This window comes from Anser brachyrhynchus (assembly GCF_964034855.1).
Source record: "Anser brachyrhynchus genome assembly, chromosome: 4".
NCBI lineage: Eukaryota > Metazoa > Chordata > Aves > Anseriformes > Anatidae > Anser > Anser brachyrhynchus.
This window is the reverse complement of record NC_137698.1, coordinates 18964439-19252796: the sequence shown is the minus strand read 5'-3', so window position 1 is coordinate 19252796 and position 288358 is coordinate 18964439. Positions and strand designations below refer to the sequence as shown.

At 38.0% G+C, this 288358-nt stretch overlaps 5 protein-coding genes and 3 long non-coding RNA genes across 45 annotated transcripts; 4 read left to right on the top strand and 4 right to left on the bottom strand.

The window, feature by feature from the left end:
* Positions 1-34789: 34789 nt before the first annotated feature.
* LOC308194151 lies at positions 34790-36675 on the bottom strand. Its single transcript, XR_013950332.1, has 3 exons — positions 36621-36675; positions 36400-36517; positions 34790-35117 (listed from the first exon to the last, which is right to left on the bottom strand). It is a non-coding gene; the product is annotated as an uncharacterized lncRNA (long non-coding RNA).
* An 87003-nt stretch (positions 36676-123678) lies between these two features.
* LOC308194150 lies at positions 123679-139934 on the bottom strand. 6 transcript variants are annotated; one of them, XR_013950328.1, is made up of 5 exons: positions 139026-139372; positions 138673-138768; positions 137404-137494; positions 133343-133421; positions 123679-129649 (listed from the first exon to the last, which is right to left on the bottom strand). It is a non-coding gene; the product is annotated as an uncharacterized lncRNA (long non-coding RNA). The 6 variants fall into 6 exon arrangements; XR_013950329.1 differs by having other exon boundaries at positions 138673-138718; XR_013950326.1 differs by lacking the exons at positions 138673-138768; positions 139026-139372 and adding an exon at positions 139849-139934.
* Positions 139935-150806: 10872 nt separating this feature from the next.
* On the top strand, positions 150807-157930 carry FRG1 (FSHD region gene 1). The gene is made up of 9 exons (XM_080589632.1): positions 150807-150958; positions 151178-151245; positions 152863-152985; positions 153905-153962; positions 154149-154263; positions 154641-154745; positions 155359-155450; positions 156071-156181; positions 157067-157930. The coding sequence occupies exons 1-9, from the start codon at positions 150861-150863 to the stop codon at positions 157101-157103; spliced, it is 807 nt and encodes a 268-aa protein (XP_080445758.1). The 5' UTR covers positions 150807-150860; the 3' UTR covers positions 157104-157930.
* A 4908-nt stretch (positions 157931-162838) lies between these two features.
* ASAH1 (N-acylsphingosine amidohydrolase 1) lies at positions 162839-178576 on the top strand. Of its 2 annotated transcripts, XM_080589630.1 has the most exons (14): positions 162839-163029; positions 167969-168015; positions 168207-168297; positions 169572-169658; positions 170285-170363; positions 171234-171308; positions 171754-171799; positions 173297-173441; positions 174601-174655; positions 174868-174949; positions 175529-175660; positions 175876-175999; positions 176497-176553; positions 177734-178576. In XM_080589630.1, exons 1-14 carry the CDS (start codon positions 162880-162882, stop codon positions 177821-177823), a joined length of 1260 nt encoding a protein of 419 aa, XP_080445756.1. In that variant the 5' UTR covers positions 162839-162879; the 3' UTR covers positions 177824-178576. The 2 variants fall into 2 exon arrangements, with proteins under 2 accessions (XP_080445756.1, XP_080445757.1); XM_080589631.1 differs by lacking the exon at positions 176497-176553 and having other exon boundaries at positions 162841-163029; positions 175876-176032; positions 177701-178576.
* On the bottom strand, positions 163036-188182 carry LOC308194149. Of its 2 annotated transcripts, XR_013950325.1 has the most exons (5): positions 184387-185672; positions 180393-180530; positions 178582-178707; positions 172788-172967; positions 163036-164117 (listed from the first exon to the last, which is right to left on the bottom strand). It is a non-coding gene; the product is annotated as an uncharacterized lncRNA (long non-coding RNA). The 2 variants fall into 2 exon arrangements; XR_013950324.1 differs by lacking the exons at positions 180393-180530; positions 184387-185672 and adding an exon at positions 186748-188182.
* On the top strand, positions 185820-198351 carry LOC308194146 (general transcription factor IIE subunit 1-like). Of its 3 annotated transcripts, none has more exons than XM_080589629.1 (5): positions 185820-186173; positions 190455-190916; positions 192200-192401; positions 192896-193122; positions 193505-198351. In XM_080589629.1, exons 2-5 carry the CDS (start codon positions 190469-190471, stop codon positions 193894-193896), a joined length of 1269 nt encoding a protein of 422 aa, XP_080445755.1. In that variant the 5' UTR covers positions 185820-186173; positions 190455-190468; the 3' UTR covers positions 193897-198351. The 3 variants fall into 3 exon arrangements, with proteins under 3 accessions (XP_080445755.1, XP_080445754.1, XP_080445753.1); XM_080589628.1 differs by having other exon boundaries at positions 185821-186160; XM_080589627.1 differs by having other exon boundaries at positions 185821-186184.
* A 153-nt stretch (positions 198352-198504) lies between these two features.
* Positions 198505-240966, bottom strand: PCM1 (pericentriolar material 1). Of its 20 annotated transcripts, XM_080589615.1 has the most exons (40): positions 240497-240772; positions 236934-237052; positions 236070-236315; positions 234747-235019; positions 234005-234175; positions 233711-233827; positions 230221-230398; positions 227743-227852; positions 227100-227316; positions 225665-225863; positions 225199-225375; positions 224319-224476; positions 223889-224100; positions 222123-222277; positions 221912-222041; positions 221043-221177; positions 220107-220297; positions 219421-219621; positions 218232-218454; positions 217970-218115; positions 216720-216913; positions 215435-215612; positions 214414-214766; positions 213705-213863; positions 212860-212916; positions 211532-211704; positions 211321-211449; positions 210588-210708; positions 210128-210265; positions 209748-209881; positions 208277-208411; positions 207712-207909; positions 205997-206056; positions 203803-203941; positions 202878-203026; positions 201850-201925; positions 200618-200871; positions 200314-200406; positions 200074-200197; positions 198505-198838 (listed from the first exon to the last, which is right to left on the bottom strand). In XM_080589615.1, exons 2-40 carry the CDS (start codon positions 237027-237029, stop codon positions 198813-198815), a joined length of 6225 nt encoding a protein of 2074 aa, XP_080445741.1. In that variant the 5' UTR covers positions 237030-237052; positions 240497-240772; the 3' UTR covers positions 198505-198812. The 20 variants fall into 20 exon arrangements, with proteins under 20 accessions (XP_080445741.1, XP_080445742.1, XP_080445731.1 ...); XM_080589616.1 differs by lacking the exons at positions 233711-233827; positions 240497-240772 and adding an exon at positions 240789-240966; XM_080589605.1 differs by lacking the exon at positions 233711-233827 and having other exon boundaries at positions 240497-240771.
* Positions 240967-242071: 1105 nt separating this feature from the next.
* Positions 242072-278287, top strand: FGL1 (fibrinogen like 1). 10 transcript variants are annotated; one of them, XM_080589601.1, is made up of 12 exons: positions 242078-242382; positions 247560-252124; positions 252630-252758; positions 253799-253946; positions 257854-257931; positions 261013-261088; positions 266580-266760; positions 270766-270925; positions 272170-272267; positions 272762-272850; positions 273420-273607; positions 277312-278287. In XM_080589601.1, the coding sequence occupies exons 6-12, from the start codon at positions 261023-261025 to the stop codon at positions 277469-277471; spliced, it is 942 nt and encodes a 313-aa protein (XP_080445727.1). In that variant the 5' UTR covers positions 242078-242382; positions 247560-252124; positions 252630-252758; positions 253799-253946; positions 257854-257931; positions 261013-261022; the 3' UTR covers positions 277472-278287. The 10 variants fall into 10 exon arrangements, 6 of the variants coding, with proteins under 6 accessions (XP_080445728.1, XP_080445727.1, XP_080445725.1 ...); XM_080589599.1 differs by lacking the exon at positions 253799-253946; XM_080589602.1 differs by lacking the exons at positions 247560-252124; positions 253799-253946 and having other exon boundaries at positions 242072-242382.
* Positions 278288-288358: the final 10071 nt, after the last annotated feature.

The window sequence follows — 288358 nt, the reverse complement described above, 5'->3', positions numbered from 1 at the left end:
CTTCTAGCCTAATTCCCTCCTCAAGGCACAAAGGCTGACAAGGAAGCCGCTATGGGGCATCCAGACTTCCCCACTTCAGCAGCTTTTCCATTCTCAAGGAAAGTGTTTAGGTGGGTTATTCTTCCTCTTCACCTACCTACCATCTAATTTGATGGGACAGCATAAACCCACTGCTGCATCTCCCTAAACTCTCACCTCTAGATTTTCGAACTGAACTTCTAATATTTTGAGTACTGAATGATTCATAAAAGTGAAAAAGCAAAGACATGCCAGGCCTTCCAAACAGAACAGAAGCAAAGGAGAAAGAAAGCAGAAACAAACTATCAAGGCTCCCCAAGAGAATCCTGTTCCAAGAGCTTCCTCTGCAGCCTCCCCTCTGCCACAGGGAACGGACTGTGCCAAGGCATTTATATACTGCGTCCAAGAGACCACAAGCCGCACTACTTTGCATCACAATTCAAGCCCATTTCTCTCACTAAGCTGAGATCCATGGATTTATACTGATGATGATGATTGATGATGCATACTTGTACTGTTACACATGGTATGTTTGGCACTGTTAAACTTCTAGGAAAAAAAAAAGTCTCTTTCTGAAATAATCTTTTCATATATTTGGAGAAGAAGGGACGCTATTAGAGTAATACCATGGAAAAATACATTAGAGTAGCTTCCTCTTTAGTGGCAATTTGAACTGAAACAACTCACTAGCAGGACCCTCATGCATCTCCTGGCTTCTGCTGAAGGTGTGACAAGGAGGAACAAGACATGACATAACCTATATGCAAACTCCCAAATGGGCACACATCCCAAAACTGCAACATCTCCACAAATACATAATAAGCTCAAAGTAAAAAGAAGCCTCTTGTACCATCTCAAAGATGCGTATTCCAGTTCCTTTCTTTCTCTCACTGAGGTACTAATCCTATGATTACTTCCAAGCATCGTAAAATTACAGGATTTCATTTTCATTGCATGGCAGATTTCCACTGCCTGAAATCCCAATAACATAGAGCCAAGCCTCTGTGTCAGATGACACTTGCATTCAATTTTTGTCATTGATTTATTCTGTCATCTTGAAGAAACCAGTTAAACACTCTCTGCCTCAGTTCCTCCTTCTGCAAAGCAGAGAAACTAACCCTTAATCCCAGGTAAAGTCTTTTACCAGCTGTTGCTAAAAAGTGCTATGTAGTTACTTAATATTACTACTAGGTCTTATTAATTCTTTTATGCTAAGTGTCTTTTTACAATTTCAGATGGATTTTGGCAATTGTACGTAGAAAAGTTCTATTTCCTTGACCTAGTTCAGAATAACTGATTTCTGCCTCATATTTACCTCTAGAGTTTCATTTAAACATGAAGTATCTCTAATACAATTGCATAAATCAATTCATTAATCAAAGACATCAAAAAATAAATGGAAGAAAATGTTCCTTTTAGATATAAGGCTACTAGGTCCCTAGCAAGCTTCCCTGTGATCAGAAGCATAAAAGTGGACAAATATTAACAACTGTGAAATCCTTCCCAAATCTAAAAAGCACAGAGGGGGCAAATTCTGAAGCCAAGGATCTTTGTGGACTGCCTAGCTGCCCCTTTTCTTGAGGCAGAATGGGAACACACTGGACAATAAAAGCACATCTTCCCAAATTTCCACAGGTATTTTTGCTAACACATAGTCTTCATTTGCATCATTTGTAATATTTCAGCCAGGGCACAGATGGGATCTATTGGCATCCACAAAAGTGCACCTATTGAGAAGAGAATTAAAATAGCAAGAGATCTAGAATGCTTTGGCATGCTGCTGGTCTATCCTGCAAATCTATAAAGGAAAGAAAACTGAAAAACATTTCTTTGTGAGGGAATTAAAGGAATGTGATTCAGAGGCATAAAAGAAAAGCAAGAGCACAAGTTATTTCAATGGAAGTAACATGAAAATATATCCCCAGCTGTGATAATATTAGTATAGTGACCCATAACTACATACTAAGCAAAGTGGAAGTTGTGATCGTAAAGGTGCTGAACCAGAAAAAAAAAAAAAAAAAAGAGGAGGAGAAGGGGAGATAAAGTACTACTTTAAAGCAAATCCAAATGCAATATCTATCAACCCACCTGCTATTTGTTTCTGTCAGACCTGTCAGTCAGTGATTTTAGATGAGAGATTGGAAGCAATAGCATATGTGTCTGCTGGTAGATGCCACAAAATTATCCTTCCAGAATGCGGCATCTTGTGGGCATGAGAGAATCAAGGGAAATATTGCTGCTGAGACTTGAAAATGGAAACAAATAGGATGATTTTCAGTTACTGTGCTTGCAGTCTCCCATGACAAGTATGTTTGAAGCAGCTGAATGCTTAAAATAGGACACATTAAAAAGGGCAAAAATTGGTCCAGAGTTAGCCCAAATCTCACTTTCCTTTTGTAAACTATAATTTACAAAACTCCCTCTCACTTGAATCAGTTAGTGGAGGTAGGTAGGGGATGGATGGGGTTCTGTGCAAGGTAAAATTACATCAAATATCTACATGTTCCCTATATACCACCTTCTCTGTCCCCAGTGCAATTTATAGCAGCTTCAAGAAATGATCTAATTCTTGCTTCCTGTACTTCCTTATCAAGCAGAGAATCTCCATGCTGTAACATATTCTAACAGGCACCACTTATGTCAGAGCCTGGAAACAAGACCACTGTATATATAATCCTTTTGTCAGCTCTCTCAGTGCCATATTACACAGCAAACCAATTAAAGGAGTGTTATTTAAACTTTTAAGTCCAGTGTGCAACAAGAAAAGTACCCTTGTCGACTTATCACTGTAGAAGGATACAGCAGCAACACCTGATTTACACTGATTTTTTTACACAGATACTTTAGATGCATTTCCACAATTTAGAGTCAATATATCAATGCACCGTAGATAGGACGGTGTTTGAGTACAGACTTTTTCATCTACAACATTGGGAAGGATTTGTTCGTACCAGGTAGTAATTCTTATATCCTTACATTTTTACCAAGGGTGGGATTTCCTCAAAGGAAAGGAGAGAGGGTTCAGATCAGTTCCTGCCGAGGTGGCAAGGAAATGGCAGGTAACTCCAAGGCGTGGGGGCAGAGGCAGGGGCAGGCCCAGGAAGGAGCCTGGAGCCACAGGCCTAGTGACAAGAGCCACCTTAGGGAGACCCTGCGGAAAGAGGGCAGCGAGAGGCTTTTCTCAGTCACCCACATCATCAAATAAAAATGTTTCTGGAGGAGTCCCAACCTCTCACAGGGGAGCGCAGAAGCAGGGGTCCTGTATCACATACAAAGGTGCCTTGAAAGACTCGGTGTTAAGGAGAACCTGAGGTGTCTTTCCAATGTTTACATCCCACAGAGAGAGGACCTAATCTCCATGTGTCATTTGCAATCTCACCAAGAAGTACTGACTTCATGTGTAGACTCACCAATTTCAGTAGGTTCATAATATCATCCTTTATATTTGAAATACATGAGTTACACAAGCATACAATTTAGGGGCTCAGACAGGATATCTGTGATGGTCTGCTCTGAGCCGCTGTAATATACAGTCATAGGGCTAACCTGAATTCCTGTGTAAAGCAAAGCACAACATTTAGGGGAAAAAAAAAAAAAAGAAAGAAAAAAAAAAACCACTTAGGTCTAAACTGTTACATTTCCATCAAGAGAAAACACCCTTCAATGATATCTATGGCAATAAAATGGCTTTACAAAATATTTCACTGTAAGCAAAACACACAATGTGGCCTTGAAAATAAAAGCTATTAAACTTCATTGTTCCACACTTCTTTGTTGATTAATTCCTGGGTCAAGTGTATTCATTTTTAATATATGCACACAAGATGGAAGTCATTTTAATGCATTGAAAATTACTTGTGTTCTTAAGAAAGGCTAGAGGGATCTCGTAGAGGTAATTAACATGGTAAGAACGAGTGACAATGCTGAAGGGCACAATAAGAGACAATATAAAAGAAGTGCCACAATGCACAGCCAAAACAAAGCTACAGTGTGGGACATGGTTTCCTTGAAAGTGTGCAAGAGCACTATTTTTCTGTGCAGTCTATGCTGGGGAGTGGATGAATAGTAAAGAAAATGTCACTCCACTACCCTTAAAAATACATTCTCAACAGGCCTAAATGTGATCACCACCTGCTAGCAAATACTTTTACTATTTTACAATTATTTCCACCCAACTGCTTTAGGAATTACAGCACATTTTTCAATGTGATCAACATTGATGATCTCTAGGCCACTTGCCTGTCTGCAGCAAATTGAAGCCTGGAGCCTCTAAAGGTGTTTAATTGGCAAATCAAAATAAAATATGTGAAATAAAATAAAGTAAAATATGTGAAAAAAATAAAATAAAAAAATACATTAAAATAAAATAAATAAAATAAAATAAAAATAAAATAAAATAAAATAAAATAAAATAAAATAAAATAAAATAAAATAAAATAAAATAAAATCAACACTATTAGCAGCTAAAGTACATGTAACTAAATACAAATTAGTTTTCTGGAGGTTTTTTTCTGAACTCCTTTTGGTACTGCACTACTTTTAGTCAAAGTCTGCATCAGTTCAAGTGAAATGAAAGGTTATTTTTTTTGTTAAGTTATTTACCTTAAAGATGAAATGTTGCTGATTGCAATTTTTTGGGGTCATATCACCCAGGCAAACAAGAGCAGAATCAGAAATGTTGAAGAACACTCGGTATTCATACAACAGACTGAACATGAAAGTGTCGGAACTGAAACGCAAACTACTATTTTCAGCAGAAATATTTAAGTGCTGTTTTAGGATTCGTGAGAAACATTTTACTTTTTGTTGCCACCATTAAGAAAAGTAAGTGCTTATTTGAAAGCTGAATCCCAAAGAAGGATGGATGGATTCTGCTCAGTTCAGTGAAAAAAAAGCAAGGAAACAGAAGGCTGTTGCTTCAGTCTTGTTCATAAAAGATTCAGCAGAACCAATAACCAACAAAGACTCATCCACATATGTTACCTCATGGCCTAAGGTATGCATCTTACCTTCAGAGAGAGAGTCTTTCTCCTGCTTCCCAGTCTGCTATCACAGACTTTAAACTGCTAGGCTAGTCCAGGGCTACAAGAGAGAAAGAGCAAGGCTGGAGATTTCCAGAGACACTGACAGAACAAGGGAACTGCAGAAGCTGGGACAGCATCACTGCAAAATGATGCACCAAAAAAAATAATGTTATGTCAATACAGAACAAGACTGACAGAAAACCCAGGTGCCCTTTCTAGTTGTATATTAGACTTCCATTGAAACTGTGAACAATTATCAGACAGATCCCTGCACCTCCAGCTCTCAGTAAACTGGGGATAATACTTGCTTACACCTTGATCCCTGTAGAGGAAAATGCCTATTATTATGTTTGCTATACACAAGGAGGCCAGGCCAGATCTTAGTCCGGGATGTCTTTGTACTGCAGCAATACAATAATCAAGTGCAAAAGATGTGTGAAGTTTCAAAATCAAATCGTCTCTCACAGAGAATAACTGAAATAACACAGCAGCTACAGGGCAGAACAGTCTCCTTTATCAATTTGATTTTCTACATAACAGCTTAAGTTGTCCAATGTCATTCCATCATTTTAAAGCAGAATTGCAATGCCACACAGATTGCAAATATATAGCAATATTCATGTTCTACAAACTCCTGCTGTCCTCAAGAAGACAGTAATCCATTTGCTTCTGAAAATTCAGTAATCAGACCAAATGCATATGTAAGAAGCAAGGCACTGTTGAACCAGTGCTCTGCCTGAATTAATTTTCCAATACACTGATTATCTAGCTGAGTGCATAGTCAATAGCATGGTGATGAGTGTACTGTAAAATATGATGAAGAACAGACTTCACTATTTTACTACCTTCGTCATGGATATTGGGGAAAAAAATGGATTTTACATGAAGCTATTTGATGAAACTAGACCCTCTGAATATTACATGCATATAAAATTGAAGTTATTTTCCTACTCTCATGTAGTTTTGTCACAGCAATTTTATAGGACAACCAGCAGAAGAATTGCTCATTTCCAAAAGCAAAACAAAACTGCAGATTTTTAAGAGTATTTCTGCAGATCTGACAGCCAAACAGTACAACTAATGCTATCAGGGCATATAATCCTTTTGTTTTAGCAAGATATGTGGTGTTTCAGTGGAAACCATTTTGAGGTTACTCTGTGACACAGTATTCTGCCTAATGGAGAAACAAATCACCCAGTGAGTAAATAGGGTTCTGCCATGCTGGGCACGTTTACCTACACATGGGGCTGATATTAGCCTGTGGACTATTCTCCTGAAGGAAGAAATTCTCTTTGCCTCCTTGTTTAGCTCCTTATAAAATAGAGCAGACATCCCCGATAATATACAACTAGGAAAAACTCAAGTTTATACCTCACCCAGCAGGTCTTGATTGCCAATTTCTTATCACTAAGGTGACATGAAAGTCTAAAGGATAACAGATACTATAAATACTTGTAGGTATATAACTTTAGATGATTTCTTTAAAAAATAATAATAATAATAATAAAAAGATGTTTTTTAAACAGCTGAAATAACAAGTAAGAGATTGCTGGTTGAGAACAGAAAATCTGCAGATCCAGCCTGCTACCAGGAAACTTTCAATGAATGGAAGGGTTGTGTGTTTGGAGGGCTTTTTACCCTGTTTTCTTATGAATAACCGAAACCAAAGAATGGCAGCTCCTGATACATAACACTTTGCTTCCTTACCACATGACATTTTATGTGAACACATCAAAAAGTCTACAGACTTGTGAAAGGAAGGTAGCCAGGTGGGTTTTGCCTACAGCTATCTCCCATAGGTAAAGGATATGGAAAGGCTGGATAACAGGGGACCTTGGTAACAACCTTTCAAGTCTAAGTTTAAGGGACTGATCTAATCCTTCCCGATTTCCCCTTGCTGTGTATAATTATGCAGTGGCAAGCAGATTCCAAAATTTATAATGCCCAGGATGTTAGTTAGCATTATATTATTGCTAAATTATACTCTAGAGTTGAAAAAAAAAAAGCCTTTATATAAATATAGTGTATACATACAGTGTGTGTGCATATGTATAAACTAATCTATTTTCCAGAAACTCTATAGTTAAATTGTACCTGCCCCACAAAATCTTTACTGCTTCCTTCTCTTTTGTTGCAAGATTATTTCCTAAATGTAAGAGCCAAGATTATAATGCAATTATTTCTTCTTTGTGATAACTTAAGATTCACTAATGTAAAAATGATACAGATCTTTCTCAATATTGGGCAGTTAGTGGAAATTTTTTCTACTTGCTCATCATTTCTAGCCTTAGCTTTTTGAACTGCATCATAACACTATGAAGAAACTAGTCTAAATTTACCTATAAAGTTCCAGAATACTTTAACTAAATCCTGCTATTCTGGTATCTGCTAGATACACAGATGTTTAAACCCTGGAAAGCACAAAGAAGCGGGAAAGATCTCCAGACTGGTTGATTAATAAATGAGTAGGGTAAGCAGCCTTTCACAAACACAGAGGAGGTTGGGTTTTTTTGTCTGACTTTGGAGAAAGAAGAGAAATGGAAAAATAAAGATTTCACTATTCCTGTGAATTTCAACATTCTTCAGTATCACAGGCTTTCTTGCTCCCATGGTCCTTCTACTTCTGAGGTTTAACAACTGCAGCAAATATAGGAAAGGAGTGGGCTCCGTGAGCTGATCACTTGTTTGGGTTATAACCACCACCTCATGAAGTTCCCTGCACAGTCAGGAGGTCTGGAGGGCCTTCTGGGAGCTTTCTGTGACCTCAGAGCTTTTCCCATTCTCTTTTTGCATGAAACTGAGACCATCCATGTTTTCATTAGATGACATCAGTCATCATGCCACAGATGCAAACATGACAGTCAGGGCATTTACCAAAAACGCAGAGAACAAGGTTCATCGCTGATCTAGGCCAGACAGGATGAGGGTTCAAATTTGCTTTTCTCTTGTATTATGTGAGTATCCTTTCCATTAGGATATTGGACAGACCTTGGTTAGTGCTGTTTTCTTTTGAACAGAAAATCTGCCATAGACACAGAATAACTTTCAAGACAAGTTTATTCAAAAATAGCATGATGTTGCAAAAAAAAAAAAAAAAATGAATTTTTCAACCAGAATCCATTTCATATCTCACAACAGAATTCCCACCCTTGTGCTAGCAAAGGCTTTTTTTTGAAATTTGATTTCAGTATTGACACTGCATGAAAATCACAGCTCAAGCAGAGCCTCCAAACTTTGGAAAGCTATTACATATCTATACTTGCTAAGAGAAATCACTGCCCTCATGCAAAAATACATAATGTTTCTGCATCTGTTCCCTCTCTCCCTGCAGTACTTACCAAAGGATGTAGGGTAAGGCAGGACAGGGGGTGGGCAGAGAAGAAAATAACAGGATAACAATACATGAGTTTAAACACTCAAGCAAAATATGGGGAAAACAGTGTTCATTAATGTATCCAAAGAATGTTCAAAAGAATTCACTAAAAGCACATCAAATTCTGGACATCTAGTCAGCACATTTGGTAATGTTTTGTCCTTGAATCATCATTCTCATGGTAAGACTTTTCCATTGGTACCAATGTCACTTTTGCCCCTGACCAGCTCTACTGTCCTCAATGGAAATAACTACTGACTTAAACATCTGCTTAGAACTGGGTTTTCTTTAAGCCACAAAACTGCGGGTAAAAATTATAAAATAAGTTTGAAAGATTTTTTATAATTGCATCAGAATATTGTAGATTTACCACTGCAATTATTCCGTGTTTGACTTTATTGATCTAATATTCTATTACGCATGCCATGATAATTATCTGACGTAATTACACAACATTCAGAATATACTAGACTTGGAAAATTTTCACAGCTCTTCCACCAGCTCATACTTGAACCTCAGGTAATATATCTGTGATGCTTGTGTTTGCCATGGCATAATCAGCATCTTTGAAAAGAAAAATTGAAATTCCTAAATAAATGTATAGGCGGGGAGGCTGTGTAGAGGGTAAGATATCTTCTACCATAAATTCCATAAAATTAACTTCAAAATATAATCCCTGGGTGACTGTGGACTTTATCTACTCCAATACAGCTTCCAAAGACAACAATGAAAGCAACAGTCTCTGATGTCTTCTTTTTTATGTGAAAGTTGGCAGTAGAGGAGATTCTCTACTAATTCTTTGATTACAATCTATTTTTTAATAAGGACAGATTTGTTTAGACAGTAGTTTTTGATGCCCTCAGAAAGGACTTGAGCAAAATTCAGTGATAAAAACATGTTAATCTATCATTTACATTTGCAGGTAAAAAAAAAAAGTCTGAATTTATATGAAGAGACTTCAAATCACAGATGTCTCTCAATCAAGTTCTATTTTAAATCTACGCTCTATCTATCTTTCTCCCTCTTCAACCAGTGAACAACTCAATTGTTTCACTGAAGATTTTAGAGTGTAGCATTTGGATTTTAATCATACATATGGTGCTGACTGGAAGTTTTTATCCATCCATAAAAAATGAATAACCTCTACAGACTTAAAAAGATAAATTTAATTTATATAAAAGTTACAATCAAAATAATCCTGCTGTTTTAAACCCTTGTTTTAAAAATTATATAGAATAGTTGGCCAAGTGTTGAACATTCTGGGACTCTGTTAGTTTAAAACACATTTTACAATGAAAAAAAAGTCTCGCTACGTTGCTCAAAGTCTGAATAAGACTGTTGCAAGACCCGAGACTATTCGACTATTCAGTAGGTATAAGAAGAGAGTATTTACTGCTTACACTACATACCATTTTTTTAGCATTCTCAGAATTCTTAAAAAATCTTTATCCCATATATATATATATATATATATATCCCATTTCATAGATGTAGAGAGAAATACGGCATAGAAAGATCTGAGACAGGGAATCAACATTAGATCTAGGAATATCCATCCTGCAGCCATGTGACCTGACCAGAGGAATAGTACGGCCAGTATATTCCAGCCCGTAAAACATAAAATAAGAATAAAACATGAAGTATGCACAAGTATTTTCACATAGGTAACACCATGACTTTTGGAACCAGAAGAAGAGAGTGCTTTGTATGTCTCAGCTAACAAGTGCCCTGTACATTAAAGATAAATGTGTCTAGCAAGTCTAGCAAGTTTCAACTATTTTTAATCTACGCTCTATCTTTCTCCCTCTCCAACTAAAGAACAACTCACTTGTTTTAGTGAAGATTTACAGAATGCAGCATCTGGATTTGAGACGTTCATATTTTGCTGAGTGTAATTGTTAGCACTCTGCCCCATGGCCAGCAATGGAGAGTAAAAACTAGTCAGCATGCCTAGTTTATCTTTCTGTCGTAGTGATAGCCTATATATAAAACATCAGCTTCTGCTGGGTGCTAGAGAAGCATCATTACATCCAGTGCAGACATTGTCCTATCACCCAAGGTAGAGTTCTGGAAAGACATCCTCTTTATGGCATGCTGTACAATAGAGTCCTTGGGTTTTTTATATGTACAGATGGCCTTGATATTTCTAAACAGGGGACAATGTTTAGAGAATATTTAACTTTCAAAGTATATTGAGCCTATGAATGAGAAAGTTTAGCAACTTCTCATATTACTTAATCAAGAAGAGACTTCTCTTGTTAATCACGAATAGACTTCTGCTCTTCAGAAAATTGTAGTCTCTCCCTCAATTTTCCCCTCTAAAATGAAAATGACGATTCTTGCCTGTAACAAAGGGCTACTGAGAGTATAATGGGCTACATCTGGAGCCCTTAATAAAAAAACAGTACCACTGGCTTCTGTAGAACTACTTGAATGCATAAAACTTGAAAACTGATAGCAATGGGATACATTTTGTTCTCCACAACTGACACAACACTAAGTCAACCAAGTTGTATGTGGCTGCATGCATGGACACTGCATCTGAAGGGATTTCTCATGTCTATAAAGTATCTGAAACTTTACACTGCTTTCCACATTAACCAAACTAAACTCTAGGCAACATTTCTCCACTAGAACCATATGAAGCTGCATTCCTTCATGTTGGTACAAAATTTACTCTATAATAAAGAATAGTACTATGCATGTAGTATTCTGATAACACAAGCCAGAACTGGCTTCAATTCATTTAATTTCATTAAATTAAGACAATCCACAGAAGCCCTAAATCTGATCATCTAATGGTATAAACCAGAAGTTATTCTACTCAAGTCAGGAAGCTAGTGCAAAACCAGAATAAATCAGATCAGAATCAGGACCAGGAGATGTCTACTGTCACTGAGAGTCTTATGACACACAGTGCAAAGTGGTCTAAGTTAAGGTCAATTCTAAGTACTGGGCAGTGCTGGAACTTCCAATATTTATAGACATGTTAAGACCTTGGCATAACACTCAGGTGAATACCCAGGTGAGGAAGATAGTTTAGAGAAATAAAGCAAACCTTAAAGTATAGTATAGTGCTAGCCACCTGCTTGTTCAGAAATTATAATACTTTGCAATACTTTTTTATAATACTTTCACAATACCTGCAATATAAAACGAATTCCTTTACAGATGATAACTTCTTCCAATAAACAAGTGGTAAATCTGAGATCTCAAGAGTGTACACCTATAAAGCAAACTGAAGTAAATCCCCTTCATTTGTCCCCGTATTACGACAGAACATACACAGGTATGTGTGTGGGAAGGAGCCTTGCAGTGTTACAAATGTATTATTTCCCCAGCTGGACAGACACTTTTTATACCTCCTCGTAGGCACATATATTATTATAGGGGATGTTCTTTTCAGCTTTCTAAGGTGACATCTCACAGTATTTATTAAACTGAGTTGTAAAGGCAACCTAAATCCAGCCAGAAGTCATTCTTACAAGATTATTTCCATATGAAAATTTTTTGATAGACATATGTTTTCATTACTTAGGGAAAGCAACTAACAATTGTCAGGTTAAGGAATTAAGGAAGCCTGAATAAGACATTTCCAAATGAAATCAATTTAGGAAACTATTCTGGTGGCTGGAACTCCTGGTGTTAAAGAAGAAAGTAAACCTTTTTAAACTGCAGGAGCTCTGGAAGGCTGGCACTATGCAGGAACTTGTGCAAACGTAGACACCTATCCCGCTGTTCCTAAAAGTGACTCTGAGATTCATGCAGAGCAGAGCTGTCAAGTGACCACAGATAACATTAAACATTTCTTTTCAAAAGAACATTGCTGCTATGGGTAGATGAAAGAAATAGCAAGCCTGCAACAGCATCACCCAGCAACTCAGCAACTGTAAATTTCAGGTGCAACATCACCACAGCTCTGGGTATGGGCAGCATGCTTTCCGTATGGCCTCAGTAACTGAGTTGTCTTGCTCTTGTGTATGTGCTTCAGTGAACCATAAAAATAAATAGGCTACAAATTACAGGACAGTAAAATGCAGCAATCGTGCTGTCATTTAAATCAGTGAGAACAGTTGTCCGAGTGGCGACTTGTTACTACAAAGCCTCAATTCCAGCTTCTTAATTTCAGAGTTTTTCACGGTGAAAGGCGAAAACAAAACCCATAATGTAAATGAAAAGTTTTGTGTTTAACAAAACAAACGATGACTGTTTTGTTGTAATTGGCTGGATTTTCCTATGCCTGGTAAGCTCCTAGGTCAAAACAGCTCCTGGTTTCCTCTGGTGTTGAATGAGGGTTGAGCTGCAGCCCTCCCCCAGCTCACGTACCAGCAGCATCTCTTTCTTCTACCCAACGTCAAATTTTCACAAAGCTTGTAGGAACTTGGTATCTTTGAAACACCTCTGCTATTCTCAGATTAGATTGAAACTGAGAGATGGGCTCATATTTTTTAGGTGAGGAAGACAAATAAACCGTCTGACCAACACAGACGCTTCCACATGACAGCTCAGTACTGAACATGTCTCAGCCCATTTGTTCACGTTAGGAAGCCATGAAATTTCTCCCAAGCACTTCTCAACACCCAGATAAACTCAGATCCCTTTTTTTCTTTTTCTTTATCAGTCACTACAGTTACTTGCATACCTTAATGAGCATTCCCATTTGGCAACATTTCTCATTTAAATGGGAACATGCCCACCTACAGCACATGTTGCCAGTACCTCTAATAAGATGAATACTCTCCATTACCTGAGAGAATCTGAAACTATCACAGAACTGATTTTCTCAGCATTCTGCATAATTTTTCATAATCTGTCAATCAAGTGGCTATTTGCTTTATCTGCCATTTTAATCAGTTATTTTGATCTTGAGGCTCATTCAATTGAGCAACAAGTCAAATCGAAGGGATGCTGCATGCACCAAAGAAGTGTTCCAGCAGCAGGAGCGTGCTTCCCACCCACATCACTACCTCACCCATGCACCATACTTGGGTTTGTATCACAGCAACATCTCAGAGAGCACCTGGGCTCCTTTCAGGTGAACTGAACGAGAAGACAGAAGTCCCCGAGCACACTCAGGGCACCCTCACCACCCGTGGGAGTCCATTTCACAGGACAAACTTGGGTTAGCTCCACCTAAGGCTCCTGAAATGCATGCAGCATAAATGTCAGATCCTCAAGATCAATTCTTTTGTTCTACAGACCTGCTCTATTGCATTGTTCTACTTGCTGTAGACACAGTCCCGGTCACACGGAACAATACCCTGGACAGAACTTCTGCCAAGCAACTTTGGGCAGTTGACCTTAATTTGTGTACAGAAAGCTTTCTGTCTAGGCAGGCAGCAAGTCTTTTCAGTGAGTCTTTGTCATAGCCACCTCTGGCAGGAACAGAGTTTATCAGAAACACATTGAGTGCTCTCTTCAACTGCTCACAGAAGGCTACAAGGGCTCTTTCATTGAATACAATGGATTTTGGATCATGGCTTTACAAGTTAAGAGCACACAAGCATCCGCTTGTGCATACAGAGCTCTCTGTGGGTGCAACAGTTTAGCCACACAATCACACCGATGCCTCCTCTGACAGATTCGATGCTTCTGCAGCACTGTTTCTGATTAGTGGGACTCGGCTTTATAGCACACACACAAAGCGATCTGTTATAATTAGGCAAGAGTAAATTATTAGCATTTCATATTCAAAAAGCAATCTTCACACAGTGCTATTTTGGCTCTCACTACAATCTTTTCCACAGGCATGAGATATTGGAATTGTAATGCCTAATAAATTCAGTGAAATATAGCGGTGCTCTGCAACACGCAGGTTTTAGACAGCCGACGTATTGGGATTTGCCCATTTCCATGCGTTTCCCACCAGCATGGCAGATTGCACAGGAAAGGGATGCCAGCCAACCCAAACAAGTTTCAAGTCTGATGCCGTGTCGCCAAATGCTCCACGTAGCAGCTCAAACCTTGTCTGTCTGAGAAGCCCACCTAAAATGGCACGGAGCCACAGAAGGCAGGGGCCCCACAGGCAGCCAGAACCGTGCGACCCCACTGTCAAAGCAGGTATCAATTATCGTGTGAGCTCCTCGGTTATGAAACCATGCCCATGGCTGAATTTGCTGCTGGCACAGCCTCACGGATGTCAGCACAGCAATCTGAGGAGCAGTTAAGTTTAGGGTCTGGCCTCAGTCACCTCATTTTCCTTCATATAATCAACCTGTGGAATACATTCTGCTTACGGAGATACAATGATTTTTTAAGTCTACTTTTAATCCATGCAAAATCATACCCTAAAGTCTGTGAATACTTGGAGAATTCTGTACAACTCTACTACTTTGGCTTTAATGTTAAAACGCGATTGATGCTGCATACCTCCTGGCAAAACAGCAGAATCAGCCAGATATGCAAAAATGCTCACTTACAGAAAATGCAGTAATTTTTAATGCAAATTCTAGCCATCTTCTGCAGTAATATGGAACACGAAGACTTTTCTTGCTATTATTGCAGATCTTTCCTCACATAAACTCTTATCATCTGTCACTGGTGAAAAATGCACAAGCAGGGGAAGATAATGCAAATACTAAAATGCTGTCAGTTAAAATGTTTGAGGGTGCTTGCTTCAGGATGATGAAAAAGCCCCTTTTGTATTGAAACTTAAGTGGTAATATTCTAACTGGAACAGGAACAACATTTTTAATCCCTGCTTGAAAGATCAAATTAAATCTGCTGCAGACAACCTTGGTACAGCTGCATTTGTCAGAGACTTTTTTTTTAATGAGAAAGCTACAAGTCCAGAGCTACTGGATGCTCATTTGTCTGGGTTTTCTGTAGGCATTCAGTGTGCTAGGGCAATCATTTCTAGCTCTAAGAAACATCCTAAAATACCAGAAGAGCAAGAGGGAAAAAAAGATCTCTTGATACACATCCCGTGATTTCCATGAATACAGTCAGATTTCAACAACAGAATTTCAAACACAATTTAGTCTCAAGTACTTTCACGTTACCTTACGTGTTTCAGTTACAGCACCCAGCAATATCAACTGCAGAATTTCTGGTGCCACGGTTGTTTCTACTACAAATTCCCTATTTTACAGGCATTACAACTCAAGTACTTGGAATCCCATAAGCTTGCAACCTATTCTACAAGCTATCAACTCAAATGCAATATATATTTTTCCTTCCAAAAAATTTAATTTAAATTGGTTCTGCCGTTTTTCTTTATAGAAGCCAGAGAAGGGCATGAAATCAACACCTGACAGCTAGCAAGAGAATGCATTTTCTCAGAGAAGCTAAAGAAATCACAGCATTTATTTCACTGGCTGCTAGTTGTTTATTGCAATCTGCTTTTAAACAAACTCTCAAAAAATGAAGTATATAATATTTTTGCTTTGCACAACAATTACTGAACATTCATATTAAAAATCATTCAAATATCCTGAAGTGGTAAAAAGAGGTAATTGCATTTTAACATATTCATGCAACTTCAATATATGTAAAGTCTCTGCTGAATAAAAAGGGCAAATATGCCAGTAATTCCACTGCCTTAAGTGTTATACAATGTATATCTATAGTACACATTACAAATTGAGATGTTCAAAGCAGCCTGGTGTTGAAACCCCTCTGAAAGTTGATACCAGCTCTTTAAAGTGCTCAGCTAACAATGCTGAGGTAGGGCATGTGAAAAGATAAGGGCCAAGGAGAAAGAGACAGAAAGACAGACAAAAATAATCACCCCATATAAGAATAATCAGCAAGTAGGACCAGCTTCAGAAAGAGTGAGCAAGCCCCAAAAAGGACACAGAGAACCCAGCAGGGGCCAAGGATATTGATTTTCAGTGACTGTGAAAGCTTCTCTCCATTCTTGTTAGTCCTTAAATTATGACATCAATATTTTCCACACTGGTTCCAGGCAACAAAAATTATTCTTTCTGCGGAGAGGCAAAAAAAAATAGTTTCTTCTGGTGGTATTTAAAGAAACTGGGGAAAGGGTATAAAACACCTGTTCCATTGACCTCCAAAGTCAATAGGAAGGCTTCCACTTGAGGTCCAAATGGCTTGCTACTTAGGATGTGCATGAATTTTGTCATGTCTAGACTGGCTTTTTAGATTACAACTATCATATGTTTTCATATCAACCTTACCAGCTGCAACAGGAAAATCCTTTCCTGTTCCATAATACCACTACTTTACCTCTTTTCATTCTTTCTGTTGCTCAGGTATAGAAATCCAAATGTCCTTAGCATGCTCTGTACTTGATGAAAGGGATTTTTTATTTTTTTTTAAGGGTTATTAGAGGTACCTTACTTCCTAGTCTAGCCAGGTTACTCTCACTCCCTTGAAAATAAATGCTATGACTAAAAAATCTTTTGCAATACTGTAATGGAAACCTATCACTTAGATCTTAATTCTCTGTGACACATGCAGAGCGTCAAATAATGGGACACACTGAATTTGCGAACAGCATTAGTCATCCTTACCTCTGATCCTGCAAACTTTTTTCAGCAGAAGGCTTTTTTAACACACAAGTTGTCCCTCAATTCTCTTAGAAGATAATTAAATCACTAAAATTCTCTTTAAAAAAATCCATCCTTATTACATCCATACATGATATTTGTCTCTTTGGACCATTTCTAAAACCAATGTCATTAACACCTCAAACTGATTACTGTAGTGTCTAAAAGCATGTGGGGAGTTATTTTTGAAGCCTGAAGAATAGGGCTACATTGCAGGAAAAACTTGCAAGCATTTCACTGAAATAGTGTTTGGCATCATGAAAACACAAAGCTTCAGAGGGTGCACTATGTATAAAGAGCACAGCAAGAATGCTGCATTGAAAAATTAATGAAAGTGAAGCAGATTGTTTTATTTCTAATTAGGAACCATCACTGACTAGGATGGTAAGGTTTCACTGAGAACTAGAAATAATTCTCATACAGAGAATTATGCTACATTGCTTTTCTTGGAAATATTTCCAAGATCAAGCATGCAATACCCTGCACATTAATAGAAGAGGAAAAGAGGAACGCAAGAGGAGTTTTCAGTGGCTCTTCACACAAAAGGCTGACATAAATCCTGAAAAAATAACAGGTCTGCTTGGGTTATTAAATCATTGCTTGGTGAAAGAGCAGTATAATATATGCTATAAAGCACAGGGGACATAGTCGTTCCATTCAGATTTAACTAATTTTCTTTGTATTCTGTGGGAAATAATGCTTGATACAGACTGTTAATACATTTTATCGAGGGTTTTGCCCTGGGACTTTAGCTAAGGTAAACTCACCAAAAGGAGGGGAAATGGAATCTAACTCTTCTGGCCAAGACCAGCTTTCCAAAAGTAAGCTATGCCACCCAGGAGGGGAGCTGATGCATAATCTAACATTGGAGGCATAGAGCATGGATGAAGATATCTGAGCAAGTCATTCAAGTCTTCCTTTCTATGAAATGAAGTGACACAATTCATCAGGCCTAATCTAAACATTTTAGGATGAGGATGAGATAAAGGAGTGCCATGCCAAGGCCTACGGTGGCTAGCCAAAATGCAGAAGTACACATCAATACATGCAGATTAACATCCTCCCTCATGTCCTCCACATGCTGCAAAGAGGCCCCCAGTAATATTTTTAACAAATAACCTCTATAGTATATTCATAGTTGTTCCTTATCTCACCATATCCTGTGTTAAAAAATAAAAATAAATAAATAAATAAAAAGGCAATGAAAGTTTCCAAACAAAAAAATCCCTTTGGCTTCTGAAGTAACAGGACACAGCTCTTATCATCAGTTCTGAAGCACAATGAAGAAGAAGCACCTGCACGCAGAGATGTCACAGCTATCAGCTATTTAGCTTCTTCCTCCCCTCAAGATATTCTTTAGTAGAGAAGCTAACCTGCTTCTATGTATCTACTTCTTCCAAGGATACCAGTGCATGATTTTAACCAGGATAAGTAAGCTGCAGAGGTAAGTTAGGACACAGGTACTGAGCAAGTCAACAGCAGAGTCAGGAATCTAACTCGAGAGAAATAACTCATGTCCTTTCCAATGACTGCTGATTTACCACAGCGCAGGTAGTTGCAGAATGCTTTTGGAGACTACATGAAAATACGTGTTGTAAGGGATGACTGTCGAGCTGTTAGCATCCAGATACATGAATCAAAAATCGCATTTATCTCCCTACTTCTGCTTCTAGCTATGGATTACGTTAATTCCCCCCTCCATATTTTTACTTCTCTGTCTGCAAGATGGTGACTTCCTTCCCCACCAACAGCTGCAGTGTTTCTTAATTTACAGCTGTAAAGTGCTTTGAGACCCTTGCATAAAAGTACAGGGAAACATAAAATACCCTCGTTTCTAAGCTTATCAGTACTATGAACAAAACAGTTATTTGAAGCCGTACTGAGAACATACTATTTTAATTTTGACTGCTCTGACATTGTGGTATATTTCCATTTTAGAGCCTTTATGGGATTTACCATATTCTCCATTCTTAAGGTCAAACTTTTAGGATAGCAGCAACGTGAGATAACAGACTTGTTACAATTACGGAGAAGGGAAAGGATTAAATCTGCCTGCTCATTTTGTATCTCAGCAAGGATAAGGATGGAGAAAGCAAAGAAAAATAAATTGCAAGGTTCTTCAGTTCTTTCTGTAGAGAGGTGCCTCTTATAGAAAAGCAAAGTTTCTGGGTGTTCATCTAGGCTAAACTGAAGCCCTGTCATTGCAGCCACTACTTTAATTCCTAAGAAGGGCAAAATAAGAGAGAGGTTAACAAAAGGAGAAATTAAACTTAGTCAAATATTTCCTTTGGTTTTGAAGCCAAGAAGTTTCTGCAGTTTATTTCTCTTTCTTTCACTGCAGAGAATTTAGAGCTCAGACACACTGACTGGAATGGAAGAGTAATCAGTCAGAAAGAACAAATAAATTTTGTGTCTGCCTCTGTTAGTGGGGAAAATAATTGAAAGCATGACTGCTTATGCGGTTCCTCTACAACTTCAAAAGTGTACAAAATCACAGAAAAGGGAATGCCATCTGTTTGTTGTTAGGGTCATGTCTTTTATTTTCCTACTTATACTCCCACTGAAAGCAATGAGAAGTTTTCAATCCTTCGTAATGAAAATGATATAACTTTATTTTCTCTCCTATATTCAGGTTACAGGCTTTATTATGCATCTTCCTTTCCTCCCGAGTAAGTTTAAGTCTTTGTTAACTAATAAATTTGAACAATATCTATAAAATAGAACAAAAATGGCCAAAAAAAAAAATGGTCACCACCTTATAAGAGCAGGAACGTGACACTAAGGAGAAATAGTGGACCTCCCTCAGGTCTGAGTGTTTGCATCGAGAAGATTATTAAAAGCAAAGGCCCTGCAATAACACAGAATGCGCCCTTGGCATAATGAAAGCAAGATGTAAAAACGTGTTGGTGAGGAGGGCAGCTTTGAAGCAGCTGCAAGCCCAAGCTCTATAATAATAACTGAAGGAGGATATGCTGGTAATGGAAGTGTGCCTTGTCTAACTTCAACTATTCATCTCAAGGGGCGATTTACAAGGTGATAAAAGGTTCCAAGCTGCAAAAGGTACTTTAGGCAGTTAAAAAGCAGCTTTTTATGATCATTTCTTCTGTACAGTACACGTTGTTTCATTAATCAAATGCTTATTCTATTAAAACTCCAACTCTTTTAGCTGGTGGGACACCAAGTTTTACTACCATAAAATGGCATTAAAAGCCACAGACTTCCCAGCTAAGCCCTTGTAATGATTCTAACACAGCCCAAGTGTGGCTGTCTGCAGTGGGACACTGAGTGGCACGTCTGCTCTGCTCCACACCTTGGCGAGTTTCTTGGCTTGCTTCGGTTCTCGAGGCCACGTCACCCCTTCCCTGCAAGAAGGCACGCAGGGCACACACATCCTCCCTAAACCAGAGCAAAATAGGTGGCTCACATCAAATCTGATGCTGTCAGCATTAAATTGCTCTTTAAATGAACATTAAAAGCCCAGCACGGCTGTGGCAAATGGAAAGCTTCCACTCTCAAGGAACACCACTGCAATGCTTTAAAAACACCAAATTCATCTCTTAGGGGCCTAAAATCCAAACCTCACAGTGACAGCTATAGACCTGGGAATGTGGTGGGTGAACCAAAAAAACATTTTTAAAAACTTTTGTCAGCTCCTTGAAAGAGCCTTCACAAACCAAGGGTCCATAGACAACTGGCTAGGACTCTCCTTTGGTTTTCTGTTCCCTAACCCAACAGATTACTAAAACAAAGCAATTCTTTTTTTGCATATCTAGCCCCAAAGTTGAAAGCATTAAGATTCCTACACCCTCCTCCACCAAACAAAACTGCAGTACAATCTCTCAGTCATAGACATTAACTTTTTAGTTGGTTTAGGCATGGAAAACATCCTTTGTGCTAGGCAGAAAAGTAGAGCAAAACAACAGATCCTTGGAGTCCACCGAGCTGGATGTGGAGAGCAGGAGGGAAAGGATGGGGAAAAGACCTGGAAGTTTATTTGCACAGCAACCACGGTGATCAACAGGCAATTTAACCTTGCGTTTTAATGAACTTAAAATGTTAAAATAGTAACTATATTAATAAAGGAGAAAAAATGAATGATGATAAATATAGCAGCTGCCAGGGGCTTGTCAGTCTAAATCCTCATGGAATTAATTTTAAACAAAATCAGTGTAGATACATTATAAAACACATTCTGGTAAAGTAATTTAAATTCACCAACTTGCCTACGGCATGTTTCAGAGGTAGTACGAATTTCAGGTTGTTTTGCTAAAATGTATAACCTAAATCCTGTAAAACCTTGTGCAGGTTAAAAATAAGGCAAAATAAATGCATTTCAAAGAACATATCATAGTAGCATTAATAGAATCTAAAGGAACAACGGGTATTTAAATATTCCAATACACTAAACACCAAATCAACATACTAACACAAGGTTAACAGATTTCTACATTTAGATAAGCAACCATAGTGACAAACATCTTCTTCTTATTTGTGAAGTGGTAATTTCAACATCAGTATAGAACAATCATTTTTTATTACAAATTCGCTGCTACTGGGATTATCAACAACATTTCAACCAAAAATATTTTGGGAAAACTATACTTATTATTACCTTATACAGCTTGGGAGAGTGTTTTTAACGTTTGCAAATGACTATTTTGTACTGCTGGCCAAAAATATAGCAGGAGACCTACACTAAAACGTGTCATTTTTTGCTCTATAACTTGCTTAATTTCTGTGTGCAAGCAATCAATGTCTCAGACACGGGCAAGGTGTCATTACTGCTGCTCAGGATTTGAAAGAATTAACTATTGCACCATGGGGAGGTGGTTAGTAGAGAATTCTTTTAAAAGCACAATTAGTGGCTAAAAAAAAAAAAAAGGCTGTACTATTCTGTGTAATACAAACTGATACAGACTCTAAAGGCACTTGGCCATAGATATAGGGTGCAGGTATAGGGTACAGAACCTGACCTGGATAAGCCCTCCCAAACTAAGTATCCGCTGCATTACAGTACCCTCCAAAATCAGAAGGACCAGCTAGCAGGTCAGCCTGTCTGCCCATATGATGCACACAACCTCCCCTTGTAGTCAATGGGCAGGGAGCAAGCCTTTATAGGAAGCAGTTCTCTTTTCTCAGCCCGGTCAGTACATATTTAAGGCTGCAGTCTTTCGCTGCCAGCTACACTTGTTCTTGGTGTAGTGCAGTGGAAATTGTCACCAGCTCTCCCCTAGGCCAAGTACTCTACCTCAGACATCTGAGATACAGCATGGACCTGTCTGCACGTTCTTGTTGACACCCCCAAAAAATGACAGACGTGCTCAGAAGCACAAGGAAGAAGGTTTTCATTTCTGGCTATGACTCAAACCACAAGTCACTCTCAATTTTCTGGAAAGTAGAATAGAAAACACCAGCAGACCATTTGTGCCTCATTGAACATTAGCTGCTACCTAGGCAGATTTACATTAGGCAGGCTTTTTTCTTACTACTTGTATTTTTGCGAGGAAGCTCAGAAGATTACCAAACTCCATGCATCATAAGTGTTCAGTCAACTGTCAAATGTTCTAGCTGGACTTCTCCTGGGCAGGGTTCATTACATATTAGGAAACATGGAGAGACTTTGAAGTCTGTCCTCACTTCTCAGATCACGAGCCTCTGGTGACTCCACTTCCAAATCACTTTCACAAAGGCACACCTGAAGCAGTAAGCACAGTCACTAGAAAAGCCAGCAGAAGTCCTCTCAGATAAAGTCCTAGAACCACAGCAAAGCTATCTCATCTCTCATGGCCTTGAGGCACCACTGAGTAGTGTAATTAAATATTCTCTTTCTAAATGAGCGGAGGGGAGGGGAGGAGGGGAGGGGGAGGGGAAATCCTCCCTTAAAATCTGGAATTTTCTTCTTGTGCTGTCCTTAGAAATACTTCTTCATAACAACTTAGAAGTATAATTTTTCACACATTTCTTCTTGATTTATTATTAGGAAAGAAGGCAGAGTCAAAATCAATATCTAACCCAGTTTCTTCTAGCCCTTGCTGTATATGCCTCTTCCTGCACAAGAAACTGGTTGCAGTGATCTGGAAGGAGCTGACTGCTTATATACATGTTTAAAATCAATTTTAGCATGAAATACATGAGATCAGCCAAAGAAAATGTTAGGAGGATTAAAACAATCATTTACATTTTGCCAATCTGTTAACAACTGCACTAAATATATGTTTAAAAAGCCTCTTATTTCTGCAGAGTCAGCAGCTCTCTTCACTTTCTCAGAACACTTTAGAGTCATAAATTGTGTCTTGTTTTTGCCCGGGTACACAACTGACAAAAGGCTACAGCTTAGCAAATTAAAGCATCATTGCTTTCAATTTCTCTTCTACTCTAGTCCTGCCAGTAACTCAGGCAGCCAAGTTGACACAAGCCTATCTTAAAGCCTCAGCCATGCTGATAACTTCGAATTAAATATGCAAAACTAAATTAATTCAACTAAATCACTCTATTACTTAAACAAAATAAGGGGAAATTATGAACTTAGATTGTTTTACTATGGCTCCCATTTGTTCCATGTGAGGTGAATGAACATAAAGCAGAAGTGTCCCCATTTTGAAAGAAACAAAATACCAGAGATGGAAGTCTTTTTATTAGATCCTTTATGTCCAGTTCCAACAGAAGCTGAGAAGAATATTTCAGATACAATTTGCAATCTTTTCACAGTTTAATATATTCATGATCTTCTGCTCAAACTGCAAAGTTCAGTAAACCACAAGCTGAAGGCTTGCATAGCTGGCCATCAAGCAGGGTTGGTTTTTGATCTTTCATTAATCAGCAGGCTGGCTCTCTTCTGATTCACCCCACTAACCCCTTGAAACTTTTTATTTGTAAAAAGATAATTCTTAAAATATTTCTCAATGGGGGTAATTACCTTCACTTTCTATATGCAATTAAACCAAGGAACAGTAGAGCTAAGTGACTGCCAGAGGTTATAGAGAGAGGCAAGATGAAAATATGGTGGCTTTCTTCTGAAGGAGCTGCTTAAATGTTAAAAAAAACATATATGATCTGAAAAAGAGAACACAAAAATTCCAGAAAAAAAAAAAACGATGAACAGAGTCATGAATTTTGATTTGGCAGTAGTCAGTCCATGATAGAAGACTTGTCTCTTCTACTCTGATGGTACTTGGGATAAAATAAAAAAGAATTCAGTGCCAGTCTCACTGATAAATTGAACGTTAGGAAAGCCCTGAATGCAAAATTATCTAACAGATGACAAATTTGCTATAAGAAATAATAAAGTCTATGGGCAAAAAGTTCAACTTTTGTCCACATTTCCTATGCCTAAACTTGTATGACTTTAATCAGGATTTCAGAATGTGACATTAGTATGCAATTAGGCTTTGCTTTTCATTGTATGAGATTCTCAGAAGCAAAACAACATTCTTCTCTGGAAGCAGAAAGTCATTTGTTTAAATCTTGCAGTAAGATTGTATTTCTTCTGAAAAATGTCTAAAATAAACTCTCAGACCAAATGTGATTTTGGATTAGATGCCCTTGAATTTATCAGATACTGTAACAGTTTTAGGCTAGCTGGTAGGTAGGCAGTATCTACAGGTATTTCATCATATATGTTCCCAAGAAGTAAACAGCTAACCAGATATTATGCATAAAAAGGCTTTTCTTACTTTTAGGAGACAATTCATAACTGGTCTTAGCCTTTATCTCTTACCAGAAAACACCACTGTCAGAAACAATGTCATCACGGATGGCTATATTGCTACTGCTAAATTAGTACCTTCATGAAATTCACTAAATGGTCAAAGTAACAGAAGACTGTAGGCATTCCCTTCCTATGCCTTTTAGAAGTCATAAATGAACATACTCATGAAGAAGGAGTTCCTAAGGTATCAAAGGACAATATCACAAGAAATTAATAAAGAACAAAGTACTATCTTTATAACTAATGCCTACCACAAGAAGAAAATGGCAGTTTGGGGAAACAGCTTAACTTTGCAGAAATAAAAATGCACCCATGTAGTACTGTGAATGCAAGAAGACTGCTAAGTTGATGCTACCTTCAAGCTGTGGGGCAAGTATGTGCTGTAGCTAACCCCAGACCTGTGGCCTTGCACCATAAGCCCTTTAGAGTGGACATTAGGAATAATGTCTTCACAGAGAAGAAAGCATTCAAACAGGCTGCCCAGGGAAGTGGTAGAGATCCTATTCCTGGAGGAATTCAAGAGACATGTGGATGGGGCACTAAGGGACATGGTTTAGTGATAGGACCCGGTAGGTCAGGTTGATGGCCGGACTTGATGATCTTGAAGATCTTTTCCAATGTAGATGACCCTAAGATTCTATCATTCTATAGTCCCTATGGGACTGATGGAAGTGGAGGGGGAGCAGGGAATGGAGAATGTCTTCAATCGCCTTTGCTCTGATCCACATACACCTGGAACCACAATGCCTCTAAGAAAGTAATAGGAAATGCCAAAGATGTGCGTCGCCACAAGCTCTGTTGCAAGCCACATGACAGACTTGTGCAGAAAGGTGCTTCTGGAGCTCCTCAGTGTCTGCCTTCTGCATTGCTCACCCAACTCCTTATCTCCCCAGCGCTCCAAGACCCATATCTCCCTAGCAATCAGCCCTGTGATCTGTGCCAAACCACAGACAGCAGTTACATCCTTCACAGAGAATTTCAGAAGCTGCAGCTTTAACTCCCTGTCAGAATGAAAAGAGATTTAAAGTAGCAAAATTCTCCACAATGCCCTTTCTCTCCCTTACTGCACTGAACATACATGAAAAAGCTCTCTTTAGAGAAAGGACAAGAAGAAGAGATCAGTCCCAGTATACTCTACAGCCATACATTGTAGAAGAGATTCAGACTGGCACTGAATTTTTCAGCAGTTCCAGAAATGAGGACATTGGAGTGAGTTGGATTTTCAGGTACTCCCTTGCCAAAATTCCCATAACTCAGGCCTGCTGAGCATTCCTGCATACTAGAAGGGCGCTATGAAATGTCAGGTGAAAATCGTATCCTCTTTCCCCCAAGAAAGTGTTTAATAGCAAGAAAACCTTGTTAAATGTCTTCAAAATCTCCTGCTACCAGAGATTAAAAGACAGCAAGATGAATCAGACCAGCAGATAACAAGAATTTGGGGAGGTGGAGGCCAAGCTATAAACTGTCTAAAAAGTTCTTTTTATTGCAAAATATTATGGTTTAACAAGCCTAACAAGTAAACTGCATGAGCACTATGTTCACTTTCACACATCCATACATCATCCCCATGGTCAGCAATATTGTACCCAAGTGGAACAGAATTTCTTCTCACCATCTCTACCTGCACCACTGTGACATACTCAGAAGGAAAAAGCATGGCAATTATGTTAAATAACTGAAAAGAACTTAGCCAGTTGTGCTTAATGATTTTTTTATTTATACCTCAGGAAGAATCCAATGAGCCTTCTGTGAATTTAAGAAAACTAAAACACCAAGCAAAGAAAATTATTGCTGCTTTTATAGCAATCATATCAAACTCACTTCCCCTGGTAATTATACTCTTATCCCTATCATGCACACCCCGGTTACATATTAAATCACACAATAATGGATACTTTCATTTTGCCTATACAGGTATCGATTACATTTCTGAAGCAAAGAAAGCTCAATAATCAAATATATCTCCTTCTGCCCCCAGTGAGACATGTTCAGAGGTTTCATAACAAACATGTTGCTTAAATGATTGGACAATCACTTCTACCAAAAGATTTGAGGCACTTTTATTGAATTTATTTCTCAAAGTTTGAAAAAGTATTGTAAAATGTCTTCGTGTCTCATCAGGTTGTTTTGATAATGGCCTAGGTATTGACTTGACTTAGAGAAAATAGCTTGTGTCTGAGCAACGACAGAGAGAATGGTAGGAGGCAGGAGAGATATAGGCATTTGGGTATTGTCAGAACGGTTATAACTCCAGCCCCAGGTCCCACCTCTGACAGCAGTTAGCCTTGGACATGTCCTTTACTTTCCTCTAAAGCTCCATTAGAGAGAGACATGTGGTGAGCTGTCGCACACACGAATCTCATCCTAATGATTGAGACTGACTTAAAACTTAGAGCTGAATTCATTTCCAAAGACTTCCTTTCTAAGGCTTGCTTCTCTTTTGGGGTATTCTTATCACCATAAACACTCATCCTCCTGCAAATTTATGAGAACTTTTTTCAGTTTAGCAGTTTTTTTTAATGTATTTTTTTTCTTGGAAGCAATTATTTTCTCCTACTTGCTTTTCCCCATGAAAATGGAAACATTTCACCTAAAGCATTTTTTAATTCCTTTTTGGGGGAGAAACTTCATTATTTCCCTGAATGAGCTGACACAAATGTGAAACTATCACAAATTCATTTACGCGTTTGTTAAATTATTCCACCTTTGTTTAAGCTACATAGGCTGCCTACCAAATTTCACAAGAAGCTTGCCTTTTAATGAGTCCACAACTCTAACAGGCTTTCCTGAATTTCAGAGGAAATTGCAGCAACACAAGTGTGTGTGTGATCTGGACATAGTCTGTGTGAAAACAACTTATGAACACATCTCTCAAATGCAGCATATGGTGTTATATGAAAAGAAAAATCAACACAAATCAGCAATTACAGCAACACTTCAGAAAGCCTGTGAAAAGAGTGTGCACCTACAGAGGGAAACCAAACAATTCATAATCTGATGAGGTTCAAGTTACTTCCCAGAGTCAAACTGAAGGGTAATCATATAGCACTGGCTCATTTCACAGTCAGAATGAGCAACAGACTTATTTCCCTCCAGCATGACGAGAGTGTAGCATAGAACTTGCAGAAAGCTTTAAGATTCAATTTCGGGGGTGGATCAGTTGATAGTGAATCATGCTCTCATGTAGGAAACCTGAAACAGGAGCTGTCAAACATCAGGGCATTCACAGCCTGTTGCAAGTGTTCAGTCAAGTCTGATTTAGCAGAAAGGTGTCTCTGTGTCATGCAAGAGGAGCTCAAGCTAACCATAAGGATTTTTTCCTAATTCTAGCTATCGAACTCTTTTTCATGTCATCCTCCTACATGACTTATTTTGCTGGGAGAAAAAAAAGGAAAAATAAGGGCTAAATCATGTTCCAAACACTGCAAGAAGGTAGCAGCAAGAGCAATGCCCTGTAAGACCAATGTTTTATCATACCTATTAAAGACCGAGAGGCAGCTTTCAATAAAGCCCAAGAAAGATGAGCAGCAGGAAAGAGAAACACCAGCTAGTACACTGCAATAAAACATCACCAAAGTGGAAACCCAGACACACTCCTAGCATGTCAAGAATGACCACTCGTAGATGCTACTGCCAAGTGGAGTCTTCTTATTAGCTGCATTTCATGCCTTTGTGAGTAGCAGTTTAGAGAGCTAAAACAAGTTGAAGAGTTATTGAACAATCTTTCTAAAACTCCCAATTCTTACCATTTTTCTATGTCTTACACGTCTATGGACATGTTCTGCAAACAACTATGGATGAAATCTGACTTGAGAAATGGGGATCACAAGGGCACAGTTTTCTTACCAAAGTAAGCCCAAGAAATCAAACAATTAAAAATTAGATAAAAGAAGATGTAACGGATCACTGCTGAAGTCTTAAGGACATCTTATTAGGACACATATATTTAGCATACCCACAGACTTATTAAACATATTATCCTGACAACATCTCTATGAAACTGGAAATTAGCCCTCTCTTATTATCACTATTTTACATTTCAGGAGCTGATCCAAAAGAATCTAAAGCCCGTATCTACACAACCTCCTTTAGCTACCTCAGTGTTACAAAACATCTGCGGCTGGTTGTAGGCAGAGGAAAATGATTCAGATGAGGTTGAAGCCCAACTTCCCTCCTTTGTTACTTATGCATACATAGCATGTCAGAGCATTGAGAGATGGCTCTACTTTACTTGATAAAGTACTGTCAACCTCAAAATTCAGGTGATCTGGGGAGTCAACAGTTAATACCAGTGATATATCAATGGCCAAGAAGGTTGCAGAACTGCATCTACAAAATTCAGAGGGTTTCAATACTTTTACATCATCTTAGAGTTTTAATTATAGCAGAATATGCAAAATGAGTTATTTGGTCTTCCCACAGTCTTTTTTAGGCTCACAGCTAAGTACCCACAAATATAACCAAGCATTTACACATAGCTGGAAGGTTCTGGGACTTTGTCTAAAATAATTTCATACCAAAGAAATTAATGAGTTGTTTAAGTTCTTCTAACCAAGAAAGTCATAATAAATTAATATATCTAATTAGAACCAACCTCAATGAGATTACATTAAAATCTCATTTTGTTCTGTTAAAAAATTCAATAAAACTGTACCAATTAAATTAGGCAATCAGTAAGAACGAGGAAATTTTCTTGATGTTTCATCTACTTTGTTCAGCTATTAGAAGTCATTTTTAACAGCTTGTTGACAATGCTCATCTCTTGACAGTGCCTCAGGTACTATCAGATGTCAGCTTTCAAATCTGCTTGGACAAATCATCTTTGCATTGCCATTTAGCACATCTGCCTCTGCAGGTAATTGAGCTCTCCTAGGAAGCCCAGTACTTCAGAAGTGTGGGAGATAACAGTTTACGGGGGAGAAAAGGGAAAGTAAAAGGAATACTGAATTTCAAACTAAACTGATATAGAACGTGAAACTATAAAAATCTAGTTTGCAAAACACTTACAACCTGTTGTAGAAACTACACAATCTCAGTCTGTAGATAAGTTCAGTGACACATATCAGTATGCATTATTTCATTGCCTGCAAGTCTGATGGGTGGTTCACTCTCCACACCTGTCACATTTTAATGCCTGCTGGCATTGTCTTCCTACATTGATCTTGAGCAAAAATGGGTTTGGCCATACTGAGCAAGAAAAATCTACTAACAAATTTCCAGCAGCTCTTCCTCATCATAAAGTGCCACTCAATATGGACTGTGAGGACTAGCATAAAACACTATCATTTTCTATATTTCTTATGTACAAATAAGAAAGTGCTGTTACAGGTGTGTCTCTGTTCTACATTTCTAACTTCTGCACCTCATGCCTTGTTATCTATGACATCAGGAGTATCTTTTCTTGAAGGTTGGTCTCAAACACAAAATCAAAATCTGCATTGGCGGACTGAAATTGAATTACAGAATTGATCAAGTTGCTACATGAGCAGAGAGCACTGACACTGAAATAATCTCAGTTCTAATAGCAGGAGAAACAAAAATGGAATTTTCACTTTTACATATAGAAAAGAAATTGCTCGTCTCAAAATACACAATTTTTGGTGTCTTTCTCCACATTCTTCAGGAAAGAAAAAAATATTCTTCTGATTTATCCATCCTTCTACATGGAAACCAAGTAAATGGCTACTCTTGCTCAGCCTCCTGTAGTGTTTTACTCTTGGAAGACTCACTCAACTGCTCTGAAGAGTTTTTACAATAAGGTTGTACAAGCCCATTTGAGCAATGCTTTTTATGCCTTCAAGTCCTAAACCAGAGTGCTAAAAACCTTCTGCTGCTTGTGTTTTCAGATTCCCAGCTACACCATATCTTGACTGAGAGCCTGAGGTCCCCATGGTCTTAGAATGGCTCCACTTCTCCAAAAGAATAGGCTATGAAAACCTATGTTTTCAGTAGCTCATCAGTAATGCAACCTGCATTCAAACACAAGTCCATCCTGCTGAAACACTTATGCCACACAAATGAACCAGCACCTTGAGAATATATAGTCAAAATAAGCCAGAGACTGAATACTGATTTAGGAATTCCTTTCAGAGATACTGAATATCCAGTTAGTTCAGACAGCCATACTTTCCTGGTAAAGACACTCTTCCAGTTGCCTAGTTCCCCAAGTGATCTGTGTTTGTCCTCCTTACTGCAGAATATTATGAGATACAAGTACCATTTAATAATAAATAAACAGTGCTAACAATGTCAAAATATCCCACATTACAGGAGTAAATATTACTATTGTCCTACTTGATAGTGCCTTTCCATTTGAAGTTACTTAGTGGAATTTATGCAACTAGAATTTTGAAGAGATGAAATTGAAATGAAGTCAACCTGAAATGATTTGTTCTGTACTCACTTCACCACTCAAAATTTTACAAGTTTTTATCCTACCTGCAATGAAAAGGAATGTCAAAAAATTTAAGTCCTTCCCAAAATTGTTTCTGGCCATTTAAGAGAACTCTGTCAGCTGAATACAGAGTGGAAAGGAGACTGTTCCTGTATTATCTATATAATCTTTACTTTTAAATGCAAAGGAGTCTTTGTGACAAGGCAGTTGCCACTTTGCTTTTCAGTTAGAATATTACAGAGTGACTCACTGTGAACCCTATCTCCCACTCGCACTCCTGGGGGCTTTGCACTTGTTTTGTTCTTCTTTTTTTTTTTTTTGTTTTTCTTAATCTGAAATTCAGTCATTTGGACTGAGAACTGCAGGGTATAAGAAAACATAATGTTTCTGAACTGTATTTTAAAATTTAAAGATGCCTTACTGCTTCCTTTCAAAGTGTGCTGTGTACTACAGGTTTTTTAAATCCAAAACCTCCAAAGTTACCACCTTCCTTATCTGCCCAGGAGATTAGCAACTGCAAGAAAGCAAAAGAAATAGGACCTGTCTAACAAACATATATAGGCACAACTTTTACAACATAGTATTTAACAGAGACATAAGCCATTACTGTTTCATCTATCATTCTCATGCACATGCTACACATTATTCATTCCGGACCTCTGGGACAGTCCCATAAATCTGTATGGAGTCGGGTGTCTGGGGTAGAGAGGTGTGTTTAGGGTTTTGTTTGTTTTGGTGGGTTTTGTTCTTTTTTTGTCTCTAGGATTTTTTGAGGGGGAGGAGTCTTTTGTCTTATTTTAAGCCCTCTGATCCAATATGCCATCATGGTTCCTTTGGATCTAACATACAAAATACCATTTTAACATATTGCAACAACCTGCAGGATAAAGCCACTGCTGCAGCAGTTGTCATTTAGAACATTAATACTGCAGCTGGTTTAAATTTAAAAAAATTAATAAAAGGGCTTTGTCTGCATTAAGGACCAGAGGGGAAAAACTTTCATTTTTCCCAATAAAAAGTCTGGTAGAAGCACAAAAAATAAATTTGAGTAAAGAAGAGATGAGCCCTGGAATTCCTAAAACATACATCAAAAGAGCTTCTCAATTTGGTGCCATCTCTGAGAAAATAATAAAAAAAAAAAGTCAGTCCTATTTGTAACTAAAAAATGAACAGACTTTGTGAGCTTGTTGTGTTTGTTTGGTCTCTATATGAAAGGCATTAAGGAGTAAGATTCAATTGCTAGGGTTCGTTCCTCAACATATTTCCAGAGTTCTTTCACACAAGAGTTTAAAACTCCACCTTTGGCTGACCCTTTAACTCACTAGAGTTAAATCAGTAAAAACTACTTGCAGACTATCAAAGAGAATGTTTCCAGGAGGAGTAAATTGGGGTATAGGCTGCATGGCTTCTTTCTTGCCTCCCCTTCTTAGACTGTTTCCCTACATATTCTTGTAATTTGTCTTTGTCCAATCATACATCATTTTCACAGAAACCTGGAAAAAAACTAACTGCTGGCTAATTTACAGTGCTGCCATTAAAGGAGGCCCCACACAGACTGGTCATCATTAGGAATTTGTCAAGCGTTCATAGTCCAGATCTGGGGTACTGTAGAAATGCTGTTGTTTATGGTTCTTACATTAGTTCTTACATACTTGTTACAAAACCAGCAAGAGTAATGATGCTACATCTCTAGTGGATTTTTGCTTAATTGTTCCATGATGTTTCAATTGATTTATACTAAGTATGCAGAATGAGATCATCCTTCTCTGGACATCAGAAAATCACATGAAAGGCACTATTACGAAGGCCATAGCTCCAAGGGAATTTCCAATCTGATTTCACGTCAGAAAACCTGCAAGGAAGAGAACACTCAACCAAGCAATGAATTTCTGGCACCTTCTAAGGGATGAACTCTGATATTTTTTCCAATAGCTGAGCCAATCAGAAGTCATTGTCATGTGTGAAGCTTCTGTCATCTAATAAGCACTGAGCTCACACAGCAGGGTTTTTTTTTTTTTTTTTCCTCCGTGGGGATACTACTAGGATCTATTTCATCTTTCTGGTTCTCTTTGATGAAACTTAAAAGTTGTTAATATATTAATTATGCCTCAGCCAGAAGGGAAACTGATGACCAGACAGTCAGGAACATGGAAAATTCTTTTCCTTTCCATTCTTGAATTGATTCAGTTTTACTGTTCTTTGTTAAGCTGAAATGTCATTCAGGTAGCCCAGGTTTTACACACCTCTGAGAAGTATAAAAAGGATGGGGAGTTTTTTTTCCTTTTAGAAGATCATTAATAAATTCCCTTGAAAATTATTAAACCATGTATTATATGAGGTATTATAATGATTCACTGGTAATATAGAAAAGGTTATCTCATTTTTTTTCAAGTCTGCAGTCCCTGGGATGTAAATTAATCGAGGCCAAATTCATCTAGTCAATTTTAATTTAAAAAAGGCATATATGGATATCAACCATGTTGCACTGTTAGTCCATTACTTTGATTATTTCTACTGGATTAGCTTTTGATACTGGATGATAACCAAGTTATATTTTGGTGCCTGACAGATAACCCAGAGAAAGTTTGTATCTTGATGACATTTTAAAGATTTCTACCTAGAAACACCACACTAGGTAACTACGGAACGTGTGAAAAGATTAAGGAGTCTAGAATTAATACAAAATCTGACCAATATAACAGCAATTTAGAACTACTTTCTGATCTGAAAAGAGAAAAAGAAGAAACTAAACAAGATGGAAATGAGCAAGTCTGGGATTTGCATACTTAAGACCTTAGGAGCAGCTGGGCAACTCCAAGGTTATCTTAATAAAGTGGTACTTGTTCAAAGAGGTGTGTCTCACAGCAGACTTGAGCCCTGTGCTGTCTCACATAGCAAAGGTAGAAAAAAAAATCTGTTAATACATTTAAGCATTTTTAGGTAACAGGCTTTGCAGCATTGGGAGAGTGATTGCTCAGATAGCTAAGCTTTTTCATTTGAAAAGTTTTCACTTAATCTATTCTTCCACCTGGACACACTTAAGAGAAAAGGTCATTTCAATAGATTAATTAATTCACCTTCACTTTCTGCTCTCCTCTTTGCCTTTTATCTTCTTTCTTCCCAGAAAATACCTCCTCTGAAGATATATAAGCAAAAAACCCTCCAAACACAGGTTTTAAGGAAAGGAGGAACTCATATTAGCATTCAGTTTGACCCACGTATGGCACACCACAACCTTCCACAAATTAATATCAGTTTCAAGTCCAAAAACTGTTTGAATTAAATCTCAGAAAAAAACACCAAAGACCTAAAAAACACCTTGACTTGGAATTTCCAGTGGCACAGAATGCACAGTGGCTCCTGGTATTTCTGATAAAAACTCTGGATTTAGATTATTCTCACTTTTTCTCATTTCTAATTCCAGCAATTTGTTCTACCATACCTTTCATTGCTAAAGCGAGGAGCATTCCAATACACAGCATCTTTTGTGAAAAATTAAAGACACTATATCTGTAATTTCTTTACAACCCTCACAACAAAACATGCGTTAACAATTCCGCAATCTATTTCCTAAGTCTTCTCTGGACCACAACCAATATTTAAAATAAGGTTTAAACAATAAAATGGAATATATTATGCTAATACATATCTTAAACATAGAAGAAATAAAATTCTTTATTTAAATTATTATTTATAATCCTGTATTTAAATTTAGAACAATTATTTTGGACAAACTGCTCATTTTATTAAGGATTTCTCATGTCTAAAATGATGTCTTATATTCTGTATTTACTAATTTCAGAGATGCCACCTATAGAAAATGTGTTTTGATAGAAGCAGATTTGTATATAGTTAGATATGAAACCTAGGTTGCTTCTAACTAATATTTTAATCAAAAGTATACCTTTTTTGATTCAAACATATGTAGCGTAAGGTATTTTTTGTGGACTTGACAAATTCAGGAATCATTCCCCAACTCTTCAGATCCCAAAGCCTCTCTTTGGAATCTATTCTCTCCCTCCCTTCTCTCATTTGTCTTCTCCTTTTCTTCAAGCACTTTTTAAAGGAGGTTGTCAAATCTGTTTTATAGCTTAGACAGGGGGAACAAAGGGCAAGAAACATCATTAAGTATCAATCTTATAGTTTTAACAGCCTGGGTGCAGAGATCTTAAGAGTCCAGAACTCAAAAACATGATCTAATCTAACAGTTATAACTTCCTCTTTTAATTTTTTTAATGGGGTCTAAAATATATACATGTTTGAAGGGGGAGGGCTGAAAGTTAATCCTGGTTGCCATGTCACTCTACAAATCAAAAGAAAGCAATCCATTACAGATAGTTTTGAGAGCAACAGTACTACAGTGGTATTCCTGATGGATTTAGAAATTATGGTCTGTGGAACTTCACAGGCATTAAGCATGAAAATAAAACCATTAGATCTTCTCAACAAACGGAGTCACTATTGAAGGATATATTTTTTTCCTGCTCACAGTTGGGTTTTTATTTTTCCAAATTGGAAACACACCATGCAGAGGAAGTAATAACATTGCAGTAAAGTATTCAAAGCCCAATTTTTATTCACATTGATTATCTTTTACATTTTGAAGTATTGCCTTTGTACATCCATCTGTAAATGGTTATCAGATAGGAATTCAAAACCTTTTGTTCATTAAACCATTTTGTGAGAACACTACTATATTTTTGTTATATCTTTGGGCAAAGTAGAAATGAAATATGATGTGCATGGTTTTTCATTCACTTTCCAAGTTCAAAATCTGCATTTCTTTCTTGAAGTCAGAAAAATATATACATATTTAATCTCAGTTGTACCACTATAATATAAAGTGAACACACAAAAAAATACTCCTTCCAAACAGAATTTGAATGGTTTCATGAGTACCTGATGCTGTTTTTCTCCTTTTTAACTGTATTAAAATTATTTACACATCCTCAAAAATAAGGAACTACCTTTTTTAGATAGTGAGTAGATGACAGACTGCAATAAAGAGGTGGAATCTTTCCAATTGCAAAGTTAATTTGTTTATGGGGGGAAAAAAAAAGTCTCCATCAACAAAACTAGTCTCAAGCAAAACAAATATGTCTTCTTGCAGGGCATTCATTCCTTATCATTCCATGACCCTATGGCCATTAGAAGTTTCCAAAGTTATTTGGAGTGTGATTTAGGCGAACTTCACTAAACTTTTGTCCTTAGTGAAGTAATAACCTAAGTATCATACCATCACTACAAAATATATTTCTGATTACCCATCTATTTTTATATATTTAATTTTTTTGGACACCTGCATGAAAGAAAGCTACTTACAGATTTTAGGAAGCAGAAAGAGATAATATCTAACTTCTTTCATCACATACCGTAAATCCCAGAAGAAGAAGAAAAAAAAAACTTCCAAAAGATATAGGAAGCTTTTCCTTTTTTTGGTCATGTAGTTTGTTCTGATTTTGCATTCACAGTGACCTCACACAGATATTTCTGCAAAGAATCATTAAGTAAAACATACAATGAAAAAATGTGTATTTTACAATAACAGCTGAAAAGCTGGAGGTAATACTTCAAGCAGTCAGAAATTTCTCACACTTCTGCAGAAGTTCATGTGTTTCTTCACTTGTTTCCAGGAAACCAAAACAAATCTGCCCTCATGGAGATATTGGTCAGCTGTCTTTTTAACTGTTGCCTATTACATCTTGGAGGCTTCACTTTTCAGGGTGCAAAGTGCCCCCAGCTGCCACAGATATCATAGTTACTGCAAATAGGACCCAACAGATTTTTATCTAGCTGGTGGAGATAACTCACAAAAATTCTGCTACAAATGCTAGCTGTATTTCTTTGCTATAGTGATAAGTATTGTAAATGAAACCAAACTACAACCAAGAGCAAAAAGCCTTACCAACACAGGATTTTCAACAGAATGGAGAGATAAGGATGAAAGAAAAAGAAAACTTGCATCACTTAACAAATTACTGGAAGGTATTAAGGAGAGAATATGGGAGAATAAATAAATAAGAGCCACATGAAATAAAATAAATCAAAGCTGGTCAATTAAACAACAAACCAGTAATGGTCACTGGGGTCTCTTAGGGACAAGTTGACGCAGGTTAGTGGAGTTATACAGAGATGACTTGACGCATGGACTATCTTATGAGTACAGAATCAGCTTTCATATTCTTTGGACTTATTTCTTTTGTTGAGTTGTTACACGATGAATCATAGAAACAGAAACAAGAAAAGAATGAACCTACATCTGCTTCCAAATCTGTTTGATCTCTTTCACAGAAAAATACTGTACTGTGACAATTATTTACTTATAAAAGTAGTATCAGTCACCATTAATGCAGTAATACAGTAAAAATTGGTAATAGAGTAAAAATTAATAATATTGCGTTAAAAGAAAAAGAAATGCAAGGTAACAAAGCAAAAGAAAAGGGACTTTTCTGAAATAAAATTTCCTTAATAGTTCAATCATTGCAATTTAAATATAATATAACCCTTACAAAGGACTTATTCTGGAAAAATCAACCAGTAATTAGCATAGCCAGTGCTGCAACTTGTAGAATCTGACAAATCAAGGAAGGGAAATTTCTAAAGCCTTGAAAAAAATTACATGCATAATTTATCACACATAATGAAAATCCTATTGCTGTACTGATACATGAAGTGTTTCTCATCAGAAATAGTATATTAGTTCCATTTTTTTCTGAATTTTCATATATACTTTAAGCGATAAAATATATTTCAAAACTGGGTTTTCTATTATGAATTAAGTTAAAATAGACTGTAAATAGCCATAAAAATTGAACTTTTAAAAATTGATTTAATTTCCCTATACAAAATACACCACATTGAAATGCCTCTAAGAAATCACCTATGGCCTTTTTTTTTTTTTTTTGGATATGTGAATCAACATGTAACAAATGAAAGTGAAGCTCTATAGGCTACATGTTGTTTTTTGTTGTTGTTTTGTTTTGTTTTCGTTTTTTAATGAGATTCATAAAGTACTTGCTTTGATTTTTGCAATGTGTAGCAGCACTATGGAGTTGTCAAAACACTGATCATTGACGAAACTAAAACAAAGAGCCTTGTGTTTGTGTTTAAAGTTAGCACCACTTTTTGCCTATGTTTATTTTTGGCCATTTCTTATTATCTACTACCTCCATGGTAAAATGCTTACTAGCTGCCATCATCACAGAAAGATCAGTTTTTCATTCCAAAAAACTTACTTTGTGGACCATTTATCTCTACTCCTAATTAATTTTAATATCAAGCTATTCAGTGCCTGTTGCTAATTCTCTCATACACATCAGTTAGCACAAACAACAACTTTTGTGCACTCAGTGTGAAAATTTGCTCAGATTCAGAGACACGTGATCTAAATTGTCAGCGGAAAAACATAGCATTCTGTTAATTGGTATTTCTATATTAGTTTAATGTTTAAAGCTTTATTTCATAAATTTGTGCTTAAGCAAGTTAATCATAGAATGGTTTGGCTTGGAAGGGACCTTAAAGACCATCCAGTTCCAACCCCCTGCCATGAGCAGGGATGTCACACACTAAATCAGGTTGGCCAAGGCCCCATCCAACCTGGCCTTGAACACCTCCAGGGATGGGGCATCCACAGCTTCTCTGGGCAACCTGTGCCAGTGCCTCACCACCCTCACCGTAAATAATTTTTTTACTTATATCTAATCTAAATCTACCCTCCTGTAGTTTAAACCCATTGCCCCTTCTCCTGTCACTACACTCGCTGATAGTCTCTCCCCAGCTTTCCTGTAGGCCCCAATAGGTATTGGAACAATTTACCAACAAACAACTTTACACAGTAACTACATACATGTGTTATGTGGCACATAAAGGTTGTAGTTGTAGCATTCAGTAGCCACACTTAAAACATAACAGACTTGTTCATGGTAATTTTACTTCTACGTTTATGTGGCTGTACAAGGGATGCAAAAATAACTGAGAGCACAAATAGGACATAAGGAGAAAAAAATCTATTTTGGTCACACATGTATAATTGCCTTTAGTGGACTGAATTCTGCCAAGTCAATGGAACAGCATGTGGCATAAATCAGTTTAAAATTAGGCCATGAGAATCTATTAAAGTTACAATCTTTCCAAAATGTGAACACATATTAAGAGTCTCTATTGCTCATAACAACACAATATATTAGCTCTGTAGTGCCAGAAAACTCAAACAGCAAGAGCATTTTCTTTGGTCCTGCTTCATGAACAAAGAATGCTTTAAAACTCAACCAAGTAGCAACAGTAAAATAGGAACAGCAGCTCAAGAGACTACCAGCTGAATGGATTAAATATATTTTCTAATATCTCTAAAGCTGCACATTGAAAAAAGAAATCCCACAAATAAAACAACTGCAAAAGTGCACACTTTATGTGCCTGGTGGCTTTTCGAGGGCTTATGCTGTGGTGGTGAATAGAGCTTTAATAACTCCAGTGATACTATCACGTTACAGCACCAATAAGATATGGAATGCTTAGAGAAGGGGGATTCAAGAAGACGCATCAGTTGTTTGGAAATGTTCTCTCTGAATGAAATGAGCTCCATGAATGAGGACCTATAGGCTGACCTTCATTTTTGTTTTGTTTTCCTTTCTCATCTAAATTCACTTAGTTACTGTAAACCACCAGCAATGACATATTTGGCTGACTGCATTTGCAGTAGTTTGGCCTCTCGCCACATCTGACTGGACAGATATGCATATCCTAAGAACTTGTTACCATGAGAGATGACTTTCGTTAACATGCACTCAAGAAGGAACATGTATTATGGCCAGCAGCTGAAAGGTACTGGAGAAATGCAATGAAGCCTATAACAGAATGGGAGGAACAGGCTTGTACATGATAATAAATCATACAGTGTACCTAAACATCAGATATACATAGAGGCTGTAGCACAAAGATTTCTTGAGCCACTGGGTTAGTACACACACTACAACAGCTTTTTTCTGAAACTATATAAAGCCCAAATTTTTATGATTGAAAGTACTCATACTTGCAAGATGACATCTATCAGGTTGTGTCTGCTCTAGACGTACTGGAGCGTAGAATCAACCCAATTTGCTTGAGAGAGGGTCGCTTAGGCAATGGAAGTGTCTGGTCAAAGTAACACATTTAATCAAGGGCTAATGAACAGATGGAAAAGTGTATATCTAGGGTGGTTTATTACAGAATATGATACAAAACAAGAGAATAAGAAGGCGTGAGAAAAAAAAATATAAAGAGATACTGAAAATGTATGCAACAAATTTATGCAGATCAAGGCATTCCTTCTTTACTACATCAGTGGCGCCTGGCATGTGATGTGAGCAGCATAATAATAATTTTATATATATGGTAAATATCTACCATCTGTGTTCTATGCACAAACCATAAAATGCAGCATAAAACAATTAAAATCAACAGAGACAAAGTTCAGGGTACAGAAAGCTTTTGATCCACAAAAATGGCAGATGTTATATTCAAGTGACTGAAGAGTAAAACTGTGAGTGAAATGAACTACAAGTCGACTTTTAAAAGTATAGCTCACCCCAGATGCCAAAGGGTTATTTGGCACCCTTTTCATATTCCCAGTGAGACAGAGAAACTGTAAGAGAAATCTATTTCAAAAAATTAATTAGGTCCCTAACTAACAAAAAGTCAATGACTCTTTCTAAAGGATTTCAGTAGGTCCTTCCAAGTTCAAGTTTGGAAATTCATAAAAATTGACACTGTATTGTTACTAAAGCACAGCTTTTTCCAGAGTTTTAGGCTAGTGGACAGAAGCCCTCATATTTTACTTTTTTCAGAAAAGCATCCCTGAAGTACATCTGCTCTGCAAAAGTCTCAGGCCTATCATTCTTCAGGTAGCATAAGCAATATACATATATGGACAAATCAATAAACCAGTTCTGTGCTATTTTCAGCCTTTGGTGTTTTTCAGGGTTTAAGGTAGTCTCCTCCCACAACACTCTGTTCCCTCAAATACACTTCCTGGCTGTAGACTTCTGCAGTGAAACATGAACTCTTCAACTCTTCCAACCAGCCTCTTTCAACTACGGCTAGTTCTCATCTTCTGTCTTCAAAGTCCCGCTGTGGCTATTTCTTTTCGACTTGTTGAAACCTTGAGTAGAGAGCTACCCTAGCTCTACACCACATTCCACATCCACCAAATCAGACATAAGAGCTTTTCCTTCAGCTCAGGCCTGTTCCTTAGCATGTTCTTTACCAGATGTTAGGATTCATTTTGTTCACTATTTATCTTTTTTAAGTGTACTAGTTTACGGGGCAAGGTTTTGGTAGCAGGGGCTGCAGGGGTGGCCTCTGTGAGAGGAGCTTAGGGGCTCCAAAATACACCAACTGCTGGCCAGAGCTGAGCCCATCAGCAATGCTGGTGGCACCTCTGGGAGAATGTATTTAAGAAAGGTTAAAAAAAAAAAACAGCAGCTGTGAGACAGAGGAGTAAGAAAAATGTGAAACTACCCTGCAGACATCAAGCCAACTGAATCCTCACTAAGCTGCATTTCACATTATCTACAACTAACTCTAAGAAAACTAAAACCAGAACTTGTAAACACAACTGATAATGAAAAACTATATATCAAATTCAATGATTTATGAAACCACAAAATTCGTGTTAAACTATTACTGTTTCTGGAACGGACTTATGAGACTAAAGAGAAAAATCCAAGTAATCAAGCAAATCATAGTTCAGTTTGTTTTTCCTACACAGTGCAGTCCAAAGCTATATACAGAATGATCATCCATTGTGCAGAAATCTCTAGTTTAATTTGGTCCAGGAAGATGGGATAAAACTGAGATCCAGACAGAATAAAGGGTTGGAGGGAAACTGGTAATATATATTGACATATGAAAACTGTTCTAAGTGGCAACTTACACAGACAGTGTAGCATTCATATATATGGGGAATTAATTGAACTTTGAGCAATCACTGGAAAAGTCTCTGAAGTAGATACTGTGTCTAATTACCGCTAAGACTGTTTGAATGGAAGACAATTAGGGCAATGCCATGTATGGGTAATGGCAAAAAAAACACTGAACCTTTTTCAGCTTTTCTCATTGAAGATCCAATGCTGATCACACTGGCAGAGCAAGTCTAAGGCATTGATCTGCCTTTGTCTATCCTGCACAGATGACTAGCATGTGTGAGTAAGTCTGACATATTACAGCAGAGGTGGAGACTGACTCCAACATTACGTATGGTAGCCAACTGTATGAGACTTTCTGTGGGGACACAAACAGTTTTACCACTGCAACAAACTTAGTAAAATCTGCAGTGCTATCACTGACCTTGTTACAGCAGCTTTACAACATCCAATGTACCTCAGAATTATGGCCTGGTGATGTTTCTTTGGATTTCACTGATGCAGGACTCAAATCTGTTATTCAGTATTCTATGATAAGTAAGAGAGTTTTTGTTGCACCTAACTCCACATAAAACAATTCAATGTTCTGGGCAATTTGAACAGGAAATAATGGCTGCAGGAGAATAATAAATGTTTCAGGTCCATTACTTTGCTAGGTTAACTTGCTATAATAAATGGCATCCCTCTTCACCTTCTTCAAAGCTCTGTTTTGCAAAATCATACTATCTGCTTTGCTTGTACCTCCTGGGCTTCTCTAAATTCATACAAATTTGACTACATTTGTTGAGAAAATCACCTGCTTATGCAAACCCTTTCAACTGGTAGGTTTCTTTTAATTTGAAGATGTTACCTCAGTTTAACAGTGGATTAACAATGTGTATAAAGTTCTCCAGATCTAAAATGATGGTATTTGGTCATCACCCTATATCTAAACAAATGTGCAAGAAATTTCGGAGAACAGAGCAGAGCAAGGCTTAAGTCACACCCATCCAAAAATAGACTGACACAGTTTCACTAAAGTCAAGATGTCTATGCCAGTTGACACCAACTCAGTTCCTCACTCCTTTGGTTTTTATTATAGTTAGGTAATAACATGGTCAATGACCTGGATTCCATCAGAGCATCATGAACTTCCAATAGCTGATAGTGAAGAAAAAGAGTGTGTAGGTTGGTCATCATAGAATCTCTTTTACTGTAGCTGAAGTGGTAAAGAAGCTGTTTGTATATCTGAAGTTTTTCTGTTCAAGGGCAGATTCCTCAAATAACCATGGATATGTCCTCAGAGAAGTAACAATGATCATCTGACATTTAATCTGATATTTTACTGGGTAACATTCTCTCCTAAATGTTCACTTTTCACAAAGTCATTCCGTAGTCACTTACCTTAGCGTTTGATCATAACAAACATGACTATCACTGAGGACTTTAAGGTGATAATTAATATGTACTGCCAAGACTATTGCCATCCGATAGCATCCATTATCTTAGTTCTATAATTAATGATTTCAGTGACAAGTTGCTATGATACTGTAATGATTTTTTTCCAGAACTTACACATTGTTAACAAGCACTTGGCAAAAGTTTTTGTGCCAATGTACTGGAAATGTTGAGTCTCTGCTTACTGTCACATTCTCTCTTCTGGACACTCTCAAGGAAAGGAATTTTCTAACATAGGTTATAGGTTAATTATTCGAGTCATTTCATTTTTGTCAGTCTGTATTAACACTTAAAATGTAAGCGCCTATGTACAAGAATAGTCTTTCACTTTGTTCTGAATATAATAGGTCCTCACACCTGAACAGAACTCTACTAAATACAAATGCTTGATAGATTGTATGACACGTGGACTTCAATCATTTTTATTATGAAATGGGGTCTATAATCAGGACCTGAAACTTAAGTTAACACTAATCAAGGGATCTTATAAAATGTGTTTCACTTTAAAATCAGGCGCATACGGACCTCAAAGTCCAGCCCCGCCAGGGCTATCTGACTCTTGTTAATGTGTAGCCTTAGCAAATTGTGACCAACTGGATGCCATGACTGTGCTAAAGCAACCTGATTAGGAAAGCTTTTCCCCATGAGATGCAATCATTGCTTTCTGTATATTATCTATTGTTAATATTAGCCAAACAGCTCTCAGCTATCAATGAAATAATTTTAGCCCATGATTAACTGACAGAAAAGTCAAAGAGGAAGGCAGTTTTCTTCCTTCAAGGTCTTTCTGCTCATAAACAATTCCACATTACTCAGATAATAAAATACTCACATGGCACAAAGAATAGATAATAAAAATGAATATTGGCATCCTACAAGCGATAACAGTTTGTGAACGTTATCTATGTTTTAGCTTGCAGACACCAGTTAAACAGAAATGAAACTAATTTTGACAGCACATCACCAAGAAATAAAGAAGGTCTGAATTTAAAATTATTACAATTAATTAAAAACAGTTTAGCCAAATGTCATCATTATGTCAAATGATGTTGGTGGACGCTACTTAAGAGTTTGATTGGATGAAGCCATTAACAAAAAAGATAATTCTTTAGCTGACACACATTAAAGAAAAAAGGTTTCATTACTTCTGAATTGAGCAGTTCTCATGACGCTTCAATTTTGTAGGAGTGATCCCACAAAACAACAGGGAATATGTGTTAGAAAATGGCCTAGATATTTTTCCCAAAAGATTAGGTTCGATCTTTATGTCTCTGAATACAAGCTCTCTTCAGATCCATTTTTATGTTTTATACCAAAAGATTTTTGAGGATTTTGGCAAAACAATTATTGCCTGTGAAATTCTCCAATCCTATGTGAGTCTTCATGACCAAAAGTAGCCAAGAATTATCTTGTTTTACCAAGTTAATTAGTAATAAAACGTTGGTTACAATGCAAGTTCAGATGTATGCAGACTGGGACATGTTTTACCCTCATCAATGAATAAAATTTCAACTGAGAAGGTTAAAAGAAAGTTACATCTTTTGGAGGCTGATGTGAGGTGAGTTAGTGGTTTCTATCTACATTTTATTCAGGAGAGATTTCTACTTCTCAATGTCAATTAATGTCATTTTATGACATAGCTCTATCATTTTGGGATTTTATAGCCAGAGGAATTGAAAAGTTTCTATCCACCTCTAGATTATATATTAACTCATAGTTTTGGGGATTTTAAGATTTATCCCTAAAAGACATTAAAAGGTGAGTCATGTTTTTCCTTTTTCCCTTCAGTTTTTCTTTTGAGATTTCAGGCATATCAAATCCAATCATCCCTTTGGAGGGTCAGATGTATGGCACAGGATCTTTTGAAGACTTAAACCAAAGGACAAAACTGAAAAGTCAGAAATAGAAAATTTGAAAATTTGTTGATCAAGGATCATCAATTCCTTGATCAATTTATTCAATGATCATTTCAAAAATTCTACTGAGAGCGTTGTAATCCTATAAATTCCCACACCGTTCAAAATCTTCTGGAAGAAACAAAGTATGCGATGAGCTTTTAACTCCTTCAATGGTTAAAATGAAAATACAAAAAAAAAATATATATATATATAGTTGGAGGAAGTTTGTGTGACTTTTGTGTACAACTAAGAAACAGTGCAAACTATTTTAGCTTTCAAAACATCAGCTCCAGTTCCTAATAAACCATCTAACGTTTGGCATTCTTGTCAATTTGATGAGTCCTTAAAAATTGTTATTCAAAGTAAAAACCATAGATTCAAAAACGGACAGCTGAGATCCCTAATGTGCAATTACTATGAAATTCCTTTCACTATAACAACTTTCCCTGCCATAAGAAGACCTAAAACCTGATCTTATCATGGCCCCAGCTCCCCAGTGGAGCAGGGACTGATGAGTTAATATAAGTGTCTAATTTAGCTGTCATAGTCGACAAAAGGCCTCAGCTTAAGAAAGCAAGAATCAGATCTCTTACTATTCAAAGCAGGCAGACCATGGTTCCCCCATCATCAAGATAGTCATGAGATACAAATACAGCCCTCTGAAGTGTTTAACCCTTTATTAATGGTTTGTGTAAGCTGTTGGAAAGCATAGGTGGTGTTCATGGTAAAGTACAGTAAAGGAGGTACTGTTATGATTTCGCTTACACCTTCTTAATTTAACTTCTTATCTCAGCAAGAGGAACATAATACTGTGCTTTACTAGCTACTTTTTCTAAAACCCTGGCTCCTTCCTTTTCTTCTTTTAACTCATACGTATAAACCCTCCATATGGTGAAGGGATGATTTAAACTATTCTCATAAATACCAAATGAAATATTTTCACAGACAATAAAAAGCTAGTTGTCTAATCCTCAGTTCTTCAAGTGTTTTCCATTCTCTTTCATCTGTATTTTAGCTTTTAATGTCGCTGGCTTTTCACCCTTCCCTCTGTGCTGTATTAACATAAAGATTTAACTTTCATTAGTGCTTTTAAAACATTTTCAAACAAAAACCCATCAACATGTTTCCTTATGAGAGCTTTCTTCTTATATTATTTTTAAATTGTGAGCACTGAAAATATGGCCCAGACTTCCCAGAGAAACCAAATAACCACCATGGTTAAGAAATAGCTCTTCAGGGCTGCTTTCAGAGTTTACCTGGGAGGTAACATGCCAGAACAATTTCAGGAACAGGCGTGCTGTGAGTGAAATTTGGTAACATTACCTCTTAAATGTTCACTTTTTGCAAAGTCATCCTGATATTTTGGAACTCCTGTGCTCCCGGTTTGTGTTGTGGCTACTTCTGGATATTACTGCAGTTTCTCACCTGGGATCATGTGCTTTAGTTCTACTCAACACTACAGAGAATCTGAGCTACTGAGTAACCAACGGATAACAGCATATGGGCATCTGCAGACCTGCTTACCCTATCAATTTGGACAGCAGACTACTGCCCTAGCAGTAACCCGTTTCCCAAGCACTGAAGGAGAAGATCTAGCAGCTTTCTGAACAAACTTAGAGTGCATGTGCAGACGTACTCCAAGCACAACAGATATGGAACGCGCTAGTCTCCATGTTTACAGTGAGGTGACATGTAAGGCATACAGCTTTTATATAAGCCTATGTTTGAAAATGTATCTGAAACATTACATATTCTCTCAGTAAGTGCAAATAACAGTGTGAATTTCAAGATAAAAAATGTCATGCTAGTTTTTTTGTTTTTTGTTTTTTTCTCAAGGGTAATGCAGATGGAAGGTACCATCATGCTTATCTCTCTAAGTAGATGAGGATGCCAAAATATGACACAAAATCCAGGAGACAGTGGCGCTGATCCCTATCAGGGCTAGCAATTTTTGTTACCACAAAGGAAAAACTCAGAGAAGGGCCTGATTATTAATCTTATTAATTAATATCATTTCAGAAATCCTTCAAAAACAAACCTTTCTTAGTCTACATTTTTTTAAAACGAAATATATTCAAGAATAATGATTCTCCATGAAAATACCCACTTCTAATCAGGTATTCATGTCTCTATCAAATACTCCTCCTGGCTGTAGAAAAATGTTTTTAAAGAATTTATGAAGAGAGAAATTCAGATACTAAAATCTGCAACCTGCAATGAGAGGTGAAAGCAAAAGTTGTTTCTGTGCCTGAATGCACAGCATGCATCGCTGTGGGCTCTCCAATCATTACCAACAAAAACCTTTAGTATTCCAATGGGCACTGAGGCAAAGAGAGATTAAAGCATTTCTTCAAGACTATGCCATAAAGTTGTGAAGACCCAGCAGTTAAAAAGGCTCCTTTCAACAATTCACATGGTCAACATGCTACACTGACATTCTTCGTTGAATCATGCAACTCTTTGATGTAGGAATTTGTCAACCACAAATATGCATTAGCCTCTAAAAAAGAATTAGAGTTTTGAACGATCTCTTCATCGTACAAATGCAGAAAGGGCTGTGCATCTCAAACTCCAAAAAAATGAAATCTCAGCAGCTACCACAGGAAGAGCTTTTAGTCAGACTGCCTAAAAATCATGCATTTGCTTTTATTACAACTCACATTACTCAACTGTTTGACAAGTTCTGAGAAAAATATTGTCACTAAGGACCATAACCCTGTTTTATGAAGATTCAGAAGCTTTCACATGAATAGAATTCCTGCCATAACAGGACCCAATATTCCTGACTTTCTTATAATGACATAGCAGAAACAAGGCCTGTCCTTTTTTAAAGGGAGATCGAGAAAGTAAAGCCTATGAGATCTGGAGAAAAGAGAAAGTCATAGAGTAACAGGGCTATGATACATAAAACAATATTGATTCTTTACAAAAGTATAAAGATAATACTTCACATCGACATGGAAGTGGAAACCTGTGCTTAGCACAAAACAGTTTTAATGAAAGCAAGGACACAGATAGCTGAATCTACATGTACCCACAGAAAGCCTGCAAAAACACCCAAGCTGAAAGTAGCCTGTCTAAGGAAGATCCAATATTTTCATTCAAGGAAAAGCATAAACATTCAAGTGCCAATGAGAAGGCGCTTGTCTTTGCTCAGTGGTTTGTTATTTCCAGAAGGCCAGGGAGCTGGGGAGGAAGTTGGTTGTTTTAATTTGGTCTGAAAGAATTCAACAAAATTGTCCCTTGAGATCTATGCTTCCTTCTGGTTTCAGCTATGATGCAAATGATATTTAGAAATCCTTGGTGGATAACCTAGTGCATGTGGTTTGAGTCTTGTCTGAAAGCAGGGATCTCAAAGACATATAAAACTGAAATAAAGCAGACAAAACCCAATTATCTCTGAGGATGCACAAACATCATGGCAAGTCCATCTAGCCCAGCATCTTGCTTCTTACAGATGCCAGCAGCAGATGTAGACTGGAGTGTAAAGACAGAACAAGCGTACAAAAACAGTTCTCTGGAATACTTTTCTCTGATTCATATGATTTGTGGTTTACAGACTTTCTGAGCCACAGGCAACAACCTTCATGGGTTTTCTTTCCATGAACACATCTAATCGATTTTTGAACACCTTTAGTATCCCCAAAATCCTGGACAATAAACTTTCACAGCTTTACAATGTAATGTGTTAATAATCACTTTTTGTTTGCTTTGAACCTGCCACTTGCAGTTACAATTTCATCCCCTCCAGGTCCTGTATGAAGAAGAAAATCAACCGTGTTCCCTGTTCAAATGTCTATACCACTTGTGACTTTATAGCCTTCTACCATCTTCTCCAGAACCTTGGACATGAGGAGTTTTGTAGGGTGCTCAGTAAAAAACAGGCAAGCAAACTGGGGAGATGGGAAGGAGGCAGTACAGGACAGCTTCTGATTGTATTGGAACATTTCATCCACGGAGCCATATAAACTTTCACTTATTCATCCTGAAAAAGAAGCTGCATTCATTTCTCACACTACACACTGCTAATCTTTTGTAACTGCATGCAAACTTTGAACTACATTTGTATAATCAAATTTTCTACTACAGCTTGATTGCTTGCACTCTTCTCTGGCAGCAGCTCTTTGAGGGGACAGAACAGAATCATAATCAGGAAAAAAAAATAAAAAAAATAAAAACAAATTGTAGGAAGAAAGGTATCCTTTATGTAGGTGATCAAATGGAAAAGCCCTACTGCAGGGTTAATCACACTGTCATTCTTTCCCAGAAGAGCAGTCTGTTATCTCTACATAAAGGGATGGTTTCAAGCATGCATCTCATTAGAAAATACTATAAATGGAAGCTAACTGTGACTCGGGTCCAATTAGCACTCTTTTTAACCTTTTTGAGTAGTATTTAAATCATTAATTTGTTAATCAGTTGATGTACTGTCCACTGTGCCTGTACAGGAGAGATGACAGAGAAATCCGACAAGGGACAAAGAGGAGGTACAACCTTTTCTTTCAGCAGCAGTGCCAGTTTATTGCAGGCTGTGACAAAACATTAAACTCTGGCTGTTGGATGTCAATGGACTAAAACAACTGATCAACATTTGTCTTGCATCTACACTGCAAGATCTTTGGTGTAGACAGACTTTTGTTGTTTTTATATTTAAAGAACAGGAGCACAGCCAGTTTTAGACTCATGAACTATGGACTTACTAGTAGTGCTAATAACACTGAAAAATAAACTAAAATTTGCACAAGGATGTATGGGTATAGTGTGTAGATAATACTAACAATGTTCTTTTTACATAATATAAATCATCTGAGGACAACGTGGACTGCAAAGAACTATGTGCTGATGGGTATGACCAGCAAATTTCACCATATGTAACCTAGGTGGTACGTTTTAGTCTTGCAGTTTTCTAAACTTCTAACTCCATGAACACCACTAGAGGGCCCAGATCTACTTAAAGTTTTTTTTCTCAATTTTACACTGCGCATTCACACTGAACACACTTTCAAAGAACATGGAGAAGTTTTCTTGAAGATATCATTAAGTTATTTACATTGAGGTCAAGCTTCAAGAAATTTAAAAAACAGTAAGACCAGCTTAAAACTCGATCAGAATACATTATTTTGCTGAGCCCAATACATTCAGCTGAAGTGTCACAGGTTTGGCATCCTTCTCTGTTTTCCTTGGGACTCATGGTAAAGTCACTCTAGATAGACTCAGATTGTCACAGATGACAAGAGGGACTATAGTCTGGTGCTTCAACATGTCAAAAGCTACAGACCATAACCCAGCTGGATTGCTGGGAGAAATGTGGAATCCAGCTGTCTATGATTACCCATGCCCAGAGCCAGCTTTCAGGCTGTTTGCCACAAAATCTGAAAAGTGCAGGAGTAAATTGGCTTTACTGGACCCACCTGGGAGCTGCAGGGTCTAAAATAAGTTTTAACCTTATTTATTATTTGGAGAAAATTTTGGTTTATGTATAAATTCGTGTGTATGCATATCCCCCACAAAATTAGGATATAACAAAAATACTATAAAAATTAAGAACCATTTGGAATTCAAAAATATTGATTTTCTACTAGCTCTACTATAGCAGAGTTCGTCATGCTAAAAGAAATTTGAATCAGAAGCTAGAAACAGCCAAAAAAAAAACCTTTTGTAAAGACAGAAATCCCTTTTTTCTGTGCATGTTTCTGCACTCAAGCAGATATTCTGATATGTTTAGATATCCCCTCACTTATGAAAAAAACAAGCATCAAAATACCATTAATGACCAGGCAGGAAAAGTGACAAGAAAGAGATTGCCCATGTAATATCTGAACACAAGGAAAATGTTTTACTTCAAAGCTGTCACCACACTGTACATAGAAGCATAGCCGCCTCTTTTCAAAGCTTAGGATTTGTCACCATCATTACCGTTGTTGTTATTGCAGGAGACAGTGAGAATCACAAAAGCTACTAACAAAAAGAAGTAATCCATCTCTTCCTCTTCTTCCCTGTGAGAATCACACTATTTCTGTGAGATAGCTCATAGATGGTGTTGTGAGGAAAAAAATTACAATTGATATGGATTGTGGGTTTTTTTTGGTATTTTTTTTAAATCAGACTTAGTCTTGCATACTATTAACCACTCCCGTGGGGTTTAGTTGGAGTGTAAAATGAGGTTCACTCCGCCATCCTTGATTCTCAGCTTTCCTTTCATGAGAAAGAACAAATTATCTCAGCCACAGCAGTGAAGCCATTGCTGACGTGTGCAGTAAATTGTTGTGAGCAAGTAAGGTGTGCTGCCATGGCTGGGCACCTGAAGTGAACACTCTGAACATGAAGGATTTCTCTAGGGAAATCACAGAGGTTTGTCCGAGACAGTTGCAGAAAAATAAAAGCGAGTCCCTGGTTACAGGCTGATTCTTCAGTAGCTGAACAGCCAGATCCTTACAATAGTAGCTTTAGAAAGTGATTTAACAACAGCCAGGCTGGCTCTGATGCTGCCTTTTCAAACTGCAATACAAACCATTTTCAGCTGGCTAAGCATCTTTTCCATCAGGGCTACAACAACCTCAGATTCACGCTCCTGTACAACATCATCCAGTAATTAAAAGAACATCAGTAAGCCCTGGCTTTTCAAGGCTCTGAAAGGCATACAATGTATACAAGTGCTTTCTCTTTATTCCAGCATCCAGTTTTGCATTCCCTAAGGTCAGAAGGAACAATAATCCCTGCACAGTCTGCTGGCAAAGTCAGTAGAAGTTCCTGTCATTCATTTTAACACAAACAGGATTTCGTATTTCAAGTTTAGCATATAAAGACTACTGCCTTGTACTGGTTGGCAGGAATGAAGGACTGTCAGGCCTCACTTTAAACCACTCTGCAGCTAGCTCTAACACACGCTGCAGGAGGAAGAGGGAAGCTTCTGCTACCTGGAGGCCAGACAGGACAGGTTTCCTCACGAGCTGAAGCCATGAGCTCATATTGTCCAGCATTTGCCAATACCAATCTTCGAACTTGGCATCACTGCCTTTCAGTTTACTTCCATGTTGCTCATTGCTGATGCAAAGTTGCCTCAAAGTAAGCTTTATTGAAAAGGTTCTGCATGTACCTGCCCAGAGACAAAGTCTATGCCCTGGGGAACTAATGCCAAGAGAAAGTGACTTTGCCGAAAAAAAAAAAGAAAAAAAAAAAAGAAAAAAAAAAGAAAAAAAAAGAAAAAAAAAGAAAAAAAAAGGTCTTACAGACTGAAAAGACGCTGATAAGGTCTAATCAAAAAGATAACAAACACTAGGAGTCAAGTGAGGAAAAGAAATTGCGGTAGGAATGAAGACATGCAAGAGAGAAAGTAGTTACAGGGTTACAAGGAGAACAAGCTCTTTTGGGGGAGGGGAAAAAGGTCTGAGAACTAGTATAAAAAGATGTAGAAATGTTTCATTTCATTTTAATCAAAAATCTGAGAGCTTCTCAGTGAAGTTCAAGAGAAAAGAATGTCTGATTACTGTAACGTTTCTACTGATATATATTCCTAGCAGGCGCTCCTTCTTGATTCAAGGGTAGAAAGTATCCTTCCACTTCTTGCCCTTCTTCTGCAAGTAACCAGCCTGTCTAAATTATTCTTATAAATGTAGAAAGTAAAGTTTTAATAAAATTTGTGAATATCATAATGGAATGAGGCAGCCAATTTTATATGTTGAAGCTCTAAGAACAAAACCGTGCATAACATCAGCAAATGACATTGTAAATACAATTTGGAAGATTTTTTAAAAGACCCTGGAGGTGAAAAATAGCTGGAAAAAAATCGATCTAAACTCAGTTAGGCAATCATTGCTAATTAAGAAGAGCTGATGCATTGACGTATTGTGTGAGTCAAAAAGCAAGAAGGTTAGTGAAATTTTTGCAGTCAGGATATTCAAGGTTCTGGAGATGCCACAGAGAATTCCAATTATCTAATATGAAATATACAAATCAGGAGTGAAAAGTGCCTCTGTCTCAATAATAGAGAGAAATACCTAAAATGTAGCAAGATTTCAATGATAAAAGGCAGTTTCTTATACATACAAAACCACAAGAAACAATCCTTGACCGAAGATAACTGCTTGATACCTGTTTGAAGTAGAACTAGAGGTCATCAGATGTTAGAAAAACAGGACTGGCGTTTCTCAGCAGATTTAAGAAACCAGACAACTAGGAGCTCCATTTTGCCAGTATTCAGAGGCATGTGATTTTGAGATATTAATGATTTAATGCCTGCTAAACAAAAAAGGACACAGAGGTGTCACGTTTCAAAGACACCCATATCTATATCATCAGCATAAAAATGTAAGTTGACACCATGATTATGAAAAATTGTTCTTGAGGCATAATAATGGGCACATCAGAGAAAAATAGTACAACTCACCCTATCACAGGGAGACACCTCTCTAATGATTCCAGCAGGAATTAAAGACGTGCAAGTGTTGCTCTCTACAAGAGACTCTAACACACACACATGACTGCGCCCTGTGTGAGCTTTGACTTAGTCTATCATTTGGGGTCATGAAAGATTTGTCAGAACTATTGAAGAAAATTCTGAATTCACCAACAAAATAAGTCCAGAGGAGACCTGCAAAAGTCCTGCCCAACAGACTGAGAATGAAAATCACTTCTATTGGGAAGAGAAAAATATATATATATATTTCAAAGTAATTATACAGTGAAAGTGATGTGAAAGCATAATAGTGTTCTACATTGCCAGCCCTGAGTCTAGGTAATTTGCTCTGTATCCAGCTGGGGGTCCATCTGCACAGCAGCACACATCCTACAGTCTCTGTTCCCCGAAGCTGTGGCACATGCCACAGCTGCAGTGTGTACTGGAGGATTAGATTCAGTAAGGAACTTGTTTGCCCACAGGAATGGTATCAAAACTCCAGGTCAGGAGGTTCTTGATAACTAATGATTGTGGAAGATGATCCAAAAATTCCACCTTATGCTGTCAGACCTCAAAACACTAAGAAATGAGGCAGAGATGGCGGAGTCCAAAACCCCGCTGCTATCTGAAACTTAATTGATGATCTTCACAAATTTTGCATATGGAGGCCTGAATTCATCACTACGGTGTCTACCTGTAATTTATTTAAAATTGTCACAAGGATTCTGCTTTTCTTTTGTGCTTGCTCTTTTTGGTGCCAGATGTGAAAGGGTCAATTCCATCTCATGGGCAGCTTTCAGCTGAAGCAAGAGTCACCTACTCAGTTGTAATTGTCAGGCTGTTTTCCTAAAGTGTGCATAACCTCATGTTGTCTAAACATCTCATCGACATGAATCAACACAAGAAGGGTTAGTAGGTACAGACTTTTAGTAGAGTTTCATAGAAAGTACTTGATGATCCTCCTTCAGACCTTAGTACAAGCCTAGTCCTATTTTCTTTTTACTTCTGAATATATGGCTCATATTTTTTGTAGTTTAACGGTGTCTAGCAACTTCATTATGCTTGATGGAGCATAGAGAAGTGACAAGAAGGATAACCTGCTAAAGAAAAATCAGAACTATCATGACAGATTGTTGTAACAGATATGATGGGTGATCATAGATTAAGAAGAAAAGGTACTAACCTGAGTTTAACAGAAGCCATAGCTTGTAACTGCCTTAAACAATGCAAAGCATAGTTCATACATCAACATCACTGCAAAAGTAGATTCTCCAGTAAGTAATTTCATAGTAACAATTGAGTTTTAGCAAAAATCCAGATACGTTACAAGGTGAAAGTGGGAAAGAAGCGAGGCTTTTTGCTCAATTAGAAAGTTCTTTGATGTCTTTAACCACTCATTCTGTATGTACTGAAATGGAAACATTTATTTTAAGTAGTATTTTCTCCCCTTTCTCTTTTTAGATCACTTCAACAGACTTTTTTGTTCCTCTCTAGGGAAGGCAATCTGCTGTTACTTTTCTCTTAAAAAGTTCACAATATGGAGAAGCATCAGGAACAATTAGCAAAAAAATGCTGATATGAACTCAGCAGAAAGTCTACATAAACTCTCCAGGGAAACCTCAGGAAATACAAGTAAAAAAAGCCCAAAATCCTCTGTCGTTTCATGTACTTAGGAAGACTCTTTCAGGAAATATGCAATAATTTATAACAAAACTGTGTGTACTGCAGAGTCTGTTAAGAGAGCTTCAATGCAAGTGTTCCGTTTTTTTCTCTGTGTTTCCATTATTTGCATAAGCTTCTGCCATCTTGCAGCAAAATCTCCTGTGATGGGCTACATCTGCTGCAGCATGTTGCGTGCTGCCCTCCTCCTCCTCCTTCTCCCTGACTACTCAAAAACCACAAGCCGATATTCCCACTTCTATCCACAGTCTTCTGCTTAAATGACAGCTCTGAACAGGATGGTCCCTCTGCAAACCAGACAAGGTGTAGCTCTTGCACACATGTACACCAACCAGTAGGCACAGAATGACGTTATGTTACTGAAGCCTGTGCTAAAGCAACTGAAACTTCATTAAAAAGTCTTGATTCAGCAGAAGGTGTTCCCAGGGAGAAGTTCTTTTTAACAGGTTGCAGCAATACCAGTTCCTGCAGGTCTTCCTGTTCTATAACTTTCATTTGACACTGAAAGGGACTAGACATATTTACATTTAGACAGCTATTTCCCAGTCTGTAAAGTACGCTTAATAAATATGTATTTTTTTTAATTAGGTCAGGTCATGAAATAGCTAAAAATAGTTAATGAAACACCTGAATTTCCTGAATACATTTTATGCAAGAGTTCATCACTTTCACTGATATCAAGGGTATGTTTATTCCAACTATAAAACTGACAAGTTCTGAATCAGGAAATATTGCACAAGTATTGGAACATGGCCTCTTGCAGCAAGATTAAGGCACCAAATCTTTTGTTTTGTGTAGGAATTCTGTACACTCAGATCCCTTCTCTCACATTTATTTCTTTACATTTGATTTTTTTTTTTCTAAGAAATTTCATTTAAGGTCAGAATAACCAGCCCATTGAGCTAGTCGCTACGCAGTGGGAATAAAGCAATCAAAGTCTAGCTGGCTCTGGGGAAGCCCTAAAAGGAACAGCCTGGATCTGCTGGATTACCTCTTCTCCTTCCGAAAGCCCACTGTTTGTTCTTTTGGAAAAAATCACAGATGCCTTAATGAAGGGATTCCACCAACAAGCACATCTCATCAAAACTGCTTATACCTGTACACTAATCAGAGTGGAGTTTTGGTTACCAGAAAGAAACTTTGAGGATGCTGTCAGCATTTTTTCAGTTTGAAAACTCATTTTGCTATGGCAACTAGAGAGACATTCCTGAAAAACACACATAAAGCAATCAATATCCAGTCACATGGTAAACTTGTCAATAAAATGGATGAACAGCTACAGGATTCAAAATCATGGTCTAACTACATTGTGGCAGTATGACTACTGTGCAGTCTCACAAATATTTCAAAAAGTGCAACAGTTTTCAAAGTTTTAAGCTTACTCAAGACATGTGAGCACAAAAATCACCCTATTTCCAGCAGCCAAAGAAAGGGGATAGTCCACAATTTGGGTGAAAAAATCATTCAGATGGCCTCTTAACAGAAATATATAGTTTTTCTGTAAAAATTGTCACCAGGTAGTTTGCAGATTACTCATTTCTGACTGGATCCGGGCCTTCAGCATTTGCAGGCCATTTCAGCTGAATATAGTGCCCATTAAAGCAGATTCCCATTCTGTGTTCTAAGATCCAAAAGCAGAGAAGCACATAAAGTCACGCACAAATACTCTATTTACACTAAGCAAAATTATCCACTGATGTGCCTCTCCTCTTCTGCTAGGTGCAAACCGTGTATCAGACGTGGAGGAGCTTGCAGCCAGATTTATCAGCAAAGGACAGACGGCCTAAAATCATTACAATTTCCTCTACTTTCCTCAATTAGGGCACTACTACACAGTCCTATTGCCCAGCTGTTCTGCAGCTATATCCAGCCCTGTGCTGCTGGAGTCACAAATAACAGAACCAAGTCTTCCAGCTCCAACAGTGCCTGCAATTGCAGGGACGTCTAGGCTAGGCCTCTGAGGCCTAGTGCATAGGCATAACGATCCTCAAATAGCCCGGATTGACAGTCAGTAGATTATGTCCTCCTCTCACCAAAATACACACACATGCACAGGGGTTTAATATTATTATTATTAGTGATTTCAGTTCATTCTTTAGTGACCGAAACTGTAAAAGAGCAATCACAGCCCCTGAACAAAGTTCTTGCCTCTCACATCCTCTCTAAATATACAGCGGTGTGTGTGAATTGTGTTGTCAAAGTACAGCAAGATCCTATCGCACTGGGGACTACCAGAAATGACAGTAATATTCCAAACTGTTTTTCCTTCTGACTCCTTTTAACATCTGTAAGAAGTATTTCTGTCTATTTTATACGTGCAGTATTAGTAAACACCACCATCACCTAAAAAGCATACGATTGCAAAGATATTAGCATTTCAGTATCTGTCCAGAATACAGAAATAATTTCAAAATGGTAATTAAGCCTTTGAAGAGTATCCAATTAGTGTGAAAAAGTACTTTGAACGCATGTGGAGCGCTCTGTCTAAATTCAATTGATGTAACACCTCTGAAGAACTCAATTTTTCAAGCTTTGCCACCTGGCTGAACACTAGTCTGTCTCTGAATAGTTTATGCTCTCAGCACCATCTTCTCCAAGCACAAGGAGCTGGTCTGTGGCTACCTGAGGACTAGGAGGAAATGTGCCCAATTAGTTGACTGAAAGTGGCATATCATCAACTCATTACTTAGGTCACATGCCAGGTAGGAAGGACTCCTTACTACTGACTAAGGACTCCTTACTATTAGATGTTTTGTATCAATATCCTTATGTTCTTCCCACATACAACTATTACAATCTCTTTTTAGCCAGAAATACAGATTTCAAAGGTTCTTAAGGCTAGGAAGACAAAATTAAGTGTACATATGGCAAGTAATGTTCCTAAAGGGAAACTGAGTGGTTTCTAATGGGCATGCTCTTGCCCTGTTCAAGCCTTTTCAAACCTGCCAAGACTGGGGATGTTTTAGTGCTGCAGGTGAAGCATTACTCAAAGGTGCAACGCTGACATGGTCAATGAGACAATTCTCTCAGTTATTGCCAACCAGTGTGAACAAATGCCCTCTGGTGAGCAAAGGACATCAACAGAACAGCAATATCCTGCTCCAGAAATGCAGCGATGGTATCAGGTATGCACACTCCTATCGAGGCAGACTCTGCAGTATGTATATTTATGCATACATCTCTCCTATACTCTGTACCATTCCCACAGCACATTAAGGATGTCTTTCAAAGCTGCATAGACAGAAAATAATAATAATAATAATAAACAAACCGAAGTTTCATTGTATTTAAAATGTATCAGTAAAAGTAGTCTAATATTGTATATTGAGGTTGTATGTTCACACACAACTGTTTTTGCCCTTTCCAGAACAGTTATTTTCCTATTATCTTGCAACTGACGTTAAGGCAGTACAAGGTATTTTACACAGGAATTGTTTTTTCCATTCTTCATTCAGTCAGAACTGGATAGAAGTTCACAAAAATCTATAACTGCACTCTGCTTCATACAAAGTATTAGACATAGAGAAAAATCCAATGATTCCCTTTTTAGGTAATAGATCATCTGTGAACAAGTACAAAAACGACACACACAGTTTTGCATTGCTGGATTTATAGTAATATAAATTACAGCACCACTACGTGTGTAGTAGCAAATGCAACACAAACAGGAACAGGTTCCAAACCAATGGCCACCAATATAGCTCATGACTTTCATCAAAACTTTAATGACCTGTAATTTTGCCGCTGGACTATAAGCACCTAATCAGGTGGTAAGTGCGGCTAATGACTGAGTTGTCAGGTGTTATGTTAATAACAGCATTCCCTTTTTAACTGTGATGGTAAAACTCTAAAATATTTAAGAAAAATCAGCATAAGGACATTCGTATAAATTATTTCTGATTACTCCTGATGCAGCCTGAGATAGCTTCAAACACTTCAAATTATTTCCAGCTCTTCTTAGCTTTTCCTGACATATATCCCATAGTTTACTCCTCTCTGACACTTCATTACAAAGCCATACAGTGGCCTACCTTCAAGCGCACCTAGTCAGAGGGCTGTAATGCTGCTCCTCAGACTGAAGTTTTTAAAAACATAGCTCCACTCCACCTACTTACTAATACTGCCTCCTGCCATATGAGTTTTATGACTACAGTCATTCTTTCTGGAAATGGATACCTCTAAATGGAAATATCATTTCAAGGTAAGATGTTGGCAGTTATTCAGTTCTGCAACTGTCCACTGCATTTCTTCTGATTTGACCAGTTTCTTGTAATAATTAAAGCTCACATTTTTGTGTTTGAAAGTTAATAGTTCTTTCCAGTTGCATTTAATAGGACTGGAGAAAAGAAGGTACTGATGAGGCGAATTTTCATCTTCATTGACATGGCTTTCCAAGATGATATCCTGGCACTACAGGATGAGCAGAAGCAGATTGGAAACTGTTTCAGCTGATTCTGGGAAGCAAACCAGCCCTCACTGATCCAAGGTTGGGACGACATAGTCATAGCTCTCCAACCATCTTTCCAATCTCCTGCACTGAGTACTATTTGGCTAGTCAAGCTGAGCTGGACAAAATAAATCACAGGACTGTAACTTCCATATCTGGCAATGCTTCATAACATCTAAGACAACCTTGTTAACCATCATTAACAAGAAGTTCGAGTTTATACTCAGAGTTAGATTTACTGGAATGAGGCATTTTACTAAGGAAATCATAAGACTGCTGCACAGCAACAAAAAAAGTAAGATTGGATAGACATAATAGGAGTATTAGTTCAAAGGGCTTAAAAATAAAACTAAGGTAGTTGTAGTATCTCATACAAACAGAAGTATATGGGTAGACACTGTGTTCCTGCTCTTACACCACTGTCAGCAGGGCCTACATAAAAGAAATAGCCTAAATTTATAGGCAAGCTACAGCAACAAACTGCCTTTAACAAAGGATCCTGATCACAGACGGTGGGGGACCATACTCTCCCATTGCAATCTTCTTGAAGTTTAGTGTCTGAAAACAGCAAAATCCGTTCTGACAATGAGAATGAGTTGCACGTGTTTATGCTGTTTTTGTACTCATAGGGAGCAGAAATCAATCTCTTGCTCAAGAATTGGATGCGTATCCTCTACTTGTGCCTTTGAAAATCTATTTTCATATAGACAGGAGCTGAAGGACTTGAAAGTCATAATAACCATGAATAATCACAACAGTCATGGTGGGGAATGAGAAAAGACAAGAGATAATAATAGGGGGAATATTTTTCTTCAGAGGTCATTGCCTGTCAAGTGTGTATATCATATCATTTGTTTTGTGTCTTTTTTTTTTTTTATGGACTCTGATTTTCCTTTATGTTTTAATTGCCAAGAGCAATAAGAGAGGCCTGGATTATAGATTACTTGTAATAATGTTGACAAAGACAAGTTTTAATAAGAATGCGAGCTAGCTAGGCATAAAAGAAAAGAGGATGTTCTAGAATACAAAGTGTGAAAAAGCACAGGGGAACAGATACACACAACAGCTAAAGAGACAAATACATCTGCAACACACAGTTAAAATGACTGGTCATGCAGTAACAAGAATCTTGAACATGTTAAAAAAACACCACAGCACTGGAACTACACCCTTGGGAGCAGAATGCATCCATCAATAAGAATTCCACATTTTTTGCAGTAAAAAGGACAAAGCAGTGATATGCCTTCCTGATCATAAACACTATAGATTTTCTGTATCCAGTGCAATTTAAAAGTTTAAATACTATTCCCACTGAAGTTAGCAGGAATATGTAGCATTTAACACCTTGTTAGAGACCACCACTGCCAATCAGGATTAGCCCCTAAAGAAAGAATTTTTCTAGTATAATGTGTTTAGCCACCGTAAGTACCGCAGTTAGTCTCACAAGAGGAAAAGTGGCTGCTGTTCTCTGCTGTTAACTTTCCTTATATAATCCCAAATAAAAGTTAGCCAGAACAGGAAATGCTTAAAAAAAAAAAAAGTAAAAACTGAACTTCAGCGATGAAAAAAAAAAACCTATAAAATATTCATGAGAATTTCTGAGGCAGGAAATACAGCCCATCACAGTTAACACAGTGCGGTACAGATGAATGATATTCAGGGTTTAGATGCACACAGTAATTCATCTGATAGAAAAGCGGTATTTCCATCCCATAAGTGGCATAAGGCTCCCGTACATCACATGCATCATCTACTAATATTCCTGCTTCACACTTGTTCAAACATTACTCAGAGTCTGACAACCTTGCAGGCCACTCTCTCTGCTGATTTTGCTCTTTCCTCACACTGTCAGGTTGCCACTTCTGTGTTTTCACACAGCAAGCTGATGATCCAGTGTTTTCTCTCATGTTCTGGTAAATACACAAGCAGCGTATTTAAAGCATTCGTGTTAGCCAATGTCACTGTAATAACAAATACCAATTTGGGTTCTTTGCTATAAAATATGTCATGCTGTGATTTGAATAATGATCAAACTCAATACCTCTGTGATAAATTAGATGGTATAAATATTGTTGTACAAGGTAAAGGGACACAAATGCTTCTTTTTGCTGACAGTTGAAAAAATACTTAGCTATTCATTTAAAAATGAAAATAGGGAAATGAGAGATCCAGATGAATATTGTCAAACACACTAGAACAACAGTGAAATCCTCAGTGCCTTTCAGTCCACAGTTATATACACCAGTTATACTGGTATTCTGATCTGCAAAATGATGAACAACAAATAGCCTAAGAACAAATACACCATAAATGCACCATAAATCATCTAAAAAAGATTAGTGCCCATGAAATATGAAATACAGCATGTAGTAAATTGCATAAACATTCAGGAGGAGTTTGGTTACCTGAGCATCATTTGTAGGCAGAATTATCAAATTGTTAACTAATATTTTATTTTTCAGACCAGTATCCTAGGTGATGAGATATAGGTGATGTTTTAAATTATAAATGAGCTGTACTTGGAGACAGTTCAGCCTAAGTGTCCATTAAATAAATAGGTACCTTCAGAAAGACAAATAAGAAACGTACTATTTTATGCTTCTAATACAGAGGGCAGTGGCATGTCTCTACCTAGAAAATTGTGCAGTTCTCTACTATGTAACCCATATAATACACTTTTACTCAGAAGACCAGGGGATGCAGAATTAGAGGTTTATAAACTTCAAAGACCCCACACTGATTTCTTTAGTTTTACAAACTCAAAAAGGAAAGCCATATGCAACAAATCAGAGAGAAAGACACTAACAAATGCTAATCTACATCATTTTACCCTCAGTGTGAAGTAGTTGAAAAACCCATCACTATCAACTCAGTTGTCACGAAGGGCCAATTTCTTTAAGTATTGCAGCAGAGACGAGTTCTTGTTTAGACGACTGAATATTCATTGTATCTTGGACTATTCCCTTAATTACAAGCTTTGCCTATAAATCCTGTAATGTCTGGAGAGACCACACAATGCTTTTACAAGAGCCCAACCCTGTTCTTTGCCCGTCAAGGAATCCATTAGTTTTAGAGAGGTCTGTGAGACACAAATTATGTTTCCTTTTTTAGCATAATACAGACTAATTATTAGCCACTGACATGATTGCACCAATGAAACATGTACAGTATATTTTTTGGTTATAAAGTTTCCCAACAAAAAGAAATCAGCAGCATTCACTCTCCAAAGAATAAAGGAGGAAACAGAAAACGTTACTCAGAGAGAACTATCAAAGAACAAAAAAGAAATTAGGAATAGGTAATAGGAAACAAAGTGAGACTGCATACATCCTAGTAGGATGTTAACATCCTAACAAGCTGAGCCTAGTGCTCCACTCACAACTTCAACAACTCTGACACAAAACAAAAAAATACATATATTTTTCATGGAAATGGGGTGTAAAAAAGGAGATGCATAATGTATGAGACAAAAGCAAATTATCTCCATTCCCTAAGGGAACAGCTTTTGTCTCACATGTAGGTCATGCCAGCATTCATATTTTCAGTATTCGTTATAAAGCCATTCAAGCATTATAGATTACTATGTCAAACTGGTACACTGGGATTTTTTATTGCAATTAATATCCCTTGTAAGGAGCTTTGTCGAATGAACTCAAATATCACCAGAAGCAATTAAAATCTATCAGAGATGCGAAATGGAAGCTTAGGTTAGCTAAGGGAAAAAGTAGTGCAGCATAGTTTTCCAGAATATGAGAAGAAGGGCAGAAAATTAACAGAAAATTTTATCAGCAAGGCAGGAACATGGAAAAGTAAGAAAACAATAGATAGGATAATAAAAACTGTTCACCAGCAAGAACAAATACACATGAAGTAACCAGAGACAAACCCCCAGATTCTGGTTGTCCAGTTTGAGATATCATGGAGTTTCCTTTGATATATGATGCACAAACCATATTTTTTTTATATATATATAGATAGATAGATACATATATACGAATATATATATATATATAAAGCTGCTTGAAACTCTTGGCTGGATATTACTTTGCATTCTTTGTTTACTCTAAATAATATGAACGGCATGAAGCTGCATCAGGGGAGGGTCAGGCTGGGTGTTAGGAAAGGTTCTTCACCCAGAGGGTGATCAGGCACTGGGACAGGCTCCCCAGGGTAGTGGTCATGGCACCGAGACTGCTGGAGTTCAAGAAGCATTTGGACAATGATCTCAGACACATGGTCTGATTTTTGGGTGGTCCTGTGTGAAGCCAGCAGTTTGAAATGATGGTCCTTGTGAGTCCCTTCCAACTCAGGCTGTTCTGTGATTCTATGAACTGTTACAAAAATCATGTAATAAGGAAAGATCCAATTAGTTTCAATCAATCACACAGATTCGGGCTGGTTTACTTATGTTTTACATTCAGAAAAGTTATTTTACCTAAATTTATACAGCTATGTAATCAGCATAGACTTTAAATTCCAATTTCAAGAGAGTTATGTATGATAGACAGTCTTCTGAGGACTGCTTAAGCTGTAGTCCAAGTTGAAAATCATCCTGCTGATGATCCCAAACAAATGCTGATTTCACAGCATTCTTACATCACATCATATCACAATATTTCTTCTGCATCTTTAATTGTGAATTTACCTTTTAGAATTACATTCCAGTGACACGTGCAGGTCCTTTAGCTGCAAATATCCAAAAGCTATTTTCTAGGCTTAGCTTTCATCTTCAAAAGCATTCAAAAGCATTACCTGAATTTAGGCAACCATCCCCTTAAGCCCAGATGGCAATGGACCTTTAGCATGGGATAGGCACATTTCCTCCCCAACAAGGTGTTTCTGAGCATTTCAGTTGCTTGAGTACCGGAAAATTTCCAGGCCAAACTCAACACACTTTGGATTGAGTAGTGCTAGAATGAATGCAGCTTGATTGCCCTGTAAGATGTAGCAGTATTCAAGCGCCTAAACCTCAATGTATGTTGACAATTTAGGAGAGCTGGATTTAGCCCTTCATGTTTATGCACAATATGATTGTGCATAGTGAGTGGGCAGCACTGTCTAAGGAAGAGAGTATGCACATATGTGCACCTGCAGTCTTTGCCATTTCGTAACTTTTCAGATGTGGACATGACAACCCTAAAACAATTCTTTTAGTGCAGTGTTTTTGTAACCCACCCAGAGAAAAAGATTATTTATCTTTGCTATAAACATCAATGTAATTTTCTACTCCATAGTAGGCAGGAGGATTGAATCCCTGATTAAAAGTGCAACATTCATCTAACCCTAAATTAAGTGCCATAGACAGAACCCACAAAGGTAACACAACAGCACTGGTTTTTGTCACAATTCATGAAGACATTTTTGAAAAGTAACATTTGGTAATGCCATTCATGGGTCACTATCCCACTCACGAAGACAGATTTCACAACAGCATTTGGTTATCTCCAATGCCTTTTCACCTTCTCCGTAAATCTGTATTTTAAAAAATAACTTGGATGCCTCTTGCTCATTTCATTATTTCAACAGACTGTGATCAATTTCAGCCTCTAAGATTAGCAGTGAAATATCTTCCACACAAAATGATGGAATTCTCTTCATAAAAGAGCCATGTACAGCTACTAGTCCCAAAGTACTGAAAATATTCTATCAGGAACCATAACACATTTAGTAGACTGATGAAGTAGCTGTAAATCACTAATCTCTATCTCCTCTAACATCTATGTTCTATGACACTGCTTAATTCAAACTGGTGAAACCCACATTGTGCACCCTTTCGTCACAAGTCAATGGGACTTCTTGCAGAAAGGAAAAAAAAAAAAAAGTGATATTCATAGAGCAGCCGTACAAGCAAGCAAATTACAGCCAAGTTCAAAAACATACAGCAGTCAACGTCACAAACAGAATTGTGAAATACCTTTGATTTTTAATTTATTCAAGTACAGCACTTCCACCTAACATGTTTGGTTCTGACTGTGGGTTAGTAGAAGCAAAAGGATAGTCCTGTGGTTAAAGAATTGAATTAAGGCAGGAAATTAAGTTAGCTTTGTCTTCAGCTTTGCCAGTTCATATGTGCCAAGACCATTCTGCAGTTTCCCATAATTTCAAAGCAAATTAGGTCTGCTCAGAAGCTCTGATAATTCAATCATTTATTTAGGCACTTAGATAGGGCTTTGAAAAACAATGATGTGCCCCAAAATCTGCTCCAAGGGTTGTAGCATCATAACTGTTTGGCACTGCAATTTATTACCTATATTATGTAAGCTGGGCTTTGATATCATACATAAATGCTGCATGCAGAATGAATAAAGAATATTCAACAGACAAAAATCCTTGTTGCTGGGTTCTTGAATGTATATCAAAAATTAGAACTTCCCCTTAGGTACGGATTAAATCCATATGAAGGAAAGAGTGGCTCATTTCACTTTCAGTGCTCCATTTAATGAATTCAGCCTGTTCTAAGCCTCTCGTAAAAGCTGCATTTCTGATATTCACTCAAGATGAATCAAACACTAAAATACTGAAGCCATATTTCAAAATGTCTGCCAGCTGAATAGTATAAATTAATCCAAAGATAAAACTCTGAATGAAGGTACAATTGGGTTCACAGTTTTCTGATAATCTTCTTTTTCCCCATAATTAATATTGGAATTGTCACTAAACTTTAAAATCTGCAGCAGATATACAATCCCAGTTCAAAGATTTCCGAAGAAGCATTTTTTCTGACTGTTCCTCTTACATTAAAACTAACAGTGTAACCAGCTTCTGAGTTCAAAAGAATTCATTTGATACCGAGTATAACGATGTAGCTGAGACTCAAATCCGTCCCTTTGTTTACATGTAGAAGACAGTCACAGGAGCAAGCAATCAGATAGTGTGACTATATATTCCTGGAAAAGAACCAGCTGCCAGGTTTCTTGTCACCAGTGTATCAGTGCAAGAATCTGTAGCCAGGGTTTCACAGGGCATGGTGCCAGTACAATTTGAAACTGATTAACAAACAACACTCTAGCCAGTGTAATTTATTTGGAGAGGGAAAAAAGATGGAAAGAGTATGGAAGAGTACTTATATTTCAAAAACAAGAGTTCAGGGATAAAGAGCTGGCATGCCAACAGCTGGAGTACTGCAATGAAACTTTCATTTCCATGAAAATAATATATTTTTTATTATTTTGAACACTAACAATAAACAACAAAAGCTTTGGACAAAATATTTAATAGGAGCATGTATAAGGCAAAGCATGTAAATCCTTTAAACCTCCACCCCAATAAATAGTTGCTTCTTCTTGATATGCCAAGAGATCTGGCCAATAATACAACATACAAACGCCAGAGATTTACTTTTATGGAGTACAGCATCAAGTGCAGTAAGGGGGAGCCTATACGCCAAACTAGAAAGAACTCTAGTGTAACATGTCATTTCTCAATGCATACATGTGTTTCCAAACCTGCATCAGGAAATCAAGAGTCACTGAATTTATTGGGCTCCACAAAGAGCAGCACAGCTTCTCTGGCAAGCCAGTCATCCACGTCAGCTATTCATGCTTCATGTTAGCATTATAGCCTATTAGCACCAGTTATAACATAAAGAGGCAGTTGAGACAGAAGAAATAGAAGGTGGGGTAGAGAAAACCTGTTAGCTAAATCCTAGGCCTGGCAATAAAGAAGAGCACAGGATGAGTTTAAATGTTTTGCCACTTAAACTCTCATTAAAGTGAACCTCTAGGATAAGGTTGCATTTGCACTATGTGCTGACCATGAATCACATTTGGTGCAGAATGGTATCAGGATGGGCTTACAAGCGTAGTCTGTCTCTGCTTAATCCCCACTAGGCTTCAGATACCCATAAGTACAATGTGGTGTAATTTAAAAGGGTCTGTGCTTCAGGTACTTTTCAAAAGTTCGCCACAAAAGCACAGCCAACTCAACAGTAGTTAATAATTTTGTCTCACTGAAGGCTTGTCCCCCAGCAAAAATAAGTGTTCAGCCTCTTGACTCTGTAAAATTTACATTCTAAATTGGAATCAAAATAAAATTCAAACTTCTTACCTGAGATACTCATTCTTTCCTTGCTAGCCCTTTCACAAGTAAGTGAGAAGGCCAACCATGAAATAGAAAAATCTCTATTAGAATAAAGATAAAAATCTACAAATCAAATTGTGTTCTCACTGGTAACATATGCAAGACTTGTGTGTCTTATGTACTTTTAAAAAGTACCTAGCACATATCAGTGTGTCCCAAAATATCTGAGCATGGCATCACACCCATCAGAATACAGGAATCATTAAAATACCGCAGAAGACGCCAATAGTACCAACTAGTTGGTTGTTGAGGACTTTCAGGTAATTACCCAGGCTTCGTGGCATTCAGCACTCAAAAATCTATTGCGTGGAACAGATGGGAGAAAAGCAGAGACATCATTTTCATTGCTTTTGAAATGAATAGGTCTGAAGTTTCAGAAAGGCAGGATGTTTTAAATAGCACAATATAGCCGCTCTTTCATAACTTCATGGAAGTATGTCTAGGTTATATTGCTTCATGACTGACTCCATTACAGCTAATGAATGATGATGGTACTTGCAAGCATTAAAGTGTACCCAATACTCTATTTGTATGAGAGGTAAACAGTTGCAGACAGGAAATTCAAGGAAATTCAATTTGATTCCCCTTGCTCTGATGAACCATGATAACTTCGCTAATTCAGTCTTGGCATCTATTCCCTACTTCAGTATCAAAAAGTGATGCTGTCTAACACTTTACTGACTTATTTAGTAATAAACACCTGTTAGTATTTACCATCAAAGCTTCTTTGAATTGCAATTAAATCCAGATTCAAGAAGGAGAAGGGTAGCTAGCAAAGTTCAGGTTCCAAAAGACGTTACTTTTTTTTCCCTGGTAGATGATATTCTATCTTGAGTTTTTTAGGTCATATGACTACACATGGAAAGCTCAAATGTGGATGATGACCAAGTCTCACCACATTAGAATGTTTGGAAATTCAAAAATTCAAGATTAGCTCATTTTTAATGAATAGGAAAGAATCTTTTACTCTTAGTTTTTGATAAAGGCCAGCTTTACCCTATATTTTTATGGAAGAAGGTGGATGTAGAAAGGGTAAACACAAATGAAGGAAATGTGACAAAATTCTCTGTTCTATTTCTATATTCTAGTGATTCTATGATTCTAAAATGGTATTTGTCATTCTTAATGAGGAACCACTGTTCTCTTTCTTCTATGGACTATAAATCCAATACTAATACTAAATGATGCAATGCCTCTTAAGGTCTGTTATATATCTTCAGGGCAATCAAATATTCACACTATTGTTTAAACAGAACATTTAAAAATGCTGCTCACTTTCTTCTATTTTTCTCCTTACTGACAGGTAGTTTAAATTGAAAATGATCAAACCAGTAAACAAAATTAGATTTCAGTAATTGCAGGTGATTATGATACTTGATTGCCTTTCTGAAGGCAAAGGTGAAACTAACTATATTAAAGGAAATTGTTAATTTTTTATAATTAACTTTTTATGTGTTTTGTATTGTTTTAACCAATGCTTCCAATCTCTGTTGAGCTATAAAACAGTGACAACCTTAACAACTGGAGAGATTTAAAGTTTCAGTTAAGGGCTTGGTATGCTAATTAATTAATGCTATTTTCATTCCTTTTAAACTTACAATGAATTGCTTGTTAGAGAAAGCAGAGAAAAGGTACATTACAGAAAGCCTTTGTTATCTTCAGGCTGGATTTTAGAAATAAAAGGAAAATTGTTTGCTGGTAACTGGATGCCTCTCAAATTATTACATCAACAAATCTACCTCCTCTGCTTTTTTGAGACCTCCCACAGTATCAGACCTGCTCATGCTGGAACTTCAAAGACTGAATCAGACCTCCTTAGTACTGCCTTGCTAGGCCTGAGATACAGTCGTGTTCCCACTGGCAGTACCTGCAGAGAGCACAGGGGGAGAAATGCAGAGACAGAAGGAAAGAAAAGCAGGAGGGAAATCTGAGTGACAGCGTGGAGAGGACAAAGGCAGATAGGATGAGATTTAAAGAAATAGACAAAGGTTACATCATTAGCACAACGCAATTTCCCCGTGACCTGGAACATAAGGCAAGTTGCCACAACCCCACCATTTGTTCCCACCACACAGCTGTGAAGGCCCAGGGAAAGTGTGTGCCGTTTTATTCTTACTTGAGAGAAGCTGACTGAACAAAAAATAATAATAATAAATAAATAAAGTAAGTAAGTAAGATAAAATTACACTGCTACTGCCTGAAGCTGCAGGATGCAGAGGATCTCTCACTGCTGATGTTCCATTTGGTTCCACACAACCAAATTTCAGGGGCTTCCTGTAGTTTGTTTTTTGATCAGAAAGACAAGTACAAAATATAGCTATCAGAAGCTAAGACATGCACGGAGAAAGCTTGCCAAGGCAATCTAAATTCAGTCTCAAGTCAATATTTGCTATAAATGGTCCTTAACTGCGTGAAAGCAAACTATTTTTCATTGCACCTCTGCTCAGTTAGGGATTTCTTCAATATGTTCCTTTACATATGAAATGTCATGTCCTACTACCCTTAAAAATACAATCTCATATGTTTTAAATTTCTCTGGAATATATGGCACAGGCCATGTCCTATATGTTGTAGTTTACACACGGAAGTTACTGCTCTTCTGCCTCTAATGAAGAAAAAGTGGAACGAAGCATCAGTGGTAATGACAGTAAAATAACTCAATGTCTTAATCCCATTTCTTGTACAAGTGGCTTTAAAGAAAACTAACTAGCTATTAATTCTGGGCCTCACAGTGCCAGAGGGGCTGAAAGTATTTTCAATTCTTTTCAGCACCAATAATGTAGATGATTCTAAGATATGTGTTCTGTAATTATTGCACTTTTGGCATATTTCCTCCTGTGTACTTCAAATTCTACAGAGCATTTCCACTGTAATACCATGACACTCAATGTAATTATGCTGGAAACTATTTTTGCCTTTTTATTTAAATCCACTATGGTGCTTATAATAGGATGCTGTATTGGATTCTATTTTCAAACTGCAAACATGAAATAGATGTGAATGTCACACAGTAAATATCATTATAAACTTCTACAAATTGGGAACAATAATTGAAATGGCACATACCTGTTTTTACTTGAGTCTGTGACAACTGGCATTTTTCTTGTTTCACACAGCAAATTACCCAATGTAGACAATTAAGACCAAGTGTGGTTCCACCATACTCTTTTCTCTCAAAGTATTATCTCAGTAGTTCATTTTAACCACATTAATAGAAATATTTTGACAACAAGGAGAAATAACAGCTTGGAATAGCTGTTATCAAATTTGAATGGTACAGAAAATTTTTAAAATGTTCCCAACTAAATCTAGTCAGTTAATCATGCAGTAGATCTGCAACAGCAACCCTTATTTTTTCCTGTTGAAAGTGCTGTATAAATAATTGCATTCAAATCAAAGTACATGTAAGGATTGTTGAAAATGGCTATAACAATTTATTACAAACCTTCCTACACTTCAGGGGACAAATGTATCGTCCCCTGAGCATTCTAGATAGCAAGTCACACATGTACTTGTCGCAAGTGCTCTTATCTTGTAAAACATAGCCTTGACTTTAGGGTATTAATTGTACGTAAGATGTGTCCCATTGAGACACTACAAAGCTAGTGCTTTGGAGGATTACTGCTGGATTAGTCATTTTTTTAAGAGCTGGTCTTTAGGCAACTGAAGCTAAAACTGTAAATCTGACAAGATTCACAGTGCACTTACAGACACTGTTTATTCGCAGTTTAAAGAAAAAGTGACTCAGCTACCAGTTTAATATGTGAGAATTGATAAAAGTAAAACTGTGTTTTTCTTTACCTCTGCCCAAAAACATCAGTGAGATCATTAGCGTATCTATAACCCTTCTTTATTACACTCTTTATTAGCATTGATCCAGCTCTAGAACTATAGCAGCAAGCTGAACCGGCACTCAAATGACTCAGGTTATAACCAGGTCACCCTGTCTATGCTGGAGAAGTAGCATGCTCATCTTCGAGGGAGACCACTCATTCATCAACTTTGCCAGCTAATGAACAGATCGACACTGGCAGCAACTAAGAACACTTCTTTTTTTCCCCAACTGGTTGTGATTCAGATAAAAAGATGCAATGATGAACATACAGTGAGAGTCCAAAACTATTTGCTCTCCCTGACCATACAAGACAAAGCAGAAGCTACCAAATCATTCAGTACCCGTATGGACTGCTTTTCAATATCAATAGGTGAATGAATAATTATATGGAGGAAAAAATGCAGGTCAATCTATAATAATACAAGATTTTAAAATAATGGTAAGAAGAAGGAAGAAGCACTGAAGAAAGGCATTCTTTGTAGACTTCACAATGGAACAATTGTCAGCTATGTAAAATTGTACCCAACTACTAACTGCCTAAAGGCATCAAAGACAACTATTACGTTGATTTTGTATGTGCCAGAATTTCTTTACATGTCAGCTAGGAAGGCTGCATGACCTTGACACGAGGACAACAAAAGACTTTGTGAAATCTGCAGACTCGCACTGAAAAGCCTGCCTTCGAGAAATGTCACTCACAGAACCTCAATTGCTCTAAGATGCTTGTAAAGACTGATGAATTTCATCTGTGAAGCTCTTAAAAACAGAGCAATCCTGGAAAAGTGATTAAATATGGAGGTATCTCCTTAGCTACTCTAAGAAAAGTATTGTAAAAGCTATGTTTTATCTTGCTTTTTTAAATTAACCATAAAAATTAAATTATCAAGAAAAGGGCATTGTAGCTCTAGGACGTTCCCTATCCAATGATGTCAAAGCAATTTATAGATGATGATGAATTTAGCCTGGAATCAACTACAATTACATTTCTTACTTACTTATATGAGGAAAACTGGAGAATCAGCTGAAGGGTATCACCAAGGTATTATGAAAGACCTCGGTGTAATACCCAAATCTTCCAATCTACTGTCACTACGCCAGTTACAAAAACACCCTTTCTTCTATCAGGTAGCTAAATCATGCCCATTCAGGGCTTTGCAAGAGAATTAAAACTGATCTGCCAGAGATGTGGAGTCAGAAAACACAGCATAAAACATCTCTAGTATCTGTGGAAACACTCCTTCACTGCAAGACAGAGCTGACCCTCTCTCAAGGATCCTAGTGAGTGCTGAGCAAACCACAGAACCATGTCCACTAGAAGTTCCGGATGCGAAGAAGACTAATTTTAGGGCTCAAGATCACACAGAAACATTGATTCTTCAACATATGGGTTCATGATGTGGTTTCAAAAGGTAACTAACTTTAAAATACATATATATATTATATTGCAGGCTTGATATAATTGTATTCCACATTTATTGATAGCCATAACCATCATACTCAGAGTACAGAATTGCCAGGAGATATCTTTATCATGTAAACATCTAGTGGATTTTTTCTAGGCTGGTACCATGAACCTGCAGTCGCTCTTAGAAGGCAGGGTTGCCAGGAACTAGGAAAAAGTTCTGCTATATCGAGGTTATAAAATTTTAATTCTCTCCTTCCAGGTGACACAGAAAACAGATTGGAGTAAGCTTTGACAATCTAGTTGACATAGTCAAACATTTGCCACAAAGTTCTTAACAAATTGCAAGTCTTAAGGTTCACCCCAATAGCACCAGTCTGTGGCACTCATATCTCTGAAGAGTTCTCTCAAACTGAATGACTCTTTTACTGACAGAAAACTTTATACTTTTTTTTTTTTTATAACGTATTAGTATGTAACATGTTCTTACTTACAAGAAGGTGGTAAAAAGTTTTGCCCCCCAAAAAACTTTTTTATCTTCCAATTTATTACTTGATAATTCAGTAATTTATTGGATTGATTCTGATGCCATTATAATTAATGGGAATATTTCCACTGAGCCAGCAGTCCTGCTATACCTGTAAAGGCAAGATTCCCAAAATCTGAAAAAACTACACCAAACAATAACTGGAGTTTAAATGTTCAATGATTTCTAAAATGGTGGTTGTACTCCTAAAAGGCAAAACATTATTCTTATTCGTGGTGAAAAGAGACCACAAACAATAGCTTTTAATTCAAAACTGGCAACTTCTCCAGTACTCTAGTCAAGTGTAAGAGATTCTTATGGGATGGCTAAATACACTTATAGAATTAAAAAAAAAAAAAAAAAGAAAACACTTGAGTTCATGTTCAGCTGGATTTTGTTTCTTTAAAGATAAAAGGCCAAGTAAAGAGGTTCAAAGGAGAAAAGTGTGAGAGCAGGATATGCTACATTCAGAGTATTTCTCATATTCTGAAGAGGAATATAAAGCAATAAGTCTTGTGTTTGTGTTTTGATATAAAGTCTTTTATCAGACTTTCTGATTCTAAACTTATCTTGGTCTGAGCAAATTCTGTCTGTTGAGCCAGCCAGGACTGCCTAAATTTCAAAGATTTGGACTCTGTAAAAATAGAATAACCTACAAATTGCTTCAGATTGTTCCGGGAAAAGCTGGAAAAGAAGAGATTTGTGTTCTACAAACACTATTACTGAAAGAATTAGTGTGCACTTCCAAAAACATGAGCAAGCAGTTGCCTCACTTCACTTGGATGGAGGTTCTCTTCTTTTGGGCACTGAGATGATAGAGTCTAGAAGCTCTTTAGTGATGTAAGGAAGATTTTGGGCCTAAACTAACATATTCTGCACCCAACAAGACTTATTAGCTCAGACCTAATGCTGTGTTGAAATAAATTACTGGGTCTCAGATTGAGCTGACTCACAGCAAGTGGGTAAAACAAACTCACTCCCACCTGCTGCCTCCATGGAGATGCAGGGGTGAAAACACCCTCAAGAGGGTCCTTACAAGGCAGTAGGCAGAATTTTATAATAGATGAATTTTTTTTAATAATCGCTGTATGAATAGTCACAATTAAGTTGCAACAAAACGCTGTATTTAATCAACCCCTTTTCAAAAATTGTTTTAATAGTGAAAAGCAAAAAGAGTTGGCAGATTGAGATTTATCTACATTATTATAATTAAAGGGAGAGACTCTATGCTAGAACAAAAGAAAAGAAAATTTAAGCAAATAAAGACGAGCCAACTCAGAAGCGGGTTACTGACAAATTAAAGCTGCTGAAATATGCTTGCAGGAAAACAGGGAAGGGATTAAAAAACAAACTCCTGTGGAAAATCTGCTATCTTATTCCAGAAAAGCAGAACCAATTTTCAAGAAGGACTTTCAAATAAGAGGCAAATTGGCAACTTCCTAAGAAAGAAGGAGATAAGCTATAAGTAGCTTGGTTTATCAAATGGAAATTTGGATTCAAAAGGGTACGCTGAAACAGAAATAACAAAAACAGGGAAGTTTGCCCACGAGTGAGCCTCTGGCTTATTTGTAGGGTAAACACAGATCAAAGCTTGCCAAAACCAGAGAGTATTTAAGTTCTTAATACAAGTGACAAAATCAAACCTTATTTTTAGCTATTAACTGCAGCACAAGAACTACAACAAACAAGGTTTGATCTGAAGCACAAAGAACTGTTTCAGGGAAGTTGATTCTGACTTGAGATATCACCCTGTCCTTGTTTAAAACAAACAAACAAACAAGCCTCCACTGATTTCTGACACAATTACAAAATGACAATATACAGTGATAAAGACTTGCTCAAAAGGAGCTCAGGCTTCAAATGGGATCTTATTTGAGCAGTTACACACTGCTGTGAGTGACAAGGTGGAGAAAGAATCTCAGCTGGGGAAGAGAATACATATGGCAAGTAACATACAATTTTATGCAGTCACTACATGAGACACAGGTCAGTGAAACTATCAGCAAGGGTGCTCTTAAGGAAATCACAGGATAGCACAGAAGGAAACTAAATACACTACTTCTAATTTACCAGAAATGGCCTGCATAACGCTATCAAGAGTGCAAACAGCTTTACTGGGGGTAAAGCTTAGTACTGCCTGAAAAGGAAACTGCTACATAGCACCATGTTTCTACAGTTCCCATCTTACAAAGCACTGGCCTCCAAGCGTGTTGGAGTCAGTGTCACAGTATTAATGACCAAAGGACATCCTCTGAAACGTGCAACGAATTAATATAAACAGGAGATTTCTTTAAGCTACTGTTGGAACCCAGACCATTCACTCCTGTTTGAATTAAGCTTAGGTGATGACACTTTTACTGTTCCCTTGGTATTGCACAGACAAGTAAAAATACTTGACCAATGCCTCTACTTTTCTCTATCCATCTGAATGTTTCCACAGTCACTCTCCATATCTCCAGCTGGAGCTCTTCCACTTGGTACAATTTAATTCAATCCTCATTAGGCCATTATCAGAGACTGGGTATACAGACGTGAGAAACAAGAGGGACAACTTCAACACAAATATAATTTATACAGAGTGGAGAGGTTCCAACCAGAAAGTTTGAAAGAATCTATCTAGAATAAAAAGCTGAGAGCCTCCTAATTGGACACTCATTTGGGATTTTAGAAATTGATGCTACACTGAATGTTAGGTGACGGTATCCCCCTCTGAGCTATTTAATCTACCTTGACTGTCTGTATTTTGCCTTGAAGCCTGAATCAAAGCTATGCATAGGACCCACATTGCTCTTCAAAAACAACCTAAGAATGAGAACTTTTTGAGAGCCCAAATTAAGGAGTAAGTCCATTCAAACCTACAAATCTACATAGTTACTTTCAGCAATGCATGGACACATGCTCTGGAGAACTTGCAGATGGGGTGAATTACCTCTACATGCATAGCATCCTCAGCTTACATTAACCCACTGAAGAACATGTAGGGAGTGTAAGGAAAGTTTTGCTGCAATTTTAGTGTAAGTTTTTTAACTGGCTTCTTGAAGAGACGGGTAATTAAAAATGGCAACTTTTGGCTGAAGTTAGATGACCAATGCAGATAACAGGATTGTTATTCCTGTACTTGGAGAGAAACTTACAAATGCTGAGAAAAAAAAAAAATCTCAAAACTGGCTAAGCTTTTGTCAGATGTCTTCCATCAGATAGCTATTCAAGATTTTCTCCAATAACAAAGTAGATCCATGATTTGCTGAAGAACAAGAAGTAAAAGTACCAAACTGAAACCCTCCAATCACTTCTATAGATTTAGCAACACCAGAGAGCTTGAATCCAGCATTTATGGCCCTCCTGACACAGCCCTCAATTTTAGACTACCCTAGTTATGACTGAAACTTTATCCTACGTGTAGCTTTTCCAGGAGTAACACTGAACCCAATCCCAGAACAGAGACATTCACTATGAAGCAATAAAACATACTAGAGCACAGAAGAACTGTCACCACCATCTGGAAAAACTGAAGCTCCTAGCCTTGAAAGGGCTGCAACTGCCAAATTTAATGACTTCACTTAACGTCACACAAACAGTTCCTGGTTTACAAAGACAACAACCTGTTAATTTATGTCTTCATCTCAACAAGACTAAATGCCACATTAGCAGCTTAAAGAAAAAAAAAAAAAAAAAAAAACTAACTTTAAAGTTACTCTCTTCTAAATACATTTTATACAGGAGAGTTCTGGTATGAAAATACATACAAATTTACCACAGGAAACCAAACCAAAGAAAAAAAATAAAGGGTGTTATGTTTTTTTAGGTTTGGGGTGAAAAATAAATAAATAAATAAATATAGGTATCTTGTTAGTGTTATTCCAAACATTTTTGCAATAGAAGATTCCTTTTGAGTATCACATCAGTCGCTAAAGCCTATTACATAAAAAGACATTTTGGATACAGAAAAAAGATCTGACTTTTCCTAAAATTCTTGACTGATCTCTGGCAAACAACCTAACAGAACAACAGACGGTATGGCAGGCCTGATGTCCTAAGAGATGAATATTAGTATTTGCAGAATTGTATAGTGGGAAACCAAGTTGTCTATTAAGTTGGCACTACTTTCAACATAAAAGACGCAAGTGTTATGATGGAGGGATGAAACTTGAAGAAACCAGAAAAGTAATCATTCTCATAACAGCTCTGCTATACTAGCCTCAGTTAAAACAAAAATACTAATTACCTTTTCGAAAGTAAGCAGAACCTTTGGTCATTAAGCATGGCAGAATGCTAACATCCAGGAGATTCCATGCAGCTATGAGTCTTCAAACCAGTTAAGCACTCACCAGGTTCTGAAATTAAAATAAAAAATAAATAAATCACAATTCATAACTAAACTATGAAACTAATTGTCACAGGGCATTGTAGAGAAAATTATATACAAAAAGGTTCAAAAAGCAACTAAATAAACTCACAGAGGAGAAATCTACTAAGTTACTAAGTATAGGAAATTATAGCGAAACAAGTGGCAACAAAGCTACAAACTCCAACTCATGAAGCTCCCCGAGCCACAAACATCTGGAAGCTGGGTACTATGCTTTAGGAATTATCACTGCATACTTGTGCCTAATAATCTGTCACTTCACTTTGGCAGCTCTCAAAGACAGAATTCTGGGCTAAACAGTTCTCTAGCCTAAGCCAGGGCAACCATTCCTTTTCTTATTTGCAATTACTATCACAGATATGCATCACTAGTGTTGTCTTATTTGAAAAAAACAAGTGTATGGATTAGATGTGAGTGCACAGCATTTAAAATTCATCAAATTCTAAATCTAGATTTTTTTCCTTCAGTCAGTTCAAGGTTTCTCCTTTAGGAAGGGCATGTTTCCAACTTGTTTCTGAAACAATTCTTCACCTTGGACTTTCTCTTTTGGAAATTTGTGGTAGAGCTAAACATTGTATGGAGAAACAATGAGATGGAAAACTAGCCACAATAACAAGAGTAAAATTTATAACAACATTTGGAAACATTTTACAGTGCTAACAGTCACAGCTCTAATGCTTTTTAAGCTTCTGCAGATTTTGACAGAAAATTCTGTAGCAGACTATCATTTGTGTGTGTGGAAGTATACAGGGTAATGGATGTTTAAAATACAAATATTGCACAGAATGAGGACAGTACATGCTATTCAGTACCAAGATAAAATTAATGTAATTGTTTTGTAATTTTCTCCCATGCTTCCTTTTTTTTTTTTTTTTGCAGTCAGGCAGAGCTGGCTCGTGCCCATCTCTGCAACCTTGGGGATAACCATGGAAATCCCCACCAACACAGAACACTTCCCGCTCCGGTGCGTGTGCATGCTCTGTACCACAGCCTTGTGATGTGAGGTGTGGTGCTAGCAATATGAACCATACCCACCTACAGCAAAGATAAATTGCCTTTAAAAAATATTTTACCAAAGATCATAAAGTTCTGGTGAGGAAGGTCTCACCATCCCCACAGCAAGACCTGCTGGACATGGAAAAAACAGGCCTTTAAAACAGTTCTGCTGAGTTCATCCCATCAAGCAAGATACCTCACCAGCTAAACTGCTTTCAAAGCCCTGGCCATACTCTTTTGGCTTAAAGATTTTAGACAACAGGGAAGCAACTTAATTTTCAGTTTAAAAAATGATTTCTTGCCATTACCAATCAGTTAGGTTCACCACAATATTGAGCAGACAAAATTGCCCACCTGATGATTCAATTTAATATCACACTGCTGGCTCACTGCTTCATTTATGTAAATTGTGAATCTGATTAATACTTATGAAACTTAAATTTCTTGTTAGCTTAACAAAAAACAAAGTGACTTGAGTTTAATGATATGTTTATTTTTAATTTTAACTTGCTTGTTACGAGCCACAGAAAAAAAAATGCAGAGGATTTTTTTCCATTTTCTTTCTGACAGCAACTTGTGCTTGAATCATGAGGGTGAATAAAATTGCAGAAGTTATCTAGGTACCACATGATTTTCAATAACCCACGCTTCTCTCCCTTTACATTCCTGAAAATGTCAGTACGTCTCATGACACATACATGAAATTAATGGCAACTGACCACCTCCTCTGGTAGCCAGCTTCCTGCTGTATGACGAAACATAACCCAGGCCGGTTTGGGTTTCCTCAATCTGTTATGTTTGCCTAACTATTGCTTTTTTTCCCTGTCAAAAATATTATTATTCACAGAAAAGAAAACAAAACCAACATTTGTCAAAAGTTCCTTAAGATGTGCTTCATGGTACAGTTAATGTTTGTTAAGTACAATTACAAAACTTCAAAAAATATATCACAGGAAGGTCAGGACACACAGAATATCATCAAATCCCAGATTAAACAGATACTAGAATTTTGATCAGGTGATACAAACAAAATTTTGAGTGTTCCCTGAATGATGACTTAATGGAGAAGTTACAAAATATCCCCTACTGAGTTCTTTCCGTAACTGTTTAATTTAGCAATTTGGTGCTAGAGATTATGCTTTTCAAAATAAGGAGACTTCCCCCTATTAATTCCTTATAGGTATTTATCCTGTCACAGTGAAATTTACTTATATGCATCTCACTGTATTTTATTACGTGAAAAAATATCACTCCCTGAAGCCCATAGCTAAACTCCACTTCATGCCATTAGTTTTTACTTATAGCAGCTTAGGATCAATTAAGCCAGTATATTTTTTTTTACATTAAGTAAACTCGAGGTGTTGAGTGATTTTGGTTTTACTTTTTTTCTATTAATTGTCAGTTACACTAATTGCTACCTGTGAATCACAGAAGTTAACACTAATATTCAACTACTGTAACATATTTATTTTCCTGAGTGTTTTTTGTTTGTTTGTTTATGTTTGCCATAAATTAATTGCCATCAAAGTTAACCTCACTTACAGACATAAGTTACAACAAAGCAGCTAGTTTCCTACAGGCTTCAGTGAGTTTCCATTCACTAACTGAACACTCCTATTTAAGACAGCAAGGCAAATACAACAGCTGTCACAGGTCAGCAACTCTTATACATCCTAACGTATGCTATTAGGGGAAATTAATCTGGTATGAATCAAATGTCCAAAGTAAAAGAACAGTTCAAAGACAACCGAGAAAAGCACTCTCTACCTATGGTGGGCACAACATTCAGCCCATTAAACCAACGCTGCAGGCTGCATACGGACTCCAAATCATCGCCCAGGTGGGAAACAAGCTAAACTGCTCCACAGTAACAAACCACATTTACACACTGCAAACGTGTAAATGCAAAAGGGTGCACCAAAGAGAGAGGATGGCTGCTCCTGCTGCTCTCAGGGAATGGGAGGGATTGAGGCAGCCCCTGCAGCCTCCTCCTGCCTGCCCAGCAGCACCTGCTCTCCTCATGCCCCATTTGACCCTTTGGTGGAAGCAGCAGTGGCAGCACTGAGCTCTGCAGGCTTCTGCACACACAGAAGAGTTAGCAAGATGATGGTGACTTCTGTTTTCCTGAGCGCTTTCTCCCACCACTATTTCCTTCTCATGTACGGCTCACCCTACTGTGTTTACACTTGTAACAGGTGCCACAAGACAGGAATCAGCACAGCACCAAATGCTCAGTACCACAGTGCCAGCACAATGTGTGCTGGTATTTATTCTGCGTTACATGGCAGCCTACCAGAGTTCACAGCTTTTTATCTGCTCACCTAACGCAGACAGAAACAACTAGGATATCATACAGGCTTAATTTAGGGTTAAGGTGTGGAAAGAGGACAGCCTGGAGGCCCTGGTTTGAGGAGATGGGGTACATGGCTGGACCAGCATTTAGGCATTCAGCAGTAGATCAGTGCATTTGTCTGAGGAGATAATTCTTGGGACTGCAACGGAAATCAGCCTATGCAACTTCCTTAGGAGTGGGCTGAGCAGCAAGACCCAGGCAACCCAGATGACTCTGAACCAGCAGTCAAGGCACAAGCCTTTCCGCAACTGCAAGAATTGAAATAAGCAGCAAGAGTAAGAGGGTCCTCTGCGGCCAGACTCAGCCATCAGCCACAGAACAACACAGAAGCTGAGCCACCTTCTTACTGCTATCACACCAGGAGAAAGTTGAGTTGCAGCCCGGTGTTGGCAGTTCGCTCATTTCAGCTGCACCTCTCTCTAATAAGACTTCAAGTAATAAATTCTGCCCTCAGTTGCCTAACAGAAATCAGCAGGGCTTCTCAGATGTAAAAGAAAGAATAAATTATTCCAGTAACATGGATTAAGAGCTGAACCTAAACCACTCTACCTCTACTGATTTCAATTGATTTACACCTGGAATTAATAGGCTATTGATGTTTGCATTCAAGTATACATACCAGATCGTGACTTCAAAATAAAGCCTTCCAGTTAGCAAAGAAAGCAGAAACAAAACAACCTTGCTTGTGGAGCTGAGAAAAGTGGGACAGAAGGACAATACACCCCAAGCACTGTCAAGGGAGGGGGCAAGCCTGGGAGAAGTGTCTTAATGAGGTAAACATATCCTAGCTTCCCTGCTAAGTAGGGAATCTTGAATAGGTTTCAATAAGCAAAGATTGAAGGATACAAAAGTAAAGAAGAGAGAGTAACAGCTGGAATGTAAAACTCCATGTAAGAGATAGCTGAGAGCTAGAAATCAAAATCTGTTTTTGTGATAATAAATTGGTAGAGTCCTCAAGCTGAACTGAAGCAGAGGTCAGTGCTCTAAACTTGGTTTATGAAGTGATGTTCTTCAACATTTTTCCTTCCCAGTGGACATTTTGTACACTGGCATAGCTAGAAATGTTTTCCCTTCTCCATCCGTTGTATAGCCTGAGACAAGGGTAAGTGAGAAACACGCATCTTTCCTTCCGAATACCAAGAAACTGCACAGGCTAATTCAAGAGGTAAGAGGAGTTGTTTCACTTCACAGCAGAGATGGATTCTCCAGCTAGAATCTAGCGTGTTTGTCTCTCCAGAATAGTGTTTGATATGCAATCCATTCATAACTATCACATGCAACTTGTGATAGAACAGATAGCTCTGAAGTACTCCCCTGATAAAGCTTTTTGTAATTAACCCTTCAAGAAGGAAAAGCTTATCAAGAGTTTGCATATCACATAATGCGGTTTGTTTCCATTTTTTTCCAAAACCAGTGTAAATGCATGCATCCTCAGGAGTAGTACTTGGCACTGATAGATGGAAAAATATTTGCAGCTCATTCTTATGCAGCCAGGCCTTCAGAAAACATATTCAGTATTTCAGCTGCTCAAAATTTGATGCAGAGGAACTTACTGCATACTCAGATTCTCTGCTGAATTCATACCTGCCATTGTAAAAAAAAAAAAAGAGAGAGGGAGAGAATATGAATTATAAGACCCTTAAGCAAGGTATGCAGAGGATTAATCACATTGTAGTCTAACTGGGCATTGAATGTCACCAGTGCTTCACACAAATAGTGTGCTGTGGATAGTACAATTACTAGGCTGCAGATAAAGTGATCCATAAAATGAGAAATCTTATCGTGTTTGGCAGTGCATTATGAAGCATTCACCATTAAGCGATGGGAATAAAATGTTTATGAATTAATTTATTCAAAACATGTTTGTAACTGTCTGTGGTTGGTACTGTTTGATCCAAGAAAAGGTTAAGCTCATTTGGGCAGGAAAAGACATAAAACCTCAAACTCTGAGCATATACAAGTCAGGATATTTTTTTTCTTCAAACTGAAGCAACATCAGAAATACTACCTGCAGTCAAATCACACAAATTCATTGCTCCCTGGTGGCTAAAAGAAACTCACTGTTTTTCTGCTTGTATTGTTCAAATAACTGTTCCATTGTGTTATATCTCTGTGTTTTTTTCTGTTCCACAATAGCACAGACAAGAAACTTACTATTTTCTTCTTTTAATTTTCCCTTTAAAAAAAAAAAGGAAAGAAAGAAAGAAAAGACAATCGGTGTTTGTTTATGATCTCACTGATGTAAGCTTGAACACTGACACTGGAAGAAATGCCAGATTGAACAATATGAATGTGGAAAAAAGAAAAAAAAAAAGCTGTTAGTAAGAAAAAGCTGAAAGGCATTACCTTGTGTATTCAACAAAAGCTGCAGGAAAAAATCAAGCTCAGCAATACCAAGCAATAATAAAATAATGATTAAAAAAATCCAAAACAGCTGCCAAAATTTAAAGTCAGAATGCAGGCTGCAGAATGTGCGTCTGGATAATAATAGTGTAATATAGAACTGAATATCTTCTATAAACCACAGCTGACCCTTCTGCAAAATAAAATGGAAAGGCTAATAATGCAGTTTAAGTGATAGCCTATTACGTTTGAGAAAGCAATCTTAACTCCCTCAAGGTAATTAAAATTTCCTTCATCTCAGCCTGAGCAGTCACCGGTATGTACATCCAATACAAAGAAGACAGAGCAAGCTTTAAACCATAAAGGGTATTGAGCTAGAGCTACCCACCACCATGAGAAAGATATTCATCTGGCTGATTAGTAAGTTAATTATAACCAGGATAATATAAGGACATTCAAGCCAGTCTCACTGTATGTTAATGGACAGAAAACTTCAAAAAGTGAGCTGTGAAACAGGAGCACCCATAATCCAAAAGTAGGGGGATTTAGTCCCTGAAAGGGGGCTGAAGAAAAAGGAAAAAAAAATAAATAAAATAAAATAAAATTAGAACTTAATCTTGCCATTCTTTCAAGTAGGACACACTGTCTTCTTTCACGTGCCCTCAGCCTTACTTCCAGCTGAATAAGGGTAGCAGGTGGTAAAGATGGGACTACAACTTTTAGGAAGAAAAAATTAAGAGAGAAGGCATACTCTTTCTCCTTTCACTCTGAAAAAATTCACTTGTGCCACCTGAGGATATAACAACTGGTCTACCGATTTCAGCACAGGAGGAAAATTCCCACATAGGTAAAGGTAGTAGAAAGTTTTCTGCTTGAAAATTTCTTTAGAGAAATGTGTCTTTTTTTTCTTTTTTTTTTTTTTTTTCAAACTGACTGAGTGAATGTGCTCTGTAAATCTATATGGTTTTCTGATGCCTCATTCACTCCACAGAAAACCCCCAAGATCCCAGCATCCTGAGCTCCCAGGACCAAGCTGAGTTACCACCGGTGTGCAGCCAAGCCTCCATCTCTACCACAGCCCAGGAGCTCTGCTGGGCTCTGCACAAGCTTTGTCCCTTCCAGAAAGCTCTAAAAAGTTTCAAAAAAACAAAAGGGAGATGGAACTGTAAGTTTTTCTATGGATAATTTTTTAATTCCTATAGACCGTGGAGGTCTAAAAAATGCACTTTTCATTCCCATTCTGAAAGATTTTCCTTTTTATTTTATGATTACCCTTAGAACATGCATGGTAGCTGTTGGCCTTGTAAACCCAGTTGTTAAACGTGGCACAAGAGTGGACTGTCTATTTGCTAAAAACAAGGATGTCTAAGAAATACTGACACTTCAACCTTATTCTACAGGGTTCATTTTCATACAGCGTTGTCACATTCAGGAAAATCATCCTTTTCAATTTCACAGCAGATTTCTCTTTACTAGAATAGTTTTGCACTGTTAAATCAATCCAAAATACACTGAAAATTCTGAAAATTATAGGATTTATCCTGTCCTAATTCGATCTTGCTGTTTCTATTACTTGCTCTAGCACCCGTGGTAGTGGACTTATAAGCCTGGTATATGCGTTCTACTCAGAACAACCAATTCCCATCAAAGCAAATTATTAGGTAGAAGACAGGCTTCGTTGGTAGAGATTATAGCTTAAACAGACATACATTATCTACCGAGGAAAAAAGAAAAAGATTTCCCTACTGAAAATTGACAAACTGTATTATGTTCTCACTTAGTGACAACTTCTTTCACTTGGAAAAGTAGTAAATGTATGCTGTAAATGTATATTATTAAAAGTCACATGGCCCTGGAAGTGACTATCTGAAAGAGAGTAGGGATATCAGAAAAAATCGGGCATCTGAGGAAGAGAGAGCATTACTGTGCACAAACACAGGGATGAATGAGGCAAAAGAGAGCTAGAGCAAGTGTTAAGCAGAAGAGACTGGGACATCGAAACAGAAAACTAGAGCTAGATTAAGACCAAAGAAAGTGTATTTATTGAAAATATTTTATGAGATTTTTTTTTGTGTGTGTTTTTGGTTTTTTTCTTCCTGTTCAGGCCACTTGCTCTCTTTATCAAAGGAAGTCAGGAAAACATAAAAATATTCTAGGTTCTTTCTACTGCAGTTATTTCTGATTTGATGCAGAAAGGTACGCCCTTTTTTTCCAGCATACTACAAAATAATACTTAGCTATCCATCTATCTATCTTTTATGTAGCTCTTGGTTAAATTTTTGGCTTTTTTTTTTTTTTGTGAAATTGCTGTGAAATTTTTTGGCAAAATTTTCTTTCTTACAAAGGCTCACTTTTTAAAATCTCAATTTCTGTTTTCTGATTTTCTTTCAAAATAAAATTCCAGTTCTTTTTACATTCTCAGCTCCCTAAAATATTTGCTATGAAGTCAAAACATCTGCAAGCCATTTCACATCTTCCTCTCAACATAAGGCAACCCAATGCATAGAACAATATAACAGGTTAATACTATTAATTTGGCCCAGTACTACAAATGCCATAGTGGGACATGTCAGCCCAGTAATAATCAAATGTGTGTTAAATGGAAACCTGTGAGTTCAACTGACCCCCACACATGCAGCTGAAGATGGGTTAAGATTTGAGATCTGATTACAGAAGAATAGCATTTACTTTCAGAAGAAGCTCTGAAAGGTCAGTTAAGCAGGAGCTCCCAGAACACAACTTGAAGATGAAGCTAATAACTACAGACTTTGTGATATGAGTGATACCTAAGCTTTTCCTTCCTCCCTTTCCCCCCGTAACATACAGTACACATTGCCACAGGGTAGTCCGAATGCTTCTCTCTGGCCATCTTCTGCACGGGCTGAGGTGGAAGCTCTCAGCAGACAAGGTGATGCAATGCTGCAGCAGTGCTTGGGCTCTGCCTCCCAACAGAGGCTTGTACTCAAAACGACTGTGCTACAAAAGAAATTCCCTGAACAGTAGCTAGATAGTAATATTTTATCACTGTAGTGTAAAACACATGCTGCTGCTGCTACAAATATAGTACCTTTTTTCAGTTTTGTTTTGAAAGTTTAAAGCTATGAAAACACTGGAAAGGGCAGAAGTAAAGAGGTGACTGAAAGGCTGCAAGACTGCAAATGATGGCAAGTAGGGATGTAGAACAAGGGCAAGGTGAGACTCGGCCATGACAGAAAAATGCTAGGCCATTGAGCCATGCAGTATTGTGTCTGCAACTAAGCATTCAAATAATCTTGCATCTAATCTGCAAGGCTTGAGCTGAAATGCAACAGTTAAAAAAAAAGAATAAAAAAAAAGAGGCTTGGACAATTTTCAGATAAATTAGGTGGTATCCTAAGTGAGAGGCATATAGATCTTACCCTTCCTCTAAAAATCTTTCCTCCAAAGTTTGTTAACTTGTTTTTGGTATATTAAAGATTTATTGTAGTTATAAACTTCTGAGTATGTCTCTACACAATGGGATATAGACTTTTCATTAGCTACCACGGATTGGAATACTTACCTGATAAAAATTGCATCTACCACAATGAGTTGTGGTGAATAAAAGCCTATGTAACTATTTGTTTATCTGCTCTTCAAATTATGTGTTGGAAAAATTGAGTTCAAGTTCTTACCAGGATAAGAAAAGGACAATTTGAGATTGAAAGCTTATCCTGCAGGTCTCAATGAATATAGTGCAAATTTAGCTCATACAGAATGTAAGCAAAATTGAGAAACAGCTTGAAAACTATGCACCATATGAAGAAGATTTGAAGTTTTGTAAATTAATAGAGCTCCTTTGTTAATCAGGGTAACCCACATGGTTTATATATTCTGCATAGCACACCTGTACCTTCTTTTACTACTGCAAGTTTCTTTAAATAAAAAAATAAAAATAAAAATAAAAATAAAAATAAAAATAAAAATAAAAATAAAAATAAAAATAAAAATAAAAATAAAAATAAAAATAAAAATAAAAATAAAAATAAAAATAAAAATAAAAATAAAAATAAAAATAAAAATAAATAAAAATAAAAATAAAAATAAAAATAAATAAAAATAAAAGACTACTCATACTACATAGTCTTTCCTAGATGTATAAAATTTGCAAATCCCAGTTATTTTTGAACAACTCTGTAAAAAAAAAAAATCAGAACCTACCAGCACAAGTGAAATTCTTTTTGGACAGTATATAGCCTACTTATGTAGAAGAAAGAACTCACCTCAGAATGAGCAGTGCAAAGCAAGCGTTCATAAATATTTAATGCCTCTTACTCCCTTTTCTTTTATGGTTTTCCCATATTTAAATCATATAGTTATTGTATTATTAGTGTCTTTCCTTTTGCTCTTCCCTTCAGTTCAAAATGCAAAGATGAAGATGCTGCAAAATGACAGTTAATTGGCAGATTCCAAGCACAGGGACAAAGTGCATATCAACATATAATGTGAAAAGCCTCTAATACTTGGTATAAGCAAATCATAGATGTGTCAAGAAGTGTTAGGCTGACAGTATACATAGAAACTAATTTTTCTTCCATAAAACAGCAACGACAACCTCCACTGACTACAAAAGCAAAATCCATCAATGTTGGACATGCACAGCATTGCTGACATGAGTACAAAACCTGTTGATACTGCTGGGAGATCCACCTGCTTACCACAGTCTCATTTCTCAATCTGCCTTGCTGCATAGTCTTTCTAGAGTACATTTCCTGTTTCTGACTTTTCATCCTCACTTGTTAAGAACAGCGTGAATAGCCGTGGACAAGAAATAGAATTGACACAATTATCCTCAGTACTTTTACACTGAAGTGTTTTTGCTTTACTTTCGCCAAATATAAGAAAAGAATCCAAGGACAGGGATTTTGTCTTGTTTTGTTGGTTGTCAGTCTGGGCAGACTATCTGTGGACTTGGTGAAGTGAATTAGCAAGACTGGTACTTCACCTGAAGTTCTCAAGCACAGACCTCAATCCTTCAACCTGATCTGCTCAGGTAGATCTTTTCCTCCATCTCCATTTATGCTGAAAAGTTCATCTAATGCTATTTCAAATAAAGTATTTTAGAAAAGGAACTGCTCTGCACCAACTCTTGCACTATGTTAGATGTCTTTTATTTTTAATGCATATGAGATGATTAATTAACTTAATCAGATAGTTAACCATTTCTCTATAGTCCTTTGACTTTAGCTACAAAATGCATGAGCTGCATTTTATTCAAATGTACAGCAATCTTCCACCCAGTCATGAACTGAACTATTCTTCCCAAACAGAATGTCTAAAATTTACTTTTAATGTGAGCAAGTGAAATCTCTGTGAACTAATAAATCTGTCATCATGTCCAAGAAAATATAACCACTCTAGCAGTTGCTGAATCTCAATGAACAGACAAATGTATTAATACCATCTTATCTCCCAAAAAATCCATCTGCTATTAAATCTTTAGAAACATAAATTTAAAATGTGCTAGTTGATGCCTATATCAATTTTATGACACCAAATTTTCCCAACAACAAATATAAAATGCATGGCACTTTTTCAAAGTAAGAAGTATCAGGACACTTCTAGAGTAAATGTACAAAAAAATCAGCTGTAGTATTCAAAGCCAGCCAAACAATTCAACGTGAGAATAAGAGAAGTGTTGGATTATTTGATTTAGAAAATGGCAGCATGCATAAGTACTTTGTATGAACTCAGTTTGCAAAAAGGTAAGTGCACAAATTAAGGCTCCAGTTCCAAAAAAGCACCTATTTAATGTATAGTAAACAACTGTCACCCTCGTGCTCATATGCTTGGCTGACTCTGAGCCATCGTTATTTCTGCACAGAAATATATTGCAGCACAACTAAGGTAACAAAGAAATAACCTACACGTTTCTGACTAAGCAGAGTCAACACAAAGCACATGCCAAGTTGAATGCTACCTAGAACGATAAATTGCCAAAGGAAGTAAAACAATGCCCTCATACTTATTTTGTCTGCAGTCCTTTCTATAGAGCCCTCCCGGGCTCAGGATGTAAGGTAGTAGATACCATGTGCAAGCAAAGTGTTTGAAGGGATTCCTTGTGTATATAAGCAACGAGGAACCCCCTCCACCCTTTGTATTCCCTATGAAAAGGGAATTGCCTGGCAGCAGGAAAGGGAAGGGCACCATTTTCACAGAATCACAGAATCATCTAGGTTGAAAGAGACACCCAAGATCACCTAGTCCAACCTCTGACCTAACACTAACAAGTCCTCCACTGAAACATATCACTAAGCTCTACATCTAAATGTCTTTTAAAGACCTCCAGGGATGCTGACTCAACCACTTCCCTGGGCAGCCTATTCCAATGCCTAACAACCCTTTCAGTAAAGAAGTTCTTCCTAATATCCAACCTAAACCTCCCCCGGCGCAACTTTAGCCCATTCCCCCTCGTCCTGTCACCAGGCACGTGGGAGAATAGACCAACCCCCACCTTGCTACAGCCTCCTTTAAGGTACCTGTAGAGTGCGATAAGGTCACCCCTGCGCCTCCTCTTCTCCAGGCTGAACAATCCCAGCTTCCTCAGCCACTCCTCGTAAGACTTGTTCTCCAGACCCCTCACCAGCTTCGTTGCCTTTCTCTGGACTCTCTCGAGCACCTCCATGTCCTTCTTGTAGCGAGGGGCCAAAACTGAACACAGTACTCGAGGTGCAGCCTCGCCAGAGCCAAGTACAGGGGGACAATACAGTTGGCCTCAGCCCATCGGTCCAGCCTATCCAGATCCTCCTGCAGAGCCTTCCTTCCCTCGAGCAGATCGACACACTCACCTAAATTGGTGTCATCTGCAAACTTACTGAGGGTGCCCTCAATCCCCTCATCCAGATCATCGATAAAGATATTAAAGAGGACTGGCCCCAATACTGAGCCCCGGGGGACTCCACTAGTAACCGGCCGCCAACTGGATTTAACTCCATTCACTGCGACTCTCTGGGCCCGGCTACCCAGCCACTTTCTAACCCAACAAAGTGTACACCAGTCCAAACCAAGAGCAGCCAGTTTCTCGAGGAGAATGCTGTGGGAAACGGTGTCAAAAGCCTTACTGAAGTCAAGGTAGACCACATCCACAGCCTTTCCCTCATCCACCAAGCGTGTCACTTTGTCATAGAAGGAGATCAGTTTCATCAAGCAGGACCTGCCTTTCATAAACCCATGCTGACTGGGCCTGATCACCTGGTTACCCTGCAAGTGCCGCGTGATGACACTCAAGATAATCTGCTCCATGAGCTTTCCTGGCACTGAGGTCAAACTAACAGGTCTATCGTTTCCCAGGTAAACCTTCCAGCCCTTCTTGTTGATGGGCATCATATTTGCTAGCTGCCAGTCAACTGGGACCTCCCCTGATACTCCCCAGGACTGCTGATAAATACTGGAAAGCGCCTTGGCCAGTTCTTCTGCCAGTTCTTGCAGTACCCTCAGGTGGATCCCATCCGGCCCCATCAACTTGCGTACATCTAAGTGCTGTAGCAGGTCTAGCTTCTTCAGACAGAACACCATCCTACAGCTACTTCTCAAGGAGGAATTACCTCATACAAAATCTTCATCTTTGGAGACAGCAAATTTCAATTTGATTACCTTGTTAAAAAACCTTGACTGAGCTCTGCAATACAACTACAAGTAATTACAGAAAAAAAAAAAAAAGAAAAAAAAAACTATAGAAAACCAAACCAGCAATACCAAGAACATTTTAGACCATGCTGGGATCCAGGTGAAGCCTAGATAATGTGTGAAGGCCAAGTACATGGCTTTACAGACTGCTACTGTTCCTATGTTACTAACACAGACAAAGCCATGCTAATCGTTACTTCAGCCAAAGATTTTGATATAGAAACTGTGTACAGAATGCAGAGGAGGAAAAAAATTGTCCAAATCTAATCAAAAGCTAATTTGAAGTTTTTGATGGGAAAAAGTGGAAGGCAGTTTGAATCTATCACTTCAAAACAGACCTCATGACTTTAAGTTTCCAAATGTGATTAAACAAAATTCCTGTATGGTAAAATTTAAAGTAAAAGCTGTATTTTGTGTTTCACAAGGACTGTACCCACTCTATTACCAGACTGATAGAAATCAGGGAAGGACAATATATGAAAATAGTATTTTCCTACTAATTCAATAAGAAGAAAAAATGTTAATACTATAATGATTGCTTCAAGACCTCTTTAAAAACATGGAAAGTGAAACAGACCTATATAAAATGTAGGATGAATATAAAGCACAGGGCTGAAATAAAAAGGCCGAGATGTCAATTGACTAACTTAGATGCAGGGAAAGATTCTATAAATATTGTAAAATACAGAACCAAAGGAAATTACAGGTTAACTGTTTCACAGGGAAGGCAGGCGAGTTGATAAGGAAAAGGCTGACATACCAAATAGCTTTATTCTTTACCTAGAAGGTGCATTGTAACTATATATTTTAAAAGTGAACAGGAGTGTTGGCTATATTAGGGAAATTATAAGTTAAGGAATATTTACATAAATTACACATATTGTAGTTTGCAAGGCTTGATTAAATTCAGTCTTAAGGACTCAGTAAACCAGATGAAACAGTCTCAAACTTCAAGGAATTTTTCTAAAATTCACAGTGGACTAGAAGAAGTCTCAGGGGACTGGAGAAGGATAATTGCAGTACTGTCTTTAAGAAGGAGAGAAAGAAAGAACTGGTGAATTGGACACAGCCTAAATTTGATTCCTGGAAAGATTCTGGAACATATTACTGAGCAATTTATAAGCACCTTAAGAATAATAAGATGATAAAAAACAGATGACATGGATTTGTCAAGAAAAAAGTTGTATCAAACCAGTATAATTTATTTCTTTGACAGAGCTGCCAGCTAATGGATAACAGGGAACCAACAGATCCAATAGATGTGATAAACATTAACATTACTTTTTTTTTTTTTTTTTGTAATATTCTCTATGGCAGTCTCGTAAGTATGCTATGGAAATCTGGTCTGGATTATTTCTTTGTAACATGGGAGAATAACTAGTTGAAAAAACTCCCAAAGCTGAGTTTTCAGCAGTTCCATGTCAAAATGAGAGAGAATTTCAAAGAGGAAAAAAATAAATAAATAAATAAATTTTTAGTCAATATTTTCATTGATGATCTGAATGATAAACAACATGAAATGTGAAGACTATGGAAACCAGAAAACAAAATTTGCAGAAAACAAAGCTGAATAGCCTTGCAAGCATTCTGAATTCATTCATCTGTATTTCCAGGATAATTTTTAACACTTGCAAAAACGATTCAAAATTGGAAGCCGGAATCCATGAAGACAGAGGGAAACATTGTACTTAGTATGAAGAAATCTAATGCCCCAATTTCCAATATGACGTTGGAAATATCTGCCTAAATTAGGTACTGTGAAAAGGCAAGTTAACCATAAGCCGAGTATGGAGTTAACAATTAAAAACAGTGTAAAATTGTGAAATTCATCTTCAAATACATTAACTGGAACTTTATATGTAATATGGAGGTAGTTATTTCACCTTACTAACTGCTTTGAGCCCTCAGATATAAAATACATGGCCCTGTCTTGGATACTGACTTTAACAAGGACACAGCAATTCAAAGGAGACCAAAAAACATACAAACAAGTTTAGAAAAACTGTTATATGGGACTTAAAGCTTGAAAGAGATTGACCTCCTTCAATTTCTTCTAGAAAAAAAGAAAGAGGAAAATTCGAATTTGTCAATACTTAGAAGGTTGTTGTAAAATGAAATGGGGATCAACTCTTCTTGTGTTCACCCACGAAGAGAAGAAAACATTATATCAATCTGAAAAAAAGATTCAGCTCAGATTTTAAGAACTATTTATGGGACAGGAGAGATACCTGAATTGTCTTCACGCTTTTCAAGACAGAAGAAGGAATTGATCCTGTCTGACAAGACAGGATCTAAACAATAAAAGCTGTAAGCACTGAGCTACTGTATGAAGCAAGGAGGATGCTGCATCCTTTCTTTGCTGTCTGTTCTAGTAATCCCAATTAGTAGAGCACATATGATAGAGAAGAAGGAAAGCTTATTTCAGGGACCAACGCAACACAGGCTGTTACTGGGCAAGCTGAGGAACAAAACCAGACTTCTGGGAAATTTTAGTGTAAAAACAACCAATGGACTTTTGGTCCACAATCTGATAACAAAAACGATAAGAGGTTCTGTAACACAACTGTGAATTAGGCTCTGAGGCACAAACAGGTGGGATTTGGGTGCTTGACATCTGTAAACATATAGTCCCAGTTGTTTATACAGTCTAATGAACTTTGACTTAACGAGATTGAGGTTCTGTTTTTCAAAATTACACTACATGTCTAACCACATGCCTGTTTCCTATAGCCTCATCCACCTGTAGAGAGAATGGCTAAAGTAGTGTCAGTACCAACAAGAACTTAAGTCTTCAGCAAATCTATGAGCAAATGTAGTAGTATGCATAAAAAAATAAAATAAAAAATTGATGTACTTGGGAGAAAAAGCGTAAGCCAGAGTTGGGTTGTGTATGCCATGTTTATCAGCTCTATTACTATTGCCAGTTTATAGCAGGTCAGAATCTAGCAAAATAGGCAAGTCTGGTAAAGACAGACAGTATCATGAAAAAGACAAACCTAGTGTACTGTAAACCTAATGTCTGATAAATGATGAGGGGTTTTTTTCCCCTTTCATTCTAAATATAAAAGTAAGGTTTGCAGAAACTAGAGAAAATTGCTGTGGAAGATAAAATATCTGCCTAAATGAACACTGACACTACAGGCATTTAATAAAGAATGAATACACTCCATACTATGCTTTTTCCCCATCACCCTCATCTCACCCCTTGACAATCATTTCCTGTTAAAATACTTTAGAGAGAAGGTGGAAAGAAAATAGGTTACTACCCTCATAGCTTTGTTTCTTAGCACGGGAGAAAAGAGTGGTAGTGCTCTCTGGCAAGGAAGGTTGAGCAGCTGCACAGTTTAATAAGGTCCCAGTGAATGATAATTAACATTATCACATTTGCACTTGAACTTCCCTTACTTACGCAATGGCAGTATTCAGTGACCTATGCAGAAATCCTGGGGCTGCACTGAGCACCATGGTACTCTTGCTGGTGAACTTCTACTGGGTTCAGAGAGTCTTATTCTCCTCTCCCTTATACCTCAAACCATTTAAATCAGAAGGAGGTATCTACCAGAGCAATGTAGCAGCATCAGTGCAAGAGGAGAATTAGAGATTTCAGACATCAGTGTCTCACTGCCTAAAATCCACAGTGATAGACTAAAGCTGTTTCTTGGGAAACAAGAGAAGACTACTCAAGAAGTTATAGGTATTCTAAGTGCTTTTTGTTACTCAAATCGAAACTGATCTATAGCTGAAAATCTCTCATTAACGGCCACGATGCTTTATATGTCTTTAGGCAGACATTCAATCCATCTCTTCTATGTTGCTCAAGTTCCTGTTTCTCCCATCCAATAGTTCAATGGTTTCCTAACTTCTGTTATTTATAAGGTTCAACAAAGTGACAGCAGGTATTCCATCTAAACTTAATACAGTCTAAAATGGAAAGGGTTGGTGAGCAAGGGAATCTTTTTCATGTTTCTTCTACCACCACCATTTCCCTGGTTTTGGTAGAGGAAATGTTCCTTCCATTCTGAGGGAAAATATTCCCAGGTACAATTTTTAATGTGAAAAAATATATATCTCAGCATATACGTACAAACCAGCTAACAAAACTGGTGTGTCTGTCTCCATTTCTGCTTAATCATATCTCACATTTTATGCACTTTTTCCAGCTAGTAGCATTTCTTTGTTTCTTATTTTCCACTGCAAGCCCTACAAACTCAGTCAGCTACAATCTAGCCAAAGGGATCTCTCAAACTAAGAGAAAATGGTTTTCATTTCAAAGGGTTAAAAAGCAAGATTTTCCAAATACAGCTACCTACAGTGAAGGACCAAAGTAATTTATCTAATTTTAGAAACAGTTCCTTTATCTTCAGCGAGTTGTAATGTGACTGCTGCCTCTTATAACACTTCTGAATTACTGTCACATTCACCATTACAGATGTGGGTCATTAGAACTGAGGAATTAACTACATGCAGAAGGGATTGGGAACAGGCTGGGTTTGATGGAAAACCTAAAAACTACCAGAACTGGGGGGTCAGGTAATGTTTAAAAATTACTTTCTGCCAGTAAAAACAGAACTGTAGGAGGTAATTATCTGACTCTATAAAAACACTGTGCTTCTTGATTGGACTAACATGTGGACTCCATGAGTTTCCTGGACCCAGAAAACAGTAAAACTGTGACCCTGATAGAGTCTGACATCAGTCATCATAGGTGGCGCGGAAAACATTCACCACATGGAAGAACAAATCCAGAGTTCTAATCCCGAAGGATAACAGAAAATCTTTACATCCTGCAGAGATGCTTGCCAAAGTGCATTCATGTGATTTCCTCTGGAAAAAAACAGTAAACATGATGTTTGGTCAATTATTTTATTAACGAGAAAAAAATCAAAGTAAATCTGCACAAAAGAGTATCACAACTGTCTTTCATGTAACAAACTGTAGATCTCAAAAGCAGAATGACATATATCTAAGCACAAGCAGAACTTACGTTAAAGAATTGCTTTAAAATATGTTGAAGGATATCTTGTGGAAATGAAAGGTTTCAGTTAACCCCAGAATACACAGGCTGCCCTATCCTGCCCATGATGCTTGCCATGGCAGCACCCATCTATCTACTAGTGACTACTGTGCACATGCATCATTACATACTTCAACAGCAGCAAGTTTTTCCAGTCACCATGGATTCACACAGAAACACAGGACATTGAGAGTTACTATTTCACTGCAGGATTTGAATGAAGACAAAATTCTCTTGCAAAAAACTATACAAGAAAGGAGACTAATAAACAGAATCATGACAAGAAATTGCCTCAAGTAAAGTAACATGAAAGAAAAAAAATCAGCTACAACCTTCTCTGTCCCTTTTCCCCAGTCCCCTTTTCCTCTTTCCTTTTTGCAGTTACGTTAGTAAAAGCCTTTGTTCTGATGCTACAAAACAAAATTTAAAGAACTGCAACTTAAAAAGAAAAAGGGGGGGGGGGGAGGGATGAAGAATTTTCACCACTGTTTTACTGCTACTCAGCAGACCCAGTACCATGAGAAAGGACCTATCTTTACCCCTAATATGCAGAGAGGTCTGCCCTCAGTGTCTGAAAACACAAGCATTTACACACAATGTAGTGTATTTCATCTGCAAACATGTGCAAGGAACCGCCAGAACTGCCTCCACCCACCATAAGTAATTGGGAATGAGATATCTAATTAATCTTAGTTGATTTAATCATTGTGACAGAGAAATAATGGCCAATTTACTGATGGTGTTTGCTACTCCTTGAAAGCCTCAGCTGCTGGACTGTTCATTCATTGCTGTTTCAGTCTCTAACACCAGTAAAACAATTTTCATGTGCTGGGCTCTGTTTCTGTGCTTACAGTAAGGCTGCTGGAGTTGTGCACTACCACACCACATTCGGAAAAGATAAGCCAACAATTCCATGTTTATAACAGGAGCAATTATTAATCTAGGTCTTGTTGTCAGTATGTATTTCAATTGATCCCAGCTGTTTACAGGAACGGGACAAGCAGGTGCTAGAGCTGTATGCCTCTGTTTAGGGAAGTAAGCAGAATAATGATTTGACAGCAACACTCATCATAACCATTCCTGCCCCCGCTGTCACACGTATATACACCCTACCAGGAGCAATCCCTTATGCAAGAGAAAGCTGAGTATGATGCGAGTTGTGACTTGTGGGGAATGTAAAATGATTCTTCCTGGAGTTATCAGACACCGCTGCCTAATGGCTGACATTTAACAGATGTGTGTCCGCATGGCGAGTCAGCCCAAAATCTTCTTTGATCAAAATGAATACATCTTAAAACACTACCGGCATTTTACAAATGCCTTAAATTCCCGACTAGTTGCAACACTCCAATTCACAAACTGTCTCCTCATCTAGAAACTGTTTTACAGCATATTTCTTATAAAAGTATTGACTGGAAGACCGATGCCTTTTAGTACAATAATATATATGCTGTGTTATATATGGATCCAAAATTGATTGTTTTTCTGTTGGAAGCTACATCTGTTTCCTGAACTTTCTTTATTTCACCCAGTGCTGTGAAAGATGCCTGCAGCATAGTAATCTCCTCTTCAGCGCTTAACTCTTCCTGTACCTCTCACAGCCCCTGACATCCAGCAATCCACACCACAAGTCTTTGAGACAGGTGATATATTTCAGGAAAGTTGCACTCCTGCATTTTTAGAGGACAAGACGTTTTACTTTTCAGGAGGTATAGAAAATGAGAGGGTACGTATGCAGCTGTGATTCTAATAAAGGTCACTTTCTCTCCGTAGCTAAAATGCATTGCTTTAATCACTTTAGCAGTCTGAACTGGAGCTGGATGGACATTATTTGTGAACAGCTTGACTAATTTTTCCAATGCCTTGCTAAGCTATTTATACATAAGTATATTTTCTTCTGTTAACCATCTTTGAAAGCAATCAAAAATACTCATTAGACCATCCATTCCGAATGCTTTTTCTTTCTGCCAAATGGCAAGCAGGTCACAACCATGTTGCGTTGCTCTATTCAGCCAGCTCTGCTTCTAATGCCTCCACCTACCGGGCCGAAACACGCTGACGGAAATGCAAGAGCCCCGAGCCCAGCAGTCCTGCACTGTTCTGCATGTCTGCGCCTTGACAGGCCAGGCCATTTCTGTGTTTTATTACCTGTTATTACAGTGTCTTTACATTTGACCTGTAGCTTGCAACTATGAAATGTGGTATATATCAAGGTACACTAGGTTATTGAACTGTTAGTACAGTAGAAACAAATGTGACTTAATGCAATAGTTTAATTGCCATTTAAAACAAATGCCAATCTTCTAAGTGATTTAACAAACAATTGCTTACAAGTAGCAGGTGTTTTGCCTGCAGATAAAAGTAGATAGCAGCCAGTTTCTCCAGCAGCTGTAATGGCAACGGTAAAGTTATTGTAGGAAAAAAATATATGAAGTTTATTGAATCTGTTATGTTTTACCGTAACAGGCAGGGAACTTGCATTACTCTGTGCTCCTAAAGAGGTATTTACATCTATAATGCTAACCTGTTATTGCTTAATAATGGATCAAATTCAGCATGAACTAAGAGCCAAATAATGTCACAGGCAGCATTCTCATTGGACTCAATAGGCTACATCGTAGCCTTTGAGGAAATGCCAGAAGGGCAAATATTCTTGAACAACAGCAGACAGTGCTGCTACTGCTGCCAAGCAGAAGCGTGACCTGCAGGTGTACAGCAGCAGTGATGTCTGGAAAGAGCTGGACTAGAGAAGCAAGAGACACTTTGCATATCTTTATCTCAGTGAAACGGTGCTTAAGGACAGGGAACAGTCACCAGAAACATAGGTTTGATATAAGCTAAGAGCTTGCAATAGCATAACTTAGAATTAAGTATATAGGGCTTCCTGTCTGGTTTCAGGAACCAGTTCCCCTTTGGGGAGGACAGAGATTGTGGATTTCAGTCAGCAGGTGTCTGATTGCAAAATAAATACAGAGTACTTACATGCAGAAGACTTTACCATACACAGCGGAAAAATGCCATAGGATCTCTTTTGCATTATAATACCACTTATGGATACTTTTCCGAATTTCTATGGGTCCCCTTTTCACAGCAGTAACATCTAAAGCTTCCTTTTCGCCGTCTGTGATGCACAGTTGCATTACAGACTTATGAGCATTAGCACGGAATGAAAATGCAAAATGTCAAGTAGTTTATGCACAAATACCTAGAATAACACAAACATTATTTCCCAGCTGAGGATATAATTGCTGTACCAGCGTTACATTGTAATCAAGAAAAGGTTTTGAAGTGACCCACTTCATATTAATCAAGAGCGTAGCAAGTATCATTTGCTTACTATTCATAGAGACAACCACAGTCATGCGTTTGACTATTTTACATAAAAGTGCAGCCATAATACTAAAATATCGTAATATATACCTGCCCGTTTAGGAGATTAGGGCTGCCTTTTTTGCTGAATGCCATAACCATATGGAACTTCATATCTAGGCAGTAAGAACTGAACCGACACATTTCAGCTCAAAGAGAAGAGCTCGAGCTGAAGGAGAACTGCAACCTTTGGGCAGCTGTAATGCAAAGAAGCATGAATTATACACATCTGAACTCAGGGCAAGGATGGAGGTGTAAATGCACTTGAGTGCAGCTCTGTCCCCAGGACAGCAGGAGGAGGTTCTGGCAGTGTTGTCTGTGGGACTGAGCCTTCCCCTCCTCTTTTTCTAGTGTGACAAAACTCATCTCCAAGAGTCAACCTAGAAGGTTTAAATTCTGTCTGGAACATCAATATAGCAAAACAAGAAGCACATAATTTTACAGATCCTGTTTTCACCCTAATGCTATGAGAACCCATTTTGGAGGGAAAAACAAGCCTGAGCTTTCTGAGTAATAAATATCTTTGTCAACAGGAGTGGGACTAGGGCACCTCAATCAACAACCAGCTCCATTTAACCTGTGGACCTGTAGCCAGTTCAGTGTATTTATGTAAGTAATTAATACTTTTGAAAACAAAACATGAACTTTATATATTTTTAAAGTAGAAATACTCCACTGTGAAGGACAAGAACACCTTCAACTTCAATTTGTACCTGTGAGAGCCATGCATACCAAAGAAAATCAAAGATAGGCAATCCCAGGTAAACATGGAGAAAAGGTAAAGGACCTGTCAACTGTCTTAACATTTACAGATCACAAGATGCTTGTGGCTTTGATATTTTTCTTACCTACAAGTACATAAAACATTCATATCCTGATGAATCAGTGTGTGGCCTTTATGCACTGTAAGACAGTTTGCTACTGCAATCTGATCTATTATTAAACAATTTACCAAAAAACATATTTTTAATAATTAAAACTCACTGCTTATCATTTTATTAGCCTTATATAGGTGTTCTGGCATGTACTTTAGTATAAACACTTACTGTGTACCAACATTACATTCAAAGGAAATTGAGACAAGCTTAGGAGCACACAAATGCATGCATATGCACTACAATTTAAAAATAAATAAATAAAAATGTCTAATTAATAAATATGTATGCTTTCTCTGTAATATGTGAAATACTCAGTTACTGTCCCCAGATCAGAACTAAGGCTTTTATTTTGAGACAGCAAAGCAAGAGCTGTTTTTCTGATCCTCCCATCTTTCTCTTCTTGTTCTTTTTTCACCCTCTTCTTTATTGTCTTTAGTTGTGCCCATGGGAGCTAAGCTGTAGTGAGTTTTATACTTTGCCTAGAGGGCAGAGAGATTTGTGGTCATTCTTATCTATTCTGATAATGATTTCCAAAGCTTTGGCTGTGTTGCTGAGGAGGCCTTGTCTTCTGCCCTCTCAGGCTTCACCCTTGAGGCTGACAGCTTCATAATTCCTGAGGAACACAGCTGTCAGGAGAGGTTGTAGTCACAAAGAGAGATTCTCCGAGGTAACGTGTACCAATTCTGTGAAGGACTTTGAAGATTAACACCATGACCTTGAATTTAACGTAGCATTCGGTGAGGAGTCAGAATCGTGAGGCGAGTATCAATATGATGTGCCGTAATGGACATTTTGAAAGAAGCAAGATGTCGTGTTCTGAGATACTTGAAAAATGTTTCAGTCTTCGTCAGAGATATGCACTCACAGATCAGAGCTTGCATTGTGCCAAAGTACTCTAGTTCCTGAGTAGCAAAACATTTACTTACTTTCTGATCTAAGTGTATAAACAACACTATTTGCAGCAATGGCCCAGGTTGCACTTAGAGGTAAGCATACACTTAAGAGCTTTGTTCGACTGGAACAGTATCTAGCATTTCTGATGATTCAAGCAGGGAGTGAGGATAGATTTCCTATTTGATAAACAATTTCTGATCAGTTATAGGTGAAACAAATGTATTTATCATTCTGCCATGAGCTGTGCATGCAGCAGTTTGAGCCTAACAGATTAATTCCCTAGTTTGTAGACCAGTCTGACTGTAATAGATCCATTTTGCAGAGGACATACCAGGTCCAGTTCTTACCAGCCCTCCCTTTGACACGCTTGCGTTCAGCTGAAGGCAGATGTCTTTCATGCAGAGACAGAGACCAGCAGGAAGGCAGATAGCTGGCAGAAGCAAGTCAAAGGCAAAGCTGCAGTCCTGCCAAAAAGACAGCTGCTACACCAGTCTTTTCACCACCTACATGTGATGACTGCTTCAGCCTCAGCACTTTAAGTAATCACAACAAAGCGTAAGGCAAGAAGCAACACCACAGTAAAGGTAACAAGCACACAGACAGATCAACGATAAAAAAATGTAGCTATTTTCTCTAGGGAGTCCATCTTTGAAATGATCTTAACTCCATTCATTCCACAACCGTAACCAAGCCCTGGTTTCACAGGGAGTTTGAGAGCCTCAAGTTAACTAGTGAAGTACTGTGTCTTGGCAAAGGTTGGCCAGTAGCAAAAGCCATGGAGAAGGGCATAAAAAGGGGAAATACAGAACAAACTTTCCCCATTGCACAATTTTACCTTCCAGCAATCACTGTTGGGATTTTATGAGCTGAAGGTTTCATCCAACCATCATTCCAAATATCTTTCTTCCAGAAGTTTGTGTAATCTCCTTTTAAATCCATTTCTTCTTCATGATGTCCTATTCTAATGCATTGCAAAGCCTGACTATGGGTCATGTGAAAGAATCTTGTATTCCTTTCTATCGCCTGTCTTTTTTCATTGTTAATGGAATGTCTGCTACTCCCAGTACTGAAAGAAACCAATTTTTCCATATTGACTTTTCTGTACCTATACCATATATGATTTTAGATTACTATATTGTCCTCCCTGCCCACCATTCAGCCCAGCTGGCTTGTTTGTAAGGTGCAAGTAATTCTAGGGTTTTAGTAGTGGTTCTTTACATTACCTGATTAAAAACAGTTTGAATTTCCTCAGCCAGAGACATAGAGTTTGGTGGCCCAGAGAGGACTTTAATGGGGGAGGAGTGGAAGCTGGCCAATTTGTTGTGTTTGTCTTTTAAGATTAAAGGGAAAAATACATAACACTAACCACGATGGTGTGACCCCAAATAGTAGGTCATGACCCAGAGATCTCTCAGCACTTTAAAAGGGTTTAATGCCAAAAGCTCCTCTGTTTATTTCCATGAATTTACTCCAAAGCATAAGGAGAAAAGGTGTTTGTGACTAGTTGGAAAGCAAATCCTAAATATTAATAATCTTGAAACAGAAAGCTTAAAATACGTGACTGTATCAGCTCTCTGCTAGATGCCACCTCTCTGTAAAGTGGAAACAGTCTAGACTGATAGCAAGACTGATAGAAGAGAAAAGTCTGATGGGTCAGATTTACTAATTCCTATAGAAACCTTTTCTTAGCACAGCCATGGAAGCAGATTATAAGAAATCTGTGTTTGTTTATTCACAATAGATCATGTCTTCTGCCTGCTCCAAATATAATATAAATGCAATCAAACATTAACTGCATACCATCTGCTAATCAATGGTATAAATATTGATAATATGCATAAACAAATGACCATATTTCCCTGGAACAACATCTTACAACATGACAGTTGCAGAGTTTAGCTTGAAAACTTTGGCCCTTATTCTCATTGCCCATCAACATAAATTAGGATAATGATGATCAAATAAATACACTTGGTTTTATAATATTGGAAACAAAAAGGAAACTAAGCCAAACAAAGTATGTCAGGATGGGAGCATGTACCGCATTTCACAGCAGCTGCCCTGACACTCAGCTGTTCCCTGGAAAGACACCTTGAATGTAGCGCTGTCCCAGAGGATGTGTGCAAGGCGTTACCATGAGGCACTTGAAGATTTTATTTCCCTTACCACACTGAGATTCACTTGTGCCCATAACTTCAGATGCAGCCCGGGCTATACGGTCTCTTGAAATTGGGATACATTTAAGGGCCATGTCTAACAACCATTTGCAGCTCGAGTACTCTTCTCCTTTCCAGGGACATAGGATTTTAGCCCTTGCAGAACATGACAGAAGATATTGTTTTAAAACATAGAAAATTTGCATGAAGAAATATCTCTAACACTTAATAACTACTGTAATGAGTCAGATCTAAAAGGAGATGCAGAATAACTCATGTTAAATATTCAGATCCTTGTTTAATCTCAGTAACTTCAGGATGCCTGCATGAACCTAAACAAGGCCAAACTTTGCTCCCTGTTTCTATATATACACACAAAAACAAATATCAAAACTAAACTTTTCCATTTAGATCATAATAGAATTCTGAATTATTCTGTCCCTACATCTATTTTTATTCTTATCTCCTTTAAGAAAATAGCTACAAATTTTCGTACTATAAAAATAACCTATAATGCTACACTAGAGATGTATTACACAACTTAGTGGCAATGGAAAAACTTTTCAAACAGAAAACCAATAATAGTAACACCTGATGCTCCATACACTCGTGAAAACCCAGACTGATCATACCTACATTTAAAAAAAAAATATATAGAATTGATCTCACTGTATACATAGGACTATTGTAGACTGGATTTCCAGGTTTACATTGTTAGAGGACAGAAAATTTTCTTCAGTATACATTAGCTAACTCATTGAGCCAAGTGACTTTTTGAACAAATCTTCAAAAGATTACCTTAACATTTATATGTTAATTTATCCCCCAGTAGACCTTGGGATGGACTCTATCCCAGATTACTGGAAGGCCATACCAACTGCCCAGCATGAGCAATTGTTCACAAGAGCTAGGTGACTTGTTCCTAAAAGAACTAATCAGAAATACTCTCTATGCAACTTCCTCGCCTGTTGCACTTGTTGCATGCTGTCTTTAACCAGCCTGTAAATTATGTAAAGCCAATCTCACAACATTTTACACTTTGCATAATCTTTAACAAAATAGGAGCCAGATCTAGGCTGGGGCATCTGGTGTCCATCATAGTAAAAATATTAAAAATATTAAAAATTATAACATTTGTAAAATATATGAAGACATACATATCTGCATCTGGTTTCCTAAGGTGTCAACACCACGGTCTTTTTCAGAAAGACTACAGACCTGATCTGCTCCTTTAGGAGAACCTCAGCATCACTCCGCTGTTCCCTCTCTGCCTGGGAATGGAGTGGCCTCCCTCCCAAGCTCTGCATCAGCATTTTCCACCTCGCTCTCAGGCACCCCTCCTAATACCCGCTGCTCCAAAGACATCTGGCAAGAGGACAGGCAAGTCAGAATACCAAAGATTTTTGTACTTCAGGGCTTCCCCATGCAAAAGAGGTCATGTATTAGGCACTCATTAAGTAGGGTTCGAATTTAGAAAATATGAAGAGTGTGTTTATAGAAGTGTTTTCTCCCACAGTGCGAATAAATTGCTGTTTCCTAACAGAAGTTTTGTGAAACATCCAGCAAATGCTTTACAGGCTAGAAAAAGCATTCAAGTTTCCCTAGGCTGTCCTATTCCTAACAAAACTGCCCGGCCAATGCATTAATAGATCATATACCATTCAGATGCTTTCATCTTCTAATCCTGAAATCTGAATATTAATTTGCAAGCAAACTCAAAGCAGACATAACATATTTTGAAATTCCGTCTCCAAGAAGGATGTTGCCCCGCTAATCTCAAAGGATTGGCATAGCAATTTTACCACATTTTCTAAAAAATCCATACAGATTTAAGGTCGAGTTCTGGATTTAATTGAAGTAACCTTTTGTACAATCTAGCTTTAATGAAGTGCAATGAAGTTAAACTCCATAGGGGCCATTAATCTGAAACACTCCATTAAAACAACTACAAGGGGAGTTTTTAATAAACAGTGTGAACTAATGCCCATGTGGAAAGGTAATTGAGAGGGAACTGGTGTCTGGGCCAGATTGTTATTAAATCCTTATCACAGGTAAAGCTGAAACCCCAAATGGCAAGCTGCCATGTGATTTATAGTGCCCTTCTCTTCCCGGACTTAAAGAAAAGGCTATGTTTAATAATAAAAAAATCCTGTGACTAAGCTATAAAATAACCGAGCAATTACTTAGAATAATTTATACAGTGCAATACAATGACCTTGCTCTAAGCATAAAATCTACAAAATAACTTCTGTAATAAAACTGTGAACTACTAAAAGGACTAAAGGTTTAGCCGTTTTTATCGTGCAGAACCTGAGGGTGCTATAAATACACACTGCTCTCCTAATAGGAGAGCTTACAAAAATTCATAATTTTTTAATCTTAAATAAAGCTGCTCTGAAGTTTGATTGGGCTTTGCCACATCCTGGGAATGTCTACTGGCATATTTTAAAACTTAGCAGGGCATTGAAGTCCACTTTCTAACACAGCGCACACTTAGCAAATCACCGACCTGATTTGCAAGTCTGGTCTTCTAGGAAACAATGCAAAAAGGGACCGAAGTCTGCATCGGTCCTGCATCACTTTGATTCATGGCAGGATGGTGCTTTGAAGAGCCAAAAAAATACTGCTGTTAAGCTCTTGAAAGGTACATAAAGAACAGATACTCACTCTGAGTTTTTAAAGCAGTCTTTGCCCTAACATCTCTAAGCAAACTAGTCTAGATGCAGAAAAGTCTAATAAAATCTAAGTATCTATTATTGTAAAAGTCTTTTTCCCAAAGGAATCAAAACTTAAGATAACTAGCAAACTAAAAGTAATGAAAAGGACAGTGATACCAGGAAAAAATAGATAAATTAAAAAAAAAAAAAGAAATAAAAAAACTTTAAGAGATTTTCAAAAGTTGTTCAGATCACACTATTTGATTTTTAATTTTGCGCGTATCTTATCCTTTCACATCTTTAACTTTTGCTTCATTTTATTAATTAGTTCTCTACATTGTTGTTTGACATTTCTTGTTTTGGTTTCTCTGTATTTCAACTGACTGGGAAAGGAAGAATAATTTGGATCAAATATAAGAACATTGGTAGGACTTAAAGCTTACCCCAACAAGACCTGAGCAGGCAAAGGAATTAGAAAGGCAGGCTGATACTTCTGGCTAAAAGGAGAAGAAGCAGAGGTTACTTCGTGCACAGAATGTTCTTTCACCTAATGAGGCAGTATTAAAAGATATGGAAACCCTTAGAAATACATCACACCAAAGGGAGCATGGAGGGGCAAAGAAAGGATGAAAGAACAGTGTTTGGACTGTTACAAAAGAGGACACTTCTAGATGAAAACTGCAAAAATATATTTAACAACATTTCAAAATAATTTTCTGTAAAAATAATGAATGGAGATTTCTTCACATCAAAATGATGAAAAGCATGGCATTGTACAGAGAACAGTAAGTGCATCTAGTACATCCCTGACTGTCCATATGCTTTTCATCTATGCTTCAAATAGGTGCATTTTCTGTCTAACTGACAGAATTGGGATGTGTTTTGTGACGAGGCATACAGTAAGCGTAAGATTACTACAATGAAAGTTTGATGGAGTCGAGTATAATCAAGAGCAGATTATTTCAGCCAGAAAGAAAAGTAACTGCCTTTATTTTCAGTCTGGCACTAATCCAGGTTACAGCAGATGCCATCCAGGAGGATATAGGCTGTGCACAGCAGAACTGAAGGGCAGAAATTGTCAACAGGTTTGCATCGCTCGGGACAAAAAGTTGTTATCTTGAGTAATTGGATGTGGATCAGCTTGGCAACGCGCCCAGGGTTACACTCAGCTACAGGCTGGCCGTGTTTCCACCATCACCACCGCCAGGCACCCCTTCCCCACGCAGCGCTACCTGTGATGGAGGAGGAACACCGAGGCGGCCACCTGGAACATCCGGGTTAAACCACTCAGAAAACATCTGCCTGTCAACTCATTCAGAGGAACCACTCCATTTCCAGCAGCTTGACGTGTGCTATCTTTTCCGACTTTTCACCGAAACACATTTTAACACTCCATCATGGGAAGAAAGATCATTCTTTCACACAAGTTTGACTCATTACAAGGGTGCATGTGTATGTTATAAACACCATATGCAAATCCTCACTTGCTTCTGTTTGTTGGCACCTGAAATGTACAGCCAATAAATACAGTACGTGGAAACTTTGGGTCAGGAAGAAATTATTCCAGTGTTATTCTGTGCTTCCTCAAAAGAGGGTGAGAGGTTCCTATGTCTTTATACTTTATTTTAAAATAGAAATATCATTCAGTTAGGTCTTGGCAGGTGGACAACTCAGTCATTTTAATATGGGTACAAGTGAAAGCTCAGTTTAAAAGCCCTGGAAAGCAATGGACTTCAGCATGTGACTGAAGTTAAACACATTACTTAACTACGTTATTAAATAAGGATGAACCGAAGTGTATGGCTAAATGTTTCACTGAACTTGGCCTACAAGGGAATAGTTCAGCTCCTGCCTTATGATTTTTCCAATGCTAAACCTAAAGTATGATGAAGCCATTGCAAACAATTGAATGTGCTTAACTGTGCTGGTCTCCTTCCACTGCCAGCTGATGCTTATATTTCAGTGGAGCCCCTCCACAGCTCGTACCAGCTCAGTACCTGCCTCAGCACCTGATCAGGAAGATTCTTACTTAGTAAAGGCTAGGGGAAAAAAAAAAAATGTTGGTGTCTTTGAACATGACTGAGCTACATTTCATAGGGAAATACCCCACAGGATAGGGAGCTTTGGTCAAAAAATCATATTAGTGAAAATGCTGTCTCAGCCAAAATCAATTTTTTTTCTTGTAGTTTCAGAAAATATATTTTAAATTTAAATATATATATATATATAAGTTTTAAGAGACTGACAGAAACAAAAACTAGTTCAATTCTCTTAGACTAAAGGATTTCAGTGTTGAATTTTAAGCCTGTATTTTGAAATGGAAAATCAGAATTCTCTGCCAAGGAGGAAACTCATTCATTTCTCAGTTCTAAGTACTGTCCCCTCACCACGTATCATCCTCCCTAACTTCTCCACTGTGACTCCCCAGAGCCTCTCCAGCACTGCCACAACTCTGCTCAGTAATGGCCAGTCTACCAGCCAGTCCTTGTTCTGCTGTCTAGAGAAGGTCTCTGAGGAAAATCCGAGCTGTTACTTTCCCTTGGGTGTTGCAAGACTTGTTTGGGATACTGTCACAAAACATTAAGAATCCTGCACCTCTCATCCCTAATACTGGTGTCGTGTTGGTTTACTACTGGCACATCATCCACTTCAGCACCATTTCCTTGAGTAATAGCTATCAACCAAATCAGCATCTTCTGCCAGCTGTCATCTTCAAAAGGAAAAACCAAGCTACAAATAATCTTCCAGCATTGCCCAAATTTCTCAAGACACTTCCTAGAGAGTGTAAGTAGTATACTCTATCTGCACGGACACATATGCACACAACCCCACTACATCTATACATACAAAACATCTTTAAAAATATTTCATAATGGTGCCCATGTGTGTACGTGTGTGTATCTGTACAAACAAAACAAGCAGGCACATGCGTTTCTTTCAGCTTTAGAAAGGTGTGTTATCTCCTGAGCTTTAAGCAAACATCAAGCTCCAGAGGAATAACATAACACCTAGTCAGAAATGAACACACTGAATATTCAGAACTATTGATATCTGCTGTTCTGCAATTGCAGTTCCCCTGATACACACATAATTTTTTAACACATAAAATTCCCTGCCCCTTAACACAAGGAAAAGTACCCAAGCTTCTGCTTAAGCCTAGCTGTCAGGAACCTCCCATGACAGATGAATGGAAAAAGTATAAAACTCTGTTCCTCTTACAAAATCCTATTGGTCTATTTCTGCAGAGAGCTTAGCCTCTCTGAAATGGTTAAGACAAAATATGAAAATAGCATTTCACTTTTTGGCAATCTATCTGCAAAATTATTCTTTTAACCCACTTGCAGAACTCAAATGCTGTTTTGTTCTAGCGGGATAACCCAGCTGAAGCAAGACTGGCTCATGCAATTCATTATCTGCAAGCTACTTTACATGAGTGATGGATGTCTTCCACTTTTGCACTGTCATGTGAAGGAGTTAGATCCTCAGATAAATCCCAACAAAGGATTTCATTGACCTTACAGTATATTTTATGCAGCATAGCTCCAGAAATGTGTAAAGGCTGTGAACATGCACTGGCCAGTAATGCATTTTCAGAGTATAATGTACAGCAGTGAAAAGGTAAGAAAAATAAAGCTTTATCTTTACTGCCCTCTTCAGGCTGTATTAACTTTGGGTTTGCTAAACCACATATTCGCCAATGCAGCAGCTCCTTAGAGTCTTATTGAAATAATTTATCTGTGCATCTTGACTAAAAGAAGCTGTTATTTAGGCTGCTAATGGAGTGAGGACCTATGGATGTAGGAAATTCAAAAAACTTTTTGATGGCATCGTTAGGAAAATCACTGTATGAAGCTGTATGAAGCTGTCACAGTTGCAAATAATTGAGTGATCCTTAGCAAAAGAGCTCATGAGCTTTTTCAGAATAGCAGCAACTTGGTAGCATTCATATCAAACAGCTGTAATTTAGAAGTGTTTCTAAGGGACAGAAAGCTAGAATCAAGCATTTAGTAAATGTATCACTTTTCAACTCTTACAAAGTTTGCTTTTCATATTATTTTTGATCACATAGCATAATTTCCTTTTCCCGAGAAAAACTTCCATCTTTTTCTATAGCCTGAGTCCCTTTACTTCTTTATTCTAGGTCCCACCTAATCAATACTCATAACGTTTTCCAAATGAAGATCATCTTATACTTCTCAAAGTATTGCTTGTTCTCTGACCCAGTAGCTTGATACAGATGGTAAACTAATGTTTACTTTGAACTAATATCTGAAGCATCCATTCACCCAGTTTCATAAAGAATAGATGTTTCATGATTTTTAATATTTTAAATGCCACGACTAGTCTTATTATCTTCTTGAAAACCATTAGAACTTTCACTTTTCTGTGGTATTTCAAAGTTTGATATTCCAATCCCAACACTAGCCATATAAAAATGTAACAGCAAACTATACCTTGTGCATAAAACCTTTGTCTGTATCTTATATATAAAAGGTACAGTAAATTTCCATGAGGTTTGCCCATTGAATTCAACGTGACCAACCTCTATGTTTCTTCTGCCAACACGGCCACACCTTCTGAGGGTTCACCAACACTCCAAGCACGTTATCCCAATGTTCTGGCACCAGGGTTTAGATTTTGAGCAACGATGTGCTATCTTTTCTATTCATCTTTCCTTAAGATGAGCTGACTGGCTTTTTGCCAGTATTTTGGACTCACTGCTTTAGTTTTCTTTATGATTGACTTTTCTTTCCACCTTACTTTATCTAAACCTCTTACAACATTTCCATCTTCATTTTTTTTCCCTACCCCTCTGTCATCATCCTATTCATTACCCTTCTCTATCTTTTTAAATTATATGTGTATGAGTCTGCTACTTCTGAAGTGATCTGGGCAGGACTCAGGCTGTGTTAAAGTAGCCTTGCTCCCTTGAATTTTTTTTGAGTATGAGGTATGAAAATCCTAATTAAAATATCATATACTATCAAATTGCTTCTTAATATGTACATAATATGTAAATAGTACACATAACAGCTTCTCTAACGATCATAAATATAATTACAATTGATATAAACTCTGTTGTGTATTTGCTTATAAGTAGTAAGGCTACAGGTGGGGCAAAGATTTTACTTGTGTTACTACATAAGCTTGGGGCTTTGCTTATGGCATATTCTAATGAAAATTATATTTTTGGTCACTTTTTGGAGGAGGAAAGGGTTAAAAGGTCATAGTGAGGGGAAAACTAGAGAAAGCAAGAAGTCCCTTCATTACTTTGTTGTTCATGTTTTCCACCATTTCTGGCTGCATAGACTAGTTTCCTTAGACCATGACCTGTAAAGCATTTAACTTTAAGCATATAAAGCAGGATTAATCACATGCTTAAAATTAACATGTTTTGGTTCCTTATTGAACCAAGCCCTATGACCCTCTGATTGACTACACTGGATTAAAATATAATTTAATTTCATATTTCCAAAGATAGGTTGTGCAAATCAGGCTCCTCAAATTGCATTTTCTGATACTTGTTTTTTTAGCATGTTTGTCACTTTAAATACAGTGACTGAGGAAGGAAATTAGCAGATGAGGCTGAAACAGTTAAAAAGAAACACAGTACGGGTTTATTACCTTTGCTAGCTTATCATGAAGCTACTTGTAGAAAAGAATTTCTCATCCACAATGTATACTACCACATATGCATGTGTTTATACATATTTTATAGTCACTGAATTTCTCTTGTGCTGTTTTAATTCAGTTTTCAAGACATGCAAGACAAACAGATACAAACAAGACATTGTTTGTAGAATGGAAAGTTTGATTGCTTTCCAAAGTTTTCTAACAGTTGACCTGAAATGTGTCAAAGCAAATTCCATCCCTTTTGTTTCTATCCAGCTGTCCCAATTTCCTAATTTCACGGGGTCCCCCAGTTGCCATGTCTTTAAAGTTTATTTGTTCTCTGTGATTTTTTTTCCTTTCCAGTGATTAATCTAGCACTCAAACTGAGAATGATTTTGCATTTGGCTGTAATTTATTCTAGCTAAGAATTTACATGCTCAGGAAGGAACATCATATTCTACAACTGAAGCATGTGGAGATCAATATGATCACATCTTTGGCATTGTGTACTGCAGCAGATAACTAATCACCATACTGCTCAATGCTCCTGCAGTGTAACTAACTGTAATGGGAACATGTTGTACACTGAATAGTGTGAGACCTTATGTGACAAAAAGATTGTATAGTCCAGATTTTGAAATCTTGAAGATTTTAAATGTTACACATCCTTTCTAACAAATACAGTGTAATTTACCATTGTTATTTTTTCCATACAATCACAAGAAACCAAGCGATGGTTATACCAAGTATCAAGCCAAAAGTCATTCACTTTTATTCCTTTTCATCTTTTTACAGTCATCAGCTTTGGCTTAAGGCAGTGTCATTGTAATAAACATTGCTAAATGTCTTTTCAAAAATCTGGATTGCTCTTAGATTTTTTTTATTTTTTTTAAATGAAGGGGAATGGGTGATGGAGAAGTGGTAAAGAATATGTGCATCAGCCACCAGGTGTTTCTTTTTACATCAAAACTCAGGCTTTGATACATTTCCTTTTGAGGCATTTTGTTTATTTACAAGCCTAAGTAGGACACTAACAGGCAAACCCTTTTCTTCACAGCAATCTTCAGGCTTGGCACATGGATGACAAGGCAAATGTTCCCCAGGAACAGAACTTGCATTCAGCCCAATTCACAAGCTACAATAGCAAGTCTCAGGGCTGCGGGACAGCTGCCAGAACAGGGGGCTCTGAAATGGCCAATGCACTCAAGCAGTGCCTTGCTGTTACATCCCCCTCTCTACTGAATCTAAAGAGCTGCTGAAGAGCCACACTTTCTGACACATAACTTTTGAGATGCTGTCCAACCACATGAGGCCCCAGAAAGTTTTTCTTCCTGGCACTTGGAGCTATGCTAATCAGGAAATTTGGCACAGGGAGAGGAGCAGAAGGAGTCCCACTTCATAAAACAAACTAAGTGAACACCAGGGAAAACTTCCTAAGCAGGAAAGTCTCCAACTTGCAAAGAAAAGTTTAGGTTTTTTTTAAGCAGGTAATACAGGAAAAGGGAGAAAAAAATGCTATGTATCAGTTCAAAACTCTGTGAAATATTCAGCCAGTATTTTGATGAGCATCATGTCAAAAAGGAGACTGTTGCGTTCTTCACTTTGCGATAGCAGCGGTGCATGTGGCTGTCCTATTACCTTGGTTGTCTGATGCAGAATTCAAAGCCATTAATCTATCTTTAATAACTCCAAAAAGGTTATTGACATTAGTGATTCACTACACGACCGATACCAGCACATTTAATGAAGAAGAGGAATTGTTTTAAGAAACAGACAGACTTTCATGATGGCTCATAACTCCTGTTTGACGTAGACATAAACATGCCACAAGCTCTAAGCTTTAAATTTTAAGACTTTCCTGTTTCTAAAGCCATGTCTACAGAGTGATATGTAGAGATACCTGATCTAGCTTCAAATGCAGTTATTAGACAGCTTGACAAGACAAAAGTTCAAAGCCTAAATTCTTTGGTTGATCCTAAATCTTGAGGACGAGTAGTTGTTTTCTCTTTGGTTGTTTGCATCTCTGTCATTTCTGGAAACCTAGACGGCAATATTTACAACTGAAATCACAAGTTCAACAGAAGCAAATATTGTAAGCATAGAATTTTTTTGAGCATAAATTACCCTTTAGTGTCAACAAACTTTCCATTATTCAACTGTAAGCTATGTGATTTATTCTTTTCGGACCTCATATGCAGACCAAAGCATAAAATACAGTGTCCTTAATGTGAAGAAGAAAGAACTTCCCCCGCTCTGGTAGCAATGACGTTGTTTGCGAGCTTTTCAACAACAATCATTGCACTATTGGTCATGCGCCTTGAAAAGAAAGAGAGATTAGTGTTTGTCTTTGCCTTCTGAACACCCTTAAAAGCCAGTTTGGCACATATGCAGCTAATATCTACTGTCTTTCATTTCTACAACATTTTGTTTTAATATCATGAACCACCACTGTGGAATCATCATTGCAACACATTCTTTACCATTTTTATAAGTCACAACTGTTTTGTGCAAAAGGTTAAGCTTGACACTTGTAGACACCTTATTTGTAAGAAGGGAAAACACACTGAAGACATTACCACCTCCTCTAATCCACTGACATTCCTGGGCCCCTCTCCTGTATCCCCTTTCTTTTTCACACTCCTCTTTCTTCTTTTTTCAGTTCAGATTTTGGAGAGAATAAAAAAGAAAATTTTCCATACTTGGACATTAACAAATCCTTGTTAACACCTCACACCTCTTCACTTTCCACTGCTGCTTTTTCCAGCTAAGCTAAATGTCAGTGGGTACTCCTCCCTCCCCTTACTGGATATGACTGCACTCTCACCAGATACGCACTCTTACAGATATGCCTCACTGCACTCTTTTCTGATTGCTTTAAGAATAGTCCCTGGCTCAAATATGACTGATTGCCAAGCTCTTTGAAATAATCAGTCATCATTCCTGTCAAGCACTGTCTTCTCAGGGCCATTGTATTTCTTTGATCAAACGGTCACTCTAACCATCCGATTCTTTCTGCAGCCTTTCCTTATGGCCCCACTAACAAGGTGAACTGCACAGCAACTCCCAGAGCTCTCTCTGTAACCTCACATAGTCTGCATTCCAGTTTCTTCATCTGACTTCAAGAAATCTCTTTCTTTAAGCCTAGCTAGCTCCTAGCTGACAAACGAGCCTGATAAGCAAGCACATTGACAGACAGACTTTTTTCACAGTTTGATTTGCATTTGGGGAAGAGAAAAACTAATCTCTTTTTGTCAAAGACCGCGTTTTCATTAAAGAAGTTTTCCAAGTCATCGTACAGGGAGACAGTCTATTGGTGCATGTCTACATATATGACACTCCAAAGGACAGAAAACAGAAAAATACTTACTGCTTTTGTTACCTCTAATATATTTTGAGCCTCTGGAAAAAGCAAAGCTATACTCTAAAATAAAGCAGGGGATATAGCACATATAGTCTAGGAAATGATTCAGACCCAAGAGCAGAGACTGGGCAGGAAGTGATCTAACATGCTCACATTTTAATTGACCTGGCCATTCCAAGTCACCCAACCTGCCAATCTAATATCGCACAGGATGTCCTGCTACTTCCTAACACCCTAAGACAGAAATGCCTGTTCTTTTGCTGGTGTCAGATTCCCTTTTGCTGGTCCCTTCTGCTGCTATAACTGACATTTCTGACAAGCACTGTTCTAGACCAATCTCTTGCGAAATCCATCTGTCTTTTCCCCAAAGAACACTAAGTGCTTCCTGCTGCCACTCAGGGGAAAACACGGGAAGAACAATTTCTTCTCCTCAGCTACATCAGTGCTAAAATGATTGAAACTCTGTTTCTACTCATATATGCTTTCAGTTTCCTGCGTATCTGGGTAGATATTAAAAATCACAATACTCCCAACTCTTTCTTGTCTTTCGATTCATCTTTGTCTTGCTGTCTACATTAAATTTAGGTACTCAGGCATCTTTAGACTCAAATAAAAGGAAAACCTTTATTAGTATCTAAGTCAACCATACGTCTTAACTAATTTGGTCTTTGAACTTCTTTGGAGGAGGGATTCTTCCCTGAGTTTCCTAAAGTGTTTTAGAATGCCAACTGATGTCAGCAACTGGAAAACAAATAATTAACTTCTTTGCTATGTTACTGTTGTTTCCATGGGGGTACCAGGAGGTTTGTGTTCAGTAGGGAAAGAGCCACATCCTTTTAGCACAACCAAAATCCAGAAGCTGGACTACTAACTGCATCGCCTGCCTTTTAAATCAATATCCTCTATGATTTTAGAGAGAGCACATTGCTCTTCAAATACAATGCTACCATCTAGCCCTCCCATTACCTTTCACTCAGAGTAAAAGTAAACTATTTCTTGACACCTGACTACTGTGAAGATGCATTATTAATAGAGCTTGCTACACTGCACACCAGCTTCCTGCTCTGCAGTGCACAGAGCCATGCTCTGTTATATATTGTTTCATACTTAGAAACCCAGTAGAAAGATAACCCACTGAAATGTACGTGTGTGCAATATAGTCAAAGAAGTTCAGTGTAAACATAGATAGACAGAAATATTAAGCATCCTGAAAAGGCTGAGGTAAGATTCCCAAACCACACAGGACATTTTATTCATGTAAATACTTTATTATTATTATTATTATTTATGACATGCAAATTCCCATTGGTATCTGTAAAACTGATTTCATACAGAGTTTCTAGCTGTGGATCAGATTCCTAAAACATCAGCAGAGAAGGAAGCAAAAACAATCTAATGAGCTTTGGCACATCTGTGCCCTTCCTTTTTTTTTTTTCCTTCCTAACAAAGAAGTAAAAGATCAGTCTTGCTTGAATAAGGAATGTAGAATAGCTCCAACTGCACCAAGACAGCATAAAAATGACCATCAGAAAACACTCAAGAGATGCATCTGAAAACTACAGTCATCTCGACAGAACATTTTCCATCTATCAAAACATACTTTATTGCCCCACTTTTGAAGCTACTATACTACAGAGCACTGAGAGGTAGCTTTGTTTCTATACTGAAAAAAATATACATTTCCTGTTGCCCTGTTTACCATTATTTCCTCATACAGATCTCCATGGTGCCTACAAGAAGAACATTTTAAAATATACAGTAGGTCAATTCATGGAATAGTTGATGGCTGGCTTCTGTTATGACCTTAGTTTTCTCTTGTGATCTATCACTCAGGAAACAAAAGGTCCCAATAGGCCTCAAACATTAGGTATTCTATTGCCCTATTGGAACAGCTGTATTCAGATACAGATCAGCGACATGAATTGGGTCATCTTCATGTGTTCACCCATTGCATTGCTCTACATGTGTAAAAATGCCAAACGTCAGCTGACATGTTCAGCTTGTCCTGCTCTGTGCCATGTTTTTGTACATTCCTACTGACAATCAGAGCATGCAAACAAAATGGCTCCCAAAAGATTTTTTTAAACTAATCTTTGTCTGACAGCAATGAGACTGGTTCAATGAATGAAGTACAAGGATGGCAGCAGCTTTACCAAAGATGAACAGATGTGTGCAATAATCACACTGCTATGAAGGGGGTTGTGTGAGCTGAAAAATGCTTAGGCTTGCATTTGTTCCCCTTTTGAGTTCATTTTTTAGTTTTGATGTACAAATTAGCATAAAAACTCTAAAGCCCTCTAGAAAACCTAGCTATCACAATGCTCGACAAACCTTGACTGTGACATGGTACGGTTTAGTTTATGCAAGCAGAGCAAAGCTCAGAATCATCTAAAAATTACTTATTCCAGGGTCTCCACAGAAACAGAGCTGTACTGTACCAGTGAAGACTAATTTCCATAAGAAGCATAGGTGAGATGAGTACTTTCAAGTGGTCCTATTTCACAAGATGTCAGCTTTTGCACAACAGTGCGCAACAAAAATTTTGTCCTGCAAAAGACATGAACAAAGGGAGCTTGGCTGCATACTCAAAAGTAAAGCTCCTCCAATAGCCTGTAATAAGAAGATACTCAGTTACAGAACAAAACATGTCTGTCCTAAAATGACTCCACTTTTGATTCCTTGGTGAACAACTCTGAGCTTGAAATGTATGCTAATGAAATATGTAAAGGTATCATGGATGTCCCATTATCCAAAGAAGTGCAGAATAAATGAATGCATGTTCTCAAAAGATGGGGCCAGTGCTTTTGGGTAGTCATACTTTGAGCAAGTACCCGTCAGGGGGCATTTGCAATTTCATATTTGATGATGCCCTGCAGTGTTTCATTAGTTCTGTTCACTTAATTATGTCTTGTCTAAATGATAGTTTTAATTTTTTATAGAACCAGATTCTGTTCAAAGAAGGCAGTCATGCAATACTAGAGGCATACGGCTTTATAGCTCCAAGCAGCCGTTAAAGGGAGTGGAATCCCCCCGGACCTCAGGAGAGATTTCAGTGGGCACAAGCGCAATGAAATGTTATCAATTTTGCATTACTTTTATGCAGAACAGGTGTCACATTGTAAAATACTCCTACAGGTGCTGAAAGGAGATAAACCACAGAGACAACTACTTCATTTTGGAGCAATTGTATTAGGCAGTATAGATACAGCTTTGCCTCAGCTTGTAGGTTTTTGTTTCTTTAGTTTTTTTCCCCCCTCCCCTCAGTGTTACTGTGTTACTGGTAACTCCCTGCAGGAAAAAAAATATATATAATTTTTTTTTTAAATTTTTTTTAGGGTTAACTCTTTCCCTATTTATTTATCTGGGTCTGTTATCTGTCAGCAAAGGTCCACAATTACAAACCATAACCCAACCAGAAGATACGGCTTAAAGAAATAGGGCTTTGTGATCATACTCTTCAAATGCTCTCTATATCATTTTTTCCTCAACTGAAAACAGTTGGGTTGGGTTGGGAGTGTCAAGTTTTTACTACGTGCTCAAACAAAAATGAAGGTCTCTCTGGTGGTTCACAAAACATTTTTCCCCCATAAGAGGATGAAAATTAAAATCTGAAGAGCCCAGATGCACAAGTCAAAATTCCAGTCCCACTAGATGATCATTTTTTAACACTGATTTCAGAGAAGACAAAGTTTTACATGGAATTTATAAAGCTCCAGCTTGTCCACCTTCCTCCATAACGCTTGCCATGGAACTTCTCAGAGGAATTCTTGCCACGATCATCATTCAGTCAAGTACCCATGGATTGCAAGGGCAAAGAAAGAAAACGGATATTCAGTGAACCTCCATGGGGTACACAATTCAGAGACGTTAATAAGCACAGGAGTGTTGAAAACACCACCAGACCTATTCCTCCACCATCCTCAACAACCAGTGCTCTCTCTATGGACTGCAGCCACTCCTCCTGTATCATTTGCCAGGAATGGGAGAACTGGTCTCTGACAGTGCTCTAGTGGGAAAGGAGCATTTGACCAAAAACAGTGCCTGTCCTGGAGCTCTCTCAGGAAACCTCCCAACCACAAAGACAAGCACAGGCATGAAAAACTGTTCAGCCTGTAAGACAAGTTTTTTTCACTTTGTCTCAATCAAGTGCTCCACTAATGGAACTCTGACCAACAAACTCAGTAGGATAAGGCTGTCCTTTCAAAGAAACTCATATGCTTCAAGGCTTAAATCCAAACTGTAACAGTTGTTAACATTAATTTGGGTATGGCAGTAACCAGTTCAACAGAATACTCACCCAGAAATTGGATTATCTCTATCTACATATTTCCTTCACAACTTTTTTGGGGGGAATTCATATTCTATAATTTTTGCACTTTTTTCCCCTTTTTTTTAAGGAAAAAACACTTCCTCTTAATTTTAAAATAAATACTATGCGTTTTGTAGCTTTCTACTTTAATGCTTTTTGCTCCTGAGATGGACTTTAAAAGTCATTTGTATTCAGTTGCTTTTTGTAATGAGTATGCACAGTTTGGTTAGCTTATTGCTATAACACCAAGTAATGGTATTTAACAAATGTCATCCTCTCTCTCTCTGCACTGTACGTATCAGCATTTCCTAAGCTCACCTTTTCCTATTGGGACAGGGCATGAAGGACCTCTTGATTAAAATAAACAAACAAAAATATCTGGGTTTTGTTGTTTTAAGTAAAAGGCTGTGGGTGCGCAGAATTATTTGCATGTGGGTGTTGTTTGTTTGTTTTGTTTTTACAAGGTTTTGACATAAAACCTTTTTTCAGCTGGGAAAATCTAAGCTGGGGAATCTCTCAAAACGAGCAAAAAATTAGTACTGAAGAAGTGCTCTAGTGTCTAAATAATATTGCCCCTAAATCTCCACTCCTCTGTTCAGACTCCTCTGCAAATAACCTTCTGTGCATGCCTGCAACAAGTGAAAAGGTTGGTACGCTGCAGAAATGCTACTTGTGAAGAACAGCTGTCATAGCCTTGCTCTCAAGTCATCCCTGGTTGCTTGACTTTCAGAAAGCATTACAAAAATCTTAGAACCAGCTTCAAAAGTGCAGTCACTGCACTGCACAGCTGACAATTCCTGCTCTGGCTCTTTTTTTACATTAAAGAACCAGAATAAAAAAAAGTGTTGCGGTTGAAAGAAAAAAAAAACCCACACTGACACTTAGGTAGTTACATTTAGCAGCTTTTCAAGGCTTTGATTACCTGTCACCTGCCTGATTTATGGTTAAACACTCCCAGCCAAAAGCAGGCCCTGGGAAGATATTATCCCTGCATGAACAGCAAGGGGGACTGATCATAATGCAGTATCTCGACCTGTACCTCCGAAACTTCAAATAGTCTTCCTTAATACACTGAGAACCATAAAAATCTGTCCTGATCGTTTCTAAAGACTTTTAGCCAACTCAGATTTTTGTTTTACTAGGATTGCCAAGATTTGGATATGCAGTGAGAGAAAAGGAATTACAAGTAAATGCTAGAAAAAGCATTAGAAAAAAGTTAAGCATGTTATTACAAGCAGCTGAATAGCTACAAAGATATAGAGCTACTAAAACTTGATGGAAAATGATCTTAAGACTTAATTTTCAAGGCAGCAAGGGGTCAAACTAACGCAGATAATAGGGAAAAAAACTGATCCAGAAGTACAGTGGTGACAATGGAGAGATTGATCAAGTTCCAAGGGAAAGATGAGACTACTGCACAGGTCAGGGAATAGAGAAAGAGACAAATAGCTGAAATGTCAGCTAAAGCATGAATTGGGATCTCATCAGCTATTCTGCAATAACTGCCCCAGTGGAAAGTTTTTGTCCCCTGTAGCAATTGTAAAACAACTTGCCTGTCCTTCAACAAGGAGCAATTTACTTACATTTGCTACAGGCATATAAGAAAGGCATACAGACAGCTGCCACGATACAACTGATATGCTGCCAATTCACACCTGGTCTACCATATAATAATCTATTTAAATAGCCACAGCCTTCCTTTGCAACATATTGTTCATCTTCACTATCATAAGCAAAGCAGAAAATTCTAACAATACCAACAGCTGCCCTCAGACTTAGGATCGAAAAGAGGCTAGACAGGATAACCACTGTTTCAGTAGTTTGGAGCAAAACACATTGATTGAGAATAGAGTACGATTTTTTACACAGTCAGTTCTGACTCTCATTCACCTTTCTACTGCTATCTGAAAGTCTTTTTCCCCTTTCCTCACCGATAACCTGGCTTGGAATATTCAGCATGCTCCAGCCAACCAGCAGGGAATAGTGGCCAGCCAGGGGCTGGAGAAGAACATCACTCTCCTCCTTCTTGGACAGCTTTGCACAGGGTCCTGCCATGGATTCAGCTGTAGCTGGGCCAGTAGCATTCAGAAATTCCTTTAGCAAGTACCATTAGTTATTTTTCTTCCTTATTTTTTTTTTTCTTCTTCACACAAACAGTGTCACAGATATGGCTTCCAGTAGAATTGAGCGTGAGGCATCAGAAGCACTCCTCACAATGTATTTGTTCCCAAACTGCTTAGGAATAAAAGTACCTAAAACTACGCTCTCATATAAGTATACAGTCCCACTCTCAACCCCTGAAAATCAGGGAAAGTTCCCAAATATCCTCTATGTAGTTATAAGGCTAGGTGGCTATATTTTATATAATGATTGATCACGTCAGTGACAGGAGAAATCTGGAATCTTACTTTAATTGTAACTCATGAAAATGATGTAAGTCACATACAGGGAATAATAAACAGATTTTAAGGTTCGGATCAATATGCCATGCTAGTCCTGGACACTCAGCAGATTACTCCAATTCACCAGATAGTTTTAACCAAGAGAAAAAGGAAAGTTCAAATTAAATTCTCAAAACTGATAGAGAAGAAGTAATTCTCTCTTGACCCCCGATATGAACATCTGAGGTATCAGCACTAGCACTTACCAATAAAATAGCAAACTCAGATCAGCAAAAGTCTAGTACCCTTCCTGTGCAGATGCTGCTACTCCAGAAGTTATTTCCCTGGACTATGGGATGAAAAAATAAATAAGGAAATGTGACCACTCTTACAGAGAACCACAGCTCCCCCCCCGCCGCACAATGCCAAAAGACTCTTCATCACAGCAAATTCTCATGTCACGCTTTTTTTTTTTTTGAAGATATTTCAGTATTTCTGCATTTGAATTATATATATATATATATATGCAATCCCAAACTATTGGATTACTAAAAATCAATTTACTATGGGATTACTTATACACCATACTATGTATCCAGTGACTGACTGCACATAGTGTGTGTGATGTCCTGACTTGAGTGAGCTCAGCTCAAAAGGCACCTGCACAAAGCTTTTCAAAGCAACTGCAATAAATTTTACTGGATGTGGCAAACCTTATAAAAATTAAATAATGTCATGCTTTATAAGCATTTCATTCAATGTGACTAAACACATGGATAGCATTGAGGATGATATTTAACTTTTTCCATGTGCAGATTTAATACCACACAAAAATTTGAGTCCCCTATTGCTAATTTTCCACCATGTGGTAACTATTTAGCTGGTTTTTAAAAGTTACTGAATTACAGAGTTGAATTACAGAGCACAGCAACTACCAGTGGGCGTTGGGTGTAAGCATGTCCCTCTGGCTTAGCACGGGGTCACATATACTGGCATTAAATCACAACAGTATTCCTAAGGCTGTACTGGTTAGGTTCACACAGGAATGAATGTGCTGGTTTCCAAAATCATGTGCTTATGTACTTCTAAAAATAGAAAATATTAATGTCAGATTTGATTGATATGACTCCATCAGGTTCTTGTCATTTCAGCACACCTGTGACAATGACATACTGTACAGACTTACATACAGTGCTGGTGGAAAGCCCCGTTAGCCTACATACCTCAATTAAATCAAGTTAGACTCATTTATACAGCTGTGCAGGTCCAGATGTAAACTGAGAAGTGTCCACAAAAGTTGCGGTTAGAAGCATTCACAACATTAAAATCATGGAAAAAGTATGTTTTTCAGCTTCTCTCACAGGTTAGTTTAAAACCTTAATCTCTCATTTTGGAGAAAGAAGCACTTCTACAGACACACTGCAAGCCACCAGAGGATAAAGAAAAGCAATGATCACAAACACCAACGCTTTATTCCTTCACCAGCAGTGGCAATGATCACTTCTAATGACTGAGTTCAAGATGATAAACATCTTTTGCCAAGTACAAAATCTTTTAAGATTTTTTTCTCTAGATTATGTACTAATGTACCATTTGAACATGTTCCTCATAAAAGCAACAAAAGATCCACCAAAGCTTATGCACCCCAAAATTGTCTACAAGTATACTGCATTACTACAAGCTTCACAGAGCATTATAGCAACTCTCGTAAACTAATTTAGGAAAAAGGAATTTACAGGGTTTATTGCTTTACTTAGTGTATCACTCGTGTAGTTTGAGATAACACTCCCCAAAACACAACAGATCATAACAGTAGTAGTACTGGTAAGAATGAACCAAACAAAGCCAAATTCCTAGCCTTGTGAGCACGAGGCTATTCTTTCCAGATGAGTCAGTGGTAACTAATGCAGCCTTAGCCAGGTTTCATTAATTCTCTGCTACTCGTTGTCTTGCAGTGTTGAGGGAAGACAAAGTTTCTCTCACAATTTCTCCTTACCAATGTTTGTATAACACACACATAGTAGAAGACTGAGTAAAGAGCTAAGAATCCGTCACAATTATCTGCCATTGTTCTCACTCTGCACGTGCCACAGAATCACTGCACATACAGCAAAACCTACATAAGGTGGTTCCAACATTTCTGTCAAAACTCCCTGTATGATTAGTAGGAATAGCACAAGACAGGAATGGAAAGAAGCAGATCCTCCTAGAGAAAATGACAACCAAGATGAAAGATGGTAGAATTTAAAAGAAGAAATGAAGAAATTAGGTATGGGGGATACCCTGTGTCCTAAGCTGGTACTCTGACCCTTGAACCATGTCTCTGGTCTTGTATCAGTAACTCCCCATGCTCATTTTGTCAGGGAGCATTATGTATATCAACAGCCATTTGGCATGCTTTTCCCAAACATCTTTAGTTTTTATTGCACTTACATTTAATTGTATTTTAGCATAGCATTTTTGTTCACAAGAGAAACCTTGTAACAATCAAATTGTATGTAAACTATCAGAAGATTCAGACAGCATCAGTCCGGTCTTCCTCCTTTTCTGTGTTTGATACCAGACAAGCTGTACTTTCCCAGGCTAATCATTTTTTGGCATGAGGCAAATCCAAGACCATAGCATTTTTTAAATATTAATTAGATGTTACAACTAAAACTGTGTCGACAATCAGCAGTCCTTACTCTTCTTTTGTTAATAATGCCAAGCTCCCAGGGGCTCATTAACAATCCTCATCTAGACAATCATTTAAGCATCATGCCTGATGAACGGGACATGGGTCAGTGAATTAGCAAGCAGTCTTTCACTAAGACATCAATCCACAGCTACGGCATGGCTTGTCAGGCCAAATCCAAAATGAACGTACACGGAATCTCCAATTGCCTCTTGCTCAAAAAGCAAGTGCTTTCATCTGTTGTTTCCACTATGGGCACTAGATCCTCTGCTCTGCTCCTGCCTCTAGTGTTTCAAAATTTCACAAAATACAGAAAGCAGATTACATATTGTGCATGTAGTAAGAAGTAGCTTCTGTAGAGAGAGGCTTATTTTATAACACACACATGAGATTGTTTGTATTAGGTCTTATATGATGAAAAAGGTTGAAAACCTTAAAATAGCTATTACAAAAGCAGAAAACTTCTGTATGTTACTTGCATTATAATATGAAAGCAGTTCATTAGTACCTACAGAATGACATCTCCACAGGAGGTTAATACCATTCTCGTTCTGCTGTTGGCATGATAATCTTTCCCAGGACATCAAAGCTCCTCCCAGCATCCTATGGAGGACAAAGCTTGTAGGTGAAGGGAACTGAGTGTTTCTACATCATTCTGCCATTTCTTTTGTTTGGGCATGTAAAAAAATATTGCTGTAGAAAGCTACATAATAAATCTATCATTAGTTATACTATATTCTATATAGAATCTCTCTTTCATCGGGTAGAGACCAAGAGGCCAGAAGTACAGATTTGTGTGCACCCATCACCTCAGAACAACAGCAAAAACCATCGTGTATTATTGTGTATTTCCTATGGAAAAGACCATTGTAATTTGGTAAAAACAACAACAACCGGTGCTCATCTCGGAGATCAGATTAGACTGCAGACATCATGGCACCTAACCCAGAAAAACTAATGTCGCTCCTGCAACTTTATGAAGATGTCTTGTTTTCTGCATCCTGTATGTAAATACTTGCCAGTTCAATTCATACTGTAAAGTTGTTTTCTTCATAACTGAGAAGGCAGGCACCTATTCTCCATCTCAATTGCTGTCTCTTACAGAACATATCGATGGCAAGGGGGTTAGAGATTTTGAGCTCCAGGAGATATAACTTACAGGAACAGCAATGAGACTGCAAGACAGTGAAGAAATGGTGAAGGAGCCAACTTATCCCTGTGTGAGAATAGCTCTTCTGTCTCTCCATGCACATTATACCACCAGGAGCAATATTTATTCCTGGGAGAAGGAGGAGGCAGAAGCAGGAGCACCTGCCATCAGGTGTAGCGCAGACAACAGATGCTTGCAAGCTACAAAAGATCGCTATGATGCAGCAGGAGCAGCCAGCCAGGGCCTTTGATACCCTTGCCACCTAGTACTGAGCCAAATGTCCAACCATGCTGAGGAAAACATGCTGGAACCAAAATCAGACAGATCCAGTGCAAAGGTGAAAAGATGGTGCAGCATCTTCACAGTGCCACTGTGCTACTTACGCTCCTGTGGTTTTATTTCATCTGGTTGAGCTGTTATTTTCCTCACCAAACATCTGTTTGTCATCTCTGCCTCTGCTTATGGATTCGCACTGGTATAGTGATGATATGGGAGCACTCAGAGTGAAATTAGATACTCAGCTCCTGAACATCCTTCTTAAATCATTTCCTAGCATTACTGGATGAGCTGCCTACAATACAGATCTAATGGCAAAAGCAGCTACTGCTTTCTGTTTTATGTTGCTCTAATACTTGTCAGGGAAGAGAGCAAGCAGGCAGTCATAGCTGCTGGTAACTACATTAAAAAACCTGCTGTGGAAAAAAAGATTAACCACAGTTATCAAAAGTACATAGACAAGAACCCCATATCTATACGCATGCACATCAATACACAGAATGGAAGTTTAACCTAAATCTGAAACTTTCTTCACTTTCTCTTCAGTCTTAGAATCCACTTTAGCTTTTGCAATTTTTTTTCCACGAGGATGATTCCAAAAATAAATCTGCCCCCAATGCCCAACAAAATAGCCTTGCTCTAGAGAAAGCTACAGCCCATCTGGCCAGGCACAGGGTGGAGGATAATCTCTGCAGCTCTGCTGCTGAACTTGTTAGCAAAAATAACACTGAGCCCATTTCTATTAGCTCCCATCCAAATGCAAACCTTAATCTTCAGCAGAATTTTTTCCACAGAAAGGAAAAATACTCCATTCTATGTATACTCCCAGACCTATCTGTGGTTGGAGACAAACAGAAGAGAAAAGCAGGGGATAGGGAAAAGTACAGTAAAAGGGAAGGAGGCAGCACAGAAGGAAAAAAATGAAAACAAGGAGAGATTATAACTATGGGAACAATTGGTCTTGTTAACAACAGTTGACAGATAACAGCTTTGGACTTGTTTAAAGTGTCAGAGATGAGAAATCTAGATGTTTGCATTGTTTTGGGAGAGAAAAAAACAGTACAGAGAAGTGTTTAAATGTCCCTGACATATAAAACTAAACTCTGCAGTTTAAAGACAGATTGCTTTGATTCCTAGTGGCATTACCCTGCCACTTCCAAAGATCAGAGGGGCTTGTGAAGCTGTGCGATTGCTGGCATATTCACTACACATGAAAACTGACTATAAAACAAAAATAAATATGAACATTGAATTTCTGACTCTAACAGGCATACTGCCTCTGTCCCTTTTCAGATGGACTAAAGCCTCAGAACAGGAAAATATCAATAAAAAGCTGAGCTCTCTCATAATTCTTATCTGATTTTTTTTCCCGACACACTGCTGCATTGCTCCTCTGTCACCCTCTCATGTATTGTCAATCCTTACACACCCATAAAGTAGTGGGAATAAACAAGTGAGAAGAATAACAAAATACAGGACACAGCACAAATCAGTCAAGAAGAAGCCAAGGGTGAAAATTGCTTTGAAAACTACAAATACTACAGGGAAATGGAAGTAGTTCATGGATTTTTTTTCCCCTTCTGCAATATCCTATTACCCTCTCCATTGAAAATGGATCCTATGTAACATTTTTATCTATTATATCACTGCAGTTTTACCAGAAAATTTCTCTATTTACAACATATATTGCTCACAGAGTAGATTACCATTATTCAGACATGGGCCCCATACAGAGCAAACTAAAATGGATTCCGGTGTTTATCTTCACTTTACGGAAAAAGAAGCATCTCCAAAACGATTATGGAAGTCAGTTTCTCTACTGCACAACTAAGCAGATGGCCTCTTTAAAACTGAACAGCTTTTCAGTATTAAGAAAGATGAAGCTTTACATTATGGTCAAAGTTACAAGGTCACTGTGACATTTAAGAAGCTCTACCTCACACTGGACCCGTAAATAAACAGGTGACCTTCTCTCCCAGTGATTTCAGTTTTCAAGTCTCACGTATTGATGTAGACTCAGAAAATCAAATTTCAATGGTGAAGTGGAACTGGACAAAAAAATAGTATAAGTATGCATACAGGTCATAAAAGGATGCATCAAGAACAGAGTGTTTTGTCCATTTTGTATATGGCATTCCTAAAATTTGTAAGAATTTAAAAAAAATTTAAAAACATTCCTAACCCAAATGAAAGAAAAAAAAAAAGTAAGGTTGCTTTAACCAGCACTAGCAGGGCTGAATTTTTAAGGACCTGTACAAATTATGGAAAACACCTTCACTGCCATAGCATGTCCTATTTCAGACACATCCTTCTGCTAAAACAGAACATGTTTGGCTAAGAATCCTCCTTTATCCCTGTAAGAGGGCACTCAGGAATGCAACAGTGCCTCAGGAGTACATAAAACATAAGCCACCTCTCTAGTTTCTACACATCTGAATGTTGATACACACTATGCTATAAGTACAAATATTAAAAGTTACACTGCTATAGGAATAAGTGTTTAAATAATTACAGAAATATTTTTCAATCAAGTGTAACTGTATGCACACATGATACACATGGTATTCCCTCCTTTCCTATTAGGCAGACCTTCTTCCATCTTCCTTTTTACAATGTGTGCCCTAGACATCTTCAGTCCTCTTTCAACAACAGCCTCCCAGAAAACAATTCCAAGTTGTTTGGGAATTATAAGGATAGACCTCCGTTCCAATCTTTTTTTTTTTTTAAACTGAGAATTTGTTTGAAACAATTTTTCACACACAAAAAAGAAGTTGTTTAGGTGAAGACAGTCAGGATTTTGGTGCTGTAGTATTCTTAATATTTCTAATTTCCAGCAGAAGTACTTGGACATGTTCTGAGTGCAATAAATGCTACAGATGGCTTCATCTCCTCTCTCCATTATCTCCCGGTATACTTCAAGCAGTAGATCTCATCCTGCTCTTTGCCCTTTTCCATTTAGCTATATCTTTAGCAGAGATTTTTTCTTCTCCAAGTCAAGCACAGGTTGGAAAGGAGTTAGTCACAGAAAGGGACCCTTTTGCTCTGGATACAGTAAGTAAAACTGTTTCCCCCTTGGTGCTTCTCATGTGCAATCTTCAACTGGTAAAGAGTTTGTATCAAACCATCCCCCGCATACATTTCCTGGATGTGGATGTATGCATGGACTGACAGGCACATACTGCTGCGCTGCACATCTAAAAGCAGAGTCTCAAGCTGAACATCACAACTTGCCTTTTGTTTTCTTCCTGAGTCAAGCAGCAAATTACGCCTAAGAAAAAAATAGCAGGGTGTAGCAGTAGGCAGCTGTGAAAATGATTCGGCAGCAATTGCTACTTTAGCTCGGTTTCTCAAGTGCTGCTTTTAAGAGATCTTTTGAAAGACTTGGATAGGCTGAATAGCCTTTCTCTGATCGCAGGGGATGAAGTTCAGTCTCCTTTGCAAAACCCTCGAGCATCAGAATTTCTTCCAGATACTAAAAGGAGATGTGGAGCAGTTGGGATAAAGGGGAGAAGGCCTTCACAGGCACAGACAGCTAGCTGTGAGCTGGCCTTTAACCACAACACTGCCCTTTACACAGGTACTGTTCCTTCTCTGAAAGAGAAACAGATTGTGAGCAAATGATCAAATTACCACTAGGCAAACTGGTGTGCAAACAAAGTGGATGAAAAAGCTCTACAGTAACACTCCATTATTACCACGGTCATATCCCAAGGTCCAGGCTATACGGATGATGCCTTAGTGAAAAAATGAGGTTGCCTTACACAAACTACAAGGTACAATCCTAACAGCTCATCTGTGTGCCCTCTTTGTTTTCAGAGACACTCAGCTGTACAAGTACAGAGTCCACAGCCCTCCTGTGGCCTATTTCATCGCCTGTGCAGCTTCCTCAAATGGCTTAATTATGGGCCCCTGGGAGATTTTCACATCAATTAACTGAAATTGTTCTACAAAAGTAAACAATGGACAAAATCCTGTTTGTATTATTCAAACAGTTTAGAATACTTGTTACTGAACGAGCGGTGAGAGTGTATTTTGCAGGCCCTTCTGTGCCTGATTCACATCAGCCACATTCAAAGACGAGTCGATACAGGCCTCGGTCGCAGAACTGTAGCTTGGTGATCAAGATGCAGCAATTCATGCGTTTAGCTCTGAAAAGCCTTTTTATCGATTCCTGTCTGTTGGCCCAGAGCTGATTATCAAGCATAGCGAGCAGTATTTGGCCCACAGCATGCTCCATTTGGAAGCACACAGCTGGAATCGCCAGCATAAGCAAGCGTTGGCAATGTTTAACTCTGACAAGGCTGCTCTGCTACATATGCTATGGGACTGTCCAAATCCCTGGCAGAAAATAAAGTGCCAGTGTTTAAGTAACCAAAGATTTAGAAATTCCACATTTGTTTATTTTAGAAGCTCTAACTGTACTCCCAAGCATAGCCACAGCACTAAACGAAGGTTGTTCTGAGGATAATTCATTGCCAAAAGAGAAACCCTTATCAAACAGAAAATCAACAAGAGACAATTTCTCAGATTCATTGCAAGAATTAGCTCTGAACTGAAATATTTAGTCTTTAAACGAAATCTCATTCCTTCCAGAGGCCTGGATCACTTTTATTAAAGACTGAACCTTCCTCACTGTATCACACAAGTATCTGCTGGCACTGGTTGTAAATCAGGAACTCAGAAGAAGAGCTGAATCTTTATCATGTTTACTGTGTCTTGCTCGTCTCCATTTGTTTAAATCACCTCCTGTAACAGATTTGCTGAAATTGGTCCAGGAATACTGAAGTGTAGCAAATTTATGTGTATTTGACAAAGTTGGCTGCAACTAGATGAAAGTTATGAACAACAACAACAAAAAATAAATAAAACCTCTTCCTTTGTATTCATCTTTCACATACTCACATAAACATCTACCCTCTTTTCTGCACCTTATGACACTCTAGAATACAAGGAAGCTAAGACTGAACTAGCAGACAAATGAAAGGAACCAACATTAAAAAAGATGAAAAAATCTGAAGTAAATCTTCAAATTCTAAAGCAATACCCACAGCTTCATTTACAATGCTACTCAGAGCAATGCATCCTTTCACTCTATATTGTCTAAGTACATAGTAAGTACCTCAGAAAACTTTTTTGTCCTTTTTGCTAAAGCATTTTCTACAGTGTTGGCTTTTGACTATTAATAACAACAACCTGTAACTAATGTCTACCTGAATGCAAGTCCCCAAAATTGACTTGGAAATGTATGCTCTATTTGCTTAACTTCTGATGAGTACAAACATTCAATCTTTGAAAATGATTTATTTCGAAACACCCATTCTCCCCCATTTAATTTTCTGACAGAAATTACACATAGGTTAACAGAAAAGCAAAGTAGCAGTAGTCAGCTGCTGAATTTGTACTGTAAATGCAATTCCAAAGACAACCTTTTGCACAAGCTCCTTTTCCATTTTTTCTAAGGCTTTCTTTTCCTTTCTTTGATTGCTTTCAGCAACATTCCAAAATAATTAATTTTTCCTCGATTTATTTTTAAGATTTAAGCACCCACTGAGGGAAAAAAATGCAAACTATGCTCCTTGTCTAGTCCAGGACTCCTGCTCATGAAACGTTATGTGACTGTATGTAAAACTGTAAGGAAGGTGTATTTCTAGCTCATCTTGCATGGGACCAAAGCACCAAATCCTCACAAGTCATACCCCATTTTTATATTTCTCAGCTACCATAGCTTCATTTTCCAGTCTCCTCATTTCTCGCTACATTTCTTCACAACTCTTGATTGATCTCTTTGTCAATCTATTCATAACAGTTATCCCTGTCTTTAATTGCTCTTGTCCCTACGTGTTTCCCTATAGGATGCCTAGCATTCTATTTATCATGAACTACTCTCAGCTATTACATCCAAACTTGCATTAATTTATCTCCTTAACTCCAAAACTGAGGGAACTTCTGTTTTGACATTATAGGCTCTGTTTCAGCCTTCTGTCCTCCTACTGAAATCAGGAGCACAAATCCCACCACTTTTTTCCTGGTAAGTTCCACAAGATACCTCTTAACGCAAGAGGAGCCATTCTGCTTTCCCAAGAGCTTCAAGTTTTTGCCTACGACACTGTAAGCTCACTTCTTAAATGTGAAAGAACTATTCAGTTACTAGAGATATCGTATGAAATGGCTTTCCCATCCTCTCAAGCCTGAGGATGTCAGAGTTATCACCGTTCCTGAATTAGAATGGAATTTTTAAAATTGCAAAAACTTAATCACATGAAAATCTGAAAGAATTGTTTCAGGCTAAATTAAATACACCGCTTTGATCAAAAGCGCTTTGATTTTTTTTTTTTTAAACAAAGGTAGAAAATTTTCTAATTTTAAAGACCCCAGCTTCCACACAAGCTCCTTTTCTTCTGATACTACAAAAGGGGCAGTACAGTGCCAATCACTTTCCTAGGAGTGGCAAAACTGATTAGTATATTTTTGAGTAGTTATGAGACATCTCTGCTGGCCAGTGATATCTGAAGTCCACTTTTTGGGCATTTTCACTCCAATTGTGATCTATCATCGTTAATATAATGCATCATCTGTTCCCAGATGCACTGAATCCATCAAAAAACAAACAAACAAACAAAAAAAATGTACCACTATCAAAATATTCTCCTTCAGCACCCTTTACTTCTACAGAAGTCCTTTCGTCTCTAGCGATCTACGTTTTTAGTCAGAAGACATGGCAAATTCCTCACCTCTGAAAAGCTGTGTCCCATCTATCAGGGAGGACTGTGGTCCTCTGATATGGTCTGCAGTAGTTTCAAAATATAGAATTAAATTGGGATCAGTTCCCAGAAAAGTAGGGAAAAAAAAGCTAATATTAATTTTCCTTCCTGGACTAGAAGTTTCACTCGAAATTAAAGCTCAGATTGTAATGACTCCTAAGGCTGGAAATTTCGGAAAAATACCAAACATGTCAGAATTAGAAATGCTGCCTCAGCCTGACAAAACCTTTCTGCCTCACCTCATCTCCCTGAGCACATGGGTGGCCTAGGGCTGCCTGAAGAGATCAAGGGCTGACCTAGAGTGTGCGCTGACACAATCATCCTATTAGGGGCTGAAGATAAAAGTATAATACTAGGTACTGATGACAGAATTTGCTCTAATCACTTCCACCTACCTTGATAAAAGAGCAAAGGAAATGCCTCTGTCTTAACTATTCAGCTTGGAGAAAACAGATTTGCTACATTTAAAAAAAAAAAAAAAACCTCCAAAATAATGCTTTAAAACATCTGTTAAAAGCCTTACACATGTCTATGTACGTCTTCAGTTCTTTCACCTGAAGGTCAAAGACGGAAGTAACCAGTGATTTTTGTTCGCTTGGTACCTAAGCACAGGAAAAATGTGAAAGATAAAAATGATACTTGAACTCTGTAGTTCAGGTTCACAAATCATTCTGAAAAATAAACTGTTACCCAAACATTTCAGTTTATTCGTGTGACTGAAAAAACAGATGTGCCATAAGATAGCCGAAAGCTTAGAGCTTTTGGGGGTAATCCTCCTGAGAATACTAGCTATTCCCTTTAACTCAGAATTTGTGTACTTTATGCTGCTGCATGCAGAGCAATTTTTAAACAAGAGCTTGCTTAAAATAGATAAGAGACCAAAGCCATGTGTTTCAAACTGTTCGGATTCATAAGCATGATAACTGACTTACTAAAAAGTGTTTATCCAAATGAAGGTGTGAAATCCTCACTGTTTGCCTTATTAGTTTTAGATGACTTCTAATACCAACTCTCTTCAAACTACGAATTTTGAGGAGGAAAATAGAACTTCTTTCAATCTACAATATGCTTGGGAAAATATGTGTTCCATACTGTGCTTGTGTGAATGCCTGGAGTCATCTCAGCTTTTCCCCCCATCTCAAAGGCAATTTACCAGAAGGGGTATGGAAATTCATTTGCAAACTAACAGCATTGCAATGAAGAGGATTCAAGTCCTTCATTTTAATATTATTGGTACACATTTAAGTGCCACACAGTCTTACAGCACCACATAGAGAGATGATCTCAGACCTGAAGAGACTACAAATTGTGAACCAGTTTCTGCCAGCTTCACATAAAATAGCTCATCACCTCCTTATGTACAAGCAAGCAAACAAAACAAATTAGGAATGGATGGCAACGTGTAAGACAGCAGACCATATTAACAGCTTAATTATTTTAATTCTTCGTTTTCACATTGGTAGCACCAACAAAACTCAGAACTGTTGAAAGGATGCTTATATACTTCAGTTGTCTTTATTTTGTTTTCAGGCTATTTATTATTCCTGGAACTGGACAGAGACACTTCCAGCCAGCTCCCAAACAGCCCTGCTCCTAACCAAAGCTGAACCCATCAATGAAACTATAGAGAAGGGGGAGTGAAAGTACGGCTGGGGGGCGGTCTGGCAGCTCGCCCAGGCCACCCCACCACAGGTCCTTAAGTACTTTTACAGACTGGCTGTTTTGGGATACTTCACCATTGCAGATCTTTGTTTTCCTATTGAGCAGTAGAGATCAACACCTCAAAATGGCAAGTCCTGTACACTCCTTGGCCACACCACATTCTTCCATTTATTAGATGCTTCTAATTGAAACATACTCATCATTTACTTCGGATTACATCATTTGACAAATATTTTTTCCCATGCAGTTTTGCCTACGATTACACGTTACATGCAATTGCATCATCAACCATCTTTGTAACATTTACTACTTACTTTCAGGGGACAAAATATTCAGTGAGCATCTGAAATTTCATCCAAAACTTTTAGTAATCGAATACAGATGATCTATGGATTTATACTACTTTTTTTCGTTTGCATCAAAAAATTTAGAGTGTGTTTTATTTGTACCAAATCTTCATCCCAAGTGTTTATGACTTGGTTATAACCAAGAAGCAAAACCAGAAAATCTTCTCATTGTCTATCCAAAATGCATTACGCAGTAAGATATGCCTTTTTAAATAACAGCTACTACAGCTGAGACAATGAAAGTTTTTGCCATACCTGTTTTCCACCTTTTAAATAAGTCAAATGTTATACCATATAGCCAAAATCAAAATGATAGAGTTGATTAAATTCTGAAAAGAATAAAAAAGGCAAGTAGTGCCCCAAAGCCTACCTGTCTGCTTGAAATGTTTTAGAGAACAAAGTGAGGTATTTCTGTGTCAAAATTTCCATCAGAATCATATGTGAACACAAATGGGACAGGGCTTTACTCTGAGTCATTAAATCCATTTCCTTACTGTTATGGTGTACCAGGTCTGCCTGAGCTGGAGTTAACTTTCCCCACAGCAGCCCATACTGTGCTATGCTCTGCAAATCAGGCTAGAACAGCACTGGTGTCACACCAGTGTTTTGGCTATTGCTGAGCAGTGCTGGCACAGCATCAGGACTCCCCAAAGCCCCCTAGAGCCAGCAGGTTGGGGTGGGCAACATGTGGGGAGGGGACATCACCAGGGCAGCTGACCCTAACCAACAAAAGGGATATTCCATACCATGTGGTGTCACACTCAGCAATAAAAGGTGGGGAAAGGGAAGGAGAAGGGGGCTCTCGTTATGAAAACGTCTGTCCTCCCAAACAACCACTGTGTGTATTGAGGCCCTGCTTCTTGGGATGTGGCTGAACATGGCTCATTGATGGGAAGTAGAGAATAATTGTTTTTCTTCCCTTTTTGCTTCCACACGGACTTTGCTCATTTTTATTTCCCCCTCTTTCTTTTCCCTTTAATGAAATCATCCTTACCTCAACCCGTGAGCCTTTTTTCGTTCCAGCATACTGTCTTCTCCCCCTCTTCTGAGGAGGAGGGGGAGTGAGAGCACGGTTGTGGCAGTTTGGCTGCCTAGCAGGGCAAAACCACCACACTTGGGTGACCAACGCAGCAATGCGTTCTAGGAACTTGTCAAGCTCCATCCTAAAAGCAGCTAACTGTTCTAATTTCCACTTGCATTTATTTCTGCCCACTACTTATTACCACAAGCTATCCTAAAAATAACCTTACCTTACAGAATTCTTCTCTTCTGCTTACCTCCTAAAATATTCATAGAAAAACTAATATTCCCTTTCAGCCTTCACCTTGCTAAGCTAAACAAGTATAAGAAAAAAAAAATGAAGAGACGTGACATCTTCCATCTTTTTCATTATTCTAATAGCAATCAATTCTTTGTACTTGTTCAGTTTTCATTTTCTCTTTAATATGGGTGACCACGCAGTACTTCAGGTAAGGCCTCTTCAGGGACCACACAGTAATATTCATCCTTCTCTCTCTTTACTGGATTTATCTTGACAGGTAGACTGGGCATTTTATATTTTAAACATTAGCAACTCTTTTCAAATTCACGATTTCCACCCCCTTTTTCCTCCAACTTAAGCCATTATTTATTAGGTGATACTACGTCAAATGCTATAATGAAATTCCAATAGATAAGATCTGATAGATCATCTTTGTTTAGCAAAACTGGCACCAGATCAAAGAAAGCAGTAATGTTAATTTTATGTAATTTATCTTTCAAAAACCACTGTAGCATTTTAATTCCATTTTACTCCATGTCTTCAAGCTGCATTTCTGTCTATAGGCTTGAAGGCAATTGTGGTCACTTTTACTGACCTGCAGTTTTCATGAGGACTTTTGCCTGCTTCTCAAATACTTCTTTATTTGTAACTCTGCTGGTCTCTGGAAGACCCTTTTGCTTTGTTTTAAATATTTCCAAGTGGAACCACAACAGTTCTGAGAATTCTGAGATGGAGATTATCTCAGAAATCCTTCTCAAGTGTACTAATAATTTGAATTAATACACTTGAGTGTACTAATAACTTGAATTTCTAATCTGTTTAAAGTCATTTCAATCTACATGCTCGCTTTCCATTATCCCTCTCACCTCAATATCACTATTTTTATCTAGAAAATATGCAGTTGGTTCTGGGGTGCCAAACCAATGAGTATTCCTTATCTTTACATGCACAAGTCTATATTCTTCCATAATTTCTAAACCATCTCCCAGATACTTATCTATCCAGCTTAACATCTAAGTATTTCCCCTTAGTTGGGTTAAGTTTTCCCAATACATTTAGCAATTTACAAGTGTTCTCCATATTCAAGCTCCCGAGCTCTCCAGGAATTCCAGCTGTAGGAGCAGTCATAGCTAACAAAAATTCCAAGACCCTACAGAATCTCTAGCCAAGCAACTACTGCACCAACAGCATAGTGCAAAGCACCTGTGCTGCTAAGTCTGTGTCTGAGGCTTTGTAAAAGCACAATCACTGTAAGTCACACCCAAACTAACTTGAAACTAATTACAGATAGTTTAAAATTGACTTGAAACTTACTGAGCAGAGTAAGGTGCCAAAGCAGTTAAATCCTCAGCTGGTCAGCCTGTTGGAAGCTGTAGTCAAGGCAGAAAGTCTGATACAGACAAACCTGGGATGAACACAGACAAGGTAGATTTGATATCTTATTTTAATATGTATGTATCTGCTAGAGTGAGCAGAATTGATCAAACGGATGACTGCTTCTCAGTTTAGCATCACATTTGAAACCATAACTGGTTTTCAGATGTTCTTTCAAAAATACACAGGCTCCATCTACTCTTTCCTTCTCACTGTAAAGCAAGTCAGACTGACAAGTTTACAACAACATCAATGACTGCTTTTGAGTTTTACACTAGCAGTCAGAAATCATTTGAAAACAATGATTTTTAATGTTCATGCATTAGCTCTGTAAAACTTTAAAAATAAAGCTGTTAAAAATAATTTTCCTGTTTGAAGTAGAAGATGTTTTGTAAGTTCAACTACATGGATGTACGTGCACAGGGACACATGCCCCCACCCCTCCAAGCCTAGCATCCTACAGAAAAATAAAAGACAATATGGAAGGGAAAAACAAAGTCTCCTGCTGCTGTGCTGGTTTTGACAGGGTTAAGCGTGCAGTCCTCATATCACACACTTGTAGTGCCCATTCAGATAAATGGGTTTCATTTTATTGTTTACTTGTAGTTGATAAGGTTCTAGGATTGATTCTGGTGGCTCACAATGCCTCCCAGGCACAAGATGTTTTTCTTACTACTGCATCCAATGCCTTTCACAACACGGTGGTTTTCTCTACAAAAGGCAGGCATTGTGAAACTAAAACATCAGCCAAATCAGTTTTTCCATCTTTGTAAAATGAAGAAAATTCTTAACATGAAATCATTTCTATGCCAGCACAACAACCATAGCAACCATAAATATCAAGAGAGCAGGACAAAAAGGATTACTTTTTGCCTTTTTTTGTCTGTGTTGGACAATACAAAGACCCTGTGGAATCCATGATTCACCTTGTTAAATCACACCTGGAAAACTACCTAAGCATGTGGTATCAAATCACAGAAGGAAGGTTTGGTTTTTTTTTTAACTGAATTAATTAGAAATATCAGCAATTCAGGTTCCTAAAATTGGAAAAGGAAGCCTCTCTCCTCATTCATCTTCATCTCAAACAGAGTTAATATTAATGCCTGGTGAACTCCAAAAGGATCTGCATGAGTTTGCAATGGGAGATACAGTGCATCTGATTATTTCAACAGAATGCTAAAATCAATATTGCTTGCATCAGTTCCTCACCTTGTCACTGACTTCCATAGTCTCAAAATAGTCACTGCTGTAATACCTTCATTTTTGCATCCATATGTAAAAAGATGGATAGTAACATCTAATTACCTAATAGAAACGTTAGTAACATTTTTCATTACTAGTAAACTAGTTTTAAGACTCCATTTTTTCATTAATTCAAAGAAGCTGGGTAACTGATTTATTATCTGCAGTCTGGTGATTGCTTTGAACCTTCAACACTGGTGCCACCTCTTCGCACAGTATTTCTGCTTGTGATCTTATTAAGAAGATACAGAGATCATTAAAATGACTCAGCCTTAGATAATATTTTCCTGCTTTCTGTGTGAATTTGAAGAACACTTTACCTATATGAGTTTGTCTGTAGACTTCAGAAGAAAGCTAGCTCTGGTGTTTATATATATGTGCCCTAGTCAAAGCCTGCTACAGCTATTTGAAACTTCTGAAGTTTTCTTGAAACTCTCCAGCTCTTTCTTCTGTGTTAGCCAGCCATAAATTGGTGCTTTGAGGCTAGCTGCACAAAAGAAGTCCACACTGCAATAGCAACTGCATGACATCTGCATCTCACACGTCCTGCCTTCTCAGGGAATCCCTGCCCACGGACAGCATCCAAAGCCCAGCTGAGTGGCCAACCCTGTCAGCAGTATCTGTGACGGGCAGCCCCTTCAGCTGCCACAGCTACCTTTTCCAGTTTACCAACCTAGTAGCAGAGGGAACAGAGCAAATCAGGTGTTATCTCCTCAGCTCACACAATTTAATAGCCAGACTGCTCACATAAAGTTATCTAGATTGCTGTTAAAGGCAATGCCATGATTCACAGCAGCTGTGAGAGCAGCAGTAGTGCAATCACAGCAAACATGAAAAAGATCACAAATCACAGCCCTCACCAACTTCACACCAAAGACCACAGCAAGCAGGAAGTGCCGGAGAAGGGGGTTTCAGTTCTGCCTTTCTTCAGAAGTTACATCCCTCCTGCCCCCAGAAGGACAGGCCCTACGCCAGACAGAGCAGGGGAGCAAATCCCAGTCTCTGACATATTGAGTGATCACATTAGTGGTATGATAAAAAGGTGCAGAAAGTTTGGGTCAAGGGATTTAAGTCAAGTGTACTCTTTTAGAAATATTAAAAAAAAAAAAAAAAAAAAAAAAAAAAAAAAACTCATTGGCTTACCATAGTGCAATATGTTCAGCACCAACTTGGTGCCTCCAGAGCCAGTTCTCTTATACTCATGAGGAATTTCACACCTGTGTCTGCACTTTCCTTTCAAATTAGCTGCTCATCAACTCTATTACTAAACAAACATGAAGCAGCTGTAGCTCTCAGACTATGATTAAAATTAAACCCTTCAAATCCAGCCTAGCTTACAGAGCCTCTGTACAGTTGTACTCAATTGATTAACTCCAACTGGTTCACTACTAAAACTAATCTATTAATTTAACAGTCTGAAAAAGCTTTAAATAAAGCATTTCACATGAAGGGGATCCAAATAATATTTCAAGTAAAACACAGAACGATGATGCTGCTAAAATGCTTTAAGAAAAATAATTTATAGTTTTAAATTGCTTTTTTTTCTTTGCCTTAGAGCAGTTAAACTGTGGATTCTTCTATTGATTCAACATTCATTATTTTGCTTTGCACAACACTGGGGAAAAAAAAAAAAAAGAAAGAAGAAGGAGGAGAGTGATGTTAGTGGTCTTTTAGCAGAGGTAAGGGAAGATCCTAGGAACTACAAACCGATCAGCCCACTAGCCACCACGCACACACTACCTGTGGCAAAGTACTGCGTGCTTAGTAGGGGTCTGGGTTCCACCTAGGCTACAAGGCAGGTTTTCAATCTGAACTTTGCAGAATACATACCCTCTCTGTGCAGTCAGTGAAAAAAAGGAAAAGACAAATGGGTCTAATCGCATTATCCTGTTAAATCATGATCTGATGCATAAAATATTATAGAACTAGTTCTATATTTTATAAAACACTAGGTGAACCAGTGTTCCTCTGCATGAACGTTAAAAACATTTCATGAAACACTTTTTTGTCTTTACAGCTTCCCTTTAAGTAAGGGAAGATGCGAGTCTGCATGAATACTTCTCTGCTGCTTGCGGCAACTCATAAATATGAGCAATACTGACCCAGTCACATACTCTCCTTTTCCTTGTTTCTATTTTAGGTTGAAATGTTTTGTCTCAAGATCTACATCGTTTTCACTGGTACGCTGGAAGTGCTGCCAGTATCTCGCCCGCAAGATGGAGCTGGGTGTGGATTCCTTTTGACACTGTCTCCATCCCAACCTGTCCATCATATCCTATGGTACCCCCCAAAGTACGCAGGCTCTCAGAAAGAAAATCATAGTACCATCTAACACTTATAAGAAAACAGCCTGAGGCACTACATGGTCCCAGCACTAGGAATCTGTCTCTGAGCCAGATGGACACGTCATAGTCTCTAAAAACTGGCACACAATTGAGAAAACTGTCTGATTTACTTCTCAGATTGTAATATTTAAAAGCCATGCCAAATCAATGTGAAAAAGAAAAGTGAGTGGGGGAAGATATCTGTAACAAGTCTCAAAACTCTTCCATGGGACATTGGAAGAGATTAAAGGCAAAACTGCTGTGGGTAGAGTTCATTTCAGAGATGAATAAAGCCACCACACAGCATGCAGCATGTGGAGGGCACAAGGAATCTCATTACCCTTCAGGAGGACAAAGGGAAGAAACAGAAGACCCTGAGGATCTAACCCTTCACCCATCACCTGAGAGGATGGCTACATTGCATTTCTCATGCCAAGAGCAGGTCACAACCCCAGCAGTAGCCAAAACCATGTCACCAGCCCATCCAAAATTATTCCCTAGCCTCTCTGCAGGGACAGGCTTTGTAGAGGCATAAGGCAATATTGTGCATCCGGCCAAACTGAGCCCTCTGTCACCAGCATCAAAGAGGACATTTGAAATGCCAGATGCCACAGCTGCTTTTCCTCCTTCTGCTAGCAGAGGACTCACAGGTACCTTCAGGAAACATAAAGGTCATCTCCCGATGGCTTTCATCTGAATCACACTCCCACACTGATGTGCCCTTCTGCAAGGGCGTCACTGGCACCAAGGCTTAAAGTTAACTTACTCTGAAGCTCAGCAGCAGGGCAGAGTAGAGTGAGGTGCAAAAGCTGTCAAATGCTCCAAGCACTCAACCTGTTAGAAGTCTGATACAGAACCAGGATCAACACAATGTCAATTTGATAGTCATTGTTAATATGCATGTATCTGCTGGAGAGAGCAGAGCTGGCCAAATGGATGACTGCTTCTCAGTCTAGCATCACATTTGAAGCCATAACTGCTTTTTAGGCATGCTTTCAAAAACACTTACCACTGGCAGCAAGGCTGGGGAGTCCTGTCATATGCCTCTATACGTACAAGAGGAAACAAGGGGTGGCACCTCCAAACAGTCTTTGCATCTCTTACCAACACCCACAACTTCAGAAGCAGAGAGAGAAAAGGCCTAGTGCCATCAGGTCAGGGGAGTGAAATAGTGGTACATAAAGGAAGGAAGCAGGTTCCATACAGCGTCCAGGAGCCTGACGGATCTCTCCATGCTTTACTTTGTCGAGTTTTCACTGTCATTTGTGGATGGATGTTCTATTTGCATACATCAGTACAGGTGATCTCGGCCTTACATTGCCACAAAGCCTTGCTTTCTTAATAACTGTGTTGCCTTAGCCTCACGTTGATTGCCGGAGCACTTAGGCTTCTCATTGCCTTCAGGAGCCAGGTCATGCTGTGTTCAGTCTTCATGTTTGCTGTCTTTCTGCGAGTCATCTGCCTCAGGCCATAACCCAGGCGTGACACAGGAGTACGGTTAGCCTGAACTGACACTGAAGCTTTCCAGACTGCTGCAATAAACTACTGTGAACTACTTTGAACAGCGTTTCAAACAACATTTGAAAATATTACATGGCTGTGAACCTTGACTACTAGACACTGCTACCAGGAAGGGCTGTCTTCACACGCTCCGTCAGCCCTCAAGAAGAAGCCCTGACCTGCACATAAACATTCTCTCCTCTCCTCAACGTCCCGGTGCAGCAGGGGAGCACCGAGGGGCCATGACGGGTGGCCTAGCTTGCAGGCCTCACTTCTTGCCTCACACCACGAGACTACCAAAATAATTTTTAGACTAACAAAGCTGCTCGACTTAAACAACACAAGCCTATTCTCTGGATTTCACGCTACTCGTGAGGGGAAAAAAAACAAACTGCCGCTCTTTTCCTTTTTTTGCTCTAACTTCAGCCAGCTGCACTCGCCTTCCATTTGCCTCACTCAGGACAGAGCAATGGCCCTGTCTCCAGGGGACGATGAGGTGTATGGCTATGGTGCACATGGCCAACATGTCTGACCGTGGATTGCCCACTCCTGTCGCTGAGGCCTGGGCAGGACATTATTCCCTTTTAACTGGGCCGCTTCAGGCTTTCTGCTGGACACTTGGGAGTTCCAGCCATGGTTCTGGCAGAGCCAGACATTTCATACCTCTGAGATATGCAATTCTAGATACCTCAGGCAGGGATGAAACCTGAGCTAGATTTTGGTCATCTGCAAAGACAATGGCAACACAGGGCCCTACCAGTGCTAAATTTTTCCCCTGGAGCACAACGCAACCGGATCTGACTGACACACATTGCACAAGAATAAGCATCCAAGGCAGGCATGGGAGAATTTCAGGTCTAGTGCTCCAGACAGGTTACAGCAGACCCTCGCACACAGCCCCCCTAGGGACTCTAGACTCCCAAACATGTCAAGAAACAGTATGGATACAGCTCAGTGCTCCATCAAGAAGTTAATTGCATAAGTTACACCACATCTGTTGCACATGCCAGAAAACTCTGCCTGGATTACTCCCTGGGACTCCGCTCCAGCCAGACAGTACGCTGGGATGCACTGAACACCTTGGCCAGTCTCCCTGACTTCACCTTTTATGATCTAAACCAGATCACAACTTGTCACAACATAGTTTCATGAAGCTGTGACAGCAAAAGGGCTATTTTTGTCTTTGGCAAATTAGGTTTGGGATTTTCAGGAGCAGGAGAGACCCCTTCAGCAAAACAAAGCTTAATTGGGAAAAAATATTTTGTGCTGCGCCTAGACTGTAAGCAAAACACTGATGTATCTGATGGTACTTTGTGGGGAAAAGAGTCTGAAAGCAGGTGATGCATGCTGAAATGTTCTCTCTCATTTTCTCTCAGGATCACAGTGTGGGAAGATCAGCAGTTTCAACTCCCACTCACTTACCTGCTGTGACAGGACACAAGCCAACAGATGTTGCCAACTCAAAGCACTCAACAATCATTAGTCAGACCAAAAAAAAACCTCACAGCAATGGCATATAAAAGCAGTATTTTTAAAAACACAATACATGTGGTTGTCTTTTGTTCTGCCTTTCAAAGTTTTACACTCTTACAATCAGGTTTTATGTCTTCTTCATAAACGTGAAGGACAGGAACCCTGCTTTGTGTTGTATTTTTTCGGTGGAAGTTAAAAGTCTGACATTACTCATTCACTCAAATTACTGAAACTTAAAAAAAAAAAAAAAAAAGTCAAGCTGCATTAGAATGGAGAATGCTGCCATCTCTGGCTGCCTCATTGCAAAACAGTTTCCATACACTGTGTTATGGCTTAGGAACTTTATTTCCTAATGTTAAAAAGGAAGGATGAGTGTAAACTCAGGACCTGTTTTGTTCTGCTTGTGCTGCTTTTAGAAAGCATAACACAAAAAGCTGGGCAAACCAGACTTACTAGATATCCGTGCAAAATTAATAACAAAAGAACAGCTAGATACTGATCATGGTCCTGATTAAGGTAAATATTTCTTAAAATTTCTAAAATTGCCTTTCATCTCTTTAGCTGCTTCAAAACCTAATAAATATTGTTACAGTTTGGAGGCTCTTTGGATGAAAAACAAGTATGACAGTCTGAGTTAGGCTGCCACAAATATGCAGAAGTTAAGTGTATTTATTTCTCTTTTATATTTGGCCCAAGAAGGAAAATAAAACACATTTGGAACCACTATCACTTAATCTTATACATTCACAAGGGAGTGAGTGGACAGGGAGAATGAACAGCTCAGAATTTCCCTCAGAGCAAAAAGCTTTCTCTACCTTTGCCTAGCCTGCACCTATTCTGTATGCAATAGCCTACAGGTCTCCCTCCTACCTCCACAATTGCTACATCCATACAAAAGCATTTTTAAAACACACTCACCACCACTGCATTAATAAAATTGCCTTTTAGGGGAAGAGCATCTTCATTCATGACAAATTACATGGTATCGGGAGCTATGGAGGATAAGAGAGGAAAATCACTTAGAATAGCTCTTCAAATTCAAATGGGCAATGAAAACAATCATAGCGGGTAAATGCGCTTGTCCTTTTAGAAAAAAAAAATACAGAAAGAAATTATCTGGTAATCCTGGGGGAGAGGAAACATAATTTACAAAGTACAGTTGTACAGTTTTACGGCCAGGGAGGACGGCAGCACTGACAATGAACACCCTGCCAACGATTCGTTCTCCTTTTAAGCTCTGCCAATTCATATCCCCATTGAATTTATAAAGGACATCCATGTTGTCTCATAGGACACAGGGTAAGAAAAGTATATGGTCCGAAGCAAAGTCACATACTTTTAAAAAAAAAAAATAATAAATAAAAGTAACAGTTTAAAAAAAAATACAAGAGCTCTGGCTGGTTGTTTCCCAATTATCTTTTGGTCTGACCAAAAGATAAGCTGTACCATCAGCAAAAGGGAACAGTGGGGAAAGGGGAAGTACACCCCCCCATAAGCCAGCTCTCTGCTGATGGAAAGCTGCGAAAGTAAGTATAGCCTTACTCTTCAAACTCATGCAAAACCACCTGTTTATTTCTCATTAAGTGGCAAAAGAAATGCAAAAAGGAAGTAATCTTTTTTGAAGCACTCGATAAACACTACATAGAAATGACATTTAAATTAAATAAAATATATATAGGCTAAAAAAAAAGAACCACAACAACAGTCCGTATACATGAAATGGCAAATATGAACTCATTCTAGACTGCCCACTTCATTTTCTTTCCCCGTGGATCTTGGGGCTTTCCTAATGACATAAACTCAACCACAAATAACAAGGGAAAGGAAGCTCACTTGAGACAAGAACAAAACTGCATTCCAGAGAGGTAAAAGTCTGCGCAGGAACACAGAGCACAAAGCAGGTAACTTGCCACAAAATCCTGCCATGTTTAATTTATATGTGAGTCTACCTGCAATACAGTACCAGTGGACTGGGGAATGGGCTTTCAACTACACTTGCATCAAGCAGGCTAGTTATTTGTCAGGAAACGTCAAAAAACATCAAATACACTCAACTTACAGAATCAAATTTCCATCCCATAAAAAACAAAATTACAGTATATAGCAATAAATTTTTTCTTAAGCACTGGAAGCAATGCAGTTTGATTTTTCACTCATTAGTGTCCCATGATTTACAAGGAGTTTTTCCTCACAGACTCTTTCCCATATGAGGGTTCTCTCCCATCTCTAATATGGGAGTTCACACTGTAGCCTGTCCATCCATCAGGGAAGTTATAGGTCTTCTTACTAACAACTCCTTCAGAACTCACCAGAGTTTAATTATCTTCATGACTTCCATTTATCTGTTAAATTAGAACTCAACTGACCAGTTCAAAAATATTGATACAGAAACAGAGACCAATAGGCAGAGAGAGAAATGCATTCGTATACATACAACAACCTCCTTAGTAAATAAGGATAAAAATCAGAGTAACCAGTGGAAAAGAATCCCAGAATGTGTAAGAAGTAGACATGATAAGGCACTGAGGATGATACGATGGCTTGAGGCCAAGTAAATGCCATACAGAGTTGGTGCCTGTGTGAGATCACTGTACATTCAAGGTTACCTATTTATTTCTCCTTTCATTTCCCCACTGTCCAACAGAAAGGGACTTTGGAGAGTGCACTGTCCCCCACTGCCATCTGTAGAGCAGTGGTCCCAACATCTGGAGGAGCAGACATTGGGAATATCTGGCTACCTGCAAAAACATAGCCACAATAATTTTACAGAGCAAGAATGGAGGAAAGTGAGGGAGAGAGGGATCAGGCAGAGCAGCAGCTGAGAAGCCACAACCATCACAGGGGCCCTGTGAACTGGGGCTCCATCCTGCCCCTGACGGGCTCAGAACCCCCTTCTTATTTTGCAAACGCTCCAACTACTATACCATAAACGAGTAGTAGAAATGCCATTTTGAGAATATTTACTCATCTGTGCTAAAACCTAACTCTAGCATTTTAGGTTTTAAAAAAGGTAATTTCAGGTCACATTTAACATTGAGAAGCCATAATAAAAGCATTTTCAGCATGCAGGATTTGAAGTGCCAAGAATCAAATTAGCTTTTTATATACATCTGTCATGTCACTGTGATATGCACCATCATGTCCTGGGGATGCATCAACACTCTCACACAACTGCTGCAGAACATTACAAGAAACCACCACAACGTTCCTGCGTATGTACTTCGTCCCACTGGGAAAAATTAAAATGTAGTTGCTCTGGTTCTAACTCACATCAGATTTCACTCCTTCTGTAAATGAGTAAACAAAACTGGATCAATCTTCACTGTTATATCAGTCAGCAGCTTAGATATTTCACAAGGGCCCCATACTTATAAATGAAAGCAAGAAAAAGCACATAGACTATTTGTCAACTCTGCTACCAAGAGAGCTAATTCAAGTTTCTTTGCTTTGGAAAGGTATTTCTCTATCTCTTAACATAAATAAACGAGACAGAAGAAAACTCCAAAGTGCCCACGTTTCGGTCCAGGCCTTTCTCCATGCTCTTAGGACACAAGGCTACATCTATGGACACTCAGTTTCAGCTCTGCACTTCCATCAATCCAGAGTGTCTATAGGAAACATTGTTTGTAATGATCCCCTTCAAACTTAAACGATGAAAGTGCACATTTTGCAAATGACACCTCAGCCAATCTGCCCCATCTGCATGAGAGATGGCAAATGATTTCACTCTTTAGGCATTCAAAATAAAATGCACATGCGGCAAATTCCAAGCTGGCAGGAAAATCCAGTCATTAAAAAAGTGATTTGTTTTCTACGTTTAGCAAACACAAAGGCTCCATTTATTTCCATTGCCATAAGGAAAATGGACTGCTCTATTTTTTTAAACAGTTGTAGTCAGCACATTTTGGAAATGTTTTAATTTCAAAAATACTAACTAGCAAATTAGAGTTTAAATGGCTTTTCTAAAGTGGCACCATTTTAGATACAGTTCTCTGATTGAGGGCATTGCTTTGCCCTGCAGGAAAAGATTTCACTGTCTTCTATATATATGGTAGTGATGCCTGTTTGTTGCTGGAGTCGATAAATTAAAAAAGAAACCTAAAATAGGTCAATTGTAAATAAAAATATATCTGTTAATAAAAAGGTATATTTCATATTTGGGGAGGCTAATTTTCATTTAAAATTAGAAATTTATGGCCTCTGTCCCTCTGCCTGTTCCTCCGTCTCTTTACAACGTGGAAATTAAAACAGCAAACACAATTGATACGGCTTCATACTAAGAAAGCTTATGGACATGCTTCACTTTACACGTTGAGTTGCTTAATTGAACTCATTGGGACTATCCCCAGTGCAAAAATGTAAGTATGTGTGTAATTCTTTCTGGGATCAGGATATGTAAGGGTGATCTGTAATGAAAATAAAACTACTCTTTTTTTTTTTTTGAGAGAGAGATTTCTTAATCTGCACTTATTTTTGTGGTTATAGCAGCATCTGGTGGACAAGTAGGAAAGTATAAAGCTCATGCACTTCCATCATGTAATCTAAACACATATTTTAAAATACAAACTGCTTTGACTTGCTTTTGTTTTTTAAAAGTTAACAAGAAAAATGACAATTGCCTTAGATAACTACTGAAAATGTTGAACTTTGAAAACTTTATACTCTTAACCACGAGTGGTCAAGACATCTTTGCTTTCTAAGATACTAAAATATTACCTTTTCCCCTCCTATCTTCCCTCCCAGGAAAGTATTTGAGATTTTTGAAGTGCTGGTAATGGTAAATCAATGCATACAGACCTGCTTTGACAAGAGTATACAAATACTCCCCATATGCTAAGGTTGCACAGTTAAGCAGTCAAAAAGTAATATATCACAAATAAAGTTGTCAAGTTAAATAACCAGAGCTAAGAAAACAATAGGGACCCCCCTGACGATTTTCTCTCCACAGAATCAAGGCCTAAACAAATAAATGAATAAAACCGCAGAACAACCAAAACACTTAAGAATAACTTAGCATGCAGTGTCAAAGCAGGGCGATCAACGTGCTGACAGGCATTCTTTTTGCTTCACTCTTTTCTTCTGTGCTTGTTTCTAATTCCTACACAAATTGCTCTCTTATTTTTCTTATTCACTTTACTAAAATTTACACATAACTGTTTAGAATCAGTTTAAAAAAAAAAAGTAGTTAATGATAAAATGAGTCAAATAAAATTATATTTGCTAAAATTGCTTTGTGCTGATGCTAGCTTGATTTAGTTTCCAAAGGTCTGCAGACAAGACTATGTAGTACAAAATATGGATATACTGAAAATATGTTTTGACTGAGAACAAGCCATTTTATCTACCACCAAAACCGAGGAAGGAAACTAAGTAACAACCACTCTATTATTGGCTGTAAAACTCTAAGATGACAGTGCCAAAAGTTTTCTAGAGGTCAGGCAATAATCTCTAGAAAGGTGAAAACTGGAAACAGAATGTATGCGAGGATGAGGTTGAAAGCAATGGATGGGTTGCTAGCGGTTTAACAAGGTATCTCAGTCTAGTAATTGGAAATACAGATATTCTCTGGCTCTTCACACATGGTAAGACACGTGGGACTTTCACAGCCTGACTGGATACAAGCCTTTGCAAACACAATTCCCTGATTTTAGCTCCATTAAGAAATCAGAAGCGGTCAGCAAGGAGCCCATCATTGCCTGAAGCTTTCTGTAGTCTCTGCTTTTTCAGTTTTTACTTGAAGCCCTAATTGCAGAGATGCACGTTCCAGGGACTGGGAAGTCAATAAATCCATAAAGTCACATACTGTCTCCTACAGCAATGCCCTGCTTCAAGTTACCCACTTCCCAAATGCTGACCAAAGAGATGAGTGTCTTTCAGTAACAAACCACAGCGGGTGAAGACACGGGCAGGAAGGCAGTATGCCAGGGACACAATAAAAAAAACATTTTGAATCTACGTGCACCAGCAGCTTGATTCAAGTACTGCTTTTACCAACAAGCCCATTCCTCTTCCCAGCCTCCTTCTCCCCAAAGCTCCAAAATGGGAGACCTGCCAAAAACTCCTGAGAGTCCATTACAGACACACTGTTGTCTTCATTTCACATGGCAGATGTAACCACTCCAACACAGCTTGCAGACAAAAATACGGGGTTACTCATGTTAGGCATATAGATAAAAATTAAAAGCATTTCTGTGAGAAATCGCAGGGTTCTGGATCCAATCAGAGTATCTGCAGAAGACATCTGCAGTCATCAACAAACTCCCGGGTCATTCACTGGGAGAAGTTACACATGTAGTTTTATCTCCCAGACATGATTTCAGCGATTGTAGAGACCTTAACATAACCGTACAAACCTCATGTATTACTTTCAGAAGGAACTTACTTATGGGAGCTTTGTAAGCGTTGGCAGGTGATGAAAAGAGAAGTCAAAGGGAAGTAACACACTGCGAGCGCCTGGGTATATGTCCATGAGATTTGATAGAGGTGGTGTCCTTCATTTGACCAGCCGCTATAATCAGAAGCAAACAACATTTTGGGCACAAAACCCCTTCTTTTGGTGTGAAGTGGAAACAACAGACTGGGTGATAAAACAAAAATTAAAAATGACTGCTGTAATTTGGAGCCTGATTACATGTGTGTTACTGAGGTCGTTCCCAAAAGGAGGACTAATAGTATCTGTTAAGAAGGTGGGACTAAAAGTATCTGTTCTGGTGTAAGAGAAGGATGGCTGCATCCCTCCGGTAAAACCAGAGGCAACTAACTCGCTGCCAGCGCTGCTCCTATAACTTTTCACCTCAGGCTCGGCTTCCAACCGCCGAGCGGCGCCATGGCGGCGGCAGAGAGCTGAGCCCCGGGCGCATGCGCGGCCCGGCCCGCCCTGCTCTGGGTCCCGACATGGCGGAGTACTCCTGCGTGAAGTCCACCAAGCTCGTCCTCAAAGGGGCGAAGGAGAAGAGGTGAGGGGACGGCTCCTCCTGTCCCTCGGCCGCCAGCTCGGTGCTTCACCACTGGCTTCGGTGCGGGGGGTTGCTGTAAAGGGGCCGCGGGGGGCTGAAGGTTTTGGGGTGTGCTGCCTCTCGCCCCCCGGTGCCCCGCTCCTGGGGGGCTTGGGGCCGTGGCGGAGCGAGGGGCTGGGTGGGAGGCGTGTGCCCACCTCTGTGCCTCTCCTTTTGCAGCAAGAAGAAGCACAAGGAGAAAAAAAGGAAAAGGGAGGAGGATGCGGAAGAGCAGCTTGATATCGTCGGTGAGCGGCCCTGCAGGAGCCGTGTGGCAGTACGGAAGCAGTAGGGGGTAGCACAAGTTGAAGGGGTGCTTGTAGGGCGCTTAAAACTGAGTGTAGGCCCTGCACAGGTTTCTAGCTACTTGTCAGAGCACACTGTTTATAAGTCACACCTCCCTGGGTGCCAGAGGGAATTTTTGATACCAGTGGGATCGATTTTGCACATATTTATCTTCTTAACGCACTTATGAGCTTACATAATTCAAGCTCCTTATCTGCTTGTAACTCATGTTTTTTCACAACAGCATTTGTTTCAGGCAGAGAGACTTATATATAGTGCTGTAACGCTATTATTTATATTTGTATGTAAATAATATATCTTGTGTTACTATTACTTGAAAATTCACTAGATGGGGTGCCTGTACTTCCTGTTCTTATTCTGCCAGCAGTTGCTTCTTGCCTGGGGTCTTTAGTTCACTCAAACCTTCAGCCCTCTTGAAAGGAAAAGTCTTGGTTGGTTTGTTTACTTGTTTTCAGTTTGTCATGATTACTGTGATGTATTCACATTATAAACTTGCTATCAGTAGTTGAAACTGAAGACAACAAACATCAACCAATATCCAAATATAACAGTATTTTTTCCTGGTTTGTGGAAGAGGAGGATCAAAGTATGTATGGTCTTGAGTGGTAACTTGGCTAAGTGCTGCCTTTTGAAACTGCTGTATTCTTCATTTATCGCAGTTCACAAAAACAGCTAAAGAAATAACCATAAAGCCCTGAGAGATGCAGATGCATACCATAACAGTGCATGTTACGGGATAAATATCATTTTCTATTATGTGTGCACAGGCATAATCTAAAGCCGTACAAGGGGAGTTATCCCTATTTTTCTGTTAAAACAAAATATCATATATGACAAAATGGGCTATTGTATTTTACACTAAAAGAATGTCACAAAAAAGTGCTGGAAGAGATTTGGAAATTTCATATGCTGATCTCTAAGTCATGACATTATAGGACAAGCCTATTTGCTCTGTATGTTGTATGAAGATGGGGAACAATATTTCTGCTCAAGACCAACTTGCTGAAAAAAGATATATTCTGATTAATTTAAAATAATTATCTTAGGCAGAAAATATATCTAAGATAGTAGACCAGGAGCAAGTTTTGCTCTTTAAAAATACAAATGTCATAATTCTAATTTATACATGTGAGCCTTTAAGTTTGAATTCTGGGGGGCTAAAACATTTGAACACTGATCGTCTAGAACATCTTAAGTCTGAGGAAGGCAGCTCATATGAAGTAATCTAGCAGCAAGATGAGAGAGCTTCTCCAGCACAACAGAAGTCATTACACTAGTAATTTACTGTGACCACAAAACTGGAGGAAGCAGGTTGGGGGTGGGAATGGGGGAAGGAACCTTTCTTGCAAGTTGTATCTTCTACTGGATCAGCTGGATGGATCAATGTGCTCCATGGCCTAACACCACTAAGAGGGGACAGAGCGCAGGAGCCTGCAATTAGAAGCCTGTTGCTATCTATAGAGTGCCAAATCTCGGAATAGGTGCAGGATTACTATCTCTTGAACTACTGTAATCAGAAGTTGTAATTACTCCATTAAATGTGATGTTTTGTATTTTAGGAAACTGGTGGGCTGTCAGTAATTTTGGTGAAATTACAGGAACTATAGCTATAGAAATGGATAAAGGAGCTTACATCCATGCTCTTGATAACGGCTTGTTTACACTTGGAGCACCGCATAAAGGTTTGTTTCAGGAAACTTGGAAAAAATAGTTTTATTAATGAAAAGCATGAACAGAGCATCACTTTAAGGCAAACTGTTTTACAGCTCAAGGCAGTTTATTACATGTAACGCAATAAAGTTGGCTGTAGCATGACCGAAACCTAATGACTACCTATCAGTTTCACTTACTTAGTTTCTTGCTGTGTTATGTGTATAATAAGTTGAACTGCATTGGAAAGGATCACCTGTTAAAAGGCCGTATAGCTTACTGAATAAAAAGCATTATAACTTTTATTAAATTCTATAAAACGCTTCTGGTGTTAATTGAAGGGTGAAACTCAAGGTAGATGAGTGTCAAGGATTATTGCTGCATCCTTATTGTGCTGTATTTGTTTTGTTGCTGTGCAAGTGGACTGACTGCTAAGGTGGTGGAGATAATTAGATTGTCTCTTAATTTGAATCTGGGAACCATCAGTCAGAAGAGAACTGTTCCAAAACCCTGACAGTGTGCCTCATCTCCAGAGCGAGATAAAAGCAATGATGACAGTATTATCTCACTTGGGTTTTGAGAGATGGTGAGTAGTAGCTTTTCGGATAAGAAGTTAGGTTACCACAGCTGAACCATAGTATGTTTTGGTATGGAGAAAATAATGTTATAAGGAGATTATGTTTTTTATGTTTTTTGACACAAGGATTGTATTTGTATTATTTAAAGCACACCAAATACATGAATGCAAATAAGCTCCTGCTTTGCTTTGTATTTTAAGAGTGTGAATGTTCAAAAGGAATTTCTAAAGAAACACAGTATTATAGCTTTCCATAGTATTTAGCAAAGGCCGTTGCATTATTTTTCAGCTTGTTTGAAACTCTGCAGTATTGACTGTTTAAATATCGTATGCATAATACTTGATGTCTAACTACTGAAAATTTCATTCCGAAGGTGATGAAGGCCCTAGTCCTCCTGAACAGTTTACAGCGGTGAAGTTGTCTGATACAAGGTAACTACTGTAACAAAATATTTCAAGTTTTCATACTTGTTTTTTTGTTTGTTTCTGGTATGAATACATGTTTTAATTTTCTCTTGAAATGCATTGTATACCAAAAAAAAAAAAAAGCTTGTATTGAATATTGTGAATGGCTTTAACTCAACATTCTTCATTGTTTCACTTTGTTTTCCCTTTGAGGATTGCTCTGAAGTCTGGTTATGGCAAATACCTTGGTATAAATTCAGATGGACTTGTTGTCGGACGTTCAGATGCTATAGGATCAAGAGAGCAATGGGAACCTGTCTTTCAAGATGTAAGTTACTTCAGACAATTCACCTGAGATTCCCAGCATTTAACTGTATTTTGACTTGCAGCCTATATTGACGGGCAATAAGATGTTTACTGTTGGTTGCCCTTTCGCAGTCTCTTCTGTATTGTAACTTCTAATGTTCTGTTTTCCCAACTACAATGTATTTACTGTATTTCTTCTTAAGTTTCTAAAGTGCCTAAAGTTACTGCAGTTTGACATACAAATTAAGAACAAAGGAGTCCACTAGCTAGCTGTTGAAGTGTCTATATGTAAAAGAACAGAACGCATTTACAGAACTTTCTGATGAATGAAATAAATGTTATGAATCAAGGTTTATATACAAAATCCTTATGCTACTGATGTGATACTGTTTTCTGCAGAAGAAGATGGCATTGCTAGCAGCAAACAGCCGTTTTATTAGATGTAATGAAGAGGGAGATATAGAAGCCAAAAGCAAAACAGCAGGGGAAGAAGAAATGATAAAGGTAATCTGTTTTCTGCAGTTAAGCATTTGTATGGTACAGTTACTGTATGGTTATAATTACAAGCTACTTTCCTGTTTACTGTAAGTATTTGTTTCACTAAAGAAATGGTGGTTAAGACCTTCTGTGTGATACTCCAGATAGCTCTCAACAGCTTGGTACAAGAGAGGTGAAATCTGACAGAACCAGGGACAAAAAAAGGTTAGCCAGAATGATGCAGGTGTGGAGACTGTTTATGTAAGAGGATGTGGAAGGACCATCTTGCTTTCTGTTGGACGTGAAAGACACGCCTCTCCAAACAGGGAAGCATGTACTAGTCAGAGCAGTAACACTGTGGAGTCAGTTTCTCTGAAAGGTATTTTAGCCCTGCTCACTCTAGAAACTGTAACGGTGCTTCTTTAAGATGAAGGCAGCTATGTCTTACACTAGTATTAAGGACTATGTTTAATCCTTTTTCATATTTCAGGCAGCTTTTGCTGTTATTGCTATTTTCTCTGGTTGTGAATTAACCATTTTCAAAGTTGATAACAGAATGACAGTCACAGATTTTCTTAAGTTATGCAGGATATATCGTCTTTAACCTGCAACTTCTGTTTTTTTTCTTCTCAATGGCTAGATTCGAACTTGTGCTGAAAGAGAAGCTAAGAAGAAGGATGACATCCCACAAGAAGATAAAGGAAATGTTAAACAGTGTGAAATCAATTATGTGTATGTAGCTGACAGCCTTTAACAGATTTAAGTGCCTTTTTTTTTTCCTTTTTTCTTTGGGGTTTTCTTTGGAAGGCCTACCAGTTCTTTGTTCACTTTCTCTTCCTCCTTATCAGGATGAGGACACAAAATAGGATGAGAAGGCTCACGGGTCAAAATCAAGACAGGGAGCTTGCTTGTCAGTTACTGTTGCAGTTAAAACAGACTCAACTTGTAGAAAATTAACTTATTGACTATTAAAATAGATATAAGTAGTGAGAAACATGGACCAAAAAACTAAAATGCCTGTCTTTCCCATTACTCTCAAGCTCAGTTTCACTCCAGAGTCCTCTATCCCCCTTCACTCCTGACTTGTCATGCTACTAGTTGAAGGAGATGAAGTTCTTCACAACTTTGTAAGCATGTTGTGTTAATCATGTATGGTGTCGTTCCTATTTAGCACCAAAAATGCCTGAGTGTGTTTCACCTAGGGAAGTCGTATAGCACTACTTGATAGTATGATGGTTTATTGGATTTTATTAGGCCAGTTGTATAATAGGACTTAAGTTGCTCATCACAGTTGTTCTTACTGAAACACAAAACTTTAAAGAAGTTAACTTCTTAAAATTTTTCCCTTATAGAAAGAAATTCCAAAGTTTTCAAGATAAAAAGCTCAAAATAAGCAAAGAAGATACGAAAGCCCTCAGAAAAGCCAGGAAAGAAGGCACTTTTCATGAAACACTGCTCGACAGGTACTCTAATGTATAAGAAATAATGCACTGATTTAAAAGCTATTGGGAGATGGAATTACAGTGAACTCGTAATACAAAAGATGGAAAGATGGTTAGATTTCAGGGAGTAGGTGTGGGTGTTGAGCATTTTTTCCCTGGTCGGTGTTCTGCTGCCTTTTTTTTTGTTATTCTTCTGAATTTTCACTTCCTTGGCTGAACTTCCCAGGTTGGGATTTAAGCAGAAGTGAATTCTTTTGGACATCTCTAAAGAAGTTTGCTCAGTTTGTGGAGTACAGCCGAAGTGAGGGATGAATCTTTTAAATAACAAAAAATAAGTTTTTCACGTTTTCAGTACCTTCAGTTCCAGAACAGTTTGGAAAGGAGACAGCTGCATTTTAAAGAGAAATAGCATTTATTAATTAGCCTTCGCGTTATCTAATGGGAATAAATCTTTCTTTCCCTGTAAGCTGAGAATGCAGAAACTGTCTTGAACTTTTAATATTTTGTATGGTATAAATATTTGTTGAAATTTGCTTGGTTGAAATGCAGAAGACGACTTGTGATACTGTATTATTGTGATGTGAAAACACACCATGGCTATCACAGATTGAGTGTCAGTTTCAACTGTCACTCAGTTTGAGTTCCCTCCCTCAGTGATCTGACAAAACACAGGTGGTGATTTGAAAGGCAAGACAAGGTTAACTTTACACATTGTTATAGCTGTATCTCCTTTAAAAAAACAAAGTAACAAATCCAGTGTATTGTTAGGCTTTTATGTGTGCTTTGAAGTAAAGTTTAAGAGAACTGCTTTCTGTGTCTGTTTAAGACTTTGAGGCAGTTAAAACATTCAGATGTAATCACCTTTGGTTTTAGTCTAAGTCTTGTTTCATTACTCTTTCCACACAGGCGAGCAAAAGTGAAAGCGGATAGATACTGCAAGTGACAACCAGCTGGGCCGTTTTCCTCTGCATCTTTGATTATATGGTCAAATTGAAAACACAAGTAAAATGTTTTATAATTATTTTTTATGAAAGGCATTTTGCTGATGTTTTTATTATATTATTTTTAAAGGACTGCCTGAGAGCTATAACTAGGCATTGAACTAGTGTCACCTTCTAGTAATGAATAGTGAGATAGTTATTTAACAAAAGACAAATTGTTTCATCCACTGAATCTTCCGAGGTTGATGAAAGGAACCTGAACTTACAGTGATTAAAGGGCAGATTAGAATGGTGATAAAGCTCAAAATGAAAATATCGTTAGCCCATTGAACTATTAAGAAATACGTAACTGTCTTCAACAAGCATGAAGAAATAATTGCAAATGGATGTCTTAGAATACATCGTATCAGAAACTGAGTAGGACGTCTGTGGAGCCTTTCTGCACTGTATCAGGTAGGGGCCAGAATATTCAGTCTTGTTTAAGCAGTGTTCAAAACAGACCCACTGTCTGATGGATAAATGACGTAATCCATATGGTGGAAGTGTGAACAAGTCACAAGAACCCCATTACAAATGGAAATGCGGGTGTCTCGTAAGAAAAGGGAATGACTGGCTTGTGTTAGCAGGCTGCTCATTTTATGAGAGGGGAAGACTTATTTCAATCAAACGTGCTGGTTTCTTTAGGGTATGGAATTCAATTTAAAAAAAAAAAACAGCTTTTTTTAAGGTCATAGTGTAATCCATGTTCCTAGTATCTTGTATAAAATATGGTTTTCCGTGTCTGTTCTGATTACCAAGTTTTTCAATAAAAGCATCTCCATAGGAACTACCTCAGATCATTTACTCTCTCCATTTCTGTAAAATGCTTCATAAGGATTACTTGGTAATAATGCTGAGGATTTTTATGGTAATAATTTGAGTTGTCTCCGTAGATCCTCTCCTAGCCATCAGTTTGAACTGCAGTAGTAGTACAAAGCAATAAGCTAATGCAAGATAATGATGTCTCCAAAAAGAACGAGAACAGGCTAATAAAGTCTAGGCAGTAGTAGCAATTTAAATTGGTCTTATGTCATAGACAGTTGATCTTAAGAAAAAGCATGGAGAATTTAGGTAAGTTGTAATTATCTAAACCGACTTGAATTTTTGAGACTAAAACAATAGCTGGTATGGTGAGATTAGCCAAGAGATAAATGAGGAGATAACCCATACAGATAAATGAAACCAAAAGGAGAAAGTCCATGGGCTGGGCAAATTCATAATGCAATGCAGTGATTCTTCAACTTGTGTTTCTAGAAAAGCAAAGGAAATTTCAGACCTTTCTCTGAGGACTCTTTTAAACTTCCCATACCCAGCTCTATCCAGTCTGAGTAGAGAGATTTGCCACAGGGCTTTCCCCTCTTAAGTCATTGGAATTTATTCAATTTATACCTCCAATTCACATGATGCATTTTTTTTTTACAAGAGTAGGCATATTCAGTGGTTCCTTGTATGAATATCTATTTTGGAATGAGTGCCTTTTCTTCCGAATTTAGCTTGAGAAATGAAAAATGTCCCCCCTGGTTTGTGCAACTGGCGTAATTGTGCAGTTAACTGTGCAGTGATAAGTATCCTTTATCTAATTATTGTATTTCAGGCCATACTGTTAACAAAAATGTAGTGATCGGATGATCACACAGTGATTAAACACTGTACCTTTTTACCATTATCAAGTTCAATGGATTCATTTTAAAGTGTTAACGGGTTTTATTTTTAGTTTTAGTACAAAAATTTGAGTTTAATCTTTAAGCATAACATGTAACAGGAATGGCTGGAAATTATCTTTATTTCCTATTGGTTTCTATTAACTGCACATTCTTTCAAAGCAAGCAATCACTAGGAATACCAAAGTGTTTTGTAGTGAGACTCTGCATTAGAAGGTTTGCAAAAAGAAGCTAATTAGCAGCACTGATCTTTGATTCTAATTTTGCAGGTATCTCCAGAATTTTGTTAAAATTCTCTCACGCATCAATAACCAAGGTATAAAAAGTCTTAAATGCAAACACTGAATTTGCAGGGGGAAGGCTGAAAGCTGGAAGTAAACAGATGATTACTGGCAAATGCTCCCGGACAGAGTCTGAGGAATTCTTATGTGAAAATGCATCATAGCTGTGGGTTGTGCTATCACTGAAAAAATGTAATTAGTCTTCCCTAGCACTCCTCAGTTTGGTCCAGCTTCAGGGATTAGGGCTCATTAAGCAGTTGTGGTTGTAGGTCCCATGTCCCTGTCTGGAAATGTAAATAACCTGATGTACGACTGTTGCAACGTCTTGGACCTGGAAGTGGCCTACTGCCAAAACTGTTCCCAAAAACACTGGGAAGGAGGTAGCAGCACTAGGACTGGGCTCTGTGCCAGAGTAATTGTTTATTGGGCACGTAATACAAAAAATAAAGTGGCTGTGACAGATTTTTTGTTGGCCTTCACCATCTATTACTTTTGACTTTGAATAACCTCAGGTCTTAACTGTGAAGTTCATGGCAGTTTTTACTGATCAACAATCGCTATGATTCTGAAATTCATCTGAAGTGAATGCTGATGGGTGAAGTAGGCTGATGTTACAGCATCTGTTCTTCCTTTCACAAATGCACAGTTTAAATAAAATTTTGTCTGGCAGAACTCAAAAATGATTATTCAGATGCAGCTTGAAGCAGAAATCTGATATACCAGTGGAAAGGGTGCTGAAAGGAGTGTTCAGAATCTGAAGAAGAGCCTTGGAATTATCTGTGGAAAGGAGTTTTCCATGTCATATTTACCAATGTAAATATGAAAATACAAGGTGTAGGCACTGTAAGTAGCCGTAAGTGATAGTAAAGGAAAAATGGAACTGAGAGGTGTGTTTGTTTTAGAGCTAGGAAGAAGTGAAGCAAAAAGAAATCTCAGAACAAATAAAATGAAACTTTCACAAGTACAAGAAGCAACACTGGATTTAGCAATGGACTGGCAATGCTGGGGTGGGAAAGAGTATTGTCACAGAAACAGGGTTGCCCTCCCTGTTGGGACTAATGATACGTTGGGTACTTGCTGAAAAACAAAAGAAAGGCGGCCTGAGATAGTGGAGAAGCAGAGATCTGGGGGATTTCACTGAAATGGCGGTGAAATCAAAGGTGTGACAAAATGGTGAATATCAGTCTGTTGCTATAAGCAGTGCATTGGTGTATTTTCCCATTGGAGGCATTCATGGATTGTTCTTGGTGATGCTGTCTTCTGGCAGAGGTCTCCTGGTAGCAGCATTAGCAGAAAGCTTTAACTGAAACACAGAGGAAAGAGAAGTAATTTGTGCAGTCTGTACTTCTAAAGAAAGGAATATACATGGTAAGTAGATACTGGATAGACAAATAAGAGAATGTAGAAGGGTGGATATGAAGTACTACTAGTGGTGTCACCAGCTGTCAGGTAGTACGGTTAATGAGTAAATCACACATCTCAAACTACTTTCTTCTGACTTAAATTGATGAAAACTGATGGAAGAAACCTAGACAACAAAATGGAGGACCTGAAGTAGCGTGGGCCCTGGAGACCAGGTGTCCTTATAGGAACCCGGCAGAATAGCCGTAGTCAGAAAAACAGGTATTCAAGTATGTTAACTGTTCCTTAAACTTTGAATTTCTTCAGTGAAAGAACTAAATCAAAAGTACAAAGAGACTTCAAAAACGTAAGTCATGCATGTGTAACGTGACCGTGACATAATTTTTTCTTCAGAATTTGTAATTTTCCGAAGTTCTTACTGCTTTTCTGCAGTTAAAAATGTCCAGAAGGTAAATTTCCTAAAGCATCTAAACTGTGTGCTCCAGAAACTAAATCTGAGCAAAAGGTGCTGTGTGTTTAGAAAATAGCAGGTCCAATTTAATCTGGTTATTTATCACCATAGACCATAACAACGTATTCACGTACCTATATAAAGTAAATATAAAATTGTCTTACAGGTATTTGTTTTCAACCAAAAAAAAAAAAGTCTGGGCCCTATATAAACTGCTTCATTTCCTATTTGTTGAAGACACTGTCATGAAAATCTTGAGTTTCTTACATTACTCTGTAATTTTCCTCCTTTCTTAAATCCCTTGATTGGTTCTGTACCTTCTTCCACAAGCATATAATGCTTTTCTGCTTGACACCTAAAGTTTTGTGCAATTCTAAGCTTAAGTTTTGAGCTGATTTTCTTCCTACACGCTGTTGCACACCCTCCATTTGCCCAAGGCTTTCACACCTTATAATGCATCTATTTTATCCTTTCCTGTTTCTGCAATGCCATGCAACCTTCCAATTAACCATCTGCCAGGGACTTACTTTATTTTTCTTGCCACTCTCTGTTTCATATAAGAATTAATTGCATAGCCAATTAAATCATGATATTAGAGAACGTATTGCTTGTTTTCTTTGTGCATAGAAAGACATAACGTATAGAACCTGATTTGGGCACTGGATAAGGCACAAGATGTAAACTAAAACACAGAGGTCCTAGAGAGTTTTTAATATTCACACAGGATTTTTTTCCAGTGTCTGTTGCTAACATACTTCTAGATTATACGTTCACCTGTTCACACTAATATCATACTTTTTATATAAAAAAAACCTGTAGTATGCATCTTATTCTGATGCTGACTCGTACTTCATATTAGAACAAATATACCATTTATTTATAGTAGCAAATAAATAATGGGCAACATGCTTAGAGTGATGGATCTAATACTCTCTGATTCTTGTATTAGACTGGCTCCCTGCTCCAGTTGCCTGTTTCCTACATCCCTAAGCAGGCAAGGCAGAAGAAACTCCTTCCTCCTGAAAAAGGTGACTGCCTTGCATCTCATTACCTTAAAAACTGCCTGCTTGAAAATCTCCCAAGCACAGAGAGTAATTAAACATCACAGTATATACAAAGTGGAAAACTGGTACCACAGGTTTGGTCTTAGCGTTGCCTAAGAGGCACAAATTTATTTCAGGTTTTCTTGAGCAGAACTGGTGGAGAAGTTTTCCTCAGATTACATTTTCCCAGCAGCTTCCCTTTCCCACAGCTCAGGGCAGGTCCATGATGCTGCTGGCCAGTTTTGCAGCTCTTGTGCCGGGAACCCCAGGTGTTGTTTTATGGCATGTTTTATTTTTTAACACATCAGTCTTAGAACAAAAATTGGTAAACACGGTACAGGGTTTTTTATTGTTGGCTTGCAAGATTCTTTTCAGCTAGTGAAGCAACTGAGGAGTACTTTATGTTACTGTATTTACTACGTTAATGAGAGATTTTCAGGTAGTAAGCTGTTGCTGCTAGTAGGGTATTATTTGAAAGCTAATAGGTCAGGACATCTAACACAAGGTAAGGTGGTAATGCTGTCATTACTTGAAAATGAGAGTGGAGCCTTTTGGGGAAGCACCTTAGTTCCCCTGGAAAGCTTTGAAGGGAGTGGATGGGGAATTAAGACCAGAAACAGGTTCTTGGTGGTGTTTTTTTTTTTTTTTAACTCATGCCTGAAAGTCAACCCTCTCCTTTACCAAAAAGAAAATAAAAGGGCGGGGGAGAGAAGAGGGGTGAGTGGGGGGGTGTTCTCCGTAGCAGAGCAGGCTCCCCAGGGCAGTAGGCAGGGTTCAGGTCGGCACACACAGGGGCAGGGGGCTAGGAGCCCACCGCTGAGGTAAGGGGGGCGCTGAGCCCCTCTCCGGACCCCGCCTGGCGGCGTCCCGGGGCTGCCGGCGCCGCCGCCCCCTCACGGCAGGGCCGGGCCGGGCCGGGCCGGGCGGGGCGGGCGGCTGTCATGTGGGCCGCCGCACATGACTGGCGCTCCCAGCCGAGCCGGGAAGGGAAGCGAAGCGAAGGGAGGAGGAGGATGGCGGGCTGGGGCCGGGCGCTGCTGCCGCCCGCTGCGCTGCTCGTCCTGGCGCCGCTCGTCCTAGCGCCGGACCCGGTGAGTCGCAGGGGGCGGCCCGGCACGGCTCGGCCCCGGAGAGGCGGCGCGGCCGGGCCCGCCCGAGGCCTGGCGGGGCTGCTGAGGGCACGGGGACGGGGACGGGGCGGCGGCGCCTTCGTTTTTGCAGGTGTTGGGTCGCTGGGGTGGCAAACAGCGCTCTGACGGCGGTGGTCGCTTGTTTTGGTATTTGTTGGGCTTGTTTTACACGCTCTCCACCTGCCTCGTTGTTGCTGCGTCGTATTTCCTGTAAATAAGTTTCACAAATACCGTACTGTTACACCGAAACCGTCATTTTTCAAAAGGAAAATTAAGGGTTTGCTAAAAGTACATACGCTTTTGAATCTACTTAGTGCGTTTGCTGTCGTTTCATCCCAGAGGAGAAGTTTAGAGCAGGTGGGTTTGAGTTCCCGGTTTTATTGCTTCTTTTAATAGCTGAAGTATGTAACCTTCAGAGGAAATGCGAAGTCAGGTTTGTGTGTGGACGGGGCTGGCTTCCACCTCCTCAGCACGTGAGCAGAGCCCTTCTCGTTTCCTGCTGGTTTTTATTCCCGAAGCACGCTTTCACCTCCTCAGCTTCCAAATCTCCTCCTCTTCCGCGAGGGGAAAGTGGCAGCTATCAGCAAATTCCTGCCGGCCACAGCTGGGTTTTGCATCTGATCTCACTCGGTAAATCTTTGCGCATATACAGCATCCACTGGGTGTCCAGGCTGCAAATGGTGCTGCTGGGCAGCCAGACCTCAGGCTCGGGTATTTGATTTTTGCTTCAGCTGCTGGCCTGCCACAGTCACTGAGGAACGAACAATGATCCCTGTCTTCCTACTTAACAGATGCTTGGGTTCTTGTCTTTTTGTTAGCAAAGAACACGCCAGCCAAATGCCGTGAATTACATTGCAGTTCTGCAGACTTTCACTCCCTTTAGCTTTGGTTAGGTCTCTGCAGCCATACTGATGGTTTTTTGTCCAAAATGTGATTTAAATTGGCTTGGATCCCATGTCTTCAGTGCTGCGAGAGGACTTTGAACTTCCATGTTTAGAAAGGTGAACGTCACCTGGATTGCTACAGCACGGCAGGATATCGGCACTGTCCTGCAAGGGGAGAGGAGCAGAGAAGAAAATGTTCTAGACCACAGAGTTCACGGACCAAAAGATGCTGAATAGAACAGGGTATTTTGTCTATCAGAGACTGAATGTCGTGTCCTTTAACTACAGAACGGTATTTCACAGCATGAAGAGTGTTTTACAACTATTTTGAAATAAGAAGATAAGAAACAGTGAATATTAAGGAAGGACACCAGAGATGACCATCTGTCAAAAACATTTTTGAGGGCAATAAAGAAAGTCTTAGCGAGGGCATTGTTTAGACAGGACAAGCTACATTCAACTTATTTATATTAGTGAAATTAGGCTAGGATTTAATAACTCAGCAGTTATTAAACCATGCATTAATTTTCTTTACTACAGTGAATAATAACTGTTATTAGGTAGGTTGTTGGTTTTGTTTTTTTTTTTTTTCAGGCAGTAATTCACCGTGATAGTTTCTTAGCTGTTTGTTTTCTGTTCTGCTCTACTTTGTTCATAGAATAGGTCATAACAAAACTATTCTGTATTATTTCCCTTATTTTATTATTATTTCCATCTTTCCCCATGCCACATTGTCTTTCTCCTCTACTGCCACCTTTTCTTTTAGCATTTTGGTCTTGTGCTGCTAAGCATCCATTTTTGTATCGTTACATGCATACAAATTCTAAAGTCAGCTGTACATCAGATAACCAAAACACACAATCTACTAATGAAAGGTGACTTTAAATAATAATAATAATAAAAACAGGGATAGACATCATTTAATCACCTCTCAAAAATAATTGTATTCCTCCCGGGAGGGTTTAATGTTTGAAAAGCAATTTCATAGTGACCTCCTTGTGCTAGGGAGCTTCTGCTGGCTCTTCCTGGGAGACCACCTGCAGCTTGTAAAGTCTGAAACTAAAGGTGATCCCCAGTTTGGTGCTAGAAGGCTGCATGTGCTTCTCTTGGCCAGTGTTTGTTGTTGCTCTTCCAGTGTCAAGCCTTTGCAGTGGGGAGGATCTCGCTGACACAGCACTAACTTCACAGCTGCTTATTTCATCCTGGTGATAGAAAGTGCCTGGTGGTTTTTCTGGTAAAGACTCCCTCAAGCAACAAATAGTTGTTAGGTTTTAGCTAGTTTAATAGCTGGTTAGTTAAGTTTGTGCTGGAACTTAGAAAATCTAGTGCAGCAGTGGGAGTGTTTGATCTTTCTGAAGACCCAGGAAAACTGCACCAGCTCACAAACGTTTGGCTGTGACATCAGCATCTCGAGGCAGGAAGCTCAGTTACACTAAAGTGTTTTTAAAAAGTCGCCTTTCTCTTTTTTTAACCTTGTTAAAGAGAAAAAAAAAATCACAAAAAGAAACCAGTTTTCTGTCCATTGGCAGAAATTTATGTAAATATATATATATAGTTTTCTGATTGTTTTGAGATCCTTTTAAATTACTTTTTGTCTGCCAGCATATAATAGTTTATGTAAAGAAATTGTTAATAATCTTGGCTTTCATCAGATGTCTCCAGCAACACTTGCAGGTTAGGAAGATGTCTTAAGGGGTATTGTTTATTTAGCTTGCTTTATACAGAGGCAGGTAAGAAGTCAAAAATTACTGAGATACAAGGAGGAAATATTTTCTCTGTTCTCTGTATCTCTCTTTTAACTCTTCCTTTGTTCCTTTCCTCACCTCTTTTGTGGCTTAGGTTGCAGAGGACTGGGAGGACAAAAATAGCATCATATACAAGATTAAAATCTCAGGGGAGATAGGAATGACATAACAATTAGTACCTGGAACATCACTCTGAAATCAGTTCGCCTGGCCACCGCTGTTTGCTCTGTGTATACATAGACTATGTTGACAGATAACTGAACTCTTATGGTAGAAGGATCCAGCGGTGTTTAGTACAAACTCCTTGACAAAGAAAACTGTCGGTAACCTTTCCAGGAAGCAGGATTTCCAAGCTGAAGTTCATTAAATACGTGACGATCTTAACCTAAATGTGTTCACGTGCAATTCATCACTTACACGCGCGTGTGTTCCTGTAAACCTTGCACCAGTCCTGTTCCCAGGACTCGTTGCCTGTCCTCCGTATTGAAGAGAGCCTACCTGCTGAGTGTGAAAGGGACCCTTTGGGATTATTTTTTGTTGTAGCCGTTACCTGTCAGGAAGCAGATTTTGACAGCAGATTTTTCCAGAAGGTTCAAATGTGTGAAATCATTGCAGCAGGATGTATACGGGACGTAGTTTTTTCTAGCTTACTTTAGTATTGACAGATGGAAAATTTCCCAAGACAATTGCTTTAATACTGTCATATGCTTGTCTTTGCATGAAGCCTCTGACTTTCGTTGCCTAACTAGTCACCTGATATCTTCTCCCACCCTCCTTGTTTTGAAACTTCCTCATTTTGAAAATTAAACGGGCTCTTGTGGCTGACCTTTTGTTCCAGCAATGCCGAGGCTGGAACTGCACCGCACTGAGGGCTAGGAAGGGCACAGCTGCTAGCCACATATGTGGGGAAGCCAGGCTTCACCTCGTGCTTTCTCCCAGCCCCTGGAAACCACAACGAAAATAACACGCTGTGATAATGCACAAAAATTGATGTGACTTAAAAATTCCCGTTTCCCATTGTAACAAACGGTGCCAGTGTTTAAAGTTGGTGGCATTTGTAGATCATGGCATTGAGAACAGGCAGTGTGATTAGCCCCAGGGCAATGTGGCCATTAGGGAGCTCATTGATCATGGATGCGTAGCTGCTAGAGATCCTGCCCCAGTTTTTGTTGTGGAGCGCGTTACAAGGACACATTAGTAATCTAATTGCCACAGCCAAGTTAAAATTGGAAATCAGCGACGAAGCGGGGAAGGATCTCTGTGTATATGTATTTCTCTTTTGCCCCCCAAACACTTGTGCTTTGGCAGCCTGTGCATGGACTTGTAGAAAACAGCATACAAGTACGTTTCCCTTCTCCTGGGGAGATGCTGTGCTCCCAGGAGCTCACGGATCTGCTTAAGTAGCTTGGGGGATAAATGCAGTCTGTGCTCGACTGGTTTGAAGTCCAAGTGCAACTAACAGGCATTTGTTTGTATTGCAGTGGGTAAGACGTGCCTTAATAATTCTGGCGTGTATACCCATGTGCGTGTGTAGGTATATGCATGCTTTAGGTAATTGATGGGAAAGCGCCCCTGCGTTTGCTTTGAGCACACCTTAGTATGGTTCTCAAACTTTCATTTTTAACTAGCCGTACTTAGGAGAATGAAAGTAATTAGCTTTTAGCTATAGTTCTGAAATGTGACTCAGAATAATTAGCACCAGCTCAGGAGCATTCTTCCATACTATGTTAAAAAATAGATAAACTTGCTGTATAGCTCGTACCTGTGGCTGAGCAATTTGCCCACAGTTGTGCGTGCTTTCTCAGCCCCTGCTACAAAACGAAGCTTAATAGTGAACATATTTATAGTGGCATTATAAAGTGAAACTGTAATTCACTACACAGAACAAATTGGCCCATACCAAGACTCAAGATTCCTGAGTTTTTCTGAAGAAAATGCTTTTCAAGTGCTCTTATGGTCATGTAGTTGAGTCACATTGTGTAAAAATGGGTTTGTATATTCGTTGTAAACTTGGGTTTGTCTTGGGGTACATTGGACAAGTGACCTGAAGCTCGGTCAGGTAGCATAGGGAAGTTGCAGTTCATCCACTGCCTCTTTTATTCTCCTCTCCTCCTTTTCCAAAGTCCCAAGACTTTTACTTCATTTATTATTGAGTCATCATAAATCAAATCAGTTGATTGGTCTTAAAGGTCCAAATCAAAACTAAGTCTTCTGGAACAATAAAATATTGTAACAAAGAAGCTAAGCAGTAATCTTTTACTGTCTTCACAGTATGGAGAAGACTGCAAGAGTAAAATGTACCCTCCGTCAGGACCAACGTGAGTAATCTGTTTGGACCTGTCTAACAAATTGCAGAAAAGTTGTGATTTGCAAGTGTCAGCAATTCAAGTTTTGTTGAGACTTGTTCACATTACAGATACAGAAAATACCAGTTACAAGTGAAAAGCACTTGTTTTGTCAAATGTATTTTCAAACTTCCTTTAAATCTGCGCTGTCACTCTTCTTTTAGGTTCAAAGGGAATGTTCCCACATATATCATAAATCTTGATTTGCCTCCCAGCAAAAGATGGGATGAGTTGATGCGTGACAAGAAGACAGAGGTATGAAAGCAGAGCTTACCTTTAAGTGTAGCGTGTATGACTGGCATGTGTCCTTTTATTATAGAAAAGGTTATAAGAAATACTGTGCTGAAATTCTATTATTTCTATTCTAGTTTATATATAGAATAGAATATTTCTAGTTTACGTTTTACTATGGTTCTAGAATACAGTAATTGCTTGACTGAACTTCCTTCTGTTCAACACTTGAACAAATGTAAGGGTTGGGGCACAGACAAATGAAAATGGTGCGACATAAAGCAGACTTTAATTTATAAAAGGTCTTTAGTTATGAAGTAATACAGCACGAGGCGATGAGTATATCAAAGCAACAGCTTCAGTAAGCAGAAGTGAAACTGAGACAGCATCCCTTCTCTGCGCATCCACACTTCTCTGAAAACGTGGGGTGAGATGATGAAATGGCGGAGGGAAATGAAGAACGTCTCACCCTTTTTAGGGGTGTTAGTTGCAGAACTGGGTTTTTTACAGGGTAAATAACCTTTAAAATACTCAGGTCTATTTCAGGCTACAGCTCTTCTCCTGAAGGTTGCTGAAATTCAATTCAGTAATACTAAATCTCTATAAAAAGGCTGGGGCTGTATTGCTATTGACTGTTTTGCTATGTGCTGTATTGCAGTTGACTTTGACCTTTCAACTCTGAAAGTTAGACAAATTCTACTTATAATTTTTATTTTAAAAATCCTCAGAAAAGCTTTTTTTTTTAAATTTGTACAAGTGGGTTTTGGAAACTTCGGGTTGCATCTTAAATGTTGAACGGTTTTATCTTACATTTTAGAGTTAGATTCCATAGAGTGGCACTCCATCGTTATGGCCATTCTCATATTGCAAACAAAGCTTTTTCTGCTGTCCTTTCCTAAGGAAGTTATCTAGCCTTTTTTTATTATTATTATTTAAAAATGTCAAAGCTTAAGCAAAGAGCTCTTAATTAAATTTTTAAAGATGGAACAGTGCAGAATATTTAAAAAGTGATCACATGAGCAGAAGACAAGAATGGCTTTTTTCCTGTATTTTTTTTTTTCTGATAGAGGGATATGTAGAAGCTGATCTAGAATGTTATTTGAATAAAGCTTGGAAAGCAACTCTTAAATGGGCAGTTGGGAGTGTTTTTCTCAGCAACATCATATTTAGCACTTTCTTTAAATATATATATTTTTTAGCAAAATGTTGAAGTAAAGTATGTGAAAGAGTTTTGTTAGTATTCTAGCAATTGTTATGCTCAAGATCTTCTATTCAATAAAAGTCCTTGTTCTTTTTAGTTGAAGACCGTAGTCCAGAATATAAAAGATATAGCAAATACCTTCTTTCCTAGTGGTAAAATTGTTGACATAGTGGATCACAAAATAGTAAGTATTTTCAGCTTAATTATTTTATTACTGTGTGCTCTGACTACCAGAATTAAAATGCTACTAAATTTGGCAATAAAGACCTTTATATGTCATATTTTTTCCTCTTAGATTATTCAGAACAAAAATGTTATTTTGAAGAGTTAAATTACTCTGAAACCATCAAACCTAAAATGCTTATCTCCACCTCTTTTAATTTTTCCAAGAACTTTTCAAATTTGAATTAGTCATACTGGGCATATACACTATTTTGACATAAAGCTAGCATATACGGGTAGTCATGCTGATATGTTAGAGATTCCTTTAAATACTGACAACCTCAGGCTCAGTTCCAATTGAACTCTTCTGTTAAGAGTCCTATTTAACGCTGTTCTGTCTATTGCTCCTAACAATAATTAGATACTGTGCTAATCTCCGTTGCTCACTTGTCAATATTTTGGTAAATGGTATTTACTTTCCATAAGTATGTACTTTTCATCCAAGTACTCTGCAAACATCCTCAAGTTCTACAGACTGCAGAAGAAATAAATACTTATTTTTATAGTGCTAAGAATGGGGAGAGGTTTGTTTCAAATAACAAAATAGCCTTTACTTACACAAACAACGTACAAAATTTTTCCTTTCAGTCACACCTAACCGAAACACTTCCTTATCCTTTCAATGAAGAGCTTCAAGGGATTGCAAATTCATCTGGAGTTCCTCTGGGTAATAGTCTCCAATGTTTTGTTAACATAATGGAAAACTAGGAATCTAGACTCATTTAAAATTAGTATACGTAACAATCTGCTGTACAGTTGTATTCAAGTTGTGACTTTAACAAATAAATTATTAATTAAGTAAAATAAAGCAATAAATTCCATCCCATACTAAATGAAAACAGTATTTTAGAAGGGAATGGCAATGAATCACATAACACTTTCATCAGGCTGGGCCTTCTCTGTGTAACTTCTCACCCCTGAGCTTTGGGAACTGGAGGGAGTTCTGGCTTCTGTGCACCCAGAATTTGGGGGATTCTTTGGTTCTCTTTGGTTTCCTGTTCAGCTGCGTCTGCTGTTGATGTACCAAGGCAAGGCTCGCTTTCATGCTGTGCTTTCTCTCCTTTGAGATCCTTACCATATCTTCCTGCCTGTCTTCTGCACTCCCTGCAAAAGAAATGTAATCCCAGGCAAGAAGTAGACACTGAATTCTTCCAGAATCTAGACAGAGAAAGTTCACAGACCCGCTCCCACTGCTTCCTTTGAATATGAGCAATATACCCATTTCTTGCATGGGAGAACTTGTGCGTATAGCACCTTATTTCTTTAAAGTGAATTTTACAGCTTGTTTTGAAGCTTCTGGAGGAGGAAGTAGCAGTGACTGTGAGCTTTCTGTATGGTAAGGCAGAAGGCCAAGAGATTTTCATCCTTCTGTTGGCCTGTCAGGAAGCTCTTGATTTGGCTGAACTGGTCATTTCAAATATCAAATGTGATTAAATAAATTCTTAAGAGAAATAGGATAGAATGCTGAACTTTGCAGTATGCTTTTTTCTATTTTTTTTGGCAAAAGTTTCAAATTATTTTTTTTCTTCTTTTCTAGGGGAAATTGTTATTTTTAACATCTTTTATGAAATTTTTACCGTGTGTACATCAATAGTGGCAGAAGATAAAACAGGTAATGTATCCCAGAATGGTGCTTTTGGTTTTGTCCTATGGCAGGAAAGAGTGAAAATAAGAGCTGGTTTCATTTTCTAAATTAGTTCTGCAGCCCTTGTCTGCATCTGTTCCGATTTAGGAAACTTCTCAGGAGGCTTAACAAAAGTCTCACTTTTAGAGAAAGGTGGAGGTATTACCGTTGGATTAAGAATTTGGAACGTATATAAGGCTGAGATAGCGATTTTAATAGTTGATTTCTGTTATTAGGTTATTATTTTAGTTATTAGGTAAAACATTACTCTGGGTAAAACAGGAAAAAACAACCATTGTTCTGTGCTTAAAAAAGGAAAACTGTGCAGTGGTATTTTCCCTGCTGATGTTTTCTTTTTTCTAAGCTGATATTTGTCTCCTTCTTGAGGAAAGTTTATGTGTATATATTTACTTATTTTTTCATTTTACTGAAGGGAAGCTTTATCATGCCAGAAACTTGGATTTTGGACTCTTCCTTGGGTAAGTACATAAACTTGTACCTTTTGGGTTTAAAAAAGAAAAAGAGATTAGAAAGTCAGCTGAACTTCAGATTTCTACATGCCTTCCTTGAGCATAATTGATGAATTGAATGTTGTTAGAAACAGTGACAAGCAAGTCTGCATTGCATATTGTGGAAGAAAGCCTAAAATGAACAAAAGGATTGTTCTGTGATCACATGTCAAGCTGCTTTGCAGTTGTAAGGAATGACTTTGCAAAAACAATTGTTCATTGTTACTGAGTGCTTTCTCAGCTCCAGTTAAATCCATCTCAAACATCTCTAGCAAAGAACAGTCTGTGTAACCTTATTTCAGAGGCACAGCATACCTTGTTCATGAAGTGATGGGACAGAAGCATCAATTTTGGTGTGAAACCAAAACCCCCCAGTGAAATGGGGGTTGGGTTAGGGTGGGTTTGTTTGCTGTTTCCAAGTTATCCCCACAGTTGCTGTACTGTGCTTCACTGGCATTTTCTATCACTTATCATTTCTGGTCAGAAGTCGGTGATTTATATTCCACTGATCTGGCTTATTGACACACTTATTGACATACAAACTTTGATGACCAGCACTGGATTCTCTTTTAGTTTTAATTTCATACTTCATGATTGGGTATTTCATTTTGTTTTATGAGTATATTCGTATTCCCATGCATGCTTTTATTATATTACAGTATATTTTGAAATGTCACTTACTCAGATGACTGTTAATGTTCAGATGGAATTTACAGGTTCATTAAACTTCTCAGCTGCCTGTCAAATAGTCAGATACCGTCAACTGTGACTGCACCTATCCCTTAATAGGCTTGTGCGGAACTACTCCGGTGTGCCAGAAAGACTGGGAGGAACATGCTCCCTGAAAATTAAGGCAGCTTTGCAAAGCTCTTCCCAGAACTTGGATTATTTCCAGAGAATGTAATTGTCTACTAAGTATTCCTTAGTATCTCCTCACATACAGATTGCTCTGGCTTACCTTACAAACTGGCATTGGGTCCTCCCATCATGTAGAACAAATACAATTGCACACATTTGTTTTCTCCCTTTGAAATGAAAGAGTTTGAGGGAACTGGCTCATTCTGCTGCAGCACAAACAACATATGCTTTCAGAATACAACAGGTTCGGTGTCGTAATCAGTGTTGTAGTGGCTTCTCCCTGGCAGTAGGAATAGAATTAAATTATCATTCAGAAGTTATCATTGCCTCAAAACAAACCATCTATACTGATGGTGCTGTTTAATACAGAGTAGTATTTGTGCTGTTGGTCTCAATAAAGCTTGGTTCTTTTCATTGACTGCCTATGCATTTAGACTTTCTGGTTGTCCCTTGCTCATGCTGCTCACGTAACTAATGAGCAATACTGTCTATTGGTATGAGTAAGATCAGAGCACAGGCATCACGCACAAGAAACCCGTGGTTTGTAATTAGATGCTTTAAAAGCTACTGGGGGAGGGAAAAATTCAAATGCTGTGCCATCTTCCACAGGTGGGATGTTAAAAACAATTCCTGGACTCTAACTCGGGAACTGAAGCCTACAGTGGTAAACTTGGACTTCCAGAGAAACAACAAAACAGTATTTAGGTCTACGAATTTTGCAGGATATATCGGCATGGTGTCCGGCGTCAAACCAGTAAGTATGGTGGGGGAAGCTGTCAGTTTGTTAATAATGCTGCAAGCTTCCCTTTAAGATGTAAATCTTCCTACTTTAATCCTATGTACTGGGATGTTTTGATTAATGAGCTCTTAATTGCTTTAGTACACAGTATAGATATTCGAAGAAAGCTGAAAGGAAACAATGCTGCACTGTTCCATCTAAAAGAATTTGGGCTAAATAGAATGGGTTTGGACAATCCCTAAAAATGTGTTGAATTCTGAACATACAAATGAGAATGAATATAAAGTGCTGAAGTGGTTGTTGTTTCTTACTAGCAAATGGAAGGACAGTGCTGTGATCCCACAGGTGAAACCACATAGTTGTGCTCTTTCAGTTCTCTAATTCTTCTTGGAAAAGTGCAATCCTGTTTCCTCCTTCTTCTTTTTTTCTTAAATCTGGGTTTTATCTAGACCTTAAAACCGGCAGCAGGGAACTTGAGCAGGGTCTCTGGCCTACCGCAGCTCCTCCTTTTCTACATTCTCTGCCTTTATCCTCTGTTACAGTTGGCTCTTTTCATAGTAGAGCATTGGCATTGCATCAATTTATTCTTGTCTTCTGATCTCAGTAAATAGACAAGATTATATTCTGAAAATGATTCAATATGGCTGAATTCCACTTTCCTCTGAAAGAAACACTACTGGGAGAGGTCTGGGATGTGAGTCTGAATTGTGTGTTGCAAGTAGTGCACGTTGAATTATGTGCAGCTGCATGCCCGTATGAACAGCAGCAACATGGCAGGGTTCACTTAGCATAGGCACTTAAAATTCTGCCTTCAAACTAGAACAGTATTTGGAGATCTGAGAAGGAAGTACAGCAAGGGGAGGAAAATGGGTGATTCAGTCATACAACATGGAGAAAAAAGGCCAGAGGCTTGACTTGCTTAGCAGTCTAGCAAACTACAGGTACATGCTATGCTAGGTCAGGAAATCACAAATGATCATTTCTACTTCCTCAAGCAGATACTAATGAGGTTCTTCTCCACATAGGCTTTGGTCTTGCAGCTCTTTACTCAGTGGGGAATAGTCTAACGGACAAGAAGCTCAATTGGCATGTAAATTGCAACGTTGCCTTTTGTTTGTTACTGATACTGATGGGTTGGTGACAGATGGAGGCTGATTTGTTTAATGCTTTTCAGGATTTGTTCACTCTGACAATGAACGAGCGTTTCAGTCTGGATGGTGGCTATGTTGGTGAGTAACGCTGAGTTGGTGAGTAATTCTTCCATTGTTTCAGTACAAGTTTTCCAGACCTCAGACATAGCAGTTACCTTTAACAGTCACACAAATAACGAAAAGATTCGAGACGAGTAGGATAAAACACAGTTCATTTTAAAGGCTGGGGAAGTTAGAATAGCACAAGTGAAACTTTTGAAAAATATATTGTAACCAGTGATATTTTTCAGGTATCTTTGAGTGGTTTCTTGGGAGAAGAGATGGTATGTGGATGGGCTTTCTTACCAGAGCAGTACTAGAGAATGCTACAAGGTATTACTTTTTTCCATGTAAATGTTTTACTACTTTACCCTGTTTTGCTCCTGACTGGCATGAATACTGTAGATACCTGTTTAGTATCTAATGATATTGATATCTTCCTAGAAGCCTGCACATTAAATAGTCCTGGTTTTGCTGGTATTCTGGTGGTGGGGAAGACTTCTAAAATTGTTTTCTTGGACTTTTTTTTCCCCTAATGAAGCTACTGGTGTCTGAATGTGTAACAGCATTCTGCATCAAAACACATCCAACAGGTAACAGTATGTGATAGGAAGTAAACAGAAACAAAGCTCCCATGTAGTAAATGATTTAGGTGGAATGTAACAGTACTATACCACGTCTTCATTTTGTTCATTTTTAAAGTAGAGAATGTGCAAAGGACACCTTGCAGCAAGTATGAACTGAGTGGAGAAGCTTTACTTAAGTGTGTTTCTTCACTGTGATACAATCTCTCACCCAGTACATGAAAGGGGAAGAAAGGTGTACTCAAACTTTTCCTGAGTCTGTGAAACTTCTTCACTACTTGAACCATTTATAGCCTTTAGTAGTCCAACACCACTTTGTTATTTGCAGCTACCAGGATGCAAAAGAGAAACTGGCAAAAACAAGACTGCTGGCTCCGGCTTACTTTATACTGGGTGGAAAAAATTCTGGAGAAGGCTGTGTGATAACTCGTTCCAGGACAGCTGCTCTGGATATCTGGGAGTGAGTATGCTTGACCTAATAGCTGACTCCTCTTTCCAGAAGAGGACAGATTCCACCAGTAATTGTTGCATGTTTTTGTCTTGACTTTTGTCGCATAAGAACTCAGTCCTTTAGCATCATTGAAATATATCTGTAGTGAGCCAAAAAATCTTCCAGTTTTGTAGTTAGAGTGTATAGTAAGAGAAGCAAAACACAAATGTGTACTTCTTTTCCAGCCTTGATATAAAGAAGGGCACATGGTATGTGCTAGAAACAAACTATGATCGCTGGAAGCCTCCGCTGATCTTGGATAATCGTAGAACACCTGCAATGAAGTGCTTGAACCAGACAACGCAAGAGGTAAACATCCTCCAAATACCTAACCTTGCTATTGTGAAACTCTTATCCTGATCTGATATCTAGGGCATTTGGAAGCACAGCTGTAATGACAGAAGTAGCTAATGGCTTTGTGACAATTCGTCTGCACTTCTGGATAATACAATACCAGGTGACTCTTCACATGTTTGTTTTTTAGATGCAGGCTTTCTCTTACTCTAGGTGGGTTTCCTACAAGCATTTTCTGCTGCTGCATATGCAAGGAGATAAACCAGGAGATACTTTGAGTAATATTGTTTCATCTCTTCACTAGTTTGCTACCTGACAATGTGTTTTGACTTTCACACTGACACTCAAATTTCCCATGCAGTACTGAAATCTAGTCTGCACAAGTCCTTGCAGTATTTATGTATTCTTAAAGCTTTATCCTACTAAGTAAGCAGTCAAAAACAGTACAGTTCAGAGCATTTACACAGTGTTAGGTGAATAGTCATTAACATCAATGTATTACTTTCTTTCAGAACATCTCCTTACCAACTATTTATGATGTTCTCTCTACAAAGCCTGTCCTCAATAAGGTAATGCTTCTATTTTTGCCAAAAGGTTAGAGCAGGGGGGTGAAAGGGGCAACAGACCAGGAAGTACTGCATTTCTAAAGTGGAGGTCACAGTGGTACATTGTTTTTACCACACTGACAGGTTGTAGGAGGGCTAAATTTGTACTGTAAATGAAGTTTAAGGTATTAAAAGTGAAGCTAGAATTTAAATGTTAAAAATAAACCCGGTCTACCTTCTAAAAGCCTTTAATGGCAGCCGCCCACAAGATTTCCGCTTGATAATTTCCTTTCAAAATAAGCTTGCTGAAGGTTTGCTCATCCTGAGCCCAACTAAAACTAGATCATCAGGAGAACAGAGTAACTCTACTGGAAAGACAGCAAAAAGCAAAAGGGAGAAGGGGCATGGAGTTGTACAGGAAGGTTTCCTGCATGTATATGATTCAGGTGCATTGTCCTTCACTGCGTGAGAAGGGAAGTAAGAGAATACAACTTATTAAGTTCACTTCAATTCTGCCTTTCCTTCCCCCTAGTATATATTCACAATGCTCAGTGGTGGATTTTGAGAGGGTGAATAGGTTGCTAGGTGAAAATACACAGGTACAAACAAAAAAAAAAAATCCAAGTTACTTTTGAAACAACTGTTTTCCAGAGGCCCTACAGCTTTAAAGTCCTGCATAGCCTGGCCCACTTCTTTATAGCTGACTCTGGTTTGAGGCAGCTTTTGCACTGCAGACATCTAAAGAATCCTTCCAGTCTGAATTGTTCCATGTTGAATCTGAAGGCATATTGTAGATTAAGTTAATACACCTCATCGTTTAGGCATACTACAGGCACATTCTTCTTGCAACAGAAGATGTTTTAGTTGGAATTTGAGGTTTTGGTGGGGTTTTTGTTGTTGATGTTCTTGTGTGTTTTTTTTTTTTTTTTAAAGACTAAAGTGGTGTGGTGGTAGTGGTTGGTTTTTTTTTTTTGAATGACAAGTTACTATATTTAGTAGAGGCAGCATTCTTGGCTGCAAACAAACTACTTACACTACATGTTGTTGACTTGGTGAACAGATCTCGAGATTAGACTAAGGCAATTAGTTAAATAAGATAAGCGCGCATTTTATTTGAACTGTTCAGCTAGTATCTGGTACTTTTTTTGTTTTAACTAATTCCTCTAATGAGGCTTTTTTTTCCTTCTTCCCACCTGTTTATTAGCTGACGGTGTGCACAACACTGATGGAGGTGTATAATGGTCATACAGAGACTTACCTGCGGGAATGCCCAGATCCCTGTAGTCCTTGGTAGTCCTGTACCTTTCCTGTGTTGGAAGCTGCTTGTCTGAAATGGAGGCCCTCCAAGGAAAAAATACTCCTGGAAAAAAAGATTCCTCAGCCTAACTCCTTTCTTCAGCAATCTAATGGCTCTGTAGAAATGTCAATGAGCTTCTAACAGTGGAAGGACCCTATCTTGCATTGGACCTTCCTGCTTTCTGCTCAGCAGTTTCGCTGGCAAGAAACATATGATAATGTATATCTGTTTTGATTTCAGCTGTTTCTGCAAAAGGAGTTCAGCAGTTAGCTCTAGATCTCTTCAGTCTTGACAGTAGTCTGGTTGGGGGGTTGTTTGGTAGTTTTGTTTGTGGTTTTGTTTTTGTTTTTTTTTTTCGTTTTGTTTGTTTGTTTTAATTGAAGTACTTCTAAAGCACAAATGAGTTAAAATGGCACCTACCAAGCTTGAAAAGAATTGTGTATTAAAAGGCCATCTGTGATGATACCGTTATGTTATTCTTTCCTAAGCACTCAGGATGAATAGATACTGTTCTGGTCTGGTATGATGGTATGTCTAAGATGCCCTGTTACGACTTCTTGGCAGGTTCTTTTATATCTATTCACAGAAGCAAGCACTTGCAGAAATACCTAAAACTAGATCTGAGCCTAAAACGTCTGTTCATCGATTTGTAGATCTCTAGCTGAAGTTCTTTCTTGGCCTGTTAACAGATATATATTTTTAATACATATTTCTGTTGTTTAAAAAAATAAAATAAATACTAATACAATACATACTCTGAAGAACTTCTTTCGTAGGCCACAGTACACATGCATCCATTTCATACCTCACTGGAAGTCGTCAGGTATATTACATGTCACAGGTCCTTCAGAAACAGGGAGAAGTAAAGGCACCTTCATATCCTAGGAAGCAGATAGTGTAGAAGGCAATACTTTTATCTATGTCAGTAGATCATTTCTGGGCCTAGTTATAAAACACAATGCCAACTCTTGTTTTATAATACACAAAGAGGAAACACTGGAGAGTAAGCATAGGGGCCTGTACAGGTGTTGGTTCATGGGTAGCACTTTAACCACCCTAGGAAAGAGATGCTATTCATATTTTACTTGATAGTAGAGCCATGAATTTAAAATTGCCACCGGCATAAAGGAAGTGTTTGCTGTCTCTCTTTGGTATCTCCAGACTATCTTGCATAAGGCATTCTGCCTACCTACAGTGTTCAAGTTGATGACATCCACTCATGACTGGATTCTTGATAACCAAGATATTCAAAACAGTAAATGTGTATTGCAGAAGTTTGGAACAGTGGATAATAGTGACTTTACTGTTTGGAACAGAAGGCTAAATTATTAAAGTCTAGTAATTTATATATTACTAAATATATATATATTAGTATTTAGTAATTGCAACCAACACTAAGGAGTCTACAGAAGAAGAAACAAACAGCCCATAAATTTGAGATAGTCACCTTTCATCCAAGTTGACTGGCTAAGTTATACTTAGTATTGTTTCCTTTTCTGAAAGTATTTAACTTTTAGTCATCCCTTGTTTCAGGAACCAGGTTACCAGCTAATAGCGAAGTTGGTTCTAATAAGCTTTCCCTTCAACACTGGAAGAAGTGGAGATGAAAGTAATGATAATTATTAGCCAACTAGCTTTAGCATCTGCTATGTTAGGAAACATGGCTTCTTGTTGAAAAAAAATGAATGTCCTAGGCCTTATGAAAAATGGCTGTAGTAGAGCAAGAAGCAAATCAAAGGGATGTAAACTAGTGGCACAGTAACACCATACAGGAATCAGCATCCTACTATTTAAACTGACCTTAAAAACAAAAGGGTGACACTAGTTGTGTATCTAATTTTTTTTCCAGCTAACATAAGCAAGCAGAAGCATGTTAGCATGATTGTACTACCAGAGTCTATTTTCAATCTGACTCGGGAATGTTGAACCTATGCAAGGTAAAATCATATTTTAGTTTAGGGGAAGAAAACAACACGTGATGTAAAATGGAGTTTCTGGGTCAGATGATTCATATAAAACATCCCAAGTCAAATGTTGCAGTCAGTACCACGAAGTCACGATACTGCTGAGTTCGCACCTTAATCTGGTAAGGGGTTGTTCAGATTTATTTGGAATTAGTTGCATAACAGGCATAATCAAATTACTTTGCCATTTAAAAATAAGCGGTAAGTTTACTTGCTTAATTAGCCCTGTCCCACTTTAGAGTATGTGGAGCAAGGCAATGTAGACTATTCACAGTCATTAACTAATGTGCTCCTGGCATGTCCCTTGTGCAAGAGAATCTACCTTTCTACACTGGAAATTGCTTTACAATTGCAAAAGTATAGCCAAATCTTGTGGAAGTCTATCCAGAGACCCAATAAATACATCTGCTATTGACAAAACCAATCAAAGCTATTAAAAAAAAAAAAAGGCAAGTATGTCTTGCTATGTCTGCCTTAATATATAAAGTGATTAGTGCGATTAACTGCTGATTGGTTTAACCATCACCTGTTGATGCTGAAAGCATCAAGGATCTGTTTGTTTTTAAGTTTAAATAAGGTTCTGCTTAGAAATCATTACTTGCATTTGCTCAGTTTCCTGCTTGTCTTTCAGGAGCAGCATGCATTTCATTCGGAGTACAAGAGACTCACACAGCTTTCCTAGGTCTGATGTAAAAATCACAAGACTTCTTTTGCCAGAGAGCAGGAAGCAGTCCAAGCCACTGGCCCATTATATTAGGATGTTTAGAGAGAGAGAAAAAAAAAAAAAGAGAGATGATGTAAGCAACAAGACAAACTTATTTTTAACTGCTATTGTATAGTCTAGTTCTATGAAGAGTAGCTTCAGTATTTTAGCTTCCAGCAGATTTTTGTCATTATTGTAAATATAAAAAAGTTAATTCAGTGCTTCATTAAATAAGGCATTACAAGAAACAAAGCATTTGTTTGGACATTGGCATTTGAATGCAAAGAAAATTTTTCAAGAAAATTTTCACCTCTAAATCTGAGAAAGCCATGCAGTGAAGATTGTGCCATCTCAGGGGAAGAAAGAATGACATCTCCCACTCAAAAAAGCAAAACATGGGCAGCGAGTGAGAACAGGAAAATGAAGGAAAGGAATTTTCACCCAAACCAAGCCAAGGTTTTGGGACACACATGAGACTGAGTTTGCTTTTGAGTCAGTTACAAGTTAAGGCTCTGTTCAGAAGCAAAACTCCAGAGCAATGCCCACAGATGTCATGGAAAACACCTGCAAGGAAAGAACAAGATTAGCAGAAAACAAGTTGGAGCAAGCAGGCATGATGGGGAGGGCACTGACAGAGCAGCAGAGACCTCAACCCTAAAATCCCCCTCCTTCCCAACACACTTGTCCCACCTTCACCCAAACAGCTCCTCAGGCTACAGGTGGAAGGAGAAAAATAAATGCAAACAAAAAAGCTTGGATTTCACCTTAGTGGTAACAGCAGGCAAACGACCTGCTAGTGCTGAGGCTCATCAGCTGTTCTGGTTTTGGAGGACCAGAAATGGTGGTGAGAAAGGAACGCCCAAGCTCACCAAGCAGCAAAACCTCACATCCTTTGCACCAGAAGAACAAGATTAGCCAGAAAGAATAATGCTCCATCAGAACAGTGGCAGAAACCACAGTTTGCCTTGGGAAGAAATCTCCAGATATTTACGTATTTTATAAAAAGCTCCCTTTGGCGGTCCGAAGGGTCTGGAAACACAACATGCAAATTGGCCAAAACTGTGACCAGGAAGTAAGCAGACCATGCAGTCGTTCACTCTTAAGTCTGCCTACCAGTTGTTCAGAGCGCTATATCTTGCAGTATCCAAGATTTTCAAGATCCTTTTTAGCTCAGTCTGTTCCCACACTGTTACTTAAAAGAGATGAAATTAATTATAAAGGAGTTGGTTTGCTTACATACTGAGTACCAGGAGCCGTTCGCTCAGGCCATTTTCTGCACTACAGTGAATCAGCTCTGAATTATATTAATTGTATATAGGACAACCTCTCTCACTCTAATTTGTTTTGCAAAGTTTGTTCTCTTAGCTCAAGGGTTATGCGTGAGCGTAAGAAGAATCCTAGTAGTAAGACTGCCTCTGACAGGTATGCTGTGTTTAAGATAACTCCAGCCATTAGGTTTGCTCAGGGCTTTCCACTTGCAGAGTTTTGTCTTTCTTCTGATCCTGCTAAGCTTTCTCCATTACGCAGACACCTGATGTAGAAAAATAATAATAATAATAATAATTCCTAGGCTTTTCCCTCTTTATACTTTAATGAAAATGGTTCTTCTCTTTGAGAAATTTAAACGAAGAAAATAAATTGCTTATAGTAAAACAATAAAGCAATCAGAAGCACCGAGTTGTGACAGGGTGCTGGAATGCCACCTTGTTTTTACAGCGGACCATCCAGTACCTGGAGGTGCTGAGGTGAGACACGGCCCTTTCTCAGGCCACACCTACCACCCAGATCACACCAGCAGTTACACATAACTACTCAAAGGTTTCATTTGCATCAACTTAGTTCCTGAAATGCTACATCTGCATTCCTGCAAGAGGTGTACAGCCACGGAAGGCTGGAAACTGCTCTCCGAAGAAAGCCACATCCAGCTGCTGCAGAAGGCACAGGCGCCTTCCGTACGAACCGGGTGGGAGAAAGAAGCTGCCACTGGGATGGAGAGGGGGAGACAGAAAGAGGGAGGAGTAGGAGCCAGATGTCAGGAGATGACAGAGGAAAGAGAAGTAAAATTGAAGACAGGTAAGGGTGGCAGGCTATGAAGATCTAGGACTGTGGTATGTTTCTTTACTGACCCCACTGCTCCCAAAACTAAGAATTTTCGTGTTGTCATCTGAAACCCCAACCAAAATGCATCTCCCCACCCCAACAGCCTGTGTGGTTAGTAACTGCTGTCACCACATTTTTTCATGTATTTACATGCTGAGAGACGGTAGATCTAAAACTGACCCTCTAAGAAAAAACATGGAAGTTAAAAATGCGTATTACCACAAGCAACCATTCTTCAGACTTAAGAGCAGGGTAAGCTACGTGAAAAGAATACTAAGGCTGTAAGCAAGCTGTCCAGAGGTCAACAAGCGTGGCAGCCACTCACTCCCTTTCCTTTTTGGAAGGGATACCGTCTCTTTACTTGAGCCCAAGCTTCCTGTTACAGAAATCCCTTGCTTCATTCACTGCCCAGGACAGGCTGTGATGAACGAGGATAGCGGAAAGGCTCATGCTTTGTTCCGGTTTTCAAACAGTAAATAAATAATGCTTTGCAAGAGAAGGGATGGTATTGCAGACAGACAAATGTAAGCAACTACTGAGACAGGTGAATTCTCTCCCTATTTCTGCCCCGTGCTGCAATGGCAACCCAGCAGGCTGGGAGAGTACCCGCTCTGTCACACTGAGGGCTGTGTTTAGGAAGTACCCATTGCAACTGCAGCCAAGACTGAGGGAGCTGTAGTGCAATCACACAGAGTAATTATACACAAAATATATCCTAAATCCTATCCTACAAAATATATCCTAGATTTTTACATCCGAGCTAAAGCGCTCAAAGTTCCACGAGGAACACAGGCACGATAGCTTCTGTCTTTCTGGCTATCAGGAAGGTTATAACAGACTACTCTGAGGTCTATAGCCCTCAAACAAAGTTGATTTAGTTTAACACCTGCATGCCTTCAAGGATCAGGAGTTAGGTAATATGGGGAGAGCACCACAGGAAAACAGATCAGAAGATGAATCATCTCAGTGCAGGCTTTGGATGGTTCACTAGACAAACGGGGCTCAGGGCCGCACACTGTTGAGAAGCGGTGCCTGCTGTGGTGGCACAGGCAGAGACCGCAAAAGGGGGCAGCACAGGGGAAGAGCGATGTGATTGTGCAACCGATAGCCCTGCATGTACAGGGGAGCAGGTTACATACTTAACCCCGAAGTTTTCACATTTCATAGAGCTCAAACGTATGTAGATGGCGAGCAGTTTCGTTCTGCAAACTGAGGGAGGTTTGGCTATCCACTGGCATAGAGAAATAGGAGAGAGCAGAACGTAGCTTCCCCATGCCTTTCAGGACAAAGGCAGAGGAACACGAGTTGGAACAAAAGAGGACAAAAAAAGCATCCTACAACAGCTCCCATTTGCCCAAGGTGCACATCACAACCTGCCACAAGGCCGCCAACAGCCAAGTAAAACATACTGCATTTGCTCTGTGAGGATCTTGATCACACTTTTGCTCCGCACATTTAATTTCCTCCTTCAGCCTCTGACCAGGCTCCCTGTTTACGTCTCCCATCTAAGACTACTTGGCTGACTCTCTGCCTCCTTTTCCTCAAGTAGCCTGCAAATGCAGCGCAGTGCCCATGCCATTCAAGCTCAACCTCAGAGCCAGCCAAATGGGTTTGAAACGAAGCCAGATGACTTTGCCTAGCCCCATCTCAAGCTCCTGCTTTCAATAATGTCTTTATTGCACAACATCACAACAACTTAACAGCATGAATCCTGCTTCCCACGGTCCTCACTGCCAGGGCTACACACAGGCAGAAACACTTGCTCAAACCACTTTTTTTTTAATTTTACTTACAACTTTCACTCTGAGTGTTCATACCACAGGCAGCACAGCATGAGCCCACACAGAATAATCTCCCGGCTACTATCCAGGCAGGCACAGGGCTGAGCAGTGCCCCTGCCACACAGAGCTTTACCCCTGCCGTGAGGAGGCTAACTGTCCTTAGCCACCAGCCCTCTCCTTATCAGCCACGGCTTGCTCAGGTGCTTGTGGTTTCCTCTTTCTGAAAGCAGCGCTACCAGCCAGGCCATTGCACACCTTAAATTAAGAAGCTGTTTCATGTTTTCTTGTGATGTTTCCACACCTCCACATGCAGGCCAAGGACAGTCACATGAATAACAGCACTGAGGTTACATGGCACTTTCCCTGTAGAAAACACTCAGCGAGGAAACCCACAGGCATTATTCACTGTCAACCTTTCCCAGAGACTAAAATCAAGAGGTACCAGCGAGCAGTTGTGCAACTTTGCATTTTATAATGTAGTATCATAACAAAGGAGCATGCTCAAGAACCACTACACAGAATGAGGTACACTTGCTTAACTGTTCCACGTGAACATTTTTAATTTGCAGTTGAGTATTTATGCTGATTACACTTGTATCAGCTAGATCATTTCGATATTTAATGGAACAAAAAAGAGTAGGAATAGGATTTTTCGCAGCATAAGGCATGAAACTGACCCCTCTTATACTATTAATTGCAGGCAGGAGCAGGGCTAATCTCAGGGTTTTTTTACAGTCATCTGCTCCCCCAGTTTCTAAATCGCTGTGTCCTACAGGCTCAGACCTTTGAAATATTTTGAAATCTTAATTCTTGCTGCAGCTAATAATTTATGAGTTTTCATTTCTGGTATTGAGTATTTTTCAGAGGCACTGCCTTCTGCTAGCCACATTTATGGGCTCCAGCCACACAACTTGTCCAACGGAGACAAACTCCTGCGCTTTTGGGGCTCTCCATGCACCCAGCCAGTTGGAAAATCAGAGCTCCGGCAACAAAAGTACAATACATGTTATGACACAAACCATGTACCACATGGGACCAACCTCCACTGTGCACATATAAAAAAAATACATGAAAGACATAGATTTGAGGTCAAATATGATGATTACAGTTCTAAGAGAATTCACTCTTCAGCCCTGGACTGTACAGCGTCTGTCAGCCTTATTTTAGTGTTGTTTTTAACCACTGTTGTCTCACCCATAAAAGGAAATGAAAGGATCTATAATTTTATCTTCTAGAAAAATACAGTGAAGAAAAATATTTTTGTTTCTTCTGAAGACATAAACCACCTAAAAAGATGAACATGCAAAAATGTAAAAGCTAGAAAATAAAAAAATCTATTTTTTCTGAAAATGTTCAATTTTCCAGGTTTGTTTGATTATGAAAGCTTCTACACACAGATTATATAAATTACCTATGCTACATTTTTGTTTTGCAACAATAAAAAAGAGCTAATTATCGTGTTACTTTTAGTCCTCTAAAGTCATGCTAATGAAAACACTAATCAGAGATTGCAGTCACTTAAAATTTCAGCCCTGGTCTGTTGTAGGTGTATTTCATTGAGCAATAAGATTTGTAACTTTATTATGATGCAATGCGTATGAGGCAGAATTAAATCAGTTACTAATGAAATGTGATTTGGGGACTCTTGCTCCAGGTGGGTGATAATTAGGGCTTATCACAGATAGGTCTAGGAAAAGGCTGGGAAATACTTAAGCTTGTTTTGCAGCTACTTTCAGGTCTTAGGAAAGCAGTGATCTTTCTACAGCCTCAGCCTGAAGATTTCTGTGTATGCAGGACTGGTAACAATAAGGTTTTAAACTCAGTTGTAAATAATATGGTTATAGTAAGCCTGACAAAAGACTGCTTTAATAAATCTTTCTAGCTTAGTGTTTTTAAAGTGTAAGCTTTGATAAAAATAGTGATATGCATAGCTTGTTGGCTCAGACAACTCAAGTAACATGTTAATTAAGCAGCTGGCTTCAGATGAGCCCTGCAGAACTTGCTCTGTATGATGTCTGTTAACTTGAAATTCTGCTTTTGATAGTTGCTTGAGAACACAATAAGCAACTCAGAGTAGGTTTCCTAAAGCAGAAGGATGGTCCAAAAGGCAGTTCTCATATTCTCTCATAGATTAAGGTTTTAATAGCTCCATATTAACCATTAAACAGAAGGGCTGCTCTGACATCTAAAATAGTGAGTAATACTAAAAATATCAAATGTTATGGAAAGGTAGCTGCCACCCTCATAAAAATAAGTACTTCAAAAGCAGCTAAAAGTAGAAGGTAGACGATTATTTGTAAGATATCTTGTCAATACATGCTATCAACTGAAAATAAAAAATAAAATAAAATGTCTGTATGAGCAGCAAAATACCTTTCTTAATGGAGACTGCAGCTCAGATCTGGAGCAGATTCCTGCTTAAAGCCTTTTTGTGTTTGCAGAGAGCTGCTGCTTCTTTCTTTTCCTTTCCTTGACAAGGCTGGTCTCATGTTCTTCTTAAAGGAGAACTACTGCCTGTGAACTGAAAACTACAACAGCATTTAAAAAACAGTAGTTCCCCTGAACTGCAAGACTCCAGACTGGAGTTGTAAGATGGGGAAACATAGCAAAATGCACTAGAGAATATAACCTCAGATATACCAAAACACTATAGAGAATGCTTCTTCTCCCCACATCTGTTCTAATTTTAAATAACTTTTAATACAAAATGAATACAGTTTGGGTTCTTTTGTAGCTTAAAAGAATGCTTCTTGATGGGTTTCTGTTTTCCATGCATGGTGTTTTTCCAAGCAAATTCAGCCATTTTTGTGTGTAAAAAAAAAAAAAAAAAAAAAAAGGCAAGCCACTTCCTTCTGTATTCAATCAAAGGTTTGCATATCTAAATTTCTATTGCAAATGAACAGTGAATTTATGGATTTGTTGTTTGAAAAATAAGTTTTCAGTCTTCTCCAGGATATATTCACATTACTTACATTACATGTGGTTGGTGGTGGTTTTTCTGGTGTGTGTGTGCTGGTTGGTTGGTTTGTTTGGTGGGCTTTTTTTTTTTTGGGGGGGGGGGGGGGGGAGGTTCCCCTAAACAGTTTATATGGTTGTAAGACTCCAGACTTGAAGAGCTTTTAACATTAAGGTGTTTGGAAGCACTTCAGTGCAATTCAGACTTTTTAGCACTTCAGAGTACTGTTTGCTTTAGAGATTCAAGTACCTAATGCAAGTCTGGGATAAGGAGTCATAGGAATTCATAAGCCAGCAAACACCAAGCTTACAGCTCAGGTTTGACTTCTTCTTTAATGATGTTATCTACTTATCCTGCTCCCTTTGAAGTGATTTTAATTCTGTTTGATTTAGGGTAAGAAAAAACAGTCGTGAGATCTGCTCCTAAGAGAAGTCCTTTAAGTGTCATGGTTCTGCCCCACATTAGTCGAGGAGTAGATACAAACAAGGTTTTGTTCTTTTATAGGGCCACAATCCAGTTGGCCTTTATTTAAAAAATAAAATAAAATCAGTAATACATGCAGAGGGCACCTGAGTCCTTTCTGAGATGCTAGCCCAGACTCATACAGCTGGGGCACTGCACGACTGGTACCATATCCCATGAAGCTGCTGAGGCTGCCCTTGCCTCTCTTTGGCCCTAGTTCCAGAAATACCAGATGGCTGCTTTCTGTCGGGCACATAGTGGAGGTTACAGTGCCTCCTTTCTGTAGGGGATTAGCCAGCAACAGGCAAGGGCTCAGTGCTCTCCACAGCCTGAGGAGACTCAAAGACAGTTGAGGCTGGCCAAGGACACTCGCCTTCCCGCTGAATGTATGCCACTGCATAGAAAAAGAAAAAAAAAGTGAGGCTAGAAAGAGGGAGAGATAGGGTACTCTGTATACCCTTATCCTGACTTTAAAAGAAAGCAAGCAAGCCTACTGACCTCTAAGAACAAAAAGCCCTTGCTGCAGGTGGGGCAATGAAAATTGCCTGAGTGCAGCTGGGGCATGAAGATGGTAAAGTGACTTGAGGATAGCTGCTGTACTCAGTAACTTGTCATTCACTAGACCTGTGTATGTTTTTATCTGCCAGAAAATATAGTGGCAGCTTGAGGTTTCCATCAAGGAAAGAGGTGGAGATAAGATTACATTTGAAGTACTTGGCTGAAGTATATCCCTGTCCCACCACCAACACATCTGCACCCAGGTACACCATATTCTTGCTAGGGCTTGACTGGCAGCAAAAACAGGATTTAGCTTCTGGAGACACTCGGTTCAACAAAAGCTCAAGGTCCTGTGCTTTCCCACCTTGAAAAGGGAGTGTTATCATGTATTCAGCTACACTGCCCTGCTAGTATGTGAGAGTCAGATACACTGGTCAGTTGAACCTTTTTGGAGGATGAGAACGAAAGAGAAGGGAAAGAATGTAAGTGGAGAGAGAAGAAAAAAAATTGCTTTTTCCTTGAGGTTTTTATGAAAAATCATAAAAACATTCTTCTTACAGTCTATGGACTACTGGGGGAAGTGACTGACATTCCCAACGTCTCTCTCCTTACTAAGGTTAAATTTAACTCTTTTGGAACAGAAGATGTAAGTTAGATGAGACCTCAGGATGCCATCTGGCCCAACCCCTGCTCGTGGAACAGCTAACCTCAAAGCCAGGTCAGGATGCTCAAGCTCTTCTCCGGGTGAAGATTCAATCTCCTCCCTGAGCAGCCTATTGCAGTGCTCCCCAACTCTTCCTGTGGGGAAATTTAGGTCAGGGTGGTGCTGTTTCCTTCTGGGTTTCTAGCCTCAGACCAGCAGGATTATATAGATTTAATGAAAAGATAGTGCATCCCCTATAATGTAAGTTTAATCATGGCTTAACTACTAGGCTACTGCAAATAGTTTTGTTTGTTTCATAACTCAGATTTCTGTTGAAGGCTACCTGGAAGCTCTATGCAGCAACACACGATCACCTGGGCTTGAGAATGGTGCCCCTCAGCCGTGGATGCCAATGGCATCCAGTTGGTAGGTTGCCAGCCACTGGCAACCTACCATGCCATAACGTGCTGTCCCACCACCCACCTACCCACCTTCTGATCCAGCAGCAGCTCTACCAGCACCGTTTGGCCACACGCTGCGTGCCTCTCTGCAAAGCAGTCTGGCTAGAGGCCCTGATGTCAAAAATTACTGTAGGATTTTAATGTGCCTCAAACAAGGGAATGGGGATGTGACTTCATTGAAGCTTACCTTAATTTTTTTCTTCTCCCTCCACTCCTTACAAATAAGAAATGGTTAGGACAGTTGGACTTGAGAGACTAAAATTAGTTACATTCTAGTTAATGGGATTAGGAATTTATTGTTGCCGGAAGCTCTGTTTCTACAGGGTAGAAGAGTACCAAGGACCTAAATGTTCTGCTACAAATGTTCCCCAATGATTGGGTATGGTGGAAAACAAGGCTCAGCCTTGGACATCGTGCTGGGTGAGGGCAGTGCCAGACAAGATGGAGCTCCAAGTACTCCAGCTTTTCTAGGCCTTCGCTTGATTATCACAGCCAACAGAAAAAAAAGGCGTACTAAAAGGTGCTCAAACATCCCTTGTGGCTTTGTCACAAAAGGAGGTGTAATCACATCCATTTCACATTGTTGTGAATTAAACTAAAGATTTTTTACTTGACTTGTGTCCTGAGCTGTAATTTTTATGGCATATGATGTTCACTTCAGATCTTACTTGGCTGGCTTTGAATGAAAATGGATATGTATCTTCAGGAAGGCCTAGACATGAAGACATTGTCTTCTGTGAAAATTATTATGAAGTCTCTGTAATCTATTTTCCTAGACAGCTTTTTTTTTTTGGTAGGTTGGTTGTTTTTACACAGGAGGACATGAATACTTCACGTGCAGTCACCTGTTCCATTTAATCACCTGAATTACCTAATCTCTGATATCTATTGATACCTCCCCATCCCCAGGTGCAGGTTAAGGATTTTATATTAACCTTGTTCAGTGAAGACTCTTGCAGAAGAGCAGCACAGCAAATGATGGTGAACTCTGAGAAAGGTTTACTACACCTCACATCCTTCTTGTTTATTGTACAACACTTCTCACTTCTCTTTCTGGCAGTGGTTCAACTCCTGATGGAAGAGCAAAGCGTTATCACCGAAGTCCCAGCAGCCTTAAAGCGCCTGGCCAAATACATGGTGCGTGGCTTCTATGGAGTAGAGTACTCCTTGGCCCTTGATGTGCTGATCCGCTACCCCTGCGTGAAAGAGGATGACTTGTTAGAGCTGCTGAAGTACGAACGCAAACAGCTGCGTACTGTTCTCAACACGCTCAAGGCAGACAAGTTTGTGAAGCTGCGCATGCGAGTTGAGACGGGCCCTAACGGGAAGAGCACAAGGCACAACTACTATTACATCAATTACAAGGTGCTGGTGGATGTGATAAAATACAAACTGGACCACATACGCCGGAAGATAGAAGCGGATGAGCGGGATTCAACTACCAGGTCCTCTTTTAAATGTCCGTCTTGCTCCAGCACCTACACGGACCTGGAAGTCAATCAGCTCTTTGATGTATTTACAGGTGTTTGATTATATTGCTTATTTGTTCTTATCTTGAAGAATAACAGTGATAACATGAAATTAGCTCCTGTGGGAACTTTGCATTGAAAGCAGGTTTGTTAGGATATACTTTTTTTTGCTGGTGGGAGCAGCGCCTGGGACAGGAGAAGCTGGGAGGTGAGGGTAAGAGGAAAAGCTCTCTTTGTAGAACAGGCCAAGCAAGAGGAAATAATAATCTTGAGTGTAAGAGGTGGGGTTGGGAATCTGATATAGGCCTAATCTTTTCTGGAACAAGACATTTAACCTGGGTTAAAATTACTCATCCAGCTTGTGAGTCCCCTTTCCTCAAATGGAAATGAAAACTGTACTCATTTTATTCTGTTCTGAGTTTGTTAGTTAATCTTTGTGTCTTCAGTCTTTCTGACGGAAGAGTTGGATAAAAGTTTGCAGCCACCTACTGCAATAAACAGTGCAGATCAGCAGCAGAGGAGAGGTGTCCTATCACTGCTGTCTGTACTGGAAACAGAGAATTTCAGGCTCCTTGCAGGGCAAAATGAGGCATCCATAGAAGACAAGGCATCAGAGCTCAGGGGGTTCTCTTCTCTAAAATCAAAATAACTAGAGAGCTCTCTTTCAAAATGAGTTAAAATGGCATCATATTGCAATATATTACTCTACAGCTACAGTGCTAACATCTGGGTCACAGCATCTAGAAAGGAAGACAGAGCCAGGGAAAATGAACAATACTTTATAATGACTAACTTGAAATTTCAAAGGTCAAATTAGTATACAGTCAGTTAGCAAACCATTGCTTTGCTCTCAGTGCAGGGACTGTGACAAGCTACTGAAATGCAAACATTTCAGTCGTGATTGTATTTTAATGGAATGTGTTACTTTAATTTTGAGACATAAATGTAGGTTTTAGCATATGTTTTGACCAAGTCTTTTTTGAACTTTAAACTTTGAACTAAAACCAACATAGGCTATTTATGCTTGCAAATGTCTTTTCTTACATTCATGCAAAAACATGAGATCAGAAAAGGAGGAAAAAAAAACCCTTACTATCTAATGTTACTCCATATCTAGCCAACTTAATTTTTCCCCAATATAGGTATTTCTCTCTTGCATAGCAAGCATGTGAATAGCAGTCTTCAAAAACAAACAAAAATCTTGAGTTCCTGTGGATGATATGAACAAATGCATAAAGTCTAGAAAGGTCAGAATATTTTGGAAACTGTCCAGGCTGTGGATTTAGCATGTTACTGCATCCTATGAATGTGATTTCCAATTTTGACAACATTGCAGAGACTTTCCGCTGCACTTACTGCAACACTGAAGTAGAGGAAGATGCTTCAGCGCTTCCTAAGAGAGATGCGCGGACCTTGCTAGCAAAATTCAATGAGCAGATTGAACCTATCTTTGCACTACTGCGTGAGACTGAAGATATTGTTCTGCCATATGACTTGCTGGAGCCTCAGCCAACAGAAATCCCAGGATTATCAGAAAGGTATAAACATAACTCTCTATCTCCTACTCAAAACAAAACCACCCAACAACTTCTCTGTTGTAAGATCTTTGAAATACCTTATCTGCAGGCTACTTTGACTTTGCTTTCTTCAGTAGCTACTGTACATGACTATAAACTGCTTGAATTATCTATGGCATTCTAAATTATGCATTTATAGTCTTATTTTTGTTCCTTTTTTGTTTCAAGGAGTAATTTTCCAGACTTCTCCTTTGGCTAATATTGTTCATAGCCCTTCCTGTGCAGAAGTAATGCTACTCTAATAGTATGCTTCATCCAGAGATGCATTACTGAAGAAACTATACAAAAATCAATGGTTCAAAATCACATGCCTCTATTATGAGGTGATGGGGAATAAAAATTATTTTAAAATAGAGCAAATTTTTTAACGCTAGACAGCTAACAATTTTTTTTTACTGGGAATTGGGGGTCTTGCTTGTATATAATCTCTCCAAAATGGATAACATTTCGTTCAGCTTTGATCAGAAGGTATGTTCAAGTGTGTTAGAACCCTGTGGCAGACCTGAAAAATGGGCCACCAGAAGTTCCTCGTTTGGCAACATGTATACTCAAAACTTAGTTATTGATGTCCAAGATTCTGAGCCCAAGAAGAAAAAGAGAGAAAAAGCAACTAAAGAGCAACCTATCTGGATGTCTCAGAGCACTGTGGAAGGAGCAGCAACAGTCACCAACAATACTGCTGGTAAGCTTTGAGCATTGGCAAATAATTCAGCAGCTTTACTACAATTAAATATAGATTTCTTATTGAAAACGTAATGAGCTTAGTTTAGAAATACAGAATAAGCCTTTAACTCTGGACCAGTGTCTACCAAAACCTAGTTTCTGAAAAATTGTTCTTTAGGCTGGTTTAGATAGTGTTCCTAAAGCCACAAGTTAGCCACCCACTCCTGAAATGTTCTGGCTCTAACCATGTGGTACCAGTGCTATTAACTTCTAAAGCAGAAATACCTGCTCTTGAGAAAATTCTAACGGAAGGGTTTAAAAAAAAAGTAGAAAAAATATTTTCACAGGATGGCTGTGTGTAACTATAAAACTATTGATACCTCTACTGTATTATGTATTAGGAGTAAATGCTTCTGCAGAAACTGAAGAAAGTAATAAAGAAACTATCCCTGAGAATGAAATCATCAAGACTCTTCTGATCCATGAATCCAAGTCACTGTCTAGCACAGACTGTGCTCCTGTTGTCAAAAGCAAACCACCCGAATCAGGCAGTGACACTAGTGAGGCTGAAGATGCCAAGCACTCAAGAACAGCATTAACGAAAGTAGGAGGCAGCAACTTTGAACAAGAGGAGGAACAGGAAGCTCTAAATCCTGTTTTAATGGTAGCTGGTCAGCCTTACTCGTACAGTGAAGTTAGTGAAAATCCAGAGCTTGTATCTCTCATGACAAATGAAGAGAGAGAAGATTATATAAAGGTAGGACGAGAAGTGTTCCAGTCTGTCTTTGAATAAATACTATTATACTGAATATGCAAATGCATAGAGTGAGGAAGGTTTTCTTTTTAATTAAGACAAAATTAGTTTAAGTTCTGGTCTTAAATTTACCATTAATGGGTTAAATTTTGTTTGAATTCCTTGCTGTTATGCAAGATAGCACAACTAAATGCTACCTGTAGTAGCCAACTACAGTTTAGAATACTAGCATTGCAGTGAAAGTAACCCAAGTTACTGTGGGTTTTCTGTTGTCTTAATGCTTAGACTATGTGAATGCTGTAATCAGGGGTTTTGGAGCATGAATCATTCCAGGATACAATGGAATACAATGATCTGATGAAAATAAAGTTTCAAAAGCAATGTCACAGTCTCTTAAGAAATCAATTATTGTACCTTTCTCCTAAAAGTAGCAGATAGTTCTGTAGCAAATATGAAACAAATTCCACTGTGATTTGGTTTCGCTCTGTACCAGTGCATCCTATTGTTTTGTTGGGTCATTCACCATACAGATATACTGTTGTAACAAATGTTACAAAGCAACTTTCCTCTAAGCAAAGAGTTGCTACTAAATTTTGTTGGCTATACAAGAGAACCAGCTCTGGTATATTAACTCTCATCTTAATTACCTGAATACGTTGTACTTACTGCTTCACAGAACTGTTCCTAAAGTGATGAAGACTACAGTGGAATTCAGAATCTTGAATAGTCTCAGGAAAAGGGCTGTTCCCATTTCACAGATGACTCTCTTTCTTTACTGAAGGCTGTAGAGCAGGTGTGACCTGCAAGACAGCCATTTAGTCAGTCACCCCAGCAGCTGCCTTCCTAATTTTTTTCAACATGCCTATATTGAGCGGTGTACTACACTATTAATTTTGGTCCAGGTTGATAAGCAAGCAGTTTATCAACCAGAAAGCTATGTATGCTATGCTCAGAAGGAGTAGTCAAGTCTTCTCAGAAGGAGTAGTCACGCATTGGAACAGGTTGCCCAGGGAGGTGGTGGTGTCACCGTCCCTGGGGGTGTTCAAGGAAAGGTTGGACATGGTGCCTGGGGACATGGTTTAGTGGGTGACATTGGTGGTAGGGGAGGGATTGGACCAGATGATCTTGGAGGTCTTTTCCAGCCTTAATGATTCTATGAACTGGACTATATAGGAGTAGAAGATGCACCTTAAATCCTTTGCTAAATCTACTATTTTAGCAAGGAATAATGAAAACAATACATGACTACAACCTGAAGCACAATAGGTTCTGTCTGAACATCAGGAAATACTTCTTTACTATAAGGGTGGCTGAGCACTGGAACAGGTGGCCCAGAAACTGCAGAGTGCCAAATACGAGATATTTGAAAGCTGTCTGGATGTGATTCTGAGCAACTGGCTGTAGGTGGTCCTCCTTGAGCAAGGGAGCTGGACAATTTGGTCTCCAGCAGTACTTTTTAACCTCAGCCATTCTGGGATTCTGTAAAGAAATGGCGGAGAGAAATATGAACAAAGAAACGCTGAAAGTAGATGGATTAGTATAGAGAGAATTGACTTACACAGTGTCAGAGGTTGGGAGAATTGTGAGAGGCTTCCCTCTTCATGTGTCACTCTCATGACAGAGAAATACAACCACCATTGAAGTTTTTCTATTAAAAACTTTGTATCTTTAGCTCATTTGAAAGTAGTTGATGTTGATTATCTTTCTTCTGTCTCGCATGACTCACTAAATGGGGGCTAGCTTGACATGCAGCCCAGCATCACATCACTTTGAGCAGTGAAACAAGTACAAGAGCTATTTCAATTTTGGTTAGGCTGCTTAAAAAAAAAAACACTCCGCCATGACAGAAGACTTTATACCCTCCCCCCAAGCTTACTAACAAAAACTAAGACAAATGCTGTTTCTGTATAGAAAGTTGATGTTATTTTGGAGTTGTAAAACAGTGTATTTTAGATGGACATTTTGTAACTAAGATTTCCTTAATCAATTACAGCTCACAGAACAGACACTATAATACAAGAGCCCTCTGCAATGTTATACACAAGTCACATATATATGTAATCAGTATACCATAAAGATATGAACTTTTAAAGAATTTGTTGCACGTTAGCTTATTTCTTATGCTTGGTTACTATTACCTCTTTCTTTCCTCGACACATCATCTTCCTGATTTCCAGGGTTGTCACTGTGTTATGATGATCAGGGGGCTGCAGCACCTCTCCCGTGAAGACAGGCTGAGGGAGCTGGGGTGGTTCTACCTGGAGAAGAGAAAGCTCCAGGGAGACCTTACAGTGGCCTTCCACTGCCTAAAGAGGGCCTACAGGAAAGCTTAGGAGGGACTCTGTCAGGGCACGTAGTGATAGGACAAGGAGTAATGATTTTAGACTAAGAGGGTAGATTTAGATTAGATGTAAGGAAGAAATTCTTCACTCTGAGGGTGGTGAGGCACTGGCACAGGTTGCCCAGAGAAGGTATGGGTGTCCCATCCCTGGAGGTGCTCAAGGCCACCATGGATGGGGCCCTGCACAACCTGGTCTGGTGGGAGATGTCCCTGCACATGGCAGGGGGTTAGAACTAGATGGTCTTTAAGGTCCCTTCCAACCCAAGCCCTTTTATGATTTTTAGGGTCTTTACTATTTTCATCTTCTTCAACCACAAGGAGCATTCCTCAGTTCCATCCATGAAATTTGAAAACAGAGCATTTAATCCAGAAGTTGCAACTGAAGACTTTACTTCTGTGTTATACCAAGCTTCTTTATTGTCCCTGAAGGTGTTAGAACAAGATCCCCTGCAAAGAGCTGTCCTGAGTACAAAGACTTCTCTTTTAAAGACTTGTTCCCTGCTACACCCACCACCTGCAGTGACATCATTTCTACTGGCACGACCAAAGGTCAGAATTCAGTTCTCTAAGAGTATTATGAGGTACAGTGCTGGTGTTGAATATATCTAGGATAAGCACTCCTTTTTCTACCTTGTCTCATTCAAAATATTTAATCAATACTTCAGTAAGTCGACTTCCTTCCTTAATTTTGACACACATTATAGTAGACAGTTGTTCCTTAAGCATAATTTTATGCTTCAACATTAACTATCATAGCAATTTTAATCTAACACTGCCAACCACTGTCTCATTTCCAAAGCTACAATGGATTTTAAGCATATTTCTTCAACTGCAATTTGAATCCTTGTCCAAGCAAACCCAGTTGCACACCTGCACTATCCCTCAGTCTCAGTAAGAGTTCATAATTTTTTTACAGATTCCAAGCAAATACTACTGCATGACACGTTTTGGTGAAAATTTCATCACCAGAGGTAGGCCAAATCCATTAAAAGGTATTATTCATATACAGCATTCTTGAATTCTTGCCCTGGAATGACTTGGGTTCATTCTGTTTCTTGAGTTTAAAGTTTGTCTAACACATTAACCAAACTTTCGTCTTAAATAGAGCACAAATCTTCTTGTTCTATATATGTCCTCTTTGAAGTCTACTGATTCCTGTGTTAAGTTAGTGATTAAAAGCTTTCATTTTTGTTTCATTTTCATATTGTGACAACACAAACCTGTATTTCCCTTGTCCTCTGCATATAGTATCACCATGAGTTTGAAGCCTGAATAGTAAGTAAATGTTGCTGTTACAATCATACCTCTCTTCTCCAACCTGCCATTTCAAAATCCACTCTCAAAACCTGGGGAGAATCAAAAAATAAAATACACTATTCTATTCAAACTTCAGACTATTTCAGGCGTATTTAGGATTCATTATCACTAAAATGTCTCCTTTAGCATATAGCCGTATTATAGAACTAACTGAAACTGAATTTATGATGATTTCTTTTTTTATTTTAACTATTTTGAGAAAAGCTTTGCCCTAATTTAAGGTAAACAGGACCTCTACATTGGAACAGATACACTGAATAGGGTATATCATAAAACTAAGCTAGAAATAATGTTAGAAACTGATGCAAGCAGGAATATTAAAGAATAAAGTTTTTCTTCTGGTTTAGTTTTCTAATCTACTTTTCTACAATCTTAATTCTGCTTTTGCTACCAGACTTCATTAGTTGCTGACTTTACCCGTGTTTTTAACAGTAATTTCAATTGTAATTTCCTAAATTTCTTCCTTTCTACATGAAAAGCTTTCACAAGGTCAAATACTTTGGGAACAAATTCTAGAGATATTCAGCTGCAGCATTACATGCAAAAGGATACAAAATTTTTCAGCCAAGTTTATCCTCCTTCATGTTGAAAAGTGCAGAAGTGGAAATGTAGAAAAACAGATGGTTTGTGCAGTTAAGTACAAAAACAGGGTATCTACTTCACCTCAGAGCACTGTGCTGAAGAAGATTAATTCCACAGGACATGAACAGGAATATATATATATGCATACATTAAATATATATATTTAACAGGCCAGCTATACTTAGGCTTTAAGGCGATATAGAGATACATACTGTATCTACAAGTCTTATTTGTGGATGGAGAAACTTCATGGGATGAGAATTTCTCGTCCCAGGAACATTAGCAGTATTTCTCTGAACAGGAGTAGCAAAGTGCTACAAGCAGGCCTACACTCAAGTCAGTTAACTTCCAACAACAAACTCTGCATATCCTTTTATAAGTCAGAGGAAAATTTTTCAAAAGACAAATTTACAGACAAGTCCAAACTTTATTTAAAACTACAATTTTGAACAATTTTAAAATTACTAAACAAGTCACAATAAAAAATAAAAAAGATTAAGACAGAAAAAGAACAGTGCAGCAAAACTGAATAAAAGAGGATTCAGTTCTAGCTGTTCAAACTGCCACAGGCAGAAGTTAGCATACCTATCCTAAAAGGCAGAGTGTCAAAAACTATTTTACATTTTTATACACTTTCAGAATTTGTGAAAGTAGTGATCTTCCATATGCATTTGTATACATGGAGTTTACATATGCAGGTATCTTCGGATCTTTTTCACACACTCTGAGCTCCAAAAGTTTCTGTAAAATAAAAGCATACTTATTACTGTCTAGCAACTACTAGGCATTGAACACAGCTCTTGACCACACTTCATCTCCGACCACATTTCATCTCCATCTAAGTATCCATTATTTATTATTATACCCTTGATGAAATATTTGATCATCACTTCTCCTTCACAAGTACTTTGAGAGACAGCCTACTTAAACAGCTACAGATATCCCACATACACAGACGAAGAACATCTTAGTTGCTAGCTACTGATTTTCTGTGACGAGGCATTCTTATCCAGACCATTTCTGCACCATGCACCTGTATTCACCAGACTGACATGACAGACTTCTGCTACCTTAGCTATGACAAACAAGAGTGATGATGGGCACTGCATGAAATGGAAGGGAAGATGTTTCTTCCATCACACTAATCTGGAAAATCCTACGCTGTCATTACAAATGCAGTAAAAAAATGTTTTCATCAGCTTAGACTGTTTAAAGAATTGGGACTAGCTACACTAGCAGAAACCTCCTACCATAAGAATACTCAGTTCACGCATTTACACACACACTTTCCATTAAAGAACTATAAGCCCAACAATGGAACAGAAGACTCTGATACCATAAATTGTCACAGCATCCGTATCACGTTACAAGAAAAACAATTTTGACATATATTGCCATGAAGTTTTTGGAGCTGCAAAAATAGTTTCATGAAAGCAACAATGGAAATCTTTATTACTGTCACACACGCTAAAGAACTTTTTCTACCTCATGGCATGGTTTATATCAAAAATATTTTCTTTTCTCTTAAGAGATATTTTACTTTCCCAAAAAGTCTCTAGAGCTTCCCTATTACAAACACTGAGCAATCTGTCAGCAGATTTTATTAAGCATTCAGATACTAGCAATTAAATCAGATAATAGCAATTAAAATTTAAAATATTAAACCCAAGCTTATATAACAAAAAATAAAAATGCTTTTAATAAGTTTTAAAAACATGAAGTTACACTGTGCATTTTAAATGTTAATTTTTATGAGTTTTAGGCACAGAATCTAATGGAAATATACAGAAGGGACATGAAAGGCAAAACCCTGCATATCAATGCATTATTTGCCAATGCATGATCATATAAAAGGATATGCTTTTTGCACTACTGTGATTTCTTACTTCAGCCAATGATAACAAGATATGTAAATTCTAAGGCCATTTCAGAATGTTTTCCCAATATGTGGAGATGATTTAGAAAATAATCCTTACCTGGTTCTTTCAAAGTTTGGGCATCTCCTACTAATTCTTCATCTTGGGCTCTACCTCCATCCAGTAACTCGTCAGACAAACTGTTGGTTTGGGCCTCCGATGCTATTTTCTTCATTAAATCTGCCTTTGTAATGGATAAAGCAAAACTTAGAATTCTAGATAATTCTTACTGTTGTCTTGATGATAATCAAGACATTTAAAGCATGCACTTCTAAACAACAACAAAAACCAGCAAAGTACCTCTGAATAGACTGCAAGCTTAAGGGGCAAGTCTTCAACTTTCACAAAGTCATCCTCATCAGATTTTTGACTTATATTTCCAGAACCAGCTTCCTGTTAATAAAAATAGTGACATTTAGTGCCACTGTTTTATTTTCACTCCAAAACTAGAATTTTTAACATTTTAAGCAGTACATCAAAAAGAAATGCCCACATCAAATTTGCAGACGACAACTAAACGAGACTGGAAACAAGAAATAACACTGAAATAAATAAAAAAAGCTTCTAATTTTTCTTAGATGTATCCCAACTGAATTATACATACATATTCATTCACTAATACAGGTGACTCTGTATCAGGACTGCCAGCCACGGAGCTTTCAGAACTTCCAGCAGATGACTTGTTTACTACACATGCTGTATCTAGCTTTTGAGTCTCATTTCCTGGTAACGATGAGCTTGTTTCTTCTGTTTTCACACTGGCTGTTATAAATGATTCTGGGGTGTTGACTGTTGAAGGTGGTGTGTTCTCCATGACATTGAGGTAATGAGGCAAAAGCGTAGCTGCATCTTGTTCACCTAAAACCATAAAACTTCATTTTAACTAGGTAGAAATGGTAAAAGATTGAGTGTATAAAAGACACAGATTATCTTTTTTTCCTTAAACAAATTATGATTCAAAGCTACAAATAAGCAATGAAAGTGAATTACTCCCTCAGACCCACACAACTTATTGAAATAAAATATGAGTTATTTGTTCTTAAAGAGTGCCATACACTACGGTATCAGCAATTATCACAGGACAGTATCTGATTTAAAAACTTCTGACTTGATAAAGCATTTTTTATTTTTTAAAACCAACTCCAGAACTATAAGGCCTACTGTTAAATACACAATCTAGGTATAAGGAGATTCAGAACAATAAATCCCCTAACATTTTGACACATTCTTGTGTTGATGCTGAATCTATTCAAATTCTGCTTTTAGTCTATGAAAAAAGACAAAACCCAAAACCAGTATTTGCAACAGAAGAACACAGAAAAAGCAGGAGATCACAGCTAGAAATAACATCCATACTGGTTGGTTGTGTTTTGACACAGAAAATGATTACTCAGTTCTTAATCAGTTAGAACCCAGCATAAATCTTTAAAATATAAAATTATTTCAATTGCTAGTAAATGGCAGTAGCAGGAAAAAAACACGTACTAGACAAATCCAAACATCAGAATCCTGTAATAGACACACTATACAGCTACAATTGCCAGTGGCTTCAGCAATTACTTGAAATTCACTTAAGTGTTAAACATCAAAAACTGTAACGCACCTACCTGTGTAAGATTATTTCAAGCTTCCTCTTTAAAAGATTTGCTGCATTTATATCAACACAGATGTATTAAGTCAAATGACATGGTATCATGAGAAAAAACAGTCCAATAAACTCTTGCAAGTTTGATCATCTTCCTCTTAATTACATGTATCACAGACACTGTCCCAGATAATTCTCACAGTATGCAATTCATATAGAATTGTTAATCTCTCAATTCATGCTGGTCTTACCTTTTACATTAGCAGATTCTTGTTTGGATGACATAGTATCGCTGCCTTTTGTTTTATTCACTTCTTGGTTTGGAGTCTATTGGAGAAGGTAAAAATGAATTAGAACAAGTTCTACTAACCAGTTTTGTAGCTTATTGCATAATTCAGTCTTCCTTGGTAATTAAAAACACATTGTACACTTGTTCAGTGTTTTTGTCTTAACTAGCATGAAATAAAAATATTAAGTTCTACTCTTGGAAACAGAATTCAATCAGTTGGTCAACCACACTTTAAGAAATTATTAATACTGATACATGTGTTTTATCTGAACTTTTTTTTTTTTTTTTTTTGCTATAGTAGTTCCCAAATAAACCTTCTGGTTCCACTGGAAAGACCTACTGTTTTAGCTTTTAAGGCACAAAATGCTCTATAAATTGCCTAAACGTTAATAGCTTTGAGTAAACCAGAGTTTCAAAAGACTCAGAACTCCATTTTGTTAATTCTTTGCGTGTCAGTAAATAAGTCTCCAGAACCAGGTCACACACAACCAGGTGTTTTTAAGGAAGCTAACAATAAAATGGCAATAACAGCCAAAAACATTTCACCATTGTTCTGGAAAAAATATTACATACCTTGTAAAAAGGAAAGACAAATCAAAGACATGTTAAAATACAAATGTCATTGTCTTCTGCAAATTAATGCCCAATAATTACCTTGATGTCAGCAAGCACAGAAGAAGAACAAGTTAACAATGTAAAACTTTTTTTTTTTGATAGTTTACCTTTCCTATTGCTTACATTTCATCTCTCCAACAGCAGACTTAAACGTGTGTGTGTGTCCATCCGTTCTGGCATCAACTATGCCAGTAATAAATTCAGGCAGGCAATGAGTAGTAAGCTTTTTTTTTTTATGTAGGTTTCATTGGTTTCATTTCATCTCTTGCATTGTTTCTCTACCTTTGTCAGTATGAAGTTTGCTACAATATATTTTTCTGAAAAGTTACACACTGACTTAGCTTTCTTGTGCTGTGTTTACAACTTTGGTGATACCTGTTCATTTTCAGTTGCTGTTTCACTGCTCGCTTGTAGTGATGTCTGCACATCAACAGGTCCTTCCTCGAATTCTATTTCTTCATCTTCATTCTCATCTTCTCCACTGCCATAATTAGTCAGAGCTTGGGTTTCTGCTTTTGATAAGCCTAAACGTAAATCAACATAAAACCACCTTCATATTGGATTTACATATTAATATAACTTGCTGTATTTTCTCAGTAAAAACTCTTACTGATGCATCTGAAAGAGTAAGATGGCTGCAAAATCCAAATCCCTTTAGGGGATTTACTGCAGTCATCACTTACAACTCTAAGGTCAAAACATTCCTTTAAATTACAATCCAGTGATGACATACTTCCTAATATTCATATGCTCCACATGAGCCATATTATCAAAAAATACTACTGTGTTGGTGTGAAATATTTCACTGATTAAACAAATTGGTGTTAAGAATGTAAGTAGGGGAAACCAAGACATGAGTTGTTGGTGTTTCAAAAACAGGACAGAAGTGATTAAAAAATATGCAAGATTATTAAAAAATATGAAAAATAAGCATATTCAAAAATCATTTAACTGAAAAGTTGCATAGAATTTTAGCAGCTTTCACATTATTCAGCTCAAAGCTTGAGAAACTTCAAGTTTGAAACAGGAAAGGCAACTTAGCAAGCTATGAATATGATTCCAACGTGCATCTACAAGATGCAGTAATTACAAAAAGCAAAAGCTCCTCTTATTGGATTGTTTAACCCTTGACAAGGTATTAGTAAATACCGTACTGGAAAACTGTCACTGGGAAAGACCTGACTAGAAAACCTTTGAAGGAAGGTGTTACAAAGCAGCACTTCATGAAATTTCTGTTGTAAAATTAGCTGGTCAAGACCATGGTGAAAGCACTGACTAATGAGCTATAAAAAGCACTTACTTATAGCCACTGGGGCACTTTCACTTTCTTCATCTTCCTCTTGGTCAGAAGCATCAGACCTAATACTTTCAGGAACTTCATTACCATCATACATTTCTGAGCCCTGTGCTGGTTTCACAGTTTCAGTCTCATCCTTGTCCTAGGAAAACATAGAATATTGTGCGATTTCATGTTTGTTTATCTACAGATTAAGTTATGGTTCCTGCAAAGAATCACCTTTTCCCCCCACATCAAAATCAAACACCTGCAGGCTAAAAGCTAATTTTTAAGAAGGACGTAAGGCCTTGAAATTAATTCTGCAAAGGTATTTCAGAAACAGAGCATCAGAACCTACTAAGATAGGTCACACACCATTCAGACATAGCCATAAAGGACACCATAACTGATTATATCATTATCTGAAAAGGTGACTTTCTAGCTTTAAGCATTTTTCCTTCAGTCAGGTACTTCATTAACATGAGAAGGTGAGAAACACTTGCATTGTTACTGTCTAGTGGTTTCTTTTCACTCCTAAATGACCTCTAGTAGATATTAGGAATATTCCCTAATATTTCTTTTAATTTCTTTGACAAGAGCTACTCAACAGTTCCTCTGCTAAATGATTTGCTAAATACCTTAAGTGAGAAATTTCTGCTCAGTCTATATGAACCCAAGATAAAGCCCTGAGTTTGACTCCAAATCTTGCAGGACTCTCCTACATGAAAGCAATCGAAACAAGCAATATATAGATTCCCACTTTTACTTCCTAAGCAGTATGACAGAAGCTCTAAACCCTAGAAGAAAGAACTGACTCTAGGCCTATACATATGCATATGACATATGTCGCTCTCTATAGGTACCTTAAAGGAGGCTGTAGAGAGGTGGGGGTTGGTCTATTCTCCCACGTGCCTGGTGACAGGACGAGGGGGAATGGGCTAAAGTTGCACCAGGGGAGGTTTAGGTTGGACGTTAGGAAGAACTTCTTTACTGAAAGGGTTGTTAGACATTGGAATGGACTGCCCAGGGAGGTGGTTGAGTCGCCATCCCTGGAGGTCTTTAAAAGACGTTTAGATGTAGCTCTTAGTGATATGGTTTAGTGTAGGACTTGTTAGTGTTAGGGCTGAGGTTGGACTAGATGATCTTGGAGGTCTCTTCCAACCTAGACGATTCTGTGATTCTGTGACATCTAGGAAAGCATTCAGCACTCTATTTTAGTGCATCACATATCTTATTCTTGGTCGGAAAAACCCAAACATTCCAACAAAAACCCAGAATTTTAAAAACAACTCCTCTACCCTAGCACAATGATTTTTAGTGGTTTTCAAAACAAACTTAAAGGAAAAAAAAAGGAAGATGATTTAGCTCCTAACGTTTAGTAACTCAGAGAGCACACAAAGCAACTCCAAAGATCTCAACTATGTGACCCAATGCAGAACATCTGTCTTCTCTTTAGGATGAAAAATAATTAATTGAATAACATTAAAAAAGAAAATGTCCATTACTAAAAATAGCTGAGCACCATCTCTATTTACTGCCCTTGTTACTTCATTTTTCAAGGAATGATTGCATTCTCAGTGCTTTGAGCCCCAGATCAAATCTGGTAATAACTGGATCTTTTTCCCCCCAAACATAGAAAATGAATATTAAAATGAAAAGAAAGTTCCTACGCTAAAGCAAATAAAGTATCACAAATTACTCCATTTCAGTCATGTAACATTCAACATGAACTTTGTTCTTTTTAGACTTCACATAAAAGTTCACCAGTAAATAAAAAAGTATCTTTAATGCTGTCTTTGTTGATCTGACCACACTTGCTGAAAGATAACTAGATACTGTTTTGTAAGAAATGCATCAGTGTTTACACTGACAATGGCTTTGCAGTACTAAATGGAATAAAAACTAGAACGACTAAGGAACCAATATCCAAGTTATGTTATTGAAGGCATATGATAACAGAGACTTACTGATGAAGACTTTTTTTTGTACTTATTTTCCAGACTGACAACTCAAATTATAAAAGGGAAATTATAATTTACTTTGATAAAGTAAATCACTGGAAATAACGTAGAAAAAAAAAGCAAGATGTTTAATAAATTTATAAACACTAAGAAGTGGGCAGCTTACAGCTACTGGATTTATATGATAGCAAACAGTAAGCCTAAGTCATTTGTGAAATTATCTGGTGAATAAAGACAGTTCAGAAGCATAAACATACTTTGTCCTCATCGATATCTTCTGCAGATGAACAAACATCCACCTGGAGACCTTTTTTTGCCTAGAAGAAACACAAACTGTCTTCAATTCTACACTGAAATAACTTTGAAATACTGAACCAATCTAAGGCTTCGGGGAAGGCTGCCTGAAATGCAGTCTTCCCAAGAACTGCTATCTGGCTAACTGTGGTAAGCCATGGGGAATTCTATATTTTGAGACGCTTGCACAGATGTCTTCACAATTTTAGAGTTGCAAAATATTGCGAGAGGTATGCTAGACCTTTTTCTTTTAAAAAGCATGTGTACACAAGCTATTTCTCTAGACTGTTGTTGAATCTTACTTAACCTATAGAATTAGGTATGCCACCTCTAATCAAGAAAAAGAGCTGTGTTTTTCAGCACAGAATCTAAAACCATTTAGTTTACTTGACTCAAGACAGTCACAAAATAGAGTAAAATCTGTTGTGCCTGTATCAGGATCCTGGATCTGAAAGCTGTGAGAAGACTATATAGAGATATTTGCGTGATCTGTACAATATCCAGGACCTACCAGTTCTGGCTCACCTCAGGCCCCACTGAATCTGAACTTATGTCTCAGCAACAATGCAGACACTGACTTTAACCCAAATTCACTGACTTCCAGTAGATGAGAAGAAATGACAGATCTAAGTTGGCTCCATGCATTCTTATGGCATGGTATAAACCAACCCTTTATGTAAGAGGATCCAATGACCCATTTCAGATAACACAGGAAATCATATCCAAATCTCTCTCAATTCAGATCATCTCTTAGACTGTGGAGCCGCTTGTAAAGAAGCCAATTTCACACTAGCTATAGTATTGGCACATCTAAGTTGACGTATACTGAAATTAAGTTGATGCTATGGCTAAAACCAGGAGTTCATAGTTGAGGACAGATTCACAGTATCTTCTGTTGTCATTTTAAAGTATGAATGACTTCATGGATTTATTTAATTTTTGTATTTGTATTTCTAAAAGAAAGCTGAAAGGACCACACAAGAAGAAACACTGAGGTAGATACACAAGTTAAGAGTTATATGAACAAGACCTGTTTTAGCGTTTCTTTTGTAAACGGTTTGCATAACTAAAAAAGTTATGTTTGTAAAAACTGCAGGACTGCAATAGAAAAAAGTCACAAGACATCTTTAATACTGTAAAGGGTGACAAAAGCAACTAAAAACTGCATTGTTAGAGCAGAACATGCAGTACATTCTCACATATTTCCAAAGATATATATTTTTTTTACCCTAATTCCAGGAAGCCATACATGGTACATATGCCAACAAGCCAACTGTTTGATGAATATCTAGCTATAATAGTGTTATAAAAAGATGGTGCCTGACTAAGCTACTGCAAGGAAAGCTGTAGGAATAGCTGAAGACATGAGGAACCAGGACACCTGTATGTCAAAATACTTTGACTACTTGATGGCTCCAGATATTAATACTATTTCATCACTCAGCTATTCTGCCTGATGTACACATATAGCCATTAAAATACATTTCCCATTTAGAAAGTCTACACAACTAGACATCTGTAGCAGAGAATCAATAAATTATGACCACACAGAAAAACCACACCACAACCACCACCCATATATACAACATATGAAACTAAGTTAATCAAACAAGTTTAGGAAATACAGACATCTATGAAACTTAGAAAAGCTAAATTAAAAAAAATAAATAAAACTAACCTCTTTAGCATAAGACTGTATCTCTTCAGTTGTTTCTATTTTTCTTTTACACCTCTGCTTTACAGAAATACTATTGCTGTCCAAGTCTTGCATGAGTTTAAAGAAGGCTAATTCATTAAATAACACCTCAGAAATCTCCACAAGAAGATCTTCTCCACAATCTTTTAGTTTTCTACCAGCAAATTTTGCCAGTGAATCCTATGAAGAGAAATAATACTTCAGTTTTTGAAACAAACTTTCAAACTTCAAAAGACTAAGTACCTGCCATATTCTTAACTCTAAAAATTAGTTAAGTATTAAAAATAAAATTACAAACTCTTATAAACAGGTTTAGTGTTTTAAACAGCTTTTATGTAGAATCTCAATACCATAAAACAGAACTTATCAAATTACTGATTCAATCTTCACGCTTGTAGAAAAAAAAACAGTAATTACTGATTTTCAGAAAATCACAAGGGCTATCACCAGAGTTGTAAAATACTCCTTTAGGGAATCTGGTTTTAACTGTTGCTGATTATCCAAATTGCAATATAGTATTGCAAAACAATATTGAAAAGCTACTAACCTGAAGTATACTACCGAGTTGCTTATGAAAGAACTTCACGAATTCTTTACTTTCATCATTCTGTTGTGTAAGAGTCAAGACCATACGTCTTACTGATGTCAGCAATTGAGAAGAGCATATTTCATCCATGTGTTCCTAAATATTAGGGGATGAGCTTAGTTACCACTAAAAAAAGTCAGCCCTCATCTCAAATACTGAAATTAATTTATTAAAAAAAATGCACTCAAGGAATCGTACTGCAGGAATAGATTGTTTAGGTTCTAGCTCCCTTCACAAACCAAACGAACACAATTATAGCAGCTACCATACTTCATTAATGACTGATCCACCATGACACACAAACTATCTCACTTATATGTCCAATACATACTAATGTACTGGATGTATGTATGTCATCTTTTAACATTTGTACAATTGTATTAGTTACTGTGTTACATGTGTATGAAAGCGTACGCTAAGATACCTACTGCTGTAAGCTTCTTTAAAATTGCAAACGAAACAGAAGCCCTCATGCACTGAGGTGGTGGCATGTCAATCATACAGAGTTTTTAAAATTGCAACTAATATCAACTAAGCACCTTATTACACAAACCTAACCTTACATACCCGGCATATTATAAAAGGGAAGTTGAACTCAATGGAGATGACTTATGCATCTTACAACTTAACATTCTCTGCTCCTTAACCTTGCAAAGAATGAACTGTGATTATTTTTCCTTCTTTAAAGAATTACGTTTCTCTTCTGTATAGATAGAAGTTCACAGGTTCTCAAGAACTTTAAAGATAGTTGTAAGCATGAAGAATTAATGTTAATCAACAACAGCTATTTTTCAAAAAATATCTCAAGTTACATCGTATGTAGCAGTTTGGTTAGAATTTTTAGTTTTTCTGAGCAAATACTTCAGAAATACATTTCCAAACATTTCTATATGACTGAGTCAGCTCCAAACAAAGAAATCCCTGTTCTTGAAACCAAAGTCCACCAACCTTACGCAATCTAGAAACTTTACCATTTCTTTTTCCCATTAAAAGCTCCACAGAATCTTTCCGTGGAGTATTTAATCCTTACTTCATTCTCAGCAATATCTGCAACTTAGTACATATTGGCAGCTGTTGCTAAGATGTGAGTTACCCATTTTAAATAAAGTGGAAATTTGAAAGATATCTGATGGTAAACATATCTTAATAATAACTTAAAGTTATTTACAAACTCATTACAAACTAAATCCATTATTTTGGATCTACTCTTCAAGTACTGAAACACATTCACACATGTTCAACAAAGTGCAAGCAAAGAAGTTTGCTTTAGAACCGTAAAAAAGTATTATATTTGAAATCTACTTTTATTATCTTAAACACGGAAAGGCTATCACTTTTTCTATTAATTCAATATAAACAATATTCTTCTATGCAAGTGTAGAGCTTGTCTTATTCTCCTAACTCTTCAGACATTTCTGAAAAGAATTCTTACCTTCAGAAAAGGAATGACCTCTTTCATAATGGCTTTAATCTGCCGATCAAGCTGCTGAGTATCTATGCGAGGACATGGAACAGCAGAAGCTTCACTTGACTGTGGTGCAGAAAGACACTCACTGGTGCTTGGACCTTGTTAAAATAGAGTGCATGTCTAAGTCATTCAACATTACTATTTGAGAAATATCATTTTCAAAGATATACATTTTCTTCTTTTAAAGTAAATCAAGAATTTGCTTAAGTACATTAAGATTCTATGAAGCTTTGCTAAGTTTTCAATATAAACGAAGAGGAAAGCAAGTCAGCCAATTAAATTATTCTTGATATTTAGAATAATTATTTTCTAAAACTAAGCAAAATATGTACATATGTGCATACCTTCTAATTTAGCAGCAGTAGCACCCTGAAAATTACTAGAGCAGCCCTCAGAGTCAAGGGTACTTTCAGCTTCAATTTTCATACGCTCATATTCCCTCATCCTAGCCAAAGCTTGATCTAAGTGAATCACTGTGTTGCCTATATTTAGAATAAAAACACCTTTTAATCTAAATAAAGTTTTCAATGGATAGACAAGTAAACAGATATAAATTAGTTCAAAGCCATAGGTTTTAAAGTTTACACATAATTGCAGTTGTTATAATGTTTTTTTTACATACACTTTGATCAACTCAAAGTGTTTCAGAAGTGGCTAATTGCTCAAAGTTTTGTAATAAAAAACACGTAGTTACATACTGTATCAAAAAAGAAGTGCACTACATAAGAGTGCACGATTGCAGGCATTTTTGGAGAGCACGTGAAGGAATAATACTTGCGAGGTTGTAAATCACATCATTCTTACCCAAGTCATCAGTGGCAAAGGGTTCAAAATGAGAAGATGTAGACATAGTACTCCCATTGTCTGCATCATTTGGTTCACAGTCTTGGCATGCTTCTGTAGGGAAGTTCTTGTCAAAAGTTTCCTAAAAAACATCGATCAGCTGAATACAGAGCAGAACTGCACCATGCTCTCACAGATGTGAGAAGCAGTGAGCAATTCTTTTCAGCCACATGCTGTGGTATTAAGGATTATCACCAAGTTGCCTAACTGGTTTATATCCTGAAAGCAAGATTTTTGCTCCAGTCAGGTAATTCTAGCATGTCTTTTTTTCTTCTCCAAATAGTTAACTATAAACACATAAGAAGCTAAGCAGAGGCATCAGTAGTTTCTTAAATACAAAAATTCAAAAACTGTTTGAGAACCTTGTGATCAGTACTCACCTGACCTTATTCACAGGAGGGTGGGTATTATCTGTTTTTGAGCATCAGTATCACATTTATTCCCTTCATATCCCCTTTATGTTCTGTTCCTCCCTATCATATCACTAATTTCCAGTGTAAAGAATCCTTCCATGTTTAATCACTTCTGCATGAAGCTTCTCTTGCATACCTTCATTCACAATTTTAGAATGTTTATTAATTTTTGACAAATTCAGCCACTACTGTGCTTATTTCATTACCCAATATGCATGTAAATTGAAAATACAGGAAAAGCTGACAGTAAACTAGCTTCTGAACTTGAAGTTAAAACTTACATCATCTGTAGAAGCAAGGCTTTCACTGGGAGTGAGTTCAGAGTTAGATGCTATCCATGTTGCAGAATTCAGCGATTTTGTACATTTGTCTTTCTCATTGTTCTCAGATAAATGTCTGGTCACTATATCCTGGAAAAGATAACTCTATACTGTATAAAAAAGTATTTAGATTTGTTCAATTCATACATAAGATCCAAAATTTTGTGCATACCTGTAAAGCGTATAGAGCCCTTTGCCTTAGGTAATCTGTGTTTAACAGTTGTAGCTCATGGAAAAGTTCAATTAGAAAGTGGGGACGAGACTCATTTTGAGAAATAAGAGTTGCGACTTCAGAATAAATTGTGTCCCGCAAAGCTTCAAACATAGAAAGATCACTACCAGTTTCTGTAGGAGAAAAAAAACCAAACAACTCAGTACTTGACATGCATCCAATTGAAAGAAAACTGCTTGTTACATAACAAGTTAGACCTCAATCACTGTAGATTCCACTATATAGCTGCTTTCTTAAAGCTTATTCATCTCCTGAAGGCAACAAAGTTTTGAACATGCTGAAATAATTATTTACTCAATCCTTTAGGTATGAAATATAAAACATTCATATGGATCAGGTTTTGTTCTTACTATCGAATATTTTTAGAAAATTCCTTATTAAACAGAATATTACACACAACACAATGTTGCTTTCAGAACAGGTATTCAACACTGAAAATCAACTTTTAACATATACAAAACAAGACAACCGAAAGTCCCAGGCATATATAAATATTCCCTATTTTTGCAAGAAATAATCAAGAACCTGAAGGAAACTCTAAACTGAATTCAGCCACCCATCCCCACACAAGCATAAATCCTACATTCCCATACATTACATGTAGGCTTACATAAAACCTCCTACCCTTAAGCCCAATTACATATACACAAGAACACAATGTGATTCCTAGTAGGACTCCTAACCCTTTGAAAATTAAAGGGATTATCCTTATATTGCAACTTCTAAATTATTACACACATATTTGGACAAGTGTTGAATGGGAAAAAAAAAGTTGTATTTTGAAAAAACTCAGCTGAGTTTAACAGATGCATATTTGTTAGTATTCAAGTTAATGAAGTTATCAGTTATACAGCTATTGTTACTGCAAATAGTTTACCAGAATTTTTAAGCATAGAGGCAAGCTTTTTCAACCTGCAATAAACCTTCAGAAATTGCTTCCCTTCTTCATAACTAAAATAAAATAGCAGCTTTTACATATACCAAAAATGCCCACTGAAGTTAGTTTTTGTTGTAGAGTCTACCTGCATATTTTCCACTAACAATTATGACTGACCAAGAACATGATCAACATTATCCACAACCACAATTTAAAGTAGTACGTGTTGTTACATATCATGCAAACTACAAGTTCTCTTGCCTCGTTTATAAAGGTGCTGCAACACCTAGTTTTGAACATCTGCTAAACAGTCTGAGCTGTAGGACCAAAGCTAAGAGGAGGAGAAAAAAAGTAAGAGGACATTGTTGAAGCTAAGCAGTGAATGCATTACCTGGCACTTCAATGCATGCATTTCTGTTAGACTGCTGCAGAATTCTCCTAGCATGTGCTGTAGGAAAGTGGGGATAGACAGTGATAAACACAAAAATGCGCACCAGAAATAAAGACAGGGTCTATACAAAACAGCAGGAGGAAAACTGCTTAATCATCCAAATCACGTCAAAGCTGCTTATTGTAAAAACTTAACTGGTAAGAGTTTATTATATATACACAGTAATAAACAGCTCTCAGTGTGGACACAGCTACATTGACAAAGCTGCACATCGTGCTACAATGACTAAAGTATCTGCATCTTTCAAACAAAACAAGGTATTGGCAGAACCTAAAAAGACACAAAAGAGAATATTTTTATGATATAGACACAAGAAAAGCAGTGCAGATGGCAAAAATGTAAGGGATTATGCGATGTTATAAGATTTAATTTGAATGATATTTGATAGAGCTCCTTTAAGCATGGACAGAAAGAAAACACGCATGCAGTACAGGATGTAATTAAAATGCTAAGCAAAGTTGCATCTGTTGGGCAATTATCACTTTCCATAGAAATACCAGGAAATTAGTGAGGTTTTTGGTTGACTAGGTTTTTGTTTTACATTAAAATAAATTAGAAACAAGCTGTAATCAAGTACCTAATCTACAGAGAACACCCAACAGTAGTCAATACCCATCTGTTAAATGCTTTTGTTTACAGAATCTTTAGAAATTAAAAAGCAAAATCCACACGCTAAAGTATATTATTGTCTTGTCATAATACTTTTAAATAATACACTAGCAACTAAGGATACCCTTTACACAAAGTTTACATGACCATAATTATTGAAATTCAGAAAACAATACCTGAAGACATTTCTGTAGATCTACTGTATTTAATTATTTTTTCTAATTGTTCCCGATTCCTTTTGCTGAACACCTTTGCATGAACAACCTCTTCAGAGTGTTTGCTTTTATTGCTTTTGCAGGGTTCACACACACTAGAAGCGCTTGCACTTTCATAACCTTGTGGGAGGGAATGGAAAGGGAATTTAAAAAAAGCTTACAGTGTTTTATCACTGTTGTAAATAGGTTCAAGGACTATCTCAAAGATGCAAAACACCAATGTTGTTTCAGGTTTTCTTCTGTTCACTGAAGTGATACAGCAGCACTGAATCCTCAATGACTGCAGCAGTACTATGCATGATAGTACTGTCCCTCTCAATCACTACATTCAGCTAATTCCGCATTTCACTGAAGTACTTCTTCCATCAAGTCATTCAATTTGAACGTGAAGACCTAATGAAGAGGAAGATTCTCCAGGCCACTTATTCCATATCTTCATATATCTGTATCCACTATGCATTCAAATCATGGTTCCCAATAATTTATGCTTTTCATTTACCGAAATACTCAGAAAGCCTCGTGTAGTTATGTAAAATAAATTCTTATTTCAGTAAGATTTATTTCAAGAACGTATTACAGAAACCATTTATGGAGAGTCAATTCTCTGCAATGTAGAGTTTATGTACACCATGGCAAACACAACATGGATCAAGATTACTTTACAACCTACCAGTATTTTTAACTCTGCCTTTCAGTTGAGAACTCTTCCTCTTATTCTTCGATTTGGGTGTTTTATCTTTTGATGCCAAGCTTGCTTGCGCTGATGCTTTTCTGGATTTAAATGTCTTTGTCACAGTAGTTGGGTCTACTGGATCAGGCATGCTACTGAAACTTTCCAAAGACTCTTCCTCAAAGTCTCTTCTCCTGCTCATATCGGACTGATTTTTATGACTAGAAGCAACGTTTTGTACTGAAACTGAAAAACCTGCTTTCAGGTGAGACTGATCATCTTTTTTCATTTCCTGGCTATCATTAAGCCAAGTCGATCTTTTTTCCATTTCCTCTTCGGGTTGTCTGTGATTCCTTCCATCAAAAAGAAAGAAACAGCACAACATATTACAACATAATATCTCAGACATTCTCAGTATGTATTACCAAGCAAATACATAACTTGCATTATGGAGGAAGCTATCTGCCCTAGTTACTTAGTCATCAACTGAACGCTATTTAAAAAAAAAAAGTAGCAAGAACCCTTCCAAACTGAAAACCAACATCTGAAGAAATTCACATTTCTCACTGATTTCAACCTGAATATAGTTATGCACTTTATGTTGTATTCAAGTAGTATTATAGGACAAAATAGTCTTAAAACAACATTCACTACTATAGCGTAAAAACAAAATCACTGAATTTACTCATTTCCCCTTGTTATTTCAACTGCTCGTGTTCAAGACAGAGAAGTCTTCCTCCTCTTATAAAATGCATCCAAAAGCTATTCCAATGCTAAAGTCAAGCTTAAAATGTTCGTGAAGTGATACATTAACTAATATACAGGAAAAAAAACCAACACAACTGAAAAAAATGCACATAAAAAACCTTGAAACTGCAAAATTAAAGCTCGTCTTGTAAATCACTTGTTTTCATTAAATGTAAGTTCCCTGAAAGAATGATGAATTTCCTCAAGTCCTGTGAGGCTGGGATGGGGAGTGATGAGACCACTTAAAGGAAAGTTGCACCGTTGCAATCGATACCTTTGTTTTTCTGCTCCATTAGAGGGACTACTTTCAAAAGGTTTGGGGAACGCCATATACTCAGTTTTCCCAAAAGCATTATGATCTACAGGATGTTGCTGCTGCTCACTGCTGTGTGGGGAACCATTGTGTGCACAATCTCCAAATCCAGATGGAAACACTGGACTGTAGTTAATACCTACAAAGTAAACAAGAATGTTAGAAGGTACTACATCATTTGTCTGTGCAAATCTGAGACATTTTGCAGCACCATCAAATTTTGGAACAAAAAAAAAAAATCGGGTAGTGAGCACTGGCACAATTTGCCCAGAGAAGCTGTGGATGCCCCATCTGCGGAGGTGCTCAAGGCCACCATGGATGGGGCCTTGGTCATCCTGGTCTGGTGGGAGGTGTCCCTGCCCATGGCTGGGGGTTGGAACTGGGTGGGCTTTAAGGTCCCTTCCTACCCAAACCTTGGAAAAAGCAAAAGATTTGCTTGGAAAAGCAAAAAATTCTCTCAACCTGAAAATGCTGCAATAATGAGGATTTATCTTAAGTGCAGGTTCCAAACGTCACTAGATATTACACATCCCACTACAATCCCATCAATGTACAGATAAAGGTATTTTAAGAATACTCACACCTACAAGCGAAGGTAAAAATTACAAGTTCCAAAAAACAACCCACACCAGAGTTCTGAGAATGAAGACTATCAGTTCTTCAATGACCAAACTGACATGAAAATTCCAACAACAGAAGTATTCACAGGGTCAAAGATGACATAATATTTATTTCAACTTCAGAATCTTCAAAGCAGTAGCAAATTGAACGTAACTACTCTTCTGTGCAGACTTTGTATTATTTAAAATATTCTAAAACGGAAAATAGACCTGAGACTCTGAAAGCTACCAAGTATATTTATGCTCATTTTCTGAAAAAGCTAAAATGCATTATTGTTTAAGACAACTTAGGATTTGTTTTTTTTTAAAAAAAAGAACAGTAAAATACCTATTTTCCAATTTCAAATTCAGTGGTAAAAGATTTGGTGATGAGATTCGGAACACTGTATCCAAGTCAACACTCTATACATCTGATGCAAACAACAGTGAGTAACACGTTGTTATTTATAGGTATTTCAAACCATAACAAGTACTGAAATGCCAAAAAGTGAGAAACTTCTGCTCGTTCACGTACCGTTTAAGAACTTAAAGCCACAGAGTTCCAGCAAGTTCACATTAAGGTTTCAATTAAATGAGGGAACAGAAATTTTTAAAATTCACTTTTTCACACTTGCAGTAATACTCACCTGGAGCAAAGGAAGAAAAATTGGTAAATCCTGGTATATTAAACAGGTTCACAGGCTGTGGAGGAAAGCTGAACGGACAGAAAACAGGAGATGGAGGTGGTGGTGCACTACTGCCTCTCTCCTTTCTTGAAGGCTTCTCTTGACACTGTTGTTGTTCTTGCTGGCGCATAAGATCATTTAACATTTGTTTCAGCCTTGAAAACAAGAAAAAATAGGCACTTGGGGAAAAAAACATCTCAAAGCTTAAACAGCACAAGAAAATAATTTGATAGAAATAAATTAGTAGGATACTTGTATTATGGAATGACGACACCATACTAAAAATGCAACCTGAACCACTAAGAATGGCTTTGATGGTCAGTCTAAAAAAAAATTGAATTATACTGAGTAATCTCAGATTCTTATTTTTTCACCTGCCCCATATAACCATCACAAGTTAAGATGCGTAAACTACGTTTCCGGTATGTATGTGAAGTGCTTCTCCATTTGGCTAGTCAAAAAACAACTTACTTAATCCTGAGTGACAGGCACAACTTAAAATAAACCGCTTTGTACTAGTGGTCAAGTCCACAGAAGTTAAACATCCTTGCAAGAATGATGAGAAATTCACTCAACAAAAAATAAGTAGGAAAATTAAATAGAAACAACGGAAGATGCAAAAATACTTGAAGCAATTGTCATTAAAATATTACACAAAAGAAACAGTAAATACATGTCACTTATCAAATACAAAGCAAGGATGAAGATCTTGACGTTTTCTGCCATGAAGTGACATAACTATCATTTTTAAAAACATGATCATTTTTCAAAAGGTAAAAGTAGCACGTCCAAGTCAAGTGTAAGTTAGTATAAATTCTGATTGACAACCCCAAGGAAAGAAAGTTTTCCCACCATCTTTCTATAGCTATTAGAATCCATAATCCTGCTGGGTAGTCTAGCAAAAACTGAAGTCATAAAAGCAACATTCAAGGAAGCAATTTTATATCAAAAAGCCTGATAAAGCTATTGCAACAGGTTTTTGGTAAAGATGCCAATATTTGCATCTCTTCACTGAAGATTATTCAAAAAAAACCATCTCAAAGCTATTAGAACACTTGAAAAAAAAAGTATATAATTTCAATAGGTTGCATCGATTCAGATGCTCAATAGTCTCTTATTTAACCGTTATCTCTAATCTATTATTCATGTATCTATATTCTCTGTTACTGAAGTATTTCAAATTACACAGTCAAATACTAATACAGACAAACCTCTGAACATTATTCTGCTGCCAAGTCAGCTGAGTATAACACTGGTTTAACTGATGCATGATAAGATGTATTTGTGAAGATGCAATATTATTGGGCATCATACTGTAAGGGCCTGTAAGCAAAGTCTGTAGAAGACAGGAGAGCGCCTGTGGAAATAAAATACACGACAGGGACAGAGTTACCAAAACCAGAAGTTATTGCTGGAAAGAATTCATAAAAAAAAAAATAGAGTAAGAACAGTGAATTAACTCTTCATGCCTACCTGCTGGTCCTGCATCAAGGTCTGACAAATGCTGACACTAAATTCAAGTTGTTTCTTCAACTGATTGATCTGTTCTTGCCATCGTTCTTTTTCTTCCACATAGGAAATTTCAGACATCCACCGAAGGTTCTCCTGACGTCGCATACTGACGTTTTGCTGCTGCCTGGTTTTAGACAATGGACGGTAATTCCCATCTGCTGAAAGAGGACGGACATTTTTCCACCTATGGGAGGGATGGGGCAGAAAGGAAGAATGAGTACAGAAGCTGACATTTCAGATCTTTCCCTTTAATGACACTTCAGTTATTTGAATTATGTTGCAGTTGTATGTCAACAGCTCACTTGGCACAGGCCGTTTCAGTGTGCCAGCTAACCTTCCACGTGATTTTGTCAACCTAACACTATCCTAAAAAACAAACGAACAAGCAAAAAGTAACAGCCACCACTGTCAAAAAAAAAAAGAACTGCTAAGGATGTTTCTGGATCTTGTTTTTAGTGTTGTCCAGTATTGATTTACCATAGCTTCTCAGATGAAAATAGAAGCTGTGCCTCTGGTATCTTACTGTATTATGTTGATTGCTTCTGAACAGAAGGCCTTATACATTAGTATTCATTAAAATTATTTTGTTATCAAAAAGAGGAAACCAATTGAAAGTAAATGTTACTTTTAATGGGGCATTTTCATTACAGCTCACACAGATTATTAATGAAATCAATCAGGTAAGCAAGAGTTAAAAACATTCATGTTAATTAAAAAATAGCTAAGAAATAGTTTTCAGTGCCGCAAATGCCAAAAAATGAAAGCAAAAGTTTAAGCACTGTTTTTTAATTCTCTGAATGTTTTATTTTGAAAAGACTGAACGATATCACAGCAAAAATTTTGATGTAGATTATCTTCCACTATGGTGCTTAAAACAACATGGCAATGTAGGGAACTACAATGCAACACAACCAGAGAACTGAACGGCAGACAACACTTAATATGGGTGAAAACAGAAGACAATCTAGGTTAGTCGTGCACGTTGCAACTACAGAGGCTAAGACAAAAGTGCCACTGCAAACAACTCACCAGCAAGTAGAAGGAAATTCCACTTTGTTGCACTAGGGTGCTTTGCATTTAATGCAATGCTTCTTCCACCCCTCCCAAATACACCCAGACAAGCATCAGACCAACAAGTAATGCCACTCACCTATCCTTGTTTTCTTTAAGAAAATACACATTCTCTGTTATGTGGTTATTGGGATAAACAGAGAAACTATCATTCGAACTTGATGCATCTTCTTCCTCTTCCTCTGCCTGATCAAGTCCATCAGAGAGATAACCATCTTCATCTCCATCCTCTTCATCTAGTGCACACTGGGTAGAGCCCCCCCAGGTAGCCATTGTCCTACTAAATATTGGGAAAAAGAGGGCTGTCTGTGAAACTGGTGTATTTTCTCAATTTATGAAAAAATATTAAAATAATCTCTTGCCAATTGCAAGTCTATCAATTAATCAAACTGAAAAAAAATCATTTAAACATTATCTCACTAGCACAAATGAAGCTGGTATTCTTCCAATACTGCTGAGTAAAATAACTGGAAAATTACTAACACTACAAGTGGTGTAAAGATGAGGAAACACTGAGCATTTGGCATTTTCCACACATTCCTCTCTCCTCTCTTCTGGTGAGCAAGGGAGACTGAATATGCTGGGAAAACCCATAAACCTGGCAAGCTGCCAACTAACAGTCACTTTAGAAATCAAGAAAATAATTTACTGCTCTATTATATCATGCTCTGACAATGCTCAGACAAATCAGAAATGCCTCAAGACCGAAACCTCACTAAACAGAAGCACCCACTGACTGTTGCAAAGAGTGATTCATGTTCTTACTTTTCTGTCCTGCTTTGCTGTGGAGTATGGTGAGCTTCTGATCCCTCACTTTTAACAGAGGCAGCAACAGTAGATATTGTTTCCGCCAGCTCTCTCTTCCTCTGATGTTCAGCCATTAAAGCTTCAAGTTGCTTTCTTCTCCGTCGCAACTCCTCTCTCAGAATCTCATGTCTTCTCATCTCAGACCATAACTGTTTCCAATAAAAAGGAAGTCATTCAAGTGTAAACAAAACAAAAGAATTCGGACTTTTTTTTTTTTTTTTAACAACATGAGACAAGTTATTCTATAATGCTCATCTGGAAGACAAGTTCTGAAATCCTCTTGAGGAATCAAAGTGCAGCTTTTTAATGACAACAGAACAGGCATTTCCCGTTCAGCCTCATCTAAGCTGTTAAAGTGGAATTTATGAGGAATGCTGATGATGTCAGAGAATGTCTCTTAAAAGAAAAAAAAGGTATTTTTCAGATAATTGTTTCTGATGTCTAGTCCCACTGGAAACAATATTCTTCACATCTTCCTCCACATCTACAAGTACTACCATAATTTTCAGATCGAAAGACAAAATAATACCCAGATCAGTAATCAAGATGAATTTTTGGGGAAGAGAGGAAAAAGTATGCAAAACGTACACTAAATTTCAAATACAGCTATCATTTTCTTCACAGATGACTTGCCTGTCATATGCCCTATCAAATGCTCAAAGAATAAATTTAATATTCATTGAACTTCCCCATTAACATTCAACAACTACTATCTTTGGGAAAAGATCTTTTGCTAGTTCAGGTCATTATTTACTTCTTTCCACACTTTATTAAACTAGCTACTACTGTACTCTCCAAACACAGTACTCGAAAATGGGTCCAAGCTACCTAGAACTTTTTTCCTTTTTAAGTATGCCCTCTTTCTTAAGTCTAAAAATATCAAGTATGAAATACCTCATTGCCAACTGGTACAGATTCATCGAAGTCAAGTAAAGGCTTGCCAGCCATGTTATACTCATTCATGGCTGGAGTTGAGGCTGCTGGTGAAGTTTGCCTATTTGCTGGGCAGTTACCCAGGCCAGCTGACAACTGAAAGAGAAAGCAGAAGACTAACTTTCTAAAAAACTTATCCACTGTTAACACCCAAGACACTTCAGGCTTCTTGAAATAGCAGAATTAGTATTCAGTGAGAAACTTGATTTGAAAGCCCCTTATATACTTATTTAAGATAAAGCAACAAAAATCCTTTTTATGTAATATAGCATTATTTAATGTTGTAGATGCACAGCATTGACCATTTACTGCTCACTTCATAGAAAATTATCTTTAAAGAATATGACAAACAGTACAGCACCATGCAATTCAGTTGAGTACAACTGCAAGTACAAGATTTTGATCATGTTTATGAGACATAAAATTGTTTCACAATAACAGAACCTGCAAATGGTTACTGACAGGATTGAAAATGCAGTGACTAGCTAGGTACAGCAGATAGACAAATTTCAGCCTAAAAATAAGATAGAAGGTACTCCACTTTTGAAGACCTGAAATTAAGGCTGTGCAACTTTTGAGGACCAACAACAGCAAAACAAGAGCTTGATACAGCAATCACTGAGCAAGAGCCTGCAAAGGAACGAGATAACCAGAGCTCTTTTTTAGTTTTAGAAATCCAACTTCTTATAATATGTAATACGACTAGTACCAACTGTAAGTTTTTTAATCCAATTATTATATTAATCCAAGTATTATACTTGGAAAAAAGACAGTTTGAAAAGTACTTTTCACTGCTCAACAGCTTAAGGAAGCAAAGAAATTCTACCTACTTGAAGGTCAGGACAAGCTTTCTGCAACACTTGAATTTTTTCTTGAATTTCTATCAGCTTTCTTCTTTCTTCTTGTAACTGCTTAAGTTCCTGTTGCTGCTGCTGAAGTTTAGCTTCATAGAACTTCTCCCTGTGTAATTAAGTTACACACATTTTACCTGACAAGACATCACTTAAAGCATGATTCTACTGTCATCAGACAAAGACATACCTTGCTTTTTCATTCAGTCCTACATCCTTTTGCATCTTATTGGTACTAGCTCGGACATTATTTGGTTGTTGCTTTGTCTCTTCCATCTCACCCAAAAACAAGTCACCCATATTAGATGCATTTGCAGCTGGTGCTTGAGGTTCTGGACCGTCATCCTGAAAGGGTGTAAGAAAGGTAGTCAGACTATTTTAAAATTGATACACAAAATATAACAAGTTCAGTTTGTCAAACTAAATTATTTTATTCCAAACTAAATAGTCTATATAGTTTTACCTTCAGTTTAAATAATAAACAGAGAGGTTATCATCTTCATGTCATCCTGACTTAAAGATAACTTAAATCATCTGGTTGAGATAATTTAAATGTTAAATTATCTGGTTAAAGATACTTAAAAGTTATAAAGCTCAAACTGTTGAAACCTCCAATATAAAAGCAAAATAACTTGTCTCATTCTGTGAGTCTGAGTCACTTGAATTGTATTTATGCCCATGACTGAGTGGACAGAAACACACGAGCATGTCAAGAAACAAAGTGGAAGGAAAAAAGAGGAACAGAAGGAGACTGAACAAGATGAATTAATTACTGTAGCTTTGATATAAAATATTACTATTAACAGCTTCAAATAAAAACAAAACTACTCTCAAAAAAATCAAATATTTTGTATTTTAGAAGCAGCCTTCTGCATGGTTCTCTATTCTACTTTTTTTTTTTTGCTAGTTTTTGCATTCTGTGCTCTCATGTGAATCTGAAAATATAGAGCTATAGCCACTGCTTTTTTTTTTTTTCCAGCATGCCACAGCCATACAAACCTACAATACTATTACTGATTGCAAAGATGGGAACTTCGTAAATATCAAGGAAAAATTGAAGACTTGCCATTATTTTTTTTAAACGTTGCTCTATTATCTCTAATTCTGATTTATACCACTATGCAGCTAACATCTTTGCAGGGATCATAAAGAACAAGCCTAATCCAGATGCTGAGAATTTTCTGACAGCAGTATAATCTTGGAATAGCTATATACTATCTACACTGTTGCTATTATAAAACATTCTAACTCAGATCGATTTTTTAGAGTTCTCACATAAAACTTTCCCCATCTCTCATACAAATCTATGCAGACATTAAATTAGATTGTGCTTAAATGTAAGGTTTCCATAGAGACATTAGATTCAAGAAAAGCTCTTTTTAATATAAATCATGAAAATTAGTGAAACATTTAAATTAAAAGTCAATTCACAGCTGGCCCTTGAGAGTCTTAAAAAAAATCCCCCCAATCCCACTCAAGCATGTTGCAACACTTCAAATAGATCTGAAGATTTTAGTCAAAAAGAATTCATTTTTCCCATATGAAACACAACATTGCAAAACCTAGGATTCCAGAACTAAAATTGATGAATATTCATTAGAAGCTTAAAAATGTAGATCAATACTCTTTATACATACATATATATATATATACACACACACACACACACACAAGCACACAAGATGTTGTGGTTTATTTTTTTATAATCCAGTGCTAAAGTTAACTATTAAGGCCATTCTTGTCTTAGTTTAGTGTCCCTCAGGAAAATTACAGATTTGAAATTCAGAAGCAACCACCTCAGACAAATCAGTGTCTCCTTTCCCCAGCCTAATAACGCACATTATAAACAGTAAACTAAGCAAGAGTTTCTCTCTTATTGAAACTCATATATTACATGAAATAATGAATAAAAGTTATATTTTCATGCATGGATTTATATTCAAAAAAAAAAAATACCTGCACCATAGCAGCAAGGTTTTGTAACTGCCTGAGTTTCTGCTTTGCAGCTATGAGCCTATTAATCTTCTGCTCGAACTCAGCATCTGCAGCATCACCCAGGCTGCTTCTGTGACTAGGTATGGAATCTTCACTAGCTCTATCTTCGTCCACTTCATCATCTTCACCTTGTGGTAGGTCAGTCTCTTTGTCATCCTCCCTATTATGGCAGTCTGGAGGTGTGGAGAGGGGAGGAAACAAAACAGCACTAATGACATATTACTGAACTGCTGACTTTTTTTTTTTTTTTTTTTTTTAAAAACTACTGGACTTCAGAAAAATACCAGCCTACTGTGTGGACTCTAGAACATTTCGTTCAAACACGGTTCTCCCACAAAATGTCATGTGGATATCAAAACTAAACTGAAATTATTAAAAAAATAGAACATACCTAGAGTAGAAGACATTTTTAGAGTCCTTATATTAGCAGCAGATCGGTTATTTATTTCACAGTCTGTATTAAGATGTCTTCCATCTCTGTTATTAGTTCCACACTGTACATTTGAGTTGCTATTTATTTCACTCCAGCTACTGATTCCTTGAGGGTTTCTAGGGTAAAATGCATTACTTATGTTAGCTTTTTAAGAACTGGTGTTGATGGAATTTTACTTCAGTCATTTTATTAACCCGCTTTTATAAAAATGTGCCTATTTTCATGATCCTTTGTAATAAAAAAAGAAAGTCAACCCCTCCTAAAATTCCCTTCTAAAATTAGTCCTGATGTTCAGAATTTCTCCAACAGATTGTTTTTAAAACAATCAGAAGCAGCTACAAATCATCTCCCTACTGCATTTACAACATCAGCTTACAAGAGGATTCCAAGGTATACATCTTTACCAAAAGCTTTACATGATTCATAGCCAAATTAGTATTTATTTCTGCACGATGAAGATCCTCAATGCACACTCAAATGCATCTATACCCTGAAGACTGTTTCTATTTTTCTAGATTCAGGCCTGTTGATCTTCTAATGGAATTTCATACACATTTAAGCGCTTAAATCTAGAGTGATTACAGATTTTTTAATTCCTTATAATGATTTTCGAAATGTGCAAATTAACCTACATTTGCTGTAGTACGAGATTAGTAATAATCTGTATAAGAAAGCTACTTCAAATTAAAATTTTGGAAAAGTTAATGTAAATATTAATGTAAATAAGTTAACGTAACCACAGAATTAATTGCTTCTGGTTGATTAAAATCTTGTATTGCTTCAGGATAACTGTAACAAGTTACCTACAAAGGTTTAGAACAACAAAAATTATGATAACCTAATATTTGTAACAGGCTGTGGATCCCCATGTTCAGAATCACTTTCTGACTCTTCTGTTTCCTCTTCTTCCTTAGTGTTTTCATTCACAGCATCTGTCATCATATCAGATGTTTGTTCATAGTAGTGAACTAACTCACGCAATTCATTCAGCCTCTTACGAACCTCATTTAGCTTCCTGAGGAGAAAAAAAAATGTTGTTTTGTTATATTAACTAAACCAATGAAAAATACATAGACATATTTATAGTTTTTAAAATTTACTGTCATTTTCCTAGCTGTAAGCAATTTCTGCTTAAAGCTGAGCACTCATTTTACTGTCCATGACCATCTAAGTGGTCCGTGATACTAAATTAGGTACATTAAAATATGAAATTTTCTTAACACAGAACTTACTATAAACAACCTAGAACTTAACACCCAAAATCACTGAAGCAGATAATGGAAAAAATATTAAAGAACTTTTACTGAAGCTTTTCTGTTGGATTTAAATTGTCGTCCTCTTCACTCTCATTCTGAGAAGCCAGGGAATCAGGAGGATAGGGAGCAGATGGCAGACTATTTGATTCACCATTGACAACAGTTACCACTCCTACAGGAGCAGAAGCAGCTGAAGTTGTACTTCTTTGGTCAATACTCCTCTGAGGAGAACCTGAAGCAGGAAAAACTACAGAAAAGACATATATATCATAAGAACAATCTGCAAAATGGCACCCGCCTACCTGAATTACTTTAAAATGTAACTGCAAAAAAAAATATTATCAACATGCAAAGCAGCAATTAATACCTCTCTTAAAAGAACAAGAACTTGTGTCTTAAGTTTCATGAAAGGCAATGCCATCAGACAGTAACAGGCAGCTTCTGTAAACAATACTTAAGCCAGCTCTCTTTAGCTATATCAAACTTCAAAGCAGAAGCTTTCATGCTGTCAGTCTGCCCTAAGACTACTTTTAAGGGCTAACTTGTGGATGAATTGCTTTTGTTGAAATTTAATATTTCAACATGATAAAAAGAAAAATTCTAGCTTTTTTTTTTTACTCTGTTAAAACTCTTGTATCCATATGCTTTAGAACATGGCCTTGAGATCTGATGTTTGCTTTGTCCAGCTACTTAAAATCATATCCAAATACATTCATTTAAACACATGTAGGAAGAAAGGGTTGCAGCAATGTAATCATCAAACCCGTCTGCCCTTCTATAGGAGCATGCTTCAAGTGCCTCATTTCTTAATGTTCAGACTACACAATAATCATCCCTCAGCAATTTCCAGCTATAGAACAAAGCTTCACCAGGGTAAATGTGAAGGTAGAAGCAAAAAGTTGTAACAGGTAGTAGGCCCACATTAAGGCTTTAAGGATGGGAAAGTCATCTAAGAAACAAAACAGAAAAATCTAGTCCATTCAGACAGCTGAGCTTCTCTGGTACGACCTGTAATCCAAGTCCCTATTGATAAGTGGATGAGAAGTTCCTTTAATAGCAGAAAAAAATCAAACCTGATCTTGCCATAGAGCTCTTAACATCAGAAGTACAGAGTACGTGAATTCTGTACTGTGATACAGTACAGAAAGTGCAAGTTCATGTGGTATGCTCCAGGAGTCAGAAGTATCACTGACAAGCCTTGAAGAAAAAAAATCCAGTCATCACAACCTCACTAGTCAACTGTAATAATGCCACAATAAGTGCTACTAGCAAAAACACTCATTTGTGCTTGTCAGGCTCTCTCTCCATCAAGCCTGAAACTTTTACTGCATTAAAAACCAGTTACATAACATTGCTCCATCACAGCTTGATCACCTACTATACTGACAATTCATTATCCAGTCACAAATTGAAAGACCATCTTACAAACGTATGTAATAAACTGCATTTTTGAGAAGATATAATCCTGCTTATGTTTACTTACAAGAGGAGTTATTTAGATGTTGGTCACGAAGCGTGTGAAGTTCTCCTAACAGTTTATCCATTTTTTGCTTTTTACCCTGCAACATCCGCATCTTGTTAAAAAGCTGTGCCTTCTCATCTGACAGGTGTTCTGACACCGAAGAGTTTCGGCTTTGTGAAATCTCTCTGGTAAGTGAAAGACTTTCCGCTTGCCTTCTATTGTCTGGCACAGACTGTGTCTAAAAAGAATAACTTCATTTTATTCAAAGTACCATGCAAAAAAGCAAAATAAGTTGTTAGAAACAAAAAGCCCTCTTATAGGCTTGCTAGGCTCAACAGCACAACAAAGAACATTATTATAAAGTGAAAATGATACTGAAAACAGTCTCATGATATCCCAATTATGTATTAAATTTATATATCATTATACAGCAATATTGAAATTATTTCTTTGGACTTCCATGGAGAACTGTGAGACAGAAAGGACAGATCAGTCTTAGATAACCCTTAGGAACACAAAGATGCTAGGTTTTCAGATTTGGAAGAACCCTAATTACTCCACCAGTAGATGAATACAAATACATGACAAAAGCATTTAAATTAATGTTCAAAATAATAAGAAAAACAGACAACAGTAGAACTTAAAGTGCAATGCAAGGACTGACCTGAGAATCATGCAGCTGATTATGAAAGCGTTGAATTAAGTCATTTAATTCTTCATTCAGTTCTGATGTGAGACTTACTCCTGAAACACTACCTGTAGTCTCTGTTACAACTGGGCATGAACATAAAGGAGGAAAAACGTTAGTGCTTGTTTACAGCAAAGAAATAAAGGCCATTTGATGAAAATGCTTGGTTTAACAAGCATTACAATATTGTACCTTTTAAAACAGCAGCAATTACTTTTAATGCTGCGGCCTTCCCACCAACTTTAACTTTGAAAGATTATCTCTCTTACAAGTCAACTTACAGTTCCTTCATGAAAAGGATATACAAAAAAGACTACAAATTTGATCTCTGTTTTGCAAAAAAAGGTCAGCAAAATGAATATAACCAAATTGCTTAGGGTTGATGGAAACATTGTTTCTAAAAAACAATTACTAATATTAAATTACTTCTCTTACCCAGTAGAGCTAAATTAAGAATATTGCATTTAATTTACTTCCTTAAAATATTAAACAGCACACCAAGCCTTCATGTTGATTGAAATTGCAACTTTTACAGTTGCAAACAGTCTCAAGGTTTCATCCTTGAAAAACCTTTACAGAAGAAAAAACATAAATGTTTTCCTCCTTGAAAGCTCAGACTCAAACAATACTAAGATATGCAACTGACAGTTCAGAGGCTCAAACAACTCCTGCTTTCTCTCCAAATATAAATCAATACTTCATATGAAAATCAAGCATAAATATTTATTTTTCCCCATAGATCATGACTTTATTATCTGCTCTGGTCGCAATAAAGTTCCACTATTCTCAAATATAAAAACATTTAGCAAGTTATTTTGCCCTACACTGAATTTGAATCTTCCTATTTTCTGCCCTGCAATTCTGGTATATTTTACAACTTTAAGTAAGTCAACACAAATAGCAGTAAGAAACTTATTAAGAGTGACATCACTGGAAATATTACACAAATAAAAACAACACCAGAAAATAAAAAAGAATGAAGTCCTAATTTATCGTAAGCAATCCTATTTTCTACCCACTTTGTGAGTAGAGCTTTGTGTATTTTGAGGAAAGTGGAAGAGAGAAGATTCCACCACAGATCTACTGCAGTACAGCACATAAGAGAAAAACAGTTACCGGGAGCCGTTTTAGAAAGAAGCAAGAAAATCCCCTTAAAGCGGCTTGCTACTTCTGCTCCTGTGGTAGCTTTCTGCAAGCTCTCTACCAGATTCTCTGCTTCTCTTCCTACACTAAAATCTAATTTTCTTAGCTAGGTCTACACCTTCTTTCCCATAGCATATCTAATCAAGGACAGGAAAAGAGAACAGAAAGAGAAGCTCATCAGAACATGGAAACTTGGACTTTTCATAAAATACAGATATCAATGCTTGTATTTCCTACAAATTAAGCTATATTGAATACAAAAACCAACCGTAATAAGAACCGCTATTCCACGTAGCCCTCTAATGAAGCCTAATGACAGCTTTTATGGGGAAGAGGCACAGAACAGTAACACGGTCTGAACATGAAGTTACTCGGTGGAAAAACATCATTCCCTAGGACTGCACACAACTCTGATCTACCTCATTTCCAAGGAAAACTGAACAGGATTTGTGGAGAGGTAGAGGAAGGGTGACATATGCAAAAAAAAATAAAATTCTTCATATTATAAGCTAAAAGGACTAACCTGCAACAAAGAACAACATAAGGTAACTCACACGTCAATGGCACTTACACCAAGTATGACCTTTTAGAATTGAACATTTGAGAAAACAAACAACTCTGCTGGCAACTTTTAAGTACATAACAGAGAAGTCTCTGTCCTAAAGACAGCTTTTAAAAACCTGGGAGTGTATTAAGACTGACTAGAAGAATGCTTTTCAACCGAAGGTTGTAACATAATGGTGGTACGCTATTATGAGAGCCACCTCAAAATACACAGGGCAATGAATTTTAGAGTTCTAGTTCCTTATTTGCTTATGTACTGCTTTAGCAACTTCCTCCTTTTATTGAATAAATCCTTTGTCTATCAATGGCTATTAAACTGTCAAGCAACCACCCATTAAAAAAGGCAAAACAAAAACAGAAACAATAAAATAAAATGAAAAAAAACTCAGAATGCCAACTGCCTATGGCCAAGATGCAGCAAGAGAGAACACACTCTACATGCCCTGCTCCAATTTTCCTCAAATGCCTGGTATATTGAGTGATACAAGAGGCAGACTCCTAATCTGACCTGGTAGTCCAATTCTTAGGGAAAAACAACACACATTTAGAATTTTACAAGTAAACCACCGAAATCAACTGCATGGTTTTTAATTGACACATCATTTTATAATATTAGTCATTTTTTTCATAAATACAAGCCTTGCAGTAAGATTTTAAAGATTATAAAAAACGTATTCCACAATTCCAGCTTTAATGATTTAATCGGCACGCTAACGTAACTATGACAGATACTGTCATTCCACATACCAGAATCATCCATGACAGCAATCGCTTGCTCTGCTTTATGCTGCAAAGCAAGAAGAGCTGCCTGTCTTCCTTGAAGAGCCTTCAACTGTTCCTGCTGTTGTAGCATCCTTTTTAATAAATCATGCTGCTTCTTCAAGTTTTCCAGCTCCTCCTTAGCTTCCTGTTGAGGATCTCTGGCCTGAAAGATACAGAAAAGCACTGCCATAACCACAGTGATTTATTTGGAAAGTAGCACTGCTTTCAAAAGCAGGACTTAAATAGAATCAAACAGCGTGGTGCAAGTGAAATGGGCTACCTGAAAGATGAAACCTTTTCAGTCTAGGAATTTTAGACATAACAGGAAGAAAACTGTACCACCAAGATATGCCTACCACTTCTGGGGTAAAGTTTTCTTTAGAAATCCAGTCAGCCACCTAGCATGTCCCAAAGACTAACCCAAGCATCCCTCTATCCTTTGAATCATAAATTCACAGCAGAGTACATGCATTTATAAGATTGCTAAAGCTAAGCAACATAAGGCGTAGAATCATGGAGTTACATATAATACAAGATCTGGATTGATTTACTAACCTAAAATCCCTACATTTTCAGCAGAAAATTTTGTGTAGTTATTCTTCTCTAACCTATTTCCCTGCCTATGGCAGGGGGGTTGGAGTTAGATAACCTTTAAGGTCCCTTCCAAGCCAATCTGTGATTCTATTGCACACTACATTTTTGCAACAGATACTAAACTACCCCAGACTTTGGCAAACCAATTTCAAGACAAGACATGCACAAATCCCTCTCTATTTTCAGCCATATAGAAATAAACTGAAGGAATGAAAGCATGTTGTACAGTTAAAATACATTAGGAAAAAAGTTACTTTCCTCTTACTATCCTAATTAATAATTGGAAGTTTGCCTCTTTTTTCAGGAATTATCAGCAAATTAAGTATTTCAGGAAGACATCCCACAGGTAAAGATCCTGCTCCTGTTTAAGTTTGATTATCACACTACGCAGATAAAAACATGGAAAATTTTGCCTCTTTTTTCTGAGTAATATTCTCTTCAAATATTTATGAATTCCTATCTTAAAAGGATCATCATTTCTCCACATAGTGCTGAGTTCCTGAAATACAAAATTCTCTAAATGCTAAACAAACTCTCAGTGCTGAAAGTCAGAATAGCTATTTCGTTAACAGGTTCTGGCTACCACGGAACACAACTTCCCAGCAGATAAGGGAGAACACATCTCGAATTCTCAGCTTCTCAGAGAAGCATCACTAAAACACGTGCTGCAACTGGCACTAAACATTCCTGCTAAGTTTTTATCTTGAGTGTATAAAGCAGACTAGAGGCACAATGAAATCAACATGGGAAGGAATGGAGGGAGGAAAGGAAAAAACGCTGGGTCTCTTGAGTCTCACACACCGAAATAGTAACCTAAGCTTTAATCTATGAAGTACCAGATTTGCCTGCGTTCATTAAAAATGAAACTTTTCAAGTTTAGGTCTACGATTAAAATGATAAGCTTGACAAAACATTTAAATGTTCGATTTATGAAAAATGCCTATTTTATTCTTTTAATCAGAAGAAAAGACAAAGCTGTAGAAAAGCCATAAACACATCAAATTCTAGACTCCAAGACGTTCTGGCCTTCAGCTTCCAACCAGAGATTTTTATACAAAGCTGTTACAAAACACATGGAACAACTGACATCTAACCCCCCGATTCATTTTTTCCTCCAAATTCCTAAAATTACTGTGACAAGTGTCTGAAAGTCCAATTTACAATACGCTTTCCTTGAAAGAGAACAGAAAATTTGGAAGGGTCATCTATCACTCCATCAGAACACCTTTTGTACAGCTGATGTAGTTAGATATTACAGGTATTATTTTCTCTACCAGTACGGACGCTTGAGAAGAGAATGCTGTCAAACATCATCAAAGAAAACAACTCTAGGTAAAGAAAATGAATTCAGTGAAAAGACAGCTAGATACAGATAAGCTGGCCAAATGGAAACATTCAACAATAAGTAACAAATACGCTTGAAGCAGGTTAACAGGGACAAAAATAAAATCAGCATGTATAAATCATGTTTCTGAGGCTAAAATAATATTTTGAGGTGTACCTTAGAAGACAATCCATGTTTTTGGCTATTAATTCTACGAGGCCAGATCTCCCTGTCATTCAGAGCAGCTCTGTCGCTTTTCTCTTTAGGGCTTGCTCTAACACCAGTGTCTGTAACCTGTATTCCCCAGTTTGTCCTCAATGCAGGGATAAGAGATCAAACTAAAAGATACCTCCTTTACTAAATAATTAGCACGTTAGATTTTGTACTCCAGCTTAGCATGCATTTTTAAGCTGCAAACCAACCCACTTGTATCTTGTCATATACTGAAAACTACTACCAAATAAAATCTACTAAAGAGCAAAGATATTTTTAGTCATTCTTACAATGTGTAACAATGAAACTCCACATAGCAATCAACTTCACAAGAGCAGAAGTATTCATTCTGCATATATTTAAACTGCGTATAAAGAGAAATCAGCTGCAAAATGAAGAGCCAAACAGAAAACTAGAACTCCTTTTGCAAAGATGAAGAAAAATGCATGTTTATATTAATACTTCTTGAAATCTGTTTTTTTTCCACTTTTTTTTAAATTAAATTTTATAAAGTTAAAAATACATATTCCGTGTCTGTAGTTGTATTTCTTTACGACAACAAAAAATTATTTCAGAATTACAAAGATCCCTTAAGATCTTAACTGTTGTTTTACATCTAAGTGCTTCAGTTCTTACCATTTGTGGAGCACTGAGTACTAACCGGGTACAAGAGCACCAGCTATTATTTTTCCTCAGTGCATTGGAAGTATTGGAAGACATAGAACATAGGACAGCACTTTCACTTGTCTACTACAAGAACTGCTTGTGATATAAAGGTTTCACAGATAGGAAAGAAGATCGTCTGTGCATTTCAGGATTAATTCAGAAAACATTTACTATCAGGTGTCCATCTGTCTCTCTCAAAAAAAAGAGAAACTTCTGTGTTCGGCCAGTATTTCTACCATGTGACTAGGAAATTGTTTGACCAATGGCCCACTTATCACTCATTTATAACCCTCTCATCCCTACCCAGCACCAGTAAGTTTTCCCACCAACAGGAAAACTTAGAGATGAAAAGTCACATAAAAAACTATTCCTTCCTACATCAGTTCCGTGCATACCTCTACCGAAATACACATTTAACCCTTCAATCTCCTTTGAACAAAGATTAAAGAAAAATTATCAAGATATTGTTGTGAGAGAAGTATTATTTTTTAAATTCATATTGAAGAAAGTCCCACATGTGCATGTATACCACCTGAACAGGTTAGGGGATTTAATATTTTTGAATTGAACTGCAGATCATGTCACTGTCACAACAATTAGGAGGAAAAAACAAAACAAAACCCACATGAGCCTTCACTTCTAGCACTTTAATTACTAAATTACTAAAAAGCAGCTTACCATGGTATCTGAAGCCTCAGACTGCACATCAGTATTTAGCGATGTGCTCTCACCTACAGAACCAGATCTCACAGCTGAATCTATAGTCCGAACATCCTCCTCCTCATTTTCTCTAGCCTGAAATATTTCAGTGGCATAAATCAAGAGCTAAACAAATGGGGTGGTAAAAATGAATTATGGAAGGTACTACAACTCAAAAACCAACACCCCCAGTAGCACATCAAAACAGCAACAGTCAACTCCTTATAAAAATCAAGTCTTACAGTGCAGAAACAAATATGTTCTCAAACTTACAAGCATCTTTTGCAAAAATTTCAGATAGGATTTCTCCTGCTCTTTAAGGTGTTCTATAAGGTGTGATAAACGCTCAACATTGGCCGATCTTTCATTTTTCTCTACAAGATCATCCCGCATGGAGCTGGCCTTAGCAATATAGTCGCGAATTTGAACTAGTCTGCTCACAATCTGTAAAGACACTGAAATTACTGAAAGCATTCAGCTACAGCTGTAAGGTCTGTAATGCACAAAACATGGTGACAGCAACAGTAAAGTAGCAGCAATAGGGTGACATACTGTACTTTCAATCATTTAACCACTTACATAAATGTGCTTATAAGTCAAAAGCCTTTGTAACGAGAATATATGCATGCATGAAGTGCTGAAGCACAGGGCTTCTTGTCGACATAGCCTTAACAGAATTGAGCTGATACTACTAACATATGAAAATACTGAACTATGAGACTATTTCCTGGAACTGTATAGCAGAGAATCAACTTCTGTGATGAAAATTAACTTATTTATTTATTTTTAAACTGTAATAAATGTACAGTAAGTTCTAATGGACGATACATTAAACTTGGTTTCATCTTTTCCTCAGGTTGCCTTGTAGAACAGTATTTAATAATAAGTACATCCAATAAAAGTTTAACTACAACAGTTATACTGGAAATTTAGAAAGATGCACTGAAAAGTAATAGGGTCATTAAAACCTTTCGAAGAGCGCTTATTCTGTAGATCTTATAGGCTAAGCAAGTACCTGGCTGCTATCCATAGCTGGTTCTCCTCTTCCATCTTCCTGAACAGAGAGTTGACAATTCTGCAAGAAATCCTTGCTTAGAGCAGCTTCAAACAACTCTTTACATTGCAACGGTATCCCGCTTTCCTTTTTTTGGGAATCTGACGCAGGACCTTTGCTTTTGTTAGTGTTTATCTGCAGTGACAAGAAGTTGAATGGTTTTTTGTTTTCATTAAGTTGACGTTTGTTGTTAGCAGCCGTTGCCCTGCCTTGAGAATCACTTCCAATGCTTCTCTATAAACAAACAAAACAAAGAACAATTGCTTTATTTTTTCTCCAATATATTCTTAGCTCTGGTTAGTTTCACTAATCAAGACAGTGCCAGTGGTCTCTGCCATAGTTTTCAGAAAACAACCCACCCTCCCAGACCAGCTGAGAAGCGGAAGGGCTCTGCAGTCCCACACAGAGCTTAGCTCCTCAACCTTGCTGTGGCCTCCACCTTTGCTATAGCGAATGGCATCCTACTTCTCCAGGTATTTGAGAGAATAATAAAAACAAACAAGAATAGCATAAGCTTGCAGAATATGATCTCATACTTTAGCTTTTCTTCAAAAACTTCTGAACACCAACTTGTTCCAATAACATACATTTCTGGAAGCAGCTCTGCCTGGTTTTTATAGTCTAAGTCAAAACAATGAACCACATTTGAAAGAATCTTCACAACCCAAACAAGTTAACAGCAAGCTTTAGCAAAGATTAACAAGCCTCTATTCTGAAACTGTTAGCACAAATTTATCGCTTTGTTGCCAGTGAGATAATCCCTCACTTCCCATTGCTTTGGACAAGGGAAGGATGAATATGCCAATATTCCCAAAGAAGCAGTTATGGCTCAAGAATTCATGATGTACCTTTCGCTGTACTACAGAGCAGCACTTCTTAATGATGCTCTTCTGCTTAATCCACAAAGATAGCAGTGGTCAGAATCAAAAACTATGCCACTTTAAGAACATACTTTCAAATAAGGTAACAGACATTTTCAAGCGGCAGACAAGTATGATGAGTAATAAATACTGATTTAAGGACACAGGCATTTGTTAATAATTGAGACAAACAAAGTAAAGACTGTTGGCATACCCTCAGGCAAAGAAAAGCCACGGTCCTCAACTTTCCAGTTTCCTCAAGTTCAGAACTGGAACAGTGATTTGGCTCCCACAGAACATGAGATTTTTTTTTTAAATCTAAGTTGCTTATGAAAGCTTTCTTTATTCATTTGTTAAATTATCAAGAGACAGCTGAACAAATTTTGTAGTCACATTTACAGTGGAAGCTGGTATTCACACAAACCTGATCCAGATCACTGAAGTTTATTCTTTGTTTAAGTCTTTCTAGTTCAGCCTGCTCTGGAACAGACATCTGGGTCATGTATCGTGCATGAGGAAAACTATGAGGAGTCCTGGTCTTCCGCCGTCCCATTCCAGGTGAAGACTCTGGAGATATATCATTAGTAAGCCTCGTTTCAGTATCCCCACCAAGCTTCTTCTTGTTTTTTTCTGATGATCTGTTTGCTTTTTTCTGTTGACTTCCCCAGTCCTTAAGGCAAAGGAAATGAAAGGAAGTAGTAGTCATATTTACTTTGTCTGTGTGGATAGCAAATGTTTAATTCAGTGAAAGGGATTTTACTTCTCTTTTAAAAGTAAAAAAAAGAGTGATACCAAAACATGCACTGCTACTAAGATCCCTAGAGCAAATGTCACATTACAAAATATCATTTTCTCCATTGCTTAAATTCAGAATAGCTTGTCAAGAAATTTTTAACTTGTAACATCTCACTATGCATTTAATTAGCTTACGATAAAGCTAAAAATGTATCCCTTCCTTGGCAAAGGCTCTTAAGCAATTTAGAACTTTTGAAATTGAGAAGTTTTCACTTCTAATGACAGCTAACATGCTTTTCTGCATAGTTATTTGATTTTACATAAAATGCTTCCCATAGACACATCTACATTTATTTTTCACGACCTCTGAATTATACACATTGCTCACTCCTGTCTACCTCACTTACTTAGATTTCACAGTTTTGTAGATACTTACCTGAAAAGCTGTACTGAAAAGACTTAGGTTTTTCCATTGTTGCCTGCTTAACAGAATCTACTTATTAATTTTAACATACAGCACAAAACGACAACCGAGAGCTAAGGTGAAGTATACCGTGTTGTTCAGCCGGTCATCAAGGCTCTCATTGCTCCAGCTGGGCAAGTCCTGATCATTCATGCCTTCTTCAAATGGACCACCTCCTGTTGCCATGATAAGCACCCACTAAAAAGAATCTAAAAGAAATAGTTGAGAGGAATAGGCTACATTAAAATCCGTTCATATAGAATATTTTACATTGAGATCTCTAATCTGAGATGACAACTACGTATTTATAATAAAATGAAAACACAAAGTTGTTTGAGGAAACTAAAACCCCTGTAACTAAAAATGTAACAGTGAGAAGAACACAGATACTGCCATTAAAAATTAATCAAGAAGCTGTGCGAGGGGAGTGTCGGTTTTATGTGCTTGCATACATTTTGCTCAGCTTTATATTTTTTTACACCCCTTTTGCTTTTCCTTTTAAATCACTGCTCTTAAGAAGTAAACAATGTTTGAGGATCTCAGTATTCCCCACTTTAAAAGTACACTGCAGAGAGCTTGCAAAGACCACTCTGGGATTCATCAAGCCTGCACTTTCAGGTCCAGAGTGGTGTCTGTTCGATACTCAACCTCCAAAGTCACCTCCTGTATGTTGAAGTTCTGCATTTGTTTCAATATTAAGAAGCTGACAGAGCACCGAAAGCAATACATGTTGATACAATACACAGAAAATGGACATCAACAGGAAGTTTGTTATATTCTTTACTACAGGTTAAGTTATTTAAGCAAGTAGTGCCATGCCGCTGATATAATAGTGTCTAGTGAAATAAATGGTTCTCCTAGAGCTTTGCTGTTCTCACTAACAGTCTCATTCCGTGCAGCATAAGCAACCTATACCTTAGGAATTCTCACATTCACTACTAGTTTTGACACAAATATTAATTTTAAAAATTGTTAAAGCTGAAAGGTCAGAAACAAAGTATTCCTTTGTAGCACAAAAATTAGATTACCCTGCTCAACAGGAGGCAGAATACATAGCTGTGTGTACCATCAGGCTGCAACAAGAGCTATGTATCCTAACTGCTGCTCACAGCTACAAACTTGCTCCTCATAACACCTTTATAACACAAAGTTCTTTACAGAGGCAGAAGGGAAACCCTCTTGTAAATACTTCCTCCAGGAGGGTTTAACTACAATATTAGCCCATGACCGTCGTTTTATCTTTAACTGAAAAATGCAGAAAATTGACTGTTCATTTCTAAGCATTTTTCTACATCCTATCTAGTAGGAATTTTCACACCGAGACTTCACAGCATGCAGCTGAAGAAATCACCTAAAACTCAAAATTTTAAGAAGTATCTAAGAAACATCTTTATAATCAGTTCCAGGATGGGGGGGGGGGGGGGGAACCTGACATTTAAAAGGCTGTACTAGTACACCTATGTCATTTACATATATAGCATTTCACCAAAATCACAGCGTACAGCCAACGACAGTAGGTGGAATTCCACGAAGCAGTATTTGTATGCAAACACACCTTATTACTGCTACACCATTTAGAAAACGGGATCTACAAGGTACGCTCATTCCATCACAACCACCTCTCTACTTGGCAGTGGATCAGCCTCTGCCATGCTAACACACTTCAGGAGTAATTCAGCTTCTGCACCCACAATCAGAATCACAATACCCGTATAATTACCGCCTGCTACTTTGGAAAGTGGCAGATTTGAGCCCCACTGTGCTTGCACACCCATTCATATCCCTTCTTTGTCCCAAGGCAAGCGTTCACAAGTCCAAGCAACCAGAGGGCACCACCTATAAACTAGTCCAGCCAACAAACAAACCAAACAAGGAAAAACCCCAGATGAGTATTTAAGTGGATCAGCTCCCCAATCTGGCTAGTCATATGGCTCTGTAAGCTCTAGCTGTAGGCTCCGGGAAAGCAAATAAAAACCATGCCATCAGTAAGAGCAAAACCGAGACAGATCTATACAAACACACCTTCTGTGCCACTTTCAACCAGGGGAACTGTCAGATTAATTTAGAAAATAAAAACACGATGCCCTTCCACAGTGTGTTTGTTTACACGTGGAAGTGCAACTATCCTACAAAAAGTTCACAGAGAAACTCCTCCAACAACTCAACGTAAATTTGACAAGCACTCAAAGCAAAAACATAGTTATCAATTTACCTTATTTTAGCAACAGCTATTTTATAAAAACTTTCTCCAGTTACAGAAGGCCTGTTCAGCTGTGCAGATGTGCAAGACCCGACATTTCCACTGGCACTGCAACCTGACCTACACCGCTAAGCATAACGAGTTCATCTTGACAAGCTCAGAGACCATCTGGGTTTACAGTCAAATTCAGTAAGCCGTTTCCTCATAATACTCTTATATAATTCTACCGAAACTGTAGCAAAGGCAATTTTTCCTACCTTCCATGCAAAAACGAGAAGTGGCAATATTTATCTTCGCATAATACAAATAAATGTTCACATTTATTTCATTTAAAATTTCCACAAAAGCTATTTTCACCTACCCTTGTTCTAAGAATTTCTAACCAATTGTGAAGTAAATTCACTACCAAAGACGCAATATTCTGAACAGTCTTCTCAAATAAGAACCCCGGGCATATGCCAACGTATTCTACTAAATACAGCTCAAAAATAGCAGTAACCTGATTACTTTCAGCAAGTGAATTTTAAGAAAAATATATTAACAGAACCATGTCCTTCTCAGACAGCAAGTCTCTAAGCATTCATATTATTGTTCTTCATGTTTCCGAATAAGTTATATTCAAATGGGCTATGATCACTGAGCTACACTATTTTCTCTCTTCACCTCAGTTATAATAACATGGAAGCTCAGCCAGCGTTCTTGGAAATGAAACTCACATAAGCAGCTGTGCTTTTTATCCCTCACACTTCACTGAATTGTGGTTTGCCTTACTTTACATTTCACCAGCCAGACGAAATCCTCTTATAAAAGCCCTGGTGCCCTCCCACCATTCTATTTCTGCATCCAGCAACCCATTCGCAATCTTAGCCCCTTGCACATTAGGGAATCCGTACAAAATCTGCGCTCGAGCATGTGCATACTGCCTTACAGTAATTACCAGGAACTTGAAAAAAAACACCTCTCAAGTACATTTACTACAGTAACAATAAGGTAACGTGGAAGATCACGGTCAAAACTTTTACCTGTCAGAGCATTTACACGATTAGGATCACACACATTTTGTGCATACTACAGCAATATAGAAATTGCTCAGAAGTATCACAAGAGATACTAATATAGTAAAGATACAAATTTAGAATTTTTATTTAATTTTTTTTTCAGTATTTTTATCTACAACAGATCTGCTAGCACGTTTTCCCAAGAGCACTCATCCCAACTGCAATACCCCCGAAAAGTCCTTCATTTCAGAACTTTGGAAAGAGAAAGGTTAACTGCAAAACCCAACGGTTATAAAAATCCCTCACAGGGCCACACAGACCGAAGTCGGCCGCACGCCCAGCTTTAAATTTAGCTCCTCGGCGAGCCTGAGCTCAGCAAACGCCCGCACAGCCCCTCCAAGCTCACGGCACGGCCAAGCGGCAGCAGCCGAGGGAGAAGCCCCCCGTGCCCTCACCCTGCGGCAGCCCGGGGCCCGCCCCGCGGCCTCCTCCCGCCGCCGGGCAGCGCGGAGCGGGCGGCCCCCGCCTGGCCCCGCAGCCTCACCCCGCGGCGGAGGGGTGGCGGCCCGGGCCCGGTCGCTCCTCCAGCCCCGGCCGCAGGTGTCGCCTTCCAGCAGCGGGGAGGAGCGGCGGGCTCCGGAGCGCGGCGCTGCCCGCGGGCCTCACAGCCCAGCCCCAACCGCCGCCGCCGCCATCTTGGAGGCGCCGCCACGGTGCGGGAGGCGGGCGCGGCGGATGGATACGCACCGTGGCCGTAGTACCGCGGATGGCAGGTGGCCTTCCGCACTTGCGGGTGCGCCGCCCGGACCTGGCTACGTGACGTCAGGGCGCGGAGGACGGAGTTTCCCGCGCTTCTGCGCGCCCCTGGGAGGAGAGCCCTGCGCAGCGCGGTGGAATGGCGGGACGGCTGAAACTCCAAGTCCCAGCGTGCACCGCGCGAGGAGAGCACGCCCGCGCCTGGTCTATCTGGCCGCAGCGCCTCCTGGGAGATGTAGTTTTCCAGTCAGGACGGCAGTCAGCGCGGTGCCGGGGTTAGCGGGAGCTGGCTTGGAGCTGCCTGTTAAGCGTCGGGCTCGTTTTGCTTCTAAAATAAAATATGAAAACTGTGATGAAGTCTGTAAATGATTTTTCCTAACTGGAAGAAGACTAGTAAAATCACGACGTCAAAACCATGAGCCACGGATGAGGTCCAGAGCCTTTATTTAAGGCAGTACCGACTCCCGCAGCGTTGTGTTCGTTTGATCTCCTCTAGGAATTCCCAGCTAAAAATAGAGCAGGGAAAGGTGGAGGTCATTTTAATCTGTTTGATGTCGTTTTCTACTTTTTCTGCATTGCAACTGTACACGCTTAGCAACTTGCTTTAGGGCTTGAAGTTTACAGTTCTGGGTTCTTAAAACTTTGCTGAGGAAAAAAAATAGGATTAGCCATTTTTTACAATGGCTGTTTGTTTTTTTTTTTGGGTAGTATTCATGCTGTCATTTACTGTTATCCTCTGATCACCCAGCTGGCCAATAAGTCCGTAGCTTCAAGTTCTCATTATCAGTCCTCCAGTGCCTGGACTTGCATAATGCAGCCCGGATTTTCCATTTCTTTTTCAGAAAAGCTGATATGATTTGTACTTCAGTCATCGTGGGCGGGAGTGGGTGTCCAATTGTCAGAACAGAAAAAATAAGCTACCATTTTCAGGATATATATTATGCTGAACTCCAAAGCAGAAACATTAAGTATCTAAGTAAAGCTCCAGGTTCATGGTGGGCTAGAGGCATTCTGCTGATACCACCTGGAAGTAGAGTTGAATTCCCAGTCATTAATACCTGTGCCAACGTTTTTTGCTCCAGCAAAAATATAGATGGCATATTAATCTCTCTCTAATTTAGAAAGGGAACGAAACCACTGGAAAAATCTGTGAAACAAAAATACTTCAATAAAAATATTTTTGTTTTCTCCAGCAAATGCCCTGGCATCAAAGGAATAGCTCTGGACAGCACCAAATGTGTGTGGAAGGTGAGCATAATCCCGTCAGTCATCCTCCGTTTGGAGGAGCATGGACTCCCCGGCCGCCCAGCGCTGTTTTGCTTGCTGATCGCTTACTCAATAAGCTAATTCTTTCTGGCTAAAAGAGTAAATTATAACAAATTTGGTGCCGTGACTCGGATAGAGGTAATTCGATCGGGAAACCTATCGAGGGGTCGCCCCGCCGATTTCGGCGGCCTTCGCCGGGGCTATTCCCGTTCGGGCCCTCTACCGACGAACCCTAAATTTCGGGCAGCAAGCAAATAAAGCCGGCAAAACCCCTAGGAAATCTTTGTGCACGAAGGCCGAACGAAGACCCGCGGGGTGGGTAAGTATAGGCCGGCGTTCTGTTCGGTTGGGGTTGGTGATCCCGGAGCGCGTCTGTGTGAGACGTCCAGTTGCGGGCGAAGCGAGTGCGGACCCCTCAGTAGTGCGGTTCCCACATCCCGCGAGGGACTGGGCCACGACCAGGGGGAAGCGGCTGCGTGTATGTGTGTGTGTGTGAAGGCGCTCCGGAAGATGGGACAGAAGAAGAGTAAGCCTTCTGGTCCCATGGGAGGGGTAATGCCTAGTGTTATGTTGCACCCTATTCCGCCAGATAGCCCACTGGGGTTAATGATTAAGAATTGGAGTGATCACCCTTCTAGGCGTGGAAAGGATAAATTAAAATGATTCATTACTGTGTTGAGGTTTGGGGAGGTCAGCAAATTCAAGGCGACCGTCTTTATTGGCCCGTATTTGGATCGTTTGACGACTGTGTGTGCCAAGCCTTAAACGTTTATGTGAACGCAAAGGAACCTTTTTGTTTAGAAGAGAGCGAATATGCGAGCTTCTGGATTGGCTCGGGGAATCGAGATAATTTGTATCCTTTAAAAGAAAAAGGAGGGGAGGAGAAGCTTAAGAAAAAGAACCGGGAATTGGAGGTCCCGACATCACCACCTCCCTATATCCTGCCCACAGCCCCTTCAGGGCCCTCTAACTCACAGTCCTCAGGGGAGTCGGACAGTGATGTCGATCCAATTATCCAGGGACCAGTAACTAGAAGCCGAACTAGAAGGTAAGGGCAGGAATCTCAGAAATCTGAGAGTGTGGGGGGGCTTCATCTGTTGTGAGAAATATCTATGGGAGGTCCGCAGCCTGAAATGGGGTATGTGGCGGTCCCCATTAATTCTGGGGATGTCCGTGATTTTAAGAAAGAGATGGGAAGTTTGTTGGAAGACCCCCTCGGAGTAGCAGAACGAGTGGATCAATTCCTAGGACCCAACGTGTATACTTGGGAGGAGGTGCAATCTATATTGGGGATTTTATTTACCTCAGAAGAGAGGGGAATGATTAGGAGGGCGGGGATGCGAATCTGGGATCAGCAGCATCAGCAAGGTCCAGCTGCAGATGTTAAAGGGCCACTGCAGAGACCTAATTGGAATAATCAGGACCCCGTACATCGTGGTCATATGCAAGATTTAAGAACCAGTATTATACAAAGAATTAGGGAATCAGTCCCAAGAGGTCACAACATCAATAAGGCCTTTAGTGAACAGCAAAAAAAGGATGAAACCCCGACAGAATGGCTAGAGAGGCTGCGTAAGAGCCTGCAGCTATATTCAGGGGTGGACCCGGGGACTCCTGTGGGAGAGGCCCTGCTGAAAACTCAATTTGTAGCAAAATCCTGGCTGGATATTAGGAAGAAATTAGAGAACATAGAAGATTGGCAGGATCGGGGTTTGGGTGAGTTGTTAAGAGAAGCGCAGAAAGTGTTTGTCAGGAGAGAGAATGAGAAGGAGAAAAAACAGGTGCGAATGATGGTGGCGGCGGTCAGGGAAGGACAGAGGAGAATTGAGTGTAAAAAGGGGTCTGGAGTGGGTCATCGGAGGCTGGTGGGAGACGACAGACCAGTTGACCGCAGGCCGAGGGATGTGACTTGTTTTTATTGTAATAAAAAGGGTCACATGAAAAGGGAATGCTGACGGAGGATGAAAGATGAGAGGATGTTTAAGGAAGATTAGGGGTATCAGGGGCTCTATTTGCTGGGGACCCGGAATAAGACTGAGCCCTTGATAAAATTAAAAGTAGGTCCCCAGTGAGAGGAGGTGGAGTTTCTCATAGATACAGGCAGGGGCTGAGAGATCTACGGTCCAAGTTCTGCCTCGGGGGTGCAAAATATCAACAGAGAAGGTACAGGTGATTGGGGCCAAAGGGGAACCGTTTGGGGTCCCCGTTATAAAAGAAGTGCTGATTGAATCTAATTAGAAACTGGGGATAGGGTCTTTACTTTTGGTACCTGAGGCAGATTATAATTTATTGGGTAGGGACTTAATAATAGAATTAGGTATAAGTCTGGAAGTAGTAGATAAGGAATTGAAAGTTAAACTGTGTCCTCTGAGAGTAGAGGATGAGCAAGATATAAATCCAGAAGCTTGGTATACTCCTGACAGTGTGGGAAAATTGGATATTGCACCTTTTAAGGTGACTATAACCAACGCAAGTGTGCCAATACGAATTAAACAATACCCCCTGTCTGAGGAAGGCAGACGAGGGTTAAAGCCTGAGATCGAACGATTGCTACAACAAGGGTTATTTGAACCCTTGTATGTCCCCCTTTAACACCCCAATTTTGCCAGTAAAGAAAAAAGATGGTAAATATCGGTTGGTTCATGATTTAAGGGAAATTAATAAAAGAACAGTAACTAGATTTCCAGTGGTAGCTAACCCCCATACCCTGCTAAGTCATTTACACCCGGAAGATCGATGGTATAGCGTGATAGATTTGAAGGATGCATTCTGGGCATGTCCCCTGGAAGAAAAGAGCAGGGATTATTTCGCTTTCGAATGGGAAGATCCGGATACCCACCGAAAACAACAATTGCGGTGGACAGTGCTTCCCCAGGGGTTCACCGAATCCCCCAATTTATTTGGACAAGCATTAGAACGAATTCTGCAGGGTTATGACAGGGTACCAGGAGTAACCTTAGTACAATATGTAGATGATTTATTACTAGCAGGAAAGGATGAAACTGCTGTTAGACAAGCAAGTATACGGCTGTTAAATTTTCTCAGCCTACAGGGATTAAAAGTTACAAAATCAAAATTACAATTTGTGGAGCAAGAGGTAAAATACCTGGGGCACCAGTTAAGTAAGGGAACTAAGAAGTTAGATCCAGACAGAATCAGTGGAATATTGGCTTTAACGTCCCCGCGAACTAAAAGGCAGGTACGGCAGTTGCTGGGATTAATAGGCTATTGTAGACAATGGGTAGAGGATTATAGTGGAAAGGTAAAATTTCTCTATGAAAAACTCACTAGGGACGGGTTGCTGAAATGGACTAGGGAAGATGAGGAACGGCTGAACAAGTTAAAAGAGGAACTAGCACGCCCCCCAGTGTTAAGCTTGCCAGATTTAAGGAGGCCGTTTTTTCTGTTTGTGAACAGCGTAGAAGGCACGGCATACGGAGTGCTGGCCCCAGAATGGGCAGGGAGTAAAAAACCTGTGGCCTATTTGTCTAAATTATTGGACCCAGTTAGCCGGGGTTGGCCAAATTGCTTGCAGGTAGTGGTGGCTGCTGCCTTGTTAGTAGAAGAAGCACAAAGGATCACTTTTGGGGGGGAAATCAAAGTAATATCTCCACATAATATACGTGGGGTATTGCAACAAAAGGCAGAGAAATGGATTACCGATGCCAGATGATTAAAATATGAAGGAATTTTGATTTCCTCTCCAAAATTAACATTAGAAACAACCTCCCTACCGAACCCTTCTCAATTTCTTTATGGGGAACCAAATGAGTCCTTAGGACATAATTGCCTCCGAAATATAGAAGAGCAAACAAAGTTGAGACCTGATCTAGAAGAGGCGGAATTACCCGTCGGTGAACAAATATACGTGGATGGTTCCTCAAGAATAGTTGAAGGAAAACGAAAATCAGGATATGCGCTGGTAAATGGGAAAACATTTGAGATAGTAGAATCTGGACCTCTGAGCCCTAGCTGGTCGGCCCAAGCTTGTGAGCTATATGCCATCTTGCAGGCCCTAAAACTGCTGAAGAATAAAAGTGGCACAATATATACAGATTCAAAATATGCTTGTGGGGTAATACATACATTTGGTAAAATATGGGAAGAAAGGGGGCTCATCAATTCACAAGGAAAGGGTTTAATACATCAGGAATTGATTGCCCAGGTTTTACAAGCTATTAGGGAACCTAAAGAAATTGCTGTAGAAATTGCGTATAAAAGGGCATCAAAAGGGCCTCACCCCTCAGGTTAGGGGTAATAACCTGGCGGATCAGGAGGCAAAGAGGGCAGCATTAATGAGTATAAGAATTATAAGAACGAGGAAAGATTGCCCAGACTGTGGAAAAGACTTAAAGGAATTTCCATGTTATGCCTGTTGGAAGGATTTCGGCTGTGATGCCATACAATGTAGTTGCTCGTTCCGGGAAGAGGAGGAAGGGAAAAATTCGCATTGCTACTTACACGGGCCCATATATACATTGCTCTGCTTTACGCAGCCAGAAAAGGATAAAATGGCTCAAATGGGTATAAAAGAGACAGATGAGGGTAAATGGGTATTGCCTGATGGACGGGAAATGCTCCCTAAGTCTGCAGCTTTAAGAGTGCTACGGAGGTTTCATGAAAACACTCATTGGGGAGCTCAAGCACTAGTGGATCAATTTGCTACGAGGTATATGTGTATTGGAATATACAATGTAGCAAAACGAGTTGTGAATGATTGCCTTGTCTGTAGGAGAGTGAACACCTGACAAATGAGGAAAAGGGTGTTAGGAGGTCAGGAATTGGTGCACCGGCCTTTTGCTAAAATCCAGCTGGATTTCACAGAGCTTCCAAAAGTAGGAAGGTACAAATACTTATTAGTGATTGTAGATCATCTCACGCCTTTTGTCGAAACTTTCCCAACAACGAGGAAAACGGCCCATGCCATGGTGAAAGTACTATTAGAAAATATTATACCGAGATACGGGATTATAGAAACAATTGATTCTGACCAAGGTCTGCACTTTGTGTCGAAAGTGTCCCAAGAGACTATGAAAGCTTTGGGGACAAATTGGGAATATCATACTTCGTGGCACCCTCAAAGCTCTGGAAGGGCGGAACGAATGAACGGTGAAATTAAAAGACAACTAACAAAGCTTATGATGGACACAAAGGCCTCCTGGGTGAAATGTTTACCGCTTGCACTATTGAATATCCGAACACAGCCCCGAGCCGATGTTGGAATTTCACCTTTTGAAATGCTGTATTGTATGCCTTATGATTTAGAAATGCCATCTGATCACCCCCAGGTACAGGATATCCAATTAACACCTTATTTAATACAGCTTATGAACCGACGGAGGCAGTTACAAGCAAAAGGCTTGGTGGCACAGCATCCCCCATTAGATATAGCAATCCATAGAATACAACCTGGAGATAGGGTTCTAATTAAGACATGGAAGGAAACGTCTTTAACACCACAGTGGGAAGGCCCCTGTGTTGTTTTACTTACCACAGAGACAGCTATCCGGATGGCTGAGAAGGGGTGGATGCATGCCAGTCGTGTGAAAGGACCAATCCAGACAAGCGAATGGGAAGCGATCGCAGGCCCTGATGACTTAAAGCTCATGTTGAAACGAACTCGATAAGTATAATATATACTGTCACTGTCTATGTATCGTAAAAAGGGGGAGGAGGGGGACCCTATGTGATCGGTGACAGGTCAAGAGGTCGCGGCTACCCGAGAAACTCCCCTGAAGAACATTACTGCTGCCGAGAAGAACCTGCACCTTGTAGTTCGCCGCAACCGAACTGACAAGCGAGGCAGAGAGTGAAACAGTGGGGAACTGCGTGGCCAGGTAAAGAACTCCGGAAAATGAGCCCTAGCCACTTTTTGCGATACATAGTAATAGGTGTGATTGTTTTCATTGTTCCTGGGTCTGCGCACCCTCATAAACCTTTTACATGGAGTCTAATTAGATGGGAAGATCACCATGTTGTGCAGCAGATAACTACTGCTGGGGGCCCGAGCTTTAAGGTCTTACTGTGTGACCTTGTAACCTGGGGTTGAAATATAGCAAACGTGTTCTAATCAACTAAGCTTCTATATGTGCCCAAGTTCTAACCCGGGAAGGCCTTTTGTAATTATCCAAATTAATACTATTGTGCTTATTGGAATTGTGAGACTATCGCCACAGACTGGAATCCCGGGGCTGGAGCAGATAAATATTTGAAGGCGGGGCATGGGCCACCAGGATGTAACTGGAAGAATAAGGGCGGACTAACCACCCTCTATGGTGGAAGTCTACGGCACTACAGGTCAGATCACATGAATTGCAAATTCACATACATCAATATAACCCAACCGGATGATCAAAGATGGACCCTAGGACAATGTTGGGGAATCAGGTTTTATGAATCTGGAGCTGATAGGGGAGGTGTAATATATATAAAGAAAGAAGAGGCTAAGAACCCCCAACGGGTGGGACCAAACCAAGAACTGTCAGGGAGTATTTTAAGGATTCAACCTATACAAGCTTTTGAAATACAAACTTCTAATAGCCCAAAACCACTAAAGGTTATTAATAAATCAGTGGGTCAAAAATATGAAGTGAAAAGTGAAGGGATGACTGAGAATAACATGTGGAGAATCATGAATGCTAGTTATTACTTATTGAATCAAACAAATCCAAACGTACCTAGACCTTGCTGGTTATGTCTTGATATAAGGCCTCCATATTACGACGCTATTGGGGATCTGGGAGAGGCCACCCGTTCAAGTAACACCAACCCTCCACAATGCAATTGGGGAAGGGATGTAGGAATAACATTGACGGAAGTAACTGGGAATGGCAGGTGTGTAGGTACGGTCCCTAGTGAGAAGCTCCATCTATGCAGTATTACAGAGAAGGTTACACCAGGAGGTAAAGAAAAATGGTTAATACCCTCAAATAACGCTAGATGGGTCTGCTCATCGACGGGTGTTACCCCTTGTTTATCACTTAAACTCTTTAATGTGTCTCAAGATTTCTGTATACAGGTAATAATTGTACCAAGAATTCTATACCATTCTGAAGAGTACGTATATACACGGCACACGGTAGCAGAGTACCATCTAACAAAAAGAGAACCAATCACGGCTGTAACATTGGCTACGTTGATAATTCTGGGAGGTACCAGGGTGGGCACTGAGAGAGTTGCCTCTCTGGTCAGACAAAGTCAGGAGTTCACCTCCCTACGTGTGGCTGTAGATGAAGACTTAACTTGAGTTGAACACTCTATTACTGCCCTGGAAAAATCGGTAAGGTCACTATCGGAAGTTGTTTTGCAAAATCGTAGGGGACTAGATTTAATATTTTTGCAGCAGGGTGGATTATGTGCTGCCTTGAAAGAAGAATGCTGTGTATATGCAGACCACACTGGAGTAGTGAGGGATACAATGATGAAGCTCAGAGAAGGATTGGAAAAGAGAAAGCGAGAGAATGAAGCTAGGCAGAATTGGTACGAATCTTGGTTTAATTATTCACCTTGGCTTACAACTTTGCTGTCAACAATAGCAGGACCTTTGTTGTTATTAGTGTTAGGGCTAACCTTTGGACCATGTATTTTTAACTGAGTAATCGCGATTGTAAAAAGCCGTTTAGAAGCAGCGCATTTGATGCATATCCGTGCTAAATATGAACCCATAACCACGGATGAGGATGCTGAAACTGCTGAAACTTTAATGCTCAGTAGTCAGGCATACCAGGAATTAATGAACAAAATAACTAACTAAAAAAAAAAGGGGGATTGTGATGTATAAAGCATGTTTGTTCATTATTTTCCATGGCTATATTAAGAAGGAACAAAGGGAGTCACCCAGGTGGCGGCGAGAACCTTGAGGCACCCTGCCTGTTGCTGTCTCGGACAGAAGATTGAGAGAACTTTGTGTAAACAATATAATTGCAAAACCGATAACCCACTGCCCTATCTTAAGACAAACCAACATGACCAATTCAGGAGGGGAAAACACCACACACCAAGCAGAGGAAGACTGCTGCCTTCATCCGTGCGACCACCAGAGGGACCGGAGACGACCCCCGAGCAACAGCCGACGCAGCCGCAGTGCCAGGCAGGGGGGCTGCGTAACCCCGGAAGACCTCGGTGATAAAAGGGGACTGCGAAAGGGGGGGGGGGGTGGTGCGCGCCATTTGGAGGAGCATGGACTCCCCGGCCGCCCAGCGCTGTTTTGCTTGCTGATCGCTTACTCAATAAGCTAATTCTTTCTGGCTAAAAGAGTAATTTATAACATACAGTATATATAATATAGTGTATATAGTATTATAAAAGTTATAACGTCCTTTTATCCTGGCCTCGGGTACCATGTCTGGATATTCAGCACAGTATTGGCAATTCTGTTGGCAAGATGCTATTGTCACAGTGGCATACCTCTCACTGCCCAGCAGGTGGAAGCAGAATTTAAGAGGAAAAAAAATGCCTTAATACAATGACTACAATTTTTTTTGTCACTGTGGTTTATCCTTAAAATACAGCTCCTTCTTTGTATCTTGAAAAAAAAAAAAAAAAAAGGTCTTACATAAAAATAAAATATGCTGTTAAGGAAAACCAATAAATTAAATAGATATTAGAATGTTTTAGTAACAATGTCTTTACTGTAGTCTTCTATGTATCATAACTGTGTATTTTCTCATCCTTAATATAGGATGTCATATATTGGTAGTATGTCTCTTCTAGGAGCTTAAATTATCATCACTCTGATTCCCACTTTACATTTGGAGAATGATTTTTTTTTTCTTCTTTTTATTTTGCTGTCCCTCTTCTGGAATTAGCTGCAAATTTGTTACTATATAAAAAATAGAAATAAAAAAATAATTAAAAAGGTGCTTCAAAGAAATAAAACAGTACCAGCTCCTCAATACCATTTTTTATTGCGTGTGGTAGACTAAAAAAGTGTGCAGTAAGGAACCTTAGATCTGCAAGAAGCATTACTGTAGATAGTTCTCTACTACTGTTATAAAATAACATCTCAGGATTTGGGAAAAAACGTGAGCCAAAACAATATGGCTTAAAGAATGTCTTGTTACTTAAAAAATAAACATACCTTTTGGGGGAAGTCCTATGTCAACGCTAATGAGCCTCTAGACTGACAGTAACTAATTCCTCCTACAAAGATCTCTGCTATAAGTGCTACCATCAGCAGACATACTAATGAATGCACCCTCACAGAAACTGAATGGATTATCTTTTGAGATAGTCCAATTTAATTAGTATTGAAAGCTATGTCAGAGACATGATGATTTTTCCTTGTGCATCTGCTGGCCTTATCTTGTTAATTTTACTTTATTATTCCAGGGCGAAGGAAAAGAAAGCCAAAAAAACAATAATAACAATAAACACAGGCATATGAAGACTAGAGACAAAAAGAAGTGAAGGTTTAAAGTTTAACTGAGACTGCAGAGATGTGAGAAGATAGGGAGAAAGATTTTTAAGGGCACTGAAACAAAAGCAGTAATTAACACAGCATTTGAGTAATAGTAGTAACTGTTAGCTTCTTTGCTGATTTGTCGCAAAAATGCTTTTGCTGCAAAAATGTAACTGGCCAAAAATGTTTAGACTACTATAATATGGCTACAGAGCATCTATCAGGCCACCAAACTAAAGTTTTTTGTTTGATTTGTTTTGTTTGTTTTTGCATAACATTACATTGGAAAGATGTTTTCCTCTTAAGGCAATAGCAAAGAGTTTTGAGTTGATTTATACAGGAAGATAAAGTGTCTGTTTATCCCTGTGAGACCTGATAATATATTAAGCAGGCATAGGGCAGAGGCATTGGCATTTAAAATCCCCAAACCAAGCATTAGGCTAGCCAAGGATTAGACAATTCATTACTGGTGAAGAAGAAAGTAAGTTTTGATGATCCACATAATAACCATCAGAAACAATAAAGGAAAAAGCAACTGGCAGTTACAAAACTAGCTAAAATAGCTAACCTGGTTGGACCTTGGAAAAACACCTGCATGTTGGCTGAAGAATTGACAGGATCCCCATTGTAGACCTTCACCAGATCTGTAAGGATGGAGAAGGTAATCCACTTGATACTGCTGTTATCTCAGCACTCTGTAATATTTGCTGTTATGCACATTCCAAGTGTTCTAGCAAAATGCTAGTGACTGAGATCATACCTGGGTGCAAAAAATGACAAGGTGGAGGCACAAGGCGTAACCGGTTTGGTTTTATTAAACGTGCTCATTTCACACAACCAAAACATATCAGCAGAACCACTGTTTCTCTGTAGCTCTAGGACCATAAGTATTTTCATTGTCCACATTTAAGAGCCCATTTTGAAGACATTTTAGAGGAGATCTCTATAACACGGAAGATAACAAGGTCATAAATTACTATTCCACTCCTAATTTCAGATCCAGTTTCACAAACAGCCTACAGATCCAGTGTTTAATCTGAATTTCCCTTTTTTTTTGTTGTTTAGTTTAATATTGCATTTGATACACTGCACTCTTAGTTATATAGTCTAATCTTTTTTTTTTTCTTTTTTCTTTTTTCTTTTTTCTTTTTTTTTTCTGTTTCCAGTTCAGTAGCACCATCTTCAGTTTATTCCTTGGCTGACAAAAGCAGTCCAAAAAGAAACAAAAAATACTTCAGTTATTCTGAAATGGCAGGTTTGGGTTAAACAGGCATATCTGCAGATTCCTCAGAAAAGTGAGTAGCAACAACTTGTAATTCATAATATATGGGATGGTCATTGTATATTATCACATTGTCTAGGCACTTCCACATTATTTAGATTTCTGGAGTCGCAATCCAGATGCATGCTTGACTGAAAGAAAACAAACAAACAAAAAAAAAACTTAATCAGGAGAAAGATTAAATGATTACATAGGTTGGAAATACCTCATAAATTTCTCCCTCTGAGCTGAATCAAAGGACAAGAATATGAAAGAAGTAAGGAACCCCTTCATATATTATAAAGAAAAGTCCAGAATCAAAAGTTCTCCTGCCTCTCTGCCCAGCCCCAGATTTTTTTTTCCATTTTGCAATTAAATCCACCATTGTTAGCTTTTTATTTTCCTTGGTTCTGAGTGTAGAGAATGAAAGATACTGTACAACCATTTTGAGAGTTCATTCTAAGAGGAAGGGGTTGTAGATGCTTTCTTCCATTTTTTTTCTGTAGAAGTACTTGAGTGAAATATGATGACCCAGCACATCCAATGACAATGCAAGGTTTGAAACTGGAATAACTTTGAAGTGTTTTAAATAACTTTGTAATCTAAATCATTTTTCCAATAAATTTGCTCTTGTCGTTCCTTTTTTGTTTTGGCTGATGATAAGAGGAGTAGTAGAGATTTGGTGCTATGTGATATAATCTGTACTACTGCTTAGAGATGGCACTAATGGAAAACAAGACTGAGTTGACATATACTGCAGAGAAATTAGTTGGTTCACTTTTCTACAGAGATGATATGATTTGCAAGGTAGAATATGGGTGAAAGGTGTCTTTGGAGAGAACAAAAGAAAAATTGAGGTCAACAGGAAGCCTCCTGGGGAAAGGAGACAGTTAGGAGAAGGCAAGGTATCTAAGCTGCTCTTGTAAATAAGGTAGAAGATTACAGACTGTTCTCTCTTCCTGACTCTTGCACTGAGATCTTGAGCAAGTCCTTTATCTATCATATACTCTTCCACACAGCAGAGCTTAATTCAACTGAATGGAGACTGTTACATGTTTTCTGTTTCATCCTTAGCATTACACAAAATAAAACAATGCAGAGAAGAGCATAAACAAATTAATTCGTAACAGATGAAATGAAAGAACATTTTGGCAAGCACTGAGTTACCGTGTCATGGCTGTACAATCTTTGACCCTCCCACATTTCTACATGATATTTGAAGGTGATCTAAAACTTTCCTGGATAAAAATCATACACGTGAGAAAAAAAATAATCTTTACCTTTTATAAGTAGCATTTAACCACCTGCATTAGAGCTTATCATGGAAAAATTATGTTCAGTATACTATTAAAGTTTTTTGTGTGCTTGCAATTTCCTTTGAGTCTGAATGATAAAAGGATGATATTATGAACACATTATCTTGTGTTTACTGATTTTATAAGCTGTTAAACTTCTGTCAGATAAAATACCTCAGGAAGTACTCAGCCGAGAGTTGGAATATAATGGGAACAAAGACCACACCTTTCTTTTGTTAGCTATTTATTTTAAACATCCACAAAAGAGCAAGGATTCAATACAACTGTTTTTGCTGTACTTATGGGAGGTAATAAACATATTGAGTTAGTGTAAAAGTGAGGAACCGCATTTTATTCTTCAAATACTTCCAAAAAAAATGATGAAAGAGTAATTAACAATCCTTGTTATATTATGTTTTACTTCTGTGCAAACTCTCCCAAGAAGAACAAATCTGAATAAGTTTTCTTTGAACAGCCAGGCCATTACTGGCCATGTTGAGGTCTACGACATTTGCCAGTTTTCAGTATTTGATATATCTGATAGGTCAGAGAAAGACTCCAAGACCTTTCTCTTTTCCTTTTGTGCTTATATGACTTCCATTTGTATAATCTTTAAGAGTCTTCTATTTAATATGTCTATTCTTGCAAAATCGTTCCAATGATGTGCAGCCTATAGGCCTCTTGAATACAGATCTCTGACTCGATGCCATATGTAATTTCTTGTTCTGAGTTCAGTTATGTTTAACTGAAAAACAGCCGGAGATTTTAGCCATCTCGTCTTTGTTTGAAGACTTGAAGTGATGGAGTATCTACTTGTAGCCCTCAATAAATTGTTTGAATGCTCAGAGTTTAAAGTTTTTCAGTCAGAGTTTAACACACCATGCCTTTTTCCACTTTCTCAGTCCAGAGCCCACCCAGTGAGTCACACTATACTTTCCTGAACTAAGTCAGGAGTCCCACTATCAACAGGTATCTCCCTCCTACCAAAGTTATTAGCCATAGTAAGATTCCCAGTAAAAATGAATTGTTGCATACTTCTTTTGAATTTATTTATTATAATTTTATCTTATTTATTATAATTTATTCCAATTAGTAAATACTTGAAATTCAGAATTTGAAGTTAGGATGTAGTGTAATGAGTAAAGAGAAATACTGCCAGGTAAAGAGATGCCAAATATGACACCAAAAATTATTTAAAGGAAGTGTTCCACAAGTATTAGTTTTCAAAAGTAAGTTGACAGTGTGAGTATTTATAGCTGTGGAACGTAAAACTCCTTTTATTGCTTTTGTTCACTATTTCCTTAAGAGTTCACTTCATCCAGAAGCATTCTGATAAGTATTCTCATTTGTTGAACTGTTTGGAAAGAGCCAGCATAACAGAAGGCAGGCAAACATGCAAAACAAATCACATCTTAAAAAATATATTTGTTGTATTCATCTGGCTCTAACGAGCTTACATAGAAAGTGATATTGTCAAACCAAGTCACTGAGACTGTGTTTTTGGGTGCCTTCCAATTGAGATAAAAAATACCTACATCAAATAGCATTCTTTTTCCTTTTTTCCTGTTCCCTTTGGCTTTGTCTGTATTGTTTCCTCGTTTGTTTGTTTTAAGCAGATTTCTTTATATTTTATCAGCTGTAAACTGTAACCTATAGTCTGAGAGTGTTTTCCTTCTAGATCAGTCAGGTCAGATAAGCTCCCTATAGCTCTGAAGCCTAAGAGATTTAGGTTGTGGTTCAGGAAAGCTGAATGTCATGCTGAGACCAATTTCCTGGATCACAGCAATGAAAGAAAGTGGATGATTCTTTGTTCTTTTTGGTCTATTTTTATTTCAGAAGTGCTGTGTTAGGCACAAAATTACCATCTTCTCCTTCTTATGTTGCAATTCAGAGTTGATAGCTGCAACTCCTCAGTAACATTCCTGCCCACTGACTCATAGCAGAAGTAAGCCGCAGCGCTACAGAATTTAATAGCAAAAACAATCGCAGTCTGGGAAGGGCTCTGGAATTCCTTGCATCAGCTTAAGAAGATTTAACAACTTTGAGTTCTGTCCAGAGGGGAAAGGTAAACGTTTTAGGTACCTGTGTGGGAAGAAGAAAGAATTTGGGGTAATTTCTATACTTCTGGATTAAAAGTAGTTTTTGAAGGTCGTATAACTGGTGCGATGTTGCTAATGATGTAGGAATGTTGCTTCGGTAGGATCTAGCTATTTTGCTATGATATATACTTAGTTTGATAATAAACCTCCTATTCAAAACTGTACTTTCTAAGTGTCTAATAATGTATGGCTGGATGAATAGGGCTGCTTTTGAGGCCTAGAATTGGATCAGATCATGAATGACTGTCCATTTTTCAGATGAGGAAATTGGCTCAATTTTTATAGCACTACCTAATTAAAACAAAGCAAAGTTTGTTCATGAGTTTAATCACTAAAACAGGTTTGGCTTCCAAGTCATTAGCTGTCCTTTTGGCAGACAGATTCTCATTTATTATTATTGTGTTTTTTAACATGGCAGTTCTTACTGGCACTGTGCAAACAGAAATTGGCATCTGAATTTTATATAGCTTGCTGTCTCCAGAATTCAAGAACAAGGAAATAGAGTTCAGTACTTTCACAGCACAAGAGTTTTGCTCGTATCATCAAGTCTAGTCAGTAACTTGTTACTGAAAGACACAGAAAAATATCAAATTTGGTGGAAATTTGACCATACGATTTACTGTCTGAGTAAAGAAATCCCAAGTACAGAAATGCAAAAATATTCAGAGGTATTTTCCTTTAATTTTAATTGTGTAGCTCTAGGAGAAATCTTTCCATACAGTCATACAAATGCACATTCCAGGTGTGATCTTTGACTGGTATCTGAGTAATCTCATAAGGATAAAATTTCAAAGTTTTGCAAGATTTGCACTTAAACCTCAGTTTTGCTAAAATATAAAGCAGCTAATTATTAAAGGCTTGTGCTTTCAACTCGAAAATGTTACGGTGAGGTTTTCTCAGTCTGTCTTGATGTGTGATCATCAATCTGCATGTCTACTGTCCGAGATGAAAGCTTTCCTGGGAAGGGGTCTCCCCTGCACAAGTTTGTTTGGTTGTTGCTTTTGTTGTTTGTTTGCTTTTAAATGGGAAAACTGTGTTATAACCAAAGCTTTGGAAGTCTCTCAGTACATATTGTCTCCTTGGACTCACTAGCATCAGCAATACAAAAATACTTATGCAATTGTCTTCATCTGTGACACAGATTAAGGCTTGGATGGTTTTGTTTTTGTTTTGTTGTGAGTTTTTTTCCCAGTATTTTGCTCTGTTTTTTTTACTGCATTATGTGTGAAAGTTGTATTCTCTCCCTACATTTTTAATTATTTTACCTTCCAGGCATATTTCTGGATAAGGCATTTTAAATAGCTGTGTAACAACCAGGCTAAATATTTCAGTGGGTGGAGAAATTAGTTTGAGAAATTGACTTTCAAAGCTGTCTTCCTAGAGCGGGATTTTAAGCTTCCCTTAAACACAGCTTTAGCTTTACATATCACCAGAAGATAAATGTACAGTTTCGGAGAACTGTCACTGAACCAACCTATTCTGAAACTTTGTGTAGAAAATAAAAAACTAACTAATCAGGTAACAACATTAATTCCCAGACTGAAGCTGTTTATTCAGTCTGTGTGCAAAACACTTTGAACGTGTATGAGGTCTGATCCTATTGTGTGATATTTTACTGCTTTTCTAATCACTTTTCTGACCGCTCAGTGAATCTCCTGTGATTGCAACTGTAGAATCAGATAACTACATGAAATTATATCCACTGACAAACTGTCTCAAATATTTCTACTTCCAGAAACAGCTCTGCTCACTCTCCTCTGCCCCTTCTGGGTCTCCCTGCTGGGCAGTTACAGAAGCAGAGGAACAACGTTAGGTAAACCATTTACTTTCAGACCTTGTCTCCTCCTAGGCTTCTTGACCTCTCCCCCCCCCCCCCCCTTCTCTCTCTCTGTTTTTCGTTTTCTTTTTCTTTTTTTTTTTTTTTTCCCCTGATGACAGCAGCAGAAAGATGTTGCTTTACTCAACCCTTGTTCCTATTTCAGGCCTACCTCACTTTTTTTTTACTTTTCTTTTTTTTCTTTTTTCTCCTCTGTCCTCTCTTTTTCAATGTATTCCCTGTTACTGGATGACAGCTCTGCCAAATGGAGATCTCAGTTGCTTCCTTTCTATATACCCCTTAATTCTCTTATGATCACAGTGAACTCAAAATTATCTTGACTGACCACATGATTAATAATGCACCAGAATGCACCTTGGCTTTACTGTCTAACTCCCTTTCTTAAAAATTAAACACCAGGATAAGGATATCTTGAGCAATATATTTAAAACATCACTTTATAATTTTATTTATGAGAGTGCTGAAAGTGATACTGACAGCATTGTCTTCCAAGTGCGGCCCTCATGAAGTTTTCCATGACAGGAACATACTTTAGAAAGAGGCACACTTTAAATAGAAAAGTGACTTCATCACCTGAAGGTGACAAACCAAACCAACTGCACAAACTCTTCAGCTCTTCGTTCCTTTTGTGCAGCACACTTGCAATAGCTCACACATACTGTAAGAGAAATGGTCTGCCTTGATTGTGATTAGTGGTCTGTTTTTTTGCTAACATAAATTGTTCCAAACAGTATGTAAGATACACTTGATAGTGTGATTATTATTTTTAATAAGAATATTGTATTTATAAAGATGTGCAATCCTTTTAAGACCAATGCAGCTTTCACATTAAGTGAAATCATGGTATAACAGCTTGAATATAAAGATTAATTGGAGGAAGAACAGTGTGCTTTTATAATGAAAATAGCAGAATTAAGCAGAACAGTTAAAGAATCTCCCAGTGAAAAAATATAGACCCTTCTCTCCTAGAAAACATTTTCAAGATGTGCATGGAGTAGGGACTGAAATTATAGAAGATAGGTCATTTGCAGCTTGCCCGGACAGCTAACATGTTTTTTGGTCATGCCTCTCCCACAACAGCCAATGTCATTGCAATAGATGGCAAGAGCTGCAATAGCCATGACTACTACTATTCTAGGTGAAAATGCATGTTTTATCATGGCAAAAACCTCTGAAATCCAAATTAATAACAAAATTCAATGCCAGACAATTCTTGCAGATGCAGCCCCCCCCCCCCCCCCTTTTTAAGCTTTAAATTCATAGGACTCACCACTTTAAACAATAGCAGAACTTGTTGTACTGAATTTTAGTAAAGTTTCTAATTGAAATAATATAACATTTATTTGGTTAACACGAAGAAAAACTTACAAATTAAAATTCAGAAATTGTATGACATAGAAATAACAGATTTTCAGGTCACGCTTTCTATTCATTAAACATTTTATAAATAATGTAGAAGGAACCCCTTTGGAATCCTTAGAGACAGACATCAGTTTAGTATAGTGCTTTGCAGCTGAATAGTAGATTTTGCTTATGTATTTCCAAAATTCTTTTAAAAAATCTTTCTGAGCTGTAACATGGGGCACTGGGCAACCCTCAACACCTTGCATCTTCATCCAGTCTAGTGCAAGAAGCTGTGTAACTAGATTCATGCAGAAACATGAACTCTGCAACAAGTTTGATGCCTTCAAACCAGCAAAACTCAGAAATAAAACTAAAAATAAATTGCTTTCTTAAATAAAATAAGTATAATTTAATGTCCTTAGTATTTCATAGGTGATTAAAGCCTGCAATTGGACAGCACTATAATTTGTACTCTTGCATGAAGCTTTTGGAGATTGGTGAAAATGAAGTTGAATTTGTCAGATTTTATAAAAACTTAAAAAACGTACTTCACATAAGCACCCTGGTTTTCTTTGTACAGTAAAAAGCACAGTCTGCCAAAGTTCCACTGGTATTTCATCTTAATTCCTGTAGAAATATGAGTGGAAATTTCCATAAAGTTGATTCAATAAGCTCATGTTGAAATTGAATCATTAATCTCTATTATGTGTCTTATGCTTTATCTAACCACAAATGTTTTAACATGTATTTAACTGACTTAGTTTAATAACTAGAAAAAGCAGAGTGGACACATATTTTGGTTTAAATGGAATTAGCATATCTTAAATGAAAATATTGTAAATTTGAAAAAAAAAAAAAAACAAAAAACCCTCAGTTGACCATCGCAGCAGTTTAATTTAAAATTTAAAATTGATTTATGTGTAATCTATGTAAATATTTTAGTGATTATAGAAGTTGGTTTCTCGTCTGTGAACTGAAAAACATACGTCTACATTCTGGAAAATGTTGAAGTTATATTAGCTAACGTTTGCAAGGCAGTCAGAAACAATGGTGATTTTTTGGCATATTAAATAATTTTCCTATGAAGTAATGGGATTTAAAATGCTATGGGCTGTACAGTACAAAATATACATAGCTATCAGTTGACAGATGTCATCCTTGTCACCACTAGAATAAAAGCTGATAACTATTACACATTTTTTCCAAAATTACTCTGTGACAGAAAAATTATTACCTCCATACTTTCCTGGTACAAAGGACTTGCACAAGACATTTTCTTTACTTCAAGGACAGCTAACCAAATACAGATTTTAGTTAAGTTGAATGTAACGGAGTCCTTTCTCCCAACTTTCAGAGACCAAGGAATATTCTTCTGCTTTTCTCAACATTTTAAAGGGCTATTTTGCTTTTCTCTCATTCCACAGTAAGTCATGTCATTTTGTAACCTTGATTAATTCTCCTAAAATGTTTGGAGACCTCTGATCCTTAGTGGCCTAAAACGATAGGATTGTTTTTACTGGTTTTTGAAGGTGTATTTTATCAGACTATTTTATACATTGTAATGAAGCCTAAATATATGTTGTATTTGTGAATTATAGAGAAATAATTATAGGTTAATTGATTATTTGCAATAACATTTAAAGATGTCAGGCGTAAATATTTAGCTTTAATGTTTAAGTTAACTACTATTTCATTTGTCCCTCTACTTCACAGCTTCCAGAGAATGAAGATTTTGATAGTGATTGATTTTGTCCTTGCAGCTAGCCTGACGGACACTATTGCAAGCTCTGTAAGTTCTACTCCTTAAGTTTATGTTTAGAGTTTCTTTTAAATAAAGAAGAACCTCTGCAGTCCTTACAGTGTATCTCAGCTAGATCTGATGGCAGAAGCTTTGACGGGAAAGATTAGAATACAAAACAAATCCAGAAGACTGGGGAAATAGCCTCTAACAGTGTTCAGTGGAGACAAGTTTCTGATAAGGAAGGACAAAACAGGTGCATAAATGTACAATGACTGAGCAATAGCACTGGAGAAAGTAATCCAGTCCATTTGTGACTGGATCCAACATGGAGAAGGAGGCAATAGAATACCTTTACTAAAAAGTTATCACGATGCATTAACACGGACATTGTAGAAAAGGCACTTTTTGCTTCCATTCAGTGGTAATGCTAACTCAGAATAACAGCTTCAGTTTTGAGTAACATACCTACAGAAAGGCAAAACACAGCTCGTGTCTCACGAGCTTGCTGGCTGCAGCAGTACTATGCTGACACAAAGAATGTTTCTATCCTTTTCTACCTGGTCCACTGGCCTTAGGACTTCCTCTCAAACAAGATCCACAGCTTCACTTTCTTACTTGTTGCCATGTTACTATGTTGTAGCTCACATTGGGAAACAATGAACACAGCTCCTTTGATTCTGGCTTCCCAGACTTTCTACTACTTATTTTGTGTCTCCAACAGAAACACACAAACACATTTATTCCACCACTTAAAATAGTCGTAACCTTACCAGTCCTGTACTGTCTGTCTTGGCTGTCCTTTCTAGTTTAATATTCAGGTCCTAATTGTCAGGGACCTGGGAGACTGAGTTGTTTATTCATAACTGCCTCTGTGGAAGTGGTTGTCAAATTTACAGCTAGGTAAGCATAACTGTTTGTGGCTATCTTAGGAAAGCCTTTTGTTTAGAAAAGTGGCTCTGCAGGGACAAAATAGGTAGGATGCACCTGCCTCTGTAATCACCTTTGCTTACTGGAGAAAATAAATAAATAAATAAATAAATTGATGTTTATAGAAACCTACTGAGAAAAAGGCAATACCATGAAATACATTTGATTTATTTTGATTTTTAATTTTTTAGTTGGAATATTATGGGCTGTGGCTGACTGTGACTGAGAACCGGGAACATTCTGAAATTCATCTCTAAGTTTTCATATTTAATCTCTTTAAAATACTAATCTCATTTGAGGCATTTTTTAAGCTCATTTAAATTCTAAAAATACAGGAAAAAACACCTCAAGTAAAGAGTTTGTATTTTTATAGTTTTCATAAATTATTCTAAATATAATATGTAGCATCAGTTTTAATGAAAGGACACTGGCTGCTGAATAGCTCACATAATAATGAAATAAAATAAAGAATGTGAATACATACTAATTGCAGCAGCTGCTTAAATATGGAACCATATGTCCAAGAGCAGAGCTGTCAGTAACAGTTAGATAATTGCTTCTCAGTATGTAGTACAAACAGTTACTTCACTGAAACAGAGAGAACAGGTCGTGTTCAGTCTAGTTTCAGTGGGCACTACTGTCCACTGGAGAAAGTCATGATCAAATTCACATTTTTTAGAGTATTTCACTATTATAACTGTTCTACTTTGATCCATACCTAACAAAAGGAATAGCAGTAAGTTATACCTGCTAACTCTTACTCTGTAACCCTAGAGTACCTTTTGCTTCTGTATTACTCTAGCTGTGCACTGGTTTGACCTCAATGATTTTAAGAGTTATCCTGTGACAAAGGGGAGTAGTACATGCAAAGAGCAATGTTGTGACATGCAAATCTAAAAGCCACATCAATCCACCTTGAAAGTTAGACAGCTAACTTGGGATTGTCCCATGGGGAAAATACGTCTGGGATTCCAAATACGAGAATTGCAGCGTTGCTGTTCAGCAGCAAAGCATAACAGAAACTGGAGTTCACAGCAGGAGATAGCAATGAGAAGACCTGAGTCAGGGAGAGAAAGCAAAATATCAGATAAAAGTACTGTTCAAGGTTACTTTCAAGACTAATTCTGTTAAATCATTTGTTTCTTATGGTGCACTTATTCAGTACTGTTCATGATTTCTTTATTGTCACCTAGTATTTAGTCACCTAGTCAGCGTCATGAGCTTAAATCTTTTGCAACAGGAAATTGTGATGTATAATGCAAATATGTTATTTCTTACCCTATAAAAAGTGTGCAGTCTGTAAAGAGGATGAGAATCAGTTCGATGTTACTTTTCCATTTTCATGAAATAATTCACAATTTTTAAGTAAGCGAAATGAAAAGGTAACTTTAAAATACAAAGTTAAGAATAGTATTTAGAGATACAGCCTATTTCAGACTGGTTGGTTTTAAATTGATTAAAAGGAACAGACGTTTTATGTCAGTATATAAATTAGCATCACACTGAAGATAGATGCCAAGTTTTTCTAAGGTACAATAAGACTTTTTGGAGAATTTCTGTGCTTTTGCTATATAATTTAATCACAGTAGGAGAATGGCTGTCGGCAGTACAAGTAGGCAGAATTATAGATGCATTTTCACTAGACCTGAAAAAAAATGCACTTAGCTGCCTGTAGGTCCCCTTCCTCAAATGCACAGACTCTTACTTTAACCAGAAGTGAAAATAGCTCTTCATAGCTCAGACCCTGCCACATGGGAAAAAGCCTACCTACCTGAAGTCTTGCTTAAGACATTGCAGAGGCCTGGTTGCAGGGGCCAGCATTTCCAGGATAACTGAAGTCTTTCCTGTTTTTTATTACCATGTTCTCCAAAGTTGTGCGTACTGAGGTAAGACTGATAAAGGCCAGCCTCCTCAGTAAACAAAAGCATGGGACCTCCTTTATGACTCTTAACTTACTATGATTAAGATTAATTTTTCTTCTGAGAACTTTTTTTTTTTTAACTCACTCTTTCTCAACCCACCTATATATCTCTCCAGTTCTCATTCATTTTCTGTGTGCACTCAGGAGCAGGCTGAGAATTTGCAGAGAACTTTCTTTTCTGAATGGCTCAGAAGGGCTCTACTCATTATTTTTTTTTTTTTGTGAAGGATTTATACGAAGCTGCAGATACAAGTTAAAATAATCATCCTGGAAAGACTTTCTTTGTAATATGCAGCATGTAGCACAGTAGTCATTACTTATGGTCAAATAACCTAGAAGCCTCTGTAGAAATTGTGTACATGCATGTATTCATTTTTCTTCTTAAGTTCCCTGTTAGAGAAAAAAAAAAAAAAAAAAAAAAAAAGAGGGCATGTTAGGGATCTTGTATAGCTATCAACAAATAAAACAGATTTTCAAGGGAGTACTCTTAAATAACATAGGACTTTAGGGATATTAGGTCACTGGCTGCTTTTTTTTTTAACTCCTTCCCAAAATTTTAGTGTTTGGTAAATTGTGCCTCTCACTTACAGCTCCTCCTTGTGGTCAAGCACCTTCAAGGTTTCTCAGGACCTAGTAGCAAGCAGACAGTTGGAGCCTGCAAACCTGCTGACACAGCTGGCTGACATGGGCAGCCCAGCCCCACAGAGGCAGCCAAACCTTTTCCTCTCAGACAGGTCACTGACAAACTGCCTAGTCCTGCCGCATGTATACTCCCCATTCTTTTATTCCACTGTATATATTAGATTGCACTTAAAGAGCCATCTGATACACTGCAATACTTGGAGCAGAGGCCTCTAACCAGGATTGTTTGCAAAGACAGCAAGCATGATCAACACATTTTTCAATAGGACTGAATATTACAGTCAAATGGGACATGATGGCTAGGAACCATTTTAATGAGCTCACAGACATACAGTATTCTCTTGAAATTTGTCGAGTTCATTTGTCTATGTTGAAAGTGAATTCTATTCTCTGTGTTCAAAACGCACAGGGGCTTGGACATTAGCAACACATTTCTATCAGAAACAACACCATAGTCATGACACAGGATGGATGACACAGGATATGGATGTTTCTCAACAGTAGCAGAAGCTCTGCTTTTTAACTAGTAACAGAAATTACTTATGAAAAAAGTCCATATGTGTTAATCATAAAATGCAGTTTCTTATTTCTGTTAATTTGAGTTTATTCTTAGAGTTGTGGTGAGGTACTAATGGTACTGCAAGGAAGTCAGTCCAACCAGAGCCATGCCTGTGCTGCATAGAAATGTACAGAATGGTACCAGCTTTTCACACAGAAGAAAAAAAAAAAAAACATCACTGCAGCAAGAAAGTGACAAGAAACATACTGATGGTAGTTTTCATGGAAAATACATGAGGCCTGAGCCTGGTACAAAAGTATGCTGATGCCAGTGGAGCTTCACATCAGTATGCTGCTTCAGATCTCTCTATACCTCATTCAGCGTGATAGGGCAATGTTCTAAGATATCAGCTCTTCCATATGGATGGCAAGTGTTACAGGTCTACATTCAAATAATGTTGCCCTATGAATAAGGTTGTACCAATTTAGAACTGCTGTATATTTGATCTTGCCTATCAGATTTCCAAAAGGTTGCCCTCTGATTTTACTTTTGCAGTGCTGGCTGTGCTCATGCAAACACCGTAGCTACTAAACTATTTGCTCATATAAAATTGCAGACACAATGTTACTGATACAAAATCTCACGTCACGTTTGTAAAATGTATCATAAAATCCCAGAGGCTTTCCCCTCCCTTTTGAAATCAAATTTGTTTATTATGTATTTGAAACTGTACAAGCTGTTGTAATTTAAGCTCCCTAGCTCAGGCCATAGCCTTACCAGAGCCATTAATCTTAAAAAAAAAAAAAAATTATTGCTCTGTGTACATTGAGCATGTCAGAATCTGGAACAGTTATTCCAGCTCTCCTGTGTCATATATCAGTATGTGCAGTGAGTGGAAGGTATCACTGTATTGCAATCACCACATCTCCCTTACTCTGCACGGTAAGCTAGGAGTATGAGTCATAGCACAATACCGACTTAAAGTTTTAAACTCTTATTTTTCATGCATATTTGCAGTTTCTTAGGGGCTATTTAATTTAGTGTGCCAAAAAGAGCTTGAAACTTTACAATATTTATGTTGGCAATGTTAAGATTCTTATCGTAAGAAGTGTGTAATCAAAAAGCACTTGAAAATAAACAATGAAATTGAAAAAGTATCAGCACGGACTGTATTTCCTTAAAACTCTGGAAATTTTGGAACCTGCACCATGTTGGTAGGAGGCCTCACTGGGAAGTAAATCTCTGTGCATGATGAGGTGATAGAGGATAAACAATCTGTATGATAGCATTTTTACGGCGTCTCCTCTGTGTGTTTCCAGTGAGAGCTGGTAGCTTAGCCAATAAAGAGAGGGTGTCTTTGCAAAGCCGGTATGGATGGATACTCTATAGTATACTAAATCAGTTAAGGTAGAGGTAACAACTAAGGTGGGAGTCAAAATAGTGTCTGTAGGGAATTGAGACAAAAATGTTTTATTTGTTTTTTTTTTTCTTTACATGTTAAACTTGACAAAAAATATTGATTTTACAATAGGAAGCATTTTCCTTTTTAGGATCTACAGAACTGTTTTCGAGAGCAGATACGACTTCAGGCCCAGGTGAGACTTCTGGAACATCGTGTGAAACAGCAGCAGTTAAAAATTATACAGCTCTTAGAGAAGAAAGAGATACAGTACAGTGACAGAGGAGATGAAAACAGTGCCATTGACTTGGGAGGAAAAAGACAGTATTCAGGTTAGAAATGAAGCTATTCTTTTCATTTCCGTTCATTGTAGTGATACCCAGAAGCTTTAGCACAATGAAGCCCATTGACATATTGTTTTGTAGCTCACAGAAAATTGTTTGTTTAAAGCACAGTATTCAGCTGCTACCTAGGCGTGTGTTCATCTCACATAGTATAAATCAAATCCAGATTGAAGAGGTTTATTTATTTATTAATAGCAGGTAATTGAAAAGCAATCAGTGAACAATACATTTAGAATCAGTATCAGCAATGCAACTGATAATAGTTTGGTGATATCCTGGCTGTTTTTTGATCTGGTTGGTGATCATCTTCAGTAAATTTCATTACTGATAATTCACTGTTTATCATTATCATTTTAGAGGCAACTATCATCTCAGAAAAGATAGTTTCAGATATTGTACTCACACACAGAGTTTGTATACTCACATTCCTATAATGTCAGTGGTTATCTTGGTCATGTTACCACCAGGGGGTTGTACAGACACCCTGACATCTATGATAACTCAGAAGAAAGCCATGCTTGCTACAAAGAGCTATACCTTTCAAGTGGTCGGGAGTAGAATGTGGTAAAATGGTTTGCTTTTACTTTTTGTTTATTTTAAGTGAGATATCATGATAGAAATATATTACACAGGAGCTGTATGATCTACTTTGTTGGTTTCTTAATAGATTTTAAGATGGCATTTTTGACAGACAAAGCCCAAAAGGATTTTAGGGGCTTAACTGTCAAAAATAGTCTTTTCTTTCTCAGCTGCGAACAGTAGTAAGGTTCCAACTGACGTTTCTCTCAGTATAAAAGAGAACTGTTTAAAGGAATACTATAAATAAAAAGCAATACCTAACCGTAAGATGCTAGTATAGGTAACAATACCAAATAATAATAATAATAATAATTGCAATAGATAATTCTAGTGGCCTGTTCCTTATAAGATGAAACCATTTCCAGACTATGCTGGTTATGGGGAAAATATGGCTTTTGTGGTTTTGCACGTTGAAAAGAACTGGTTTCTGTTACAAAAAGGCAAATCATGCTAAAGAATTGCAAGTACAGCACCTCTGCAATCCTGAAGCTTTTGAGCATTCCCATCTAAGAAATTCCTAATGAATTCTTAATTATCTACTAAATGCGGTAAAACTCTTGTTGCGCTGTAGAACATACTTGTCCTAATAACTCTTAGAGTTACATCCCGAATGATTTAGCTTAATACAGCTAAGGCAGATAAACAAAATGACCAGGAAGGCCTCAGAGGACGGACAGATTACTAAATGCAACTACCTAAAATCTACAGTGTTCTTCCAACAGAACATTTTGAAAACTGACATGTAGAAGTAGAAGCTGTTCAGTACAAAATTACTAATTTTTCCCATTTTAAGATGCTTAACTGCCAAAAATTGGCAGCATATTACAGTCTTAGGTGGAATTGCTAGCAGTCCAAGGAATATTAAAATGTCTTTGGTGTTCTGTGTTATCACCAGTAAAGATGTTCTCCATCACAATAGTACTTTTATTCCTTTAATATTGGGGTATAGTGTTTTATAATTGCTAACCCAAAATCAATGTTTGAATCTAGCTTTAAAGCTGAGAGCTTGATTCCACTTGCAGAATAGCTTAAAGAAGGAGTTTTAGAAATTATTTGAAAGGCAATGGGATTAAAGAAGTAATATGTTAGAGAGTTTTGTTGTACAAGAGTCAGCAATATCCCAACATATATTAAGTTCTCCATACTCTGCTAATTAAGTAACTCATTTGAAAATAGGATGTGTCTGCAAAATAGGAAAAATCATGAAATGGATGGACACATGGCTAGCAATTTAATGACCTTACTTAACTGGAAGTTAAGATGCTCAACATCCAAGTCCAAACCCCAAACTGATAAAGACACTCAAAAAAAACCACCTGCCATGCACAGTCCTCTTTTTTAATACAATAGGTGTGCGAGTTCCGATCTGTAAAGTCCCTGAAGCATCCATGTTTACACAAATAAGCCTGCAATTGTGATATCTGGATCTCTTATATTCTTTGTGTTGCAAAACTGTGACTGAGTTAGGTTCAGCTCCAGACTTCACAGTTTCTAAAATACTGGTTTTAAGTTGGTTTTATTCTGGTGGTGATCTAGTCTCTCTGCAGTGGAAGAAGGCAGTGTGTTAACACGTCATTGCTGGAGTGAGGTCCAAACTCATCTCAAATAAAAAAAAAATCCCAAACAATAGTTGGATTGAAAATACAATTTAGGCGTCTGATTCTTGGATGGCGTTGCTTTCTAGTTGTCCAGCACTGGAGAGTCTTAACTCCTATAATTTTTAATAGCCTTGCTTGAATATACTTGTAGTATTTATGCTTCTGGAAGAAATCACAACATAAACCAAGGCATCACATATAATAAAATACCACTAAAATAAAATTGAAAGCAGTTATAAGTTTGACTTTAAATTTTATTTATATTATTTATTTACATATTCAGCATCCTAGAAGACTTTTTATTATTATGGTTGACTTATTTTTTTACTGGAAAAAATTATTAAAACCACATTCAGATGAAAAGTCTTTGTCCTTTCTTAGTGTATGCCTCAGTTTATTGTTTATTTTCCTAAAATGTGATTCTGGATAACAAATCTATGTTCTTGTTTTCAGTTTCTGCCGATTCCTCCTCCTCCCCCCGTCACCCCCCCCCTTTTTTTTTTTTACTTTCCTTATAGATTGGTAAATGTTTTTCCCTGTTGATATTGCATTATTTCATTCAAGCTGCTGTAGCATTTTAATGTCAACAGAGCTGGATAATTTGGAGTTAGACAGTGAGGAAGGAATTCCATAGTATATATACCTGCTTAAGATTAAAATGCACTTAGGTATTTTGCTAACCTACTGAGAAAATAATGGACACACACAAAAAAAAAAAGTATTTCTGCAAGCCAGTCAAACATTCTCTGCAAAGACATCTTGGTTGTTATTTAAAGTTTTTTTTTCTTTTTCTTTTTTTTCCTCTTATAGTTTGTTCAAATCCTGGCATAGCTATTTGTTTTCATTATAAACTGTTTATTTTTTTCTATGTCTAATCTTCACTGATGTTTTCACTAAGAAATATAATAGTTCACAAAGTTCCAATATGGCCTGGAAGTTCAGCCAACATGTTCATAAAGGATTCAGAGAAAATCTTGCAGTTAATAAGCTCTACTTTTGCCAGGAAAAACAGAAATGTTGAAAATTATACATCTTTTCTGTATGACTGCTAGATGGTACATACTGATCACATATAAACAAAGAATTCCTTTCATTTCTTAACTCCTAGAGGAAAAAAGATTATGCAATTACATTGCTGTTACATTTTCATGAGCTCTGAATTCTGTTATTGCTTTCATTAAAACCAACCCAAACCAGACTTAAAAATTAGTATCAAGTCGAAGTGGTATGATTTTAGACGTACATTGCGCTTTTAGGGGGATTGTCTTCTGTATATATTTGCACCTGTTTGGTACAAGGGACAACAGTATCAGGTCCAGCAATTGTTTCCTCTTTCTAACACTGGTGATTCCATACTCTCCTCTTTGGCAGTTTTCTCCTGTGGGCTTTGACACAGAAGCACATCTTTGTTTTTGAAGATTACCAAGTGGTTTATATGTAGAGAAATTATGTGATTGTAACAGGATTCTAATGTGGATTATACCATTGTAAATTGGAAGTGGTGCCACCTAAACCAGAGAAATTATTTTGCTACTCAAGTGAAGACAGAAATAATAGTGTTTTATGGTGGAAAAAAGATTCTTTCATAGAAATGTCAAAATAATTATAGCTCAATAAAGTTTTAAAGCAACATAAATACAAGAAAATGCCAAAAAGTCATAAAAAATGTATTTGCAGAGGTATTTGCTTTCTATTATCCAGGTTCATATGTGACTTTTACCTGACATGGCTTGATTTCTTTCATTGACTTGTTTTCTGGTTTTGCCAGTAAGTATAGGATTAAAAGAACTGTGTCCAATGGATATTTTATGAACAGATTGTGCTGAAATCTACAACGATGGCCACAAGCAAAGTGGATTTTATAAGATGAAACCTATCCAGAGTCCTAATGAATTCCTGGCCTTCTGTGACATGTCTGAAGGGGGTGGTTGGACTGTTTTTCAGAGACGTTCTGATGGCAGCCAGAATTTTGATAGGTAGGTACTAGACTTGGTCATTAAAACTGGAAACAAAGTGGAGAAACATAAAACCAGATGGAACTAAGTTAAACATTAACTTTAGAATTATATAAAGTTATTATGTCAGATAAAAAGTAGGAATAGTTATTCTGTGGGACAGCCTCCAGATGAGGTATCACTTCTGGCTCTGTCACAAACTCTCTGTATGATCCAAATCAACTCTCCTAGGTCAAGTTAATAAAGTATTTAAGTAAGATCTAATTTCATACCTTTCATAGCATCCATCTTGTTGGACTCGGTGCAGCGTGCACAATGTTAGACAGAAAGATAAGTCAGTACAATGTCCTTGAAATAGTAAGACATCTCTTCTAGTCTTTTTCTGACAAGTAGTGCATTTTACATAAGGACATTTCAATGTCAAATGCATTAACTATTTTTGGAGCAAGGACTCTTAATGCCAAGCAAAGGACTACATTGTGTTTTGCAAATAGTAAAAATGTAAAAAGTATGCAAGCAATATACTGGAAATAAACTACCATTGGCACACAAGTATGAGAGAAACCCATCACAGAGTAATTTGTGTTTCATAGTAAAATGCCTCCAGGGAAGATAAAATGTGTGAGCACTTGATATGTGGACACCTAAGCTCCTTACCTTTGCCAAGACTCAAGCGTTTAGAGGGAATGCCCAGAAGTGAAATTTTTGGTGAAATTTTTATATATTATATATATATATATATATATGCAAATATTAGATGCAACAGGAAGGTTTGTAGGACATCTGTTTTGTCCAATTTGCATTTCAGATATCTGCATCCTTCTGTGGATCTAAGACTTGTTCAGCCTGGAGAAGAGAGGGATTCAGTAGGACCTAATAGCAACCTGTCAACCTACAAGGAGATCACTAAGAAAACTGAGCTGTTTGAGAAATCGTTGAGAAAATAGGATGTATGTGAGACAATACACATAAATTGAAAGAAAGCGTTCAGGCCGGATATAAGGAAAATATTTTTCACTGTGGGAACGGTCAAGCAGGTTGCCCAAAGGGGATGTGAGGTCTCTTCAAGACCTGACTGGACAAAGCCCTGAGCTACCTGGTCTGATCTCATGGCTGACCCTGCCTTAAGCAGGGCATTGGACTAGATGACCTCCTGAGGTTTTCTTTCAGCTTGAAATATTCAGTGATCTATGATTGTATGATAAAATAAATATTCAAACATACTTCTTTGGTTACTCAAATTAGTAATTTATGCTCCTTTTCAGAGGCTGGACTGACTATGAAGAAGGCTTTGGAAATTTTGTTTTGACAAATGGTGAATATTGGCTTGGAAATAAAAATCTTCATTACTTGACCAGTCAAGGTAAGATTTGTATTGTGACAATAATCTTCTATTGTTTCTGTTTCTTTGTTCTTTCCAGTCCATTTTTTGTTAGCACAAATCTTGAGTTGTGTTGTTTGTCTGCATGGACCTCTCCAAAGTTTCAGAACAAAATACATTTGAATATGTATTGAATATGTATATAAATCTATATTGGAATAATTCTAAATTTTTTGAAGATGAAGCATGTGAATAAAGACAAACATAGCAAGATATGCTTTAATGAGCATAAAGAAATAAAATAAAATAAAATAAAATAAAATAAAATAAAATAAAATAAAATAAAATAAAATAAAATAAAATAAAATAAAATAAAATAAAATAAAATAAAATCAACACAATATGCTGTGATGATACAGATAAGATTCATGATAAAAACATAATGAGTGTTTTAATATTCTACTATAATGCTCTGCTCTGAGAAGTAGTGAGATAGGCTAGTTTAACAAAAATAATTGTTATTGTCTTTTCTTTAGGGAACTATACTTTAAGAATTGTTCTAACTGATTTTGAAGGAGAACGGCGTTTTGCACAATATACAAGATTTGGAGTTGCAGGTGAAGAGGTAATTAAATATTAAATAATGACTGGGAGGGTTAATGAAAATGTAGATTCTATAGACAGAGACAGTAAACATATATGTTCCTTTATTTTCATAAAGATTTATGTAAAACCTTATTAACTTGTATTCTTTCTTACAAATGCTTGAAATTTTCAAATATGTAATAATAGTCATTTATATGGATATACTGATTTGATTCTTTCCGTAAGTTGGATGAATTTTTTGTTCTAGAAGTCATGGATAAAAGCATTTTTTCCATTTTCATTTATATTTCTAACAATAACTGTACACAATGTTCTGATTTGTTAATATGTACTGAAGACTAACTCTAATGTTTTTATGCTGCTTATGCACAAATTTATTGACAAATTTTACCCCTGGTAAGCATCTGTACAGTCCCTCATTAGCTAGTATGCAGTGCTTAAGTGCCATGAAAATTCTGGGCATATCAATAGTAGCGAATGGAACAACGGAACAGGTTAGTTTCTTCTGTGTGGTTTCACTCTTTGATATGCTAAAAGCTAAAAGACATATTGGATTACTTTTTTTTTTTCTTTCACGTTTTTCATTAGCATTCTTATGAGATGAGCTGTGGTGAATATTCTGGCACAGCTGGTGATTCCCTGACAGGAGGGTTTCATCCTGAAGTAAAATGGTGGGCTGATCATCGAGGAATGAAATTCAGTACTCGAGACAGGGACAATGACAACTATGAAGGCAACTGTGCTGAAGAGGAAAAGGCTGGTTGGTGGTTTAACAGGTATTTTAATTTCATACCTGTATTATCAACTATTCTACTATGTATATATTCATACAATAATAACACATAGTCAAAGATAGGATATGAGTCAAAGATAGGATATGCATTGTTTATTGTAAATGCAGTCCGTCCTTGACCCCTACCAGAGATCTCAGTGCTGATAAGACCAAGACCCACCTTAGAAGTGCCAATACATCTGAACAGCTCAAGGTGTCTGTGAAATTTGCCATTTCGTTTGCATTTCATGGCCTATTTCCCATGGGCTTTGGCCATCTTTGTTATCAGACAGTAAGGAGGAGACAATTTTGTCCCTCTAAGGTAACTAGTGTTTACACAAGGAGGTCGCGTAAAGTTTGCCGATGTATCCCTGCTGTACTTTATTCCTGCATTTCTCCTTTATTTCACTAGACCAGATGCAGCAGTACTGACGAATGTCTGATGAGTTAAGCTAGTGCTGGGTTAATAAACCATAGTTTTTTCACCTCAGTTCACAGCATTTCATTCTTGTTATCCTTTCTATATCAAGATAGGACTGCATCCACTCAGTTTCTCTCAGTGCACGTGACTGGGCTAAGAGGAAAAAAATAAATAAATAGGGTTCAGTAAAAGAATTTTAAGACAATCCCTAAACACAAAATAGCAATTCAAAAGAAAGGATAAACCTTAGCACTGTCTGTATAGGCAACTATGTTGTTTCACATAATTAGATAGATAAATATAGCCATAGAGAGAAACGATGTAATATATCTGCGTAATAGATAGCTTTAAAATACAGCTCAGGGTAGCATACTACTCTCTCACTGTGATCTCAGTTCACTTGGCAAGAACTGCCAGGCTGGATCAACTCCATTGTTTCTCTCTGTTGTGTCATCCTTTGTTTCTGTTTTTTAACTCCTCATTTTCCAAATTCTGTTTCAATAAGTAGTCTCCAGCTGTGACCAGCTTAGCTGATAATGAGGTAGCTATTAGCTCAGTGTTTCACAATTAATTAATTATTTAAATATATTTCAGGGATGGTAGGTTGGTAGATTGTTTGAGAAATATAGAATAAAAACACATGTAGACAATTTTTTTTTTGCAGTTTTCATAAAAGATAAGACATAAAAGAGAAAAGCAATCGTGCTGGAGATACTTTTCCAATGAAATCAGAACTTTTGTGGATTTAGAGGAATGTCTAGACTTCAAATAGCACAGAACTGTGATACCATGACATGGAGTTTATTAACAGTGAATCATCAATCACTTATAGTCAACTACATAAACTTTTTTGTCTTTTAAAAACTTTTTTTTCTTTCCTTTTTAAATTTTATTTATTTTTTTTTAATATCAGATTGGTCCGGACAGAAAAGTGATCCCTTTGCAATAGTAACTGTAAGGCATAACTTGACAGTTATGAATACCTTGTAGTTGGTGCTACATAACTACTAAAGATAGCTGACTCCTACCAGGCTAGTTCCTATTATGGCTGTGTGTCTGACACTGTTAAAGGGACAGTCTGTCTGGATAATGAAAGTGAGTGACGAGTAGCGTTATTCCACTGTCTTGCTACTGGCTTTTTAATGTTAAGCCTAATAGAAAACTGAATCCTGCAAAATACTAGAGATTTTTGCTATTCTGAAATCCCACCCAAAAGAACAGCACTGGCCGGCTCAGAGAAAGGAAAGCACCCAGAACACAAATATGTCATGCACAGATTAGCAAACATAGAAGGAATTAGTGTTCTTGGCTGGTTTGTATAGGAGCTCCCAGCTATGCAGGAATTTTCTGTAGCCAGCTCTATGCTATCTGGACTAATGAAATATAGAAATGCCCAGATAATATGAATACCAAGGGATGTGATACAAGTGAGGCACAGGAAATAGCTCAGATCTCATTTAAACCCACTGGTCTTGCTCCAGCTCTGCACTTGTTAACTTGGACTTCTGCAGAACGGTCTCTCTGCATGACTTTGTAAGCAGAGATTTGCAGCCTGGATGCAAGTCCACAGAGCTACCTTCTCGCTGGTACTACACCCAGTTCATAGGGCTTCCTTCATCCAAGATGCTGCACAGATCAGTAGGTTCAAAATGGTAAAATAAGAGCTAACGAGTCTGTTTGGACATGAGCATGTTGTCTCCCCCAGCACTCCCAGTTCTCCCAGAGAAGCAACTCCGTCTCTCTGCATCTGTCATACAGTTAGTATATAACTCAGATAAAATGTCCGTGGATAATTGAGAGTTGACTGTGCTTCTGAAACTATTGCTGTGCAGTTTTTTGCTTTAAAAAATAGCCTATCAGAAAGAAGGGAGGAACATAGGCTAACTTTAAGGTGATTATTGACTTGCGAGTAATGAATGTTGCTTCATATCATATCGCATGTCAATTATTTCTTTAGTATGTCCAGTTACTTCAGCCTGTATCTAGTCTGTTACAGAATACTGTATATTCTTGGGCTTAATGCCTCCCAGCACTAATAACGAGTTGGTATTGGCTCATATTACTGGTGATAAAATCAACTTTTGACTCTTTCCAATAAAAGAAGTAGAAGAAAGGATTCAGTTGATCTAAATACCTCTTATCAATTATGATTCTTCTAACAAAATCTGTTTTGATTCAAAGTAAACAAAGTGCCTGCTCAGTGCAGGATTTGTATGGCTAGAAAGGCTGTGTCAGCTCTAATACAAGTTTGTCCTTATCAAAAACAAAGTCACTTCTGATACCTTCAGTTTATTCTCAACCAGCTTATTACCAAAATCCAGGTTAAAACTTATAAGCAGTAAATAAGCATATATGTAAGAGAATTTTCCTATGAGACTTTTATCGCTGTTTCTATTTCAGTTCTCAAAACCTGTTGTTAATAAAGTGTAAGCAAAGCCAAAGGGACTAGGATTTGCCAGTAATAATATCCATAAGGTTCGTTTGGACTGTTTTCTGTTTTAATATTTTCTGAAGTCAGCTTTTGAAATCCGTTGTGGTGTGGGACAGTTAGATATTAACAAGGCTAATAACAAAATACTGAATTGGCAGATAAGCAAAGCAGATTTATTAAAGTGTGCTGCAGAAGAACAATCATTTTGCTCTCTATATAGTCACACAAGGATCTATATTTCCTCCTTTCTCATAGAAATGCCAAATGAGTATCAAGTTTGTGGTGGTCAAGCCTTTTGGGTTTTGATAGCTTTTAGCAGCATGTTTAACAACTGTAACAACATTTCTATTTCAGTGTGTTTACCAGCCAAAAAGAACGTAGTTTGTACAGTCAAATAAAATGCCAGCTCTGATGATCCAGTGAAGTGGTACATATATGTTTAATTAGCTTTAGTAATATTATTGTTATTAATTATTAACAATAAAAAGCATCACTGTATTTCTTTCCTAGATTTTTGCTTGTTGTATGCTTTGCTGCTACACATGACCTGAAGGACTCTGAAATCACTCTCCACTGAAACAGATTAGCAGGCAAAACTCAGAGACCTACTGATGTCAGAAAGCTTGTAGAAAGCATAGAAATAACTTTTGTTTCAAAGATGCTATAAGCACTTGCAATTGTCCCCTAATTAAACTGTTCATGTTTAGAGGAACTGAAGTCCATAAATGTAAATTTTTGCAGCTGTCAGACAGGGCTGTTGACAACATAGTGACTTTTTGATTTGCAGAGAAATTACAGATGCTCTCCACTTTTGGACAAGAGGACTTACTTATGTTTTCCTTTACTTTTCCACCAGGTGTCACTCAGCCAACCTGAATGGTTTGTACTATAAAGGCCCCTATACTGCAAAGACGGACAATGGAATTGTTTGGTACACTTGGCATGGGTGGTGGTATTCTCTGAAATCTGTTGTAATGAAGGTCAGACCAGCAGACTTTGAACCTAATGTTGTTTAAGTATTTTATCAGGACGATTTGTCCAGTTAATCTTTTAGCAAATCAATCCAAACTAAAACGGATGGGCAGATTTTTGCTTCTCATATATGCTTATATAAATCTGGAATAATTCCTCTGCAACCAAAAGTTTTATGAGACATAAATCAGAAGAGAATCTGGCCTATGAATTCATAGTTACAAACACTACTGCTAATATGTCTATGGGTTTGTTTGTTTGTTTAAAAAAAAGGCAGAGTTTGCCTAGGAATAAGGACAGCTTCATAAACATGGAGCATTTTTGTCTTGGAACAGGTTGCACAGAGAGGTTGTGGATGCTCCATCCCTGGAGGTGTTCAAGGCCAGGCTGGATGGGGCTTTGGGCAACCGGATCTAGTGGGTGGCATCCCTGCCCATGGCAGGGGGGTTGGAGTCAGATGATCTTTAAGATCCCCTCCAACCCAAGCCATTCTGTGATTCTACGATTTTATGAAAAGTGCCTACAAATCCTTACACTTTTTTAATAGAAAAATATATTGTCGCTGTCTTGTCTCAAAAATTAAAATGAATTGTGTGTATTGCACACAAAAAATATCTAAATAGAACCTTAAGGCTGGTTTACTCAGTGGATTTACTTTCTCTAGAATGAACCAAGGCTTTAGAAGAAATTTCTTGTCTGTAAATTCCTCTGATTTATTTGTTGCGTGTATTGTGTACAGAACATATATAAAAAGCATAAAGAATGATGCAGGAACCTGGAGGAAGAGAAGGGATGCTACAAGGCAAGAATCAAATGAATTTCTAGAGATTTCATTTCAATTAAAGATTTTCAGACGGTCAGTAACTATGCCTTTCTTCTTTTTGGTAACCAGATAGATATCCTGGACTTTAATATATTGACATTTTGGAATTTACCAAAAAGTTTAATAACAAAAGCTGCAACTAATTTTAATGTGAGCTTTGCTTTGAACATAATGCATGTGTAGAGGGAATTATATTTCACATGCAGTCTGGAATCTGGCATTTAGCAGTTCTTAGTGCTTGACTCCATAAATCCTTACCATCTTTATGTATCTGTTAACTTCCACAACTCTCACAGTTTGAATGCCCTGTTCAGTCAGTTATAAGTGGTTCTGCTTCCAAGCCTCTATCTTCTCCTTTTCTTCTATCTTTCTCTGGGCTCTCTGGGCTTTTCCTCTTCTCAAGCTACAGATCCACATTTTTCTTGTACAAGAAAAATCATAAGAGAAACTCTGCCTAGCCATAGCTTTTGTGCCTAGCACCACAGGAGACTGTAACAGCCAGTAATAACAAAAATTACTGGTTGACGCATTCTGCCATGGAGAAGGATAGGTACACTCGCTAGAAAGTTACCTGATGAAATGTAATCCATTTTTTCAGCTGAGCAGATACAAATGATGATTTTATAAAACATGTGGATCTTAGCCAAATTTAGACACTTTTCTTTTCCTGCTTTCACAAAATAGATGCTACTTTTTTTGTGGTTGGACTATAAATCTCTCTCCTCCTGCCGAAATACAGTATTTGAACCTCAAGACCATTTTCAGTCAAGATTAACATAATAACTTTTGGCAATCTACCAGCCAACTCACATCTATATTTATATGAATACAAGTCAGCTGAATGAGAACTCTCTGCATGGCCGTTGTTCCTTCCATTTCCATGCTCTAAAAACAGAAGTTGGGTGAGAAGCCTTGAAATAAGTGCTTGGAGTAAGGGATGCTGGATCTGTAGAACAACTGGGAAAAAAAGAGAGGTTCATATAAAACAGTACCTCACTCAATAAAATAAATTACATCTAACCAAAAAATGGAAGTAAAGAAAAAATGGGCTTGAGGCAGCTAAAAAGAATATTGTCATGTAAAAATAACATTGATAAAAATTTGGAATACCGAGATTTTTTAGTCTGAGCTTTTTGTGATAATAGGAGGTTTTCTAGATCATACAGACTTTTTCTTAATGTATCAAGAGATACTCTGCTAGAGATTTCTAGTCTTTAGCACATTCCTGTATCCCTGCACGAAAGGACCAATGGATAGCTCTACAACTGCTTATCTGAACCCTTAGTTAATCAGTTAAACCAAGTTAAATTCTCTATCTGACGAGAAGACACCCTGGCCTATGTATATATGGGTGTATATACATATATATGGATATATATATTCAGCATCCGATGTCTGATATGTATCCAATCTGATTAGAGAATTTAAAATGTATTCCTGCATAACTCTATGAGCAAGTCTATAGGTTTGGGTCATTAAAAATACAATGGAAGTTTTGGAGTGGCTTAAAAACATATAAGTACAGTATTTTGTATCACGACTTCCAAATTCTTTTGCTACTCTAGGAGGGTAAATATTTAATTCCTTGCAAAAACATGGATAACATTATGTTGAAATTGTAAAAACACCCTTAATTTTTCACAGGAAAATGGAAAGATTAGCTCATATATTTGGAGAGTATTAAGACAGATCACATAACACTTAATTTAAATGAAAGACAGAAGATTTAAGGACAACAAAGTTGGATGTCTAGCACGGACTTTTGCTAATTTGTACAAATTGTTCTCATAAAATCTGCAGTATTTTTGTTGTTGTTTATGGCAACATAAATCCATCCTCTTTGCTTATGAGAATGTTAATGACACCTTCCAGCTGAGTGAGAGGTGGAATATAATTCTTATATTCTGATGTAAAATTTGACCCCCCTTTTCTCTATTGGAAATCATAAAATGGAGGAACAAATCTTTATTTGTACATCTCAAAATGCATTTATACGTTTATTTGGACTGAATGCTCTTCAGAATAATGTCTTTGGCATCCTAGCTGTCTGAAAAGCACCTAGCATGTTGCTAGCAATACACAAATACAGTTTTTAATTCCTACCACCTCTCTATGGTCTTTTGTTGTGCCATGGCTTTTTGGCTCTATGGCTTTTTCTTTGTTGATCTTTTTGGTTACATGAAAAACACGTGAAAGAGGTGTTGTAATTCAAAATGGTCATATAAGTGTTCTCAGATAAACAACCTCTTTATTTTCAAAGAGCAAATTTAAATACCTTCTAGAAAAGAGATTACAGCATAGAAGAGAAACCACGAGTATTCTTTTATTTGCCTGGCATGTCCTGTTGGTAATTATTTATTTCCTTAACAAGTATGAACATGTTGTAGGGAAATCTTTATTCTTACAAGATAGAAGAACAAAGGCCAGTTGTTGTTTTTTTGTTGTTGTTGTTCAGGCATTAGAACAACATAATAACTCCCAAATAGGTGAAGATGAATACATATCTCTTGATATAAATCATATAACCCAAAAGAAGAGGAAGAAGAATCAAGGAAATAACAAGGAAACTGTTTTGCCAGTGATGATTTCATAAAGAACATAATCATAGCTACAAGCCACAAACAATCAGAAGTGCCTCTTGTAATACTTGTTCAAGGGAAACATCTTTATATTTTCAATTGTCTAGTTCCGTTTTCTTCCATTTGGTAAACATTTTGGATATTAAAACAATGGAAACCATAAGCCCAGGTGAATTAAATGGATGGTAAAAGAGCCTTATGTGCTACAACACTTGTTTTTGCTACATTTAGTACATGCTGACAATGAGCTGAGGCCTACTTCTGACCTACTTCTTTCCAGTGGAGACTTGTCTCTTCAGCTCTACTGTCTGTGTCTCCCCAGCATCCCCCAAACTGCTATTTCTAACACCAGCTCTTGAACCTCTTCTTTAAGTATAACACTCTGTTCTGTCAAAGCTACTTCTTGCTGTTAGAAAGTAGTATATATATCCAGAAAAACAAATTGAACCACAGCTTGCCAGGTCCATTAACATTCCTATCATGTTTCTTTAATTTACTCCTCATTAGCTCAAGAATGAAAATGCAACTTTTTATACTTTTTTTTTCACTTTTTTTTGCTAGCTTCAGTAGTAGGTGCTCTTTGGCAGTTGTGAGAGAGGTAGAAAGAGCAGAAAAAATACCCAGGAAAGTATTCTGTATCTAGATTTTCAAACGTTTCTACTTATTTCTGTCTCATTTTCTTGTTTGCTTCTTGTTTGTTTTGTTCTTTGTTTGTTTTAATTGACTATTAAAGGTTAAAGTAGAAAGCAAAAAAACAGAGCTATTCAACACCAGGAGGTACTTTGAAATAAACATGACTGTGTGCTTGCTGTTTCCTCAGAGTATGTCTGAGAGCTGGAAAATCAGCAAGGTTTCAAGCATTCAGCCAAACTCCGTATGCAATAGATGCTTAGAGAGAGAGAATTTATCATTTTCTGTTAGTTACAATGTTTGTTCACCTTCTATATAAGAAGAGAATGTGAAACTTTACAGTGACAGTGGCTCTTCAATGCTCTATTACCTTTTGCTGAAAACATAACATTCACGAAAAATCATCATTTTGAATACTCTGGGGCCCTTTTCAACCTTTGTTTAGTGCAGAATGCAATCCAGCTTGTCATCACTACATCTTCAGTTAACTAAGACAGTTCCTCTTAATCCTACCCTAATGCTAAATAGATTGCATCAAAAAGAGTGTTGATATTCAAATATTGATTAATCAACCCTGGGGCCGAAATCATGTATTTATTTGCTTCCAAAAGAATCAAAATATGGCCTTTGCAAAAACAAAACAAACAAACAAAAAAACAACAGGAAAAACAAACAAACAAAACTGTAGCTCACTTTTCTCTGCAGTTCCTCAGCAATTAACAGTAAGTCTTTTCCCTGTCTCCTACAGAATCTCAGCTTCCTTCATTTCTTCATTTCTTAATGACAATCAGATCTTTAATCTCACCCGTTAGTCATGATTTGCATACACAACCGGTGAATGCTCAGCTAAAGGAACCTGGCTAGCTGAGGCTCTGCGGAAGCTGAACAAAGGCTTTGAGGAGCTAAATGGTGCACTCAAGTCACTTAAAATGGCAGTTAGATCTCTAAATCTGGTGAGAAAATTAATGTCCAATGTGGTTTATAGCTAGATTGGACTGTGTTATTGTAATGAGTGTATCACCCAGCACTCTGGGCAGGAAGATAAACAACTTCCTCTTACAAGTACACATTTCTCACAAATGATTACCTGAATTTCCGTGCTTCCAGCTGTGATGTACTGAGCTGAAGGTCCCAAGTAAATATATACTGCCACAGGAGCCACTGGGCTGGCTCTTTCTACAACATGAGAAATGTTCAAATTAAATTAGATAAACACAGTCAAGTGACATATGAGCAGAAAGACTCTTATGTTAGGGATATCCTGCACTAGATGGTGCTCTGTACTTGTTGTATTTTCTCAGGCAATATCACATTTGTAAACTAGTGCAAACATTTCTCCCCGTTAAGTTATGTAAATAATTAAGTTGCAGAAAACAAGCACAAAATGTTGAAATTAACGTAGTCTTTAAATCACTTTTAGATCATACATGAGTTCCTAAGGTTACCAAAACCATATGGAGATTCACAGAATCCAATTATCTGTAAGTATGTCACTTTTAGGCAGCTAAATTGTGGTCTCTGTAATTTAGAAAGCCTCCTATTACAAAGTAGTTAACATTTTCTGCTGATTAGCAAGCAGAAAAAACCTGCAAGTTCCAAACAGTGCCTGAATGAATGTATCTGCACTACTGTGTTCCTCCTATGACTCCCCTTCTGCTCTTCCCTGATAGGATCTCTTTCTATTTTTCACATCTCAACTACCCCAAAGTTCAAAGGTACTTTACTGGAGTGAATCCCATATATCTATCATAACACAAATGGTGCATTTGAGTGTTCCTCATGATCAGAAAACCGAGATCTTGTGAACACTTGTGGCATCAGCAGGATAAAGTGAAAGTGCCCGTGCCACAGCAGATTCACTGTGGGGAGAGCAACAAGTCCACCTCCTACTGAAATGCCATACACCCGTCTGGGAAAAGCACCCTCCCTGAAATGATTGATGTGGTACATCAATGTACAGCATATGTAAAGTTCCTGCTGCATGTAATTTCTAGAAAGTCTTGCAAGTCTTGCCCAATACGCTAGTATTTAAGTTTGAATTATTAACACTTGCAAGATGTACAAACATTCTATCTTGTGATAAAGGGGATTTTATGCATTTCCTTTTCTTTTTACTAATAATTTTAAATGACTCATTTTAAATTTCACATGTAATTTTTTGAAATAACTCTCATTCAAATTGTTCCAGTCCTCTGTCACTGAGTCCTCTTTACATCTGCTATGCAGCATGATTAATTAAAGATCTCAGCACAGTTCTCATCTATTTCTCTTATTGCCTTTTCCTAATAAGAAACTTAACAGCTTCTGAGGTGGTTTCACTGCCCCTCTGACTCAGGACAGAAAAAGAGAAAAAAAGAAAAATCAAATCCATCTGGAAGAACACAAGTCACTCGTAACTTAAAATGTCCAAGCAAAAAGTTCTAGAGTAGTGAAGGAAGGGAAGGGCTTCCTTTTAATGTTTATACAATGTGGGGAAAAAATTAATATTTGCAGTCCATGACAATAACTTAAATTCTACTTTATTTTTCTCTAACTCCCCAATGGTAAATGAAAGCACTTGAGCCTCTAAATCTGGCATAAAAGTTTTATATTTAAGATACTAACAAGAAAATACACATTAAAACATTACATACTGGACACATTCCCAGTTACATAATCCTCAACTTTATTTATATTTTTTTTTACAAAGGAATGAACAGAACTAATCCCATGCAAATCAATTGAGTCCAGTGAAGTTACACTAGGGATGAATTAGCCCTGTCATCTGCTCCTCCAGCAGATCATTTACATTGTATCCCAGAGAAAACACAGCTTTAACAACAAACCCTTTCTAGTATTCTACGTTCTCATTACAGAATTGTAAGACATATTCATTATATATCATTCTATAGGGAATGTAGCCCTGTAAGTTTGTACGTGCTCTGCAATTCATGATATACTAATGATCAACAACCTTCTCCCGTGTTACCAGACAAAAAATGTTCGCTTATGTCCAGCTAGAGCTGGAAAGTGCTAAAAAGAAAGGAACATAACATCTCTGACTTATTTGTTGATGTATATAAGGCTATAACAGGCTATATGTTCTCTATATACATCGCACAAGGTCTCTGTCATTTGTACCTTTGCAAACAAAATTCAAGAGGAATTTCAATCTCCAGCTTTTCGAAGAGTGCCATAGCTAAAGGCCAATGAATGAACATCAGGTTGTCCAACATCCTGACAGAATAACAGTGTTACCAAATTTACTTGTGAGGTCTTTTTACTTCACAGAGTGATTTTAGGGAAAATATGGACTTCCTCAGAGAACAGCACTACCACAAAGATTTCAGCAGGTGAAATATAATTTATACGGATGTTTGCCATTATTTCTTACTCAATAGTAATCCCCTTCATCTAAGACAGCTTAAAGAAAAAAACAAAAACAAAAACAAACACTGAACTCTGTTTCATTGACTTTGCTTATGAAAAGCTCTTATTAGTGAATGCAAAAGACTACCTGTTTCACAAGGAAACGTGCTGCATTATGATTCTTTATACTATCACTGAGAATACTGATATTTTTGAAGAACTCGGTGGAAGCTGATGTCTGGCAGCTTCCTTGTCTCTGTTATTCACCTCCTTTATTTTACCTACAGTATCTCCTTTCAGCTGAATAGTGTTGGAACCAAAAATGTAAAATGAGACTCGAGAGAAGTCAGCTGCTAATAAAAGGTTCCACTGTCCTGTCTTGCTGACCCACTAATTTAAATGCAAGCAACCCCGATGTGATACGAGAGAAAGCCTTCATTGGGCTGTATTTATGCTTAATCACTAAAACACGTTTCAGCAGACTGCCTCTTGGAAATGTTGTGACATAAATCTTCAGTGAGAAATGTGTTTCTTAGATTATTTGACAAAAATAAGTGTTTTAAGCAAACACTGTATTATTGTCTGAAAGAAAAAAATACTGCAGTACTGTTTATTTCACTGTGTTTTACCATCGAGGAGCCCAACCAAAGTGGGAGGAGAGCATCTTACCAAAATTAAAACCCCTTCTCTGGGATGTACACATTTTGGAGGGCAGAGGAAAAAAATGGAACCATTCTGATCCATTGATGTCATTTTCTTACTACGAAGAAGAATAAAAAACTAAATGCATGAAATGAAGAAATGAAACCTAAAATTCAAAATGCAGCTATAAGAGTGAAAATGAATGTTTGTCCCCGCCATCTCTGATTTTTGTTGTACCACATAGCAAGTCACTGAGCCCTTTGATAATCTCTCCTCATATAGGAGAAAAATACAGTTCGGCTGTTTTACAGAGCACCTTGAAACCTCCTGAAGAAACATGCAATTCAAGGACTAAGTTCAATCCTGTTACTAGGTTAGGCTACTGGTTATGTCTGATCCTTGTGATGATCAGGAATCCTCAGGTTTTTCATTTGAATAAAACCTTGCTAGCAGCATTTCCTTGATGATATACAATACAGATTGTTAAGGGTTTTGTGCACAGCCTGCATTCTGGTTTAAGGCAGCAGAATGCCTCAGTTTGGGAAGCTCTTTGTGGAAAGAAGAATTCAGTCTCTGGGAAAAGGTGCAGTGTGCAAGTATTTCAGGGTATATTTAAAATGCCCAGAGTTCTCCCTGAAAATTACCACTGATAGCTTACATCCAAACCATGTATTTAAAGTAAAAAAGTGCTGACTATAGCAGAAGGCTCCACTATACTTAGGCCTTATTGTCTTCAATTTCCAGACCAGTATGATTAATTAAGGAAGTCTGCAGCTTCAGCTTCCACGGAGACAGCAGAACTAGAGAGCAGGAAGTAATCAGCTGAAGCTGGCACCACCATCCATTATATCAATATTCACAGAGAGAGAGGATCAGTAACCCTTAATGTGAGTGGTGCCTGGTAGAGCCATTTAAAGCACATTGCAAGCTGCTCACTGTAAATGGCAAATGAAATCCAGAAGTAGAAGTCGATGTGCACAGTATGGTATTTCAGAGTCAGTCTCCTATGATACACACAAAGTAGGAAAAAAAGTCATACATACAAGGATTCCTTAGAGAATTCTAGTAGTACATAGGGTCTTAGAAAATGCTGTTTGTTGCTCCAGAGTGCCTTTCAGACTGTGGAAAAGTACAAAAACTGACAAATACCCACTAATAGGAGGCTGAGCAAGAGATTGTGGTTAAGGAGGGCGCCATGTGGGACAGCAGGGATGAATACTTCTCCACTGCACATTCCAGCTGTGACTCGGAAGCCCGTCACAATAGAAAACATGCATGTTTTTGTAATCCCTTTTGCAAGTAAACTGACTTCTGCCTTCAGAAGATTCTGATATCTGGCATCCTGGTGGCTAACCTATATGCTAGCCTTAAGTTCAGCTAAGGGAAAACAAGTAGTTAGCCATGAATAAACTAATATTTCATTCCTACTACAACTTATTTTTTCCTCCTACTGTCCAGGACTATTGGGCTATCAGAAAAAGGAACTGAAGTGAAAACAAAGAAATAGACTGCCCAGACAGTGTCAATGTTTTATAACTTCATGCTAGACTTTTCTTTTGTTACAGTTCATTATACTTCCAATTAATCCCTGAATCAGCACAATAGCCAAAAATAACATATGCCTAAAATATTACTTCAAAATTTATATAGTTTATTTAAAACTTTATTTATTTGCACTGTCTTTATGGTATGAAATACCAATACCACAATTTCATAGAGAAATCCTACTGTATCTCAGGTGAGGAGTGCTGTATAAACATAATACATACAATACCTTTCTCATTCACCTGCAATTTTCCAACAAGATAATATTCTTTTTTACTTCAGATGCACCTGATTCAACAGTAAGCCTTGCCCATTTTGGAAAGTCAAGTGGCTTGAAGGGAAATCCTAGACAGGACTAATTTTTTTTTAATGTAAGGCCTGTCCGGCCATTAAAACTGCACCAAAGCAACAGTCTTCCAGGCTGTTGCAATTAAGGTGGCTTTTTGTTTGTTTGGTTGGTAGGCTTTGTTTTTTTTTTTCCCAAGCAATGTTTCTTTGGTTAGTTAGAACAAGTATTGAAATGTAGAGCAAAAATAATACTCCATCAAACTTGTTCTAAGGAAACTAGGGATTGGTTCAGACATGAATTCATGTAAGACCTCTAAGTGATCCATGCTGCAAGGAAAACATGGACTAAAACACAATAAGTACAAATTTAAAAAAAAAAAAGTATTTTTTTCTCCCATTGGATTATTTTCACTCTAGATTCCATCCATATGTGTTTTCTCACTTTCTTCTTTTGGCTTGTCTTACTACCCAGGAAAGAAAAAATCTTAAAATTACATTTATTTTCTTGCTCCCATTGGATGCATACCATTTCTTAAAAATGACATCCACAAAAGGCTTATTTTGTGTTTTCTTTGCTCATTTTCCCCCAATCTTTTATTGTATATACAGCAACCTTTCACACATCCAGAACAGCATTCAGTTTCCCTCACAAAATCAAAAGCATATGCTGTCCCTTCGTTAACACTGGAATTCATCCGTCCATGTTAGAGAGGATGGGGAAAGAGAAGAGGAAAGGTTTTCATTCTCCAATTGTCTGGCTTTTCACCTTTAACAGCTCCCTTTTGAGCAAGCAGTGCTGAATCCTGTCAAAGGCTGCTGCAGTGCAGCTTCCTCGCAGAGTTGTTCCATTGCCTCCTCTCTCATTCCGGCTCAGATGGGGATATCTTGTTGCCACATAGAACTGGTTTCAAGCTTTTGCTCTCTATTTTGTTGGGGCAAGTCTCTGTAATTAACAACTTCTTTGACAGTTACTCCCATTACTCTGTTGTTTCTGTCCTGTTACATACGGTGTAAATAATTCTAAATAGGACTATTCCAACTACTATGAATCTTGGCATAACTGGCAATATCAAGGA

What these genes read in the sequence shown, in the direction of transcription:
- PCM1 (XM_080589615.1), bottom strand. Translation starts at nt 237,029, where the DNA reads ATGGCAACAGGAGGTGGTCCATTTGAAGAAGGCATGAATGATCAGGAC. An exon ending in AAGCTTGTCCTGACCTTCAA is followed by an intron (nt 221,178 to 221,911) that starts GTAGGTAGAATT and finishes TTTCTCTTTCAG; the next exon opens with TTGTCAGCTGGCCTGGGTAA. An exon ending in TACTGCTGCTAAATTAGAAG is followed by an intron (nt 209,882 to 210,127) that starts GTATGCACATAT and finishes TATTTTAACAAG; the next exon opens with GTCCAAGCACCAGTGAGTGT.
- FRG1 (XM_080589632.1), top strand. Translation starts at nt 150,861, where the DNA reads ATGCGCGGCCCGGCCCGCCCTGCTCTGGGTCCCGACATGGCGGAGTAC. An exon ending in GGGAACCTGTCTTTCAAGAT is followed by an intron (nt 154,264 to 154,640) that starts GTAAGTTACTTC and finishes TGTTTTCTGCAG; the next exon opens with AAGAAGATGGCATTGCTAGC. An exon ending in CAGTGTGAAATCAATTATGT is followed by an intron (nt 155,451 to 156,070) that starts GTATGTAGCTGA and finishes TTTCCCTTATAG; the next exon opens with AAAGAAATTCCAAAGTTTTC.
- LOC308194146 (XM_080589629.1), top strand. Translation starts at nt 190,469, where the DNA reads ATGGAAGAGCAAAGCGTTATCACCGAAGTCCCAGCAGCCTTAAAGCGC. An exon ending in GCTCTTTGATGTATTTACAG is followed by an intron (nt 190,917 to 192,199) that starts GTGTTTGATTAT and finishes ACAACATTGCAG; the next exon opens with AGACTTTCCGCTGCACTTAC. An exon ending in ATCCCAGGATTATCAGAAAG is followed by an intron (nt 192,402 to 192,895) that starts GTATAAACATAA and finishes CATTTCGTTCAG; the next exon opens with CTTTGATCAGAAGGTATGTT.
- ASAH1 (XM_080589630.1), top strand. Translation starts at nt 162,880, where the DNA reads ATGTGGGCCGCCGCACATGACTGGCGCTCCCAGCCGAGCCGGGAAGGG. An exon ending in TCGTCCTAGCGCCGGACCCG is followed by an intron (nt 163,030 to 167,968) that starts GTGAGTCGCAGG and finishes CTGTCTTCACAG; the next exon opens with TATGGAGAAGACTGCAAGAG. An exon ending in TCTGGATGGTGGCTATGTTG is followed by an intron (nt 174,656 to 174,867) that starts GTGAGTAACGCT and finishes GATATTTTTCAG; the next exon opens with GTATCTTTGAGTGGTTTCTT.
- FGL1 (XM_080589602.1), top strand. Translation starts at nt 261,023, where the DNA reads ATGAAGATTTTGATAGTGATTGATTTTGTCCTTGCAGCTAGCCTGACG. An exon ending in TCATTACTTGACCAGTCAAG is followed by an intron (nt 272,268 to 272,761) that starts GTAAGATTTGTA and finishes TCTTTTCTTTAG; the next exon opens with GGAACTATACTTTAAGAATT. An exon ending in GCTGGTTGGTGGTTTAACAG is followed by an intron (nt 273,608 to 277,311) that starts GTATTTTAATTT and finishes CTTTTCCACCAG; the next exon opens with GTGTCACTCAGCCAACCTGA.